The 288,358-nt window shown below is 37.2% G+C and overlaps 2 long non-coding RNA genes, 1 other non-coding gene and 2 pseudogenes across 3 annotated transcripts; 2 read left to right on the plus strand and 3 right to left on the minus strand.

Annotated features, from left to right (window-relative positions):
• Positions 1–84,790: 84,790 nt before the first annotated feature.
• On the plus strand, positions 84,791–84,892 carry LOC116477860 (small nucleolar RNA U13). Its single transcript, XR_004250674.1, has one exon. It is a non-coding gene; the product is annotated as a small nucleolar RNA U13 (small nucleolar RNA).
• A 13,148-nt stretch (positions 84,893–98,040) lies between these two features.
• On the minus strand, positions 98,041–149,773 carry LOC131381773 (uncharacterized). Its single transcript, XR_009210709.1, has 4 exons — positions 149,737–149,773; positions 127,137–127,349; positions 125,802–125,914; positions 98,041–98,201 (listed from the first exon to the last, which is right to left on the minus strand). It is a non-coding gene; the product is annotated as an uncharacterized LOC131381773 (long non-coding RNA).
• Positions 149,774–152,747: 2,974 nt separating this feature from the next.
• Positions 152,748–202,803, plus strand: LOC131381775 (uncharacterized). Its single transcript, XR_009210711.1, has 3 exons — positions 152,748–152,849; positions 186,073–186,237; positions 202,667–202,803. It is a non-coding gene; the product is annotated as an uncharacterized LOC131381775 (long non-coding RNA).
• On the minus strand, positions 183,941–185,126 carry LOC116475773 (proliferation-associated protein 2G4-like; annotated as a pseudogene).
• Positions 202,804–212,890: 10,087 nt separating the features above from the next.
• On the minus strand, positions 212,891–218,502 carry LOC116475779 (olfactory receptor 7E24-like; annotated as a pseudogene).
• Between the last annotated feature and the right edge of the window lie 69,856 nt (positions 218,503–288,358).

Genomic DNA, 288,358 nt, shown 5'->3' on the forward strand with positions numbered 1-288,358 from the left:
TAGACACACTATGAACATTTCAGAGCCTGAGTCTTTAACCAGCTGACAGCTGAGCGGCAGTAAAGTTGGAATTGAGGTGGGAAATCTCCAAAGGAAGTTTTTCCAACCCTGCAGAACCTAGGATGACCAAAACTGCTATGCATAATGGAGGAGAAAGAACAGGGGCTTTAATGCCAGGGATAGTGAATGAACTCTGCCCCTGGATTGACTCTGTGACTGTGGCCAAGCGCTTAATTCCTCCTGATGCTCAGTGTCTTTATTTGCAAACTTAGACAATGTTATTTATTTCATAGGGATATATGAGGAACAATGTAATACTATTTAGAGACTATAATTAGGTGACTATCATTTATTATCCAAACCAAGACAGTTTTGAAAATGAAAGGGGAGCTTTTAATTATGCCATGAAAAGAGACATACATTGGGACTTTCCAAGGCAAACGTGGATGTCCAGTTATGTTCACTATAATTTCCTGTGATATATTTAAGTGAATTCTGGGTTAGAGCAGGAACTAAATAAATGTTTTGCAGAATTAACAGGGCTTTTGCCCTGTTTCCTTTTATTTCATATTCTTCTCCTTTGGTGCATAGCATGACTCAGGGAAAGAAAGTGCATAACAAAAAAGGAGGCCAGAGGATTTTTGGGAAAGGGCCTCATTCTTTCTAAAATGTAAGCTTTGTCTGGGAGTGGTTGAGAACAGTGATACAGAAACTCCACATGGGTTTGGAGGATGCAAGAGCAGAGGCCAGCAGATCAGGTATTATCCAGGAAGGAACTAAGACTCCAGTGAAATCCTGATTCCAACACTGGGTGAAAACAGAAACAACATTTGCATGTTTTTTTAACCCAAAACTTAAGTGTGGGGTTTGGGTATTTGAAATGTGGCTAGTCCAAATTGTGCTGTCAAGTGTGAGAGATACCCAGGTTTTGAAGACTTAGTACAAAAAGAATGGAAACTATCTCATTAATAATTTTTTATATGATTACATGTTGAAATGATATCTGGATGTATCAGATTAAATAAAGCACATTATTAAAATTAATTTCAGCTGTTTCATTTTATGTTTTAAATGTGCATATTAGAAAATTTTAAATAATGTTTGTGGCTTGCACAGGTGGCTTGCCTTATATTTCTACTGGACGGTGCTGATGTAGACCAATGGGGTGAGACAGGCCCCTTGATCTCTGCACATACCTCCCTTGTGTAGGAGCAGCAGGATGCCTTCCATGTTTCCAAGAGCAGTTCAGGGAAGCCCCAGAGAGCCTGCATGCTAGCTGGGAATAAGAGAGGAGGCTTACGCCTATAATCCTGACACTTTGGAAGGCCGAGGAGGGTGGATCACGAGGTCAGGAGATGGAGACCATCCTGGCTAACACGGCAAAACCCCATCTCTACTAAAAATGCAAAAAATTAGCTGGGTGTGGTGGCAGGTGCCTGTAATCCCAGCTACTCAGGAGGCTGAGGCAGGAGAATCGCTTGAACCTGGGAGGCGGGGGGTTGCAGTGAGCCAAGATCACGCCACGGCACTCCAGCCTGGGTGACAGAGCGAGACTCCGTCTCAAAAGGAAAACAAAACCAAAAAAACCCAAAAAACAAAAAACAAGGGGAGGCAGTAGGGAAATTCCGAGATCAATAACCAGTAACCATTGACCCCAACAACTGTGAGGGTGTCTTGGTGGCTGCTATATAGACAGAAAACAATACTAAGGGCAAGATTCTGCCACACTCATCTTCAGATCCCCATATCCAGTGCTTTTGCCCTATTTAAGCTTTCTGGAACTTAGGTAAACCCCCCTGGGAAAGCAGATGGGGACCTTGGCATAACTGACATTGTTTCTGCCACTCAATGGAGTGGGAACTAAAAATTGAAATTAAAGTTAAATAAAGGCAAGGGTAATATTAAATATTTAGCAACTGTGTAACACTCCTACCAACGAATCAGATCAGAGGTTGGCTGAAAAATCCTGGCAGCTGCCTGCTGTGCCTGACATCATCTCTTAAATTTCTGGGACATTTGGAGGGCTGGGGCTTTGTGGAGTAGGGCTTAGGGTGGCAGTGATAGTGGAGAGGAATGCTCTTGACTGATAATGGAACATTTTAATATTTAACATCTGTTATGCTTGTGCTGGTGCACACCAGCTCACATCAGATCTGGTTAAAAAATAAATAAAGTTACATTTCTTGATCGTCTAAGTTTGTGAGTTGATTAATATATGTTGCATGTAAATTGAATGAAAGTTCCTTGCAAACAATTCTTTGCCCTCCAACTTTTTTTCTCTATTGCAAAGATTTGTTTTAATCCCCATGATTGTTGCCATTTATTTTATTCTTTAAGCCAACACACACACACACACACACACACACACAGAAACTACCTCATTGATTATAGTGAGCTCTTCAGATTTTTCTTTTCCATCTTGATCTGGTTAAATATCTAAGTCAATGAGGACATTATTTTCATTTTAAGGAAGCAAAATCACTTGTTAAAAGGAATAGTAATTGAAGTTTCACACCATACCTTATAAATGCACACAATTATTATGTGTCAATTAAAAACAAAATAAAACTTAAACATCTTTTAAAAAGAGTAATACTGAAAGACTTACTGTATCAGTTATTTGGCTGTTTTAAAGGAGGTATAACATAGTATAAAATGATCTTAATAAGAATGGGAAAACCCCTAAATTGGAATACAGATGTAAACAAACTTAACTAGACATTAAATAGATAACATGGCCACAGAGAATAAAATAAAAAGGAATTCAATTAATTTTTGAAAGGAATTCCTTGTACACCTTCAGTGGGAATGATGAACAAGAAGAAGAATCTTGTAGTATTGGATTGGAATTAGAAGTATCAGTGATTAAAAACAAACAAAAAACAAAACTAACAACAAAAAATACTCTATTAAAGGGATCTAAAAGCAAAAACAATCCTTGTTGGTAAGCTCATCAGATGGCCCGATTTTGGTTTCTAATACCATATCTCAGTGAAAAGAACATGGAGAAATGATCAGTTCTAGGGCAAAGAGGAAGAAAGTATAAGGTGAGTACAGAAAAAATAAATTGCTCAAAAAAGATAGGTCTTAGTCTACTGGTATAAAAAAAAATTATAGGGACACGTCGAAAGAACACAAGAATTAGCTTAACAGGTTCCCATTGGCCAAATTTTGGAAAATGTGAACATCAAAATAAATAATAACAGGAATAAATTTGATGAGTCTATGATGGAACTAAACCAAAGTAAAACAAATCTTAAAGCCCATCTATGCAGAAGAATACCAAATATAAATGTGGAAGAAATGAATAGTATAAATATAATAGAAAAATTACTATTTTGCAACTGCTGTACTAATAATTTGATTCAGGCAAGAATCATCCCATATGCTAAAATCATGAATGAAAGTATTTTCACATAGCCTCAAAATATTAACCCTCAGATTACTAATTACAAAAGGAAAAAGCTACTTTGATGGATATTGTAGACATCTGGCAGATATTGCCTTAGCCAAGTGATCAAAATATCATCAATTAGGGCACAAACATCTCTGATGTAATGTACTAAAAAGAATAGAGCTATTTTTCCCCAAAATATTTGATCTGTATCTAATTTGAAGACAAATGAGACAAATCTACATTGAGTGTAATTTAGCAAAACTACTGCCTAGACTCTTCAAAAATCTCAGTGCCATGAAAGGCAAAGAAGGTAGAGAAACTGCTCTCGATTAAAGAAGACTAAAGAGACAGGAAAACAAAATGCAGTCTGATCTTTGATGGCATCCTGGATCATTACTGGGACAATTGGGATAATCGAATACAGATCACATAATAGATATTATATTAATATTATATTTCCTGGTGATAACTGTATTTGGTTATGCAAGATAATGCCCTTGTTCTTAGCAGATACAATCTGAAGTATTTGGCATAATGGGTAATGTTGATTGTTTGCTAGTAACTTTTAGATGGTGTCAGATAAAATATGTGCACTCATGTAAAACAAACGTGTGTATGTTTATGTGTCTATGTATGTCTGTGTAAATTTATGTATAGGTATAAATATAAAGAGACAAAATCAGATGTGATAAAATACTAATAATTGATAAATCTGAGGGGAGGGTATAAAAATGTTTCCTTTTCCTTTTACAACTTTTCCATAGGTTTGAAAATGTTTAAAATAAGCCCGAGGAAAGGTTTGAAGCTTACCTTTTGGCATGAAGGTAATAGAAAAATATATTTTAGGGCCATGTGTGGTGTCTCAAGCCTGTAATCCCAGCACTTTGGGAGGCCGAGGTGGGTGGATCTCCTGAGGTCAGGAGTTCGAGACCAGCCTGGCCAACATGGTGAAATCCCATCTCTACTAAAAATACAAAAAACTAGCCAGGCATTGTGGCGGGTGCTTGTAATCCCAGCTACTTGGGAGGCTGAGGCAGGAGAATTGCTTGAACCTGGGAGGTGGAGGCTGTAGTGAGCCGAGATTACACCACTGCACTCCAGCCTAGGTGACAGAGCAAGATTTTGTCTCAAAAAAAAAAAAGGAAAAAAGAGAAAAATACATTTTAATAAACAAAATAAAAAGTCTAGGTTTTATAGACTGGTGGATTCTAGTATTAGTAGTACCACTTGCTCTACTTACTAGTGATACATCCAAAAGCAAATTTCTTAGATTTTTCGTCTATAAAATGGAGATAAACAATGGAACTGACCCTATGATAGAGGCAGCTGGCTGCCTAACCAATATCTATTTCTCCATTATTTCTTATTAAAAGAACCATAAATTTGATGACATTGGCAATGTGCCCAGCTATATAACTACATTTCCCAGAATCCTTTGCAGAATGGTCAAGACATGTGAGTGAAAGATGATGAATTAGAGCTTTGACAGCTTTGACACTTAGCCAGCTGGTGCCTTTTTGCCTTTACTTCTTTCCCTTCCTCTTGTTCCTGCCTAGAATATGAATGCAATGGTTGAAACTTCAAGCCATTTTTTAAATATGAGATTGTGGATCCCAACTGCATCTGGAAGGAGATGGAGTCACTGTGAACACAGCGGAACTTCTGCACCAGCCTGAGATCATGTTTTGGACCTCCTGTTATATGCAAAAACCACATCATTATTTAATTGCCAGTATTATTTATTTTATTTTATTTTTTTACTAAATGCAATCAAATGTAATTCCTCATTTACACCCTATCTTAGAGAGTTATGAAGATTGAATTTGGTAATACATGTAAAGTGTTTAGTATCATTCACAGTGCACAAAAAAGGCTTATGAATATTCAGCTATTATTATATCAATGTAGTACAAAGAAATGTACTTTCCCATTGACCTAGAAGTAGAATAGATATTTTCTTTTCTTTTGTAATTCTATTTTAAAATATTCTTTTTTCAGCTAAGGAAATACATAACAATTCAGAGTTCCTCAAATATCTTGTCTATTTAAACAATTTCTTACAGTGATTATCATAATCAGCCCATATTCAAAATGAAAATAGTAAATAGGTTTCTTGAACTAATGTAACCAAGTCATGTTTGGTGAATAATTGCTGTTCTATGAGTTGAATAATTTGTTAAAGTTATGAAAATGATTATCTACCAAATATGCTAGATGGATTCTAAACATATGAAAAGTATTTTGCAATATCTGGGCTCAATAAATAAAAAAGCATAAATGGGTAGCAGTGTTTACAAATCCCGGGAAAAATGTTTAAGCAAATTACATTCTATATTTAGGAGAAATTCTATGTTTATTTTGTTATAAAATAATAAATCAATATATTTAACATATTTTAAGTTGGTTTGAAATAAGATATGACTATGGTTGTTGGATTCAAAAGCCAGAATTTATCTTAACAAACTGGTATTTCTTGATGATAGGGAACAATGGAAATTTTTTTAACTTATGATCTGTAGTAACATGTAACCAATATCTGGATTCAATATATCTCATAGAATAATTTTCCTCTCTTTCATGTGGCTATTCATACTGCCTATGTGAATAAGAATCTCTCCTAGGTGGATGCCTGGAGGTGGCTAAGTCCAGAGAAGAGCTTCAATCATTCAAACAGAAACCTCCGACCCCTGACCTTGCTTTATGGTGAGCACATGACCAGTGACCATCCCCAGGGACCAGGGGTCTGTTTGGCCCCCAGCCTGGCTCAGAACTCAGGAGGTTCCAAGCCAACTGCCACTTAACGGCTGTGCCAGGAAAAATACTTTCCTTCAACTGACCAATCTTGCATGAGCAGTTAGTGGAAGTTAACTGAAAACGTGGCCATCGGGGCTGGTGCATCAGTGGTTTGATGAATTCAATCCATGACCCATCAATCTTGCTGACGGCTGACCTGAGCAGCTACCTGAGAGTGGGCAGTGCGTCCATGAATGCCGCCGAATGACCTGGAAGCCACTCTGATGGGCAGGGCCCTCGAGGTTAATGAGACACAGGTTTGGATGTCTCTATTCAGAAGACTTTGGCCTGTAATCCCCCTCTCATGGGCTGTCTCACACCGCACTTGGTATCAAGATTCTCCCCATCTGGTGAAAGCAGTGTTGCTCTGTTCCTTCTGGATCTATTCTGTGGAAAAGTGTGCATAAAATTGGCATGGGACATGGGACATTTTTCTAAATCGAGGAAAATATTTAAGGCAAAAATATTGATAGAAGAATCAAGAATACAAATTGAGAGCTTGGGAAATTCATCTCTCCACCATCTGCAATCTGAGGACAGGGGATGTTAAACTAACCTTCAGGTACAGCTGTGGTGAAGGATGAAGTGTTGACTGATGCGGGGATGGAATTTTGTTTCTAGAACATTGATCCTTGGGTCGTGCTTTGCACAGAGGAACATGCTTTCTAGAGAAATGCACACACTCCCAAAGGCATTCACCATCACTCCACACGGACTCTCTCCACCACACCTCCCCACCCTGATGCACCCCTATTACTATTTAAATGACATCACTGCTTCTGGGAACTGCAGTGGATGGCCACAGTTGTTGACTAAACTCTTCATTTTTTACACCAAACTGCCCAAACCTCATTTCCAGCAGGAAGCTCAAACCAGTGTGGTTCTCCAGCAAAAGTAGGGAGGAAAGTGTCACCTTTCTCAAAGCTAAGATTTTTCCTTACCAAATGGGAGATCCCAGAATACGCACTACGGTGTTGAAGCGTTGAGTGTGTCTGCAGAGAGAGGAAAACACTGTGAGCGTCAGACCATGCTGTGTCCTGTGTTCATGGGTCTTTTCTTCACTTGGTGACATTAGAAAACTGGTTGGGAGATAGTGCTCGAGGCAATGGCCCCCAAATAAAGCCCAGAAGACAGTTGTGGAAATGCACAAGATTGTTGTATGAGATTTTCAAAAATGATTTTTGGTTGCAAAGTCACTGCTGTTTTCAAGAATGCATTTCTCCTGAGGACAATGCTCTCTGCCATGCAGTTTGTCACTAACACTGTCATCTATGACTGCCATCTGGAACAAGTTCCAAGTTGGCAATGAATGGGCTCTCACATACCTCTGCCCACCAAGAAATTCTGTGGCTCATCTATAAAGTCCGTGGTAAGACTTACATATCTTAATTCAGAGAAAATAGAAAGAAATCAAAAGAAATAAAATTCCCATCTCAGACAAAGAAAGATTTTACCAAGTGTGCTGCCTGGATCAGGTCCCAAGAAGTCAGCGAGGGAAACTCCCACTCCTGGAGATAGAAGAAGCCTAGGAAACATAGAGTCACTGTCAGCCATGGGAGCTGCTGAAGGACCTCTGGCAGCCTTGGGTGCTGAGGACATAGGGCTGGCATGTGTGGAGGAGGTGGGTGAGAGCACGGGCTGAGCTGCTGCTGGGCCACCCTCCTTGGTGGTGAAGGCAGGCAAAAGACACCATCAGGAGAGCCCTGGGAGACACAGCCTCGGGTCCCTGGCTAAGCCACCCTCATCACTGCAAAGTAGGCAGTGTTCACACAGGCAGCGCACAAATGCACGACATCACTCCAGGACAGGGTCTGCTCACAGAAAGAGGCCTGGAAAATGTCCTGTATTTTAAAAAAAGTTACCATGTTTAACATTCCTGAATCTACATATGCTCCTTCTGCACTTATCATCTCTATTATTGGATTTTTTTTTTTTTTTTTTTGAGACAGAGTCTCACTCTGTTGCCCAGGCTGGAGTGCAGTGGCATGATCTAGGCTCACTGCAGCCTCTGCCTCCTGGGATCAAGCTATTCTCCTGCTTCAGTCACCTGATATTATTGGATTTTAAAGCATTATTGTGGTGAAAAATACACAATATGTATTATTTTAATTATTAAGTGCACACTTTGGAGCATTAGTTCTATTCACAATGCTGAATAGAAAACTAAAAACAGGCCGGGTGCAGTGGCTCGCACTGTAATCCCAGCACTTTGGGAGGCCAAGGTCAGTGGATCACCTGAGGTCAGGAGTTTGAGACAAGCCTGACCAACACTGTGAAACCCTGTCCCTACTAAAAATACAAAAATTAGGAGGGCGTGGTGGCGGGTGCCTGCAATGGCAGCTTCTAGGGAGGCTGAGATGGGAGAATCGCTTGAACCCGGGAGGTGGAGGTTGCTGTGAGTCAAGATCGTGCCATTGCACTCCAGCCTTGGTGACAGAGCAAGACTTTGTCTTAAACAAACAAACAAACAAACAAAACTAAAAACAATCTTAATTCAGTTTTCTTACCTTCCACCTTAGGAAGCTACAGAAAAAACTATAGTGTAATGTAAACCAGACATAAACATAGAACAAAAAATTATTTACAGAAATCATTATAATAGAAATGATAAAATAAAACGAAGGACTGCTTCATAGGAAAGATAAATAGAATTGATAAACCTCCAGCCACGCTAACCACCAAGAAAAACTAGGAGACACAATTTACAAATAATATAAATAAAAGGAAGAATCATTCCTGTTGATCCCATTAATATCAAGCAGATAATAAAAGAATACTTAGAATAAATCTATGCTCACAAATTTGACAGCTTAGATAAAAACAACAAACTCCTTCAAAGGCAGAAACTATATCATAAGTACCCAAAGGAGACTCAGATAATCTGAGTAGGCTTATATCTATTATAGAAATTGAATCAACAAGAACTTTTTTAAAAATGCATTTTTAAAAATGATTTTACTGAATTCTACCTAATTCTTACAAGGGAAAACATAGTCTTATTATATAAACAACTGATTAAAATTCTAAACATTTAACCCAGTTACATTTTAAAATTATGCCCATTGCAAAATCTGCACGAGAATGAGGGCAGCTATATTCATAATCGCCTGAACTGGAAGCAGCTGAGATGCTCTTCAGGAGGTTTCACATGATCTCCATTTGTTTGAAAATGCGGCAAGATTATCTCAGGAAGAGTTCCATTTTAGCCAATGTCTAACAATCAGCTAAATATCTAAACCTTGCATTGAGATGTTCTTTACTATTGAAAGTGAACCAAACTTGAAGTGGAAACACATCTGCATTTGTAGCACTAGTGATTGACTAGTGCTACACTAGTCAATTTGCACACATGAAATAAAGAAGATACAGTGTAGCAATGTCAGCATGGTCTGAAGTGTGGGACACTGAAGAATGTGGAATCCTTATGCCTGCAGGGGCGAGTAACTGAATTTCCACAGTACCTCTACGTCGCTGTCCTTCAGGAGGCAAACTAGGCTCAGAGCACATATCTGATCGGAATCTGTGCGTGAATTCCAGTTGATCCAAGTAATTCTCTGGGAAATATAAGAAAATAAAGACAGCTGTTGACATCTTGCTGCAGAAGACCATAGAGAAATGAGGAATCGTTTATTCACAGTTCAACCCATTTCCTGTGTTCCCCGAGAACGCTGTGCTGCCAGCGAGCTGCACTTCGAAGCGGTGGCCTGCCTCTTCACACCTGTGGGTATTTCTAGTTGGGTGGGACGAGAGACTGAGAAAAGAAATAAGACACAGAGACAAAGTATAGAGAAATAACAGTGGGCCTAGGGGACTGGCGCTTAGCATACTAAGGACTTGCACTGGCACTGGTCTCTGAGTTCTTTCAGTTTTTATTGATTATTATTTTTATTATTTCAGCAAAAAGGAATGTAGTAGGAGGGCAGGGTGATAATAAGGAGAAGGTCAGCAAAAAGCATGTGAGCGAAAGAATCTATGTCATAATTAAGTTTAAGGGAAGGTAATATGCCTGGATGTGCACGTAGGCCAGATTTATGTTTCTTTCTACTTACTTCTATATACAACAAGGTATTGTGTGACCAGAAAACAAAATGCCTGATTTCTGGTAAAGGAGGATTCCTCCTGAGTCTCCAACACTTGATTATTCAAGTCTTTGTAACACAGAGATATCACACTGATTTTTAAACCTAGGATTCTGACAATCCATCCTTTAGCATATCATAAATTCACTTTTGCATGTAAACAACATTTATAATCGAGCTAAAGAATTATAAGGACATGGCTGGGCGCGGTGGCTCACGCCTGTAATCCCAGCACTTTGGGAGGCCGAGGTGGGCGGATCAGGAGGTCAGGAGATCGAGACCATCCTCGCTAACACAGTAAAACCCTGTCTCTACTAAAAATACAAAAAATTAGCCGGGCGACGTGGCGGGTGCCTGTAGTCCCAGCTACTCGGGAGGCTGAGGCAGGAGAATGGCGTGAACCCCGGGGGGCGGAGCCTGCAGTGGGCCGAGATCGCGCCACTGCACTCCAGCCTGGGCGAGAGTGAGAATCTGTCTCAAAAAAAAAAAAAAAAAGAATTATAAGGACAACAAGCATAATAAAGGCAAAGGAAGTGCCCAGCCCTGCTCACATTTATCTTTTCCATCTTTACAATAACCCAGTGAGGTGGGTGAGCTTGTCCCCATTTGTACAGGCTAGGGAACTATACCGGTCAGGGTTTCAGCAGGAGACAGATGGCATTGCTGAATTAGACAAATGAAGGATGGCTAAAGAAAGGAATTCTTCAAAGATGTCCTCAAGGTGTAAACTCTGCAGGGGATAATGCAATCTCCCAGGGCGAGTCATAGCAGAGCTGTTACCACACCTTGTCTCAAAGGACAAGGGGAGAAAGTGGTAGTAGTCCCTGGACCCTAGAAAGAGAATGGTATCTTGAGAGAGGTTGTGACCTTTAATCAAGAGACAGAGCTGCCCAGAGATGACTTTGCCAGAAGGAAATAAATACCTAGCCTCACTTCTCTCCTTTCAATCTCCTGTCAGTCTTCTCATAGCTGAGTTTGAAGGGAAGCCATTGGGGCAAGGATGTCTGACAATATAGTCCCTGCTGGTCTTCTGTGAGAGCAGGGTGGAGATGAGGACAGTACATCTAGGAGGACACAAAGAAGGTATCCAGCATAGGAACTGAAGCTCAGAGAGGCTAGACACATTATTAGAAGTCACACAGATAGGAAGTTTCAAAGGCTAGACTGGAACTCAGATATGACTCTCAAACCATCTATTCTTTCCATGATATCAGGTGATGGCTCCTATGAGGAGTGAAATTACATTTGCAATGTCTTCTCTAATCTAGTCTATGTGAATTTATCCATTTGTTTAATAAAAGTATCAAAAGAAGAAAATAATGTAAAAGTTTATTGTTTTCATAGTGAAGATATACTTTATATAGACGAGGAGCAGATGAATTGTCTGCGGACACAGTTTGTTCAAACAATTTACAAAGAGAACAGTAGTTTCATTCTTTCAGTTTGATTCCCCTTTACTGCATACATCATCATCAAAACCCAAATTAGGGTTACAGACCAGTGTCTCCAGAAGAAGGTCATTAGTTTTTTAAGGTCCCCATCAATGACAGGATATCTATTTTTGCTTAAGTTTCAAATTGCCTAATGGAAAAAATCAGTTTTCTTGAAAAAGAATTAAATGGCAAGTCAGAGGATTTTCTTTCCCTTCTTATGAGCATCATCATTTTCACTAACAACCATACAGTAAAACTGAAAAGAAATGCTTGCTATTTGCAGGAATAACTGAAAATAATCTCATTTTTACAGACTTCCATCAGATGTAAAATAATTTTACTTAAACACCTCAAAAGCCATAGTCTGGAAATATGAGAGTACAGTAATGGTTCTGTTCTTCTAGGATATTTCTTATTTTAATTAATTGAGTGATTGAGAATGGTTTTGTTGAGTAATTTCCTAAATGAATCATTTAACTTCTCAATGGAACAACCTATTTTCTTAAAAAATTGGATAAATTCCAGAAGTTTATAATTCATAATTTATTCTTCTTAATGAGCTGGTTAATATGAAAAGCGATAGGATATAGAAATAATATGGTTACAAGTGTAAAAACCAATTATTTAGCTTATGACTAAAATTTCAATCAAGCTAACATTGAATTCTGCATGTTATTTAACAGAGTGACTTAGAATCATTTTGATAAAAGATAGAATAGTTTTCTAAAAGATTTTTGAAATGCTAACACCATGGAATGGCTGATGTCTCCATAATCTTTTGGATTTTATTCAAGGAATCCAGTTAAAATGTGTTTAAGAATTTTAGCTAAAGTTGACTTCAACTGTGGTTCAAGATCATAGTATTAGTTTAGGCCGGGCACAGGGCTGACACCTATAATTCCAGCACTTAGGGAGACCAAATCAGGGGGATTGCTTGAGGCTAGGAGTTTGAGACCAGACTGGGCAATGCAGCAAGAAAGACTCCAGTCTCTACAAAAAAAATTTTAAAACTTAGCTGGGTGTGGTGGTGTGTGCCTGGAATCCCAGCTATGTGGGAGGCTGAAGGAGGAAGATTGCTTGAACCCAGGAGTTTGAGGCTGCAGTGAGCTATGATCATGCCACTGCACTCCAGCCTGGGTGACACAGTGAGACTCTGTCTTTGAAAAAACAGTATTAGTTTATGTATTCATTTTACATGCTTCTGAGAGGTAAATTATAGGCAGGATTTTCATAAGTAGAGATTTAGGAAGAATCTCATACATTATATTTTATCATTTTATGTTAGTGTCCTCTTTTGGTCGGATGGAAAGTTAAGAAAATGTATTTGTTTCACTGCCCAAAGGATATTTTTGCCTATTTTAATTTACTAAATATTAACAACTTGTATAAAACAGGGCATTTAGTATACAAACTTGGGCATTGGCTTACTTGAATTCAAATTCCAGATCTGCTGCTTACTAGCAGTGTAATGTAAAATAGTAGTAATAATACTACCGACTTTACAGGATTGTGTGAAGAGTGTGTGAGCTCGTGTAAACCCTTAGAACAGTGCCTGTCACATAATAGGCTTTCAATAACTTTCACAACTATAAGATCTGGGTTTAAGGCACTCCATTGCCTTTCCCTTGGTGTGGGTCATATTTACCGCATGCCAATCTTTTATATAATGGTGCATAATATGCTATATATTGTAAGACCTGTTGACAAAAGCCTATACAAAAAATTATCGCAAAGAAATCAGGGTGATTTTAAATCTACAAGTTTCATATTTCTATTGTTTTCAGAATTGTAGAATAGAGAAATTGGAAGGTTTTTTAAAAGCAATGGATGGGGCAAGAAAATGAAATAATTATAGTCTTGCAGCTAGGAAACCTGTGTTTTATTCTGAATTTGGCCATGAATTAACTGTATTATCTTTTGGGACATCACTTAATCTCTTGGGTCTCAGTTCCCTCAGCTAAATACAATGGGCCTAATGATACCATTTGAGATAATGTGCATTCTCAGATTGTAAATTGCGTTCTTATTATTAAAGATCATTTAAATTTAAACTTTGTATTTCGAAAGTGCCTGAAAACATTTTATCCCTCTCTGAACTTTGGGATGTCTACAGAATAGTCAACTTCCTATTGCATTCCCATCTTTTAGGTCATGTGAATTGAGAACTAGGAAAGGGGCTGAGAGAAGGAGGCCTGGAGAATCACTTTCATAGGAACTAGAAAAGAGATTATTTAGATGTGCAACACACAGGGGCTCAGCAATTTTGGAGGCAGAAACCACTCATTTAACCTTTCTGGATGCAGTCGTTTCTCACTTCATTAGCCCAAAGTTCATTTTGATCTGGGAATCCCACGCTGGGAACACAGTTCATTCCACTTGTAATTCAAAACACCTGGACTCCTTTGGCTAGAGGCCACATCCTGGGGCTGGCTCATCTTTCCGTGGCTACCTGGGTCTTGCCTCAGCCTTCGCTACAACAGCAAACACATCATGAGGAAAGATTAATTTTAGTGTAAGAGGGCCAAGAAAAACAAACTGATAATTTAAAATATTAAAAACCTATTAGCTGAGACAATGAGAAGCCAACATTAGCCCTGAAGTAAGAAACATGCCTAATTAAGGAAGCAAGAGCTGTTATAATCAGCCTACCAATTACTGAGAATTAGAGCAAGATACCTTGGAAGGGTAAAGTGATTGTAATAAAAGTGTTGTCAGAGCTTAATTAGATAAAGAAAACACAGTTTGCACGCTGATAACTTTGATATTTACTCTGTCCCTGCAACCACAATGATGAAGGAAGCAACCCCATCCTGAGTCTCAGGGTCACCTGTAGACCTGTGGAATGTGTGCCTTGATCAACTTTTTGAAGACATAAACAATGAAAAATAGGAGGTGTGAATGCCAGCTTATTTGTACCAGCAGGTTTTTTTTTTTTTAATTGTACTTTAAGTTCTAGGGTACATGTGCACAATGTGCAGGTTCGTTACATATGTATAGATGCACCATGTTGGTGTGCTGTACCCATTAACTCGTCATTTACATTAGGTATATCTCCTAAAGCTATCCCTCCCCCCTCCCCCCACCCCATGACAGGCCCCAGTGTGTGATGTTCCCTACCCTGTGTCCAAGTGTTCTCATTGTTCAATTCCCACCTATGAGTGAGGACATGCGGTATTTGGTTTTCTGTCCTTGTGATAGTTTGCTCAGAATGATGGTTTCCAGCTTCATCCATGTCCCTACGAAGGACATGAACTCATCCTTTTTTGTGGCTGCATAATATTCCATGGTGTATATGTGCCACATTTTCTTAATCCAGTCTATCATTGATGGACATTTGGGTTGGTTCCAGGTACCAGTGGGTTTTAAACTGGATATCTACCTTCACCAGTTGTGATGTATATAGATAACACTTGTAGTGCAGGATGGCGACTTTCTAGTTTGTGTTTTGCAAGTTCATCCCTAAATTCCCAATCACTCCTCTTTTCTGCCTGCCTTTCTTTCCAGATTTTCTTGGCCCCTCAATACAACAGAGAGAAAAAGCAAGAATAGGAGGTGGCATTCCAGTCAGTCTCTTTGCTCTTCCAGGATTCAATCACAGGTTTGCTTCAGTTCAACAAGCCTTTTATTGACTGGCCCCTTTGCCAGGCACTGTGCTGGGAGCTGCAAAGATAATTGGGGCTTCATTTTAACAGATTCAAACCAAAGACCTTCTTCATACTTGGCACTGGCCACCCTGCTAGCCATTGTTCCTCACTCACACAATGTCAGTGTGCTTCTTTCTTAGCTGGAGGCTGAAAGTCTAAAACATTTGCACTATTATCTGCCCCCTCACCACTAGTCTTAGTATAAGGCCCTAAGGTAATTATTGGTTGTAGTACTGATGGTAGAAATAGAAGAAGAGAATGGGTCAAATATGATTTTTTAGTATGGACAACCGATTTGGTTTTCTATAAAAATTGACAATTGTCTCAGCTACTCAGGAGGCTGAGGCTGGAGGATGCTTGAGCCCAAGAGTTCAAAGCTGCAGTGAGCTATGATCATGCCACTGCATTCCAGCTTAGGTGACAAAACAAAACACAAAACAAGACAACTTGTAGTGATATTTCCATCAAAATATATTAAATTTCAAAATTTTTAAATCCATGAAGATTCTATTTTTTGTATGTTAAATGTATGACAAACCAAAATTTAAAAAAATTTTGTGGATACATACTAGGTGTATGTATTTATGGGGTATATGGGATATTGATACAGGCATACAATGTGTAGTAATCACATCAGGTTAAATGCAGTATCCATCACTTCAAGCATTTATCCTTTGTGTTAGAAACAATACATTTGTACTCTTTATTTTTAAATATACAATTACATTATTTAATCGCAGAAGCTTTTTAACTTGCTGTAATCCCTTTTGTCCATTTTTGATTTGGTTGCCTGTGCTTGTAGAGTATTACTCAAGACATCTTTGCCCTTTACAATGTCCTGTAGAATTTCCCCAATGTTTACTTTTAGTAGTTTCACAGTTTAAGTCTTTAATCCATTTCATCTTGATTTTTGTATATGGTGAGAGATAGAAATCTAGTTTCATTCTTCTGTCTACTGATATCCAGTTTACCCAGTACAATTTATTGAAGAGATTATTCTTTACCCAATGTATGTTTTTGGCACCTTTGTCAAAAGTGAGTTCACTGTAGATGTACAGATTTGTTTCTGTGTTCTCTATTGTGTCCCATTGGTTCATGTGTCTGTTTTTATGCTAGTGCCATGCTGTTTTTTTCACTATATCTCTTTAATATAATTTGAAGTCAGGTGATGGGATTCCTTCAGTTTTGTTCTTTTTGATCAGGAGAACTTCGGCTACTCTGGGTCTTTTTTGGTTCCATATAAATTTTAGAATTGTTTTTTCTATTTCTGTGAAGAAAGTCATCAGTATTTTGATAGGGATTGCATTGAATCTGTAGATAGCTTTGAATAATATGGGCCTTTAAAAAGTATTAGTTCTTCCAATCCATGAACATAAAATATTTTTTCATGTTTTTGTGTCCTCTTCAATTTCTTTCATCAATATTTTATAGTTTTCATTGTAGAGCTCTTTCACTTTTTGCCTAAGTATATTTTCAGGTATTTTATTTTATTTGTAGCTATTGTAAATGGAATTACTTTATTTCTTTTTCAGATTGTTTATTGTTGGCATATAGAAAAGCTATTGATTTTTGTATGTTAATTTTGTATTCTTCAGCCTTAATGAATTTGTTTGGCAGTTCTAATTGTTTTTTGGTGGAGTTTTTAGGTTTTGCCAAATATGAGATCATATTGTCTCCAAACAAGGATAATTTGACTTCTTCCTTTCCAATTTGGATGTCCTTTATTTATTTCTCTTGTCTGATTGTTCTACCTAGGATTTCTAGTACTGTGTTGAATAACAGTGATGAAAGTGGATATCCTTGTAGTGCTCCAGGTCTTAGAGAAAGGCTTTCAGTCTTTTCCCATTTAGTATAATACTAGCTGTGGGTCTGTCATATATGGCTTTTATTATGTTGAGGTACGTCCCTTCTAGACCCAGTTTTTTGAGTTTTTATTATGAATGAATGTTGAACTTTATCAAATGCTTTTTCAGCATCAATTGAAATGATCATATGTCTTTTGTCCTTCATTCTGTTGACATGATGTATCAGATTGATTGATATGCATATGTTGAACTATACTTTCATCCTTGGGAATAAATCCCACTTGGTCATAATGAATGATCTTTTTAATGTGTTGCTGAATTCAGTTTGCTAGTTTTTTTGTTGAGGATTTTTGCATCAATATTCATCAGAGATATTAGCCTGTAGTTTTCTTTCTTTATGTGTCTTTCTCTGGTTTTGGTATCAGGGTAATACTGACTTTGTAGAATGAGTTTGAAAGAACTCCCTCCATCTCTATTTTTGGAATAGTTTAAGTAGGATAATAATTACTTCTTCTTTAAGTATTTGGTAAAATTTGGCAGTGAAATTATTGGGTCATAGGCTTTTCTTTGCTAGAAAACTTTTTACTATGGCTTCCATCATATTACTTGTTATTGGTCTGTTCATGTTTTGGTTTTCTTCATGGTTCATTCTTGATAGATTGTATGTGTCTAGGAATTTATCCATTTCTTCTAGATCTTGGAATTTATTGGCATATAGTTGCTCATAGTAGATACTAATGATCCTTTAAATTTCTGTGGTATCAGTTGTCATGTCTCCCTTTTTATCTCTTATTTATTTGGGTCTTCTCTCTTTTTTCTTAGTCTGGATATAGGTTTGTCACTTTGTTTATTTTTTTCAAAATGCAACTGTTTGTTTTCTTGAATTTTTGTATTGCTTTCTTTATTTCAATTTTATTTATTTCTGCTCTGAACTTTATTATTTCTTTTCTTTGATTAACTTTGGGTTTAATTTGCTCTTTTTTAGTTCTTTGAGATGCATCATTAGGTTGTTTATTTGACATTTACTTTATTTGATGTAGGCACTTGTAGCTATAAAGTTCTCTCTTAGCACTGCTTTTGCTGTATCCCATAGGTTTTGGAATGTTGTGTTTCCATTATCATTTGTTTAAGAAATGTTTCAGTTTCCTTCTTAATCCCTTCAATGCCCCATTGGGCCTTCAGGAGCATACTGTTTAATTTCCACATGTTTGTACAGTGTCTAAAAGCTCTCTTTTTATTGATTTCTTGTTTTATTCCATTGTGGTCAGACAGAAGATGGTTTGTTGGCCATGTTGGTCTCAAACTCTTGGCCTCAAGTGATCCACCTGCCTCAGCCTTCCAAAGTACAGAGATTACAGGCACAAGCCTCTGCACCTGGCCTCAGGCCAATAACTCTTAATTTGTCCCTTTGAGGCTATTTTCTACATCTTGTTAGCGTTCTTCATTACTTTGAATTCTTTCTTCTTTTGTCTCCTCTGACAGGTATTTTCAAATAGCCTGTCTCCGAGCTCACTAATTCTTGCTTCTGCTTGATCAATTCTGCTATTAAGAGACTCTGGTTTTTTCTCGGGCAAGATGGTCTAATAGGAAACGCTCTGGTCTGCAGGTCCCAGTGAGACCAACACAGAAGGTGAGTGATTTCTGCATTTCCAACTGAGGTGCCTGGTTCATCTCATTGGGACTGGTTAGTCAGTGGGTGCAGCCCACAGAAGGCAAGCAGAAGCAGAGTGGGGTGTTGCCTCACCTGGGAAGTGCAAGGGGTCAGGGAACTCCCTCCCCTAGCCAAGGGAAGCCATGAGGGACCGTGCCGTGAGGGACGGTGCGTTCCGACCCAGACACTATGCTTTTCCCACGGTCTTCACAACCCACAGGCCAGGAGATTCCCTCAGGTGCCTATACCACAAAGGCCCTGGGTTACAAGCACAAAACTGGGTAGCTGTTTGGGCAGACACTGAGCTAGCTGCAGGAGTTTCTTTTCATACTCCAGTGGCACCTGGAATGCCAGTGAGACAGAACTGTTTACTCCCCTGGAAAGAGGGCTGAAGTAAGGGAGCCAAGTGGTTTTGCTCAGCAGATCCCACCCCAATGGAGCCCAGCAAGCTAAGAACCACTGGCTTGAAATTCTCGCTGCCAGCACAGCAGTCTTAAGTCGACCTGGGAGGCTCAAGCTTGGTGCAGGGAGGGGCATCCACCATTACTGAGTTTGAGTAGCTGATTTTCCCCTCACAGTGTAAACAAAGCCACCAGGAAGTTTGGACTGAGTGGAGCCCACCACAGCTTGGAGAAGCCACTGTGGCTAGACTGCCTCTCTAGATTTCCTCCTCTCTGGGCAGGACATTTCTGAAGGAAAGGCAGCAGCCCCAGTCAGGGGCTTATAAATAAAACTCCCGTCTCCCTGGGACAGAGCACCTGGGGGAAGGGGCAGCTGTGGACACAGCTTCAGCACACATAAACATTCCTGCCTGCCAGCTCCGAAGAGAGGAGCCATCTCCCAGCACAGCACTTGAGCTCTGCTAAGGGACAGACTGCCTCCTCAAGTGGGTCCCTGACCCCCTTGCCTCCTGACAGGGAGACACCTCCCAGCAGGGGTCAACAGACGCCTCATACAGGAGAGCTCTGGCTGCCCTCTGGTGGGTGCCCCTCTGGGATGAAGCTTACAGAGGAAGGAACAGGCAGTAATCTTTGCTGTTCTGCAGCCTCAACTGGTGATAACCAGACAAACAGGGTCTGGAGTGGATCTCCAGCAAACTCCAGCAGACCTGTAGAACAGGAACCTGACTGTTAGAAGGAAAACTAACAAACAGAAAGCAATAGCAAAAACATCAACAAAAAGGAAGACCACACAAAAACTCCATCTAAAGGTCACCAACAGCAAAGACCAAAGGTAGATAAACTAGCGAAGATGAGGAAAAACCAGCACAAAGAGTCTGAAAATTCGAAAAACCAGAACGCCTCTTCTCCTTCAAAGGATCACAACTCCTTGCCAGCAAGGGAACAAAACTGAATGGAGAATGAGTTTGATGAATTGACAGAAGTAGGCTTCAGAAGGTGGGTAATAACAAACTCCTCCAAGCTAAAGGAGCATGTTCTAACTCAATGCAAGGAAGCTAAGAACCTTGATAAAAGGTTAGAAGAATAGCAAACTAGAATGACAGTTTAGAGAAGAATATAAATGACATGATGGAGCCTGAAAAACACAGCATGAGAACTTCGTGAAGCATACACAAGTATCAGTAGTTGAATAGATCAAGCGGAAGAAATGATATTAGAGCTTGAAGATCAACTTAATGAAATAAAGTGTGAAGACAAGATTAGAGAAAAAAGAATGAAAAGTAACAAACAAAGCCTGCAAGAAATATAAGACTATGTGAAAATATCAAACCTATGTTAGATTGGTGTACCTGAAAGTGATGAGGAGAATGGAACCAAGTTGGAAAACACTCTTCAGGATATTATCCAGGAGAATTTCCCCAACCTAGCAAGGCAGGCCAACTTTCAAATTCAGGAAATACAGAGAACACCAAAAAGATGCTCCTGAAGAAGAGCAACCCCAAGACACATAATCTTCAGATTCATCAAGGTTGAAATGAAGGAAAAAATGTTAAGGGCAGCCAGAAAGAAAGGTCGGGTTACCCAGAAAGGGAAGCCCATCAGATTGACAGTGAATGTCTCTGCAGAAACCCTACAAGCCAGAAGAGAGTAGGGGCCAATATACAACATTCTTAAAGATAAGAATTTTCAATCCAGAATTTCGTATCCAGCCAAATTAAGCTTCATAAGTGAAGAAGAAATAAAATTCTTGACAGACAAGCAAATGCTGAGGGATTTTGTCACCACCAAGCCTGCCTTACAAGAGCTCCTGAAGAAAGCACTAAATATGGAAAGGAAAAACCAGTACCAGCCACTGCGAAAACAAATCAAAGTATAAAGACCATTGGCACAATGAAGAAACTGCATCAACTAATGGGCAAAATAACCGGCTAGCATCATAATGACAGGATCAAATTCACACATAAAAATAATAACCTTAAATGTAAATGGGCTAAATACTCCAATTAAAAGGCATAGACTGGCAAATTGGGTAAAGAGTCAAGACCTATCAGTGTGCTGTATTCAGGAGACCCATCTCACATGCAAAGCCACACATAGGTTCAAAATAAAGAGATTGAGGAAGATGTACCAAGCAAATGGAAAGAAAAAAAAAAGCAGGGGTTGCAATCCTGTTCTCTGATAAAACATACTTTAAACCAACAAAGTTCAAAAAAATCAAAGAAGGGCATTACATAATGGTACAGAAATCAATGCAACAAGAAGAGCTAATTATCCTAAATATATATTCACCCAATACAGGAGCACACAGATTGATAAACCAAGTTCTTAGAGACCTACAAAGAGATTTAGATTCCCACACGATAATAGTGGGAGACTTTAACATCCCACTGTCAATATTAGACAATATTAGACAGAAAATTAACAAGCATATTCAGGACTTGAACTCAGCTCTGAACCAAGTGGACCTAATAGACATCTACAGAACTCTCCACCCCAAATAAACAGAATATACATTCTTCTCAGCACCACATAGCACTTATTCTAAAATCAACCACATAATTGGAAGTAAAACACTCCTCAGCAAATGCAAAAGAACAGAAATCATAACAGTCTCTCAGAACAGAGTGCAATAAAATTAGAACTAAGATTAAGAAACTCACTCAAAACCACACAGCTACATGGAAACTGAATAATCTGCTTCTGAACAACTGCTGGGTAAATAATGAAATTAAGGCAGAAATAAATAAGTTTTTTGAAACCAATGAGAACAATGACACAATGTACCAGAATCTCTGGGAAACAGCTAAAGCAGTGTTTAAAGGGAAATTTATAGCACTAAATGCCCACAGGAGAAAGCGGGAAAGATCTAAAATTGACACCTTAACATCACAATTAAAAGAACTAGAGAAGCAAGAGCAAACAAATTCAAAAGCTAGCAGAAGACAAGAAATAACTGAGATCAGAGAAGAACTGAAGGAGATAGAGACATGAAAAACCCTTCCAAAAATCAATTAATCCAGGAGCTGGTTTTTTGAAAAGATTAACAAAATAGACTGCTAGCCAGACTAATCCAAGGACTTCATGTCTAAAACACCAAAAGCAATGGCAACAAAAGCCAAAATTGACAAATGGGATCTAATTAAACTAAAGAGCTTCTGCACAGCAAAAGAAACTACCATCAGAGTGAACAGGCAACCGACAAAAATGGAGAAAATTTTCACAACCTATTCATCTGACAAAGGGCTAATATCTAGAATCTACAATGAACTCAAACAAATTTACAGGAAAAAACAAACAACCCCATCAAAAAGTGGGCAAAGGACATGAGCAGACACTTCTCAAAAGAAGACATTTATGCAGCCAAAAAACACATAAAAAAATGCTCATCATCACTGGCCATCAGAGAAATGCAAATCAAAACCACAATGAGATACCATCTCACACCAGTTAGAATGGCCATCATTAAAAAGTCAGGAAACAACAGGTGCTGGAGAGGATGTGGAGAAATAGGAACACTTTTACACTGTTGGTGGGACTGTAAACTAGTTCAACCATTGTGGAAGTCAGTGTGGCGATTCCTCAGGGATCTAGAACTAGAAATACCATTTGACCTAGCCATCCCATTACTGGGTATATACCCAAAGGACTATAAATCATGCTGCTATAAAGATGCATGCACACGTATGTTTATTGTGGCACTATTCACAATAGCAAAGAGTTGGAACCAACCCAAATGTCCAACAATGATAGACTGGATTAAGAAAATGTGGCACATATACACCATGGAATACTATGCAGCCATAAAAATGATGAGTTCATGTCCTTTGTGGGGACATGGATGAACTGGAAACTATCATTTTCAGTAAACTATCGCAAGGACAAAAAACCAAACACCGCATGTTCTCACTCATAGGTGGGAATTGAACAATGAGAACACATGGACACAGGAAGGGGAACATCACACTCCGGGGACTGTTGTGGGGAGGGGGAAGGGGGGAAGGGGGAGGGACAGCATTAGGAGATATACCTAATGCCAAATGACAAGTTAATGGGTGCAGCACACCAACATGGCACATGGATACATATGTAACAAACCTGCACATTGTGCACATGTACCCTAAAACTTAAAGTATAATAATAAAAAAAAAAGAAGAAAAGAGAGAAGAATCAAATAGACACAATACAAAATGATAAAGGAGAAATCACCACTGATCCCAAAGAAATACAAACTTCCATCAGAGAATACTATAAACACCTCTAAACAAATAAACTAGAAAATCTAGAAGAAATGGATAAATTCCTGGACACATACACACGCCCAAGACTAAACCAGGAAGAAGTCAAGTCACTGAATAGACCAATAACAAGCCCTGAAATTGAGGTAGTAATTAATAGCCTAGCAATCAAAAAAAGCCCAGGACCAGATGAATTCACAGCTGAATTCTACCAGAGGTACAAAGAGGAACCGGTACCTTCCTTCTGAAACTATTCCAAACATTGGAAAAAGAGGGACTCCTCCCTAACTCATTTTATGAGGCCAGCATCATCCTGATACCAAAACCTGGCAGAGACACAGCAAAAAAAGAAAATTTCAGGCCAATATCCCTGATGAACATCAATGTGAAAATCCTCAATAAAATACTGGCAAACAGAATCCAGCAGCACATCAAAAAGCTTATCCACCATGATCAAGTAAGCTTCATCCCTGGGATGCAAGGCTGGTTCAACATACAGAAATCAATTAGCATAATCCATCACATAAAGAGAACCAATGACAAAAACCACATAATTATCTCAATAGATGCAGAAAAGGCCTTCAATAAAACTCAACACCCCTTCAGGCTAAAAACACTCAATAAACTGGGTGCTGATAGAACATATCTCAAAATAATAAGAGCTGTTTATAACATATCCACAGCCAATACCATACTGAATGGGCAAAAGCTTGAAGCATTCCCTTTGAAAACTGGCACAAGAGAAGGATGCTCTCTCTCACCATTCCTATCCAACATAGTATTGGAAATTCTGGCCAGGACAGTCAGGCAAGAGAAAGAAATAAAGCATATTCAAATAGGAAGAGAGGAAGCCAAATTACCTCTGCAGATGACGTGATTGTATATTTAGAAAACCCTATCGTCTCAGCCCCAAAACTCTTTAAGCTGATAAGCAACTTCAGCAAAGTCTCAGGATACAAAATCAATGTGCAAAAATCACAAGCATTGCTATACACCAATAAGAGACAACCAGGGAGCCAAATCATGAGCAAACTCCAATTCACAATTGCTACAAAGAGAATAAAGTACCTAGGAATACAACTTACAAGGGATGTGAAGAACCTTTTCAAGGAGAACAAACCACTGCTCAAGTAAATAAGAGAGGACACAAACAAATGGAAAAACATTCCATGCTCATGGATAGGAAGAATCAACATCATGAAAATGAGCATACTGCTCAAGGTAATTTATAGAGCCAATGCTATTCCCATAAAGCTACCATTGACTTTCTTCACAGAATTAGAAAAACTACTTTTAATTTCATATGGAACCAAAAAAGAGCTTGTATATCCAAGACAATCCTAAGCAAAGAGAACAAAGCTGAAGGCATCATGCTACCTGACTTCAACTATACTACAAGGCTACAGTAACCAAAACAGCATGGTATTGGTACCAAAACAGATATATAGACCAATGGAACAGAACAGAGGCCTCAGAAATAACACCACACAACTGCAACCATCTAATCTTTGACAAACCTGAGAAAAAAATAAATGGTCTTGGGAAAACTGGCTAGCCATATGCAGAAAACTGAAATTGGACCCATTCCTTACACCTTATACAAAAATTAACTCAAGATGGATTCAAGATTAAAATGTAAGTCCTAAAACCATAAAAACCCTAGAAGAAAATCTAGGTAATACCATTCAGGACATAGGCACGGGCAAAGACTTCATGATAAAACACCAAAAGCAATTGCAACAAAAGCCAAAATTGACAAATGGGATCTAATTAAACTAAAGCGCTTCTGCATAGCAAAAGAAACTATCATTAGAGTTGTAAAAAGTAAAGTAGAGGTTCCTCTTCAAAGACTTTCCTCCCCATCTAATTAGGAATAATAGTAACTTCTCTTAGAAGCAAAATTTATTCAAAGACCTGTGCTAACGTTCTTAAATATCTGCTAGCTGTAATAAAGAAATCAATGTACTTGTTTTTAGCTCCCACAATTTAACCTAAATATTTGCCCTAGCATGCTTATACTAGTCCAAACAAGCATTAGGTCACAGCCTGTTCCTCTTCCTTATTTGAAGATGTTTTTACGTTTCTCAGCATTCCACAAGTTACTTCCTCCTTCCTTTGTTCTCCTCTGCCTTTGCCTCTTTTAAAAAGTTCTAAGTTGCTAGCCAGTCAGGACAAACACAGAATATGAGGTCCCTTTCCAGCCAATGGAGAGAATGTGGAGAAATAGGAACGCTTTTACACTGTTGGTGGGAGTGTAAATTAGTTCAACCATTGTGGAAGACAGTGTGGCGATTCCTCAAGAATCTAGAACCAGAAATACCATTTGACCCAGTAATCCCATTACTGGGTATACATCCAAAGGAATATAAATCATTCTATTATAAAGACACATGCACACGTATGTTTATTGCAGCACTATTCACAATAGCAAAGACTTGGAGCCAACCCACATGCCCATCAATGTTAGACTGGATAAAGAAAATGTGGCACATATACACCATGGAATACTATGTAGCCATAAAAAAGAATGTGTTCGTGTTGTTTTCAGGGACATGGATGAAGCTGGAAACCATCATTCTCAGCAAACTAACACAAGAACAGAAAATCAACACTGCATCTTCTCACTCATAAATGGTAGTTGAACAATGAGAACATATGGGCACAGGGAGGGGAACACTACACATTGGGGCCTTTCAGGGGGTGGAAGACAAGGGGAGGGATAGCATTAGGAGAAATACCTAATGTAGATGATGGGTTGATGGATGCAGCAAACCACCATGGCATTTGTATACTCATGTAACAAAGCTGCACATTCTGCACATGTATCCCATAACTTAAAGTATAGAAAAAGATTTCAATTTTGATAAAATCCAATTTATCTAAAAAAATGCACCAGTTGATGTTTTGCTTAAATGGAGCACAATTATCACCAAGTTGCACAGCCTTTTTATCTGTACTTTCACTGCAGGAAATCTCACTGTCTATGTGACGTGAATGCATATTACCTAGTGGAAAATTCCACAAATGCAGAATAGCCTAGAGCACTCAACATCTGCCTTGTTTTTTTTTTTTTAAACCAAACACAAGGGATTGCCAGGGAATAGCTCCCAAAACCATGGAGCCTCTTTACAATTCTCTGTCATTTTTGTCTATCTATATTAATTCTTAAACTGCATCCATTCAAATTGCTATGCTTCAACCCTGAGGAATGTAAATACAGAGGCAATTATAAAGCTGTGTTTTCCAGTGGCACACATTTAAATGATTAGTTGAAAGTCAAATGTTAATATCACAAAATAGAGAAGTAAAATATAGTCAATGTATTTTCCCCATAGTTAATAGGCTAAACTAGAGCAAGCAATCTAACATTGCAAGGAAATTTGAATGTGGAGACTCAAAGTGTTTTTTATAATGATCTAAATGTACAACAGTAGATATATTTCATTCACTTTAGCCTCCAGGCAGAACTGGAGGGACTGGAGGGGCAAAGATGGAAGAAGAAAATGTATGGAGATGGATTGTAGGACAAAATGTGAGTGTACAATTAGGCAGTATTGTGAGATGAGAAGACAGCTCAGGGTACGGTCCTCAACCTAAAGCTGCCAAGAGCTCACAGACAGCAAGGACATTTTTTATTTTGTAGAAATTAGCTATGAGCTCTCTTGGCCCCCTTCCTTCTCTGGGTTCCATTTCTACAAGTTGCCCCTCCTCGTCCTCCTTTTTACACCCCCCCCTTCCTTTAAGTCAATTTGAACAAACATTAAGTTTGTAACGTCTCAAATTAAGCCCCAATTTTTATTTCTCATGCATTATGAAGCTATTCCTTGAGTAATTTCACAGAGTCCAATATGAGTTGAATTGTGTGTCCTCCCAAAAATATGTTGAAACTCTAACCCATAGTATCTCAGAATGTTACCTTATTTGGGAAGAAGTTCCTTGTATATGTAATAAATTTAGATGAGGTCATAGTGGAGTGGGATGGACCCCTATTTCCATATGATGATGTTTCTATGAGAAGACAGCCATGTGAAGACACAGAGATACACAAGCAGAAGCTGGAGGCAGAGACTGGAGTGATGCATCTGCAAGCCAAGGAACACCAATCATTGCCTATGCTCATGAGAAGCCAGGACATACACATGAAACAGATTCTCCCCCAGAGCCTCTGGAAGGCACCAGTCCTGCTGACATCTTCCTTTCACACTTCTAGCCTCCAAAACAGTGAGAGTAAATTTCTGTTGCTAAAAAAAAAGAGAGACTCTGAGGCATTCTTCAATATGTCAATTGCATTTTTCAACTCCAGAATTTCTCCTTGATACGCTTTAATTATTTCAATTTCTTTGTAAAATTTACATGATAGGATTCTGAATTCTTCTCTGTGTTATCTTGAATTTCTTTGAGTTTCCTCAAAATAGCTGTTTTGAATTATCTGTGTGAAAGGTCACATCTCTCTCTCTTAGATTGGTTCCTGGTGTCTTATTTACTTCATTTAGTGAGGTCATGTTTTCCTGGATGCTCTTGATACCTGTGAATGTTTGTTGGTGTTTAAGCATTGAAGAGTTGATATTTATTGTAGTCTTCGCAGTCTGGGCTTGTTTTTACTCATTCTTCTTAAGAAGGCTTTCCAGGTATTCCAAGGGACTTGAGTATTGTGATCCAAGTTTTCGGTCACCGCAACCGTATATGCTTTAGGGGGCACCCCAAGCTCAATAAGGCTGTATTTTTTGCAGACTCATACAAGTAATGCCTTGTTGGTCTTGGATAAGATCTGGAAGAATTCTCTGGATTACCAGGCAGAGACTCTTCTTCTCTTCCCTTCTGTCTCCCAAACAAATGGTCTCTCTCTCTCTCTCTCCCTCTGTGCTGAGCTTCCTGGAGCTGGGGGAAGGGTGACACAATCACTCCTGTGGCCATCACCACTGGGACTGTGCTGGGTCAAACCTGAAGCCAGCACAGCACTGAGTCTTGCCCAAGGCCCACTGTCACCACTACCTACATACCACCTATGTAATAAACCACAATTTTGTGTCTAGGATACAGAATAACTAATGAAACAAGCATAAAATAAATAGATTTTATTATATGTAGGGAGATAAGTAAATGCTTATTAAGCTTCTAAATCTCAGGTATAATCCTTTACACAGATATTCTTCTGCAGATGAATATGGACAGACTGGAGTGGCGATTGAAGTATTTGTCTGTACTAGTTGGCCCTGAGCCTTCTAAATATGTTTTCCCGTGCAGTCTCCTAAGAACTTGTTAGGTCTATCCCCCCAAACTTTCCCAAATCTGGCAACAGAAAGGAAAATTCCTGGCTCAGTGGGTATTTCCAATACTTGTCCCAGCACTAAGGGTAACATCTCCTGTGATTGTTCTGTACCTGAGGAAAAAAATGTATGTGTTTTATATGAGTATTCCCCCAATTACTCCATTTCGCAATGTGGAAGGCATAGTCAAGTAATTTGCTGGTAGGGATAAAGATAATTAGAGGTGGAGCTGGATTTTAAGTCAGGTATGACTCAAAGCCTATCCCACCAAGCCATACTGCCTCTCTAGGAAGTAGTGCCAGGGCTGTAAAAATTCAGGGGATGTTGGAGGTCACTCACTTCTCTTTGCCTGGCTGACTTTTCTTTTCATAAAAAGGCATGTTAGCTGTCAATTTAAGGATTTAAGTGGTATTTCTTTATGTGTGGGGAACATGCACAGAAGGAGAGACAGGAAAAGCACCAAAACCACATGTGCAGTGATTTCCTAATGGGGATTTACATGTATGTGAAAAGGCATGAACAAGATTTGTATAATAACAAAAATATGAAAACTTGTGAAATGCCCATTAATAGGGAGTGGTTACATTCATTAAAGGGCCTGTATAGAATAAAATATTATGCAGCTCTTGAAAAAGGTAAGGTTGATGTATATGTGCTGATATGGAAATGTGTTCAAGATAAAGAGCAGGACAATAAGTCCAGCATTTTCCCTTTGGGAGATAGAAAAAATGGTGGAGTAAGGGGAGTAGCAGCTGAGGCAGGGGTTAGCATAGTGTGAGAAGTGGGAAGTGAGAAGCTCGCAGGAGGGCTGGCAGCACAGGGACCAAGTCCCCTGAAGACACTAGGTATTTTCTGGAGCTACATTCATGTGCAAAGTCATTGTATGTCTGATCTTTCTCAACTCAATGATGACACAAATATAGGTGGTAGAGTATGATATTCACACTCTGCCATAATGAGACACTAGAACACACTTATTAGACTGGATACAATTAAATATATTGATCATACCAAGTGTTAGTGAGAATATGGAGCAACTTGAACTCTTATACACTACTGGTGGAAATATAAAATGGTACAATCACTTTGGTATACAGATTGGCAGTGTCTTAAAAAACTAATCATATGCTTATTATATGACTCAGCCATTTCACTTCCAGATATTTACCCAAAGAAATAAAAGTAAATGTTCATAAAAAGATTTGTACACAAATATTGACAGCAGTTTTATTTCAAATAGTCAAAAACTAGGAAGAACCCAGTTGTCTAGAAATTGATGAATGGACAAACATATTGTTGTGTATACATATAATAGAATACTACTCAGCAATAAAAAGAAATGAACCATTCAACATTAATGAATCTCAAAATAGTTATGCTGTGTGAAAGCCAGGCAAAAATATATATGATATGATTCCACTTCTATCAAATTCTACAAATTGCAAACTCATTTGTAGTGATAGAAAACAGATCCATTATTGCTTGGAGCTAGAGAAGGGTAGGGAAAGGAGGAAGGGAAACATTGAAAAGAAGTATGATGTGACTTATGGGGGGGTGATGAAAATTTTTATTATCTTGACTTTGGTGATGGTTTTAGTGAATACATATTTGAACACTTATCAAATAGTATTCTTTAGTGCAATTGATTATACATTAACTATATCTCAATAAAACTGTTTTAACAAGTAAAAAAAATAGGGAGAATTTAAGAGGACTTTTGATTCACCTTTGGCAGGTAAGTAGATAATTATACTTTTTTGTAAATTTATAAATATAAACTGGTTTATTACATAGGTGGTATGTAGGTAGTGGTGACAGTGGACCTTGGGCAAGATGGGGGAAAGGTGGGGTGGGAAGCTAGAGAATATTTACGGTCTTGTAGCAATCCAAGTCTATAAATGTCAATGAATCAAAGAAAGGCCTAAGTGGATGTTAAACATCTCGATTATTTGATTAAAATCATGACTTTGCTCCACAGTGATAAACCTTTGTGTAAACACTTGAGCATGTTCCGCTTGTGATTGGATAATGAAAAGCACACGTTGCGTTTGTGGTGGAGGAAGCGTGTGTTTGGTGGCTAGTGGTGAGGTTGGCAGCTGGGTCTCTGAGGAACTCTTTAAAGATTATTTATGATTTGTTTCCTTTGATTTTCATAAACAGAAAAAAGGAGCTTATAAGTTTTTAACAGCCCACTTTTCTCTCCATAGGATTGCATTTTATCACACACAGATTTTTGTAGGATTCTTTAACATCTTACCACCAGCTGAGCCAGATAGTGTCTTAATGCTTTGGTTGGATTAATAGGTTCATTTGTTTTTCTCAAACACAGTATTTGGAGATATTCCTCAAAGAAGAGCCCCTCAAAATATTAGCCTGCTTCAAAGCACCATGAGTAGAAAGCAGAGCTCTACTTTTAATTTTTTTCCAATGAATATTAGAAAGAAAAAGTTGTTTCATTTCTATGTTATTTATCTTATTTCTATGGATTATTTCTCAGAAATTTACAGTAGTGGTATCCATGAGACCTGAAATAGATCCTCATGACAAAGGTGGTGATTTCCTCCCACGTGGAATATAGCCTTGGAAAAGACCAAAAGCCAGTGGTGGCTTCAGTAGCCATGATTTTGTATCCTTCATTTCTTCATCTGAGAATTTTCCTGATGGGATTCAAAAAAAAATGCAGAATTCAGGGTCATGGTGTAAAACTGGGAGCAAGGTACATTATTTAGGCACATTGCAGGGTTGATAAATATGATAGTCAAGCATTGTTGGTTGCATTGCACATTTATCTCAGAAGATTTTACCACCTGCTAATCTTGTAAAACACAAATTAACTTTTGTCCAAGTAGGAAGTGAGAATGTAGTCATTGGCTATCAGTCTAAGTCAGTTCACAGATTTTAACCTGTGGCAGAGTGGCTTCTTAAAGCTCCTTATTAAACAGCTCAGCCCTCAACAGGAGGAAATTATTGCTCCTAGATCACACTTTGAAGCAAAGCCATACAGTTTCCTTTACAACCAGCACACTTAGAGAAATGCCTTCAGATGGAATTATTAAAGAAGAGGAAATTTTTGGAGGCATAAAATCAGCCTTACAAAGATTACTAATATTTCAAGAATTTCTTTGCCATTGTTCCACTTTCTCAAAAATAATTGTGCACTTGCTGCCCCGGAAGACTTATAAAACACATAATCCAGGCAAGTGGCTTAGCACTAGAGGCTTCTACAGATTCCAGCCCAGAGAGTTGTTACTGAGGTCATCTTCTGAGTCTCTATCAGGATGAAGGGGAAAGTAGGCATACAGGGGTGATGGGCCCTTAGGTACAATTTCAGGTCAGAGTCCTAATGAATAATGAGAGTACTTTGTGAAAGAAGAAAAGGGGAGAGGGAAGAAGCATGAGCAAGGGACCAAGGTCTTGCCTCTGGGGAAAACTATAACAAGGTAAGGCTTCCCCACTCTAAAAATTGGCATGGCACCTTGTCACTTTGCAGCGTGGTGCCACTGTCATGGTAAAATAAAGCATTTTCTTCCTAGAAAGTTTTCTCCCGTATGTCAGGTACTAGAAGATAACTTAGATTTGTGCTTTACAATTTACAGAGTACTGTTTTCCCTATGTACTTGCCTTACTCCCTCAAAACCAGGTTGAGGTTGGTGCCATTGTCATCCTTAGTTCGCATAAAAGGAATCAGATACAGTTTTAAACTGTTTGCTCACGAGCACATGGCTAGAGAGAGCATAAACTTGAGTCTGTGTTCTCTGATGCCAACCCCAGGTAATGTTTGGTTTAACATTTTATCACCCTAGAGAAATAGGTTTACTTTTAGAATTTATTACAGCAACCTGATACGAAGTAACAAGTGCTTATCCTAAGAAGTTTAGCATGATAGTAAAGTGAGTAGACTTTGGAGTCAAAATTGCTGGAGTTCAAATCCAAACTCTATCACTCACCACAATGTGACCTTGGGCAATATTTTTAACCTCTTTGTTAATAATATTATTTATTGCACAGAGTTGGTGTCTAAGAGTAAATGAGTTAACAAGCACAAAGCACTTAGAATGCTGCCCGGCACCTTTTACCGTCTGCCAATTAGTTCTAACCACAGCAGCAAACACCGTTGTTACCATAATTGATGCTTATTGTAATAATAATGAAAAGCATTTATTACATTTCTTCCAGCTCTGTGGGAATAAAATTTGGGTCTGAATGGCATGTTTTCAATGTTCATTTGAATCCTGCCAGGAATATATTAGGCACTGGAGAGCTGCAGTACTTTAGTAAATTCTTGTTTCTATTCCCAGCCGATATCTTAAAGAACAGGAAATGTATACTCATTTTCTAAGGTGTTTTATTTATACCTCCCAAGCCATATCTAGGGATTCCTGGATTTATTGAGTTCTGTCTACAATCTTGAGTTCTATACTATTTGAGAGGGCTTGGAGTAAGAGTGAATATTAATTCTAGAGATACATACATGTACCTTCCTCAATATGTCCCCCCCCTTATTTTATCTTCTGTGCTTCTCAGGGTTCAACCCTTGGATTTCTTCTCTTCTCTACCGGCATCTACTTCCTTAGATTTATAATCCAGTCATATGACTTTAAATGGCAACACTATGCTAATAACTCTCAAATTTATGTCCTGGCTGGATTTTTCTTCTGAACTCCAAACTTGTATCTCTAACTCTACCTCATCCCTTGAAAGTTTGATGTGTCTCAAATTCAGCATAAGAAAACAACCCCTCCTGACTGTCCCCTCCAAACATGCTGCACCTTTAGTTTCCCCCATTTCAGATGGTGCCGTCTCCATTCTTCCAACGGTTCAGGCCCCAAATCTGGGAGTCATCTGTGACTCTTCTCTTTCATACCTACATCCAATTTGTTAAAAAGTCCTGTTGACTCTATCTTCAAAAGCAGTCCAGATTCTGGCTACTTTTCACCATTTCCATTACCAACACACTGGTCTGAGCCACCATATAAATTAGGAGCCAGTGTCGTCCTAATAGGTCTCCATGATTCTACTCTTATTTTCCTGTAGTTCATTTTTAACACATCAGCTGGAATGATGCTTTTAGAAGATAAGTCAGATCAAGTTACTATGTTAATGAGAATCTAGTGGTCTAGAGATCTTTTTTGAGCACCTCCTCTTACTTCTCTGACCTACTTTCCTTCTCTTCTCCTTATTTATGTCTCTGCTGCTTCCAGCACCTTTGCCCTTTTGTTTTTGCTGCCTGGAACACTCTTGCCCTGGCTGTCTGCCTGGCTAACTCCCTAACATCTGGAAGTGAAGATGCTGAAATCCCACCTTCCCAGAGAGGCCTACGCTGATCACCCTATGTAATGCTGCACCCATGTCCCTGCTTGCTTTCCTGTCTTCCAGATTTCCCTGACCCTGATCCTCTTTCTTTTTTCCCTGGCACTGTTCCTAACAACACTTTGTGTCCACAATCCCCATCAAAACCCCCTGGGAGCAGATGTGCTTCAGAATTTAGTCTTTTTCATATTTTAGCAGAGAATGCAGTGCATATACCATGTATTATATCTTAGTGAGTTGTGTTTTCAAATACATTTGTATTTCTGAAGCAAAACACAGAAATATGTACATTAGCTACAATAAGGACTGTACATAACTGCTTGTCACTTCAGGTCAGGTCAGTTTCACTGACAATTTAAGAAAAACTACCAATTTTTAGATGTCTTTGGACTTTGATTTGGCAGATAAGGGATTGTGGGCCTGTATATAATTATTTGTTGTGTTTGTCCCTCCACTGGAGTGGTAAACTCGTTGAGGGTGGTGTTCATGTTCTTTAAACCACTGGCATACCGCAGATGCTGAGAACACCTTCTGGAACATAGTAAATGCCCCATGTATGTTGCTGGAATGAAAGAATTTGTCATACAGCTCTTCCTTTCTTTCTTCCAGGTTTAATGAGCTGGTAATTGTTTATTTAACATGTATTTATGCCTCACATATATGCTTTTCCATCTGGACTTTTCTTTCCTTTGATCCTTTAATTCTTCCCTTTGATCCTTTAATTCTTCCCTTTTTCTACTTTTATGAAAGCAGTTCAGTCTTTCACAGTTTAGGCCAATCTTATCCTCTAAGTGTTTCCTTGGAATGCAGTTTTTGATCTCCTTTTCCTATGAAATACTATGGTAATTGTTTTTCTATTAACACAGCATTTGTATTCTATACTCATATACTTTATTTCTTTTATTAATATCTTTGGGGGTAAATAATCTTCACTCGACCTAAATTGCAAGCATCTTGAAAATAAGGGCTATAATCACCACCACCACCAGCAGGGTGTTAAGTAAAGCTCTTATTTCACAGTTGTAGGCTCACCATTTAACAAGCTATTATGTTTTGTGGTTTTTGTACTAGATGCTGGGACTGTAGTGACCTATTTGATTCACTCCTTACCCTGACAAAATATACTTACTGACTAGTGAGGGGAAAAAAATAGGCTATTACAACAGAATTGCTAGGAGCTAGTAAGAGAAGTATCGGGGACTATGTGCAGTTAGCCCTGCCTTGGAGGAACAGGTATCCTCCTTAAAGTACTGGCAGCTAAGATGCAACATAAAAAATAGGAGTCACCCAAAGGAGGAGGAGAGGGAAGGGGAAAGAATGTTGCAAGCAGAGGGGACTCCATCTACAAAGACCTGGAAGTGAGAGAGTGAGGGTATGTCATTAGATAAGGCACTCAGTAGATGAACTAAAGGCATTTTGGGTAGTTGGTATACAAGTCACAAGGGAAGTGAGTGGTGGATTGAAAGATAAACCTGGTCTTGAGGGAGGCAGAGGCCAGATTGTAAAGGGTGTTGAACATCATCCTAAAGAATTAAGGCTTATTATAAGAAAAGTGGTGAATTATTCAAGGGCCTATGATGTGCTCAGACTTGCATTTTTGAAAGATGACTGTAGCTGCACTCTGAAGAATGAATTGGAGAGATGAAGGCTGGAAAGAGAGCAGTTTTTTATTTTTTTCTAGTATTTGTGGCAATGCCTTCTTGAATAAATATTCTTGATGTTCATCAAGCCCATGTAGGATGGAAAATAAATCTTAATGATTATGCTGAGGAGAGTACAGGAATATGGTTATGCATTTATTGATTAAAAGATATTGGCTTTTACTTTATGATCTTTGGAAAATAGATTTCACCAAACTAGAAGTAAAATGCGTCCATGAAACATCTGAGTGACAGGCATGTGTTCTACAAAACAGGTTGAGCCAACCCCCTGACAGCAGAGATAGAGACTCCAGAGGGTAGGGAAAGGACAGGTCAGAGATGCAACAGAAAGATTGACAGTGATAAATGGGGTGTGAACTCTAGGAGAATGAAAAGCCCAGTGCACCTCACACTCTATCCTGATGAAAGCAACCCTCAGAGACCCTTAAAGAAATGAATCTGTTAAACAGATGCCTTCAATGTGTCACTTGCAGACAAAGCTTCCTTTGCTAAAACCCCTCTTAGACGATGAATAAGTCTGGTGAGAGGAATAATTTGTCCAACTAATTTATTATAGTCCAAGGAGGTCTCTGAATAATAGGAGACACTAGGGAATAGAAGGTAGTCATCTAGTGGATTGTTAGTAACTTTCTTCCCTTGAGACTGAGGCCTCTGTTTATTTATTTGTTTTTGGTTTTGTTGCCTGCATGAGGCTAACATTGTTCTCAGCAATTTGGTTTTGTTAATAATAGTCCTTTGTTTGTTCATTTTGAAAATGAGAAAACGTGAACACTGTGTGGGAATGCTGGATTTCAAATAGGATTCACCAGGGAAAATTGGGTCTGCAACTTAAAGCTATGGAGAAAACAGGAAATGGTACAGCCTGCTGCTGCTTTGTTGCTTGGGTATGAATCTATAGGATTCTCAGGGAAAGGACAACTAAAATTGGGCTTGTAAGGCAGTATCTTCTGCTAGTGAGCTCCCTCAGAAGAGCTTGCAACCCAAACCCTAACCACTAAGCACTACAAAGGAACTTTTATTTTTTGCTTTTGTACATAAAAAAATAAATCACCCTGCCAAAACAAAACAAAACCAATTTATCAGTAACTAAATGGGAAAATTATCACCATTCTGACAGAAATAATCATGTTTCAAGAGAAATTGTTAACATATCTATTTCTGATATATATCTGGCTGCACATTTCTGAAGGAATTATTTTCCTTGGTCATGGTAACGACTATATTTGTCAAACTATTATAAAGAAAAAAGAGAAAGAAAATCAGAAAGAGAGAGAGAAAAAGAGAACATAAGTGAGCTTATTCTGGTGAGACTCTCCATGAGCATTATTTTCAGGTGTGAGGTTGTCCGTACTATATCCAACCAGTATTCAGCCCTAGTTTTTTTTAGCCTCAGTTTTCTAACATGTATATTTCATGATCTCCACAGCAGCATTTTAGGAGTTAAACAATGTCTCACAAAATAATTTAATGATTTCAGAAGTTAATAGAAAACCCAAAATAAAATTATTCCCTATCAGGGCAAGAAATACCAACACAAGGATTATAAAGAAATCTTCACAGCATGTTAGAAAGAGGTAAGAGCTCCGAATCTGTGAGTTGTGTAATTTTAGAAAAATATTCTACTTTCTATCACAGTTTTTTATTCTGCCTGAGGGGCGACAAGGCTAGTCAGAGATGACACCGGTGGCAGCCAAGAGATCTTTATTGGAGAGGTAGAGGTCAGGTCGCGCGGGGGAGAGAGAGAAGAGAAGAGAGAGAGCTGCTGTTGTGCTGGGTTTTATATCCCTTGGGCCTACGTGGGGCGGGCCCAAGGGAAGGCGGGAGATGCTTCTTTCTGATTGGCCCTCCTTTGGCGGGTTCAGACAGTGCCTGGTCAAGGAGGGGAGAAGAACCCGGAACCGGCGCCATTAAGGTACCCCTGTTGCCTAACACTGCCAAATGAGAAGTTTGGACTAGATGATCTCTCTGGCCCTTTTCAGATCTAAAAATCATTATATGAAGTGGACACATTTAAATCCAGACAGGATTGCCAGGTTTTGGAGGTTCTATAATGAACAGGATATGGGCCCTATATTTGCAGGTTCACATAACACATAATATGGCATGAAGGTCTCATTTTGTGCAGATGTGCAAATTGAGTAGTATTTTTGCTATTTGTTTCTGAAGCATATTAATGTGATTCATTCAAAGGCTTTCCAGTGAAACACAAGTAAATACTAATCTATACGGCCCATTGGTGGATTTTTCATGCTTTTGAATTTATAAGGGTCTCTTCAGCCTGTGTTGATGTACAACTGGGGGTAGATTTTTAGAGTAACCTCACAGATACTATAGTTCATGGAGGTTTGTATGTGTTTGCACAAACATGTACAAATTTACTCTTTAATCTGGTGCTAGGTCTCCCAATGCTGAATTATACTCACAACCACTGCTTCCACCCACACACATACTTTCAGCACAAAAATTCTTTGAACTCAACTCTAAATAGTCAAGGGCCTGACCAGATGATTCCATAAGAGAAATTTTATCTACTTTCCTCCTGGTCCTCAAGGGAAGCACTGACACAAGCAGGGAAGAGCATTCTAATCTGAATTCTGGGAGCTTTGCCTGTTTGTCTCCTGCCAGACACAAGTGTGAGTAGACAGTGCTGTCCAGCACATGCGTTGTCTAAGTCTGCCGGCCGTGGCTGTCAGTGGGTTCTATGGTTCTAAGGTGAGCCTCCTAGAATGTCATGTTTCAATGTTCACATGACAATAATTTGTAATACTAATCAAAGTCTTTCATTCTATCTTTTTATGTTTAGAATGTTCTGACTCTCATGAAAGAGTATTTCCTGTGAAAATGCATTTCTGGAAAAATGCATGTTACTTTTTTTTCCCCCATAAAAGTTCACTCAGATAATACACAAGACCTTTTTGGACTTTGAACATTCCTTAGCCAGATGTTCAACAGCAAATATTTTCTCAGCTGGAAAAAAAGAAAAAAACAGTGAAACTTGTCAGCAATGGTGAGAATTATCAATATCAGTGAAACTTATTTTTATTTTTTTTTTGCTTTTGCATGGGAGACTGGCAAAATATTTGAAATATGAATCTCAGTCCTATCCTTAATATACCTTAATAAATTCCAGCTCTGGAGTAGCAAAAGAAAACTGATACTGGAGACTGCAGAGCGTACAAAAATATGGAACATATTCAGAAGTTATTACTATTCATTCTACTTCCAATCATATGTTCTCTCAACCTCTATGTGATAAATGAACCTTCAGGGTATGTTTGCATTGACATTTATGAGTTTCAAGAATAAATGACCTGATTTTTTTGGAGAGGTGTTCCCTAGAGGACTTAAAGGTAACTGAAATATCTTTGGCCCAGAATGTTTCTTACATAGCTTTGATGCCAGAGAATTTAATTGAATATGAAAACCCACTTAGGAATAAAAATCTGAAGGCACTTTGGGCATTGCATTATGTGGCCAAGCAAATATTTCAAAAATACTGTACTTCAAATGAAATTTTCATAAATCTGGCTGGTTAACTAAATATGATTTAAAAATTTCCTGGAGAAGGAAAGGACTTTTTGAATCCATGATATTAAAAAGAATGCTAAATAACTTGGAACACAAGAAACCATTGGTTTGGGGCAACCTTGAAAAGTAACAGCTTTTTTATCAACAGAAGAAATATATTACTTCCCTTGGTCTGGTCCTTCCCTCCTTTGCCTTGAAGCTATTCGGGTCCACTTTATGGTCTCTCCCAGCCTATATGGTCACTCGTTCCCCAGCTAAAGTGATTTGGAAAAGAACTAGAATCCACTCTGCTGCTTTCTCCCATGATGCTCAGATTCTAAAGGGTTCTCAAATAAGAATAGGCAAAGCAGTGTCCTTTTAACTCAGAATACCTATGGATTCAGACTTGGGTTCTTTCAGTTATTGACTTGGGATCTTTCCAAATCTGAATCATCCTATAGATAAGGCTCCTTCATTGTGACATGGCAAATTATCTTATAATTAAAAACTAAGTCGTAGGCCAGGTGTGATGGCTTATGCCTCTAATCTCAACACTTTAGGACCCCAAGGTGGGAGGATGGCTTGAGCCCAGGAGTGCAATACCAGCCTGGGCAACACAGTGAGACACCATCTCTAAAAAAAAAAAAAAAAATTAAAAATTAATCAGGTGTAGTGGTGGGTTCCTGTGGTACTAGCTACTCTAGAGGGTGAAGTGGGAGGATCGCTTGAGCCCAGAAGTTCAAGGCTGCAGTGAGCTGTGATTGCACTACTGCACTCCAGCCTAGGCAAGAGAGCAAGATCCTGTTTCATAAGAAAAAAAAAAAACTAAGCTTTTATCTTAGAAACATTTTAAAGAAACTACTGTCAAAACTGGCATACAGTACACTATAAACCACCATTTAAAATTTTGGCATTTTAACTTTGAGAATGTGACATTGGAGTGTGCATTGAGAAGTTACTTGAAATTTGAATGTTAGAACATAAACTTGGAAATATTTGGGCTTAGTTAAAGAGCAATCTCAACTTATAAAATGATATCACCATGGGCTTTTTGGTAGATGTTAAAAATCCTTTAAGAAATCTCTTGAGTTTAATGAAGATACATTTTTTAATTGAAAATTTGAAAAAATGCCCCTCGCTTGAATGAGTAGAGTTGATGACGCTCAGGTCGCAAAGTTAGGGACATGCGGTCCAGGGAGTCACCTGCCTGCTCAAATCCTTCTTATGGTAAAAACTGAGTGTAGGGAATTACCATTATTTATTCTCACCCCATCTCTTTCCCTCAGTAGAAAGAAAAATTGTTGGTTAAATTTTATATTTATTACCCAAGCCATATTTAAATTATTATATTGTATTAAGTTACAAACACATAAGTGGAAATATCAGAAGGCTTATTTGTTTTGAAAGGGATTAGCAAAATAATTGGAAATTTCTACTGCATTATTCACTCTTTGAATAATGCTAGTATCTGTGATTTGATTGAAAGGAGTGTTTTCGATTATGATTGAAACATCTAAAGTCAGCAAAGCTGGATGAAATTGTACCTTTATTACACCTTGATGTCATAGTTCTACTGGAAGGGTGGACAAGCAATTGACATACAAATAATTGAATATTCATTTGCTGTTCACACCAACCTGAAGCCTGATTACTTGCTAGAGAGCCGCCTTTCACTTCCTCAAACCATTTTCCAGCACCTTTTGATTTCAGAATTGGCCCAAATGCAAGGAACCAGAAATACAGAATGTACTGCCAGAAAATCTCTTTGCGTTTCTGTTACTGGAAGCCAATAGGCTTAAAACAAATCTTCTAAAGGAAATTGTAAAGGACATACTACATATGTTTATACATGGTATAAAATAAAGCCACATACTATTATTAAATTGTAGAGTGACACTTTCTCCTAATATTACCTGGTTTCAAACTGGCCAATTAACAAGTAGCTGTTCACAAAACTGCCCAATTTCTAACATCACTTAGGTGGTATTAAAAAATAAACAGGTCAGGTCTTTGAGTAAGTCCTCCTTACTTCCTTCTTAAGAGTTTCTAATTCAGCAGCATTGGACAGTGTCCCAGGAAGTTTTTAAAAAGATCTCTGGGTGGTTCTGAAGATAGACCACATTTCAGATCTTCTCACTTTAACCACCTGTTAGCCAGGTACCTCAGCTCCTTTGGAGATGGAGTGAATAAAGTGAATCTTCCATTTGTATACCAAATACTAGAGTGCACTGATTTAAGACTAATCTCTGGTATTTGCAATTATATATGCAAATACCAACATAGTTGAAAAAAGAACCAAAACAATTACAGTAATGGGAAATCCACTCCTGAAGCTGTTGACTTCAATCTTAGAAATGGCTGGAAATTTCTTCCTAGAGGGATCAAATTTAGGTATAAAAATTGAAAGTTGTCCCTCAGCGGAATGAAAGTGTCCTGGGAGGCCAAATGCTAGAATTTTAACACAGTATATTTTATTTCCTTATGAAATTATATTTTCTTATTACAAAAGTAAAACTTAGACAATAGAAAAAATATTTTTAGAATTAGAAAATAAATGAAGGTACAGAGTTAGAGTGACTTTGCAACTACCACAAGGAAGCAGAATTCTAGCCCTGCTGCAAAGCTGTTGCTCTCAACAGTCATGGAGGGCCTATTGGGAGGATGAGTAGACAGGATGTGGATATGGACTTGCAATTTCCTAAACCTCACCTCTGCTCCTGCATTTCTGTTTTAACGTAAATATTTAGGTGGTAGAAAATTAATTGGGAAATCTTTAGGTTAGTTGGAGACATGCTGTGGTACCACAAAAATAGCTTAGGAACCATAGATCTCAATTTACCTATCAGACTGGATTTTTGCCTCAGTTTTTTATTCTTTAAACATTACCAAAGGGAAAAGAGAGAATTTTACAAATAACTAGAAACTTTTACCTGTGATGCATTTTATTTTCCTTTCCTTGGTAAAACAATTCTGATTTTTTTCTTTAGATCTGAAAACCCCCCTAAATGACCACTGTAAATTTCTGCAAATTTCTAGATATAAGCAAACATCCCAAGAAAATATCTTTTTTTTTTTCAGACTAATTAACAATTGGATACCGGTTTCTAATAAACAGTCACTTTTAACTCAGGCTGTGAATTCAGAAAAGAAAAATATGAGCCCTCTCAACAGGGTTTGCTATTTTAGGAGTCTTCTAAGCTTTTGTGCTCGGTCATGCTTAGCTAACACAAAGCTCTCTCTCTGGGAAATCAGCCATCTTAATTGCTCTAGCTTTCATTGAAGAATATTGAAAGTGACCAGAGCCCAGAGGGTCAGAGTCATAATGATGAATATTTATTACTATTCTTATGTCCTCATTGTTTAGTGACACACAGAAGCATCTCTACATTTTTAGTATCATGTAATCAGCATAGAATCACTTTCTCTGGAAACCTTGACCCCGTTTCTGTTAAATCACATGTACACTATTAAATGATTTACAAGCTGTCCAGTTTAGCTTCGTCTTTTACATCTCTCCAGTGATTGCATTTCTATTTTTTTAACAAACTTCTCATAGGTCAAAGAAAGCCTCACCTCAAAGAGGTGAAACTCCCTTTTCCTTCTCATTCAGTTTGATGAAACAGGATTGGAACTCACTGTTTCTGAAGTATCATTCTCAGTTCTAGGTAATATGGCAGCCCAGTGCTGCTGAGTGATGGAAACCTCCAGGCTGACATCTGGTGTTGGATCATTTCAGACACAAAGGAAATCCACTTATTCTGAGGCTGCTGTGGAGACGGCTGGCCAGCAGTTAAGCAACAGCATAAAGATCATGCTTGCCCAACTTTGAAATTCTAAAAAAAAAAAAAAAAAAAAAAAAAAGGAAAGGAAAGAAAAGCATCTGTCCAGCATCTGTTGTTAGAAACTTTCTCCCTGTTATGAACCAACCTTAGGATGTCTGTTTCTAGAAATGTCAGTTTACCAGGTGATATTGCTAAGACCAGTATAATGTAGGATACTGATAATGTGGGGAAATGAAGTAATAAAAATAGGAATCCTGTCTCTGTTAAGGTGAAATCCTATCTAAGATACAGAGATCCAGTTGTGTTTTAGGGTACATATCAAGACATCTAGACTAATATGCCCTCTGTTTAGTTTCAGATTTCTTCCAAATAGTCTTTTTATATCCTCAATAACTAGTTTTTTCCCTTTCCAGTACCCCTTGCATAGTTTTTCATATATAGGGGATATTCAGTCAATCACTTTTGAAAGACACTCAGTCTGTTAAAGTTTGTCAGATAATTTAAAAAAGCTTTAGGGTGGGTGCAGTGGCTCACTCCTGTAATCCCAGCATTTTAGGAGCCTGAGGTGGAAGGATTGCTTGAGCCCAGGAGTTTGAGAGCAACCTGGGATTGCCTTTATGAAAAAAAACATTAGCTGACCGTGGTGGCACATGCCTGTAGTCCCAGCTACTTAGGAGGCTGAGGTGGGAGGATCAGGGAGGTCGAGGTTGCAGTGAGCCATGATTACACCACTGGAATCCAGCCTGGGTGACAGAGTGAGAGTGAGACCCTATCCCCCCATTCCCCCAAAAAAGAGATTTGATCTGTTAGATTTCTTCTGTTTTATTCTTATGAAAAATTGCCAACAATCTGCAGTTTCTATTGCATTTGGAAAAAACTTTGGTTTGCTTTTATTTATTTATTTAGAGATAGAGTCTCTGTCTGTCACTCAGGCTGGAGTACAGTGGTGCAATCGGGGCTCACTACAACCTCTGCCTCCCGGGTTTAAGTGATTCTTCTGCCTCAGCTTCCCAAGTAGCTGGGACTACAGGCACATGCCACCACACCTAGCTAATTTGTGTATTTTGAGACGGGGTTTTAAACATATTGGCCAGGCTGGTCTCGAACTCCTGACTTCAAGTGATCCACCCACCTGGGCTTCCCAAAGTGCTGGGATTACAGGCATGAGCCACCATGCCTGGCCTGGTTTGCTTTCATGTATTTTATGATGAAATATTTCAAACATAAAAGAAGATAGACAATAATATAATAAACACCCACATACCCATGAACAATCATTAAAAAGAAATAAACTTTGTCCCGTGTTGTTTGTTTCACATATCTTTTTAAAAAGAAGCAGAACATCGCAGATATAATTGAAGCTCTTAACACTCCAGGAATCTGTTCTCTTTTCTTTCCTCCCTTTCTCAGAGGGTGCTGCTACTTAGGGTTTGATGCATGTCACGCTCGTGCATGGCTCATCAGTACATACTTATACATTTTACTGTATAAGTTGCATATATTTTATTATTTCATTTACTGTATAAGCAATACATATTTTACTATGTATATATTTACTTGCAAGATAGTTGGCAACACACTGTATTTACAATTTTCAAATTTTCTCTTTTTACATAATATTATATTTTTGAGATTCACTGTCTATTCATCTAGCTTCTCCAACTTTGGAAAAGAAAGTTTTTTTGTTTTTAATAATTTTCAATTTATTATGAACCAATGTCTTATTAAAATGTAATAAAATAAATTATCAGAAACGTAATAAAACACATCAAACTTTTTTATTATTTCATTTAACAGATAAAAATTATTCCAAGTTGCTGTAAAAGTTTCTAAATACTTCCTCTCAATTTTAGTTCTCATCTTGACATAGATTGCTAACAAATGATTTACCAACTGACACTAATCCATAGAACATGCTTTGAGTATAATAGGTCTATATCATCTACTTTCATCACTGTACATTAGTTTATAGTCTGTAATTGTACCATTTATTTATTAACTACTCTTTTAGTAAGTGTTTAGTTTTTTGCTATCCCAAACAGTGCTCCAATGAATATTGTGACTTAGTATATGGCTCCTTGTGCATAAGTCCCAGAATGCAATTGTTTAGTCAAAAGATATTATCGCCTTCTTCCTCAGTGGTCTTAATACATTTTGCTTGCATTGCCCTAAAATAATTTTGAAAACCTAAATAAACTCTCACACATCTAAATATATATATATATACACATATTAATGTTACATGATACCATTATATATAAATATATGTGTGTAATTTTAGAAATGTGGGTATTCACAGGCTAGTATACACACACGCATTTTCTAGCTGTGACCCCTGAGAGAGTCTAATAGCAGTGACATACCAGAAAAAACAAACGCACCAAGCATGTGGCTCTTGATTTCTATTACCATTCTCCGATAAAAGGAAGCAGGGCTTTTTTGAAAAATTGCTGATTTTAGAACTGAATCAGGGAAAATACAAGAATGGCCTAGAGAACTTGAAGGGTCAGAAAGAGAGTGCTTTGAAGACAAAATGATGAGGGTCAAAGTGACACAGGAGCCAACTTGAAAAGCTCGCAATGGGCAAAGCTGGGACAATTTGAGCAACAAAATAAATAATGTAGTATTGGATTATAACCCAGTATATAAAATAAATACCCATGAATTCATAGGAATAGAAATACATAAACAAATAAATAAATAAATGAGGAAGAAGAGACAAATGTCCCATATCGAAGAATTTCAAATATTTGTATATAAATATAACTCCTTCAGGGAGCGGAATGCAGCTCCTGGATGCCTTAAGTGAGGGCTGTGCATCGTGACTTCCTTCCAAAGAGTACAATACAGATTGGGGTGGGGAAGTCAGAAGAGCAACTTTACCCTAGAGAGATCTGACAAACACCACCGCAATTGGGCTATCAAGGTGAATATCCTCTGTGATGTCATGTTGATAGAATGTATCTTTGATATGATGTTATGATAAGGACAGTTTACCTTTGTGATCTTCCTTCACAAAATGTACGACCACAGTGTAACCATGAGAAAAACACGTAGAAAAACCCCATGTGAGGAACATTCTACAAAATATCTGACCCGTAAGCCTCAAAACTGTCAAGGTAAAAACAAACAACAATAACAACAACAACAACAACAACCAAAGAACAAGGAAAAATTGACAAACTGTCACAGTCTAGAGGAGCCTAAGAAGACATGTTGAATAAATGTAATGTGGTAACTTGGATGAGATCTGAGAATAGGAAAATATATGAGGTACAAACTGGGGAAATCCAAATAAAGTATGGAATTTAGTAATAATCATTTATTAATATTAGTTTATTCATTCTGACTATAGTAATGTAAGATGTTAACGACAGAAGAAACAAGGTACAGGGAATATGAAACTCTCCATGCTGTCTATAAATCTAAAATTATTCTGAAACAAAGTGTTTGTTTTTATAAAAAGGCAATTGAGAAAATGAAATAGAACAAGGAACATAAACATTTACATAAATACTTGTACCCCCAAAATAAAATAAGTGACCATACATGTAAAAGTTTTTTTTGGGATTTTCAATTCTGATCCGTGATTTAGATGTCTCCTTACACAATACCTCACTAACTTTCTGTAGTTTTGTAGTACATCTTGAAATCAGGTAGTGCAAATCCTTCAACTCTTATTTTTCAGAGCTTTTTTGGTATTCTGGGTCGTTTGCATTGTCATTTATTGTTGAAATATGTTGTTAGTTTCTTTTTTTTGTTATAATAGCTAGGGATTATTTTTTTTATTTATTTATTTATTTATTTATTTATTTATTTATTTATTTATTAATTATACTGTAAGTTCTAGGGTACATATGCACAACGTGCAGGTTTGTTACATAGGTATACATATGCCATGTTGGTTTGCTGCACCCATCAACTCGTCATTTACATTAGGTATTTCTCCTAATGCTATCCCACCCCCCGACAGACCCCAGTGTGTGATGTTCCCCGCCCTGTGTCCAAGAGCTCTCATTTTTCAGTTCCCACCTATGAGTGAGAACATGTGGTGTTTGGTTTTCTGTCCTTGTGATAGTTTCAATTCTGATCCATGATTTAGATGTCTCCTTACACAATACCACACTAACTTATTTCTGTAGTTTTGTAGTATATCTTGAAATCAGGTAGTGCAAATCCCTCGACTCTTATTTTTCAAAGCTTTTTTGGTATTCTGGGTCCTTTGCATTGTCATTTATTGTTGAAATACCTTGTCAATTTCTATTAAGAAAGACTGCAGAAATTTTAATAGACATTAGATTAAATAAATACATACATTAACCTAGGGAGAACTGACCTCTTAAGATATTGTCTTAGAGTCTATGAATAGATAATAGCTTTTCATTTTGTTAGAGGTATTTAATTTCTCTCAGCAATCCTTTGTAGGTTTTTGTGTACCAGTCTTTCATTTCTTTTGTTAAATTTTTTCCTAAGTATAGTATTTCTTTTCAATGTTATTTTGAATAAAATTGTTTTCTTAATTTCAAGTTTTGATTATTGCTAGTATTAAAAAATACCATTGATTTCTCAATTTGGTTTTGTATCCTGCAACCTTTCAAAGATGTTTACTAATTCTAGGTTGCTTTCCTTTTTATGTTTCCTTAAGATTTTCTACACACAAGATCATGTTGTCTGCAAATAAAGACAGTTTTATTTCTTTTTATTCAATCTATATCCCTTTAGTTTATGTTTATGGCCTGATAGCATTGTCTGAAACCTCTAGCACAGAATTGAATAGAAGCAATGAGCGCAAACATCTTGGGTTTGTTTCTGGTCTAAGTGTGAAAGCATTCAGTCTTTCACTGTTAAATAGGTTGTTAGTCTTAGGGTTTTTAAAGAGTTCCTTTATAAAGTTGAAGCTGTCTTCTATTCACTGTTTGTTTAATGTATTTTTTAAAATCATAAGTGGATGCTGGAATTTCCTCAAATGCTTTTCTGAGTCTATTGAGGTGGCCATGTGGTTTTTGCCTTTTATTCTATTGATATTGTGTATTATACTATTTGATTTTTGGATGTTAAACAAGCTTTGTATCTTCACATCCAAGTGGGTAAATCCTACTTGCCATGATGTATAATCCTTTTGACCTGTTAACAAGATTTGATATTGCTAATATTTTGTTAAGGATTTTTGTATTTGTATTCATTAATCCTAAATGAATTGGTCTACAGTTGTTTCTCATTTGATGTCTTTGTCTGGCTTTGGTATCAGAGTAATGCTAACTTCATAGAATAAATCAGAAAGTGTTTCTTCCTCCTTTACTTTCTGAGTTTGTGCAGGATTGGTATCCTTTCTTCTTTTTTCTTTAACTATTAGGTGGGGGAATGCACTAGTGAATTCAGGCTTTTCTTCATGGGAATGATTTTTATTACTAATTTAATTTCCTTCCCTCCCTCCCTCCCTCCGTCCCTTCCTCCCTCCCTCCCTCTATTCCTTCCTTCTTTCCTTCCTTCCTTCCTTCCTTCCTTCCTTCCTTCCTTCCTTCCTTCCTTCCTTCCTTCCTTCCTTCCTTCTTCTTTCTTTTCTTTCTTTTTTTTTTGGCAGAGTCTTGCTCTGTCACTCAGGCTGGAGTAAAACAGCACAATCGCAATCACTGCAACCACCACCTTCTGGGCTCAAGCAGTTATCCCACCTCAGCCTCCCAAGTAGCAGGGACTGTAGGTGTGTGCCTCTATGCTGGGCTAATTTTTGTGTTTTTTGTAGAGAGGGGGTTCGTCATGTCACCCAGGCTGGTCTCAAACTCTTGGAATCAAGTGATTTGTTTGCTTTGGCCTCCCAAAATGCTGGGATTACAGGTGTGAGCCACTGTGCCTGGCTTAACTTAATTTCTTTACTTGTTACAGTTCTCTATAAATTTTCTATTTTTTCTTGACTCTCTTTTGCTATTAATAGTAAGTATCTTTGTCTCAATTTTTCCATTTTATTCAAGTTGTTAATTCATTGGCATAAAGCGGATTGTAATATTTTCTCATAATCATTTAAATTTATGTGGAAGTTACTGATGCCCCCGTTTTCATTCCTGAATTAGTCTAATTCTTTATCAGTTTTGCTGACTTTTCAAAGAAGAAACTTTTTGTTCCGTTGATTTTCTCTGTTAGTTTTCTATTTTCTTACTCATTGATTACAGCACTGATCTTTATGATGTCCTTCTACTTAATTTGGGTCTGGTTTGCTTTTTTTCCCTTTAGGTGGAGAAAACTTAAAGTTTTTCTCATTTCTAATATGTGTTTAAAGCAATTAATTTTTCTCTAAGTATTACTTTAGCTGCATTTCCAAATTTTTATATATTATATGTTCCTCTTCATGCAGTTCAAGATATTTTCTTAGTTTCAAAGTAGCTTGTTAATTGACCCTTGGGTTATTTATAAATGTGCTGTTCAATTTCCAAATATTTGGGATCTCCCAAATTTCTTCATTAACAACAGAAAATTAACAATTTCTAATTTAACTAAAATTAAATTAGAGCTAACAATTATAATTAACAACTTCTAATTTAATTTTATTGGTCTCAGAAAACATATTTTAAGTGATTTCAATTCTTTTAAATTTATTGAGACTTATTTTATGGCCTAGAATATAGTCCATTCTGGGGAATATTCTTTTTGTCATTGAAGACTGTACTTTCTGCTGTTTAGTGGGGGAGTGTTCTGTAAATGTCAGGTAGGTCAAGTTAATTGGAAATGTTGTTTGTTTCAATTTTCAATATCTGTAATGATTTTCTTCCTAGTTGTTCTATCAGTGACTTAAAATGAGGTTTTAAAATCTGCACCTATAATTGTTGAACTGATTTATTCTTTCAATTCTGTTTGTGTTTGGTTCATGTACTTTGTGGCTCTGATGTTATGTGTGGTACATTTAAAACTTCTGTATATATTGACCCTTGTATCATAAAATGTCATTCCTTGTCACTAGTAATTTTTTTATATTTCTGTTTTTTGAATTTTATTTTTAATTGACATAATAATTGCACATAGGTAGGAGGTACAGAGTGATATTTTGATATCTGTATGCAATGTGTAATGATAAAATCAGGGTAATTTGCATATCTATCACCTCAAATATTTATCATTTCTTCATGTTGGGAGTATTCAAAATCCTCTCTTTCAGCTATTTGAAAATATACAATGAATTATTGTGAACTATAGTTATCCCACAGTGCTACAGAGCACTAGAACTTATTCCTGCTATCTAGCTATACTCTTGTATCTGGTAATCAACCTCTCTTTATCTTCCCCTCCCCACTCCTCTTCCCAGGTTCTAATAACCACAGTTCTACTCTCTACTTCAATGAGTTCAACATTAATAATATTTCTTAGTTTAGTCTCTATTTTGTCTCATATTAATAGCCACTCCAGCTCTTTTATGGCTACTATATGCAAGGTATATCTTTCCTCATCCTTTTACTTTCAGCCTAGTTGTCTCTTTAAATTCAAATAGTGTCTCTTGTAGACAACACACAGTTGGATCTTGCTTTTTTCTCAGTCTGAAAGTCTCTGTCCTCTCATTGGAGTGTTTATTTAGTTCATACACTTTAAAAGACACATTGATATAGTTGGATTTACATCTGTCATTTTGCTCTCTATTTCTGATGTATATCATATCTTTTTTGTTTCTCTATTCTTCCTTTATTACATTTTTATGTTGAGCAAATATTGTAACATGCCATTTTACTTTCTCTGTCTGTTAAAATAACAGCTTTATTCAGATAATTCATATACTATAAAATTCACATATTTAAAATGTGAAATTCAGTTTAGTATATTCACAGAGTTGAGTAGCCATCACCACAATCAATTTTAGAACATTTTCATCACCCCCAAAAGAATCCCTGTACTAATGGGACAGACTCCCCCATTCCTCCCTAAACCTCCCCCTGCCCAGACCTCAAAAATTATTATCTACTTTCTGTGTCTATAGATTTTCCTGTTCTGGTAAGAGCAAACATTCTTATATTGTTTCTAATCTTAGGAGGAAAGTACTCTTTCACTGTTAAATATGATGTTAGATGTGGATCTTCATAGGTGCCCTTAATTAGATTGAGGAGGTTCCCTTCTGTTCCTAATTTGTTGAATGTTGTTATCAGAAAATGTGTGAAGTTTTATCAAATGCCTGTTCTGTATCTATTGAGATGATAATGTAATTTTTGTTTTTAAGCCTATCACTGTGATGTGTTATACTAATTGATTTTGGGTCTAGGGCAGTGGGAGGTTTAGAGGGGAATGGGAGAGGCTGTCCATGAGTACAGGGATTTTTTGAGGGGTGATGAAAATATTCTAAAATTGATTGTGGTGACGGCTACTCAACTCTGTGAATATTTTCATAAACTTTATATTTCTGAAATAAATTCCACTTGTTAATGGTATATAGTCCTTTTACATATGTTGCCAGACTCTGTTTGGCAGAATTTTATTGAGGATTTTTACGTCTATATTCATAACAGATATTGGTGTGTAGTTTTCTTTCTTTGTGATATGCCTTTCTGATTTGAAGATTAGGATAATACTGGCCTCATAGAATGAGGTGAGAAATATTTCCTCTCTTTCTGATATTTGGATGTCTTTGTGAATAATTGGCATTAATTCTTTTAGTGTTTGGTAGAATTTACCAGATAAGCCAATTTGTCCTGTGCTTTTCTTTGGAGGTAGTTTTTAATTATCTATTCAGTTTCTTTACTGTTCTAGGCCTATTCAGATTTTCTATTTTCTTTTTGAATCAATTTTAATAGTTTGTGTTCTTCCTGGATTTTATTCTTTTGTCTAATTTATATAATTTGTTGGCATATAGTTGCTCATAGTATTCCTTTATAAACCTCTTTATTTCTTTAGGATTTGTAGTAATGTCTCCTCTTTCATTTTCATTTTTCGAAGTCTATATTTGAGTTATTTTCTTAGTGGTTATTGTAGACTATTTTAGAGATACACTATACATCTTAACTATCACAATCTGGGCCAGGTAATACTGATTTAATTCCAACAAAATATAACAACTTTGTTTATGTTATAAACACAATACAGTGCTACAGTTTTGCTTTTATAGTTTTATATTTCTCTAATTCTGGTGTTTTCCCTCAACTGGGATTGCAAGCTCAGGCTAGTTTAGCCTAATGCTTTCTCAATTTATTTCGATAATTTTACTAACAACACTGCCACCCACAATTGTTGCCCTCTGCTCCAAATCAAGTTCCCTCCTGCTAGCAGCAAAGCTGCTGGTTTTCCAGACCTGACCTATCCTTGTAAAATGACCATGCCAACTGACTAGGTATGTGTGTGTTTGTGTGCACGTGTGTGTGAGTGTGTGTATGGGAGAAAGCAAGCTAGGTAAAGAGGGCTGCAGATAGACTCCCACTGTTTTTACACAAAACATTGGTAATCTTTCGTGAGTAAACACTTCTTACTTTCTTGTTTACCACTGGCTAACTATAACTCTGAAATGTTTGTTTTTAACAATTTTTCCAGTTTTAGGCTTTTTTTTTGGGAGGGGGAGAAGATTCTCTAACGTCTTCATGCCACCACATTCATAAAGTCAAACTTTCTGTTTTACAAAGAGAACACTTCTTCTTGTAAAATAGTTAAACAATAGAGGCATAAAGAATAAAAATCAATTCCCCTGTATCTCAACATCCAGTTACAACCCCTGTTAACCTCAATGTGAATATCCTTTCAGACTTTCTCGATGTATTACCATAGAATTTTATATTAAGAGGATCACACATTACAGAATGTTTTACAACCTGCTTTTTCCATTCAATAATACAGTAAATAAACATTTCAATGTCAGCATTAATAGACTTACATCATTCATATTGATGCCTGCAGAGGATGTTATTTTATGACATAGTTATTCAAAAATTCATTACCCATTCCTTATTGAGGAGTTTTAAGATGTTTTTCTCTCTTTTACTTTTTCTCATTTCATAAACAACATGATAAAAGTACATCTGTACTTATGTGTGTAGGTATCTCTTTAGGAAAAATGTCTATAGAAAATATTACCTGTCTTCAGGATGTGATCATTTAAACTTTGGGTGCATTTTGTCAAATTGTCTATTGATTTATACCTCCTCCATCAGTTCATATATATTGCCATTGCCCATATTTTCATAAGTACTTGGCATCACTCATTACTTTCACATTTCCTAGACAAATAATTGAGAAAGATAATTCCTATTTTTGTTTTCATTTATTTGATTACTTGTACAATTGAACATGTTTTGGTATTTATTGAGTATTTCTATCTCTTTTTCTGTGTGAAATTGCCATTTCTATTCTTTGCCAATTTCTTTAATATTAGGATTTTTCATATTTGTTAAGATTCTTCCATTTGTCATGTTAATATTTTGCCTGCTATTTTCATTATAGATATCTTCCCCATTTTTTCATGTCTTCAACTTCATAATGTTTTTTTATTTTATTCAACTTAAAAAAAAAGCTCATTTTATTTTTATGGTAGAGCACAGGCTATGGAATCAGAATGTTGAGGTTCCAATTCTAGCCTGTCTATTTATAAGCTATGTGACTATAGATTATAAATTACTCTATGCCTCAGTTTCCTCCCATGTAAATTGTGAATAATGATAGCACCTACCTTATAGAAATCGTGTGTGTTAAATGTTACAATATATGTAAAACATTTAGAATATTGCCTATAAGTTCTTAATGCATCTTACCTATTATTGTTGTTATATAATAAAATTGTAATTACTTTCTGGCTTTCTGGTATTCACAGCCACCCTCAGTATAAGATTTTGTAATATTCTAAATGTGCTTGATTGGTTTAAGATTTTAAATATATTTATTCATACTTTATTCCCATACTTCTATAGTATTAATATTTATATACTTACATATTCAGCCTATTTGGATTTCATTTTGGTGAATGAGATGTATATCAAGTTTTTTGTTTATAATCCCTTTTATTGAATAATTGCCAGATAAGTTAATAATTTGTTGCATAGTACATTTTTGCTTTATATTAGATTGAATTACAATATACAATTAGAAGTAACTCTGGCCTCTCTATTTTGTCCTAATTAAGTCTGTCTATTTCTACATCAGGATTATACCACAACTATTTAATTATTGAAACTGTTTTAATACATTTATGTCTGTGTGATCCTGTTTTCTCATTTATAAAAGTATGAAAATAGTTGTACCTATCTCAGAGAGCTGTTTGAAAATTAATATATGTTAAGTATTTAGAACAGTTGCTTTGCTGCATGTAAATGTTTCAATACATATCAGCTATTGTAATTTTTTTTTCTGCAAGAATAGTTTTATTTCTAGAACGTTGGATTGTTATCCCAAGTCAAGGGGTAGAATCTATTTTCCTACCTCTTGGATCAAGTAGGTGTGTGCTGTGTCTTGATCAGTGGAATGGTAGAAGTGACCTTGTGTGATTTGTAAGCCTGGACCTCAACAGGCATTAAGGCATCTACTTTCACCCCATAGGAAAATTGGGCTCTCTTGCTGTATAGAATATAACTGAGGTGCCCTGGGTGGCTGTTCTGGAAAACCACCAGAAACCTGAACCATTTTGGGCCATTCATTCTTAGTAGAAATCTCAATGCCAGCAAGCTGTAAGAGAGGCCCCCGGGTGAGCTTAGCAGAAAGACTATCCAGCTGAGTGCAGCTAAAATTGCAGAACTGTGAAGAAATAAGTGTTTTAAGCTTCGGTTTTATAGCTTTCAATTGCCACAGTAGATAACTGATACATACACATTAGTTTTCCATTTTATTTTAAAATCAAATAATTACCTAAATATCTCAATAATTGAAGTTTTGCATTCTACAAGAGTGCTTGCTCTTCTGTAATTTGTCTTTGAATCCAAACTTTAATCATTATTCTAGCAACACAAATATCTATGAAGATATAAGAAAAGATGAAAACTCACAATAATACTTAAAATAAAAATTGATGAATTATTCTCATAGTCTGTGAACATTTTTTCCATTAAATACATACGGGACAGAGCTATAGTTTGAACAAATAATGGCTTATCTTTGCTTGAACCCAGAAGTCCTGGTCTTCTGAAATGGCAAGATGTTCAATCCTTCTCCCAGCCTACTGTCAGCCCGTAACCTCCCACCCCACTCTAGAAACCTGGGATCAGTACCAAGTAACTAACACTATTTTGCACAAAAGTTTGTAATTTTTTACTTGTAAAATATATTTATGTTGATTATGAAAAAAATTGTAACCTTCTGCTGCTTTAGAATACATACCAGAATAAAATATGATAATTAGTACTTCCAAATCAGTAGCTATTATTTTCCTGTGGCCAAATCTATTTAACTGTGTTTCTTTATTATGCATAAAAGATGTTTTTGAAGTCCAAGATCCTAAGTATATTCACACACAGTTTTTCCTCTGGTACTGTGCCAATTACTTGGTGTGTGACATATTTTATTTCAGTAATTAGGTAAAAGGATAAATAGCAGACTTAAGGAAGTCAGGAAGAAAATTAAGACCAACACATATAGAAATTTGTGGATTGCGATTTTTCTTTAATGTAGCTTCTGAAATAAAGGTAATCAGAATGGCTGATTTCCGGCATATGTAAAGAGAAGAAAACCTATTAAATGAGCAAAATTAGTAATGATAAAGTTGTTTGGTAACAGCTACTGAAAAGATGGTCCAATAATTCAACCATAAGGATATGACATTTTAAGCTTTTTTGTTTGTTAAAAAAAGAAGGTAAATTGGCTGACATTAAATCCCCTAAGTCAAAACTTTTACATTTCTCTAGTTTTCAGCAGTATAATTCTCTTGTATAGAGAAATATTTAAAATAATAGTAAATGCAGTTCTGCTCTTTATGCTAGTTTTTGACTTTTCTCATTTTTCTAAATGTAAATCACGGGAAAGTTATTTTTGTAATTTATCTGAGAAAGTATTAACCTAGATTCTTCTAAGTCAGGATGAGATGGTAGTGTTTTTTTTTCCCAATCTCACCAAGAAAAACTGTTACGGAAACAGTATAATTTGATGAAATAATTTTATTTTCTGCCACAAATGCCTTTTCTAGCAGTGCATGGCACAACGTTCTACCCTTTTTGTTCGATTTGTTCAACATATTAAGAGAGATTACTGGTAAGATACAGGCCAGGAAATTGCTGCAGTCTATCAGACCAATGGATCTTCCTTCCCCACCCCTCCTGTACCTCTGATGATCCACGCACATGCATAGTGTGCATCACATACATGGCATGGTTTCCAGGCCTCTGCGTGTGTGTGTGTGTGTGTGTTCGTGCACGCGTGCACGCACGCAGGCTTGTGTGTCTGAAAGCATTTACAGTATATGTGTGTATATATCTAGACCAGCATATAATGACTGAGAAGAATATTTATGGTAACTTAAATGTGTGTAGCACTTTATATTTTGCAAAGATTTTTAACAACCATGTCATTTACACTCACATGTATTTAAGGTCAGAAATGCAGGAAGTAAGTGCCTCACACTACAGAGAAACAACCATGAACAAAAGAGGCTAAGTAACATGTCAGAGCTTATGGAGGAAAGGAGAGGACAGACGGGAAGCCACAATCCCTGACTAGTGCCCTCTATCCAGCGTTGTGCTGGCCCCAGCTTGAAGAAAATACATTTTCTTCATGTCCAGTGAATGCAAGTGAAGAATGATACCCCAGTTTTTACTATTTTTTTAGGTACATTTCCTTGAGAAAAATGTCCAGTGTAATCTGGGTAGCATTATATAGGAAAACATAAGGATTAAGTTTAAGTATCTAGCACATATTTTGTTATTCTGCATACTGATGCCTGTTTTAAAAAAATAGGCTCTGGAATATCAGAGAGTTCTAGAATAGCCTGCTATATCCCTCCTCCTAAACATACACACATACCCCCCCACATTCTGTATAATGTATCAGATGCTAATCATTAATTAATTAAGCCCTTTAGGGTTAAATATTTAACCAAATACCTAATTTAGTCTAAAGTAAAAATAGCAGAATTCATGTTCCCCCCTCCGCCATCACATTAGAAATGTATAAATGGCTATCTTCTCAGCCATCTTATAGAAGAACAGAGAAATTACAGGTGATTAAAGAGATGATTAAAAATGCAAATATAGCTTTTAAAAAATCATCGATCATATAAGCAGAAATGACTTGACCTTCTGTGAGCGGATTGGATGTAAAACACCTATTTAATTTTAACCATCATTATTGTGAGCCAGCCTTGTGGAAATGGGAGAGAGCCATCTGCTACAAAAAGGTGACTATAAATAACACACAATGAAGTAGCATTCAGTCATTATTGATTGGGGTAGAATTGCATGGGGATCAATGACAGAGCTTGGAGATCAGAAATACGGGGTTTGAATGGCGACTCTCCCACTTACTGCCACTGTGACTTCACACAATTTAACCTCTTTTAGTCATTGTCCTTTTATCTGCAAAATGGAGATAATACTATTTACTTCATATAGTTCTTGTGAGGATTAAATTTAGAAACATCAATAGCACTGAGAATGGCACATTGTAAGTGTTCAATAATTGGTTTTTATTACAAGAAATTTGGCAACGATTTCATAAAATTTCCCACTGATCCAAGAACTCAGATATTTTAAAAATATTCCTGAGATTTTTGTTTTTTGCCATAAAACCTACCTTAAACACTAATAATGTGAATACTTCTGTCTGTTATTATGTTGCTGTTAGAAACACCACAGAACTTTCCAAGCTGACATGTCTTACCTCTTTCCTAGTCCAGGCTTCTGGATGTCCTGCCAAGTGCCTCAAATCATGACTCCCTCAATTTGAGAAAAGATTTATTTCCTATTCTTCTGCTTAGTGTCTTGGGGCACTGACATTTGCAAACTTGATTTTCTATCATCCCTCTACCAATTGCTTTCTGCTTAGATATGGATAATGGGAGGCAAAACTGGGAAGTTGGAGGACTAGAAGAGGAAGCCAGGTTATTTCTGTGCCTTCTCTCACATCTTTGGGCTGCATTTCTAACATAGGCTGATTCTCCTCCATAATTCCATCTCTCTCTGGCTGACCTTCTCTCTGTACTCACAACTTCTGTTGGGCAAATGCCTGCCATGATCCCAGTTCCCAGTTGGGATCCTCCCTCCGCATGTGGCTGCTCCTCTATGGTTCCACTACTGTCTGTGTCTGAGTGTTCTGGCTTCTGGACTCATCACTTCCTTTGTCTCTTCAGTTCTTGAGCAAATTTTGGCTGACACTGATCTCTGCGTGTTTATGCTTAACTCTGGGTGTCCTTACCATTCCCTAATTGTCTTTCAGCTCTTTCTGTTCCTTTGTGACTTGTTCCCTATGTTAATGTCCTCTATTAAACTTCTTGATTTAGCATCTCCTCCTGATTAGATCTTAACTTATGCAATCATGGTGATTCCATAGCTATTTTCCAAGCAGCTGACCCAGCATAGAGATTTGATTTTTAGTGAGTTCTGGATACCAGAGAACTTTATAAAGAAGCAATATTAAACTATGACTAATCTCCTTTTATTAATTTAAAAAACTTAAAAAAATACTTGCTCCAGACTTTGATAACTATTTTTATTAGTAAGTAGCTATATAGTAGAAATTCTGTGTCCAAAATCTGTAGGTGAAAAAAATACATGAAATCCAAGACATGATATTTTTCTTTGTTTCTATGTTAGTATTATGGTTCCTGACATTTAGGATTTTGAAGCAGGAATATTAAATTACTTTCAAGTTTATGCTAAATAAATGAGCTTGGAATTCCAAACAAAATCCCAAACTTGATGCATTAAGATAGTTTCCCTCTGTTTCTCGTTGATATAATTGCCAAAAATTAAATTGAAACAAAAGAAGCAATACCAATTGTTACGATCTGAATGCTTGTGTTCACCTAAAATTTATGTGTTGAAATCTAATCACCAACATGATGATATTGTCACCAATATAGGCCTTGGGAGGTGATTAGGCCATGACGTTTGAACCCTCATGGATGGTATTAATGATCTTATAAAACAGGCCCCAGAGAGCTGCCTTGTCCCTTCTACCATATGAGGACGCAGTGAGAAAGTGCTATGTACTATGAAACTGGCTCTCACCAGACACCAAATCTCCTGATGTCCTGATCTTGGACTTCTCAGCTTCCAAAACTATAAGAAATAAATTTATATTGTCTGTAAGCTACCTTTTTGTTATAGCGCCCTGAATAAACATAGACATCAACCAAATATTAAAAAAAAATAGCTAATGGTAACAAATGTATGTTCTACTTAATCACAGGGAATCTCATAAAATAAGTCAGATATTTTTAAGTTACTGCATAAGTCATGAAAATAATCAAACTTATGACTTCTTTCAGTGTTGTAGATCATCTTTAATTCAAGGGAGAAATAACTGACCAAAGAAAAAAGGTGAATTGAATTCTGAAGTTTAGGAAAATCTATTAACATTTCAAATAAAACATAACCAACTTCTCTTAGGCAATCAGATGGGTACATGTTACTGACCTTGACAATGCTGCAATTCACCAACAATAATGAATCTCTGATTTTAAAAAATGATTTTCAGGAAGGAAAACCTACATTAATGAAAGCATTTCTCAAAACTGCCTATCAAAGTAATATTAGCAATAAAAATAAGTCAATTAGGAAGAAAACTTGTTTTAATAACACGTACAGAAATTATAAAATAAGAAACTAGGTTCAGAACTTAGACAGTTTTGTATTCCATCATTATAAATATGTAATGTAGTAGTGGAAAAAGTGTTTAAAGGTAATTCAATAATAATAGAAACCAAAACCATCATATGAGAAGGGGTAAATTAACACAATGGATATTTATTTATTTATTTAACTTAATAGACTGTTTTTAGTGCAATTTTAGGTTAACAGAAAATTGAGTGAAAAGTACATGGAATTACCATATGCCCCCCTCTCCTCTGCAGATATTGAGTGAAAAGTACATGGAATTACCATATGCCCCCCTCTCCTCTGCAGATAGTTTCTTCTGTTATTAACATCTTGCATTAGTGTGGTACATTTGTTACAATTGATGAACTAATATTGATACATTATTGTTAACTAAAGTTTATAGTTTACATTATGGTTAACTCATTATGTTGCACATTCTATGGACTTTGAAAACTATAAGGTGACATGCATCTAACATTACAGTATCATACAGAGTAGTTTCACTGCCCTAAAAATGCCGTCCTCTATCCCTTTTCCAAAACACTTGAAATAGTTGACCTTTTTACTGTCTCCAGAGTTCACCTCTTTCAGAATGTCATATAGTTGGAGACATACAGCCTTTTCATTTCGGATTATTTCACTTAACAATCGGCATTTAAGTGTTCTTTGTCTTTTATTTAATATAATGGTTTCTATTTTATTATTCAAGTAACATCAGAGGTTGACATTTTATTTCTAAAATGTAAAAATAAAAATATGTGGGAAGAACAGGAAAAAAAATGGTAAATGGATGTTTTTGTGTAACATCAAGAATTGTTTTTCTAAGGAATAAAACATAAAATATGACTCACTTGGTTTAAAGACTTCCTTTACTTCTAAAAAAGTAGTAAACTTCAAGCCATTTCTTAAAGTGTAATGCTTTTTCTTTGTAAAGTATTGCATTTTGTATCAAAAATTTTTAAGTAATTATTTTTATATGTTCAGTTTAATAATGTAAAAGTTGCATACCTAAGAAATTGTGTTTTATCCAAACAATTGTTAATTGGGGAAAGGGAGGGTAAGGACTAGATAATTTTAATCTTGCAATATCAAATGAATTTTACCATAGAAAGTTCAACAGTAATAGTGTTTTAAGGGCTGTTATGGATTCAATGTGCCCACCGCATTCATATGTTAAAGCCCTAATCCTCAATGTGATTTTATTTGGAGATAGGGCCTGTGAAGAGTGATAAATGTTTAATAACCTTGGAAGGGCCTTAATCCAACAGGGCTGGTGTTTTTATAAGAAGAGGAAAAGACACAAGAGCTCTCTCATTCTACCACATTAAGACACAATGAGAAAGCAGCTCTCTGACCCCATTTGGTCATCCTCTTCATTTTGAGAAATAGAACAAAACTATAGATATTGATGTCACTCTATTATCATCATAAATGTGCTTATTTGGCTTCAAATTCCACTGGTAAACGGCAGAATAGTGGGTTTTATAAGGTAGGAACAAGAATTTCAGATTTTTTTTTTTGTGTGAGAGTTAGAGCAGACCTCCTTGTATTGGAATATACTGTTTATAGGAGAAATCCAGAACTTGGTCTATTTTAGTTTCTATTTCTGACCTATCTGTTTCCTTAAAGTTTTAGTTTGATTATGTTACATTTGGCGTGAGTGACTACATTTTGATTTCATCTGGTTTGGTCTGTTGGAGCCTAGTGTTTGACTTCCATCAGAAACAATAATCTTCCATAATTTTGTTTAAAAAATCCATTCCCCGGGGTGGAGCCAAGATGGCTGAATAGGAACAGCTCTGGTCTACAGCTCCCAGCATGAGCGACGCAGAAGATGGGTGATTTCTGCATTTCCATCTGAGATACTGGGTTCATCTCTAGGGAGTGCCAAACAGTGGGTGCAGGACAGTCAGTGCAGCGCACCGTGCATGAGCCGAAGCAGGGCGAGGCATTGCCTCACTCAGGAAGCGCAAGGGGTCAGGGAGTTCCCTTTCCTAGTCAAAGAAAGGGGTGACAGATGGCACCTGGAAAATCAGGTCACTCCCCCCCAATACTGCACTTTTCCAATGGGCTTGGAAAACGGCACACCAGGAGATTGTGTCCCGCACCTGGCTCGGAGGGTCCTATGCCCACGGAGTCTCGCTGATTGCTAGCACAGCAGTCTGAGATCAAATTGCAAGGTGGCAGCGAGGCTGGCGGAGGGGCGCCCGCCATTGCCCAGGCTTGCTTAGGTAAACAAAGCAGCCAGGAAGCTCGAACTGGGTGGAGCCCACCACAGTTCAAGGAGGCCTGCCTGCCTCTGTAGGCTCCACCTCTGGGGGCAGGGCACAGACAAACAAAAAGCAGGAACCTCTGCAGACTTAAATGTCCCTGTCTGACAGCTTTGAAGAGAGTAGTGGTTCTCCCAGCATGCAGCTGGAGATCTGAGAACGGGCAGACTGCCTCCTAAAGTGGGACCCTGACCCCTGAGCAGCCTAACTGGGAGGCAGGGACAGACTGACACCTCCCTTGGCCGGGTACTCTCTGAGACAAAACTTCCAGAGCAACAATCAGACAGCTGAATTTGCGGTTCATGAAAATCCGCTGTTCTGCAGCCACCGCTGCTGACACCCAGCCAAACAGGGTCTGGAGTGGACCTCTAGCAAATGCTAACAGACCTGCAGCTGAGGGTCCTGTCTGGTAGGAGGAAAACTAACAAACAAAAAGGACACCCACACCAAAAACCCATCTGTACATCACCATCATCAAAGACCAAAAGGAGAAAAAACTACAAAGATGGGGAGAAAACAGAGCAGAAAAACTGGAAACTCTAAAAAGCAGAGCGCCTCTCCTCCTCCAAAGGAACGCAGTTCCTCACCAGCAATGGAACAAAGCTGGACGGAGAATGACTTTGATGAATTGAGAGAAGAAGGCTTCAGACGATCAAACTACTCCGAGCTACAGGAGGAAATTCAAACCAATGGCAAAGAAGTTAAAAACTTTGAAAAAAAATTAGATGAATGTTTAACTAAAATAACCAATGCAGAGAAGTGCTTAAAGGAGCTGATGGAGCTGAAAGCCAAGTTTCAAGAACTACGTGAAGACTGCAGAAGCATCAGTGGCTGATGCAATCAACTGGAAGAAAGGGTATCAGTGATGGAAGATGAAATGAATGAAATGAAGCGAGAAGGGAAGTTTAGAGAAAAAAGAATAAAAAGAAATGAACAAAGCCTCCAAGAAATATGGGACTATGTGAAAAGACCAAACCTATGTCTGATTGGTGTACCTGAAAGTGACAGGGAGAATGGAACCAAGTTGGAAAACACTCTGCAAGATATTATCCAGGAGAACTTCCCCAATCTAGCAAGGCAGGCCAACATTCAGATTCAGGAAATACAGAGAATGCCACAAAGATACTCCTCGAGAAGGGCAACTCCAAGACACATAATTGTCAGATTCACCAAAGTTGAAATGAAGGAAAAAGTGTTAAGGGCAGCCAGAGAGAAAGGTCGGGTTACCCACAAAGGGAAGGCCATCAGACTAACAGCTGATCTCTCGGCAGAAACTCTACAAGCCAGAAGAGAGTGAGTGGGAGCCAATATTCAACATTCTTAAAGAAAAGAATTTTCAACCCAGAATTTCATATCTAGCCAAACTAAGCTTCATAAGTGAAGGAGAAATAAAATACTTTACAGACAAGCAAATGCTTAGTGATTTTATCACCACCCGGCCTGCCCTAAAAGAGCTCCTGAAGGAAGCACTAAACATGGAAAGGAACAACCAGTACCAGCCACTGCAAAAACATGCCAAATTGTAAAGACCTTCGAGGCTAGGAAGCAACTGGATCAACCAATGAGCAAAATAACCAGCTAACATCATTGTGACAGGATCAAATTCACACATAACAATATTAACTTTAAATGTAAACGGGCTAAATGCTCCAATTAAAAGACACAGACTGGCAAATTGGATAAAGAGTCAAGACCCATCAGTGTGCTGTATTCAGGAAACCCATCTCACGTGCAGAGACACACATAGACTCAAAATAAAGGGATGGAGGAAGATCTATCAAGCAAATGGAAAACAAAAAAAGGCAGGGGTTGCAATCCTAGTCTCTGATAAAATAGACTTTAAACCAACAAAGATCAAAAGAGACAAAGAAGGCCATTACATAATGGTAAAGGGATCAATTCAACAAGAAGAGCTAACTATCCTAAATATATATGCACCCAACACAGGAGCACCCAGATTCATAAAGCAAGTCCTCAGTGACCTACAAAGGGACTTAAACTCCCACACAATAATAATGGGAGATTTTAACACCCCACTGTCAACATTAGACAGATCAATGAGACAGAAAGTTAACAAGGATACCCAGGAATTGAACTCAGCTCTGCACCAAGCGGACCTAATAGACATCTACAGAACTCTCCACCCCAAATCAACAGAATATACATTTTTTTCAGCACCACACCACACCTATTCCAAAATTGACCACATAATTGGAAGTAAAGCTCTCCTCAGCAAATGTAAAAGAACAGAAATTATAACAAACTGTCTCTCAGACCACAGTGCAATCAAACTAGAACTCAGGATTAAGAAACTCACTCAAAACCGCTCAACTACATGGACACTGAACAACCTGATCCTGAATGACTACTGGGTACATAATGAAATGAAGGCAGAAATAAAGATGTTCTTTGAAACCAACGAGAACAAAGACACAACATACCAGAATCTCTGGGACACATTCAAAGCAGTGTGTAGAGGGAAATTTATAGCACTAAATGCCCACCAGAGAAAGCAGGAAAGATCCAAAATTGACACCCTAACATCACAATTAAAAGAACTAGAAAAGCAAGAGCAAACACATTCAAAAGCTAGCAGAAGGCAAGAAATAACTAAGATCAGAGCAGAACTGAAGGAAATAGAGACACAAAAAACCCTTCAAAAAATTAATGAATCCAGGAGCTGGTTTTTTGAAAGGATCAACAAAATTGATAGACTGCTAGCAAGACTAATAAAGAAGAAAAGAGAGAAGAATCAAATAGATGCAATAAAAAATGAAAAAGGGGATATCACCACCGATCCCACAGAAATACAATCTACCATCAGAGAATACTACAAACACCTCTACGCAAATAAACTAGAAAATCTAGAAGACAAATACACCCTCCCAAGACTAAACCAGGAAGAAGTTGAATCTCTGAACAGACCAATAACAAGCTCTGAAATTGTGGCAATAATCAATAGCTTACCAACCAAAAAGAGTCCAGGACCTGATGGATTCACAGCCGAATTCTACCAGAGGCACAAGGAGGAATTGGTACCATTCCTTCTGAAACTATTCCAATCCGTAGAAAAAGAAGGAATCCTCCCTAACACATTTTATGAGGCCAGCATCATCCTGATACTAAAGCCTGGCAGAGACAATATCAAAAAAGAGAATTTCAGACCAATATCCTTGATGAACATTGATGCAAAAATCCTCAATAAAATACTGGTAAACCGAATCCAGCAGTACATCAAAAAGCTTATCCACCATGATCAAGTGGGCTTCATCCCTGGGATGCAAGGCTGGTTCAACATACGCAAATCAATAAATGTAATCCAGCATATAAACAGAACCAAAGACAAAAACCACATGATTATCTCAATAGATGCAGAAAAGGCCTTTGACAAAATTCAACAACCTTCATGCCAAAAGCTCTCAATAAATTAGGTATTGATGGGACGTATCTCAAAATAATAAGAGCTATGTATGACAAACCCACAGCGAATATCATACTGAATGGACAAAAACTGGAAGCATTCCCTTTGAAAACTGGCACAAGACAGGGATGCCCTCTTTCACCACTCCTATTCAACATAGTGCTGGAAGTTCTGGCCAGGGCAATCAGGCAGGCGAAGGAAATAAAGGGTATTCAATTAGGAAAAGAGGAAGTCAAACTGTCCCTGTTTGCAGATGACATGATTGTATATCTAGAAAACCCCATTGTCTCAGCCCAAAATCTCCTCAAGCTGATAAGCCACTTCAGCAAAGTCTCAGGATACAAAATCAATGTACAAAAATCACAAGCATTCTTGTACACCAATAACAGACAAACAGAGAGCCAAATCATGAGTGAACTCCCATTCACAATTGCTTCAAAGAGAATAAAATACCTAGGAATTCAACTTACAAGGGATGTGAATGACCTTTTCAAGGAGAACTACAAACCACTGTTCAATGCAATAAAAGAGGATACAAACAAATGGAAGAACATTCCATGCTCATGGGTTGGAAGAATCAATATCGTGAAAATGGCCATACTGCCCAAGGTAATTTATAGATTCAATGCCATCCCCATCAAGCTACCAATGACTTTCTTCACAGAATTGGAAAAAACTACTTTAAAGTTCATATGGAACCAAAAAAGAGCCCGCATCGCCAAGTCAATCCTAAGCCAAAAGAACAAAGCTGGAGGCATCAAGCTACCTGACTTCAAACTATACTACAAGGCTACAGTAACCAAAACAGCATGGTACTGGTACCACAACAGAGACATAGATCAATGGAACAGAACAGAGCCCTCAGAAATAATGCCACATATCTACAACTATCTGATCTTTGACAAGCCTGACAAAAACAAGCAATGGGGAAAGGATTCCCTATTTAATAAATGGTGCTGGGAAAACTGGCTAGCCATATGTAGAAAGCTGAAACTGGATCCCTTCCTTACACCTTATACAAAAATTAATTCAAGATGGATTAAAGACTTAAATGTTAGACCTAAAACCATAAAAACCCTAGAAGAAAACCTAGGCAATACCATTCAGGACATAGGCATGGGCAAGGACTTCATGTCTAAAACATCAAAAGCAATGGCAACAAAAGCCAAAATTGACAAATGGGATCTAATTAAACTAAAGAGCTTCTGCACAGCAAAAGAAACTACCATCAGAGTGAACAGGCAACCTACAAAATGGGAGAAAGTTTTTGCAACCTACTCATCTGACAGAGGGCTAATATCCAGAATCTCCAATGAACTCAAATTTACAAGAAAAAAACAAACAACCCCATCAAAAAGTGGGCAGACACTTCTCAAAAGAAGACATTTATGCAGCCAAAAAACACATGAAAAAATGCTCATCATCACTGGCCATCAGAGAAATGCAAATCAAAACCACAATGAGATACCATCTCACACCAGTTAGAATGGCCATCATTAAAAAGTCGGGAAACAACAGGTGCTGGAGAGGATGTGGAGAGATAGGAACACTTTTACACTGTTGGTGGGACTGTAAACTAGTTCAACCATTGTGGAAGTCAGTGTGGCAATTCCTCAGGGATCTAGAACTAGAAATACCATTTGATCCAGCCATCCCATTACTGGGTATATACCCAAAGGACTATAAATCATGCTGCTATAAAGACACATGCACACGTATGTTTATTGCGGCACTATTCACAATAGCAAAGACTTGGAACCAACCCAAATGTCCAACAACAATAGACTGGATTAAGAAAATGTGGCACATATACACCATGGAATACTATGCAGCCATAAAAAATGATGAGTTCATGTCCTTTGTAGGGACATGGATGAAACTGGAAACCATCATTCTCAGTAAATTATCACAAGGGCAAAAAACCAAACACTGCATGTTCTCACTCATAGGTGGGAATTGAAGAATGAGAACACATGGACACAGGAAGGGGAACATCACATTCCGGGGACTGTTGTGGGGAGGGGGGAGGGGGGAGGGGGAGGGACAGCGTTAGGAGATATACCTAATGCTAAATGACGAGTTAATGGGTGCAGCACACCAACAAGGCACATGGATACATATGTAACAAACCTGCACATTGTGCACTTGTACCCTAAAACTTAACGTATAATAATAATAATAAAAAAAGAATATATTTCCACAGTAATCTGACTAAGAGGTAAAATGTAAGGGAAACATTACATATATATATGTGTATATGTATATAATGTATAAAATTGTACATATTGTCCACATTTTCTACAATTCTTATCAGTTGTATTTGAATTATAATGCATACAAAATAAAATGGAGACATTTTTAAGTACAGTATTTGATAGGTTTTGCTAATTGTATTATAAGACTATGTAACCACTACTCAAATCAAGATACCGACTTTTCCCATTATTTCCCAAATTTCCCATACAATCCTTTTCAATCATTGCCCCTTCTGCCCAAAAGCAACAACAGTCTAATTTCAATTACCAGAATAGTTTGCCTACTTTACAAATTCCCTATAAATCAGATCACATACATAGAGAATATACCATATATAGATATATATTTTTTATATCTGACTTTTTTAGCTCAATATAGATTTTTTTTAGATTCATTCACATTTTGCCTACATTCATTTTTGTTGCTTTTTCTTTCAGTGTAGTATTTCATTGTATGAATATAAGATAATTTATTTATCCATTCTATTTTGGGCCACTTGAGCTGTTGCAGGTATTGGCTAATATGAATTAAATGTGCTATATGAATAGTTTTGTGCAAGTATTTTGGAGACATATGATTTCATTTCTCTTGGGCAAATATCTGATAGTGGGGTTGCTTGATTTTAGGATTGACAGATATTAAATACACTTCTCTAAAACTGTTGTACTATTTTACATACTTTTTCCTACCATAAAATGTGGTGTATGGGAGCTATAGTTTACAATTGTTTCACATCCTTGCCAAATTTTGGTATTGTTAATGTGTGTGCATGTGTGCATGTGTGTGCGTCTAAAAGCCATTGTAGTTGTGCAAAACCTTATCTTGTGGTTTTAATTTGCATTTGTCTAATGATACTAGCATTGAGCATATTTTTCATACTCATATTAAGGTGACGACCCAAGTCTTTTGACCATTTTTTAATGTGTTGTTTTTTTCATATTTACTCATAAAAGTTGTTTAAATATTTTGGATAAAAATTCTTTGACAGTTATTAAATACTGATTACTTTTCCCTACTCTTTTTCTTATCTATTCATATTCTTAACTGCAATTTTATTGAGAAGAAATGTCATCAATTTTTTCATGCTTGATCCTTTTTATTTTTTGCCCATGAAATCATTGCCTACTTCCAAATTGAAAAGATTTACAGTTTCGGTTTTTAGGTTAGGTTGGTGATTTATCCCGAATTTAATTTTATGTATGAAATAAAATGAAAGCATATGGTTTACATATTTTATGCAAATATCTAGTAATTTGAGAATTTTATGTTAAAAAGACCTTCTTTTTTCCATTGAGTTGCTTGAGTGTTTTTGTCAAAAAACAATTGACTGCACGTGTGTGGATAAATATCTCTACTCATTATGTTTTGCTGAAATATTCTTATGGCAATAACACATGCTTTATTACTAGCAGCAGTAGCATTATAAAAATAATCAAATCATATTAAGTATTCAAACTTTGTTTTTTTATCAAGGTTATTTTGGTTACTCTAGATCTATTCTGAATGCTGTAGTGTAGTGTGTGTGTGTGTGTGTGTGTGTGTGTGTGTATCTTCTATCCTGTAGCCTTGGGTAGTTGTTTTGTAATTTCTTAGTGATTTTAAAAACACTTACATAATCTGCAAATGATTATCATTCTACTTCATGTATCCCAATATTTACGTATCATATTTATTTTTTTCTGCTAAATTGCACTACCATAAGAATTCTAATGCAATGTTGAGTACAGGAGTAGGAAGAGATCTTGCCTGTTCCCAACTGCTGGGAAAAAGTATTTAATGATTCATCTGTAACAATAAAATTAGCTAGCTATAAGGTTTTCATAAACACCCTTCAGAAAAGTGTGGAAGTTCTCTTGTAGCCTTACCTTTTTAAAACATAAATGAGTGTCATGTCAGACTTTTTTAATGTCTGTTGAGATAAGTTTTCTCTCCTTTATTCTATTAATATGGTGAATTAGTGAGTTGATTTTCAAATGTTAAACCAACTTTTCAATCCTATAGCAAACTCTGCTCCATTATGATTTGTTATTATTTTTATGTATTTCTGAATACAACTTTGGAATATTTTTAAGGATTTTTACTATGTTTTTTTTTTGTTTTTTGTTTTTTTTTTTTTTGAGACGGAGTCTCGCTCTGTTGCCCAGGCTGGAGTGCAGTGGCGCAATCTCGGCTCACTGCAAGCTCCGCCTCCCAGGTTCACGCCATTCTCCTGCCTCAGCCTCTCCGAGTAGCTGGGACTACAGGCGCCCGCCACCACGCCCGGCTAATTTTTTGTATTTTTAGTAGAGACGGGGTTTCACCGTGGTCTCGATCTCCTGACCTTGTGATCCGCCCGCCTCGGCCTCCCAAAGTGCTGGGATTACAAGCGTGAGCCACCGCGCCTGGCCTGGATTTTTACTATGTTTGTAGTGGTAAAAAACCTGCAATTTCTTCTTTGTTATGTTTTTATCAGGTTTATGTATCAGAGATATGCTGCCTCATGAAACACATTGGAAAGTGTTTCCTTCCTTAATTTCTGAGTGTGTAATGTTGCTTTTTTTTTCCCCAAGTGCTTGATAGAATTAACCTGCCAATCTTTCTGTGTCTGGAGTTTTCTTTGTGGAATGTTTTTGTTTAAATTTACATTCCTTAATAGAATATAGATATTCAATTATTTTATTTTTTCTTGTTAGTTTTGCTAAGTTAAATTTTATTTCAAATAAAAGTTAACAATTAAAAAAAAATCCATCCTCCCTACCACCCCCACTTTTTGGCAGATTATCACTTAGGTAAAGTTATGACCAAAATCTTAAGGCCTTAGTATGACTTTCAGTTACCATCATTTTGGGTTTCTGGTTTCAGTTTGTTATTTTTAATTTATAGTGTCCTTATGGTCACACATTTCTTTGAGTTTTTGTTGCTCCAGTTGAAGAGAGATCATTTGACATTCTAGAGATGGCTGTATGCAAACATTTAAAAATTTTGAGAGAAGATAATGCAAGAGGGAGACTACTATTATGTTTATCATTAGGATAATACCAAAAGTTTGGAGTATACTATTTAGTTAGGGTACCCATGAACCAAACCAACTATAATCAAATAGATCAAATGATGAGCCAGATAGAATTTACCCCTTTTAAACAAGCTGCCTGTTCATGAATTCCTAACAACTGAATCTCTGTAATACCCAATATATTTTTCCATATGCAAGTAGAAGTATCAGCAACTACACAGACACTTCTCTGTTCAGCCAGTAAGTCATCTAATGGGAAAGCTTTTATACTACCAGAAAACATGCATTAAAAATGACAATTGAATGAAATTCCTCTATAGATGTTTAAATGGCCCATCGGCCCATCTGGTAGCAGAAATGTAGCTGAAGTTTTTATTATTAATATTATTCCAGGACTGTGAGTTTGAGAAACCAAACGTTGGTCAGGAACTATTTTAGCAATTTTGAACAATCACCACACACAGACACATACATACAAGTGTGTGTTTGTGTACATATATATATGTATTTATTTAATTTGGATTATTTTATCTCTTTCGTGTTAAGTCATGGACTGCAGAGCTTTTAGTGATGAAAGCTTTAAGGACTCAGGAAGGATCAGGTGGCCGTTTGGGTTCTCCATGAGCCTGTACTTAATATTGGACTTATTTTCTCTTAAATACCAGGTTTGTTTCTGCAATTCATGTGTATAACATTGATAACTGATGGGTTATCATGGGTAATTTGACTTGGACCATGGAGTTCATTCAAACTGCATATGTTAACAGTTTCAGTACTGGCTGATTTAGCATGAAAATCTGGCAGAGTATTTCCTTGGTATTCAATTATTTTTTGTCCTGCCTGGGTTAACAGTTTTATAAACCATTCACTGTCTTCATTGGAATTCTGGGAATTTTTATGCAGTCCAGATGATATGATCCTAAAGTTATCGCATACATTTTTTAACAAACACACATTTGTATGCCTTTATAACTTTGCTCATCAAAAACGTATTTTCCTTTTGTTTATAACTCTGTATATAGAATTGTTTATTCATATTTAGTAGTTTTAATTATATATAAAAATAATAATTTTAACTCTTAGTAACCTTATAGTGAAAACACTAGAAAGAAATTTTGAACTGTTTTATATCAGTATTTGTAGATGAAAACTATTTTATAATTATTTAGAAAGATGTTTCCTTACATTATTATTTATTAACAGATCTAAATATATTTAGCTTTTCTATATCATATAAAAATAAGATGTCAAAATATATAAACATAAACTTATGTTTAATAATTAATGTTTCAGTATTTTAACTTACAAATGACTCTGAACTTTTATGATTATCTATTATTTAACATACTGTGACTTTAAGATTTTAAATTACTGAAAATAATTTTGAAATTATGACACAGTGATATGGTTTGACTGTGTCGCCACCCAAATCTCATCTTGAATTGTAGCTCCCATAATTCCCATGTGTCTGAGAGGGACTCAGTGGGAAGTAATTGAATCATGGGAGTGGGTTTTTCCAGTGCCATTATTATGATAGTGAATAAGTCTCATGAGATCTGATGGTTTTATAAAGGGAAGTTCCCCTGAACACACTCTCTTGCCTGTTGTCATGTAAAACATGACTTTGCACCTTGTTTGCCTTCAGCCATGATTGTGAGGCCTCCCCAACCATGTGGAACTGTGAGTCCATTAAACCTTCTTCCTTTATAAATTACCCAGTCTTGGGTATGTCTTTATCAGCAATGTGAGAACAATCTAATACACACAGGTACATTCCCTAATGTCTTTTCTGGTCATCTTGGGTCTCAGGTAGCCATGTGGTTCCCAAGATGGCTATGAAGGGCAGAGCCTGTCTGAGACCTGAGTTTACATACCAGGTATAGAGCTCAGGACAGAAGATAGATTTGGGAAGACTATGCCTCGAGGATCCAGTCCCTCCCAGAATAGTCAGGAGGCAAAGCTAGGGCAGGGAAGAATGGGCCACATTGGACTTGACTCTGACTTACAGCGGCTGGTCTAGGCACTGAGAAAATGTCTCCAGGCCACATGTCCACCTATCCAGAACCCCTAATCCAGGACCTCAAAACCAAAAACATAGGCTCACAGTCAATCCAATCAAGTGTCCAATATATTTAACCAATAATTTTGAAGCCACTCCTATTTTACCAACAATCCAAAAACTAGCTGTATTTACCAGATATTATCACCTATATATAACATATACATAGACATAACAGACACAAGACAGAAGCAGATCTTATAGATTTATAAGATTCTTCATTTGCCAGTTTTCAAAGTTTCCCTCTCCACCCCCATCAACCTCTTGATTACCTGTAAGCTTCCTGAGGCCTCCCCAGCCATGTTTCCTGTACAACCTGCAGAACTGTGAACCAATTAAACCTCTTTTCTTTATAAATTACCCAGTATCAGGTAGTTATTTATAGCAATGCAAGAATGCATTAATACACCTTGAATCTTGTCTTTGGCTCTTGGGTTCCCTTGAACAACTTAGCCAGTGATTCTTCTCTATCTAGGCAGGCAAGAAAAAAATAAACAAAGTGGGTAGAAAATAAAAATCTCTGTGAATTTCCGAAAACCAAAGTTTACATCCCCTTCAATATTGCTGTTTACTACCAGTTTCTATCTGGCCCAATGAGACATAAGATGCCTCTAACTGGATCCAAGCCAGTTAATTTTAAATCCATTCAGTCCTGAACCCAGTCCAGTTTCTGTTGCAACTTCCAAACCCAGTTTGGCTTGGAAATTTACTCAAACAAACTTGGAGAGCTCAAAATGCAAATCTGCGGAGCTTTGGAATCAGAGAGAACTTGTCACAATCCCCAGTTGCTTCAGAACAATAGACACAATGGGCTCAGTAAGTACCCCACTTAGTCACTTGATGCTTCTGGGGGTCACTAGAAGCTCTACATCAGATCCCACTTTTGACACCATTTATTAAAAGAAGAACCTTAGACAAATTAAGTTTAACAGATTTTAATTGAGCAAAGAACAATTCATGAATTGGGAAGCCTCCAAAGCCAGGATAGATTCAGAGAGACTCTAGTACAGTCACATGGCAGAAGAAGATTTATGGACAGGAAAAGGTATGTGAAGTCAGTCAGATTGATTACAGCTCAGGATTTGCCTTATTTGAACGTGCTTCAGATAAGGCAAATAAGCTGGCTGCCTATGATTGGGTAAAACTCAGTGATTGGCACAAGAGTAGGTTGCAGTATACAGTTAAGTTTCAGTTTACTATGTATGGAGAAACTCTTAGGCTGAACTCAAAATATGTAAGAGCCAGTTTTAGACTAAATTTAATGTAACAATTGTCAATTCAAATTTTTAAAGCCTTCCAGAAACAAAATCTTAGCTGCTAAAGGATGACAGTTCTTTCTCTTCTTTTGTGAATTGCCCTTATGCACACCTGAAATTCAGAGGCAATGAACTTTCTTTTCTTTTTTTTCTTTTCTTTTCTTTTCTGTTCTGTTCGCTCTTCTTTCTTTCTTTCTTTCTTTCTTTCTTTCTTTCTTTCTTTCTTTCTTTCTTTCTTTCCTCTCTCTCTTTCTTTCTTTCCTCTCTCTCTCTCTCCTTCCTTCCCTCCTTCCATCCATCTGTCCTTCCTTCCTTCCTTCTGGCTATACTACCATGTATTTTCTTGTTACAAGAAGAAATTTAATCTTAAATTAGCTGTCTTAGGCTGTTGAGAATTTTTAGAAACCTTTTATAATTAGCATAATTTTCAAAAAGCATATTTTGAGGCTGAAATAATGAAGCAATAAAATTTTTCCCCCAACCCCTAAAACAGTTTTAGTTCAGTAACTAGTATGTTCAGTCTCAAGCAGTAACAAAAGTCCAAACTTTTTTCTGGGTTAAATCTTCTCTCCTTGTATTAATCAGGTTAGACCAGGTTATGCTTTCGTATGCTTTTGTATGTTTACAAACCCCAAACAAGTTTGCTTTTTGTTTGTTCTTTTTGTTTATCCTAAGTCCTCTCAAGACCACAGGATGCTCTAAGGCAGTAACTCCTCCCAGTAGTAACTGAGCAATTAAAGTTACTTTGCTCTTGGGACATTACCTTCTTGACATGGGGGTTCCTTGTTGCTGTGAAAGAGTGAAGAATGAAGAGTTATCCAGGGACTTCTTATGGCTGTAGTCTGGAAGTGATGCATATAATTTCCATTCACAGTTCATTAGCTGTAAGTAGCCATATGCCCCAGATAGCTGAAAGGAGCTGGAGAGTGCGAATCTTTCATAATTCAAGAATGGAAAGACAGTGATTGGTGAGTATTAGTACCATGTACCACACCTCCCTCCCAGTTGTGCCTGCTAGGGCTAGGAGATGTGGTCAAGCTTTTATTTTATTGCCTCATGTTTCTGTCCCTGTCCTTTCCCCAGTGCCCCCCATAGTGGTCTTAAAACCAGGGCAAGCTGTCGTTGCTTCTCCCAGATAGAACGGGGACCAGAAAGGAAAAGTCAGGGATGACAAATTCTTACTTTACTAGGTTCTATGAGCTCACATAACACTTTCTGGTGTGGCTTGTTAAATTAAATTTAGCCCAAAGCTGCTTCCTTACATATTTTAAGCTTGACCCATAGGTTTCTTCATACACAGTGAACTATACCTAATGGGATATATAAATAGACTGTAACCTACTCTCGTACCAATCACTGAGTTTGGCCAATCAAAAGCAGTCAACTGTCAAACTCCATTCAAAATAATGCAAATGCTGAGCTGTAACCAGTACAGCTGTTTCTGTACCTCATTTCTATTTTCTATACATTACTTCCCTTTTTCTGTCCATAAATCTTCCACCAAATGGCTGTGCTGGAGCCTCTCTGAACCTATTCTGGTTTGGGGGCTGTCTGACTTGCAAATCATCACATCATTCTTTGCTCAGTTAACCTCTGTTAAATTTAATTTGTTTAAGGTTTTTCTGTTAACAGGGTAGTGTTTTTAAATGGATTTTTTCTCTTGTGATGTGCTCCATAGGTTCTTTGGATATTCTCCCACTACTGTAGATTGCTCATTGGCTATTCTTTGAAGTTCTCCCACCAACAATTTAAAACTCCTGGTGGTCCACTTATGCCTAGTTTTCTAAGAAACTTACTGGATGAAGAAATTTTAGACAACTGAAATCTGATGCAAGCTCACTTTCCCTCTAGTTCAGAGGAAACACCCACATTTGACTTGTTGGTTGAATACACCATAAATTGAAGCCATTTTCTCTGCTGCCATTATCCACTTTTCCTATCTTTACGTCTTCGAAGCATCAAGAAATGTAAATTGAGCTTTCTTATTGGTCCACTTAGAGCCCTCTTAATTGGATTGTATTCTTCCGTACTTATTCCTTTTGTGTCACAGAGTAGTCATATCTGTATTATGCAAAATAAATTGAGACATATTATTCCCTTCTTAAGATCTTTCAACGGATTTCCATTGTACTTACTTAGAAAAAATAAAAATATGTATTTATTTTGTCCTGAAAGGTTTATCTGTTATAGTTGTTGTCTCTCTCTCCAACCTTGTTTTCTATTGGAGGTTTTCAAACTTTTGCACATTAGAACCACATGATACTGTCACCCTAAAGGAAAAAACAGGCAAAATTAATATACATAGAGAGTTTATTTGGGCCAAGGGTGAGGACTGCAGCCCAGGATACATAGATTCAAGTTGCCCTGAATATGTGCTCCCATTAGAAATAGTTGCAAGTGGGTTTTTAAAGGAAAAAGGAAGGGAAAGTTCTTAAGTTTTTTACTAAGCGTTTACATTGGTTCATTAAAATAACGTAAGCTATTGATTTAATATATATTGTTCTTTATATCACAAATTCCAGAAACATGAAGATAATGAGTGAGGGTCACATTGTGCACTTTATGGTAACGTGTTAGGTCATTTATGAGTTAGTCTGAAAAAGGAAAGGAAAAAGAAAAAAACGTTTTAAAGCTATGCCTTTAAAAATTTCCCCTGGGCATGGCTGCAGGGGACGTGACTGAAGTCTCATGCTCCTGTCTCTTTGGGACTGGTAAATTTTGCATACCTTACATTCCTCAGACTTCTCTGAGCCACTTTTCCTCAGTGTGCTTTTAAAAATCCTTATGACCAGGTTGTACACTACGTCACTTACATCAGAATGTCTGAGGGTAGCAGTCAGGCATCATTATTTAAAAAAATATACGCTATGATTCAAATGTGCAGCAGAGTTTAGCAATCACTGTTTTACACCATTTTTCCTTTCAACAATTTCTCAGTGAAAATTTGGATCCTTCAAAATGCTAGATTAGGTATTACATTATCACAATGCCCTTTCTTCTCATAATATTCTTTTACTTCATAGATTTTTATTGTACCTTATAAGTATATGTGCATTTGTATATCAATCTCCTTCCCCAGGCTGTTGAGTTCTATGAGATTAGAAATCACATTTCTGTTTACTATTATATTTTCTGTTTACTATTATCCAGGAGTTGGCAAAGGGCCTGAGGTTTAGGCACTCAGGGTTTTTTGGTAGGCTTTTAAGCAAATCTTCAGTTGTTAAATGAATAAATCTTTCTTATTATTCAGAAACCACCTCTAGATTTAGAATTATGTACTGAAAATAGCATGGGTTTTGTTGCTGTACAAAGCTTGGTTCAAATTCTAGCTGTGTTCCTTCACTAGCCTGTGAAAACTTAGATAACTTTGGTCAACTTTTCTGAACCTAAATTTTCTCCTCTGTAAATTATAGGTAACAATTTTTATCTCATAGGATTATTAGGAGAACTGAGGGAAATAACTAGATAAAGCATCTCATAATGTACTTTCAAAAAATTTAGTTTTCATTTTCCTTTGTGACCTCCCAAGGATTAAAATTTCCACACTCTGTTCGTCCCTATTCTGCAGATACATATTTGTTTGATTTTCATTCCCTCAATTCCACACTTTTTCCCTCAAGGCTTTTTTTTTTTTTAATCTTCCAAAGAAGGCACAAGCTAATCAGACATCTGGATTCCTCACATAGTGGGGTGTCCCCTCAGAGGCCCATCTAATAACTCATGTCTACCTTCACAGTGTCTCCTAAGAAGATGACTCCACCTCAGTCATTTTACATTGCATTTCTTATTGAAGCAAAAATATTTTGTGACATAAAAAATTGCTTTTAGTCACTTTTATTGTTATGTAAAATGTACAAATAAGTATTAACTCTTTGTCATAGAATTCTTAAGTAATTACACAACTAAAATTATATGTTAAATAAAATTAAATCTATAAAACCAAATTCAAATTTACAACATGAATTTAATGTGAGGATAATGTGTGTTCTGAAACTGAACAGCCTCTATTGATTTTAAGGATAGACAATTGAACACTGAGGGTCTTCAAAACATTCATAGAAAATGCATATTATAAAAATTAAAAAAACTTCAAAGGGTACTTAGTTTTCTTCAGTTAATAATGTAAAAAAGATGACATTGATGTAGTCAAACTCTTAGGACCCTCAGTTCTTTCGAGATGGACTAAATGGCTGTTATAATCACCTACAAAAGTGTCTTGAACTTCATAGAACTTATGTTGAGAACAGAGGTTTATATTTGTATTTATATTTTTAATTCCATTTTCCACAAGCTTTTTGAAGTCCTTCGTATATCCTGTGTTTAACTTCATATTGACTTGAATCTTTTGGTTTTGCCCATGATAAATTATAGAGTCATTTTTTTCTAGTTTTTTTAATAGTAAACTTATTTTTAAACACCATTTAATTATTTTGTTGGGCAAATCAATATAAACATGTACTCTTCCATATAATGCTAAAAGAGAAAACAGAACAGTGGTAAACAAAAAAGTCCTCTTCATTGAATTTGTATACTTACTACTGACAATCTATTGCAAGTTGCCATACAGAGTGACAGTATCTCCACGAAGCAATATGAATGTGTTGCTGCCCTCCCAGTGTACAGAAACTTTCTGGTTTGGCGTGTGTACAAGGCCACGTTCCATATAATGAAATCCCTACCCCACCATCTTACTCTCCTCACACTACAGTAAGGTTTTACTCGCACACTGTGTCCTCATACTCTCTGGCCTTCTTTTGGCTCTATTCCTTTCCTAAACATACTTCAGATGTGACTGCTGAAGTCACTTGGCAGAATTCTCTTGTAAGGTGTTCATTTAGATGAGTGGTCATTGAACTACAGCCTGCAAACCCAATCTGATTCCCCACATATTTTTGTAAATAAAATTTTATTGTACCATACTCACACCTAATTGGTTTTGTTATCACCTGTGGCTTTTTCCTGCTACAATGGAAAAGCTAAGAAGTTATGATAGACATTGTGTAACCCACAAAGGTAAAAATATTTTCATCTAGCCCTTAACAAAAAATGTTTATGAGTCTTGGTTTACATAACCAAGATTAATTACTGAAATAAAAGCACACACACATATACAGATGCCAGAGAATATGTCTGTGGATTCAAGGTGTAGAAATATTCACCTATTTCCTTGAGAGAAGTGGGTTTGAAATGCTGAGAGGGGACCAAGTTATGAATCACTCATTAGAGGTTAGCTGCTTCAGGTATCTGTCTTCCTTGCTTCGCTGAGGCCTGCCCAGACTGTTGCAGAACACTTCACCACTCTTCTATTTATGGTCTATACATCAAACACAGTGCTAGGCAAATTGCAAGGACTTAGCAAACATTTGTTGAACAGATGGTATTGAGATAGTGACACTGAACTAGGAGTTACCAAGAAATATTGGAGTTCTTTAGGAGAACTACCAGGTAGATGCAGACCAGAGTCACCCTTCAGGGCAGTTGTGGGGACATCTGTGGAGCAAACAGTAGGAATTATGTAGATGGCCTTTGCAAAGAGTAGACCCTGCAAGAGCAATCACCCTGGAGCTGCTGCCAGCAGAGCCCAGAGCTGCCCTGATGGAAGATCTTGCTAGCAGAAATTGCCTTAACAAAGGCAGAAAAATATCTTTGAATGTCTCCAGTTCATGCTGTGTTGTGGAATACGTGCTGTCCTCCTCACTAGGAGAAAGAGTCACAATTTACTCCTTATAGCTACATACATGAGTTGCCCACACAATCTATTCTTTGTTACTAGATATAGTTACCTTGCAGCTAGGAGAAATGAAATAAAAACAGTAACAAGGAAAAGAAATTGTTAGAAAGGACTCTCGGGACAGTAGGGAGAAACTATCTGTGTGAAGACACTTGTGAAACTCAATAGTTTATTTTCTAACTTCTTTTGAAGGAGATTTTTACGGCAGATACTTGAGAGATGTTTACAGAAAAATCCTCAGCATTCCCCCTTTACATTTAGCTTAACACATATTTGTAAGGGAGTTTATGCTGAACTTATGGTAGTAATAGGATGAAAGTTTGGCCTTTATTTTCTAAAATTTTTCCTAAATGAAATATATATGAATTTCTGAGAAACTTGCTTTAAATCTGCATTTTTTTAAGATCAAAGGAATATTGGCATTATTTGTTGGCAAAAAGTGAAGTGACTTTCCAAGCATCAAAGCTGTTTAAAGTGTTTTGAAAATACAATTCCACTCTTCATCTGTTTCCCTTTAGAACCAGTGTGTAATGCATGCCAGTTATTGTACTGTGCCTTAGATGGGATGTTAAAATGTAATCTTAGTTGAAATAAATTGAAGTTCCTCATTAGATATTGAACAGCAACATGAGGGAAATTGGTTTCCTCTGATCTTCCACATAAGGAGGCAATCTCTTTATATGCAAGTAAAGGATTTTGCATATTGATTGCATCTTCTGATGATGAACTTACACATTTATAGGCTAAATGGCATTCTCTAAAGAGAAGATGCCGAGTAAATATCTATTTTCATAATTTCCTCTAACGAGTTACCACTCCAGCATGCCAAACACTGTAATAGCACGATTCATATCTCTCTTATCCTAATAGTATTATTCTCTTACATTGACTTTATGCTTCCATAAATGCATAAAAAGTTTACTATTCAAACAAAACAGCAAAAAAACCCCTGTCTTCAATGCCCAATATGAAATTTCACTCCGTACTTTAGGGATGAAGGGGGAGGCAGAGTGATCAACTTGCCCTGGTTTGTCTGGGACTTTTCTGGTAATAGTGATGACAGCTTTAGCCCAAGGAAGCCTAAATAGATGATTGGAGCCCCTTAGTCCTGAGCAAAATGGATGGTTGCTAATTTGAGATGACCAGATTAGTAATTGTTTAATTTTTTTCTCATTTGTTTAAATTTTCTCTCTTTATTTATGTATGCTTACTGAACCGTTGGAGAATAAGCTGGAGACATTTTGCCACTTTACCTCTAAAAACTCAGTGATTATTTCCTAAGTACAGTCTCTCTCATGACCACAATATATTCAGTATATTTATTAAAATCAGGGAATTTGGTGTTTATAAAATACTCTAGTCTACAATGCATATTCAAATTTCATTGAGTATCTCACGAATATCCTTGATAGCTTTTTTTTTTTCTCCTGGTCTAGAAGATCACATACGTCACATCATTGCTATGTCTTTTTGTCTTCTTTAATCTAGAAAAATTTCTATACTTTTTCTGTGTTTCTTGTCCATAATATTTTTGAAAAGTATAGGCCTGCTACTGTGTAGAATGTCCCTCAGTTTGGGTTTGTCTGGTTTCCTCATGATTATATTCGGTTTATACAGTATTTAGGCAGGATGATGATGATGTGTCTTTCTCAGAAGACACATGATATTGGTCTGACATAATATTGGTGATCTGGCAAAATACTTAGATTTTCACTCTTTAGTTTTAGTATCTATAGAAAATTTTCTAATGCCATCACTATTTTTATATTCATTGCCATTCTATTGTCATTTTTTAAATAAGAAAGAACTTGCCACACATTTTTTAATTTACAGGGAGACCCTCAATTCAGTGTAAAATTTATTGTTATACTTGTCCTATGACCTAGTTTTATTATTTCGCCCACCAGTAGTTCCACCAGGTAACATTCTCTGAGAAATTCAGTGATCTCTGGACCCTGAGTCTCCTGAAAACAGGCAAAATCCATCTACTTATTGCCCTTTTGTAAAAATAAGAGGAAGTTTTGTGCTATCAGAAAATATCTTTGAAGACTTTGCAGAATAGAGATTATGTATATTCCATAGGAGGACCCTTTCACAGCTTAATAGCCAACCACATTCATTGACCATCTTCTGCCTGCAGCATATTTTACCAAATGCTGCTTTATAGAGCATTATCTCTAATCTATACCAGCACAGACTATTGGATCTCTTTGGAGAATATAGCTTGCCCCATTATCTGTCTCTCAATGATTTTTATTAGTTTCCAAATGCTACTTGCATAGTTTCTAAGACTCAAAGAGCCAAACACATCTAGTAACACATACACATTATATATATGGGATTTTCTTTGTTGTGCCATAGATCATCAGAAGACGTGCTTACATAAGTCAGGTTGAAGGCAATCAATGCTCATTTTGTGAACAAAAGAGTTGCTTTTTGGACTTAGGAAATTTATATGCATTTATGTCTTGTTTTGCCTCCCAAAGCCTTTTTAGTTGATTGTTTTAACACCTATAGGCATACTTAATTCACGAAGCAGCATCAAAACTGTACTACTATTCACCAACTGACTTAGGTTGAAAAGCCCTTAACTCAATCTGTGTCATGGATTCCTCATCTCTAGGGTTACATTAAAGAGAACAAACTCTTTTGAGTCTTAGAACTCAGATCATTTCTTTGGGTATGAGCATTATAGATAGTTATGATATGAAAAGTAATAAATTTCAGTAATGGTACTGAGAACAGATACAGCTGTCCCTTGTTATCCATAGAAAATTGATTCCAGGACACCACATCCCTCCAGTAACAAAATTCATAGATGCTCAATTCCCCGATATAGAATGGCATAATATTTGCATATAACCTATGCACATCTTTCTGTGTACTTTAAATGATCTCTAGAGTACTTATCATAACCAAATACAATGTATATGCCATATAAACAGTTGTTTTATTTATTTGTATTTTTTTAGTGTTATCTTGTTTTTTTTTACTTATCTTTTTCTAAATATTTTTAATCCTTGGTTGGTTAAATCCAGGAATGTGGAACCCATGGATTCGGAGGGCTGACGGTAATTACTAATTACACGTAGCTATACTCTCTGGAAATTTCAACGCTTTTCTTGATTTACTTATGGCTTTGTTTCAGGGACTAATACCCATCCTGGTGCTGTAGGAGACTTACATAACAGGTATTAGAGTTTTATCATGAACACAGTAATAAGAAACCACTATATTCATAAATAGGCTGAAAAGAAACCCATGACTTGGTTTTTAAAGAAACTAGAGACATTTAAACAATCCCTCTAATCCATTTTCTATACTAAGATGGAAAATAGAATCCACTTCTTCATCAGTAAATAAAAACCAGTGAGTACATTATTGAATTAGATGAGCTCTTTGCTTTCAGTTAAAAAAATACTAGATCAATAATTGTCAAATAATTATATGTTTCTATACCTTGCACATTACAGTTAGACTAAATTAAAGATAACCCTTTGCTTTTGGCTGGAGGCTTATTTCATAATAGAGGTTCATAATAGAATAATCAATTTATACATTTAAAATCTACTTCTTAAGATTTAAAACTTAACTTTCTTTTCTAGTAGTTTATAGTCATATCTTCACTTTAAAGACAAATTGTTGGTCATGTCTATGATTCATTTGAGGCTGTCTTTGGTTAGGAATGAAAACCCCAAACTGCAAACATTTTCCCATGGGAAAATGCCATCTGGTTTAGAGTGATTTGCTTTATGATGTGGATTCCAAACTGCATTGTATTCATCTGCTTACATCTAAAAACACTGTAGCTCACCCACAAGCAGAATTCTCATGAAAGATTGTATGAGAAATAATAGAGAAAACAATTTAGCAGAAGTCTCCAATAGTGAGAGAAAAACAGAAGAAAAAAATAGTAGAGAAAGAAAAGAAGCATTTGAGAGCAAAGGAGAGTATAGTTAGAGAAAGAACTCAGGGGAAGACAGGCGAGGTAATGGGTAAAAGAAGGAAAATACTTTCAGGGAAACAACTTATCTTTCATCAGAAACTCAGTTTAGGCTACTTTTTGAAAACTACCTACCCAAGAACTTTTCCGCTTTTAAAATAATCTCTATTTATTCTTCATAATCATCTCTTCTTACTCACTCCACTTTGTTTTATGGCACCCTATACATATCAGTGTAGGCATATACCATAGACAAAAGGAAGAAATGAGGGAAAAGGAAAAGGAGCAAAAACTGTGTGTCGGACTCTGCAAAATGTCATAATAATAAGTGTATTAGCTGCGTGTTATTATATCACAGATGAGGAAAAAGAATTTAAACCAAAGATTGAAAAAATCCTAACTAGTTCGATTGATAAGGAATGAATTATAAAACTCATGAAGATTTATAGGGCATTAGTGATTTTGAAATTTTTGTGGTAACTGCAACATTTTACAGGTATTGGCATGTTTGACAATAATGCCATGTAGCTAGAACCAAGCTGATTCATATGTGGAGGGTTACTATTAATATGCACACATTTCCTGTTTAAACAGAAAGTCTGCCAAACGCAAAATACCCTATTAAATAGCTGTCTCAAATACGCCCAGATGGAATGAGCACCATACATTGTTCTTTATTCTGCTTAGTCTGTTTTATCTGCTTAACTAAGGACCATCGTATTTCCACCTTGTTTTTCTTTTTCCTGAGGATAATCCCCATCACCTCCCCCTTTGGTTTAATCACATTTCTTCTCTTTACACCATCACTGAAATACTATAGCATGAGACCGTCATGAAAAGATTAGCACATGAAATATGGTACACTGATGTATTGTATTCACAGAATGCCTATTTTGAGGTTTTGTACAGAAGGTTTGGTCAATGCCATATGCTCAGAATGTTCCTATTCTTGGACCATGAATGTTATCTCTTAGGGTGTAATCAGAGTCTAAACTGTGTGAGCAGGTTCCTCATTACCTCTTGATCACTGTCATTATGGTGCTGTGCTTTATTTCCAGATCTGGGCATCTTTCCTTAGGCTACCACAGAACACAGAAATTGTACATAATGTACACCCATCTCTTCCATTATGCCTAGCAAAGGGTTCTGACCTATCACGGAGATTTAAAATAACAGAAAACCTCACAGCTTTACAAAATGCAGTTGTTGATCCTTTTGCAACTTATGTGTGATGATTGGGTATTTACACTCATGTGCGAGGTATGCTGCCCTCCAACCTTGTTACCACATTTGCACATTACCCATCTGATGTAAAAAAACCAACCAACCAATAAAAAAAAAGAAAAACCTCAGTTGTTAAATCATCTTCTCTTCTTCCCTAAAGTTATTGTGCTGGAACCCTGTAGAGGAAACACAGATTGGCTTTAGTTTGGTGTTATTTTTTGAACATGGAGGTATTCTGTGGTTCACATTCTTCTGGGAAAAGTCCCAGTCACCAATGGGGAAGAACGTCACAAGTCTCTAAGGTCCACTACCTACTGTCCACTCAGGGAGGGGTAAATGGATGGGTTGGAGGTTGCTGAGGCCAAAGGAAGGGGATAACCACTGGCTAAGTTTTTTCCTTTCCCATCCCCAACCACAGGCCAACATTTTTTCATAGAGAAGTCACTTCATAGCATGATGTACCAACTTCAAAGATTTTGTGACGTATTTTTAAACTCCTGTGAGAATGATATGCAATATATTTCTGGTGCCTTAGAGTTTACTATATACACTTTCACATATATTGCCTTATTTGATCTTCACAAGAACCTTATGAGTGATCTCTTATTCCCCTTTGTGGGAGAGGAACAAGGGCTGAGAAACTGTGATGTTCTCAAGGCTATATGGTAAATCAACACATTTTCATTGGCACCCAGTACGTGTCAGGCATGATGCTAGTCCGTAAGGATCGAGCCAAGATGGGGACTAAGGTTTCAGAATTCTCAGTCTCCTGTCTGGCCTGTCCCATGGTGTCTTCCTTCCTGATGAGGACAGTTGTTAGAACCCAGCATTCACTACCAGCTGCATCTCTTTTCTCCCAGGTAAAATGTCCTCTTCTTCACCATTGAAACACATTCGTAGTCAAAGCTACTTTTATTTCTGTCTGTGTCATTTCACCTATTAGAATGTTAACTCTCTGAGGACAAGAATCATTTTTGCTCTTTGTAGTTGTTATGTTCTGTCATCTTATAGCCTACATGGCGCAGCTTTGTTCAGATAAATTGTGTAACATAAAATCCCTGTGATATATAAAGTTCTACAAATATAATTAGTCTGTGGGTGACTATAAAGTAAATAATGATATTTTTGAGGGGAGGTGATGAAAATTAGCTTGAACTTCTCCTTTTCCATGCACTTAGTTATTTTAAAGTGATTGACATTAAGTTGTGAAGTACAAACTAGGTAGAAGTAATAGATGTGTCACAATATGTAGGGGAAATAAAATCTTACTCATAAAATATAGCTAAATTATTTTGAATACTCAGGCTTGTAGTTTGACATTGTGTATGTGTGTGTGTGTGTGTGTGTGTGTGTGTGTGTGTGTGTGTGTGTAAAGCAAAAGAATATAAAACTAATTACATCCAGAAATGGAAGAAATGGGAACTAGAGACCGGGAGGCTGCAGCGTTTTTTCATCCAAAACAATCTCAATTCCAACAACAAACCTTTATGAAAGAGTTTAGTTTTCTGAGTGAACTGATGAGCTCACTTTTCCTTTTCATTTTTCTTTCCAAACTGCACAGCTGAAAAGCATTGTCAGTGGAAACACCCTGTTAAGTCAGTGATTTATACACCCTATCTGTTGGTTTTGTCTTAAGATTCTATTTTAACTATTAACTCTTTGAGAAGACAAACATGACATTCTAAATATAGTCCTCAAATTTGTATATATTCACACTCAGTGCAAAACATTTCTGAGTTATATGTAATTAATGTACCCAAAGAGAGATTGAAAAAAGTTCAGAGGTTTCTTGTCCACACTTATCCTAGCCTTTATATACCATAAGAGGGTTAGCTGGATCCCAGAACATCCACCAACAGGATTTGATGTTTAAGAGGTCTAAAATTAAAGCTGTGTGTGTGTGTGTGTGTGTGTGTGTGTGTGTGTGTGTGTGTGTGTTAAGATGAAAGTCTAGAAAGGGGTGGAGATGAGAAAGCAGAAAAAAAGTCATTATATAAAAGTTCATTTGTGATAATGACATTATTTAAGAAATACATTGAAAATAAAATTTGAATATTCCACTGTAATTAAAATGAATAAACAGTCTGTATACTAAGATGGAGAGATAAGGTAAAACATAACATTGAATAAAAAAAAATCAGTCTGGGCAACATAGCGAGACTTTATCTCCACAAAATAATAAAAAAACTTAGTCAGGTGCCTGGAGTCCCAGCTACTCAGGAAGCTGAGGCTTGAGCCTGGGAGGCTGAGGCTGCTGTCAGCCATGATTGCACCACTGTACTCCAGCCTGGGCAACAGAGTGAGACCATATTTCAAAAAAAATCTAAGTTGTACAAAAATATTTAACAATGACAACTTTTATGTAAAATAAAAAATAATACAAAATATAATACATGAATTCATATATGTATGGTATGATTATTTTTTAAAACACACATATATTGAATTTTTGTTAATAAATTTCTGTGGAGACGTAGGATAGAGAACGTAACTGGGGAAAGATGAATTTAGCTTTAATATTTTATTTCCTTTAATGAAGAAAATATAAGAACCAAATATGGCAGATTATTAATAGTTCAAAGGGTGGTGTTTGTTCTATTATTCCCTATTGCAGTACATACATAATTTTCAAATTAACAAGAACAAGTAAATTTTAGCCTTTAAAACCATTTGTATATTGAGAAAATCTAGAGTAATACAAATTTGGAGGTTTAAGATGTACATCATAAAAAAAAAAGTGAGCTCATTTTTAAGTGTTCTGATTACACGTGCATCATTTATGGAAGTACAATGTTTTCTTTAAAAATGTTCACCACATTACTATTTGAGGTCCACTAATATTTTAATATTGTGTTAGCAAAGATTTTTGGTATTCCCTTTAGTGCTCAACATTGGTGCATTAACTCAGAGGTGTTTTGAATTTTTCATTTTCAAAAAAATTGATAATGTGCTTTCATTTTCTTATTTCATTTCACTCACTGATATGGTTTGGCTCTGTGTTCCTACCCAAATCTCATCTTGAATTGTAATCCCCATAATCCCCATGTGTCGAGGAAGAGACCAAGTGGGAGGTGATTGAATCATGGGGCGGGTTTCCTGCATGCTGTCCTCATGAAAGTTAGTGAGTTCTCAGAAGATCTGATGGTTTATAAGGCAGTTTTTCCCGCTTTTGCTCTCTGTCTCTCGCCTACACCATGTAAGATGTGCCTGCTTCCCCTTCTGCCACAACTGTAAGCTTCCTGAGGCCTCCTAAGCCATGTGGAACTTTGAGTCAATTAAACCCCTTTCCTTATTACCCAGTCTTGGATATTCCTTTATGGCTGTGTGAAAACAGACTAATATACTCACTATCTGTGCAGTTGTGAAATTTGAAATAAATTTCCTTACTTCCTCCCTCTCTCCCTCCTTCCCTCCTTCCCTCCCTTTCTTCCTTTCCTCCTTCCTTCCTCCCTCCCTCCTTCCCTCCTTCCCTCCCTTTCTTCCTTTCCTCCTTCTTTCCTCCCTCCCCCCTCCCTCCCTCCAGCCGGCCTGCCTGCCTGCCTGCCTGCCTGCCTTCCTTCCTTCCTTCCTTCCTTCCTTCCTTCCTTCCTTCCTTCCTTCTTCCTTCCTTCCTTCCTTCCTTCCTTCCTTCCTTCCTTCCTTCCTTCTTTACTTCCTTGTTTCTCTACTTCCTTTTTAATTTTTTCTTTCATTAGGGAGATAGTTGTTTTACTTGTTTCTTGGCCATCTCTCAATTGAAATATTTAGCATACTGTGATGTACTTTTTTCCACAAACCTTTCCCATTTCTACGTTATTACATCCTTTGCATATTTGAAGCTAACTTTCCCATTAGTTTTTTTTAGTGACCTGATGTAATTGTACATATTTATGGGGTACCAGAGACTGGGGAAGGGAGGAAGGAGAAAAAGATGGGGAGATGTTGTCAGTGAGTACAATGTTTCCATTGTTTTCTTCTCCTGAAAATTACTCTGGAACTTGTGTAATAGTTATAATTGTAACTAACTGCACTGTGACTCACCTGACCATAGCAGCATGCATTTAAAAGGAGGAGAGGGTAATGTAAATGAATCTGGAGAGTGCTACAACTGTGTAGAAGACATTGCTAGTGGTCTATCCAATATCCATACCCCATTGTTAATGAACTAATAAAACATTGATTTCTTGAAGGTCAGCAGTGTGTCCAGTCAAAAAGCTTACTTCCTCAGCCTCTTTTGCAGCTATTGTTGAACATGTGACTTGGTTTGAGACAATAAAAATAACTAGGAGTCATTGAATAAGTATTCTAGAAAATGTTTTGAAAGGTACGACCTTAATGGGCAAAATTCCTTTGCTCTTCCCCCTTTCTCTTCTCTCTTCCTTTCTGAAATGCAAATCTTATGACCATAGGTATGGTAGCCATCTTGCAAACAGGAAGATAAAGACCACATGCGAAGGAGAGCAGAGCTGAAGAACAGCAGGACCCCAAGGCTCGGATGCCATAATCTAGAAGCTGGCTTAGATTGGGCTTGTCCACTAGTAGACTCATTGTTATACGCAAAATGCTCAACAATAGAAGATCCATGTGATTAAGCTACTGTTATTCAGGTGTATCTGAGCTAGCTGGAGAAGAGCCTAGGGATCCTTTATTTTAGAGATGATGAAACTCAGATACCAAACAGGTTAAGCAGTACACTTTATCTATTGTCTAACTGCACAGCATCTGCACAACATCTGCATTCTATAATAATTATTTTTTTGGAAAGACAATGTGTTGAAATGTTGTAATAGTTATGTAGCCATACCTTTGGCAATCAACAGTGGATTTGCATAGTTCTTTTTTTGCAGGATTCAAAGGATTTCCAACATGGTATTCTTAACCTTTCTTCTTTGTTGTAATTGAATGGCCTTTAGACCTCACTCTGAAACTTGAATGTGTTCTTCACAATCCCCATATTATGTATTTTGTTAATTGATCCTTACAGTATAAAGAAAGGATAAATTCACAATCATTTGAGGTATGAGATAAAATATTTTCTCTTTGATTTTATAGCATATCCCATCAAAATAATACCAGAGAAATAAAATTTTTCAGAACATTCTCTATTTCCTTCTAGATGTATTTAATCAATATACCAAAGATCTTTGTTTATAAAACTTAATTTTGGGTGGGGAAATCAAATTGCAGTAAAAGTAGATCTAATAGTCTCATGTTATTTAATAAGAACTTCCATTTTTAAAAAACAGACATTTATTGAGTATCACATGTGTTGTCAGGCACTGTTTTTTGCTTTCAACGAAAAAGTGAATGTGAACGTGTCTCTACATAGGGAAGGATCAAACATAATGAAACAGATAAATAAGTGAACCAATGATTACCGCTTAGTGAGAAGAAAGGATCTTCTTCAGGACCCAAAGGAATGATGCTATTTACAATAGCAAAGGGATAGACAATGGGGTCAAATTTAGTGTCACTCACTGGCATTGCTCAAAAATCACTCAGATCTCACCTTAAGTCTGGATAGAACGCTCTCCTTTTGGCCAAACCTATTTTTAAAGGTTTATCAAATCTAAGAAATTTAGAATATTTGTTGAAGCTGAGACCTCATCATAGAAGAAAAGGCATTTTACCTTGAAGTACTTGTGCTATTATTATAAAAGAAAGCATGCTAGTAGTGCTAGCATTTAAGAAATTAACAATCTAAAGAAAGTAGCAATCTTTAATAATTTGTTTCTTGACTTCTTTCATGTTCTGACCAGCAGATGAAGAGTTGTTCATGTTTTTAATTTTAAAAAAGTAGGCCACCATTTTTTTGCTTTGTGTTACAGATACTACTAAACACTATAACAATTCAAATACTTTTAATAGAAAGAAAAACATTTTCTATATTATGTATGTCAGTATTAGCATATAATAGTAAAATAGAAGGAGTTAAATTGTGTTTAAACAAAGGTCTCGATGATTTCATATATTTATACTGAAATAGACATCTAAAAACAGGAGAAAAATTAATAACATCAACTACCTTATATTGACGTTATATTGATAATAAATAGTGTGTGTGCCTTGTCACCCTACCTTCATCTCTCTCCAGCAACATCTCTTTCTGTGCTGTCTTCAGTGTCCTTCCAATTAGAATAAATCCTTATGCAATAATGATACCCCAAATATTTACTAGTAGACCTTTTACCATTAGAAACCATTGTAGTTTATAATTATAGTTTATGAAACATATTACTTGCCTCTGAATTTCCCAGTGTGTGTGTGGGAGGGTTTATTTATTTATTTATTTTCTGAGACAGAATCTCATTCTGTTGTCAAGGCTGGAGTGCAGTGGCACGTGATCCTGGCTCACTGCAACATCTGCCTTTTGGGTTCAAGCAATTCTCCTGCCTCAGCCTCCTGAGTAGCTGGGATTACAGGTGCGGGTCACCACCCCTGGCTAATTTTGGCTAATTTTTTTTGTATTTTTAGTAGAGACGGGCTTTCACCATGTTGGCCTGGCTGGTCTCGAACTCTTGACCTCAGGTGATCTGCCCACCTTGGCCTCCCAAAGTCCCAGTGTGTATTTTACAGAACATTAGAACTGAGAACAGTTCCATGAATATCAGGGTCCTAGAGCCAAAGGAATGTGGGAAATAGTTCCTATCATGTTTTTCTCATGAAAATTTATAATGATCTTTGGTATACATTAAGAATTGATATCTGGAGTATAGAAACTTGTTTCATTTGTTTAATTACTGCTTTCCCAAATAATAGACTCATTTGGGTTAATGTTTTGGGATCAGTGTTCCAAGAGCCATCATTCAGGAAGCAGTGGATTCACCAGACTTTCAAATATAAATGGTTTTAGAAGTCAATTTTTCAGGCTTGCTCTCTTAACTTGCACTCTTTTTTCTCTTGTTATATTTGCAAATTGTCTCCAATGTGGGGAAATTATTTTTAGCAAAATGTAATTGAAAGCAGATACTTCAATTTCAGTATTTACTAAGCTACCACTTGCAGCTTCATCTAAATTCATTCTTCATCTAAATGAAGAATCAATACCATCAAAAGCAAGCATTTCCATTTAAAAAAACTATTGCTATTAATGCATTTAAAAAGTTTAGGACAATAGCACTCAAATTTTAAAACTTTTATGTTGGCAAATATATGACACTTTAAAAATGCAAACAATAATGGAAATAAATGTATTACAAATTACGGCCCAGGGAAGGTTTTTAGGAAGAAGTAAATGCCTATTTCTTGAATTTTCAAACATAGTATGTTACTGTGATTCAAAGGAATACTGGCAAAGAAATGAAACTGAAAACATTAGCTTGGCCTTATTCAAAGTTAAAGATTTTTGTAATTCTGATTTGCCATGTGTTAAGTGATAAGGAATGTAAAATCACAGAGAATAATTTGAAGAGTAATAACAGTGTGATAAAGCACTCAGAGGGTTCCATGCTAGCATAAATGGAAAGAAAATAGGGCTTAATTTTAAAAATTGAAAGGAAATGTAAGAACAAATGGAGACCTACCAACATTTTAAATTCATGAAAGATGTGAACAGCATTCTCAGTCATCAAATACAGAACACGTGCAATAAAGGGGCTCTATCTGGATCTTGAAAGTTGAAATATGAGTACTACCAAAAGGGACACTTTACATAACACGTCCCAACAGGGAGAGAGTGTAAAATGGTTCAAGGAAGGTTTTAAGATATTCATAAATAAACTGTGATTTAAAAAAAATGTTGTTGCTACTTCAAATAGCTAAGGGAAATGGATTGCTTATAAACAAATACGAATCTTGACTTTCTAAGTCAATATAACAAAGTATTTAAGAGTGTGGTCTCTGGAATTTAACTGTCTCATTCGTCATCACAACTTCTCCATTTACGTGTGATGTTTTAAAGTTACTTAATGTATCTAAATCTCACTTCCATCCATAACATTTGGCAAATGACAGGACCTATTTCACTGGACTGTTGCAAAGTTTCAGCACAGCTCTAGGTACAGAGGAAGTAGATAAAAATTGGTAGCTATTGTAATACTCTGATAAAATGCATATTTGGTGACACGTCATTGAACTTTTGGGCACAGAGAAATCTCCAGACACATCTCAGAGCTATTTTAAAAGAACAGATATTAAGCTTGGAGGAAACTGGCAACATCTCCCATATTTTTAACCTCTTAGGCAATATTCCCTATGGTACAATTTTGAAATTATATAATGATTTTGAAGTTTATTTTATGTCTAAATCTGCCATCAAATGTGTTTGGTGATTTTCTGTGCCCATTGTTTTGTCAACTCAAATATTTATTATAAAAAGCATTCCTGAATATTTTATTTAACTTTTATGACTTATTTGCAAATATTTACTTATCTCGGAACTAGAAGAGAATCCTTCATCTTGCCCTAATGATCAAATTCTTGTATTTTCAATTTTGTCTGACGTGATGGTAAGAGAAGAAAGTTGTTTTTCCTTAGCTATTGAAGTTTTCTGAGTGTACTTACTGTAAGTAATGAACTTTAATTACTTTTGCAATTATAGCTTATTTGATTGAATTTTCCACTGACTGCACAAAACATCTGTCCTGCTGGGACCATATATAGTCTCTGGTCTGGGCATAACATGTTGTCAAAATATAGTAACATCTGCAGTCCATTAATTTCTGAAGCAATAGGGAAGTTAGGCTTCCAAAAGGGCCAAGTTTATACTTGGGAATTCTGTTCCTGTGCTTTCCATCTAAGTGGACTGAGACCACTCATGCTTTCTGATTTGTTTTAGTCTCTACTTAGTGTTTAATAAACAAATATAAACAATTAGCACAGTACTTGGCTTGATGATCTATTTTATTCTGACTATCCCAGCTGTCCTCAGATATTATAGAAATAACAATGGTGAGAAGGCACTTCATTATGATTTTGCTGACATTAGGATGCGGTTATTGGAATTAAGTGATAAGATATTTTTTGATAATAGCACTTTTATGTGAACTTCTTTGAAGACTAAGACTAAAGATACTTAAAAGGTGGAAAAGAAGCTCCTAGGAATACAAGAACTTTTGATTTTGCCTGAAAGTACAGTGAAAGACTGTTATTATCGTTACCATCATTTCTTTTTTTTTACAGAAATATATTTCAGAATATGTGCTCAGAATATTTCTCTAGTAAGGTCTAGAGATCATTTTCTTATGTTTCCGATAAAACAGGTAAGGCATAAAGAAATCACAGAGAAAGAATAATGCTGAATATGTATAAAGGCTTAGGGCAGTCACCAGTAAAGGTCATTAATTTCTATAAAGATTTTGGAGCTACCATATTAATTTACTCAAGTTTGGTTTGTGTTTCTCAATCAACAACAATTGTTACTCCAATTTTCAAAAAGAAAATATTGTCCATCCAAGTCGGAGTCAGAATTTTATGGTTGTAGAAACCATTCATGTTCACCCACATTTTCCATACTTCCTTGCAGTCTTTTGCCTTATGATTGGTTGCTGGTCAGAGAATGGGTCAGAAGTAAGGAACACCATTTCCAAGGCTGGCTCTTCACCCTTCTCTTTTTCTCTCCCAGGTCAACCTTAGAGGTCAAGTGTTTCAGATGGCGGAGCTACAAGATAATGGGGCTGTTTTGTCCAAATTAGGCAGAGCCACCAGTAAAAAATAAACATTTTTAATCTTAAATTTCTGAGATTTAGGCCTGTTGCAGCACCCAAATTAAATCATTGCTATACTATTACTAACTGACTTATGCAAACCACGTGTAATCCCAGTGAGGTAGTTGCCATTGTACCTATGAGAGTGAACATTACTTCAGGAGGGTTATCTATGACTCTTTGGCACTATCTAAACAATATATTATGTCCATTCCTTAGCTCAGCAAGATACAGCATTTGTAGTCATACATACTTATATTCATATGTATAGCTTATTCAACTACTAACTAAGCAGACCAATAACAAAAGTAGTACAATGTGATCTGTTTTTGTGAGGGAGGAGAGAGAGCCTAGGAGTAGGCTCAGCAAGCCTCACTGGAGGATGACCAGGTAAACAGTGAGGGCTAAGAACTAGGGAATCATCAAGGGTTGAGGAAGGAGTGAAACGACCTCTCAAAGAGCATCCCTGAGAAACAGGCTTTCAACATCCAGAGCAACCATGGGGCTGAGAGGAAAAATTGTGACCATGCCATCATCACAGTGGGACCTGCCGAGTACAAACTGCTAGCTCCATACTGAAGGCTCCTTCCTCCCTTTCCTATCACAGACATAGATGAAAACACGCGGGTGGGGAAGGGTTGAGCCCTGCGAGGTTATCTGATGCACCCTCTCTACCACTTTTGTGCATCTTAAATGGGGTTTAAACATCCTAAAATGTCTGCAATGTGTTCATTTCCTGTGGTAGATCTACAGTGTGTGACAGGAAATCTATTTCTTTTCCTGTAGATGCTAAATTCATTACCTTGACACAGAATTTAGACTCACTCTTTGCACTAGCTGCCATAGCAACCGGTATCAGGCATTTTTTTTCTCCTTTTTCTTTCGCTGGAAGCAGGGTAGTTAAATGTAGCGGCAAGAACAGCACTCAATTAAAAATTTTGTAAAAGGCACCTAATACTGCTGTACCAAGGGTCTCTTCATACTGTCACCTCTGTCATTACATACTTCATAAACCCATAATCACATTATAGACCGCAAGCAGAATTTAAGCTAGTAGAATATGGGATTCTTTAAGATCATTTTATGAAGGTGTTTCCTTTTCTCTTTTTCAAATTCACAGCATTGAGAGCTATTTGAGATAATGGATGTAACTGATTATTATTGAAGGCAAGTCTTGGACAGGTACTAGATGTAAGTGGCCCAAATGTTGTTATGGCTCTGAATAATGCTACATTAAAATTCCACATGGGTTGGAGTGGTATCTGTTTCTGTCTTCAGTAAAGAGAGGAACACCACAAATTCATCATGGCAACAAATTGTCCTGGTTTCCTAAAGAGCAAAGTGAATGCTTATAAATAACAAAACAGTGTTCATGTTTTTTCCTGCCTTAAATAATAGCAGGGTTGGTTTGAATTGATGGCTGAAGAGGAAGAGAAAAAACACCTGTTTTTAAGCATCCAACATTTATATGCTAACACATATCAAAAAAGTGAGGCTGTGGGCATTACAGACACTGATGCCCAGAGGAAATTCTTAAACCACTTGGACATTTTGAGGCTGTGTCAGTGCCAGGCTAGGTACTAAATAGCAACAATCATCTAGCATTGTACATGCTCAGGGCTGAAACCACTCAGCCCATCTGGTTTAGCTTACTTGGACAGTTTAACTTTTATTTTAAACATAGTGTTCAGAAACTACTTTGAGGTGGGAGAATGCTCTAAGGAAAAACCGTTATGTTTTACAGCTCCAAGCAAATACAACACAGTGACTGAAGAAGGGGTGATTGTTTATAATTTTTCTTATCTTTTTTTCTCTCTCTTCCTCATGTTCATTCTTATCTCCCTTCACCACAGAGATACTTTGCACTTAGTGATTATCTAATTTCTCTCCTTATTCTTAAGTCTGAAATAAATCCAGGTCTATACAGTAAGATTCTACCATCACGTTTTCCTTTTTCTTTCTTCTTCAAATTATTTCCCTTATTAAACATTATTTTGCTTACTTCGTAAATTAGGGTTGAAGTCTTAGTAATGTATTTTGGTAACACATAGCCAGATAATGCAAATCCTATGGAAAAGTAGAGCACTTTAAGCCCTGCATTAGAATTTTGTTCAGCCACCCAAATTATACTAAGGCATTGCATTGATTGGCGAATATTTCATTAAGTAGCATAATAGGACATTTGAACAATATAACTGACATAGACAGAAAATATAAGAAAAGTAGAATGAGAGTAAACTCAGAATCAACAAGTGCATGAGGAATGATAGACTAGGCAGACAGTTCAAGGGATACAGAAATGTATGAATGGTGGCACCTTTCCTCAGGCAACTGGTCTAATGCTCAATCATTACAATAACAAGATTTAGATAATGTGCCACCAATTATATGTGCCAGCAGGGGAGAGGTAAACTACTAGTAACTGACTAAATAGGAAATGCTTCACAGGTGAGTAGAACTTGGTAGACGTTAACTAAAGGAAGGGTTCAGGGCTTAACAGCAGTGGTATGTGAAGGAAAGGCATTCTAAGATAGACATGAGAAATGCAGGAATTTTTGCCCTGGGAAAGAAGTATTCATGGATCCTGGTTTGACTAGGGCAGGGTATAGTGAGAGTGACACTTTAGGAAGAGGAAGGAAGACAGTTTGATGTTTTGGCTCTCTCAGGGAGAGGAAATGGGTCAAATAACAAGGGATTGTATTAGGATAGTGGTCATAAAATGAGTTAAGAAAATACATTATTTTGGCCAGGCGCAGTGTCTCACACCTGTAATCCCAGCACTTTGGGAGGCCGAGGCGGGTGGATCATGAGGTCAGGAGTTCAAGACCAGCCTGACCAATATGGTGAAACCCCCCGTCTCTACTAAAAACACAAAAATTAGCCGGGCGCGGTGGCAGGTGCCTGTAATCTCAGCTACTCAGGAGGCTGAGGCAGGAGAATCACCTGAACCTGGGTGGCAGAGGCTGCAGTGAGCTGGGATCATGCCACTGCAACTCTAGCCTGGGCTACAGAATGAGACTGTGTCTCAAAAGAAAAAAAGAAAAAAGAAAGTACATTATTTTAATAAAAAAGGTTGAGGGAACTAAATGACTAATTAAATATGATGATTAATTTCCAAATCAGTATTTTATAATAGGAAAACTCATCTATGGTTGATATTTTTTATTTTATTTAGAAAGCACCAAATCTCCCATTTTTTTCTGGAAAAATGAGACCATTTCAAGGGTTCTGTGATTTTAAAACAATTTTTATAATAACACAAACGTTTTCTGAGTTTATTATTATTATTTTTAAGTGAACCGATAACAATTTTTAAATATTATCAGTCTTAATTTCAAATATGGCAAATAATGACAGATATCTATCTATCTACTATCTATCTATCTATCACTCCACTTAAAAGCTCTTTGGAGTTCTCAATAATTTTTAAGAGTATAAAGGGATACTGACACCATTAGTACAAGAACTTCTGATGTTTTACAAAGTATTAGTCTAGTCTTACTTATTAATATGGAAAAGTAGAGATAAGCACTTTGATCAATGCATATCTCTCATGATCAATCAAGTCCAAGAAAGGACAGTACAAACTGTGAGAGATCCTAGTGATAAAATGGAATCATTTTTTAATTGAACTGCATGAGGAAGCTCTCACACTCCAGCATCCACCAATTTTAAGCAGGCCTATTTTACATTGCATTAGTTACAAGCCATTTGGTAGAGGGTCTTCCTTTTCCCCTTCTCCATGTTGTTACATTCAGTTTTCAGGATGTCCACTGAAAAAAATTCAGTTTGATAATTATAGCTGACACCGGAATTAGTCCAGGCAACGTAACTTGCTATACATTTTGCCTTAATCCTCTGGTGAATAAAAGTAGTATGCATGCATCAAAATATCACATATATCTCATAAATATGTACAATTATTATATATCAATAAAACTAATAAACTGTAAAAAAATTTTTCACCTTCCACAAAGTAGGTAATAATATGATACTGACAAATAATATATTTAAATAGGAATTGTGTATAATACCCATATCAAAATAGAAATATGGCATTTAATATAAATATGTATGGCTGTGGTATTTAATTTATATGGTATTTAATATAATATATGGTATTTAATTTATATGGTATTTAATATAATATATGATATATAATTTATATGGCATTTAATTTAATTTATACAGTATTTAACATAATATGTATGGCTCTTATCCATGCAGGAAATTCATCTGCAGCCAGTTAGCTGGGAATATTCAGGAGGAACATGCATAGAAATGGAAACTAAATTTCTTCATCTGTCTTACAACATAGTTGTTTCAGGGCAGAATGCTTTAGAAATCAGATTCATATAGATTACCCAGCAGAATGAAATATTTCTCTAATTCATTGTAAACCAACAGTGCTCTGAAAAAGGAGTGCTGGTAGGGGTAGGGCAGGCGGTGGAGGAGGCAGTAACCAATATCAATCTGCACAAAGCTGCTAGGTTCTGGGATCCTCCCCGAGAAGCTAGGTTTTGCCTCCCATCAAATATAGGTTTAGTTGTACATCGTCCTGTGTCTCCACGTGATTTTGAATGGACTTCTCACTGATTATTGTCCAGCTTCCTCCGTCTTAAGATTATTTTGGGCACTCAAATGAACAGTCAACAAAGTAACAGGGTCAAGTGTCAAGGTCATGAAAGACAAAGGCTGAAGAATTCCAGATTAAGGGGACTGAAGAGACTGAGAAGTAAATGTTTGATCTGGGATTGAATACTGGATCAGAGGAAGGACATTAGCGTAATGCCAATTGGCAAAAGTGTAAATAAGGTCTGTAGATTTGGTGATTGTACAGTACCAATGTTAATTTTCTGATTTTGAATTTTATACTGTGGAGAATCTGGGAGAAGGGAATGTGAAAATTATTTGTAATATTTCATAACATTTTTTATGGTTGAAATCATTTAGAAATTAAAATTAATGATAAAAAATTATAGGTAAAAATGTTACAATTGTGAAGGTGCTTACTATTAAAACTATATTTCACTATGGGTAGTGATTGAGAATATAGGTTGGGGCATCAGAATTCAGGGGTTTGAATCCCAGCTCCATTACATAGTAGTAGTATAAATTTCAAATTAATTAATCTCTAGATACTTCAGTTTTCTCATCTGTAAAATGGAGAAAACAGTGCTTTCTACCTTTTAGTGTGATTGTGAATGTTGAATGAATGAATGTACATAAAGTGCTTGGAAAAGTGCCAGGTTCCATAAATGTTTGTGAGAATTATGACAATTATTTGTATGGTTACAGCTGTTATGTATAGCATATCAGAATGAAATACAATACTGTAAATTCTATCTCTAGGTGAGACACTAAATGTAAAGCCAACTATTTGTCAGCTATGCAGAAGCTTAGACAAATTATTGGTCAAGGAAGAAGCAAATAGATGCAATGATGAAATGTTTGACATTGCTCCAGGAGGGCACGTGAGTAGACACAGTTAGGAGGTCAGGGAAACCTGTTAATGAGACATTTTTAGGAGATGTGAACTTCTGGCAAGGTAACTCCCTATTAGCTTAAGATAGAGTGTATCTGAGAAATAATGTGATGTAGAAGAAATGACTTTCTATTCAGCATATAGGCCCAAGAAAATTTTAAATTTTATTTCTTGAAAATGTTAGTTTTCACATGTGAATCCATTATGAACCATTGCAGTGCAGCATGAAGAGGGGAGAATGTAGTTAAGATTAGCATTAGAAACCCAGTAATCCAACAGAGCAAGGCCTGCAGGAATGGGAGAAGAGTTTCAAACAATGTAAGTTATTACCTATAGGATGATATATTGTGGAAAAATTGGACTTTGTATCATAAAATCTAGTTGGTCCGATGCAGTGTAGCTCAATGTACACAACTTCTACCCTGTAAATTTGCTATTAAGCCTGGCTGTGGTATCTTGGACTCACCAAATTTTATATTTTCCAATTTTGTTCATTCTATGAACTCAGAACTTCTCTAAGAAACTCTGAAATGAAGCATTAGGCTATGAAATTAATATAATGAAGATTCGATTTTGACAAAGTATAAGATTATATCATTGCAACTGAATAGATTTCTGACTTTATTTCTTAATTTCAGACTATCATCCTCATCTATTTTTCAAAGATAGTTGAGACTAATCATGACTGTCTTCATCAGGGTCCAACCAGGAAACAGGAATTGCTAAATATTACAAACAGAGGAAAGAATCTCAAGACATCAGTCTACCTCTAGGGGCAGAGGGACACAGAGAGAAGGTGGTATTAGCAGAACCCAGGACTAAGATTTTCTCTTGTAATAAAGGACCCAGGATCATCAAGGTAGGTGGTATCTGGCAGGGAGCTAGAATCATGTAAAATGGTGCTTGATGAATAGAAAAAATATGGAGAAACACTCTATTTCTTTTCTCCTTCTACCCTTAGTCTTCCACCATTGTCTCTGGTGGCCAAACATGCCAGAAAGCCAGTTAGTGAGGGAACCTGGAGAACTTAGTTTGCAGGAAAAGGGCAGGAACAGATCTGTGTGCAAACAGGCAATGACCACCATAATGCCTCTGTCCATGTCTAAAACAGAGATGGAAACCGAGTCTCTGCTCTGGAACAGGCAGTGTTCAGGAGAAGCTTTTCCATCTAGATGCTGTTTCTTTAATTTTTCAGAGCAAGTCTGTGAAGTGGTTATTATTATCTCAATTTTGTAGGTGAGGAGACAGAATCTTGAAGAAGTTCTGGTCTCTGTTTAAAGTTTCAGAGCCAGAAAGGAACAGAGGCCACCTGGTTCTACACATACTCATTTTTCTTTTTTCTGTATCTGTTCAACACTTGAAAGCTTGCTTGATATTATGCTGAGACTGTAGAGTTTAAAACTCTGGAGCTAAAAGAGACAACAGAATTCATCCAATCTGACTTTAAAGATGCAGAAACTGAGGACTGTATGGCATCTGTCTTCTTGTTCTCTACTCAATCATTGAGGATCTCAGTGGGAAATGGGATGAAGAGCTCAGGTGGATGGGATTTGCCTTGAAGAGGAGGATGTCTGTTGTGCATATTCTACTCTATTTTTTTCTGGAGTAGGGATCTATGCTATCCACAGGGTTGAGAGGGAAGGAAGACATTAGGAGCATGCTGTAAGTTTGGACTGTCTGCTGAGAGAATGGAAAGTGAATGTGCCTAGGAATGAATACAATGAAGTGAATACATAATGGAGCATTGAAGACTCACCCAGGGGTGAATGGAAGCAACGTGAGATGGCACCAATCAGCAAGACTATTTTTTTTCAGTAGTGCTTATGGTTCTGGAGAAGAAATAGAAAAGTGAGTCCTTAAACTGATCCAACATTGTAGAAGGGTCTGGCAAGCGAGGCCGACTGGTTAGAGAGCAAGCAAACCGAGAGCTTTCATAACACAGGCAAGAGGGAATCGATGGATCCTGGGAAGGATAGTATCAAAGGATAAAGGAAGTTTAAATTTAGAGTTAATGAGAGAAAAATATGGAAGGAATGAATGGACAGAAAATTCTGATCAGAAAATGTGATTTCTAAGCTTGAGCTTTCAGGACCATGTGGTTCAATACAATAGCCACTAGTCACATATGGCTACTCCAAACTGGGATGAGCTGTAAGTGTAAAATATAGCCCAGATTTTGAAAACTTAGAATGAAAAAAAGAATGCAAAATGTGTTACTATTTTAAATATTTATTCCATATTGAAATGATAATATATGGGATATATTGGGCTAAATAAAATATGTTATTAAAATTAATTTCACCTGCTGCTTTTTAAAATGTGGCTACTGGAAAAGTTAAAATTATACATGCAGCTTGCATTAGATTTATATTGGATGGCACTGTTTTAGCAGTTGTATAGTTACAGATCAAAACAGAGCTTTTCAAAATGTGGTCTTCAATCATTTAATTGATATTTAGGGCATAAACGACTAATATTTTAAAATAGCTAGAAAAATTATCATGGTATAAAAATTAAAGAGTAAACAACATTTTAATATGTGTTAATGAAAGTGATCATGGCCTAATTTAAGAGGAAGAAATTTTCCTAGTTTTTCACTGAATTCGTGATACAAAACTCATTTGTAGATAGATTAATACATAGATTAGGAAACACATTCAATAGTTTTCTGTTCTTAGTCTTTATATATTTGTATTAAATTAGTCATGAGTTGGCAATATGGAAATAATTAGTTGGTGGCTGTCAAATAGTGCTGAATAATCAGCTTGTCCCGAAACTCAGGGAGATTTCTGTTTAAAACCACTTCCAGTGTTGTTGACAAACATTTCCCACTCAAAGTAGAAGTCAAAAGATAAATGCAAATGGCTTTCTAATCCGTTTTTTAGTTGCAATTATCTCTAGAAATTTTATTGCCATTTTTATAGAATTTGAATGCGGTTTTAAAATAAAACTCTCACATAGAGTGTCAAAAGATCTTTGGCAAGGGTGCCAATAGGGAGAGGTTAGTCTCTTCAATAAAAGTGCTGGAAAACCTGGATAATACCTGTGCAAAAGAATAAAGCTGAACCCTTATTTTATACCATATGCAACAATTAAAATGGATTAAAGATCTAAACACAAGACCTGAAACTATGCAACTCCTGGAAGAAAACATAGTGGGAAAATCTTCATGACATGAGATTTGACAATGATTTCTTGGACATGAAACCAAAAGCACAGACAACAAAAGCAAAAATAGAGAGATGGGACCACACGCAACTTAAAAAACTTCTGTAGATTAAAAGAAACAGTCAACAGAGTAAGATGGCAACCTACAGGATGGGAGAAAATATTTAGAAAACACATGTGATATGGGCTTGGGTTAGTATCTAGAATATATAAAGAACTACAACTCAACAACAAAAAAATCTAACATCCAGTTTAAAAAATGGGCAAAGGACTTGAATAGACATTTTATCCAATAAAATGTACAAACTGCTTACAAACATATGAAAAGATACTCAACATCAAAAAACACCAGGAAAATGCACATTGAGATGTCACTTCACACTCATCAGGATGGCTAATTAAAAAAAAAAACAAAACCAGAAAATAACAAGTATTGGCTAGGATGTGGAGAAATTGGAACTCGTACACTGTTGGTGGGAATGCAAAATTGTGCAGTCCCTATAAAAACAGCATAAAAGCTGCTCAAATAATTAAAAATCGAATTACCATATTTTCCGAAAGAAATGAAAACAGGTTTTCAAGGAAATATTTGCACACCCATTTTTATTGCAGATTAACAATAGCCAACAAGTGAAAGCAACACAAATGTTCATTGACAGGTGAACAGATAAAGAAAATGTGGTCTATACGTAAAATGGAATATTATTCTGCCTTAAAAAGGAGAAAATCCTGTTACATGCTACAACATAGATGAACCTTAAGGACATTCTGTAAGTAAAATAAGACAGTAAAAAAAGACAAGTATTGTATGATTTCACTTACATGACATTTGTAAAATATTAAAACTCACAGAAACAGAAAGTAGAATGGTCGTTGCCGAGGGCTGAAAGGAGGACAAACTAGGGAGGTGTTTCATGGGTATAGAGTTTCAATTTTGCAAAAGAAAACGTTCTGGTGATCTGTTTCACCATAATGTTAGTAAAGTTAACAATACTGCACTGTACACTTTAATCTGGGTAAGTTGGTAAATTTAATTTTTGTGAATGGTGAATTTTATGTTTCTTATCACAACTGAAAAAAAGAAACCTTGAAAATATGGTATCAGTTGCTTCAACGAGTGAAACAAATTGTGAAGGGTTGGAGAAGCATGAAACTTTCAGCAATTGACCTATTAATAAAACAATTCCATCTTTGCAAGAAATTCTCACAATTTTTTCAAAATATTCCCAAGATTAAAGCATGGAGTATTTTATATTCAAGTGATAAATGCAGGTTAGTCAAGATAAAGTATTTAAGAAAACTATTTGAGATAGCTATACACAGAATGAGGTCACTAAGAAGTGAAAAAAAAAAAGAAGTGTTTATATCTTTGTTGATATTTTTGAAATCAATACCCAGTGAACTTTCAATAGTTACTGCCCTTCGGCTATCTCCTTAAAGTATTGAAAAAGCATGTGCCCAGTGGTCCTATTAATTATGTTCATAGAGTTTTATGTTTCTTCCAATACTGAGTATACATCAGGCAGTATTTTGTTCATTATCAACAGTTCTCTGTGAATGAAGATGTGTATTGATTGATATGAAAGTGCAATTAGTTTTATTTGTGTAGTAACATATTCTGTTGCTCTATACATAGTTGAAAATTTGTCAGTATTGATCTAAATGAACTTTGCTAGTCAATACCTTGCTTACAAAGTAATCATTAGGTACCAAATCACAGCTCCCTTGGTGCAAATTTTCAGAGGTAAACAGAACAAATAATCACCTAGTACTCGTTCGTCATGCAAATCTCACAAATACTGGGACCTAATTCATGCTCTACATGTTAGACACTTGTAGAACTATAAAGCAAAATATCTGTTAGCACACAAATATTACAGCAGTTGCTCTTCTAAATTACACAACATTGATATTATGCAAAATACACTGGTGTATTTTGTGTGCAACTCATTTTGCTTTCTTTCCAACACATATACGTATTTTAAATTAACTTTGCTGGTTGCTATATAAACTTCTCAGCAATGGTACGCCTTATACCTTTTTGCGTATAACTGAATGCTGCCTCTTTTGTTTCAGTTTCTTCTCTGCTTTTGGCAAGCAAACTCATTAATTCTATACTGGAAAACATTATTTCATCTTCATTTTGGAAAAACTCAATTGGTTTACCAGAGAAGTCCCTGTGTTTTTTTGTAAATGATGTAAAAGGTTTTATGACTTGATACCAGTATTTGATATACTTTCAACAGAAACTGCAGAGATAAATCCATCACTAGTTCAATAAAATTCAATATTCTGATTCTCATTATTATGCAGCCTATTTTCATTTTATCCTCCTCTGTTTATGCAAGTGATTGCACTTGCAGAGTCACTTGTCCTGGAGTTTGGTTCACTATTTATGACTTTCCTGATTTTAGTAATTTATTGATTATTTTGCCACCTTTATGCTTCAATAAACAATACTGGAGCCATTGATCTATTTTTTCCTGAATTTGCAGTATGCTATAGAGTAATAACTGCAAATGAAAACAGATAAATGCTGAAACAATATATTGTTATGCTGAGATAATTCTAAACCTGAATGTTAGATAAAACGTATATTGACTGTTTAAGTTGTTGTTGTGTTATGGGTAACCTTCAAGCATGTGATTAAGAGCTTAATACAATTTCTGGCACTTCTCATTCTTCAGCTCTGAAGTTTCACATTTCTGAAGGGTTTTGCCCCTAGCACCATATTTACTCTCTTTTTCCCAGCCCTCAAACATTTACTTATAGACTTACTTATTCATTACTTGCTTACAGATGAGTTTCACCACAGGAAAAGATTATTGGGGCACAGGTTAGTATTATACAAATACGTCTGCGCGAGGTGGGGGCATTGACATGCCCCAAGATGTTGGCAATAGAGTCTTACAAGTCAAGGGCAAGAGTCTTCAGTGAATGTGGGGAGTTATATGGAGATTGGAAGATGGCAGAAATGAGGGTGGAAAGAGGTTAGTATAGCCAAATAGAACATGGTGCTATGAAGAGAATCTCATTTAGGGGTTCAAATTCCCACTCCACCTCAAAAACTAGTTTAGTTATTCAACCTGTTTGAAACTTGCTTGGGGTGTTGTATGTATAAAACCATTGCTTTTTGGAGTGGACTTAAGAATTATGGAAAATAAAACAATGTCTTGAGACAATGCCTGTCATGTTATTATCTGCGCATAATGAGTGAGCACATAAATAAAGATGAATCCTACCGTCTTAAACAAGAGTGAAAGAACAATTGTTGAAAATGTTGGTGGGAACTTGGGAGTATTATGACCCCTGAAATGCAAGGAGAAGGAAGACAAACAACCTCTATTTCAGAGGAAAAGGATCATTAGGATACAGTAGAGAGATTATTCTATGAAGACACTGTTTGTAGTAAAATCTACTGACAGTTGAATGAAGGTTCCTTTGGATCACTGGAACTAATTTTTTAAAGGAGGCAGGCAAAGGGAGGATGAGGAAGGGAAGGGGTTGAAATGGATTTGGGTAAGGCTTTGCTGGTCTGAAGGGGCTTAGTGTTGGCTGAAGTGGCTTGGCTTGATTATGAAGTGTGGGAAGAAGCATTTAGATAGTAGAAATGTGGGCTCCTTTAGGACTTCAGTAGAATTTGAGAACAATATATATATATGTATTACTTCTGCAGTGTTTTAATCCCAGTTATATACGAAGGGCTTAGAGTTACACTTGATTAATTCAACTTTGGATTTCAGTTTCTGGCCTCTAATGGCTTTTAAGGAGCAGTACTGATGGGACACTGAAAGGATGGCACTCTGGGCTTTTAGAGGGTTCCCAAGAAGAGTGATGAGTATGTCAAGTGAATCCTTTGCACTTCAGTTCTTCCTATTTGGACAAAGTGGGCGCTACTCAATGCTATCTGGTATAAAGTAGGCAGCAGAGGAAGTTGAAAGATCATGAACTGCATATTTAGATAGGACTAGGTTTGAATACAAGCTTTTTCAGTGGTGTGAATTTGAGGAAATTACCTAAATGTCCAGAGATTCTCTTTTCTCATTTGTAAAATGGGGGTAATAATAACAACATTTGTAGGTATTTGTGAGTGTTAAGTCAGATAATATGAGCATGCTGCTTATTATATCGGAGATGATGAATAAAGATTCATTTCTTTCCTGTGCATTTACAAATTGTCGCTCCCAATTTTGAAAATGGCTTATTTTATTCATTCAGTAGTCAACAAATATGTATTGAGCATCTGCTATATGTAGGTTTTGTGGTGGTTGCTGAGAAACTTCACACTATTATGTGGAAAAGGTAAACATAGCCACTACCCTCATAGAGTTTATAAAGTAGTATATATTATGATCCAGATTTTTAATTGTTAAAACCATCAGGCAATAGTGTAAGTTTAATTCCTGTGCAATCAAGCCCACATTTTATCAGGGCATTTCTACTCAACACTAATTTGCACTATAATCTGACCTCCAATGAAAGGTTTTTTCCTTAGTGGTAATATGTTGATTTCTAGAGCATTGAGGAGAGTTAGCCCTCCATCTATCACCGCTTCTTGGGGTCATTTTGTTTTAATCTTTACGTTGTCATTTATAATGGGATAAAATATTAATAATGATTTAATTTAAATGAGATAAGTAATGTTAGCTGTTAGCTTTTATACAGTCTTATTCCTTATGTATAATATACTGCCTTGTGACACATGAAACACTGTTGCCATGATTGTGAATAAAATTTCACATTCAACACTATAAGAAACCACATCTATCTGCCTTTTAAGCTAAGAGAAAGACATGAAAGGTTTTTTTTTCCCATATAAACTTGACTCTCAGGTATAAAGATATGGAAAATCCATGCAAAATTCTGTTTTAGTTACCTCATACTATTCTATTGTGAAGGCAGAAGACAATGTATGCAACAAGATGAATTCAATATATTTATATATCCAAAATGGATATTGTAAGATAAATATATATTCTGAAGCAAAATGATCTTTAATCATTGCTTCAGTACATCGCAAGAGGATCTCAGGTCTCTCAGAATATACACTCTGATATAGATCACGTCACAGTTTTACACAAAACACTTATTCAGCATAAACTGGCCTTGCAGAAGCTACACTGCCCTTCCCCCTCCATTTCCACTTTCCATGCTCCCTGCCTCCCTTGGGAAGATGCATGCTTGTTCCATTTGCACGCGGCACCAGCGTTGCCATGGAAACTCGCCTCCTTTTCTTCCCCCTCCCCAGTTACCAAGCTCAGCTTCTGGACTCAGTGCCAAGACCTCCTCTGTATAACCTCAATATTCTTTCAGTGTTTAGACAAATCTGTTGGAAAATGTTGTTTACATTTTTTTCACAGTGCTATAGCTGCATGTTTTGTGCAATCCATTTCCCATGGATCCACCTGTGTTCTAAGAGAGATTCCTTTTCCCCCTTCTTTTCAACAACTTTAAAAAATATTTTATTATTTGGTTTGATTTCTAATGGAACATAAAACGTAACTCAAGATCACAAAGATTCCATCCCGTGGTCAATTCCATCAAGTCCTGAATTTAATACTTTATGTATCTGAGTTTTGTACTTTTACAGAGGATTTCTGTTTTGCAAAAATTGTAGCATGATGCCTGTTTTTTTTTTAATCCTAAACACTTATTAAATTAGTTTTCATACCTTAGAAGTTCATTAAAGTGCATATGTGGACTTTATGTTATTCCAGCAGTTATTATTCTGATGTTCAAATAATATGTTGGCATCCTCCATTATTTGAAGTTACAGTGAGATGCCTTACATAGCAAATTTTATGCAGACTTGTAAAGTATTCTATGGAGTTTAATTAGTCATTCTAACGCTCATGTATGCTGGCACAAAAAGTTATGTTGGTGAAATGACTGTCCCTTCCCTCACCTTTAAAATGTCAAATTTTCTTATAAATTTCTTAAACATTATAAAGTAGGCTTAGCAAAGTATTTATTTATTTAACTTTTTTTATTATAAATAAATCATATAAGCCAGCCTGGCGTCTCACTATACTGATGCCATTTTTCTTCACTGTAAACATTTATATTTAAAAATGTAAAAAGATGTCTTCTATTTGGGAAAAAACTACCTGTGATAAACAGAAGAGGGAGCAATATTTCTTCCTTTTCTTGGACACAGAATGTGGTGGTGGTGTTTTTCTAATTACTATTTCATCTTTTTTTTCTAAATGGAAACCTCCTCTGTTATAATCTCTGCTGTTGATTTTCTTTTCCTTTCTTTCAGTTTTTTATGGGAGGAGGGGTGTTTAGTGAGGGTAGTAGTAGGACCACCCATTTCGATCAAAGAAACAAAGGTTAAATTCTTTCTGGCTTGCTACTTTCTCTTAGGATATAGTTAAATATTAGAAATCTTTGTCTCCTACTGTATATTTTTACTTCCAACAATACTTAAAAAAAAAAAATTTCTACCGCAACACTTTACAAAGAAGCTCTGGCATTGTGTAGTCAAATGGAGTGAATGAGTGCATTCTCCAGGGCCTGCCCTGTGAGAGACTCTATCTCCCTGTTGTTCTCACTTTGAGCTAAGTAGGAGCCGTGCACATCTGAATAACAGAGTCTTTTCTGCCTAGTGCAATCCTGGATTGTTACAGTCTAGAGGCCAGCCATGCTGTCACCGGCACAAATTGATTTAACCATCAATTGCTGTGGTCATTAAAGCTGTTAAAAGTCTCCGCCAAACTGATGAATTGCAACTGAATGTGAAATGAGTCTCTAAGTCTGTTTCCCACCATCTCATATCAAAGGCTATTGTATCCCTGCAAAGTAAAGGGTCGGGGGTTCAGGCTGGGGTTCAACAATGGACTCTGTCAAAGGATAGAGCTCCATTCACTCTGGCACTCCCAATTACAGTTTGCTTTCCATACCTTATTGTATAAAATTTGCATCCAACTAATACATTGAATTATTGACATACTTTGGGTGTCAAAGGAGTCGTTGAATGGTTTGTTTTTAAAATACATGGAATTCTAAGCATCTGGTGGCTACTGGGTTGTGACAATGAAATAATTCCCTGGTTTTCCATTGTTTGCAAAAGAACTAATTTTCTCTCAGCTCAGATTTAACATTTTTAAACACTATGCACAACTCCTTCCATATTCACAGCCATGAGCCCATTTCTGAATTTTTTTTAAGGGAAGGGATAGAGGAGTAATGGTACTATTCCTGCCTAACAAAAACATAATAAAAATGATTAATATATAATATAATTTAAATTATTCACTATCATCTCTTTGGGGCCAAAATAACTGGGTAAAACGGAAACTACAATTTGATTATTTTTTACCTGAAGAAAAATGAAAAGTAAAAAAATGTGATATGAAACTAAAATCACATTTAGGCATAGGATTTTAATGCCCAGAAGAACTTTCACTAGTTTTTTTAGAAAAAATAATAGACTAGATTTTATGTTTTCATGGTTAAGCCAGTGAAAGGGCTATGAACCAATTTGACAATGAATACATATATGTTGCTAATAATGATTATTTAGTTAACAAGTAAGTATGGGGAGATGAATGATCATCAAAATTCTTCGAGCTCTGACACTGCAGAATCAGCAGGGAACTTCAGAATATTTTGAGTTTTGTAACAACATTAATATCCTCCTGTTGGTGATAACATTTTTCTTTTTCCTATTAGACACTCATCTGAAGAGTACTTTAAGTCTCGAGTTAAATATATCAAACAATTCTATTTCTACGTGCACTTGCATATGCAATTTGCAGAGGTTCGCCTGAGGATTTTAAAAAATGTTTAGTTTAATATTTGAGGACTGCACAAGGAGCCTTCATTTCGAATTCCAGAGCTTTTAATTGCCTTTTCTTTCTCTTTTTCTCTTCTTAAACTTCACAGTGGTGTGACTTCAGCCCCTAATGCTTTCCATGATGCATAGAGGAAACTCTCTGTCAGAGAAACATGACTTTGGAGATCAAAGGAAAAGAGCTCCCTGTCTATTCCCAGCAACTCCACATGCCCTGCTTATTTTCTTTCCCTAGCTCATCTTACCATGAAGTGCTATCAACAGGGCTGAGAAGAACAGATGTGGAAAACAAAATAAATCTGAGTTAATACTGTAATGGAGGTTACATGAATACAAATTACAGAGGAAAGCAAAAGTAAGCACATCCAGCAACCACCAAAGTGTCATACCGAGGAGAGAGGAAGGAGGGAAGTTTTGCTTACAGATTCACTGTGTAGGTCAGGGGTCCAGGCCATTTACATGTATTAATAATGAGTTGGCAGGCAGATCCAGGTTTGTATTTCCCTAGACCCTATTTACCATAGACTTAACGTCTCTGGTAACTGTGTAGGTAAGTCTATCAGTAAGAACTGTTACATGTTACCCAAGGTTCCAAATGACTCTTGAAGAAGGTCAGTGGATTCTTGTCTTTAAAAGATCTATTGTTCAGAAAAAGGGGTGGAGGGAGCACAAGCTCTCTAGGTGGAGAAAAACCAAAAACCAAAAAAACTAACCCCAAACTGATATAAGCATTGCAAACCAGATGGAACATCTATGTTTCATGACCCAAGGAATTACAGTACATTTTAGGTGGAATTTAATATGAAAATCAATTCTTTTGCTAATCCTCACTCAGAGGACAGCATTGGAAATATTAGACTTGTTTGTGAGATGAAATGTAAAAGTGATACAATTTCCCAAATTCTTTAAAGATTATTTGCCGCAGCTATGCATTCTGGGTTAACAGAATTGTTTTTAACATTAGGTGATAGCAACATTTCTACATTTATTATTAGTAATTTATGTCCTTATTTATTTAAAAGTTCTTAAGCTGTTGATATGAGAAAGTCTTGCTTTAGTGTTATGTAATTAAATTTAGGTTATCTACTACCTATAAAAGTACACACTGAAATATGTGTTCTTACTGAAAATAAACTTACTGGATAGCATGGCACAAGAGATGTATGAAGCCATAATCAGGTTAAAATTTTTAATTTAATTTAATAGCATATTTTACTTGCATATATATGTGTATATATATATGTGTATATATATGTGTGTGTGTATATATATATGTGTATATATATATATATATATTTAAACCATTTAAGAGGTCTCTAACGGGTGTTTTATTATTATTTCCTTTCAGTAGACTCAGGAGACCAACCAGCCTGCCGGCTTTGTTTAAGAATACTCAAATGCAGCGCGTGTAATAGGTCCTTGATAAATCTGTGCAGGGTGAGTGAATACAGTCTCACAATACTGCTGTAAGATAGAACAGAGATTTATGCCCATTTTACAGCTGGGGAAATTGAGTCAGAATTTTGCTTAATTTTCTAACATCACATGATTGAGAAAACTTAGAACACTAGTCTATTGTGTGCAGAAGACTCATTGATTGTACTATAGCATTTCCATAATAACTTAAGGTTGAAGACATGACAAAGATAATCCTTTTGCAAAAAAAAAAAAAAAAAAAAACTTTTTTTAAAAAAAAAAAAAAAAAGAGCTATTTTCATAGCACGCATAGACTTTAATTCTCAAATTAGAGAGCATTGTGTCTTTCTTTCTGCATGGGCATGTTTTCTCCCAGACCAGAACTCATAATATTATATTGTATGCTACTTTATTTAAAATACCATATTGCATATTCCCTAATTTTAATGTGTTTTATTTAAATTCTATTTAAATATTATTTCTTTGTTTCTTCTAGCCTAAGAATTTCAATTTTAAAAGCTCATCAACTTGTTTCATTTTTATTTAATTCAATTTTTTTTCAATTTCTCTTGAGATTTCTTCTTTGACTTGAATGTAATTTAAAAGTGTGTTGTTTAATTTTCAAGTATTTTAGGATTTCCCAGCTAACTTTTTGTTATTGATTCCTATTTTAATTCCACTGTGGTCTGAGAGCAAACATTGTATGAATTATATTCTTCTAAATGTGTTAAGGTGTGTTTTATGGGCCAGAATGTGGTCTGTCTTGGTAAATGTTCCATGTGAGCTTGAGAAGAATGTTATTCTGCTGTCATTGGATAAAGTAGTCTACAGATAGCAATTATATCCAGTTGATTGATGGTGCTGTTTAGTTCAGCCATGTTCTTACTGATTTTCTGCCTTCTGGATCTGTTTATTTCCGACGGGGGGGTGCTAAGTAATTGTACTCATAGATTCATCTATTTCTACTTGCAGCTCTATCAGTTTTTGTCTCACGTGTTTTAACACTGTTGTTAGGTGCATACACGTTAAGGATAGTTATGTCTTCTTGGAGAATGGACCCTTTATCATTATGCAATGCCTCTGTTTATCCTTGATAACTTTCCTTGGTTGAAGTCTGCTCTGTCTGAAATGAATATAGCTACTTTTGCATTCTTTTGATTCATGTTAGCATGGAATATCTTTCTCCATCCATTTATTTATTTATTTATTTATTTATTTATTTAGAGACCAAGTCTCACTCTGTTGCCCAGGCTGGAGTGCAGTGGTGTGATCTCTACTCACTGCAACCTCTGGTTCCTGGGTTCCAGTGATTCTCATGCTTCAGCCTCCTGAGTAACTGGGATTACAGGTGCATGCCACCTCGCTTGGCTAATTTTTGTATTTTTAATAGAGATGGCATTTCACTATGTTGGCCAGATTGATCTTGAACCCCTGACCTCAAGTGATCTGCCCACCTTGGCCTCCCACAATTCTGGGATTACAGGTGTTAGCAAGTCCTTTATTTTTAAATTTTATATATCTTTATATTTAAAATGGGTTTCTGTAGCCAACATATAGTTAGGTCTTGTTTCTTGTTCTACTCTGATAATGTGTATTTTAATTGATGTACTTAAACATTGATGTTCAAAGTGATTATTAATATAGTTGGATTGATATCTACTGTATTTGCTCCTATTTTCTATTTCTTGCCCTTGTTCTTTGTTCCTCTTTCTGTTATGGTTTTAGTCAAATATTTTATATGACTCTGTTTCCTCTCCTCTCCTAGCATGTCAATTATACTTTTTAACTTTTTGTGTGTTTGCCCTAGAGTTTGCAATATACATTTGCAACTAATCCAAGTTGACTTTCATATAACACTATATACCACTTCATGCATAGTGTGAACCCCTTATGCAAATTCCTCCTTTCTGTTCCTTGCATCACTGCTGCCATTTATTTCATGTATACATAAGCATACACGCACATAAGCAGATATAATTGAATATATTGTTGCTATTACTATTTTGAACAAACTTTAGATCTATTAAGAATAAGAAAAATAGAAGTTTTTATTTTACCTTCATTTATTCCTTCTTCAATGCTTTTCTTTATTTAGATGCAAGTTTCTGAACTACATCATTTTTCTTCTCTCTAAAGAACTTCTTTTAACATATCATACAACCCAGATCTCCTGGCAACAAAGTCCCACAATTTTTGTTTGCCTAAGAAAGTTTTATTTCTTCTTCACTTGTGAAGAACATTTTTGCAGGGCACAAAATTTTGGCTGTTTTTTTTTTTTTCAACGTTAAATATTTCACTTCACTTTCTTCTTTTTTTGAGTGGTTTCTGGGGAGAAATTGGATGTAATTCAATTTCTATACCAGTTCATGCATAGTGTGAGTGCCTTGTAATAGTAGGGTAGTACTCTTCTATAGGTAAGGTTATTTTTCATCTGACTTTTTTCACTATCTTTGATTTTCTGTAGTTTGGATATGATATACCAAGTGTACTTTTTTTGGCATTTATTCTGTTTGGTATTCTCTGAGCTTTCTGGATTAGTGTCTGACATACATTTGTGGGAAATTTTTACTCATTATTGTTTCAAATATTTCTTCTGTTATTTTCTCCCTTTCTCTTCCTTCTGGTATTCCTATTATGTGTATGTTATACCTTTTGCAGTTTTCCTATAGTTCTTCGATATTGTTCTTTTTTTTTCTTTTTTTCAACTGTTTTGCGGTTTCGAAGGTTTCTATTTAAATATCCTCAAGCTTTGAGATTCTTTCCTTAGCTGCGTCCAGTCTGCTAATAAGCTCTAAAGGTAGACTTCATTTCTGTTTCAGTGGCTTTTTGTGTATGTGTGTCTCTAGCATTTTTCTTTGTTCTTTCTTAGAACTTCCCTCTCTGCTCACATTGCCCGTCTGCTTTTGCTTTCGATCTGCTTTATTCATTAGAGTCCTTAGCATCTTAATCATAGTTATTTTAAAATATCTTGTCTGATAATTCCAACATCCCTGCCATATCAAAGTTTGGTTCTGATGTTTGCTTTGTCTCTTCCAACTGTGTGTTTTTTGTTTGTTTGTTTTTGCCTTTTAGTATGCCTCATACTTTCTTCTTAATAGCTGGACATAAAGTAAAAGGAACTGCTGGATAAAAGGAACTGCTGCAAACAGGCCTTTAGGAATAGGCGAGTAGGTGTGAAAGGAGGGGATGTGTTCTATCGTTCTATAGTTAGGTCTCAATCTTTTGGTGAACCTGTGCCTCTGGACTTTGAACCTTACAAGTGATTCTCAGCTGTCTGCTTCTCCCTTAGCTGGGAAAGAATGCCTCCGGTGGACTAGAGTTTTTCCTTCCCCTGGGAAAGTTAGGCATCCATAAAACCCTGGCAGGTTAGCCTCTGGTTAAATAGTTTCCCCTGAGGGCATACCTTGTTAAGAACAGAATGAAGCATTTTAAATTAAGCTGACCAATTTTGTTCTTCATAGCACTATGTGCCTCGGAAACTTCCAGTTAACTTCAGTTTTTAGCCCCACTTCTTACTCCATCTTCTATGCTAGCTAATTCTGAGTTTGGAGACACCCTAGATTTTTGCTGGAAAGTCCTCCCTTCTCCACTGTGGGCACTGAGTATGTTTTAAAAGCTGTAGCTTTCTCTACCTTGTTTCATTTACGAATAACTCCATAATGTTTTTTCTCTGGAAATGGTTTTATTCATAATTTACTCGTCTTTAAAGGGTACGTCTTTAAACATATACTTTAAAAATTACTTTAGTTTTATTAAGATTTTCTCATTTGCCATCTTGAATCATGCTGTTTATTTTTTATTCTAAAACATTATTTATAGATTGATTTATTGGGATTGACTCAATTTTTATTTTATTTTGCACAGTCTTTTATTATTACAGAGGTACAAGTACAGTGCAGAAAATTAGAAAACACAGACAAAAGTTAAAAGAAATTAAGATAATTCCAGAAATCACCTCTGTGCATCCTTCCAGATCTAACTGTCTTTCTGGCCACATATCTACCTACTCCTACAACAAAATTTTTTTAATTAAAAAAGTCTATACAGTACATACCTTTTTTGTAACTTATTTTTTCAATAAACTCTACCCTTCTATTTTAGTAAAATTTCATTGCACCTCATACTGAGACCATATTCAAACTTTTCCAGCTGAGTCCCGAATATTCTTTATATTGCATCTGGTCTTTAAGTTGCTTTAAACTCTTTTGATCAAGCACAACTTCTCTTTCATAACACATATTTATTATAGAGACCTGGCCAATTTCCTTGAAGAATGTTAAAAACTCTGTGTTTATAAACTCTCTGGGTTTATCTGATGGTGTCTCCATTTTCCTCCTGATTCCTTTTTTCCTTTTTCCTTCACTTCCTTTAATTATTTTACTTCCTTTATTCCTCTTTACTTTTTCTTTCTTCTTCCTGTTCTTGTTCTCCTTTCCCTTCCTCCTCCTTCTGTAACTGAATTTCTCTATTCCCTCTGTATCCCAAAAACAGGAATCATCCTTGGAAAGCTTGACGAATTCAAGTTAAACATCTTTGTCTAGAATACAACATAGGTGATTTTGTGGGTTTCTTGCTGAATCATATCAGAGGACACATTCTATCTAGTTGACTCCCAGTAGTAATGCATAGGTGGGCCACTGGATCTGGATGATGACAGTCTAATCCTTTTATTGCACAGGAGTGTTTTGCCCTGAGACACTAGAAAGTAACTTGTGTCAAGTATGGTTCTCGCTTTCACCTAAATGATTTTAACATGACTTGGTAATACTTGCCTAGGTCAATAAGAGGGTTTGGAAAATTATGTTTTTAAAATCCTATAATTTCTTCTACATTTATTAGCTTAAGTGTTCTGTAAATTAGAGAAATCCGTCATCAGCTGTGATTATTTGTTACCTTGAAAGGCTGGATAAATGCTCAATTTCTTTCTTTTAATTACCAATCATCAAAGTAAAAGTAGTTTGAAGAGTTACTGCTGATAGCAATATGAAATTTTCCTGACTTTTTCCTTTTGGATTATTGCTATTAACTCATGAATTTTCATTGACTACTAGTATTTACATCGACTACAATCTTTACTTCTGGGTATTTTTCTGGTATGTTAACCACCTCATTATTCTAAAAGACTTTCCCAGAGCTCTTCTCTGTTCAAATCTCTAGTGCCTCCACCTTCGTGCTCATTCTCAGATGATGGCTGGCTTTGTTTCCTATTTCACTGAGGAAAAGGAGGTACCATGAAAGTAATAGGAGTCCCTTCATCCTGGTTCCTGCATCCTTTTGACATGACCCCATTATTTGTCCAATAGCTTCTTGATTTTTGACATAAGATGTTCTAGGCTTACCTTGAACCACTCATGCCTATTGAATCGAACAATTTTAAAGTGACCCCTGGATGTTTTCAGTGGGGAATGATGTTAGAGACCACAGTTTGTATGCTAGGTCTGAATATTAATATTAGTAAATATTAGTTTAAAATTAAATTATTTGAATTAAATATTAGTTGAAATACTAAACTTCCTCCTTTAAAAATACATTAAACTTAAAAGGAATGAAGTACTGATGCTTGCTATAACATGGGCGAACCCTGAAAACATTATGGTAAGTGAAAGAAACCAGTCACAAAAGGCTTCATAGGAAAGGGATAGAGACTTTCATGAGTATGAGATTGTTTTTTGTGGGTGATGGAAATGTTCTAAACTTAGTGGTTATGGTGGCATAACTCTGGAATATATTAAAACTCATTGAGCTGTATACTTTACATGGGTGAATTGTACACTATGTTAATTGTATCTCCATAAAGCAGTTATAGAAAAAGTAAAGATTCAAAGTTGGTCTTGAAAAAATAAAAAAAAAGAATACAAACTTAGTTTCAGCCTTTCTCAGTAATTCAGAAGTAAAGCTATAAACATCACTTATCTATGCTTTGTTTTAGTATTTTCAGATATCCTTTTGGGTTGTTTGTCCCTATGCTTAATTGATTTAAAAAGTTTTCCCATTTTTTCATTTACTAAGATTTTTGGACACATTTCCTCCTGCTGGTTTGCCTACTTCTATAGCCGCACTATTTTATTCTGTTAGGGGCTAAGTACAATTGTGGTACCACTGTAAGAATTGTATGTAAAATAAGAGTTCATTGGTTCCATGCTGGGTGTAATTAATAAAATATAAAAATATATAATAAATATATTGCTTTATTTTTTAAAAATATTAAAGGAAGTTGCCAAAACCTATTCTGTTTATGTTAGTCCTTAGTTGGGTTCAAGCAAAGGATGCTGTAGAGTGATCCTGAGATGAGATTTATGACTGAACACATTACATGAAGCCTCTTCAAACCTTCCCAGTGATGAATCCCTGTAGGCAGAAGGCAATGAATGTAAAACTATATACAGCCGTTCTGTACTCCCCAGGGGTAGGACATTTCTGTGAACCTCATGTTCATATTAAAAATTAATATGGCTATTGCATTTTAATCATTCAATCAATAAATATTTATTGCCAGGCACTATTCTAGGTACTGAGAAAAAAGATAGTACATAAAGCTGCCCAAGTATCACCCTTTGTCAAGCTTATATCCTAGCGGGGAAAGACATAATGAACAAATAAACAAGTAAAATACATTGTGGTATTGGATAGTGAAAAGGAGAATGGAAAATATGAAGGCATGGAAGGGAGACAGGCAGTTCAATGAGGAAGAGTGTTGCAATTTAAATAAGATGAACAAGGCAGACCTCATTGAGAAGACAGCATTTCAAGATCTGAAGGAGGTGAGGGACCAAGACACATCGATGTCTGGGGAATAGTGTTCCAGCCAATGGAAACTGTGCAAATACATGAGGCAGGAATGTGCTCAGGGAACAGCTATGAGGTGCTGTAGCTGGAGCAGCAAGCAAGAAGGAGAATAATAGTGGTAGAGCTGAGAGAGAGATTGAGGTCTGAATGGGGCAGCCCTTGTAGGAAACTTGTCTTTTTCCCTGAATAAACTCCTTGAGGGTTTTGATCAGAAGAGACTATTGTTTGGCAGGTTTTGAAAGCATCACTTTGGTGATTGTCAAGAAGAACCAGACAATACAGGGCAAGCAAGGAATCATGTAAAGCAGTTAGGTGGCTATTGCATTAATTTGAGATGGTGGTGGTTTGGATTAGAATGGGACCTTGGAGCTGATAAGAAGTGCTTGTTGTCTGAATACAGGCTGAAATTTGAATTGACAGTATCTGATGATGGAATGAGGTGTATGGTAAGGGACAAACAGAAATGAAGTATTATAGAAGTTTTCAAATTCGAGAAACTGCAAAAATGGGGTTGCTATTTCCAGCACTGAGGGATAACAGATTTGTTGAGGGGAGATGAGGGGTCTAGTTTGGATGGCTTGAGTTTATAATGCCTAGTAGATATCCAAGTGGAGATGTTGAGGAGCCATTTGCATTCATCTAGGAAGAGAGCCCAGATGTAGAGAAGAAATGATCCAAGGATTGCGCCCAGGGCAGCCAACTTCCTTTATAGCTGGAGGACAGCACAGAATTTAGGCATAGATGCAGATAATTGGGTAGATGTGGTGCTGGGAGCTTACGAAAGCTTCTCTCTGAGTGCTTCTGTTTTCCCATTGAAATAGAAAGTAGGACCATCATCTGAGAAAGAGGATGGGGGTACAAGTATAGGTTTCAAGGGAGATGAAAAAAGAGTCCTTTAGAAGATAGAAGAACGAGAAGGTGAAGGGATCTGAGTGACAGAGCCAGAAAGCTCTCTGGGTGTACCTGAATTCAAAGTTATGAATTCAACATGGGACCATTCAGTGTGATTGTATTGTTTACTCCAGCGATGTTCAGCTGTGGGAATGAAATCACAAAGTGGGTGCAAGAGTAGGATTTAATCAGGATTAGGCTTTTTACAAGGGAGAACATTGAGCGGGAGGGGGCAAAGGAAATGGGGGAATGCAAGGGAGTGATTATAATGAAGAACCAGGGAACTTAAGCTGAGTTAAGAAGAATTAGTTGACAAAGTACTAACATACGATTAAAAGAGAGCATATAAAGACAATTGCATGAGAATTTGCTGTATGAAAATGTGACTCTATGTCTTTGAGTGTCCCTGGGGTTATAAATACTCTTTCTTTAAAGAGTATGGCTTCATACTCCAATATGAATTAGAGTCACTTTATTGTGACAATTTTGTTTAATGGGTTCCAAAACACCATGGAGGCAGGAGCAAATATTTCAAGATCACAGTACTTTTCCTGCAATACTGAAATCCAAAAACCACTACAAACTGGAAGCTGATTTTCTAAGTCATTTGGTAGCAGAATATGACCTCACCTGAACTCAACTGGTGGCAAATTGTTGTTTATTTGATGTAATAATGTGAATAATCCTACATTCTCTGCTGAAATATTAGCATGTTTTATTAAAGGGAACTGCTGGAGACTCTGGCTGGGATGTCACATAATATACAGAATATGTCTCATTAACATTCTAAAATCTGAAAAAGCCTCAATTTCAGAACCCATTTCACCTTAAGGATTTTGGATAAGAGACTATAACCTATACTAACATTCTACTTGAAAGAAAACCGATGTTTGGATATTTAAGTAACTCATGTAAGGCCATGAGTTGTAAGCGGGATAGCCAGGTTTGAAGCTGATGCTATGTGAGTCCAGGGTACAACTATAGAATCCACTACAGCATCCCCCTCAGCAACTTGCTTTCAATGGTTGTAGAGCTGTTCATTCAGCCACTTAACACTCATTGTGCAACTGGAGACCACAATGTGGAGGAACGAGAAACTCTATGAGGATTCATATAATCTCCACTTGGCTATACTCAAAGAATCTAGATACATATTAATGGGAGAGGTATCTGTCTGCCTGTTTGTCTGTCTTAACCAGGAAGATGGGTCAGAGTTGGAATGGAAACACCTTTTTTAATGTGAGGCAAGAAACTTAGAAGCAGAATCTCTCCCGTTGAGTGAGCTGACATATTCAGCCAGTACCTGCCATCACTGAAATTACGCAGTTGAATGGCTGCGTGTTCAAAACATTTGAGTTCTCAATAAAAATAAACTCATTTTTGGAAATCCACTCTTTCCACACTACAACTCCTGCCAATAATAGCAAACATTGACTGCATGCTCACAATTTTTCAAACACTGTTGTGAACACTTCATATGCTTTATTTCATTTAATGTTTAAAACAACCTTGTGAAGTAGGTAATATTTATTATCCTTCTTTTACAGAGGAAGAAATCAAAGATTAGAGAGGTTTAGCAAATACTCAAGAATATGTAGCTAGTAAAGGGAAATAAAGACCTCTAATCTATGCTGCTAGGCTTGAAAACAGTGGTTTATAACCATTTGGCACCTTGCCTTTCAAAAGTAGCAATGATAGCAATAATAATAGCTACTACTTTTTGTAAGCCTACTATGGATCATATACTTTACATACATTATCTCATTTTGCTGCTACAGTAATCACAAAAGCTTATTAACTTGGAGAACTAAGATTCAGATAGTTGTACAATTTGACTATGTCTGTACAGCTGCTAATTGCTCCTTTCTGTTACCAAGCCAAGACATTCAATTCTGAGAAAGAAAGGGCTTCTTTATGTGGTTTATTATACTGCTGTATACAAGGAGGGCAATTTTAGTTACTGGGGTGTAGTTTTTATGAAAGTTCAGGGTCAGAAACAGTGAAAACTATGACTATTTAGCCTTTTAGCCTCTAGTTTTATAATTCTGTAAGGTTTTCTTACATGCTTTCTCCTTTCTTTCCTTTCTTCCTTCTCCTCTCCTTGGAGAATACTTTATCTTGAAAGAGGAAAACAGTGACTTTGTTGACCCAGTGACTTGTTATACTGTTGAAAGTCTTTTGGTAATGGCAAGAACAGGTATGTTTGTTTTGCAGGTATTTATCCCTGAAGATACTGAAGGACTTAAAGCCACCTCCAGTAGAGTGGAAGACTAACTGGATCTGCATTTTTTTCCCCTCCATGGAACTTGAAAGGGGGATAGAAATAGAATAATAATGAGAGGGAAAAAGAGTGGGTAGACTAGGGGAAGACAGTATTCCTGAATGCCCATCTGAAATGGGTCCTCTACAGGCTGAGAGCTGACTCAATAGGTGAAACAGGAAAATATTTGCCACAAACCTTGGGTCCCAAGGGTAGGAGAGAAAGTCTCATGGTAAGACTTCCTTTCTGACCATGGGATATTGTTACCTGTCTTTCCTGACATTATGGGCACAACAAAGGGGTTACACATTGGAGTGAAAATAAGGACAGTCAGTTGGTCTCTTTCTCTGTATTGATACCATGAGCAGGGGTTCATTAAGAACTCAGGTAAATACAGAGGGTAGCATTTTCTTTTGGAAATATTTGAACATAAATGGGGGAAGGGATGGATATAGATGAGTAGGATGCCCAAGACAAATTGTTAGCCTGCAAAGGGCCTTAGTCAATCACTTTAGAGGAGGGCCAAGGTAATTTGTGAATGCTTCAGTGACAGTTGGCATTGAGAAACCTGACTGACAAAAATAACATCAGATGATGTTTCAAGAATCAAGTTCCTTCAAAATTATTGCTTAGAGAAGTGTTTCAAAGCCATTCAGGAGCAATAGTAACTTTTTCAGTGCAGTGCAGTTCTGGCTGTACCTGGAGTTAGGTTCAATATCACAGGTTTAGGGCAAAATTCTTATGTTTGAAAAAGAAGAAAGGAAAGCTTCCGCTGAATTAAATTTAAAAGAGTTTACTTGAGTAAGAAATGGTTCATGAATGGAGCACTCTCTCAAGCCAGAGTAGGATCAGAGACTCCAGTGCAGCCACAGGGTGGAAGAAGATTTAGGGACAGCAAAAGGAAAATGACTTAGAGAAAATGGAAGTGAGGTACAGAAACGGCCAGATTGGTTACAGCTTGGTGTCTGCCTCATTTGAGCATGGTTTGAGAAGGTGGCCACCTTTGGCCAAAATTCAGTAATTGGCACTAGAATTGGCTGTAGTCTGCATACAACTCCATTTAGGTTATAGTTTACAATGTATAGAGAAACCTTTAGGCTGAACTTAGAATATGTAAGGAAGCAGCTTTAGGCTAAACTTGATTGAATAATTTCCCCATTTTGGTCATCCTCTCATCTTTTAACCACACAAGATTTCCATAAACCTTTCATTTTACATTTTTCCCAACTTGTAATATTCATCTTGTTTTATCTATTTTTCTTTTACCCTTCTAGTTTGAAGCCTTTATGTAACTTTAAACCAGACAACATTTTTAACAAGCATATTTATGTCTTTATAATTTTTCTCATAAATGCGTATCTTACTTTTGTTTATACACTTTGTATACAGAATTGCGTTTTTCATATCTAGTAGTTTTTAACTCTTAGTAACCCTAATTTCTAGTGCAAACCCTAGAAAGTAATTTTGAACTCTTTTATATCAGTATTTGTAGATAAAAATCATTTTACAATGTTTTAGAAAGACACTTCTTCAAATTATTGTTTATTAGCAGATGTGAATATATTTAGCTTTTCTATACCATATAAAAATAACATGTCAATACATATAGGCTTAAACTTATGATGAATAATTGATATTTCAGTATTTTCACCTACAGATGACTTAGACATTTTATGATGATCAATTACTTAATGTGACATAACATGACTCTAAGATTTTAAATTACTGAAAAGCATTTTGAAAGTATGACACAGCCTCCCCAATGTCTTCCCCCAGTCGTTCTAGGTCCCAAGTAGCCACATGGCACCAAGGAGGACTATGAAGTTCAGGGCCTGTCTGAGCCCATCAGGACAGAAGACAGGGCTATACCTGAAGGACTATACCTGGAGGATCCAACCCCTCCCTAAATAGCCAGGAGGCAAAACAGGGAAAGCAGAGGAAGAAAGGGCTGTAACTGGGCTCGATTCTGGCTTGTAGCTGCTGGTCTAGGCACTAAGAACATGTCACCAAGCCTCATGATGGCCACCTGAATCCAGACTCTAAACCAAAGGCATAAGCTCACAGTCAAATCAAGCAAGTATCTGATTATATTTAACTGATAATTTCAAAGCCATTTCTATTTTACTAACAATTTAAAAACTAACTTTACCAAATATTATCACAGACACATAATGCAGATAGACATACAAACACAAGGAAGCAGATGTTATAGCTTTCATAAAGGATATTCATTTGTCAGCTTTCAGTTTTTATTTTCCCCATTTGATCTATCTTCCAGTTACCTGTTTCATCGCCCTAAGCACTTGTTAACTAGGCAATAGATTTTCATTTCTAAAGGGACAAATCTTAGGTAGAACAAAAACAAATTTCTATTCCATTAGCATAGAGCTAAGATTTTACGCCTAAATATTGTATCATCATTTGCTCAAACCAGGGGGAAAAAACTGCTCAAATAAAAGTTTACTTAAGACAAGATGGCCAGACAAGTACCTTAAACAAAGGTATGACTTACTTTGTAAATCTAGGAGGATAGTGAGTATTTCTAATATACGTAGGCAGACATTCTTAAAAATGGATATTTCCTTTTTAGATTTAAATTTCTTTTACAAAAGAGTTTCGAGATAGCCAATTGAATTCCAGAAGGGTGTATTTTAGTCAATAGGGTGTTCTTTTCAACTTAACTACTGTTTCTTAGCTAAAATTATTGAGTTCAGGGTGAAGCCCCTAAGGAATAGGGCAAAGAAAGCATTCTCTATGCCTGGCTTCTGCATCAATAGACATAAAAAAGAAACAAGCCTGTTATACCTGAGTACCTACCTTTTACAAACACTTTGTCTAAGATAGCTTCCTTTCCACCTTTGGAATGGAATAGTATCTAAGCCGAAAGTTTAGCAGATTAAATTTTTCTTATCAATTAGTCACTGAAGCTTTTTATTTATCTTTTATAAAGTCTTTAAATAAAAAATACTGAAATCTTTTTAGAAGCTTCTGCATGTCAGTAGGCATCCCTAGATGAGACTAATTTGGGAGTCCTTATTTTCAAATGCACTTCTTCAGTGCGGTATTGTTAATTTGGAATGTTCCACTGTAACTTCTCTTTAGAAGATTTTGCCATTTCTGTAAGAATTTTCTGCTTCCAGGGCCTAATATGTATGCATGTGTAAGCTGGAAGTTATTCAGTTCTTCAGAAAAGAAGGATTTCATTTTTACCTCAAATATATTTGGCACTCAGGTCTCCTTGATCAATGTAGCCAATGATTTTTTTCCCTACCTAAGCATGTAAGAAAAATGAAACAAAGGAGGTAGAACACAAAAATCCCTATGAATTTCCAAAAGCCAAATTTTATACCTCCTGCAATACTGCCATTTCCTACCAGTTTCTTTCTGACCCAGTCAGACATAAGAGGCCTCTAACTGGATTCAAGTCAGTTAGTTATCAGATCCAATCTGATGCTGGACGCAGACCAGATTCTGTCGCAACTTCCTAACCCAGTTTGGATCACAAATTTGCTCAAAGAAACTTGGGGAGCTCAAAGTTTCTGTTGAGTGTTAGAATCCAAGAGAAAACTTACCATGACCCTCGGTTGCTCTGAGGGAGCAATGGACACAATGATACCTCACTTGGTCACTCAGCACTCCTGGGGGTTGTTAGAAGCTCTCCTTTGGATTCTACTTCTGACACCACCTGTTAAGACAAGAACTTTGGCCAAATTAAATTTAAAAGAGTTTAATTGATCAAAGAACAATTCATAAACTGGGTGGTCTCCCAAGCCAGAATAGGCTCAGAGACTCCAGTGCAGTCATAAGGTGGAAGATTTATGAACAGAAAAAGGAAAGTGAGGTACAGAAAATGGAGGTGAGGTACAAAAACAGCTGAATTGGTTACAGGGTGGCATCTGCCTTATTTGAACATTGTTTGAAGAGTTGGCCACTTTTGACAGTCCAAAACTCTGTGATTGGCACAAGAGAAGGCTACAGTCTGTTTACAACTCAATTTAGGATAGTTTACAATGTACAGAGAAACCTTTAGGCTGAGCTCAAAATATGTAAATCAGCAGCTTTAAGCTAAACTTGATTTAACACCTATACGACTACATTCCCTTCGGACACCAACTGTGAATTTCAGAGTTCTTAGGCCATCTGTACTTCTGTCAACTGGCTACTAATTTGGGGGCACCCACTACCCTGTCAGGTTTGATAATTTGCTAGAATGACTCCTAGAACTCAACAAAGTACTGTACATATAATCATAGTTTTATTATAAATAATACAAATCAGGACCAGTCAAAAGAAGAGATGGACAGTGTGAGGTCTGGGAAGGTCCTAGATGCCAAGTATCCTTGTCCTCAGGATATATCACCTTCTTGGCTCATCAATATATATTACTAACCCAGAAGCTCACTCAGTCTTCAGGTGTTCAGAGTTTTTGTTGGAGTGTTTCCACAGAAGCACTATTGACTGAATCATTGGCCATATGATTGAACTCAAATCTCCAGCCCCTTTCTCCTCCTTGGGATTGGGCTGGATCAAAGTTTCAACCCTGTAAACGGGTGATTGGTCTTTCCAGCAAGGCCAGCCCCATTCTTGAAACTATTCAAGGGCCCACTATGTGTCATTTCATTAGCACAAACTCAGACAAATTTCCAGGGGCCATGATTAATAACAAAGACATTCCCTATCACTTGGGAAATTCCAAGGGTTTAGAGCCTCCCTCCCAGGAACCAGAGACAAAGACCAGCAAAATTCTTTATTATACCTCACTCAGGTTACATTACAGAACAGAGTACCAATAAATACACTATTTTCTGGGGTTTCTCAGAAAAGTGCTCTCTCATTTCCTATCCCATCACCCCAGTCACTTCCCACTTAAGTTTTTGGTTAAAGAGGGATACTCCAGCAGCTCCTACCTTCCAGGCACACCTGTAGGGAGAGGCATGGGACTTCACCTTCCTTCCTGGTGCCGATGTGTGCCAATGCTGCCTCTTCCTCTAGGTCCACACAGTTGTCTGAATCAGGCAATCCTTACGCTGATGACAGGGTTGGAATTTGTAGAAGCTCATCTGCCTTCCATTCCACACAGGGTAGCTTTTCTCTCTCACTCCTCTTTCACTTCTTGAGTCCTTGGAGAAATAAATCCAATAAGCTCCTGTCATCTGCCTATTCGCTATCAGAAACTGATTTGTCTGCTTACTTTAAGAAAGTGCACTTTGAAAGTGACCAATGAGCTCCTTCACCCCATCTTGTGTTCCATTTAGGTCTCCTTTCACTTCTCAACCTTCTGTTTATTCTTATGGAAATGGTCAAGAGGAAGTTTTTTTTTTTTTTTTTTAATGGAGGTTTGAAGTTATTATATAGTTTGGTTGTGCTACAAGCCCTCTACTCTTCACTTACACTGAAACCACCTTTGCAAAGAATATGACACTAAGAGAAATATACCACATTGACTCTATCTTCCTTCTAGCCTCACAGGCTGGCTGTCTTCAGTCTTTCCTGGGCACAGGCTAAGCTAACCCTGGGAGGAATTTAGTTTATAGTTTTACTTGGAAGCAAGGATGATAATAGTCCCTCCCTAAAACTTATCCTCTCCTTGTTTGGGGGCTGAAACCACCTTTGTAAGATTAATATTATAAAAGGCCACAAGATTATGATTATGGGAGGGGTCTGAATTCTGCTAATATGTAGGCATAGTTTCTATAATCCCTTTCTGTTCAGGAGTCATGTGGTCAGAGGTGGCAAGATTTTTGACTTCCCCAATTGTTCCTGTAGATAACATCACCATGGTAGAAACTAAGATTAGTCTTTTTAGATATTTTTCAGACACATTCTGACTCATAACCAAGTGTGTTCTGTGATTCCCTACTCAGAGGTGGACTCATGAGGACAGTTTTCCATACCCCTATGAGTGCATCCCCGACCAATCAGCTGCATCAAACTATCTTTGAAAAACTCTAACCTCTGAGCCTTCAGGGATGCTGATTTAAGTAATAACTTTGTCTTCTAAGTGGTTAGCCGGGCGTTAATTAAACTCTTTTTTTACTGCAATACCATGGTCTCAGTGAATTGGTTTCATCTCTGCAGAAGGCAGGATGAACCTATCAGGGGATTACAATAATGAAATGGTAGATGTGGCTAGAAGATTTGAGACTCTGTCTCTTTAAAGAAGCTACTCATATTGAGTGTATTGTAACCACATCAGTTCTAAAGACAGTGAAGACAATCCTCACTTTATTGGTTTCACCTTGATTTTTATTGATAGGAAAAAAGAAGAATAACCATATGCATGGCTAATCCCTTGGAAATCTAAACCAGTAGAATGTTGACCATTAGTTAATACTTTTGTTTGTTTTTTCTAAAAGGCAGTTCATTATAAAGGGTATTTTAGTATCTTTCTTAAGCAAGTGGTAAATTCTTTCTTCAAAAATTATTGTGAAATGTTTCAGAACTCTTACTTTTCTTATCATTAAAACAGTGGAGGTGATTATATTCAGGGTTCCTATTGTGATATATTCTATTTCCTTCTCATTCCATATTATGGGTTGTCTAGTTGCCTATATTTTTCTATATAGAGGAAGATATGAAATCATAATTTCACTAGCTCTGCCAAGTTATAATGCAATCTAGATTTTTTAGCCTGAAGCCCTCCTGAATTTTCAGTAGCAGTGATTTGGGATCAGGTCATCAAGTTTCTTCATAGGACTGCCTTTAGGGTGCTGAGACAATCTCACTCCAGTGTGGGAGACCTATTTGGGTTGCCCTTGCTGAGCTAAGCTGCTCTGTCTCATCAGGTACATTAACAGGAGTGTTAATGCCAATGCTTTTTATCTAGTAATTAAAAAGAGTAAATAAAATAAAAGAAAAAAATTTAAAAAAGAAATACAATATCTAACTTAAAAAAGTAACAAAACATTCAGTTTTATTTTTGTTAGTATTAGCATTAGAAGTATGATTCACTATGAGTACTTTAAAACTTAGAAACAGCCACCAGATGCTAAAGGTTCACCCGTGACCACAAACCTAGAACTCTTAGCAAGAAAAAATGTATAGAAAGGATAGAATTGAAAGCTGAGAACCTCTGGAGAACACATGGTTGAAGGGTCACTGGTATTGAAAACTGAGGCTCTTTACTAATACTCTCTCCTATTAGGAAAGAGCCTCAATTAAGACAGGCATATTATATCTGAAAGAAAGAAACAAAGTGTATTTAGGAAAAAGAAGAGTTAGCTGATCCATCAGTCAAGCTAGCCTTCTGGAAAATAACAGTCCACACATTAGGTAAGGAGAAGGTTTTCTCATGTAAAAGGCAACTTGAGACTAACCAAGGCTGACTATAATGCAAATGCAAAAAAAGATTACAAACATATTGCTGGGTGATACAGGATTATGGCCTAGAAAAGTGACTACCCTTTGTTACTAGGCAAAAAGACAAAAATATCAGTTGTTAATCAAGAGGGTGGGAATTAGGTTAAGAGAGAGATAAACAGCATGTAATTAACTTTATAATTACTCAATTTGTTTAAACCATTTTATATCTACTTGTGTTTGACAGTTTTTAACTGTACTTAGAAACGAAAATAGAATTATAACTTTTTTAGAAGGTTAATGGAAATTAATATATAGTCTTTTAGAAAATTTGAAAAAATACAGAAAAGTATAAAAAACAAAAAATTCACCTTCAATTTACCTTTAAGGGTAAATGCTATTAACAAAATATTCAGAGATTCAACTTCTTCCTGGTTTAGTCTTGGGAGGGTGTATGTGTCGAGGAATTTATCCATTTCTTACAGATTTTCTAGTTTATTTGCGTAGGGGTGTTTGTAGTATTCTCTGATGGTAGTTTGTATTTCTGTGGGATCGGTGGTGATATCCCCTTTATCATTTTTTATTGCGTCTATTTGATTCTTCTCTGTTTTCTTCTTTATTAGTCTTGCTAGCGGTCTGTCAATTTTGTTGATCGTTTCAAAAAACCAGCTCCTGGATTCATTAATTTTTTGAAGGGTTTTTTGTGTCTCTATTTCCTTCAGTTCTGCTCTGATTTTAGTTATTTCTTGCCTTCTGCTAGCTTTTGAATGTGTTTGCTCTTGCTTTTCTAGTTCTTTTAATTGTGATGTTAGGGTGTCAATTTTGGATCTTTCCTGCTTTCTCTTGTGGGCATTTAGTGCTATAAATTTCCCTCTACACACTGCTTTGAATGTGTCCCAGAGATTCTGGTATGTTGTGTCTTTGTTCTTATGAAATTGTGGCAATAATCAATAGCTTACCAACCAAAAAGAGTCCAGGACCAGATGGATTCACAGCCGAATTCTACCAGAGGTACAAGGAGGAACTGGTACCATTCCTTCTGAAACTATTCCAATCAATAGAAAAAGAGGGAATCCTCCCTAACTCATTTTATGAGGCCAGCATCATCCTGATACCAAAGCCTGGCAGAGACACAACCAAAAAAGAGAATTTCAGACCAATATCCTTGATGAACATTGATGCAAAAATCCTCAATAAAATACTGGCAAACCGAATCCAGCAGCACATCAAAAAGCTTATCCACCATGATCAAGTGGGCTTCATCCCTGGGATGCAAGTCTGGTTCAACATACACAAATCAAGAAACGTAATCCATCACATAAACAGAACCAATGACAAAAACCACTTGATTATCTCAATAGATGCAGAAAAGGCCTTTGACAAAATTCAACAGCTCTTCATGCTAAAAACTCTCAAGAAACTAGGTATTGATGGAACCTATCTCAAATAATAAGAGCTATTTATGACAAACCCACAGCCAATATCATACTGAATGGGCAAAAACTGGAAGCATTCCCTTTGAAAACTGGCACAAGACAAGGATGCCCTCTCTCACCACTCCAATTTAACATAGTATTGGAAGTTCTGGCCAGGGCAATCAGGCAAGATAAAGAAATAAAGCATGTTCAAATAGGAAGAGAGGAAGTAAAATTGTCTCTGTTTGCAGATGACATGATTGTATATTTAGAAAACACCATCAGCTCAGCCCAAAATCTCCTTAAGCTGATAAGCTTCAGCAAAGTCTCAGGATAAGCTTCAGCAAAGTCTCAGGACACAAAATCAAGGTGCAAAAAATCACAAGCATTTCTATACACCAATAATAGAGAGAGAGCCAAATCATGAGTGAACTCCCATTCACAATTGCTATAAAGAGAATAAAATACCTAGGAATACAACTTACAAGGGATGCAAAGGACCTCTTCAAGGAGAAGTACAAACCACTGCTCGAGGAAATAAGAGAGAACACAAACAAATGGAAACACATTCCATGCTCATGGATAGGAAGAATCATTATCATGAAAATGGCCATACTGCCCAATGTAATTTATAGATTCAATGCTATCTCCATCAAGCTACCATTGACTTTCTTCATAGAATTAGAAAAAACTACTTTAAATTTAATATGGAACCAAAAAAGAGCCTGTATAGCCAAAACAATCCTAAGCAAAAAGCACAAGCTGGGCATGGGGGCTCACGTCTGTAATCCCAGCACTTTGGAAGTCTGAGGCGGGTGGATCATGAGGTCAAGGTATCAAGACCGTCCTGGCCGACATGGTGAAACCCTGTCTCTACTAAAAATACAAAAATTAACTGAGCCTGGTGGCGTGCACCTGTATTCCCAGCTACTCGATAGGCTGAGGCAGGAGAATAGCTTGAACCTGGGAGGCAGAGGTTGCAGTGAGCCGAGATCACGTCACTGCACTCCATCCTGGGTGACAGAGTGAGACTCTGTCTCAAACAACAACAACAACAACAACAACAAAAACAAAGCTAGAGGCATCACACTATCTGACTTCAAACTATACTACAAGGCTACAGTAACCAAAACAACATGGTACTTGTACCAAAATAGATATATTGACCAATGGAACAGAACAGAGGCCTCAGAAATAACACCACACATCTACAACCATCTGATCTTTGACAAAACTGGCAAAAACAAGTGATGAGGAAAGGATTCCCTATTTAATAAATGGTGCTGGGAAAACTGGCTAGCCGTATGTAGAAAGCTGAAACTGGATCCCTTCCTTACACCTTATACAAAAATTAAATGCAGATGGATTAAAGACTTAAATGTAAGACCTAAAAACATAAAAACTCTAGAAGAAAACCTAGGCAATACTATACAGGACACAGGCATGGGCAAAGGTTTCATGACTAAAACACCGAAAACAATGGCAACAAAAGCCAACATTGGCAAATGGGACCTAATTAAACCAAAGAGCCTCTGCACAGCAAAAGAAACTATCATCAGAGTAAACAGGCAACATACAGAATGGGAGAAAATTTTTGCAATCTATCCATCTGACAAAGGGCTAATATCTGGAATCTTCAAGGAACTTAAACAAGCTTACAAAAAAAAAAACATTAAAAAGTGGGCAAAGGATATGAATAGACACATCGCAAAAGAAGATATTTATGAGGCCAAGAAACATGAAAAAAAGCTCATCATCACTGGTCATTAGAGAAATGCAAATCAAAACCACAATGAGATACCATCTCATGCCATTTAGAATGGTGATCATTAAAAAGTCAAGAAACAGGCTGGGCGCAGTGGCTCATGCCTGTAATCCCAGCACATGGGAGTCCAAGGCGGGTGGATCATGAGGTCAAGAGATTGAGACCATCCTGTCCAACTTGATGAAACCTCGTCTCTACTAAATATACAAAAAATTAGCTGGGCGTGGTGGTGGGCACCTGTAGTCCCAACTACTCAGGAGGCTGAGGCAGGAGAATCACTTGAACCTGGGAGGCAGAGGTTGCAGTGAGCTGAGATTGTGCCACTGCACTCCAGCCTGGTGACAGAGCGTGACTCCATCTCAAAAAAAAAAAAGTTACATTTTATAAACCTTGAACCTGTGAAATTGGCTGAATTGGTGGTTACATTATTCTTTTCATTCCTTAGGTGAAATTTTAATAATCCTAAATATTATTGAAATTTTTTTCTTCATAACATGGGCCTGATATTATTGATAATAGTACCAGGCCAGGTTAGATATTTAATTCATTCGTTATTAATTTGTGCTGAAATCTTGGATATCAGGTGTGTATAACTCTGGTCTTGTATTGAAGCTGCTTATGATATGTGTGGTGAGGCATCTAATTAGACCAATGACCACAGGAGATGCCATCCATAATGGACAGCCTCTGCTCTGCTCTGTCTGTATCTGGACACCAAACTGGCTGTCTGTCCTGGCATCTGTGAAGCATCAGGGCTGATTGCCAGATCCTCTTATGATCCGCCCTCCCTCACTAGAAGCAAAATATGGGGCATCTTCCACCTCAGGACATCCTTATTCCACCCCTTGGGGCCTCGCTTGTTAGAAATACTGTCTTGATTACTGTAGCTTTATTATAAGTCTTGCAGTCAGGTAGTGTTAGTCCTCTAACTTTGTTCTTCTTCAATATTGTGTTGACTATTCTGGGTCTTTTGCCTCTTCATATAAACTTTAGTATCAGCTTGTTCATATCCTCAAAATAATTTGCTGGTATTTTGATTGTAATTTCATTGAATCTATAGATCAAGTTGGGAAAAATTAACGTCTTGACAATATTGAGTCTTCATATCCATGAACATGGAATATATCTCCATTTGTTTAGTTCTTTGATTTCTTTCATCAGAGTTTTGTAGTTTCCTTCAAATAGTTCTTACACATATTTTGTTAAATTTATATCAAAGTATTTCATTGTTCTTGGTGCTAATGCAAATGGTATTTTGTTTTTAATTTTAAATTTCACGTGTTCATTGCTAGTATATAGAAAAACACTTGACTTTTGGCCGGGCGCGGTGGCTCACGCTTGTAATACCAGCACTTTGGGAGGCCGAGGCGGGCGGATCACAAGGTCAGGAGATCGAGACCATGGTGAAACTCCGTCTCTACTAAAAATACAAAAAAAAAAATTAGCCGGGCGAGGTGGCGGGCGCCTGTAGTCCCAGCTACTCAGAGAGGCTGAGGCAGGAGAATGGCATGAACCCGGGAGGCGGAGCTTGCAGTGAGCCAAGATCGTGCCACTGCACTCCACCTAGGCGACAGAGCGAGACTCCGTCTCAAAAAAAAAAAGAAAGAAAAGAAAAACCCTTGACTTTTGTATAATCACCTTGTACCCTGCACCCTTGCTATAACCACTTATTCATTTCAGATTTTTTTCTTTTTCTTTTTTTTTTGTGCTTATTTTGGGATTTTCTGTGACAGTAATGCCACCTGTGAATAAAGGCAGCTTTACTTCTTCCAAATTTGTTTACCTTTTAGTTCCTTTTCTAGTGTGATTACATTAAGCAGAACACAAACATTTATTTTTTGCTCATATTACATGTTAGCAATTATCATCTGTTGCCATGGATCTGGTCTATGTCTTTGCTTCATTCTGGGACCTAGATGGAAAGAACCAACCCTGTCTGGAGTAAAAAATGACCAAGAGCTCTAGTGGAATCACAGTTTCCCTCACAGATTCTCCTCAGAACAAGCACATCACCACTTCTGCTCACATGCTATTGGCCTAAGCAACTATCACATGTCCTAAGGTGGCATTATGAATCACAGATCAATGAAACTCTTACATAGGAGGGGGCAAATGTTTGGAGATAAGATTAAGGAATTAATATACCTATAGTGTCTAATATCTGTCATATGGTAAATGCTAAGTATTATTATTATTTTTTATTTTATTTTATTTCATTTTATTTTATTTTTGAGACAGAGTCTGGCTCTGTTGCCCAGGCTGGAGTGCAGTGGCATTATCTTGGCTCACTGCAAGCTCCTCCTCCTGGGTTCACGCCATTCTCCTATCTCAGCCTCCCAAGTAGCTGGGACTAGAGGCACCCACTAACATGCCTGGCTAATTTTTTGTATTTTTTTTTTTTTAGTAGAGACAGGGTTTCACCATGTTAGCCAGGATGGTCTCAATCTCCTGACCTCGTGATCCACCTGCCTTGGCCTCCCAAAGTGCTGGGATTACAGGTGTGAGCCACTGCGCCCAGCCTACTATTATTATTATTATTAATTTCTCTTTCTCGGTACCTGCCGGAAAAATTCCCAACCCTGGATTAGTGGTACTGTTCGCTTTTCTTTACTTTAGCCAATCAGTGAAAATGACTGAAAAAGCTACATCAGCCTAGAATGATGCCCCTATAAAATCATGACCTCAACATCAGTTGGGTCTCTGGAGCTGGAGATGCTTACCAACATTTTCACTTTTCCTGCTTCAATATCCCATTCTATTCCCCTCAATGTCTACTTTAAACTTTCACTGTTCTCCTCCAAGTTAACGAAAAGATCCTCTTCCACTTGCTTGTCTACAGATGACTTGCCCACTTGACAACCATAATTGGGAAAATTGAGCTCATTTGATGGAATCTCATTTCCATTTCCTAGCTTGGCAAACCAAACTACAAATTTAGCAAACCCCATTATCAGCCTTAATTCTCTTTGTCTAGGCTCTAATGATTAAATGTCTATTCTGCTGAAGTCCAACTTCATCTATGTTCTTCATGCTATATATAGATTTCTGCCTTCTCTTTTTTTTTTTTTTTTGAGACGGAGTCTCCCTCTGTCGCCCAGGCTGGAGTGCAGTGGCGTAATCTCGGCTCACTGCAAGCTCCGCCTCCCGGGTTCACGCCATTCTCCCGCCTCAGCCTCTCCGAGCAGCTGGGACTACAGGCGCCCGCCACCACGCCTGGCTAATTTTTTTGTATTTTTAGTAGAGACGGGGTTTCATTTATCCCCCATTTTCTACTGTTTTCAACTTTTTTCTTATTCTTTTCCTTCCCATTAATTCGTTAAACTTGTTCTTGACCTATTATTGTACATCTATTATAATATGTATTCTGATTTAGACACGGTACTTGTACATAACTTTTATACTTCTATTTATTGTATGGTCTAAAGGATGTTTGAACCATGTGTTATCCATCTGCATATCCCCTGTACTGCTTAACATAGTATTGTAGATATGCTATGTGTTTCAAACATATTTGTTGAGTGAATACATAGTGACCCCTAGAAGCCTCCAGTAGTCAGCAATGCCTTCTCAAGGTCAGGCTACTTACTGCCAGCCCTCCTGCTAACTTTATATTCTATACTTTAGGTTGACATTGTAAATGGCCATAGTCTGATTTGATAAAACAGTTAATACTTATTATAGCAGTTACTATGTCACAGATTCCATTCTAAAAGCTACATCTATTAACTAATTTAAATCTTTACAGTAACCGTAAGAAGTGGGTGTTACTATCTTTATATCTGAGGAAATGCTGATTCAGAGGGGTTGTTGTGTCTTTTTTAATATGAAGGTGGAAAGAGATTTAAAAATATAGATAGGTGATAGATTAAAAGTAGATATAGGTGTATATTTAATCTTATTCTAGCTAGTAAACAATACGACTTTGTATCCTGCCTCAGGTTTATTTTTATAGTAATTGATGAAGTCCACATATAGTTATCCTTAAGGAACCTGAACGTTAGCAGAAATACCACTTAACTGTGTGTGTATCAGAATATAAATGAAATGCTCTTCTCCCTCCACTCTTGTGAAATGCCTGATGAAGCTTAAGCATTTAACTTTCCTGTTGCTCTACTCATTCTCCTGTTGCCACAGCAACTAAAAATGTTCATTCCACTGCTCTTGCAGGTACCTTACAAATACAGTTCTTTTTTCTTTTTTTTAATAAAAGAAAATCATATTTAAAAAAAATGTGGTCAACATGGAGAGCTACCATTCATGTGTTTCTTCAGCCCCAATGAACAAGTCTTAATTTTTCCTAGTAAAATTCTGTCATTTTAAGCATCATGTCCTGCATAATATTGGAACTGGAAAAATCAGGCTTTTATTATTCTAGAATTAAGACCTGTATAGAGACTCACGAAGTACAAAAGCGTATTTAGTCAGGATTTTCCAGAGAGATTATCCAATTAGATAGATAGATAGATAGATAGATAGATAGATAGATAGATGATAGATAGATGAAAGATAGATATGAGTAGGGATTTATGAGAGGAATTGGCTCACATGATGATGGAGGCTGAGAATTCTCATGATAGGCTGTCTGCAAGCTGGAAAAGCAGGAATGCTGGTAGCATGGCTGAGTCTAAGTTCAAAGGCCTCAGAACCAAGGAAGATGGTGATGTAACTCTCAGTTTTGAGAACCCTGAGGCTGCTGGTACAAATCTAAGAGTCCAAAGGCTAGCAGAACCTGAAGTTCTGCTATCCAAGGGCAAGAGAAGGGCTCTCCAGCTCTGGGAAAGAGAGTGAATCTACCTTTCCTTTGCCTTTTTCTTTGAGCCCCCTCCAGATTGGATGGTGCTCACTCACACTGAGGGCGGATCTTCACCCACTCAACTTGCCAACTCACCTGCCAATCTCCTACAGGAATATTGTCATAGAAACACTCAGAAATATTTTATCAGCTGTGTAGATATCCTCTAATCCAGTCAAGTTGACACCTAATATTAATTATCATATTACCTGTAACTTACCTGTAATGTTTCTATCATCTCGAAAGGGACAGTAACCCTCTGAAAGTTTGCCTTTACAATCTTATGTTCCACGATTTAGGAAAAAGACATATATAGTTCCTTTGCCATTTTCAAGCTTTTTATTTTCTTCACTTAGCTTTTTAAAAAAGATTTTTAAAAAAGATTTTCTAGTATATTAGTAAATTGTAAAATTGAAATAAGTTATAGCTGAAATACTGTGGCTTTAATTATGGCTATTTTGGTTGCAAATGGCACAAATATAACCCATGCTTGATTAAGAAAAGGGAAATGTATTATAAGCCAGCTTGAGCATCCCTGGGACCCAAAGGTTAAAACATAGAAAAGTGAAAAAAGAAAATTGAATGATATTCCCAAACAATGCCTGGATGCTCTCTATCACTTATCTCCATTTTCTTTGCTCTTTGGCTCTGTGCTTCTCTCTCACTGCACAGCAGCTTTAGTCAAGTGTTGGAAACATGGGCAATGACAGCATTGGAATTTTACCTCTTATGGCCTAAGTCAGTAGAGAGATAATGTGCTCTTTTTCCTCCAGGCTAAACGAAAAAAAACCCAACAAAATTAAAAAGAGGGGAAAAATGTCTCATTGGTCCAATTTGGGTGAGATGCCACCAAAAGAACAATCAGCACCGTCCAGGAGGCAGAGTCACATAACTTACATGATAGCTGACTTGATTTATCACAGCAGGATTGATATTTCCACCTCTTCAAAACTCATCTTTCACTTGGCTTCCTAAACACCATTCACTCTCTGTTGTCTCTTTATCCTTCTGTATGTGTGTGCTTAGTCTCCACTGTTTGTTTCTCCATATCTTCCTGACTGATTCACACTGCAGTGCAGTGCCCAGGGCTCAGTGCTCTTCGTGGTTCTACTTACATTCACTTCCATGGTGGTCCTAAACAGGGCCCTCTTATTATTAGTATGTCATCTACATGCTGCATTTTCTATTTTTATTTCTACCTCAGATCTCTTCCTTTCTTATATTTCTTTAAGTTTGCTGTCTTCAGTTGATATTTCCAACTCAATATATCTAAAACAGGATTCTTTAATCACCCCGACCTCTCCTTTGTAACTTTTGAGCTTCTTGTTATTCCCATAGTCTTAGTTAAACTTAGGCCACCCATCCTTCCATTTCTTCAGGCCAAAAATATTGGAGTCATCCTTGGTTTTTCATTGCCTTTGTGTTCTATTGTCTTCTGATATAAATAAAATTCTTAGGCCAATCTGATTGTCATTTCTTCATAACTTAACTGGGTTTTCCTCACTAAAATGTCTAAGATATTTTATCTTTCTCCTTGGTGTTCTACAACGTCACACTAATGTGTCCAGGTGTGTGTCTTTTTCTTTTTATCATGGTCAGTAGTACATAGGTCATTTCAACCTTTAGAACATGCTTCTTTTCACTCTGAGCAACTTCTTTGCATTATTTTATAATTTCTTCTCTCAGTTCTCTTCATTCTCCTTTCCTTTACTCCTACTATTCAGGTACTAGATCCATAATTAAGTGTTTATGTCTTTATATATTTTTAAAATTTTTGTACTATATTCTGGTTGACTTTTCAAATCTTACCTTTTAATGCCTACAGTGACTGAAGAAAAAGTGTTTCTGCTTTAGAATCCTAAACATAGCCAGAATACCATTCAAGCATAATGAGAGAATATAGCTATAACCAAACTTAGAAAATTAATATGGCAATTATCCTTTCTTTGGAAATCTCCTGAGGATTCTCTTCAAGAAAATAATGGTGACAACTAAAAACAAAAATAAAAACAATTTGGGCAACAATTTCTATATCAAAGAGTAATAAAGGGAAATAATTAACAGCACAACTGGTGTGTGGCAGCCTAGAGAGCTGGCACTCAAGCTTGGAGAAGGATGGAAGCTATGGGAGGGAGGTCCCTGAGAGGGGGAAAAAAGGACACCACAGAATTAACAGTAGGTAGAGAGCTTAGAAAAAAAGTGAGGATATAATACAAGTACACAATTTTAGAATTAACACCCTCACCCTCCTCACCACCGTAATAAAGTTGGAGTATGCAATAATTAGGCACAGAGACTAAGCAATTAAAATAAATGATCTCAAAGGGCTAAAAATTAGGCTTTGAGTGCTAACTTACTTACATGGTTAAACTCAACCAGTAAAAAACTAGCATAATATTCAACCAATCAATAGAATACAGCTATCAATTTCATGCCAAGGTTGGTTCCAGCAGCACATTTATAGTTCCTTTTTCTGAGTAAACTACAATCTGGTAGAGAATCAAGACGTGAATGAGATGATACTATTTGCCACAAGAATTTAGAGAAGGGAGACCCCATGTGGCACAGGGCTTGTGCATGTACAAGTGAACCTTTCAGAGCTGGGCAGACTTTCTAGTGCAGGCCAATGTCTGTGAAATAAGCATCTTTCTCATTGGCCACTCCATCCTTAATTCACAGCAACACGGACACTAAATAAAGGTTTGATGCCATATTGTCTTGTTCTTGGAAGTAACAGCTTTCCTATTATAAGTATCAATTTTCTTTAAACTTACAAAGTTCTTCTGCCTGGGTCTTCATCAGTAGTTTCTGGAGAAAAGCAATATTTTAGGATCGGAATACTCCACTATGTCTTGTGGAATTCCAATTTGGGTCCTATCAGGAGTTCTTAAAAGTCTGACATTTTGGACTCTGCCTTGCCCTAACCCAGTGCTTTCTATTTCTAGGCTTTCAAAAGATCTTTCTACCTCCACTGTCCCTGTTCTTTTTGTTTGTGATATAGATTGATTTTCTTTAATATCGTGTTTCTACTGTCTGTCTTTTCTTGCCCCAGCCTGGTTCTCCTGAGGTTACAAACCTCTAACAATCTTTAGTATCTAATAGCTTTTAGTCTAATATTCAGCCTGTGTCATTTGTTTTTCTTTCTCCTTTTGTCCAGTCTTTTTAGCTTTATTTGCCTTGCTCTTGTTTGTCCTGCCTTGTTTTTCATTCATTCATTTATTCATTCATAAATATTAAACAGTATACTAGGAGTGGGAATAAAAAATGAATAAGAAATAGTCATTCTAAAACATTTCACAATCCAATAGATCTTTAAGTGGAAGTTAGGGTAAATGTAAGACCTTCAATTGAGCTAAGAAAAATGGTCTGGCAATGCCTAAGACTTAACACGAAAATGGGAGAAAAAAGTCTTGCCTAGGATGCCTGAGTAAAGCGTTATAGAGCTGGTACAAAGTGAACTGAATTTTGAGGGATGAGTAAGAGTTTAAGGAAAAAAGAAAAACAGGGACTAGAGTAAGAAGGGAAAGGTATTCTAGGTGAAGGGAAGAGAATCTACAGTTATAGAATGAGTTAGATGTTTGTGAATATCTTACTACCAGTAGTTACTCTAGCTATATTTGATTCTTTTCTTCCTGGGAAAGCAAAGTGAATCCCATCAACATCTCTAATGTTGCTGGTGGAGTGGTCAAAGACATTTTTTTTTAATAGCTCTCATTTGGATAGTTTATATCCACTCCGATTGAAACTCCTCATTCTTCATCCTCTTCTCCCAGGATTTCTCAGGGGTACTATATTATTACCAAATATTGGATGTAGTGAAATTTGTTAACAAACTCATCCTTTGGAAATATTAAACAGGTTAGTTGTAATGACAGTTATTAACGGGGATTTTCTCAGCCTGTATTTTGAGATGCTCAAACAATAGTCTTTGAGGGCAACTTACCAAATGCATTAAAGGAAGTCATTTGGAAACTTCTTTACTGCTTTCAGAAATAAGAGAATTGAATTTCTCTTTTGCAGCCAATTCTCTTCAGCCACACACACACACAAATGAAGGTTTACTAACACTCTTTCTCTTGAGAACACTATCTACTGTGAGTGGTGCCAACAGCTGAAAGCATCGAGCCTGCCCTCGCGCTGTGAGAACACAGCTCTCTCCCAGGGTCTGCCCAGATGCTCATTAAAATCCAATGAGTACCCAACAAGGATGTGTTGTTTAGTCCAACATCATAGTTTTTACAAATAAAAGAATTTCAACTCGGTGTGGGAAGATGGACAAAGTCGAGCACCATGGTAACTGGGTCAAATGAACTCTTTAAACAGACTATCCACAAATGAATGGATGTTGACCGTGCATGCCATTTAAGGCATCACAGCTTAACATGCTCCTGCCCTGTGTAACTTCTGCTGGTCCCCAACCTTGAAAGCTTTCATGTTTCCTTCTGTACTCACTCCATCTTTGTGCCTCTCATAATTGACTATTTCACTCCTCCCTTCTTTTTCTATTTCTGTAAATTACGATGTTTTTCTCCTATCAGTTTGGCCTCTTTAAAATATCTCATATAACTAACTATTCAACAGGTTTACTTCCTTCACAACTTCTGCATCCATAAGCTGTAACTATCTTTTCCTGTGTTTATTCCACACATGAGAAAAAGCCACTTGACTAATGTCCTTGTCAAACAACACATATAACCACCACAATACTCTCTTCTTAAGCACAGTAGAAATCAGGGGGAGATTAGTATACAGGAGGGGACTAAAAATAGTCCCTACTTTTAAGGAGCTTAAAATCCATTGGGCTGTCACAAATAATACTTTTATTAAGCCTCACTGTGTGAGGAAAACGTTTATTTCTCCCAAAGAATGGTTGTGTTTTCTTTTGGCAGATATTGGAAATTATAGTATTTAGAATCGTTCTCTTGTTTGCTCTTGCTGCCAGAATGCTGAGCACCAAATGTAACGTTTTCAGACTATAATTACCTAAGCTTCAATTGCTTCCTTTTTTTTGTATGGCTTTGACTTTATACAGTTATTATAAATGGATACATATTATTGTAGGGTTAAACTTTTCTTACACTTTTTAGGAGTGACATTGGATTTAAATAACTAGACAAACCCTTAGCTTTGACTTGGATAAAAATATAAGACATGCTCATCAAATTTGCACATGAGAAGAGGCTAGGAAAGAGCATTGCAGTATTTGGTATAATGCTGGGTCGATAGGGGCTTCATTCTTCAGGATTCCAGAGAAGTGACATCATGAGAAAAGCAGTTAGAGTGGGATGAAGCCAAGGTTACACAGTAGGTGATGGGCGGTGAAGGAATGTCAGTGGATAAATAACCTTGCAGAGAGGGGTAGGGATTTGCATCAAGTAAATTATAGTTGTATGGGCCAGGAGTGAATTCTTAAGGCATAGAAAGTGAGATTTTAAGTACTTTCCAGGTGTGTATCATTTGGGGGAAGGAAGATGCTTTTAGTAATGATTTTAAGAAAGTTTTCCTTTCAGATACTTTTTCTACACGGCTCTTGTGGTCAATCTGATGTTTGTTTGAATTTGGGGATATATTCAGATGGAAAGAAAGCTGCTTGGCTTTGGGACGGTAACAGTACAGAGACTCAGAATGTAGAGAGGTCTCAGGGGCTAGAAGAACAGTTTAGAACTGATGCAGGGAATACTAAAAGGAAAAACAACACATTGGTTGGAGTTCATGTTGAAAATCTAAATAAAAAATTATGGATTGGGGTAGACATAGAAAAGAATGGGAGGTTTTCATTAATGCATGAGTTAAAAGTATGATGTGCATTTCAAAGAGTGGATGCCTTCAGGCAGTTTGCTGAGAAGGCAGCAAGTAAAACAAACAGGTGTTGGTCTGGGTGTACTGCATTCAGTTCTGAACATACAAAAAATAAGAGAAATTTTTTTTTGTAAATGAGCACAATACAGCACATAGTGGCCAAATGGAAAAGCAATTATAAATAATGTTATGGTAAATAAGGAATGGTTAAGCCACTATATACTTTTAACTCAAAGAAGAAAAAAATGGAATGAGAGGTAAGATCATTATTTTTAAGTATTTGAAGAGAAATAGTCTGGCTTCAGGGAGGGAGCATACGATTTGAAGGCAGAGAAAACTGTAACCAGATCTGTGATCCGTCACCTACCTACCACCTACCCAGTATTGCCTCAACAACACCCCTAGGCTCTGTGATAAGTGGAGAGAGAGCATCTTGTTCAGCACATGGCAATTAGCAGGCCCTCCACAAATGTGATTTTATTCCTGTAATTAAGAAAATATGAGAAATCAATATGCATATTTTCTACAGTCCCAAAGGGTTAGGTCTAAAACCAATGTATAGTACCTACAAGGAGAAAAGTTTTGCTGAATTAAAAATATAAAATATACACTTTTGAAAATAAAGTGGGCTTTCTCAGCAGATGATTTTGTTTTCCAGCCCAGACAGTGTTCAAATCCAAACTTTCTTATCCCAAGGTAACCTAAGAAATCTGTGATCTAAGTGACAGCTCCTATTTTGAGACTTCTATTAGGATTTAGGTAAAGGGACTTTTTTTGGTCTTCTCTTAGAAATTAGAGATGAAGGAGATGGAGAAGGGATGGAACTGCACAGGTAGAAACAGAAATTGGGTAAAATCAGAAAAAAAGAATATGTTGCTCTATGAATATGGTACCAATAAAGAAACAAAGGCCCACTTGAAATACAGTAGTTTGAGGGAAAAGTTTATAAAGTTTTCATTTACAAAGTTGAGTTGTTAGTGGCAGAATGTATCAGAGTCATGAATGTACCATAGTATGTGAGCAGTGGAATGTATCCAAGACACGGCACCAAAGTAAGTTACCAGCAGCTAATCTACACAGGTTTGTAGCAACCTCAATTCTTGCCCCCTCAGAAGAAAGAATTCAACTGAGGGGCATAGGATAGCGGGAGAAACTGAGGCAGGTTTTAGAGCAAGAGTGAAAGTTTATTAGAAAGCTTTAGAGCAGGAATGAAAGGAAGTAAAGTACACTTGGAAGAGGACCATGTGGGTGACTGCAGAGATCAAGTTTGCAGTTTGACATTTTGACTTGGGATTTTATATGTTGGCATATTTCCTTGGTCTTGTGTCCCTTCTCTCCGGATTCTTCCTGTGGGCTGGGCTGTTAACATGTGTAATGGCCTGCCAGCACTTGGGAGGTGTGCATGCACAGTGTGTTTACTGAAGTTGTACCCATGCTTACCTGAGGTGTTCTTCCCTTACCAGTCAAGTGTCCCTAGGAGGTCATACCAGTTAAACTCCACCATTTTGCCTCTTAATGTGCATGCTTGAGCCCACTCACCCAAGTCCTGAGATCTTATCAGGAAGCTGCTGATTAATAGTTTCAGGTGTTTTTGTTTATTGGGAGACTGTCTTTGCCTGATGTTGGGAAATTATTATTTTAGAGAGACAGTTCACAACCACCTGACCATCACGTGTTGGTCACTTAACATTCCTGGTGTGTGTGTGTGTGTGTGTGTATGTGGGTGCACCTGTGTGTCAGGGGGAGTTGTCTCCTGTTCTGCTCGTGTCTGACTAGCTACCCACTGTAACAGAGTGAGAAAGAATCACAGTCCAACATTAGGGACAGAAAAGAACAACCTTCATCTGGAAAGGGAGCATCATGTGGAGAAGATCACCTTGAAAAGAAGAGGGACCATTGGTCGAGAGGCTACAGCTCTAGGAGACCTCACAGGGATGGCATCAAGGAAAGTATACCTTGATCTCACTCTCCTCCCTCCTTGGGGTCCCCGTTAGCCAAGACAAGTGAAAGCTGGTGGGTAAGGAAGCATGTTGATGTTTTCCAAATGGGTCATCTTTCCAGGGCAGAGAGAAAGGTAGATCTTCTTAGTGAAAAATGTTTAAATAGAGTTATACAATCTTTTTTTGATGCTTTTCAAAATCACTTTCTAAAGGCATTCAAACTAGAAACAAGTAGTGAAATCTCTCTTGACAAAAGAAAAATATATTCTTATGTTTAACTCCCTTTTCTCTTTCCAAATTACTTTCTCCTCTTGAGTCAGCCACTACTATCAGTTCCACCACTGTCCTCAGAGCTCTGTGACTGGATCTACAGATGGGACTCCATAGCTGATTCAGGTCTGTAGCTGTTCCTGAGAAATTTCTGAGGAGCCAAGTTGGGTTTCTGTGAGTTCTTTCCCACTGCTCAGGTCCCCTTTTCAGTTGGCTAGTCACGGGGTACCATTTTTTCCTTCTGATACATTAAAACTGCATCCCTGCATCCTGCTTGTGATTCTAGGCAGCCATGCAGTTCCTGAGCCTTGTTACTCTCTCTCTCTTTCTTCTTCTTGTCACGCCATTCATTTATTTATTCATTGATTTGTTCTTTTAAAATAGATTGAGAACCTACAATATGTACACATTGGGGATACAGTGGTAGATATACCAGGCATGTTCTTCAACTTCATGCAACTTATTTTATCTTATTCATTTTATAATATTTAAATATCCTAGAAATTTTCAAAACGTAACCATGTTCAAGACTTCCTTTATAAACTTAAGATATACAAATATTCATTTCAGATCAGGTATTCTAATTTTCGACATGGAAAATATGCCCCCATTGCAATTTGAAGGGCAAATATGTCTGCATTAGTGGTCAAACAATAGTTTGAAATGCCTGCTCCCTAATTAATTGTCACTGTTAGCTTACAGTTTTATTTAGTTTGATGACAATAAGGATAGAACGTAAATTTAATTGAAGTACCATAAAATTGAGATATTAGAACATTTTATGAATGAGAGCCAGTTCTTAGAGTTTGCCTGTAAAATATACTCAGAGTTATGTGTAAGCTCTAGAGAATTAGGATGTGTATTAAAAATTTATCTGGTCCAACCACCTTTCGCAGGTCAAGAAATTTAATTTCCATGGATATAAAAAGAGAAAACAAGATATTCAATAGAAGCCCCCTACATTTACTCTCTATATCTAAAAATCTTCCTTTAGGATTTGGATTTTCAGCAGCAGGTATATAAGGCTGAGTTGACCTTGACTTTTTTATGCCATTATGAACTTGGGTTGTCACTATCGTTCCTTGTCTTTATCTAAGTCGTACATCCATGATTTCTGGGATTAATTGAACCCCAGGAGCCCTATCCATAGACCCCATGAAACTGCTTCTGAGCAGAATCTATAGATTTCCTGAATGAAACAAAGAGGATGTTTTTAAAACAAAGACCAAATAACATTATGCATAGATACTGTATACCAGTATCTCCTAAATGGGCTAACTGACCTCCAGGAAATTCTTAAATATACTAGCTTTGGGGATTTAATTCAATTTAATTTTTTTCTGGCTTTAACTTTAATGCTCATCTAAAAATTAATATAAGCTAATTCATAGTCATTTAAATAATCACCATACAATGGAGCACTGCTATGCAATATTAGATTCCCTATTTGTCTTTGGTCTAAGATTGAACTTGCCAAGTGACATTTGCTATAGGCACTGAGATTGTAGGTACTATAGCTATATTTTGAAAAAATGCATTAGATAGACCTTATTTGTATACATACCACTTACATGTTGCATTATTTCTAAGTGTGCCAGTAAATAAGCAATGAAGTTGCTTCTGTACCTGATTTGAGCCAGGATTAAATTGTGCATTAATTCATTCAAGTATTCACTTGGCTAGGAACGGGGCTAGGTGAGGGGATATAGAAATAATGATGAAGTTTACATTCCATTGTGGGAGTGAGTGAAAGGATCAGAAAATATACAACTAAGTAAATAAGAAAATAAAGGCACATAACCAAGAAAACATAAGTTAGTAATACTTGCTGCAGATTTCAGTGGAGCCACATGACAACCCCATCTTAACACGAGAGATTTAAAAAGTTATTAAGTGACACTACAATAAAACTTCTCTTGTGGATAGCTTACTGGCAGAATTTTAGTTAAATGTGGAGTCTGATTATCATGAACCCAGAAATAAAACTTTGAAATTATGTATACCATTCTGTAAAGCATGCTAACATAAACAGGCATTCTTTACATTAGTATTACTGAAATGAAAACAAGGAAACTGATTAAATGTAGAAATAGACCTGTCTACATTTCTCTAATATTAAGTCTGACTTCTGCTATTTGTTTTAGCACATCAATATCATCTGTCACATTGAATTAATGTTTTAATTATATTGGATTTTTTCAAATTTATATCTAATTTGTAATTTTGATGTCTATGTGATAATTGTATAAAAGCTCTAGGTATGAGATGATTATACCTTGTCCTATAGATATTTATTAATTAACATAATTTATGTCAAAACTAGAGGTTCCTAATTTTATTTTCTTTAATGTGAGTTATTAACAAAAATACTTATAACATTTGTTGTTGTTAAGAATGTGGTAAAATACTTTTAGAGACTAAGGAAAGAATGAATTACTACAACCTTTTGAGATAATAATCTGGCAGAATCTACTGAAATTCAAAAGGCTCATACCATTCAACTCACTTTTGGGAAACTATCAGAAATAAAAGCATCTTTATATGTAGTTTTATAAAGATTATCACTGCAGCATTTCAGGTAATGCCAAAAACCAAAAAGCAAAATTTTAGCAAATCAAACTTAACAATCTATAAAAAGAAAAATACGTCAATTACCAACCAAACTTTATCCTAGGATTTTAACGTTCATTTTGTCTTTTTTCATTTTTATTCTTTTGTGAGGTACAATGGAATTTTCTTGAGGCTTTGTCATGTGTGATAACAACAGTTCTGATGGCTAGTGGAATTTGTAATTGTGTGCTCTTGTGTTTTAAAACTTTCTCAGTTTTAATTTATACTAAGGCAAAAGTACTGGTAGATATAACTCAAATAAAAAAAGCACTTTGGAGCCCACAATATTTTTTATTATAAAATGTTTTTTATTTTAGAAGTTTCTAATATTATTGCTAGTGTTTGTGAATCTAAGAGTTGTAATTTCTTTCAATCAACTGACTTTTAATACACTAGCTTCCTTTGGGTACTTTCTGATAAAGATTATTCTTTAAAAATATATTTATTGTGACATATTTCAAACACATTTATAAATATGGGAACTGTATAACAAAGAGGCTTGTACCAACAACTCAGCTCTAGAAATAATCTTCCATAATTGCTTCTGATCTTTTTAAAATCAACCTCATCCTTTAGAACACTATTTGATTTACAGAAACATCGAGAAGATAGTAAAGAGAATTTTCATATATCCAAATTTAGTTTCCCCTGTTACTAACATATTTGTCAATTAATAAACCAGTGTTGATATATTATCATTAACTAAAATCCATCTTTTGCTTCAAATTTGAAATTATGTGATAAAAATGGAACTTTATATCTGTTGTCTTCATCCCAAAATTATGTAACCCCAGTCTAATCATGAGAAAAACATGAGAAAAATTCCAGTTGATAGGATCCTACAAAATACATCACTAGTATTCCTCATAATAGTCATAGTCATAAAAAAACAGAAATGTCTAAGAAAATGTCAAAATTCATTAGTTTTTTAAAATCTTTTTTTCTATTCCAGGATTCCATTCACAATGCCATATTACGTAGAGTACCATGTCTCCTTAGGCTTCTCTTGGTTGTGACATTTTCTTAGACTTTTCTGTTTTTTATGACCATGACTATTTTGAGGAATACTTAGTGATGTATTTTGTAGGATCCTACTATCAATATGATTAATATGATTTATCACCTTTGATGTTGACTTTCATCACGTGGCTATGGTGGTATTTGCCAGATTTCTATAATGTAAGTTTACTTTCCCCACACCCTTTTTTTTTTATGGTACTGTATGGAAAAAACTCATTATAAGAGTTCTCCCTCCTTGAAGGTGAAGTGTCCACATAAATTATTAAGAATTTTTCTTTATGCATAGCAGATTTGTCCTTTAGCCTCTATGTATTGATTTAGTCAATTATTTATTCATATGACTCATTGCTGTGATTTGGACGTGTCCCCAAAATTTCATTGTTGGAAACTCAAGACCTAAATTTATATGTTGTTTGAGGATGGGGGCTTTGGGAGGTAGTTAGCATTCAATAAAGTTTTCAGAGTGGGACACCCCACCCCCTGTAATGGCACTGGTAGCTTTACAAGAAGGGGGAAAAGAGACATGACATGCACGTTCTTGCTTTCTGGCCATTTGATGCCCTCCGTCATGTGATGATGCTGCAAGTAGGGTCTTACCAGAGGCTGTCACCTTGATATTAAACTTCCCAGACTCCAGTACTGTAAGAAATAAAGATATGTTTATTATAAATTACCCAGTCTCAGGGATTCTGTTTTAGTAACAGAAAATGGACTAAGACTTATGGATATTTATTTTATATGTTGTGTTATAAATTTTTACTACTTTGCTTATCTTGTTGCTCTAATTGTTCCAAAACTTGGCCATTGTCTGTTATTTATTTGGTTTCTATGTGCCTTTAACATGCTTCTATCAATGTGTAGTGGGGTGTTTTATTGGTGTGAGGGTGGAGAAGTACTTTCTCACTTTCTGGCACTTATGTGAGATGCTACATCATCTCATTTTGCCCCAGTCCTAGAATTGGCCATTTATTCAAGGAGCTTCCTTTTACTGGAAATAGTATTAGAAACCCAGACCTGGGTTGTTGAGTCCCAATAATTTTTAAGGGTTTGTATTAACTGGTGCAAAATTCATTTAAATATTGTGTATAATTATCCCTACAGATGTTTGGAAGAAAGCAGTGTATTGAAAAGAGCACAGGCGGACTTTGTTTTGAGTCAAAGCTCTTTATTTTAGGGGCAGTGTGACCTTGAGATACTTAGCTACTCTTCTGATTACTTCTTCCAGCTTACTCAAGCCAGACAAACAAAACTTGTGTTTCTTTGTAACTTTCCCAAAGCAAAGGAAAATCTTGTGACAAATATCATGCAGAAAAAAATATATACATATATATATATATGTGTGTTTAAAATAAAATACTATACCTTAATGGTATCTCATAATCTACTGTAATTATTTACTCAGACACTGTAATATTACATACATTTTATCCTTTAATTCTTACAACAACACTATTTGTATTATCTGTATTATTCTTTCCTCCATTTCAGACATAAGGAAACTGAAACCCAGGTTAATTTAACAAGTGTAAAGTTTCTAACATCATGGCAGTTACGTATTCAGTTCTAATTAATGTTATTCCTCTTGTCCTTTACTAATGTGAACAAACAATGATTAAAGAGTAAACTTTTGGCCTGTCTCATGGGCCAGGGAGTTGCTTGCTAGATCTAACTTGTTTGCCAGAGTGTCTCACAGAGTCAAGCATGCTGTGGGGGTTAGTGAGTCCACTGGCTAGAAGCCATCCCCTTCTTGCCCAAGTTAAAGTGGCCTATATAAACTTTTTTCTGGAGCTGGTACACCAAAGGCATAAGTAACAACAAAATCATCAAAGTAACAGTAATATTTGACAGTACTTGAGATTTGACTTTATACCAAGCACTATGTTAAATTAATATTAATATTCATCATCTTATTTCATTGTCACAACAAATTTGCAAGGTCTAACTAGCCCATTTTTTCTTTTAGGTGAGAAAACTGAAGCTTGGAGTGATTAATTTTATTTCCGTAAGTAATGCAAATTGTAAGTTGCAGAGTCAGTGTTTGCAGCCAAGAATGTGTGATTTCAAACCCGTTTTCTTAGCTATTATACATGGGAGAACAGCACTTGTTGGCAAGCGAAGGATGCTATGGGCATTTTTTAGAACTTAGTAACAGCAACAAGCTTCCCTTAAGTTCTAGGGTGGCAAATATTTGTACAATGCAAATGAAGAGCAGGGCTTGTGAGGATTGTAGAAAGGTAATTGATGAAGGCTTTAGGCTTAAAGTCTGAACACTGAAAAACTAGAAATACCTGATAAGAATTTTCAGCAGTAAGCACAGAAGTTCTGATATACGGAAGCAGAGATCACCTGGCGTAAGAAAGGAAACCAATGTACAACCCAGAATTAGAGTAAACTATGGGAATTTAGGTAGGACTAGAACAAAGATGTATCCCTCAACAATTCCCAGCAAAGTGCATCATCATTTTTATTCTGAAAACAGTAGATATTAACATTTGACCGATTTGTAGTCTTTTATTTGTAGTTTTGGTATATGCCTTGTAGTGGATTATATGTTTTAAAAAGACTTTGTGATGGTTAATTTCATGTGCTAACTTGACTGGGCCATGGGATGCCCAGACATTTGGTCAAATATCTTTCTGAGTACATCTGTGAGGGTGTCTCTGGATTTGAATTGGTAGGCTGAGTAAAGCAGATTGCCCTCCCTAATGTGAGTGGGCCCCATCCTGGTACCCACCCAATCAATTCAAGATATGAATAAAATAAAATAGGCTGAGCAAGATGCAGCTCCTGTGACCTGACTGCTTTGAGCCAGGACGTCAGTCTTTTCCTGCCTTTGCAATCAAACTGAAATGTTGGCTCTTCTTGAGTCTTGAGATTGCTAGCATTCAGATGGGATCAACACCATCAGCTTTTCTGGTTCTCTGGCTTTCAAACTCAGACTGGAACTTATACCATCAGCTCTCTTGCATCTCCAGTGTGGGACTCGTCAGCTTCCATTATAGTAAATCTTTATAATTTTTATATGGATTAAAGATGGTCATATTAAGGATTATTATTATTTAAGGATTGAATACTACTAACAATTAATAATATATATTGTATTATTAATTAATATGTTATACAATTAATGTTATAGTATTAATTATGTTATTATTAATAATAATTATATAATATATTATTATATAAGGATTATTAAGCCAATTACTTATAATAAGTCTCTCTTGATATATGATATATAATATATAGTATATATTAACTGTATATTTGATACATAAAATATGTAAAATATATATTATATATTTGATATATATTTTTACATATATATATACACACACATGCGCATCATACACATATATTCTATTGTGTTTTTCTGGAGAACCCTGACTAATGCAGACTCCAACAATATTTCTATTTTCATACGCTCTTACAGAACCTTACCATTCCTCTATTAAGAGTGTGTTCCCTCCTCTTGAACCTCTCTGGGTTTAGGACTAATAGAATACAGCAGAAATGACCTGTGTGAGTTCTGAGGCGAGGTCATAAAAGGTGACACAAATTCCAACTGTGACTCTCCCTTGAGACATATGCCTTAGGAGTGTTGAGCTTCCATGGAAGAAGTGCTTGACCAGATATGTGAGTCAGGAAGACTTCCAATGATTTCAGCTCCAGCCACTGCACAAAACAGCCTGAGAAAAAATTGCCCACCTGAGGTCAGTCAACACCCAGTACTTTGTGAGAAAGATAATAATAATAATAATTTATTATTGTTTTATGAGACTAGCATGCAGTTTGTTATACAGCAAGAGATAATCAAAATATGTGCACAGAAATAAAAATACATAGAAAGCTATAAACCTAAGTATATGAGTGCATAAGGATGTAAATTGGAAGTTATAATTGCATGATTAAGATATAATATCAGATACAAAAATGTGTTGTGAGATAGGCCTTTTTATAAACATTTTAGAAACATATAACCAAAAACTGGGCTACACAGCTTATAGGTTCCTCTCTCATATCAAAAGTTTAAAGAAATTTAATTGCTGACATTTTTAGGTAGAAGTGTGAAGAGAATTTCTTTGGACAAAGCTGCCCAGTGATGGCAACCCTCCTTGTCCTCCCATCAACAAGCAGGAGGGAAAAGGTGCTTCCACAATCTTAAGTCAGTTAGAGAACCCCCAACGGAGACACTCAGATGACTTGGTATCTTACTGCAGCCTGGGAAAGCTAGAGGATGAGAGATGGGCTGGTTAGCTGCTTTAGTGGTTGAGTGAGAAAAGCCTGATGCTAGAATAAGATCAGATAACACTCCTACCCTTTGTTAGGGCAAATAATGCTTATTTCCAGTGGCCTAGAAGTAGGCTAAGTGGGGACAGACAGAGCTATCCTGTAGATATTTTTAATTCTTTCTAAGAGAATTGCCTGAAAGAATGATGGAGAGTCTGTTCAGAATAAGCCTTCAATGCAAAAAGTGATGAGGGATGAACACGTACCCAGAGGAAAATGCATTGCCTATAACATAGGAAATACATTAAAAGCTCCTGGGAGTTTCTAAAGAATCCACAAAACATACACAGAGTCAGCTTCACACATCTTTTTGGCTCAGGGTGCTTGAAGCCATTTTAATATAAGAATAGTCAACTAAGCGACGGCCTGCTCCTCCCTCCACACAGGCCCAGACTCTTTTCTAAACTTTGCTCCAACCCAAAAGGGGTGAGGAAACTTGGTGAGCTAAATGCGGTAGAAGTGAGAAGATAGGGGAAGAGAGAAGGACTCCCTCACTCCCTGATCTTCTATCTACAGAAGACACTAGCTAAGGGAGAGAAAACAATTTAAATAATTTTAAATTCTGATTATTAAATGAGATTAGACATTTTATAATTTCTGAATTGAAATTGTATTTCAGTAGATAGTTAACCAATAATTATAAAGCAACTATTATGTGGCAGTCACTCTGGGAGGTTTTGAGGATGAAGCTGTGAATAGAACAAAGAAAATCCCCTGCCCTCATGGAACTTGCATTCTAATGGGGAGACGCAGACAATAAATAAATGAATAGGTTCCATTTATGGTATATCAGATGGTGATATATGCTGTGGAGAAAATATAACCAGGAAGGGTGGAGGGAGTGCCAGGTGTTGGGTGAGTAGATGATCACAGAAGGCATCCCTGAGGAGATAACACTTTCCATTAATGCTTTCTGTTGAAACTATTTTAAAAAATTGAAAGCGCTTTTTCTGTTATTTTAAAAAATTGTATTAGTTAGGGAAAATAATGCTAGCAGTTATTCAGGCAAATCGTGCAACCTCATTCTCTTGACACAATACAGATTTATTTTTGGCTCATGTTATAGGCCGATATGGCTCATAGACTTTCAGGTACACAGGCTGTTTACCTTGAGTGGCCGCTACAGCCCCAACCCCCCAGCGCTTAGAGCCCTGCACTGAATTCACCTCAGTGGGCCCACAGGTGAGGTGAAAGAGTGCATTTGGAGAAAGCACAGCTGTGTTTTATTCCTTTAGCCCAGAGGAGACACACATCACTCTCACCCACATCCACTGTCAAGGAGGCACTTGGCCATGCCTAGATGCAAGAGAGTCTAGTAATGAGTCCACAAAGGAGTAGTAAAAATGGATTTTGGTGAATACTATGAATCTTGGGCCCATATAGCTTCTTGGATTGAGTGGAAGCAAATGGACAATGAGAAATATTGGGACGCTGGTTGGGCTGGCTAGGCAGGGAAATTGCGCTAACCAATAGTGCCTAATAGAACAGTTTCTGATTATGTTTAATAAATGCTATATGTAATATATAGCATATAATGTTCAGTACTATAATGGATTTGTTAGGGTAAAATAATTATGAATGACTTTTATCTTGTATTTAATTTTAAATTAATTCGATTTACTTAATAAAAAGGGGGAAACGCAGTTCAAAACAAAGTACAAGATTTGCTTGAGTAAATGTTTGCTATGGTTTTATGGAATGTCATCAAAGTGGCAGAAATATTTCATTTTAAACCAAAAATATAATTTTTATCTAAGAATGTGCCCTAGGGATTCTTACTCATTGGATGATTTATCAAGAAGTAAAAGGGTATATTTGCAATATGAAGTGTGCTTAAGGCATTAACTAGAGAATTATTAACATACCCAACATGTCTTGTTCTGTTTTAATATCAGATTATTTGTAGACATCATTTATTTAAAAAATAACAAATGTGTTAGGAATTGAAATAAAGACTGAATCTACATAGATGAGATATAAAGGAATGTATCATATGGTAGTTCTATTTTTAGTTTCCTGAGGACCCTCCAAACTGTTCTCCATAGTGGCTGTACTAATTTATATTCCCACCAACAGTGTATGAGGGCTCCTCTTCTCCACATCCTCCCTAGCATTCATTATTGCCTGTATTTTGGATAAAAGCCATTTTAACTGGGGTGAGATGTTATCTCATTGGGGTTTTCATTTGCATTTCCCTGATGACTAGTGATACAGAACATTTTTATATAGCTGTTTCCATTTGTATGACTTCTTTTGAGAAATGTCTATTCAGACCTCTTGTCTGTTTTTAAACTGAATTATTATTTTTTCCCTATTGAGTTGTTTGAGCTCCTTACATATGAATTCCTTATCACATGGATGGTTTGCAATTTTTTTTTTCCTATTTGGTGGATTGTCTTTGCATTTTGTTGATTGTTTTTTCATTTTGTTGATTGTTTTTTCATTTTGTTTTGTTTTGGTTTGGTTTTTGCCAAACCAGGACAAAAACTCTGGTTTGGCAAAGCCCAGGGTTGGGGCTGGAGCAGCCACTCAAAGCAAAGAGCCTGTGTATCTGAAAGTCTATGAGCCATATTGGCCTATAACATGAGCCAAAAATAAACCTGTATTGTGTCAAGAGAGTAAGATTGCACAATTTGCCTGAATAACTGCTAGCATTATTTGCCCTAATACAATTTTTTAAAATAACAGAAGAAGAGCTTTCATTTTTTTCTTTTTTTTTGGTTTTTGCTGTGCAGAAGCTTTTTAGCTTCGTGTGATCCATTATCCATTTTTCTGTCTGTGCTTTTCAGGTCTTACTCAATAAATCTTTGCCCAGACCAAGGTCCCAGAGTATTTCCCAAGTGTTTTCTCCCAGTAGTTTCATAGTTTCAGATCTTGAATTTCAGTTTTTCTTCTGCATATGGTTATCCAGTTTTCCCAGCACCAAATTTTGAAGAGACTGTCCTTTCCCCATTGTATGTTCTTGGTACCTCTGTGAAAAATGAGTTGACTGTAAATGCATGGATTTGCTTGATATATATTCAACAGAAAAGAAATCAGTGTATCAAAGAAATATGTGCACTCTCATGTTTATCGCAGCACTATTCACAATAGCCAAGATAGAGAATCAACCTAAGTATCCATAATAGATGAATGGATAAAGAAAATGTGGTACATATATGCAATACGGTATTATTCAGGTGTGAAAAAGGAAGAAATACTGTCATTTTCAGCAACACGGATGGAAATGGAGGACATTATAATAAATGAAATAACCTAGGCCTAGAAAGACAAGACAAATATTGCATGTTTTCACTCATATGGGAAAGCTAAACAAAATTAATTCATGGATATAGAGAGTAGATTGATGGTTACCAGAGGCTAGGAAGGATAGTGGGGACAGGGGAGAGAGAGGGGATGGTTAATTGGAGCAAAAATACAGTTAAGCAGAAGGAATAAGATCTAATGTTTTGTAGTAAAATAGGGTGAATACAGTTAACATTAATCCATTGTATATTTTACAATAACTAAAAGAGTAGAATTGGAATGTTTCCAACACAATATGTACCCACTGTAAAATATAATTGTTGTATTCCATGTAAATCAACTGTCCCAGCACTAGTACTGAAAAGGTTATTTCTCCATTGATTTGCAGGGAGAGCCCCCTCATTCATCCTTTATCAGGATTTTTTATGTGTGTAGATTGCTTCTGGCTCTTGGAGAAAAAGTTTTGGAGGTCCAGATGCAGCGCTGAGATGTTTGATATGCAGGGTATTTATTAGGGATCAGCACTTGTGGAAGGGAGGAAAAGGAAGCAGGATTGGGCAGATAAGTCAACCTGTGGTACAGGGCTAAAAAGAAGACTCAGCCAATCTTGCAGAGAACGTGGAATAGGAATATAACAAGCCTTGAGAATTGTCCCATGGGTAGCTGAAAATCCCTGGCCTTTTTACTTCCTCATTCAGTCCTGGGATGTCGACCGCTCTGGGAGGGACGTGCTGTGGAAAGGCAGGCCTCTGCCTGAGGCAAACCCTGAGGAAACCGAGCTGAAGCTATAAGCACACAGTATCAGCAAGTCCTTTCTTGAAGATGGAGGGCCTCTTTGGCCCGTCTCCCAGTCCACTACATTATTCTCTTCCATTTGTATACTATCGTATCCTTAAATCAATAATTAATATCCGGGCGCGGTGGCTCACGTCTGTAATCCCAGCACTTTGGGAGGCCGAGGCAGGCGGATAACCTGAGGTATGGAGTTCAAGACCAGCCTGGCCAACATAGTGAAACCCCGTCTCTACTAAAAATACAAAAATTAGCTGGGGGCAGTGGCGCGCGCCCGTCATCCCAGCTACTTGGGAGGCTGAGGCAGGAGAATCGCTTGAACTGGGAGGTGGAGGTTGCGGTGATCTGAGATCGCGCCACTGCACTCCAGTCTGGGTGACAGAGCAAGACTCTGTTTCAAGCAAACAAACAAACAAAAAGAATTAATATCTGGGAGGGCGAATCTACCTACCTGACAATTATTCCTCAAAATGGAATGATCTATTATCAGCCTTTTTGTTTCTATTTTAATTTTAGGGTTTTTATACCCAATTTGAAGAAAATTGCATGAACTTATAATTCAGGAAGAACTAGTATCTCTGCAATTTCACCTTACTGTAAAAATATATAATATGCATCTATTAATTTACAGTTTATTTTATGACCTTTATAAGGCTTTACAATTTTCTCCACAGAGATTTATCATCTTTTCTTAAGTCAATTTCTACTTAAAGTTTCTGTAGATATTTTAAATGGATTTTTTTTCCTTTGGCAATTTCCATAGCTTTGTTTCTAATATATAGGAATACTTGATTTTGTATATTCATTTTACATCTGGAAATTATTTTGAACTGTTAGCTGTATTCATTTGTCTATGGATTTTTTTCATAATTTCTTTGTAAACAATCATATCATCTTCAAAATACTCTGTTTTGGCCTAATTTTATATTTTAATCTTGATGCTTTTAATATGTTTTATTAAAAGAAATTATTATGTAAAAATTATTTTATTTCAAGACCTAAAATTTTCAGTACAATGTTGAATAGAAGCATTGTTTGGTATCTCATTTTAAAAGATATGTATCTAAAATTTTACCGTTAACTTTTACTTCAGATTTAGGTTATTCATAGGTGATTTTTATCTGCTCAAAACAGTCAATAATTCCAGTTTGCTTAGGTTTTTTCTTTTTTTCATAAAAGTGTTGAACAGCATTCAATGCTTATCAACATCTAAGATGAACCTTTGGAGTTTTTCTTTTACCATCCTAATGCTGTATTTTATACTAGATTTTCTGGTGTTGTACTCTCCTTGCATTTCTGGCTTAAAACCAAGTTGCTTATGACTCATCTTTCTTTTTATACATTTTATGTTAGAGTTTTATATAGAATATTTGCATCTGTTCAAAAGTGAGACTGATCTATAAATTTCTTATCTTGTACTATATCTGGCTGATTTTGGTTTGAAGTTATTCTAGCCTTATAAAATGAGGCACTTCAACTGTTTTTGTTTTCTAAATTGTTTGACATAATTTTTTAGAATAGAAATTTTTAAAAATTTGTTCTCTTGGCAAAATAAATCCCATATAGAAATAATAAAAGCCTGGAGATTTTAGGGGAAAGGGAGGGGATTGGGGGTACAATTTTTTATTATCAATTCAATGTATTCACTAGCCTTCAGTTTATTCAAGTTTCTAATTTTTGAACAGATTTTATAATTTGTACTTTTTCCAGATAATTATCTTTTTTGTTTTTATTTTTGAATTTATACACAAAATTATTTCTTTAAAGCTTTTCAAATTAAAAAATATCTTTGCTGTAGCTGTCTTTTTATTCATAATGGTTTGTCATTTTTAGATATTCATAAATATTTATATTAGTTTAATTTTTTGATGTAATATCCACTTTAGTTTATTAAATCAATTGTTATTTTCTGAAATTTTTTTTTTTTTGTATTTTTAGTAGAGATGGGTTTTCACCATGTTGGCCAGGCTGGTCTTGAACTCTTGACCTCAGGTGATCCACCTGTCTCAGCCTCCCAAAGTGCTGGGATTACAGTGGTGAGCCACCGCTCCCTGACAATTCGTTTTTACGCTTAATTATCTCCTTTGTTTTGGTCTTTCTATTATCTCCATAATTTTTTTGCTAGCTGCTTGACTTAACTGCTGAAACCATTTTTTAAATCTTTCTTAATTTTTTTCATAGCCTTTACTTTAAGCTATATTTGTTCCATTAAGACAGCTTTAATTAACAGAAATTTATAGGTTCTTTACTATAATTAACAGAAATTTATAGGCCCTTTACTTTCAATTTTAAATGCTTTTTCACGACTGCTATGATTTGACATTTATCACATGAGCTATTTAGAACTGGATATGTAAGTTTCCAATTGTGTGTGCTTTAAAAAAATTATCATAAATTACTGCTATTGTATGCTGAGATGCAATGATTTTTTAGAGGAAATAAATGTCAGAGGAACTATGTGCTTAATGACATGGAATTGTGAATTAGGTAAATGCTACTGTGTTAATCAAAATTATTCTCTTTATTATTTGATGATATGACAGCTGATCATAAACAACTATTAATGCTTGCTGATAATGACAGTTTTCCAGGGTAAATGTTCTGGTAGAAGTGTTAGAACCATAGCAGGATCTCCTAGTGTTCCTGAAAGATTAGAAACCTATTGAGTCTCAATTTTTTAAATACGCGAACTGACAATTTTGTCCTACCTAACTGTCTAAGTCAGTATTTTAATGATGTCAATACTCACATGTCAAGGAGGGAACACAACATATTTTTCAACTGAAGATAAGATTAAAGGCAAAAACAAGTTTCTATTGCTTATTATGGCAAATTTCATAATTTAATATTATTTGTCAATGAAACAAGTTATTGTCTTGCTATTGCACATCTGCAAAAATGTATCACCAAACGTCATTGGATTTAACATACATGTTTTAGCTTAAATTCCAGGCTTCATTTGGATTTTGCTGTTTTTTTGCCAATGTCCTTTTTCAGTTCCAGGATTCAACCCAGGATACCATGTTGTATTTACTTGTCACATATCCTTAGTCTCTTCCAGTTGGGACAGTTTCTCAGTCTTGCCTTTTCCTTTTCTTTTTAAATGTCTTTGATTACTTTGAAGAGTTTTGATTAGAGCAGGTATTTTGTGGCATGTCCTTAAATTTGAGGCCATCTAACATTTACTCATGATTAGATTGAAGTAATGTGATAGAATGTTTTCATTTTTTTTGTTTTGTTTTGTTTTGTTTTTTGAGACGGAGTTTCGCTCTTGTTGCCCAGGCTGGAGTGCAATGGTGTGGTCTCGGCTCACTGCAACCTCCGCCTCCGGGGTTCAAGCGATTCTCTTGTCTCAGCCTCCCGAGTAGTTGGGATTACAGGTGCCTGCCACTACTCTGGCTAATTTTTGTATTTTTAGTGGAAAAGGGGTTTTGCCAGCCACTGAGTCTGGCCGGTTTTCTTTGTTTAGTAAAGAGATATGCATGGTTAGAAAAAAATTCATAGATCTAGAGTCTATTTCTTTCATCGGAAGGTAATTTAAAGTTAATTATTATAATTTTGCCTTATAAATTGTTGTATCTGGATACTAATGAAAAATTGATGATGATGTTTGACAATAGCGTCATTTGTTTCATTTTGGATGAAAGCTAAAAATGAGTGTCATGAGATCTCTTGTGAATGTGGTTCCTCTATTATAAGTGATATTAAAACAAAACATAGAAACATTTTAAATGCACAGTATGCCCTGTGAGGAGCATTTTTGCTAATATGTTCCTAAGTAATTCATAAGCAAGGAGCAAGCACACTTGTTATATAAAAAACTTCAAATGTTTATTGATATATATTGATGTCATTCAAAGTGTTTAAGAAAAAGCAGCACTATTTTACTAATAACTAAGGAATGGTTGTAAATTGCTAGTGCAATAATGACTCCATATATTAATTGCTTTCAAAGCAGGTGTATAATATTCAAAATTATTTTCTTTTTTCTGTTCTTATTTTATTTATTAAAATGTATTTTATGTCTATTGAATATAAAGATTGTGCTTGCACTTTGCACATTGTGGTAGTTTTTGTAATTTAATAATTTTATTTTATAAAAATATCAAATTGGAAAAGAATGATTTTTTACCACAAATAGTTTAAAATGCACTCATCTAGACTTTATCTTATCTATTCCTTTTGTGATTTTTCACGTTTTCTTGTTCTTGTTTCATTTCCACTTTAAAAAATATTCAACACAACTTTAAAGGAAGATGTGTTTTCATTTTTCTCTTTAAACATAGAATACATATTAATTTTAACTCATCTTTAAAGACTGTTTCATAAAAGTAATTTCTTCTGAACTGCTTGGTGATTTAAAAAGATACTAGCATTAGACATTTTGAAATATTAGTTTCCAGAGTTATTTAAAGTGGGCAGTGTTTTCAAGTGTTTGCTTTTTTTTTCCTTCTATTTTTATTTCTCTTGTTCAATCTTACTCTCTGCAGACACTTCTCTGGCTGTGAGTTTTCTGTTGCATGCCTAGAGCTTGCCAGACCTCTTGTCCAGAATTAGGTTCTATAAGAGCATCTGAGATCCTGCACCATTATAATGGGATCATAACAATAGTATTTTCAAACAAATGAGCAACTTGCCTCAGTTCTTGAATCTATGCTTTCTTATTTCTTTGGGACTGCATCCTTCTACAAACCACAGAAAATTCTTTCCAGTGACACTCTAGGTCTCGGGTTTAAAGAGCAAGACTTTGACTCTGGTTTTCTAGTTCCCCAATCTCCCACCCACTCAATCACTTTTGCTCTTTTGTATCTCACAGGAGCCAACATCTAGGCCCAACTCGCTACTCTTGGATGAGGGGCCTAACTGGATTCTGCCTTCTCTTCTGCTTATCATTTTAGGCTTTTGTTCTTTTATGGACATTGAAGATATTTTGAGCCTAGTTTTACTATTTTGTATCTATAATTACCATGAGAACAACAACAACAAAATATTAAACCAAGTGTGAATGTATAGATCTATTTTGATAAGAAGCCTTCCATTTTTCCATCTCAAATGTTTTATTAGGAAAGCAAAACTGCAACTTTGTCAGACTAACATTTTGTATATATTAATTACAATAGTTTTGAGGGTCCAGGGGATTTTTAATATAAACAACACATAATTATTTTTGGTTACATGTATAAGTTCTTTAGTGGTGATTTCTGAGATTTTGGTGCAGCAGTATACACTATACCCAATATGTAGTCTTTTATCCCTCACCCACCTCCCAATTTTTTCCCTGGGAGAAATCCATTATATTATTCTCCAACCTTTGCATCCTCATAACTTAGCTCCCAATTGTAAGTGGAACCACACGACATTTGTTTTCCCATTCCTGAGTTACTTCACTTAGAATAATGGCCTCCAGCTCCATTCAAGTTGGTGCAATGGCCATTATTTCATTCCTTTTTATGACTGAGTAGTATTCCACGGCATATATATATACCACATTTTCTTTATCCACTCATTGGCTGATGGGTATTTAGGATGGTTCCATATTTTTGCAATTGCGAATTTTGCTGCCATAAACATCCAAGTGCATGTGTCTTTTTCATATAATGACTTCTTTTCCTTTGGGTAGATAACCAGTCGTGGGAATGCTGAATTGAATGGTAGTTCTACTTTTAGTTCTTTAAGACATCTCCATACTGTTTTCCATAGTGGTTGTACAGTTTACATCCCAGAGAGCATTGTAAAAGTGTTCTCTTTTACCACATTCATGCCAACCTCTATTGTTTTATTTTTTAATCATGGCCATTTTTGCAGGAGTAAGGTGATATCTCATTGTGGTTTTAATTTGCATCACCCTAATAATTAGTGATGCTGAGCATTTTTTCATATGTTTGTTGGCTGTTTGTATATCTTCTTTGGAGAATTATTTATTTATGTCCTTTGCCCACTTTTTGATGGGATTATTTGTTTTTTTCTTGCTAATTAGATTGAGTTCCTTGTAGATTTTGGATATTAGTCCTTTGTTGGATGTATACTTTGTAAATATTTTACCCCACTCTGTGGCTTGTCTGTTTATTCTGCTGATTATTTCTTTTGCTGTGCAGAAGCTTTTTAGTTTAAGCAGGTCCCATTTATTTACTTTTGTTTTTGTTACGTTTGCTTTTGGGGTCTTAGTCATGAATTCCTTGCCTAAGCCAATGTCTAGAAGAGTTTTTCTAATGTTATCTTCTAGAATTTTTATGGTTTCAGGTCTTAGATTTAAGTCTTTGATCCATATTGGGTCGATTTTTGTATAAGGTGAGAGATGAGGATCCAGTTTCACTCTTCTACAAGTGGCTTGCCAGTTTTCCCAGAACCGTTTATTGAATAGGGTGTCCTTTCCCCGCTTTATTTGGCTGTATTTCAGAGTTCTCTTCTCTGTTCCTTTGGTCTGCATGCCTATTTTTATACCAGAATCATGCTGTTTTGGTAACTATAGCCTTGTTCTATAATTTGAAGTTGGATAATGTGATGCCTCCAGCAATACTTTTTGCTAGTATTGCTTTTGCTATGCAGGCTCTTTTTTGGTTCCATATATATTTTAGGGTTGTTTTTTTCTAGTTCCGTGAAGAATGATGATGGTATTTTGATGGGAATTGCGTTGGACAGTATAGCCATTTTTACAATATTGATTCTACCCATCCATGAGCATAGGACATGTTTCCATTTGTTTATGTCATCTATGACTTCTTTCAGCAGTGTTTTGTAGTTTTCCTTGTAGAAACCTCTCTCCTTGGTTAAATGTGTTTCTAAATATTTTATTTTTTTTTGCAGATGTTATAAAAAGAGTTGAGTTCTTGATTTGATTCTCAACTTGGTCATTGTTGGTATATAGCAGTGCTATTGATTTGTGTACATTGATTTTGTATCCTAAGAACTTACTGAATTTATTTCTTAGATCTAGGAGATTTTGGATGAGCTTTAGGTTTTCTAGGTATATAATCATATCATCAGTGAACAGTGACAGTTTGACTTCCTTTATTTCTTTCTCTTGTCTGATTGCTCTGGCTAGGGCTCACAGTGCTATGTTGAATTGAAATGGTGAAAGTGGGCATCCTTGTCTTGTTCCAGTTCTCAGGGGGAATGCTTTCAGCTTTCTCATTCAGTCTGATGTTGGCTGTGGGTTTGTCAGAGATGGCTTTTATTACTTTGAGGTATGCCCTTTCTATGCCAATTTTGTTGAGGGTTTTTATCATGAAGGCATGTTGAATTTTATCAAATGCTTTTTCTGCCTCTATTGAGATGATCATATGATTTTTGTTTTAAATTCGTTTATATGATGAGTCACATTTATTGACTTGTGTGTGTTAAACCATCCCTGCATCACTGGTATGAAACCCACTTGATCATGATGTATTATCTTTTTTATATGCTATTAGATTCAGTTAGCTAGCATTTTGTTAAGGATTTTTGCGTCTATATTCATCAGGGTTACTGGTCTGTAGTTTTCTCTCTTTTTTTTTTTGTTATGTCTTTTCCTGGTTTTGATATTAGAGTGGTAATATTGGCCTCATAGAGTGGTTTAGGGAGCATTCCCTCTTTCTCTATCTTTTGAAATAGTTTCAGTAGGATTGGTACCAATTCCTCTTTGAATGAGCGTCTGATAAAATTGAGCTGTGAATCCATCTGGTCCTGGACTTCTTTTGGTTGGCAATTTTTTTTTTCTTACTGTTTCAGTCACACTACTTGTTATTGATGTGTTCAGAGTTTCTATTTCTTCCTGATTTAATCTAGGATAATTGTACATTTCCAGAAATGTATCCATCTCCTCTAGATTTTCTAGTTTGTGTGCATAAAGGTGTTCATTGTAGTCTTGAATGATCTTTTGTATTTCTGTGGTATTGATTATAATATCACCCGTTTCATTTCTAATTGAGCTTATTTGGATCTTCTCTCTTCTTTTCTTGGTTAATCTTGCTAATGGTATCTCAATTTTGTTTATCTTGTCAAAGAAGCTTTTTGTTTTATTTATCTTTTTGTATTTTTTGTTTGTTTCAATGCATTTAGTTCTGTTCTGAGCTTATTTCTTTTCTTCTGCTCGGTTTGGGTTTTATTCTTGTTTCTCTAGTTTCTTGAGGTGTGATATTACGTTGTCTATTTGTGCTCTTTCAGGCTTTTTTTATGTAGGGATTTAATGTTGTGAACTTTTCTCTTAGCACCACTTTTGCTTTATCCCAGAGGTTTTGATAAGTTGTGTGTCACCATTATTGTCCATTTCAAAGAATTTTTAAATGTCCATATTGACTTCATTGTTAACTCAAAGATAATTTAAGAGCAGATTATTTATTTCATTTCCATGTATTTGTAAAGTTTTGGGGGCTCATTTTGGTGTTGAATTTTAGTTTTATTCCTCTGTGGTCTGTGAAGATACTTGATACGATGTCAATTTTCATAAATATGCTAAGACTTGTTTGGTTGCCTATCATATGGTCTATCTTGGAGAATGTTCCATGTGCTGATGAGAAGAATGTATATTCTGCATTCATTGGGAAGAATGTTCTATAAATATCTGTTAAGTCTGTTTGTTCTAAGGTATAGTTTAAGTCCATCATTTCTCTGTTGACTTTCTGTCCTGATGATCTGTCTAGCACTGTCAGTGGAGTATTTAAATCCCCCACTGTTATTATGTGACTATCTCATTACTTAGGTCTAGTAGTAATTATTTTATAAATTTGGGAGCTTCAGTGTTAGGTTCATATATATTTAGAAGTGTAATATATTTTTGTAAGGCTAATCTTTTTATCATTATATAATGTCCTTCATTGTCTATTTTTACTGTTGTGGCTTTTTAAAATATTATTATTATTATACTATAATAATCCCCCACTGTTATTATGTGACTGTCTCATTACTTAGGTCTAGTAGTAATTGTTTTATAAATTTGGGAGCTTCAGTGTTAGTTTCAGTGTTAGGTTCATATATATTTAGAACAAAACATATATTATACGTTTTATATTATATGTTTTATATGTTTAGAACAAAATATACATGTTTTAGGGTACATGTGCACAATGTGCAGGTTTGTTACATGTGTATACACATCTGTTTTGTCTGATATAAGAATAGCTATTCCTGCTTACTTTTGGTTTCCATTTGCATGTAATATCTTTTTCCACCCCTTTACCTTAAGTTTATGTGAGTCCTTATGTGTTAGGTGAGTCTCTAAAGGACAGCAGATACTTGGTTGGTGGTTTTGTTTTTTAATCTATTCTGCCATTCTGTATCTTTTAAGTGGAGCATTTAGGCCATTTACATTCAACACTAGTATTGAGATATGAGATACTATTCTATTCATCACGTTAGTTGTTGCTTAAATATCTTTTTTTCTTTGTGTTATTGTTAATTAGGCCCTGTGAGATTTATGCTTCAAGAAAGTTGTATTTTGGTGTATATTGAGGTTTTGTTTCAAGATTTAGGACTTCTTTTAGCATTTGTTGTAGTGCTGGTTTGGTAGTGGCCATTCTCTCAGCATGTGTTTGTGTGTAAAAGACTTTATCTCTCCTTCACTTATGAAGCTTCATTTTGCTGGACATGAAATTCTTGACCAACAATTATTTTATTTAAGGACCCCAGTACCTTCTGATCTAATATGTTTTTAGTGTTTCTTTACTGAATGTCACTAAACGAATACGGACATTATCACTAGTAGTACCTAATTCAGAATTGCTATTTTTTGGTCTGTGAGGATACACTTAAATATAAAAAAAATTCCTCCAGACACTGAAATTTAGGTGAAATACAGCTTGGCTTCAAATTCTGTTTTATTGGTCCTTCTGCACTTTCAGTAACTAAGATAATACAACATAAAAAGACATGGCATTATAGAAATTCAGTAAGTGAAATTCTTCTTAGTCATATCAGAAAAGAAGCAAAATGCCCCTTTTTACGGTGAAGTTTGCTTTCGATTATTGGTAATTTTTCATTGCTACTCTAGATTATCATTACTTTTTCTACATTTTTCTGCCTGTTTTCATACCAACTATATAAAATTTGTGGTGCCTATAAAAACTTAAAGATATTTCAAGTCAGGCTTGACAGCTAGATTTATTTTTGAGACTGAGTAATATTACTACTAAAATAGTATTTTTCATTTTAAATATTAATAGAACAAAAGGATGATATGTTCACCATGTTTTATGAATGAATATAGGTTCTCTTGTTCTATACTGAGGCAATTAATTTGGGTTGAGCATACTCTGAATAGTGACTAAATACTTAGACAACTGATTTTGGAAATACATTAACATGTTTAGACTGTAAAAGTATATTTAATATTTTCAAATAAACTTATTTATTTGGAAAAAATTCTCAAATTTATTGGGAAGAAATAATGCATTTAAAAAGATAATTTTCTACCTATTTGCTTTTAAGATAAAATCCAGAGTGAAAACCTGAAATAGCAAACATATGAGAATGGATGGAGTCTAATAAGAAGACGTGTTTGTCTTTATGGCAGATATCAATGATTGCTCACCCAATGGCCATTTTCGCCTGCTTTTTCCATTCTGACAGAATTTTCCACCCGCCATAGAGGCAGAAAAAGTTCAGATGTCCATTTTCTGGTATCCCTGATAGCTAAGTCCAATGGGATGGAAGAAGTGCCGCATGTTTCTGGAATGGTTTCCCTATTTTAAAATAAGACAGACCAGTGAAAAGAAATACCTTCTTCCTTGCTGCTTCTGGACATTGTCCTGGGAGGATGAAATGATGAAAATTACGACAGCCATTCTGTAATCATAGCAAGTAAGCCAAAGGCTCTGACAATTCTGGGCTGTGGAAAAAATAAACTTCGTAACTGCTTTCATCTGGACTTTCTGTTACGTCATGTAATAAACCTCTACTTTTAGTTAGGTACAATCTTGACTGAGATAGTCTCTACTTAAGAGCCAGATTAATTCTACTCTATGAAGATATTAAGAAGTAGCTAAAATGTTGGTGGTCAGTGCCCAATGTAGGGAGATGAGTGGATGGGTGAAGGGTTAAGAATATTTGTCTGTAAAGTTGAAATTATAATTTTATGTTTATTGGAACTAATATTTAGTAAAATTAAGTTTATTTTTTAATAGACTAAAGGAAACCTAATGCTGGTATTATGAATATATGTGAGATTAAACATCAGCTTTTGGCATGGGCAATTACAGTTTTTAGAAAAGTAAGATGGCGGGGGAAAGAACTTAGGTAAAGCAGGAATGTTGAGAGTGAGTTTTGCCTAGTTTTGCCTCTGTAAGCACCAGAAGCTTCTCTTTAATAATTGTTTAAATGTCAACCAATTCATGATGTTTTTAATAACATTTAATTGTTTTTAAAATTTAGGAATTTGTGAAGCCAAGTTTATTTGAGAGTAAGAAACCACACTTCAGAGGGTTTTTTGTTGTTGTTGTTAATGAAGTCTTGCTCTTGTTGCCCAGGCTGGAGTGCAGTGGCACGATCTCGGTTCACTGCAACCTCTGCCTCCCAGTTTCAAGCAATTCTCGTGCCTCAGCCTCCCTAGTAGCTGGGATTACAGGCACTCGCTACCACACCCAGCTAATTTTTGTATTTTTCATAGAGATGGGGTTTCGCCATATTGGCCAGGCTGTTCTTGAACTCCTGATCTCGTGATCTCTCCACTTTGGCCTTCCAAAGTGCTGGGATTACTGGCATGAGCCACCGCACCTGGCCTAGAGGTTTTTACTTGTGCACAATTATAGAAAATGTATTATAGATCAATATAACATGAGATTCGAATATTAACATTTAAATCTATCCTCAGCATGGTCTCAGGAGGGAAGAATCTTAGCTTGATGAGAAATAGAATTCTCTAATCGTTTAGCCTCCAAAGTTTTGTTGATCTTCTTATGTATTCCTTCATTCTGCCACAGAAGGATTCATTGGGCAGGACTAACTGCTGCCAGAGAACAAAAACATATAAACTTTTACTTAGGGATACAGATGCTTTTCAGTTGCTTGGCCCTCAGACATTCTTTCTATAAGGACAATACTCTTTATTGTTTGGAAAATTTTCTCTGATATTTATTATGCACTGGGGATGAGGTTTTCTGGAAGGGAAATAACATACAGTGAAGCTCCCATGCATCTGGCACCAGATTTTTCAATGGAAATCTGGAGAGTGACATGAAATATTTAAAATGCTGAAGGGAGGGGGGGGAAGCTTTTACCATAGAATAATATACCTGGCAAAAATATCCTTTGAACATGAAGGAGAAATATAGACTTTCCCAGACAAACAAAAGCTGAGGGATTTCAACACCAGATTGATCCTACAAGAAATGCTAAAGTAAAAATTTACTGAAACAAATGATAATGGAAAGATAACATACTATAACCTGTGGGTTATAGTGAAAGCAGTACTAAGAGGCAAGTTTATAGCTATAAGTGCCTGCATCAAAAAAGAAGATAAGGTCAGGCATGGTGGCTCACGCCTGTAATCCCAGCTCTTTGGGAGGCTGAGGCGGGTGGATCACCTGAGGTCAGGAGTTCAAGACCAGCCTGGCGAACATGGTGAACCTCTGTCTCTACTAAAAATACAAAAATTAGCAGGGCTTGGTGGCAGGCACCTGTAATCCCAGCTACTCGAAAGGCTGAAGCAGGAGAATCACTTGAATCTGGAGGGAGAAATTTGCAGTGAGGCAAGATCACGCCATTGCACTCCAGCCTGGGCAACAAGAGCAAGAGTTCGTCTAAAAAAAAAAAAAAAAAAAAAAGATAAGCTTCAAATAAATAACCTAATGATGCATCTTAAAAAAAATCTAGAAAAGGAAGAAAAAAACAAACCCAAAGTTAGTAGAAGAAATAATAATGATCAGAGCAGAAATAAATAAATTTGAAATGAAGAATATAAGACAAAGTATCAGCAAAACAAAAAGTTGGCTTTTGGAAAAGATAAATAAAATTGACCAACCCTTATCCAGGCTAATTAAGAAAAAAATAACAAAGACCCAAATAAATAAAAATCACAATGAAAAAAGAGACACCACAACTGATAACTGCAGAAATTCAAAGAATCATTAGTACCTCCTATGAGCAACTATATGCCAATAAATTGGAAAATATTTAAGTGGATAAATTCCTAGATGCATGCAACCTACCAATATTGAAACATAAAGAAATCCAAAACCTGAACAGACCAATAACAAGTAGTGAGATCAAAGACAAAATAAAATGTATTGCAGTAAAGAAAATCCCAGGACCTGATGACTTCATTGCTGAATTCTACCAAACATTTCAAGAGGATCTAATACCAATCTTACTCAAGTTATTCTGAAAAATAGAGGAGGAGAGAATACTTTTAAACTCATTCTACAAGACCGGTATTACCCTGATATCAAAACCAGAAAAAGACACATTAAAAAAAAAGGAAAACTATAGGCCAATATCTCTGATGAATATTGATGCAAACATTCTCAACAAAATATTAGCAAACTGAATTCAACAACACATTAAAAAATCATTCATAATTGCCAAGTCGGATTTATCCCAGGTATGCAAGGGTGGTTCAGCACATGCAAATCAATCAATGTGTTAGATCATCTAAACACAATGAAGAACAAAAAAGTATAATCACTTTTATTGATGCTGAAAAGTATTTGATAAAATTTAACATCCTTCATGATGAAAATCCTCAAAAAATTGAGGCATAATAAAAGCCATATGCAACAGACCCACAGCTAGTATCATAATGAATGGGGAAAACGGAAAGCCTTTCCTCTAACATCTGGGATATGACAAGAACGCCCACATTCACTACTGTTACTCAACATAGTACTAAAAGTCATATTAGGGCAATCAGATGAGAGGAATAAATAAAGGGCACTCACACTGGAAAGGAAGAAGTCAAATTATCCTGGTTTACAGATGATATCATCTTATATTTGGAAAAAACTAAAGACTCCACCAAAAAAGTGTTGGAACTGATAAATTCAGTAAAGTTGCCGGATAAAAACCAACATACAATAATCAGTAGCATTTCTATATCCCAACAGCAAACAATCTGAAAAAGAAATCAAGAAAATAATATATTTATAATAGTTGCAAATAAAATAAAATACCTAGGAACAAACTTAAAAAATGGAAAAAATCTTTACAATGAAAACTATGAAACTCTGATGTAAAAAATTGAAGAAGACACACAAAAATGGAAAGATATTCCATGTTCATGGATTGAAAGAATCAATATTGTTATAATGTCCATGCTATCCAAAGCAATCTACAGACAATGCAATCCCTATCAAAATACCAATGAAATTCTTCATAGAATTAGAAAAAACAATTCTAAAATTTATATGAAAGCACAAAAGACCCAGAATAGCCAAAGCTATCCTAAGCAAAAAGAACAAAACTGGAGGATCATATTACCTAACTTCAAATTACACTACAGGGCTATAGTAACCAAAATGTCATGGTACATAGATCAGTGAAACAGAATAGAGAATCCAGAGATAAATCCATACATTTAAAGTGAAATCGTTCTTGACAAAGGCACCAAGAATCTATATTGAAGGAAGAACATTCTATTCAATAAACAGTGCTGGGAAAACTGGATTTCCATATGCAAAAGAATAAAAGTAGACCCCTGTCTCTCACTATATACAAAAATCAAACCAAAATGCACTAAAGACTTAAATCTAAGACCTCAAACTATGAAACTACTAAAAGAAAACATTGGGGAACTCTCCAGAACACTGGGCTGAGCAGATTTCCTGAATAATGTCACACAAGCACAGGCAATCAAAGCCAAAATGGACAAATGAGATCATATCAACTTAAAAAGCTTCTACACAGCAGAGGAAACAATCAACAAAATGAAGAGGTAACCCACAGAAATGGGAGAAAATATTTACTATCCGTTTGACAAGCGATTAATAAACAGAATATATAAGGAGCTCAAACAACTCTATAGGAAAAACAAATCTAATGATTTGATTAAAAAATGTGCAAAATACCTGAATAGACATTTCTCAAAAGAGGATATACAAATTGCAAACAGTATATGTAAAGGTACTCAACATCATTGATTATCAGAGAAATGCAAAACAAAACTACAATAAGATATCATCTCACTTCAGATAAAATGACCTTTATCCAAAAGTCAGGCAATAACTAATGTTAGCAAGGATGTGTATAGATTTATCTCTAGACAAAAGAGAACTTTTTGTACACTTTTGCTGGGAATGTAAATTAGTACCATCACTATGAAGAAAAGTTTGGAGATTTTTCAAAAAACTAAAAATAGAGCTGCCATACAATCCAGCATTCCTACTCCTAGAAATATACCCAAAAGAAAGGAAATCACGTATGGAAGAGATCTCTGCACTCCCCTGTTTACTGTAGCACTATTCACAATGGCCAAGATTTGGAAGCAATCTAAGTGTCTATCAACAGATGAATGGATAAAGACAATGTACATACGCGCGATGGAGTACAATTCAGACATATAAAAGAATGAGCTCCTGTCATTTGCAACAACATGGATGGAACTGGAAGTCATTATGTTAAGTAAAATAAGCCAGCTACAGAAAGACAAACATTGCGTATTTCATTTATTTGTGGGAACTAAAAATTAAAACAATTCAACTCATGGAGATAGAAGGATGGTTACCAGAGGCTGTGAAGGGTAGTGTTGGGGGAAGTGGGGATAGTTAATGGGTACAAAAAGTAGTGAGAAAGAATGAATAAGATGTCGTATTTGTTAGCACAACAGGGTGACTATAGTCAGAGATCATTTAATTGTACATTTAAAAATACCTAAAAGAGTATAACTGGATTTTTTATAACACAAAGGGTAAATGCTTGAGGTGATGGATACCCCATTTGCCCTGATGTGATTATTATGCTTTGCATGTCTGTATCAAAATATCTCATGTAACTAATAAATATATACACTTACTGTGTACTCATAAAAATTAAAAAGAAAGAGAAAAAAAAAGAAAAGAAAAAGAAAAACATCCAGATGACTTGAAAGGCAGAATAATTGGTTTTTATATTTCAGGTAAATAATATTTCCAGAAATACGTAAAGAAGTAATTTTCATGAGGTGTGAAAATACAGGTTTTAGCTTATGCAGTTTGTAAATCAAATCAAATGGGATCACAAAATAAATATTAGAATTTTCATTCTTTATTGTCTTTTTCTGTTAATTTTGAAGATTTTATGGGCATATGTATTTTTAAAATTCTGTTAAAGTAATGAGGCTTGGCAATTAATTTCACAAAGGATTAACTCTAGTACATATATATTAGTGTTAATCCTTTTTGGAATAATTATTTATAAAATATAAATTTTTACATTTATATAAAATTTATATATAATATAATATACAATTTATAAATTTATAAATATATAAATTTCTATATTTATATGCATACACACAGTTTAGTAGTTTAGTAGTTCCTGTGTAATTAAGTAGGTTATGTAGGCAATATGAGGACTTTTGAATAAGTCTTCAGTTGCTACCATGGAAACAATTTTTAGAGTTGTTCTGCAGAGTGATGTGACGCTGATTAAAGAGTTCAAGCACTTCATTTTAAAACTAATCCAGAGTCAGCCAGGAAGAAGCTGCACATTGCAGAGCTGGTCCACCTCTTGCTGCTGAGCTGGGCTGTGCTGGGCTGCTCCTGCCAGGTTGCCATGGCCAGCAGCACTTCTTTACAACCTTCTTGATCTAAGGAGACCAGGAGGTAATTTACAGCATGGCAGCTCTGGTGAGCCTTGTCAAAAGGTTAATAGTTATGAACTTTCCAGTTAAGAAATGTATTATGTACTGCTCTGTAATCTGTGAGTGCTTAGCCTTAAAGGGCTTGAAGAAGATAATATTCTGGCATCTTACATTCTGACACGAACTTCATAACCATTAAAAACAAATGCTTGGCAAATTAATGGCTGTTGGATCTTTATTAACTTGCATTGAAATATAATATCACTTTCATTAAAATATATTGCTGAAAAATGATGGTGAGAAAAATGTATTCTGAATGACAGTGAAGCTGTGAGATCCTACGGCTGTTTATTTTATTACTATGGCAACTGTGATAAAAACATATACATCACCAATGTTGTTTCCTTTAGTGAAAATTCTAAATTATAAATAGACTTGCTAACTAATTTTAAATTCTTACTTTTCAAAACAAGGTGTTATTTTAGGGGTAAATTTCTAAAACTGAAGTTTAGTCTCTTATTAGAAATACAGATGCAAAATGACTGCAGGACAATTGAAATTTAAAATAGTCTAAAACATTGAAAAAACTTTTCTATAGCTGAATTTTCCCCAGACCACTTACCCTTTATCCCTTTGCTCTTTTTAACTTAAGAATACAGTGCTGTGTAATTATGAAAATCTCAGTATTTGTTGCTATGAATCAGTGTAATGATACTTATCAAATCATTTAAAGAGAAGTTAAATTTTTGCCATTTTAATGGGCATTAAAACTGGGTTTCACAAAGCCATTAAGGTAAAAAAGCATCATGCCCATTTTATAGAACATGTTCTATCTGTTGTGCCACACTTAAACCAAGCTCTCTGTCAAAAAACAAACTGGCACATGTGAGTATTCACAAATAGACATAGACAAAGAATATTTTCATGTGTAGACACTTGTCACCAGTAAAATAAAGTAGTTTGAATTGCATTCAGTGGAAAACATACTGAAATCTAGGTTCATTTCATTCATTGATTCATAAACTATTTACACCCTACTACTTCTGTGTAGTGTGGCAGGGATGTAAAGTTGAAACATACACATCTAGGTACCTTTATACTCAATCATACTCTTTTTCTTCTGTCTTAATCTGTTTTTGTGCTCTTGTAGCAGAATACTACTGGCTGAATAATGTATAAAAAACACAACATACCACATTACAGTTCTGGAGGTTGAAAAGTGACATGGTTTATCTGTGTCCCCACCCAAATCTGATCTTGAGATCCCACATGTGGGAGGTACCTGGTAGGAGGTCACTGAATCATGGGGCAGGTCTTTCTCGTGCTGTTCTCACAATAGTGAATAAGTCTCACGAGATCTGATGGCTTTATAATGCAGAGTTTCCCCGAAAAAGCTCTCTCTCTCTTTGCCTGCTGCCAACCATGTAAGACATGACTTGTTCCTCCTTGCCTCCCATCATGATTGTTAGGCTTCCCCAGCTATGTGGAACTATAAGTCCATTTAATCCCTTTCTTTTGTAAATTGCCCAGTCTTGGGTATGTCTTTATCAGCAGTGTATAAACTGACTAATACAGTATATTGGAACTAGCAATGGGGTGCTGCTGAAAAGATACCCAAAAATGTGGAAGCAACTTTGGAAATGGGTAACAGGCAGAGGTTGGAACAGTTTGGAGATCTCAGAAGAAGAGGAAAATGTGGGAAAGTTTGGACCTTCCTAAAGATAGGTTGAGTGGCTTTGCCCAAAATGCTGATAGCAATAAGGACAATAAAGTGCAGGCTGAGGTGGCCTTAGATGGAAATGAAGAACTTGTTGGGAACTGGAGCAAAGGTGACCCTTGTTGTATTTTAGCAAAGAGACTGGCAGCATTTTGCCCCTGCCCTAGAGATTTGTGGAATTTTGAACATGAGAGAGATGATTTAGGGTATCTGGCAGAAGAAATTTTTAAGCAGCAAAGCATTCAAGATGTGACTTGGGTGCTGTTAAAGGCATTCAGTTTTAAAAGGGAAACAGAGCATAAAAGTTTGGAAAATTTGCAGGCTGACAATGCGATAGAAAAGAAAATCCCATTTTCTGAGGAGAAATTCAAGCTGGCTGCAGAAATTTGCAAGTAACAAGGAGCTGAATGTTAATCACCATGACAAGGTGGACAATGTCTCCAGGGTATGTCAGAGACCTTTGTGGCAGCCCCTCCTATCACAGGCCTGGAGGCCTTTGGGCCCAGGGTCCCTCTGCTGTGTGCAGCCTAGGGACTTGGTGCCCTACACCCCAGCTGCTCCAGCTGTGACAGAAAAGGGTTTAAAATACAGCTTGGGCTGTTGCTTCAGAGGGTGGAAGCCCCAAGCCTTCACAGCTTCCATGTGGTGTTGAGCCTGCTCGTGCGCAGAAATCAAGAATTGAGGTTTGGGTACCTCTGCCTAGATTTCAGAAGATGCATGGAAATGCCTGGATGCCCAGGCAGAAATTTGCTGCAGGGGCAAGGCCCTCATGGAGAAGCTTTGCTAGGGCAGTGCAGAAAGAAAATGTGGGGTTGGAGCCCCTACACAGAGTCTCTACTGACGCACCACCTAGTGAAGCTATGAGAAGAGGGCCACCATCCTCCAGACCCTAGAATGGTAGATCCATGGACAGCTTGCATCGTGCACCTGGAAAAGCCACAGGCACTCAATGCCAGCCTGTGAGAGCAGCCAGGATGGGGGCTGTACACTGCAAAGCCACAGGGGCGGAGCTGCCCAAGGCTGTGGGAGCCCACCTCTTGCATTGGTGTGACCTGGACGTGAGACTTGGAGTCAAAGAATATCATTTTGGAACTTTAAGATTTGACTGCCACACTGAATTCCAGACTTGCATGGGGCCTTTAGCCCCTTTGTTTTGGCCAATTTCTCCCATTTGAAATGCCTGTATTTACCCAATGCCTGTATCCTCATTGTATCAGGAAGTAACCAACTTGCTTTTGATTTAACAGGCTCATAGCTGGAAGGGACTTGTCTTGTCTCAGATGAGACTTTGGACTGCGGAATTTTGAGTTAATACTGAAATGAGTTGAGACTTTGGGGGACTGTTGGGAAGGTATGATTGGTTTTGAGATGGGCGGACATGAGACTTGGGAGGGGCCAGGGGTGAAATGATATGGTTTGGCTATGTCCCCACCCAAATCTCATCTTGAATTCTCACGTGCTGTGGGAGGGACTTGGTGAGAGGTAATTGAATCTTGGGGATTGGGCTTTCTCATGCTATTCTCGAAACAGTGAACAAGTCTTTATCAGGGGTTTCCACTTTTGCTTCTCTCTCATTTTCTCTTGCCACCACCATGTAAGAAGTGCCTTTTGGAGAGGCACGGTGCCTCATGCCTGTATTCCCAGCACTTTGGGAGGCCAAGGTGGGCCAATCACCTGAGGTCAGGAGTTTGAGACCAGCCTGGCCAACAGGGTAAAACCCTGTCTTTACTAAAAATACAAAAATTAGCTGGGTGTGGTGGTGCATGGCTGTAATCCCAGCTACTCAGGAGGCTGAGGCAGGAAAATTGCTTGAACCTGGGAGGAGGAGGTTGCAGTGAGACGAGATTGCACCACTGCACTCCAGCCTGAGCAACAGAGTGAGACTCTGTCTCAAATAAAATAAAATAAAATTAAAATAAAATAAAAATAAAATAAAATAAAAGAAGTGCCTTTCACCTCCTGCCATGATTCTGAGGCCTCCCAATCCACATGAAATTGTAAGTCCAATTAAACTGCTTTTTCTTCCCAGTCTCAGGTATGTCTTTATCAGCGGCATGAAAACGGACTAATATAGAAAGTCTAAAGTCAAGGCAGCAGCGGTTCAGTCTCTGGCTCCATTGCTGTGTCCTTCAGACAAGTGGAAAGCTAATCCTCACATGGCAGAAGGTGGAAGAGCTAAGGGGCAAAAGGGGGCCAAACTTGACCTTTTATAATGACATTAATCCCATCCATGAGGCAGAGCCCTCAAGGCCCAATCAGCTCCCAAAAGTCCCACCTCCCAGCACCAGTATGATGACAACCATATTTCAGCATGAGTTTTGGAGGGGATGAACATTCAAACCATAGCACCTTCTTTACTCCATTAAAGATGAAAACTTTGTGATTTCTGTGTTGAAACTGAAACTTTTTAGGTTCTAAGGTTTTGTAATTACATGCACTCTTTGATTGATCAATTTTACTGATGAGGAAAATGAAAGAACCTGTGGTTTCTTTTTAATTTTTCTTTTTTTAAATTTTTCCCTCTGTTCCAGAGCATGGTGTTTTCCAATTAGAGGTCAATGAAAACAGTGATTTAGATATTTTTGAATAAATAAAAAGTAGCAGTTCCTTATTTTTGTCCTGCCTTTAGTCTACAGTCTACATTTTTAGCAAAAAGTTTCATTTTGCAAATCTTTTTCCAGTATGCAGTGCCTGTGAGTTTCAAGTGCATTTGTTAATTTGTTGCATTTTCTTCTTTTGTCCTTTCTCCCCTCACCCCCATTTCATCAAAAAGAACAACATGTCATTTCAAATATCAAGGTATAATCATTCTCCTGCGTGGCAAGTGTATTTGGCCATACTTTGGGAAGTATTTATCTTTTCTCTGAGAGAAGAGTCCCATTATCTTCATGGCAAGTTCACATTTATGACTATAGACTTCATGCCTATCAAGCAGCCCTGAGAGCCAAAAGACGGAATCAAACTGGATTCCCAACTTATTGTGTATAGCTTTTACCAAAAAGGTTGTTGAGAAGATTGGAAAAGACAATATATATGCCTGGCTAAACAACTAATTGTTTTCATCTTTATTTTTCCCTGCTTTCATTTCTATTTTTTTTAAATGAAGCATTATAGTCATAATTTTCACGCTAGTGAAGAACTCATAAAGGTATGAAGGATAGGCTTGGCATGGCAGCTAGAATCCGATAGCACCTGTATTTTTATGCACCACTATGCTTGGTGGATTGATATCTTGTATCAATTCATGAGACAATTGCTCCAATTCTAGGCATGCCTCTCCTTTGAAGGGAGAAAAATAGGGCAGTGAAAAACAGTAGTATCTAGTTGCACCTGTCCCCTTTTATTTGCTCAATTTTTATTTTGAAAGAATCTCAAGCCCATATAATACTCACAGACAGTACAAATAGTAATCATTGTCCCCTGAACTGTTTGAAAGTTGCTAATATGGTATATAATCCCCTCTGACTATTTTAGTATGTATTTCCTACAAATGAAGACATGGTTCTACATAAACACTAACATTCATCATGAAATTGACACTGATACTGAGACATTACTGCCTTCTAATCGTCAGACTCTATTTAAGTTTTACCAAGTGTTCCAGTCATATCCTTTATTACCAGATGATCTGGCCCAGTATCACATGCTCATCTAGCTGTCATGTTTCCTTAGTCTCTCTCACTGGGGAGCAGGTTGGCATTGGTCTGTCCTCGGCTTTTATGACCTTGGTGCTTTTGAAGATTGCAGGTCAGTTATCTTTTAGAACATCTCTCAATGTGTTTTTATCTGAGGTTGCTTCATGATTAGATTTGGGTTATGAATTTTTGGCAGAAATACCACAGAAGTGTTTTTATTGCATCTTATTTTTATTTGTACTATGTTATAGTGACTCTAGGGACATTAAGTTTGATAAACCTGATCAGGTGGCTTTTCCACACACAATTACATCTTTATTTATACATTTACCCATATATATTGAAAATCATATGTTCACACCAATGCCTCTAATTTCCAAACCAAAGCCACAAGATTTCTTCTAGGTTTTTCCTTTTCCATAATTGCAGCTTCTAACTGCAACAGCAAAAATCTTGGCTTTCGTAGTCCTTAAAATATTTACTTATTTCATCAATCTCCCCAAATGTAACTAATCTTAGGCCATATCCACCTCACCTCACACAAATGCCATGCTTCCTCTGCTCGGGCCCTACTACCCGCTGTTGAACCACTCTCCTACTCTAATATTCTCCTCACACCCTTGGGCTGTCACATTCGGAGCTAGGCTGCCCCTCTGTGTGAGCCTCCATACCTCCTCAAGCTCTAACACTGATCTGGGTCCCTCCTCCCCTGCTTACCAATGTCTACCTTGCTTTACCTCCCCTAATAGCTTTTGGATTAAGTTATTTAGGATGGAAGAAAAGGAAAGGGAAGACAAGGAAAGAAGAGGGAGTGAAGCAAAGAGAAGGGAAAAGAGAGCAAGACGGGAAGAGGAAGAAGAGAAGGAAGTTGACTTTTGTATTCCCCTGCTTTCACTCCCGAGTTCTTTCTGCTTTTGAATTCATTGCCTCCTTTACACCCATTTTCATCTTCAATTAATATTATGTTTTTACAAATTGGAGGCCTTTACCTTTCTGCCTCTGTTTTTTAAAATTTTCCAAATTTATTAAGGCATAATTGATAGAAATGAATGTATGTATTGTATTAAATATGATATTTTGATATACACATACACTGTAAAGTGATTATGACAATCAAGCTAATTAATGTATTCATCATTTCACATAGTTACCACTTTTTTTGTTGTTGTGAGAACACAAGATCTACTCTCTCAGCAAATCTCAAGTAAATAAAATACAGTATTATTAACTATAGTTACCATGCTGTATGTCAGATCTCCTGAACTTACTTATTCTGCATAACTGACACTTTTTACACTTTGACCAACGTCTCCCCATTTCTCCCAATCCCTAGCCTCTAGCAATCACCATTCTACTCCGTTTTGATGAGTTTGACGTTTTAAAATTCCACATACAAATGAGATCATGCAAGATTTGCCTTTCTGGGCCTGGCTTATTTCATTCAGCGTAATGTCCTCCAGTTTCATCAATGTTGCTGAAAATGGCAGGATTTCCTCCTTTTATCCATTCATCTGTCTGTGGACACTCAGGTTGATTCCATATCTTGGCCTTTATGAAAATTGCTGCAATGAACATGGAAATGCATATATTTCTTTGAGATACTGATTTAATTTCCTTTGGATATATACCCAGTAGTGAGATTGCTGGATCTTATGGTTATTCTATTGTAAGATTTTTGAGGAACCCCAATATTGTTTTCCATAATGGCTGTACTAATTTACGTTACCACCAACAGTGCACCAGGGTTCCCTTTTCTCCACACCCTCGCCAACACTTATCTTTCATATTTTAGATAATAGATGTGAGGTGATATTGTGGTTTTAATTTTAATTTCCCCAATAATTGGTGATGTTGAGCATTGTTTCATATACTTCTTGGCTATTCCCATTTCTTCTTTTGATAAATATCTATACAGGCACTTTGTCCATTTTTTAATCATATTATTTGCCACTGTTTTCTTTGTTCCTGTTTGCTCAGCTCGAATTCTATGCAAATTTCAATTAGTTTGGGAAAATTATCCCTAGTGAAGGTAATGATTTTGAATATCCTTTTGGAAATACAGCTCATCCTCACCCTATATTCCTTTTTATCACTTTGGACAAATTATTTAATAGGCCAAAGCTTTACAAATAAATTAATTGGCTAAAAGATGAACTCATATGCATTTTGATAACTTGAATGTGTTTGGCTACTTAGACTCCATCAGCAGAGAAAGCTGAGAAAGTAACTGTTTTATAATAAGCTTTTGAGTGGGGAAGGTCACATCCAATGGCCATGATAGAGTGGGTGGAACCAAGTTACTGTGTCATTTAGCACAGTCCTGCCCATTAGTTCTGAATCAAGTCTGTCTCTTAAATTACATTAATGTTGCTGGTAATTTCAAATCAAGGAAACGTGGGTACTTTTTGAAGGAAGAATGTTTTGAATTTGTTGGTGACAAGGCAAGAGATAGCTTTAGCTCAGATTTGGAACAAAGAAGAAAACAATCTGGACCAAGGCAGCCTGTTTCAGAGGCCAGCCTGGTGTCTAGTGGCAATACCAACCTTCTGGGAGCACATCTAGTTATGCTGGCCTATCTCAACGATACAAAAGGAAAGCACACAAAGGAATTTTGCCTAAATTTGGACTGGAGTTTTAAAGGTGATCAGCAAACCCTTGGGTGCTGTCTGTGTCGTAGCAGTGGGGCTTTAATTATAAAATCCCCAAGTTCAATACATAATCTATAGTTGAGTTCCAGTGTTCCATAGCCCAGGAGGAAACTACTATTACAATAACTTATTGTACATTTCAAAATAGCTGAAAGAAAGATTTGGAATTTTCCCAACACAAAGCAATGGTAAACATTTGAGGCATTGGATATCCCAATTACCCTGATTTGATCACTACACATTGTATGCATGTGTTAAAATATTGCATGTACCTCAGGAATGTATACGATCATTATGTATCAGTAAAAAAAGGTTTGAGGCCACTTGTCTAATTCCTCAGCCTTTGTGACGATTTCTCCTCAGAAACTCATTTTTGTGTATGTGTGGGTTTTTTTTGTAGTTGTTTTTTTTGAGATGGAGTCTCACTCTGTCGCCAGGCTGGAGTGCAGTGGCGCGATCTCGGCTCACTGCAAACTCCGACTCCCTGTTTCAAGGATTCTCCTGTCTCAACCTCCCAAGTAGCTGGGATTACAGGCACGAGCCACCACGCCCAGCTAATTTTTGTATTTTTAGCAGAGATGGGGTTTCACCACATGAGTCAGGCTGTTCTCGATCTCCTGACCTCGTGATCTGCTTGCCTTGGCCTCGCAAAGTGCTGGGATTACAGGTGTGAGGCACTGCGCCCGGTCAGAAACTTTTTTTTTTAATTAAATAAAAGCATGTAAAATTTCATTTTATAAAAAAGGCCATTTCTATTTTATTTCTATTATTATCCACAGACATTTGCTTATTTTTTATTTTTATTTTTATGAGCAAATTCAAATTTATTTTAATGTCATGTCATTTTCAATGTGTTTAAAAACCTCATAAGTTAGTAGGAGCCATAGTTTGCTGGGACAGCCTGCCAGAGGTACTGAAATTTGTTACCTTTCCCTACAAACCCCCAGAAATTTAATCCAAGTCCATAGCTTCAGAAAGCCAGGAGTTGTATCTTCAGTCAGTCTTCTCCTCTGGTTCTTGGTTTTTCTTACAAGGGAAGGAGATCACAATATTTCAAACAGTGAACAAAACCAGTTGAGGTTCCAGCTCAGTTTTCTGTAAAATGGAGTGAGGGAAGACCCCACTGACTCCAGAGAAAAGGGTAAGGTTTAGATGGATTATTTCTTTACAGCTTTGTGAAAATGGGAGAAAAAAGATTGACAAATGAAGATCTATTTCATAGATAAGAATCGCTTCATAAATGAAGGCTCCAGCTCCTAAAATGGGAGGGGCCTGACTGTACAGCCTGAATCAGATGAGTAATCGGCCACACTGAATAAAAACAATCTGAAAAATAATCCTCCTAATTTTGAAGCCAGATAAAATACTTGGGGAGAACGGAAAAAAGAGGAAAAAGCCCCAAACAGATGAAAAAATGCTAACATCGGAATGGTATAAAAAAATTCGACTGAGTTTTCAGTGGTGGTGGCTCATTTAGCCTCGTTCTGTAGTAGGGTCACAAACCTTGACCAAGCAGAGAGTAGAAGAAAAGGCTAGAAAGAGGGGCTTGAAGACGATGAATTTTGACTCCTGATTTTATTATTCAATTTCTTTTTTTCATTTAAAGTAGTCTTCCGTGGCTGGGAAGCCTCGCCTCCCAAGACCAGAGTCAGTTGGAGCCGGTGTGGAGGCAGGGAGACCTCCACTCTGCTGGATGTCCTAGGTGGAGAAGAAGAACTGCACTTCACAGAGTCTGGGGTGTGGTGGGAAGGGGATGAGGCAGGAGGAGCAAGCTGGGGAGATGGGACCCACCTCAGTTCCCAGCTTAATTTTCCTCTAATATTTCCCCAGTGGTGGCATTTTCTGCAGTGTTGGAGGCCGCCTTCTTTTTTTTTTTTTTTCTGGGTTTTTCGACTTGCAGAACTCGAGGAGGGCCTTTAGCTCTGCATCCTGGACCTCCATCTCAGACTTGTAGAGGTCAGGCTCGAGGGGACTACTGTTTATCTGCATGGGGCCACTGGTCATGAGCAGAACTGTAAACTTAAACTGGGCAACAAATTCACCCTCCTTCTCATAGAGAACATTAAATGGTTGCAGCAGTTTATGTTTGGCGCACTCCACCACACCTACCCGAGCCTTCTTCTCATCTTCAAATGCTCTTAAAGTAAACAGCATGGCATCGAAACGCCTTTCCATCCACTGAAGAAGGCACGTGAAGTTTTCATTTTCAGTCCATACTCTTTAGGGGAGTCTCATTTGTAAATAGTGGTTCTCTGTCCTACATCCTTGGCCTTGCCCTCTCCTGAGCTGACGAGAACATCCACAGCATCTACCTCATATACCTCAAATTCAGCTTTTTCATGGTCCTTCTTCTGCTGGTCTGTGGGATTCTGGATAATGGTTTTTTCTCCATTGATGACATGCTGCTTCAATTGGTGTGACAGCATACCTTCTACTGGCCTGTAGTTAAATTACTGAGCAACTTTGTTTCAGGCTTCTGCCACTTGTGTGTTCTGATTTCCTGGTTTGACCAGGCGTAGGGCAGCTTCAGCACAAAGGTGAGCTGCCTTAATAACATCTGCTTTCCTCCCTGTTACTTGGGTCCCCTGAGCTACCTCAACCACGAAAGTATGAGCTACATTAGCGATGAAGCCATCCACGTGGACCCCAAGGTCAATTTTTACCAAGTCACCTCCCTTGAGAATATAATCCTGGCCACTCTTCAAAGGGGAGAAGTGACATACACAGTTATTTACTGAAATACTGGTGGGAAAAGCAATGCCTTTCTTCATTTCCTTTTCTTTCTTGAAGATTTTCCCTGTTTCTTCCATAATCATGGCATCACCTTTCTCACACAGGCTCAGTACCAATACACCTGAGCTAGATGCTTCCACCAAGGACGGAAGTACCCAGTTGGCAATGTCGCTCCCCATCTTATACTTGGTCACGACCAGGTCTTCGGCGATAGTTTGCTTCTGCTGCTGGTCCTCACCCTACATCTTCCTACCACCACCACTGCAGCCTCGTTTCCCCTGAGCCGCCGCCTCTGTCTCGCTTCCTTGCTGCACGCTGTGGTCAGAGCCCCCTGGATCCTCGAGGAGAGGGCGAGCGAAAGCGCGAGCTAGCAAGGGAGCGGGCGGGCAGGCAAGCGTCATCCACAGATATTTATATGAAAGAGACAAGCATACCACATCTTAAAATTTTGAGAATTGAGGGAAGAAAGACAGTCTTTTTCTATGAACATGCCAAGCAGAGTCCTAACTTAGGGTGTTTGCATTAGTTATTTCCTCAGCTAGAAAGCTGTTTCCCTAGAGCTTCCTTCTCATTCTTGACTCCTTCTTGCCATTCAGGTCTCAACTCAAACTTCGGTGAAAACTTTTTGATTAACTAAACTGAAGTCCTTTGGTGTTTCAGTAACATAGCACCTTAATATATTTTCACCTTGGCACTTTCATATTCTTATTGTATTCTTGATATATTGGCTATTTGCTTACTGTCTACCTTCATCAACATGAATGTAACTACCAAGAAAGCAAAGACTTTGTCTTGGAGTTGAGTGTTGTATTACTAGTACTTTGAGTATCTGGTGGCACATAATATCTAATCAATAAATAAATGTTTAAAGAATGAATGACATGAAAGCAATAGTGACTGAGTAGAATGAAGCCTCTTCAGATGAATTATATCGGACACAAGAAAAAATAGCTGGGATGTAAAATGAGCCAAAATAGCAGTTAAATAGGTAGTAACAAACTGGTTCAAGAATGTAATTCACTTCATATTGACCAGCCAGAGGTAATAGCAGGCAGCTTTCTAATTGAACAGGGCTCAATGAATATGGTTACTTATGACTAATTAAATTAATCATCTTCAACTTTGTTAAGTGCCTTATAGATGTTTAAAATATCTAAGAAGTATTTACTATATCTATACGATTCATTATAGGTCATTTTCAATATTCATGGAACACTAAGGAGCTGCCAAGCTTCATTGGAAATGCTGGGGATACAATGGTGAATTAGAAAGCATTCACTGCCTTCAAAGAACATACTCTACTGTCTAGAGTCTGGAGGAGGATACAGGACAGGAGACTGGTGGGGCCACCATGTGGTGAGTGTTAAGATACTACCAAATAGAGAGTGTTACAGGAGCACAATGGAAGGGCATAAAAGGTCACAAAAACTTCCTTCAGAATGCAAAATCCAAGATAAATAAACTTGTAGGAAAGCTACAAATTAGCTAATCAAATGTGAAGGTTGGTAAAAGGGCAAATGACCCAAGGAGGTGAAAGATTCCAAGGTCACATAGAGAAGCTTAGGAATATACGTATATTTGTGCAATAGAGCATGAGGGAATGCAGTGAGCGCACCCCACCAAATGATCATGCTGGTGCTTTGTTAAAAATGATTTAGTGCATCACTGCATTTACCCAGGGTTAGTGAACTATGGTCTTTCTTACTCTAATGGAAAATAAATTCCCAGTGTGTCACATAACTTATGGAGAAGGACAAAATAACTTCATTTAAGAATTTTGGTGATTTAGAAAAAGATCTAATTTTGAAAATCGGTTTTATTCATTGCGTATTGAATGTCTGCTCTCTGTCAAGCGTTGTGGTCAATGCTGAATGCAGGGTGGAGAACAAAACAGATAGAAGGCACACTGCTGTGGATCTTGAAGACTGTGCCATTGGAAGCATCTTTGGAAAGGGCTCTGCATTGTTCTGAGGGCCACAGTCAGTAGCAGCAATGGTGAATTTTTCCCCATGGTTTTATAGGCAGCAGATATCAATGAGAAAGCAAAGCAGACATTGTAGATGCCATGTGGTGGCTACGGAGCAAAGTCTAACTTTAAGGAAGCACATCAGAATCTTCCTTAGTGTTTCCTGGAAATACTTGATGAATTGGGGTAACTTTGTAGGGGAGATAGCTGAGATTCTTTGTAGGCAGAAACAAGAACAGGTCCTTTACTGAATACTGACTATTAATGTTAAGGTGACTTAATTCGTATCCACAGATAGGTAAGGCCTGATGATCTGTAGATTATTCTCATGATCAAGTTATGACAGATTCTTATACTTTCATATACCATGACACCATGGGTAAAAATAGTATTAATGCCATGCTTTCAGGCACAGACACATTTGCTGGACCCTAGGGCACAATATTGGCATAATAATTTTATCTGCTGGAGTTGAGTGCTCCTTCTATGGGTTGCAGTAGGCAGACAGATCTCCTTTAGGGTAGCAATAAAAGTAAAATAGTGATTTTTCCAGCCCATTCAGGTGTGGGTTATTCATGTGATAGTAAAAGTTCATATGCACAATTTTAAAACACTAAAATGAGGCAAGACTGAACAAGAGATTTTGTAAAACATACATGTGTTGATGATGGTATCTCTTTCTCTTGAAAGCCAGGGTGGAAAGAGTATTTTTAATCAAGAATCTGGACAGCTTATTGGGGAGTGCTGGAGCAGCCTCAGAGAGCAACTTTTAAATTTTACTTTATAATATTTTACAAAAATTAGATGGCAGAATAGAAAACTTCTAAAGAGGTACTGGAAGGCACCTATTCTCTTTACTTTATTTGATTGTTTTAAATCAAAACGATAAACTTAGAGCTCTATTCCATTTATATTTTAAGCCTGTCACTTAGAGCTAACTTGTCATTTATCTATCTTTTTATGGTGTAAAGTTCATTGGAAATAAGTTAATTCATTTTAATAAATGCTTTGTGCTTTTAGGAGTGAAAAAATCCCACTTGCATTAAATAAAAATACTATTATGATTGCATCTATAATCATTTCTGTCATGGGAAAACGGTGTTTCTCTAAACCTCTAATGAGATCTGTGCAGGTGTTTGTATATTTGCCATAAATCTGTACCCACACAAAGTTCATTCTGTAGCGTAAAAATAAATCATCTTATTCAGGTGGAATTGAGCTTTGACTCAAGAATACTCCTTCTCACTTCTCTTTCCAAAATCAAAGCAACACTTACATTTCCACTGCCATATGCTATCTTTCTCAGCTCTCAAACTACTTATATATACTGGGTTCTTTTCCTTCTGTTATTTCAAAGACATGAGAGAAACTGGAGCATGAAAATGGATTTCAGCTTATGTAAAACCATGGAGCAGGTTTCCTTAGAGAGTTAGGGAGGGGGTTTGTTCTGAAGTTATGATTAGTCATCACATACAGGCCTCTGGCCGAACTTGCTATCATACAGTATTTGCATATGAGTAAACAGAGTTGTTCCTTTTATAAGATTGATAAGCACTTCAAGCTTTTAAATTGGGGCCTTCCCCAGTTAAAAAAATATATTTGTATACCATATATAGTATACATATAGTACATACATATGTAATTTTTTTCCTCAAAAGTTGAGTATTGTAAGGATAGGAATACTTGCTTTCCCAAGATGGTGGATAAAGGGGTGCTATGTGGTTGTTATAATTATTTGCTCTAAATATGTAAATTCTGGTTTCTGCTTGGGCTGTGCCTTACTGGGTAAGCTTGGGGAAGTCCCGGATGCCTCCAGAATCTCAAGTTTCCATTTATAAAGTGATGGACTTAGAATTATTGTAAATGATAGTCAAATCACCTATTGAGTTATTTTCATATATCTGAAAACTTAGAACCACAAAGACTGAGAATCCAGATAACAGGGAGGATCATTTGCTTTACGACCTGGAGGTTCAAGACTACAAAGACACAAAGCAAAACCCTAACAGAGCACTAACACCCATTTTCAGTCTCCCCATGGGCAGCCCCCTGTAGGGGTGGTTTGTCCGTGCCCTCTGTCTACTCTCAAAGCAGCATACGCTTCTATAACCAGGAAGTTCAGGAAGAGCTTCATGTGCCTGGATTGATGGCAACATGGTGAAGGAAAACTATTGACAGATATGTGAACATGTTAATTCTTAATTTTATTATGAAATGACCAGCCAATGTTTATATTGAAAGCTAAACATATCTAATATCTGAGCACAGTTTGAACATTAATATAATGTGGAGAAAATATGGAGGCCAGCTTCTCTGGCAGAGTGGCCATTATTTTATCCATCACAGGATAAAGTTTCTGAAATTGTTAATATTTATTAAAATAGCTTTCTTCTGGCCCTAAATATATAAATACATTTCATCCACCAAATTTAAGACATATAATGTATCTAGAAAGTTACTAAAATGTTCTTATATCCTGCAAAGCAACTACACGAAAACATGCATCTAGCTAATGAATTCAATAAGTATGTGTAATTGTAGAGTTCCTTTTCTTAGTTTTCTGTCCTTCATTCACATTCCATTGGAGTAACTCAAAGTGAGGCTGAATAGCATTTCATGCCTTCACAGGTATTAAGCAATTTCCATGAGAAAAAGCAGCTAGTTCAGCTCTCAATTCCAAAGATCACACAAATGCTTTTCCTCTAAACAGCTCTATGATTTGATTGTGGCAGGAGTGCTTTATGTGTTCTTCATACTTTCCATTGCCTCACACAGAATATTAAAAAGACCATGCCCAGAAGTCTACATGTAATAAAATTAACAATCATTATTGCTTCATCAAGGGCATTCTGAATCAAAACTGGCTTATTTTTAAACACCAGTGTACAGCAATGGAGAGTACAGTCAGCTGTCTCTGCCTTGATTCAAGCTAAGGTGCTGTGCTGTTACTGCTATTACTTTTGAACCAGCAGTGCAAATGTTAACGCAGTCAAAAGGGCAAATAATTTCATTATGTTATTATGAGTAATTTGCCCATACAGACTCCCTGAACGTGTCAGAGGGAGACCAAGAGGTTTGCAGACTACATTTAAGAACTGCTAGTTTTCATTTGTGATGTCCCTTTGATGAGTTTTACAATCAATAGTATACTAGTTTAATAAAAGAATTCAAAAATGTTTCTTTATTTCCCATGTTCTTGGACCACTTTCAGTAACAATGAAATTATCTTAACTTAAAAGTTTAGGGACACAACCCTATTCTAGTGTCTTTTGGGGAAGTGTCGCTTATGATAACCATGTGTATTCCTTCCAAATTAATTATTATATTTATATTTCCTAACTCTTAGGAGGTTATTTCAAGTAATTTATATTTGCTAGAAGACATTTCATCAGATGTTCATCTTTTTTTTACATAGAATTAATCAAAGTGGACCCTTATGATTTGATTAATTCCTTCATTGTGGATATTTCTTTTTTTAAATTACTTTTATGCAATAAATTGGGTATTTTTCCCTTTTATCTTCATTTGGTTAAATCTCCTTTATAGTTTTGTTATACTTTAAATCAACATTATTTGCTTTTTACAATTAATTCTACATTTTAATGTTTCAAATTAATTACTTTCTGCTTTAAAAATGTCTTCTTTTGGCCAGGCACAGTGGCTCACGCCTGTAATTCCAGAACTTTGGGAGGCTGAGGCGGGTGGATCACCTGAGGTCAGGAGTTCAAGACAAGCCTGACCAACATGGTGAAACCCCATCTCTACCAAAAAAACAAAATAGAAAAAAAAAAAAAAAATTAGCCAGGCGTGGTGGTGGGTGCTTGTAATCCCAGCTACTCCGGAGGCTGAGGCAGGAGAATTGCTTAAACCCCAGAGGCAGAGGTTGCAGTGAACCGAGATCATGCCATTGCGCTCCAGCCTGGGCAACAAGAGCGAAACTCCATCTCAAAAACAAACTTTTAAAAAAAAGTCTTCTTTTTTAAGTTTGTCTGATTGTTTATGTTCTAACCACCTTATATAGATGTTTCTTTAACTTTAAAAATTTTTATTAATATAAAGAGTTAAGGCTATGGATTTTCTTTGGACTTTGTTTTAACTGTAAAATATATTCTGATATTTTGGTTTCCATTTCTCTTGGACAGCAGAATTGTTTTAAGAGAAGACTTCTGGGTGGATAGGAGGGTGATAGTAAAGTTTTGCAATAGTAGTTTTTTTGCTGTTTTTAAACATTTTTTTAAAGTTCTAGTTTTATTGCATTGTGATTAGGAAAGCTAATACACACAACACACACACAGTAAATTTATTGCCTTTTTAAACCTAATATAAATATTGTTTGTGAATATTCCATGTGTTCTTAGAAAAAAATTGTTAACTTTGTTTTCATTCTACTGACTTTGATGTATATCAAGTAGACCTACCTTAAAAATCATCACTCTATTTGTGTATTCTATTTTCTAATTTTGTGTTCACTTGAACTATCATTGACTAAGAGAAGTGAATTAAAGTTTCCTGCTCTTAACAGGTTTCTATTTTTCTCCTTGTGCTGTCCCCCTGCGATACACTTTTTTGCTTCATGTGTGCTAATGTAGTGCAGTCCTACCTGATATAGATATATTCATATTGTTAGATATTCATTTGGTTTGAAACCGGAGTTGTATCTTCTCCATCTCATTTAATACCTTTCACTCTGAATCCAATCTCATCTAATATTAAAATTGCAATCTCTGATTTCTATTTGTGTTTGTCTAGTATGTCTTTTCAATTTTTTAATTTTCAATCTTTTCAAATAATTTAATTCTTCTGCTCCATACTGACATATCATCTTTCCAAGTAACATGGCTCTGACCACTTCCTTGTGTAAAACATATAGTTAAGTATTTTTTTTTCTTTTGACATCTGTGTTTAGTCTATTTAAATTTTTATATAAAAAAGAGGCTTGGTTTTATGTAGTTCTGTTATCATAGTCTGTGTCATACTTTGTTTTCCTAGCATGTATGTAGGGGTTTTAAAAAGTAATTTTGAAATTTGTCTTTGTCTAGTATTTATTTATTTATTTATTTATTTATTTATTTATTTATTTAGTGAGACAGAGTCTCGCTCTATCGCCCAGGCTGGAGTGCAGTGGCATGATCTCAGCTCACTGTAATCTCTGCCTCCCGTGTTCAAGCAATTCTCCTGTCTCAGCCTCCTGAATACCTGGGACTACAGGCATGCGCCATCACGCCCGACTAATTTTTGTATTTTCACTAGAGACAGAGTTTCACCATGTTGGCCAGGCTGTTCTCAAAGTGCTGCCCTCAAGTGATCCACTCACCTTGGCCTCCCAAAGTGCTGGGATTACATGTGCCAGCCACCACACCCGGCTAAGGATTATTGTCTTAATTTTTACTTTTTATTCATAAATTTATTGGTTTCCTATTGTTAACTGTCAAAGAATGATGAAGTTGATAGATTTTTACTTCCTTCCTCTTTCCCTCCTTTCCCTTTGACAGTGAATTTTTATTAATTTGTATATTTAATATTTATCTTTTCTATTATAAATATACTTCTATTGTTTCTTGGTCATTTAAAATAATCTCGATTGATCCTCATCTTGATCTAAAAAATTACTTATTACCTCCTATCTTTCTGTCCTTCCCCTTCCTGACTTTCTTCAGCTGTCTCATTTCTACCCTGTCAGGATTTCTCCTATTTACATTCTCTTCTAGTGTCGTAATCAACATATTTGTTTTGTCTTAGTCACAGAATTAGCTTCAGTATTTGATATCACTCCTTTTACGATTGTTTATCATACATTTTTTGGTTGATTGAAGTGTTTTCTAGTACTTTCTTCAAGAAGGCTCATGGGATCCATAGCCTATGAATTCTTGCTTTTTAAAATGTGTTTTCTTTTCTTTTATTCTTAAACAACAATTACAGCATAAAATTCTTGGGTTTTATTTTCTTTTGATGGCTTTGTAAAAAATTGCTCCACTTTTATCAAAGTTGACTGTTTTATTGGGAAATCAGATACTAGCTAGGCATTTTTTTTACAACTGCATATATAACATAATCTTTTGGTTTTTTGGCAGATTCTTTCATTATTCATGACATTCAGTAACTAGTAACTAAACTAAGATATGCCTCAGTAGTGATCATTCTACATCATTTTCCTATGGATAAAGTACATTCTTTCAATATTTAGATTCAACTTTTTTTTTTTTTTTACTTCTGGAACACTTTCTTTAATTATATACTTACATGATTTTTTTTCTGTTCCATTATTTTTCTTCCCTTATTCTAGGACTCCAGTTATAAATGTTTTGCATTTCTTTGACCTAAACTCCATATTTAACATTTTCACTATAATCCATTTGAAAATTGGCATCATTTTCTTTTTTCCTACTTTACTCAAATCCTGGACTTTATGTCTGTTCCTGTGCTGTTAGCCACATCTTTCTTCATTCTTTATCAATATTAGAACCTTTTAAAAAGTTAATATTTGTGATCTGCTGTTTGGAATTTTTTTCTATTCCTTTTTTTAGAAAAAGAAAATGTATTATTTTCGTTCTTTTTGATTAACCATCTTAAAAAAAAATGAATCCTTTCTGAACTAGTAAGAAGGACTAGGGCCAAATTATGAGCAAACAGGAATTTTATTTACAATAGTTTTTAGCGTTGAGTATTATGTTTCAGTTTTTTCCTCACAAGTCAGCTGAGATTAGCACCTCTAGGGCACTCACATTGTTGTATTTTCCTTCTCCACCTTTCTGGAATATAGGTTGTCTGTGATTTTCTGTTCAACTCCAACTTGGCTTTTCTTTGTAACCAAACTAGATGTGAGGAAGCTCTTCACAGCACCCTACTCACATGTTTCCGTGTGGCCAATACAGTTTTATTGGTCTTGCACGGTGGTAATTTTAAAACATGGACATGCACATTCTTTGACACTCTTCTCATTCAGACTTTGAAGTTTGAAGTTTCCCTTAAATCTGAGCGGGCTTGTGACTGCTTTGACTAATAGAGTACAGTGAACGTGATGCAATGGGACTCCCCAGAGGATGCCATAACAGGCCATGTGGCTTCTGCCCTATTTTATGGGACACTTGCTCGTAGAATCTGAACTAAGATGTCGGAAGCCCAAGTACCCAGATACTACTGTAGTGGAGAGGCCACATGAGGCACAAGCTTAAACAGTCCCAGCTGAGCTCGGCACTTTGGTCATCCCCTCCGGGGCACCAGATATGTGAGTGAAGCTGTTTTGGGTGATCCAGACCAGCTCAGTCACCAGTTGGTTACAACAGAATGATTTCCGTCAAGGCCAAATGGAACAGAGGAATGACTCAGCTGAACACTGCTGAAATTGTTGACCAAATTCGTGAGTTATAATAAAATGGTTGCCGTTTAAACTTTTAAGTTTAGCTGAAACAAACATCTTTGTGCTGCTTACTTAGAGAAGTGCACCTGGACTGATTTTGTGAGATTTGTAGTTACAGGGTCTCTTGAGCTATGTTTTCTTTTACTCTAGATTTTTAATGCTTCTGAAGCCATTTTCCTATTACTTATGTTGAAATTTTAGCTATCTCACAGTTTCAAGGAAAGTGGAGTTCCCATTCTTTTCTTTTCTCTTCTCTTCTCTTTTCTCTTCTCTTCTTTTTTCTTTTCTTTTTTGAGAGGGAGTCTTGCTCTGTCGCCCAGGCTGGAGTGCAGTGGCGCGATCTCCGTTCACTGCAACCTCCGCTTCCTGGGTTCACGCCATTCTCCTGCCTCAGCCTCCTGAGTAGCTGGGACTACAGGTGCCCGCCACCACGCCCGGCTAATTTTTTTGTATTTTTAGTAGAGACGGGGTTTCACCGTGTTAGCCAGGATGGTCTCGATCTCCTGACCTCGTGATCCTCTTGCCTCGGCTTCCCAAAGTGCTGGGATTACCGGCGTGAGCCACTGCTCCCGGCCTCCCATTCTTTATTCTTAGTTTTGCTTTTGGGTGTTATTGAAAAAGGGGAAAAGACAGGACTGTGACTAACAGTTAAAAGTCAAAGGGCTTCTAAGCAGAATATTTCCATACCAGAGCTATTAATGAAGATGTTCAAGTCTAGAATGTAAAATGACTTTTCTAAGGACATAAAATTATTTAGTGTTAGGTAAAATTCCCAATTTCCTAACTTCCCATTCTTCATTTTTTTCATTATGCTGTTAATATTATAAAAAGTCAATAATGACAAGAATTCCAGATTCAGTGTACGGGATTTATAAAAATACTTTGTTTTCTCAAGTAACAAAAGAAAATTGGAATTTAAAAGATAAAGGACAGTATAATAATTTACTGAATAATAATCTGTAAAAAAACTTTTGTCTAGAATAATTAAAGAAAATATCTGTTTTACAATTCCTGAATGGCTTAGCAGAATGCCATATTAATTAATAAAGTTGGATATATGAATAACCAGGGGCTTTTCCAAACATTCTGGTAGTATACAATGAACAAATAACTCACTTTCGTTAATATAGTAATGTGATTTGTTTTAATTTACTTTAAATTTCAATTTTACCCAATGTCTTCATTTTATATAGAGAACTTAATTTATACTCCATGAAGAAAAATTAAAAACAGATATTTTAATTTTGGAAGAGTCCATATTTCATTAAAATATGCACATTTAATATTTTAATTTGCATTTCTCATAAAAATAAACATGAAACTAAGTATTGATTTTAACCCAAAATTGTTGTAGTATCTAATAGTACTAGAAATCCCAAGAGTATGTTAAATATTTTGTTTACTAATGAGATCTGCATCAGATTTGATTGGTAGAGTCATTTATTTATTATGTTGTGGGTATCGTCATAGTGGCTGAGATTACAAAACTGAGTAAAGCAAAATTCCTGCCTTAGACGAAGTTTTAAGTTACTAGAATATATTAAATTTACCAACAGTTTACACTTTTAAAAAAATTGACTTTATAACTACATGGTTTCAAATAATAAGTGCAGGAAGGAAGTAATAAGTAGGAAAACTGACAGCGAATCTAAGATTTCCTGCCTGGGAGTGTTGGCTTGGGACAACATTAAGCAGATATTTAAAGAATTCAGAATTAGGTTTTATGGGGATGTCCCTTTGGATAGTTTCGAATTAGCGTTTGACACTGAGTAGTCAATTTGCAGTAAGAATTTCAGAGATGGATATATAGTTTTTGAGATGGATATACAGTTACTGAAACTATTAGAGCTAAAGAGATGTCTCAGATCCTCTAAATAGAATTATAAGAAGACAACAAATAGAACCTAGAGGAAACACAAATTCTGAGGAAGAGACAAATGAAAGTGTTAGAGAGATCTTGTGATTTAAGTATTTGATAACCTTGGACCAATTTCTGTTGAGTGGTGAAGTCAGAAGTCAAAGTGTATTTCATTAAACTAAGGAATGAGTAGGAGTTGAAGAATTACAAATTATGACAATGGTTATTTTTTAAGAATTTTGGCAATGAAGACGCAGGGGCTTGGCCATACAAATCTTTATGAATCTATTTTCCTGGTCTGCTTGCCACTTAAAAGGCTGGAAAGACAGTAACATGTTTTCTACCATGCTTTGCAGAGGATGCTATTGAATGGTATGTATCGTTTCTGTTTTGAAGGTCAGGAAATTGAATCAGAGGAAGCTAAGTGACAAAGTGGTAAATGGTAGTATTTGATGGTAACAAAAAATCCGACATCTCTTAGTCTGCTTCCAAAACATTTTAATTTCCCCCTGTGCCACAAAGTCTCAGGAATATGACATGGTGACAAGGAGATGAGGAAGGTAGGAGATACTGTCAAGTAAAGTTTTTGTTTGTTTGTTTTTTAACAGGCTGAGGGCAAGGAATTGGGAGTTTGTGGAATACTAAGAGGAGAGAAAATGGGGATAATAAATGAAGTACAGTCAATCTAGAATGTAGTAGGAGATGAAATCCATAACTCCTGGGAAAGATGAACTTTGCACAACCTAGATATTTCCCCATTCGAGACTGAAAATAAGAAGTAAAAATACTTGTTACAGTGTGCAAATCTAAAAGTGATACAGAGAGAAGCAAAGACAAAGCAGCCTTGAGACCAGGACTCTCCTTTGAGAGTGGGAGTTAGGATTGAGACAAGAAACAGGAGCATGAGGAAAGAAGTCAATGTGTGGCAGAGCAGCAATCCTGGGGTGTGGGAGGACGGTCTGGCCAGTGGTCTGTGAGGGACCACAGAACACAGCACGAGTTCTGCTGCACCTGGAGGTGGTTAGCTACAGTCCATGTAAATTTTGATATGGCCGGAAATCCTGACCCTGCCTTTGAATCATGAATTCGACTTGGATATAATCAATTCATTATCAAGCCTTACCAATTATCCAAATTATTTCTCAGATGCTCCTTTGTCATATTTCCTCAAAATAGGAAATCATATTTATTAGAATTATTACCAATGACTCTAATACATTTATTGCAAAATACTTGAATATATTCTCAGATATATACACTATTCAATCTAGAATTTATATATAAGAGAACAGAAAGGCACTCAAATACATAAAAGGCTAAAAATATATATCCAATTTTAGCTTAGTATTTAAAATTTATAATTAGAAATTGAGCATATCTGTTTGAAGCTCTGTTCCTTTTTCAATACTACTAGCTCAATAGGCTGTAGTTTAGGGTAAGTTACTTAACCTCTATAGTTAAGTATTTCCTTAATCTGTAAAATTAACACACTCGTGTCTTTATTGTGAAGATGAAATGAGAAAATGAACATAAAGTGTTTAACAAAGTGGCTGGAATGAATGTGGTAAGTTCTCTCTCTCTCTCCTCTCTCTCTCTGTATATGTATACATTCATATATATGCATACAGAGAAAGAGCACTTACACATATGTACGTGTGTGTATATACACATATACATACATATATACATATACAAACCTATATAGAGAGTTCTATCAGTCAAGCAAGAGATTAAACAAAATTTCTGACTCAAAAAAGGAAAGTCATGGTATGAAATAATTTGCAGTGAGTATTGAAACCTTATAAACATAGAACACAAGGTAAATAAAGTTAAATGTAATTATAAGATCGAGAGCAAATCTTTCTCTGAAATCACTGATACGGACATTCTAGTCCTCCAATATACTCTCATCCTCTTAGATAAAATGCTTACTTATTCACACTATAACTGGCAACTTTTGTTTCACTGAGACATCAATTTCAATTTCTCCCTATGCATTATCCATTAGCTACCCCCTACTATCTCTTCTATTTGTTATGGCTTCCGTGATCCATCTTTTTTTTTTTTTTTTTTTGAGACGGAGTCTTGCTCTGTCGCCCAGGCTGGAGTGCAGTGGCGCGATCTCGGCTCACTGCAACCTCCGCCTCCCGGGTTCACGCCATTCTCCTGCCTCAGCCTCTCCGAGTAGCTGGGACTACAGGCGCCCGCCACCACGCCCGGCTAATTTTTTGTATTTTTGGTAGAGACGGGGTTTCACCGTGGTCTCGATCTCCTGACCTCGTGATCCGCCCGCCTCGGCCTCCCAAAGTGCTGGGATTACAAGCGTGAGCCACCGCGCCCGGCCCGTGATCCATCTTTTAAACCACTTTCTTGTGAATACATAAAACTCGTTTACTCCTTTCCAACTCCTTGGCAAAAAATATCAATTTTTAATGAATACAATTATTTTTAGTTTGTATACATAACTCTAGGAATAGTAGCTGTGTGCTACTAGAGAAAATGTAGAAACAAATCAACTGATTCCTCTGTTAATCTGTCCTTTTTTGGGGTTTAAAGCCTAGCAAGTAATCTTGTGACATTTTTCTAGTTAAGATTCCTTTCCCATTAACCACAAAGACAAATGTAAACTTTCTCTTCCTTAAACCTTCGGTTCAGTCCTGTCTCATTCAATCTCAAAAACTTATCTTCCTTCTTATTTTACTTAGACAATGGATGGGAATATAAACTTTCTTCTTTCACACCCATCCTTTCCTCCCTTGGCCAGGTTGTAATGATAGAGGTGCTTCTAGAAAATCAATACCTCACCTGGATTCCCATCATTTACCTTTTTTGTTTCAATTTGTTATCAATAAGTTGATAACAAATGTAACATTCTCCTTCTCCACTCTCCTCCTTTCTCCTGAATTCTTTTCATTTATGCTTACATATGCTCAATTTCTCACATCCTAAAAGAAATAAACAAAATACTGACTTATGTACCTTTTCTGGAGAGCAAAATCACTTCAATTATTGTCTAAAACTCATTGATTTCATGTCCTGACTCTTACTCTTCAAACAACGCTAGTCTGGCTTCTGTACCCACCATTTTACTGAAACTGCTTTGTCCATGGTAATCACTAACTCTGAGTCACTAAATCCTCAGTGGTATATTTAAGTCTTTTTCCTAATAGATTCCTCAGCAAGATTTAACACAGAAAAAAAAAATCCTACTTCCTTAAGCGTTCTGTCTTTCCTTGGAACTTCTGTCAGCAGATTCTTTTCTCGTTGGTCACTAATTTTCCATTTTTACTCATTCCTTCAATATTGCAGTTTATCAGGGCTTAGACCTTTTTAGCTCTCCATAGGTGATATAACCCACTCTCCTAGGTTCAACTATTAACTACATGCCAACTATTCTCATTTCTCTTCCTCTGGACTAGACCTTTCTTCTGAACCCCAGGGTCACCTCCCCAGCAGCACACTTTTATCTCCACTTGAATATTCACGGATTTCTCAACTCATCCTATCTAAGCCCAAACTCATCTTCTCCTCTCTACCCTCTTCCTCCTCCACTGCTCTCCATCTCATTTGTGTCACCTCCTGTTGTAAGCAGAATTCCAAGATGGCCACAACCTCTGGTGTACATGCCCTCTGTAACCCCTGGGACTGTGAACAACACCGATTTCACTTGTGTTATTGAGTTGTCATATGGTACAGTTGTCTCTAAGTAATCACCTGAGCCCTATAAAAGTGGAGAAGGGAGTCAAAATTTCAAAGAATGGGAGAGACTCAACATAGCATTGCTGCCTGCAAGATAGAGAAGGCCACATGATAAGGAAATGCAGGTGGCTTCTTAGAGAGAGAGCAGCCGTCTGGTTGACAACTAGGAAGGAAAACAGGGCCCTAGTCCTTCAATCTCAAAGATCTAACATTCATCAAAAAGAATGAGCTTGAAAGACAAGTTTTCTTGAGAGTCTTCAGACAAGAATACAGCCCAGTCAACATCTTGATTACAGCCTTGTGACACCCTGAGATGAGGCTGCAGCCATGCCATGCCTGACTTGTAAGCTACAGAACTGTAAACAAATAAGTGGGTGCTGTTTCAAGCCAAAATTTTGTGGTAATTTGTTATGCAGCAAGAGAAAAATAATAGAGTATCTGTCAACTGAGTTTTTGAGAGTGAAACAATCCTGGAAACTATCATTACTTTCTTTCTGTTAAGTTTTTCCAAAACTCAGTGAATGAGTCTTACAGACTCTCTGTCATGTCTTTGAATCTACCCAGCTCTGATCCCCTTGATACTATCCTAGACTAATTTGTTACTGTCTCTTGAATAGAACTCTGAACTACATTCCTAATTTGTTGCTCCCAGTTCATGCCTGCCTCAATCTAATCCACGCTTTACAATGTAGCCAGGTGTATTTTAAATCAACCACGGATCATATTACTCTCTCTTCAATGTCGTCATCTCGCTGATAGTGACAACACTGTTAGTTCCATTCCAAGTATCTCTCTGACTCGAGAGGCACTGCATGGGATGTTCCCCTTTTACCAACGCCTTCTTCCATTCCCTACATGAATGTCACCCATTCCCTACGCAACAGTCTCAAATGCTTTCTTTCAACTTCTATCATGTGCTGTGCTCCTCTCACTGCAAAGCTCAATATATTCTTCTCTGTCTCCTACATATGCTTTTGATCTTCTTCCATCTTTTCTTGTCTAGTTAATTCATGAGCATCCTCAGGTCTTAGGTTACATGATACTTTATCAAGACAAATTTCCTAATATCCCCAAATCAATGAAATCTCCAGAATTTAATGTCCACTGTTCATGTTGGTCTCCACTGAGAACACTAACTTCCCCTGTCTCCCCAGCACTTGACACAGACACTGAGTAAACCTTTTTAAATTGCTTACTTACTTGGTTATCAAGCCACATTTTCAAAAAGAAAGAAAAGTTAAATAAAGCCGTAACCAGCCAAATCAACCAAATAATTGTCTAGTCTACAGTCTCAGTCATTATATGACAAAAATGGGAGCGAGTTGAGAAAGAAGGAAAGACTTGTTAATTTCTCATGTATAAGGATGTATTTAACAACTAGTTACATATTTAATTCTCATGTAAAAATACTCAAATAAGTTGATAACAAATATAACCCATTTTTCAAGTAACCATATGCTTCCTCTAGTACTTGCTATTTTAGGATGAAAATTGTATGCGTATTGGTAGAACCATGTTTTTCTTATCACAGCCTCTAGAATCCTATGGATGTACTCCAACTATGTTATAGCTCATCTACATATTTCATATCAAATTAATATTGTTAAAATTGTGATATATTCATTACTTTTTTGAGGTAAAAATATTGTTTCAGAGCCGATGCATTGTATTTATCTGCTTCATGGACTCTACAATATTACAGAAATCTGCTGGAGGTTTTCTTTAGTTCCAATTGTGTACTTCATAATCCACATGGAAAAACATTCAAAATGTGAATTCAATTGTTCACCAAAAACAATAGTAAGTGGTGCCAAATTGAAACAGAAACAAGCAATACATCTTATATCAGTAACACATGTGGAAAGAGCAAAGTGAAATTATATACTTATCAAAGTTAATAACAAACTCTATATTTTGGGAAGTAACAAGACCACTAATAATCATACCATTGCACACAGAGTGCAACTGAGAAACAGATGTTTTAAGTGAAAATGTCTTAAAGCTGAATCCACTAATAATACATATATTAAAACACATCATTGCTCCGCAACTGTTTATTGGTTTTCCAGATTTTGCAAAGACCCTGTTTTTATAACTGTCTTTATGACTCCGAGCATAAATATGCAAATACCCTAATGCTTATTTTGATACTTTGATGCTGACTCTTTGAGTTACTTCAGTGCATCTTGGTATGCAACTTATACAATAGGCATAAAGATAAATTGGTCACCAACTATAGCAAGTTTTATGTTATTTTAATGCATCCTGAACTATGTTTTAATATTATCTATATCTTATATTTTTGGAAAAAGTTGGGACTATAAATTTTCCATTTTCTTGCATTTATGTTTTTTTTTAAACACCACAGTTCTCACAGATATTTGAGGGTTCTTTGGGTCTGTGTACTATATTAAAATTTTAGCATGTTTATGGGAAACTCTCAATTAAATTAAGATATTATTATAATTCAATTTAGGAAACAAAAAGAACTTTCCAATGTATTTTTCGGTCATCATTCTATGGTTGTGCCAGAGAAAATATTTAAAGATTGGTATGAATTAGGAAGTAGTAAAATTAACCAGTCCTAGAAACATCTGCTCCACTTGTTCCACTGAGTTAAGGACTCCATATTTGTATTTGTTAAAACATTTGCGTTGTGACAGGATTTCTAAGGAGTAAGATTTACCAGACTTATCATTGAACATTTTACTAAAAAGCGTTGCTTTTGTTTGCAATCTTCCTAATCATAAAGTGATTTTATTTTAAGATGTTAAAGTTGGTTAAATGGAGGAGACATTGCTATTGAAAGAAATAAATTAAATGTAGTCTTTGTTAAATTTTCTTAGTAAGATTACATATTTTAACACAGATAAGTATGACAGTAAAAATATTTGCTTTTACATAGGCAGATAGAAATACTCTCCACATTTCTTGAGAGAAATTCTGAAGGTGAAGGGACAGATTGTTAGATCTAACCAAAAGATTATGAGGAGATTAATCATCTACCAAGGACTGTGAGTTTCATGGAGTATGTCTCACGGGATAACTGGAACGTAAGTATGCATTTACAGATGGTCTTGCGGTTACATGAATCCCATTTGGGCAGCTATGTCTGGAAGGCAGTGGTAAATCAGATTCAAAATCTGCAAATATGATTGTCCTGGTTCTGCATGGATTATCGAAGCCTAAAAAGAGCAGAACAAGCCTTTTTTGTTATCAACTTGTGCAGTTTTGCTGTGCAGATAAGTCATGCTGACTTATTCTATTACTTACTGATTTTTGCCATCTTACAACCAATTTGAGCAGGCTGACAAAGTGTTGAGAAAATCCTATGATCTATTACTGTCCTGTATTTTGCTGGCAAAAAAAATTCTGTTCTCTATATTTACCTGCATTCAAAAATGTGGAAACTTGTACTTCAACTCAAATATTATTTTTCACAATTAAAATTAGGAATATTTCCTGCAATAGTGTATTATTTTTATCTATTATATTTAAGTTTCTTTTTCAAAATATGTAATAGTTTAAAGCACTTTGCTGCCAATATTTCAAGCCGGGTTCTTATAGGTGATGTTTCTTATAATTTCATAGTTTTATTTTTTAAGTTTTATGTACTTGATTCTCACTGTATATTACAAAACTAAGAAATACAAAGAATGAAATGTGTAAATATCTTTAGCAATTAATGTAAGGCCAGCATCAACCATGAGTATTTCTAATTGGATGTACTGACAGATCTCACATCCTTAAGAATGAAGTGGAAAAATGACTCAACATTCCTCTAATTAGCATGCATAACAGCTTTGATACTGTCTATTAATTCCTTCTTTAATTGATTTTGAGGTTAAATGGGTATTAACTAAACAGCATTTTATTGTTTACTGGTCAGTTTAGTGCACTTTATTACAAACTAGATTAACTCTATGGCTTTTACTTCTATTGTATATCCATGAAAAAAGGGGCTGCAGGATTCATTTAGTCAATGAAGAGAAAAAATTAATTTACATGTTGATGAATTATAAGGAAAAAAAGCAGCTTTACCTTTAATTGCTTTAGGGAAATAATAGATAGCATTCTCCCTTTGAAGATTTTAAAATCAGTCAAATTGAAATAAATAGTTGCAATATATCTTGACATATACCATTTGGGTTACAGGAAAATATTGGCACAGTAACAGCATTTCTCCATGAATGATATAAGCAGTTTCATAATGCAATATACCTTTTTTGGAAATTGGGTTTGTGGAGGTATAATTTATATACAACAAAATATACCCTATTTGTAGTTACAATTCTATTCATTTAGACAAATGCAGAGTCATGTACCTGTCACCACAATCAAGATATAGACCGTCTTCATAACTCCAAAGAATTCCCGCACACCCCAGTGGGCATGTGGGAAGCCAGTGGTCTTCCCACATGTCCACTGAAAACACCAGTCTGTGTGTTCTCTTCCTGTAGTTTTGCCTTTTTGAGAAGGTCACATAAAATAGAACCATTTAGTATGTAGCATTTTGAGTCTGGTTGTTTTCACTTAATATATTAAAGATTCACACATGTTGTTGCATGGCTCATTCCCTTTTCTTACTAAATAGTATTACTTTGTAAGGATGTATACAAATTGTTTATCCATTTACTTTGTTGATGAACATACGGATTAGTTTCAATTTTTGACAATTCCAAATAAAGTCATTTTAAAAATATTCATACACAAGATTTTATGTGAACATGTTTTCATTTCCCTTGGGTAGGAGTGAGATTGTTGGGTTGTATGATAAGTGAATGTTTAACTTTATGAAAATCTTTCAAACTGTCTTAAAAAGTCATTGCACCATTTTGCATTTTCACCAGCAATGTAAGAGAAATTTAGTTCCTCTCCTTCTTCACCAGTATTTAATATTGTGATTTTAAAAATATAGCCATTCTAGTAGGTATGTAGTAGTATCTAGTTGTGATACTCATCTTTACTCATCTTATGACTAGTGATATCAAGCATCTTTTTGTGTGTTTAATAATAATAATAATCTGTGTATCTTTTTGGTGATTTGTTTCATCAAATATTTGGCTAAGCATTTTGAGGGGGATTTCTTGTCTTACTATTATTGAGCTGTAAGAGATTTTTAAAATTTATTCTGCATTCCAGTTCTCTTTCAGATAGGTTTCTTGCAAATATTTTCCCTTAACCTGATTTCAAGATTTACTATAAAGCAACAGTATTCAAGAGAGCATGATATTGGTTAAATGATAGACACATACATCAATTAAAGAGCACAGAGAGTTCAGAAATAGACCTACATAGGCAGGGTGCAGTGGCTCACACCTGTAATCCCAGCACTTTGGGAGGCCAAGGTGGGCAGATCACTTGAGGTCAGGAGTTTGGGTCAAAGGCTTGTCTTTTTGTTTTCCAAACAAAATTTTTGAATGAACAAAAGTTTAAAATTTTGATTAAAAACATTTTTTTGAAATCATGCTTAGATTTTTCTATATAAGAAGGCTTTATATTAAATAAAGCCACAAATACTTTCTCCTATAATTGTCTCTAAAAATGTTTAAATTTTAGGCTCTATATTTAGGGATATAGTCCATTTAGAGATTTTTTTTATGTGACTTAAAGTATATGTCAAAATCATTTTTTAAAATATATGAAGATTATATTTTTCCAGCACCATTTTTACGTCCTTCTTCACTGTATAACCTTGACAGCTTTGTCAAAAATCAGTTGTGTATCCATGTAGATCTATTTCTTCACTTTTTTTTTTTTTTGAAATGAAGCCTTGCTCTGTCGTCCAGTGGCATGATCTTGGCTCACTGAAACCTCTGCTTCCCAGGTTGAATGATTCTCCTGCCTCAGTCTCCTGAGTAGCTGGGATTACAGGTGCCTGCCACCATGCCCAGCTAATTTTTGTATTTTTAGTAGAGATAGGATTTCACCAAGTTGGCCAGGCTGGTCCCAAACTCCTGACCTCAAGTGATCCACCCACCTTGGCCTCCCAAAATGCTGGGATTACAGGTGTGAGCCACTGCACCCTGCCTATGTAGGTCTATTTCTGAACTCTCTGTGCTCTTTAATTGATGTATGTGTCTATCATTTAACCAATATCATGCTCTCTTGAATACTGTTGCTTTATAGTAAATCTTGAAATCAGGTGCAGTGAACCCTCTAGATTTTTTCTTTATTGTCTTCAAAAATTGTTTGAGCTATTCAAATTCTTTATTTTTCTTTTTAATGCAAGTATCGAAGTTAGGTTGTCATTGTAATTTGTAAAAATTGACATTTCAACAACATTGAGTCTTCTACTCCATGGGCATGGTACATCTCCCTGTTTATATAGTTGTGTTTGTTTGTCATAAAGGTGTAGTATATGTTTTTTAGAATTATATTTTTAAAGTAATTCATGTTTTGGTGCTATCATAATTATTGCTTTTAAGTTTAAATTTAAAAAGTTTTTTGCTAGTTAAAATTCGGTCGATTTCCTATAATAGCATGAAAACTGGCATTCTGACTCAGCTCACTTTTTATTTCTAATACCTTTTTGAGTATTTAATATTTTCTTTGTAGACAGTATGTCATCTGCCAATAGAGACACTTTTATTCCTCCTTTTCCTATCTATATGCATTTCATTTCTTTTTATTGTCTGCTTGCACAGGCTAGAGCCTTTAGTATAATGTTCAATAGAAGAGGTAAAATAAAACATCCTGGCCTTATCATTCTTTCACCTTTAAATATAAGGTTAGCTGTAGCTGTTGCAATTTAATTAGGTTGAGGAAGTACCATCTAATTTCTAATTTGCTTTTTATACTAAATGGATATTACATTTTATCAAAAGGGTTCCTTCATCTTTTGCAATGATTACATGATCTTCTTTTTAAGTCTATTAAAAAGTCTATATGATGAAACACATTGGTTGATTTTTAAATTTTGAACCAATCTTGCATTTCAGGAAAAATCTCACTTAATCATGAGATATTATACTCTTTATATATCTCTGGGTTTAATTTGATAAGATTTTATTGAAGATTTTGCATCTATGAAGACTTTCTGATATTGACCATTTGTTCTTCTCTTTTTCCCAATGAGTCTGGCTAGAGGCTTATAACATTAATATTTTCAATTAACTCACTTTTGTTTACATTTATTATCTGTAATTTCATTATTCTCATTTTATTGTCTTCTTCTATTTACTTTGTATTTAATTTGCTCTTGTCTTTGTAGTTTCTTAAGGTAGGAGATTAGAACATTGATTAGATCTTTCTTCTTTGCTAGTATAAATATTAAATGCAATAAAATTTCCCCTAAGTATTGCTTTAGCCGAATTTAACAAGTTTTGATATGTTGTGTTTTCATTTTTCTTAAACTCAATAGATATTTCGATTTCCCTTATGACTTCATATTGATCTGTGGAGTTTTTCAAATTATGTTATTTAGTTTCCAAATATTTGGGGATTTTCCACATATCTTTATTCGTTTCTAGTTTAACTCCAATAGGTCGAAGAATATACTTTGTACTATGTTAATACTTTTAAATTTGATGAGGCAAAAATATTACAGCATGAGCACTTCTTTGTTAACATTATGGCAAAACATCTTACAAATGTTTGTAAACTACAGTAGATACTTTATATTGATGACCACAATTCTTTACCCAGCTCATTATGGGTGGGGTATTCTGCCACACCTCTTGACTCTAGACTCAACTGTGTGACTTGCTTTGACTAATGAGATGTTAGAAAATGTGATGCAAGCAAAGGCTGGAAAAAGGTCCTTACACGTTTTTACCTTTGTTTTTTCCTCTATGACCACAACAAAATCATGCCTGGGTCACCTTTCCCAAAGATGAATCACATGGAACACAGCTCGGGTCTTTCACCTAAAGCCATACTACCCATTCTATAGCTGACTAAACACTCAAGAACAAGCACAGCAAAGATTGGCATAACTACCCAGCAGTCTTATAAACTCATAAAAAATAATGTATAGCTGTTATTTTACACCACTGAATTTTTAGGAGGTGTGCACTTTCTTGCCTACTTTAGCTTTTCTCTTTCTTCCATTTCTGAAATTGCCATGAGAACATATATAGAGTTCTACATGGAGAATATCCTCAGGCTAACCTGCTGGAAAAGAAGATGTGCAGAGTACAGTCACATAGAGAACAGAATTCAGTTGTCACAGTCGAGGTCACTCTATCCCAGCTCTAAGCCATAGTTGACCTAAGCTGCAGGGGCAAGCCCAGGCCAGACTAGAAGCAGCTCCCAGCTGACCACAGCCTCAATTGCTGACCTGAGACCGATGAGTAAAATAAATTGCTGTTGTTTAAAGGCCATGAAATTTGGAGTGTTTTGTTACATAGCATTACTGTGGCAATAGATAACTGATACAAAAACCAATAATCATTTGTACTTTATTTTGAGAATGAGAAGAGCTATAGAAAAGAAAATAGTAGGGTGTTTGTATGATGTTTTTCAAGACTTTAGTGGAGCAGTGAAGAGAACATGAAAAAGCAGGGATAATTTACTTGATCTACTCATATTATTCTCCACTTTGTTCCTCCAAAAATGACAGAACCTACTTTGCATGTTTTAGTGACACAAAGGGTTAGAAAATGAAGGGTTCACATTTTATGAAATCTTGTAACATCTCTAATTCATCATTTCTGGTATTGGTAACTTCAGTGTTTTCAGTATTTTAATAATGATAACTAATTTCTTTTTAGATATGATTTTTATTCTCCTAGAGAAGCACATAATTTCTATGGAAATACATCTGCAGTTTGATAATGAGAACCATTGGAAAACAGGCCAGGCTTGCAGTAATTTACCTGTAGGCAATTATTCTGGGACATAGTTTAAAGAATTTGAGAAATTCTTACAATGCAAAATGAGTTCCATCTCCCTAAGTTTTCATAGGAAACTTAAGGTTGAGCTTTTTCTCTGATTAGCACAAAAGCTCTTTCTTCAGAAAATCTTAGGAACTGTCACAATACAAAAAGATGGTTAGAATAGAGGTGTTCAGTTGCAGAATGTAACTATTGCACTTCATTTTTACATAATGATACTATTAAAAATTGTAAGAACTTTAAATGTATTTGCATAAAAGAAAAACATTTGAAAAAATGTAGGTCTACTCTAAAGATGGTATAAATGAAAAGCTCAAATTGCATATTTGTGGTCTTATTCTATTTATTTATTTCTATTTATTTATTAACCCTTCTTTTTTCCAAAAAAAGGTTAGAAAAAAGGTCAGTTTCTTGAAAGGTTGGAGTAATGGGCATTTAATGGCAGCCATGTTTTGACATATCCAATTAATTCTATAAATTTGTATTAAGTTGGTCAAAGACCTGCCTTTCTAAAGTTTGGCCCTTATAAAAAATCATTTCTATTTTAAATAGGCAAATTCTTGTAAAATCCTACTTTCTTTTTCCTTTGAATAGCAACACTGTTTAACGTGGATCACTGTACTCAGAAAAAAATATTTGCAGGCTTATGTGACCAGTGCAGCAGTAAGCATTAAGGTAGTGTATTCAGTACTGGTGATACTTAAGGAACAGGATAATATAGTCAAAAAGATTCACTTAAAAGGAAAGTGTAATTAAGTTGCAAGACCATATTTCAATCACAGCTCAGATACTTATAAGCTGTGTGACCTTGGGAGATTGGTTTAACTTCTCTAATACCACTTGGTTTAACTTTTCTAAGGAGAATATGGATGTAGTGGTGATACCCACTTCATAGGATTAATCAAGGTTCAATGAGGAGATTTTCAATCTCCTCTCCCAGACTGAGGGTAGATGGCTGGGGTATTGGCAGGAGGCTAGCACTGTATGATCCTGGGTGGACAAGACAGCTGTATTGATTGTGGGGCATGAGATAAGCAGGGGAATCAAAGTAGCAGCCATTACTGAGGATAGGAGACAGAAAAACTGAAATATTCAATAATGATAATATTAATATTAATAGCAATATTAAATATCCAGAGTTGCTGTTGTGCCAACCTTAAGTGAGTTAAATATATTTTCTCATTTAATTCTCAGAAAAATCTCCTGAGATGGATATAACTGTTAGAAAACTGAGCAAGAAAGATAAAGTTACATCACAGCTACCAACTGATTGATGTGAAATTTAACCCAAGTATGCCAACCCCAGAGTGAATGCTATAAACCACTGTGCTATGCTGCCTTTATACAAATCCAAAAAATTCAGACAGAGAAAAAATATTTATCCTTAAGCAATGTATGCAATTGCAATGATCAAAAGTGAACAAATAGGTTCTGGATTTTGAGTAGGTGGAAGGCAGAACCTATCCATTCATTCATTCATTCAAGTATTGATTCAACACATATTTATTGCTTTTTATATGCTAAGAATAACGCTGGCAGGGGAAAAACAAAACAGAAAAAGGTCTCATGGAACTACATTCTAGTGGAGGAGACAGACACTAAAAATTAAATAGGTAGTATTATTTCAGAGAGTAATATTAAAAATAAAATAAAGCCAAGTAAGGGGACAGAGAGGGGCTACTTCAAAAAGAGTGATTAAGGAAGGCTTCTCTAAGGAGACTGACATTTGATTGAAACCATTAATAATAAGAGGGATCATCTCTTTAAAAAGCTGTAAAGTAGTCCTTTAGCAGAGGGAACAATCAGCGCTAAAAGCTCTGAGGTAAGAACAAAGCAATGTGAGCGAAGTTTAGGGCTAGAGGAGGAGATCAGACAGATCACTGAGAGCATGAAAGTCCAGGTAATACAGTGCCTGTGGGGGCCCTAGAGAGATTTCTGGAGGTGCCATTTGACAGATAGCACGCAGAGCAAGGCCATTTTCTATAATTACTCCTAGTGGAAGTTCCTACCATGAGTGGAAGAGAGATGTTAAAGCTACTGAGATATGTGGAAGATTGTCAGAATCATACTTCTTGTATGTGCTTAGCTCAAAGTATGCCATCGAGAATTACCTGTTACTGGGTGTGATGGTGCATGGTTGTGGTCTCAGTGACTTGGGAGGCCTAGGTGAGAGGATGGCTCTTAGAACCCTCATCGCAGGGGGGCGAGGCGGGGCGTAAGAGCCAGCCCCTCGGCCCCTCTGGCTCTTAGGACCCGCGGTGGACTCACAATCTGTTTACCATATTGTCAATAATATCATCTCTCCCTCTGGAAATTATGAACTATTGCACAGACGGGTATACACCCGCGGTGTACAGAGGATGTACACCCGTCTGTATTGGGAGTAATATGATGCTCTTCCTCCCTGAATATTAAGAACAGTATCACAGGGGTTTTTCTACTCCCTGCGATATTGGGTGTGATGTCGTCCTCTCCCACGTTGCAGTTAGAAACAATATCAGTGGGGGCGTGTCCACCGTCTGTGATATTTAAAGTAATATCAGCCCCTTCCGTCCAGGATCATGGGAACCATATCCCTGGCGGGTGTACACTTTCTGCTATATATGTAGTCATATCACCCCCTCCGCCTTGGAATATTATTAAGGACCATCACACATGGGGTTGTACACTTCTTGCGATATTGGGAGTAATATCAATCTCTTGGCCTCTGAATATTAGGAGGAATATCACAGGGTGGGTGTACACCTCCTGCTCGATTATGGGGAGTAATATCTATCTATTATGGGGAGTAACATCATCGTCTCCCTTTCAGGATATTAATAACAATATCACAGGGTGGGTGAACACAGCCTGCGATGCTGGAATTATTATCATCCTCTCCCCCTCGGGATACTAGGAACAATATCACAGAAGGGGTGTACACTCCCTGCGATATTGGGAGTAACATCATACGCTTCTTCCGTGAATGTTTGGAGCAATATCACCGGGTGGCTGTACATTCATTGCTATGTTGGCAGTCATGTGGTACTCTACCCGCTGGATATTAGGATTCAGTGTCACAAGGTGAGTGTACACCTATTGCGATATTAAAACTAATATCATGCTCTCCATCCCTGGATATTAGGAACAATATCACAGGTAGGTGTACACCCCCTGCAGTATTAGGAGTAATAATATTATGAATTATTAAACATCAGTCTCATTAATAATTATCAATGGTAATATTAATTAATGCTGTAACCTTATTAATCATTAATGATTATTTTAAAGAGAGGATTATGCATGATTAAAATTAATTATTACTATTAATGTCATTTTAAATAATATTAGTTATTAATCTTAATATTAATCATTGTTTTATTACCAACATCACTTATGATTGATTTCAGTAACATTAATTACTGATATCATTATTTTATTATTAATAGCGATATTGCTATTAATTATTAAGAGTAATCATTAATATTTTTAATCCACATTAAGTTTTACTGTCTCTACTGTAATTATTAATAATTATTATTAATTATTAATATCGATGATTACTATTAATTGTTGTTATATTTATTAATATTAATAATTAATAAAACTGTTCCCGTTATCCGTGGAGGAGAGGATATGACTCCCAATATCGCAGAAAGTGTACACCCCTCTATGTTGTTACTCCTAATAGCCAGGGGGTAGAGGATGACATTATTGAAAATATCGCAGTGGGTGTCCATCCCTACGGTCATCTTGTTCCTAATATCCTGGTTGGGAGCAGATGATAGGACTCCCAATATCGCAGGGGGCGGAGACCTCCCCCGTGATACTGTCCCTAACATCCAAAGGTGGAGAGGACGATATTTCATCCAGTTGCGCCGGGGGTGCACACCACCCCTGTGATATTGATCCTAATATCCGGGGGCGAGAGGATGATATTAGTCTGAATATTGCAGGAGGTGTACACTCCCTAGGGATATTGTTCCTGATATCCAGGGACGGAGAGGATGCTATCACTCCCAATATAGCAGGGGGTGTTCACCCCTTCTGTGACATTGTTCCTATTAGGCAGCGGGGGAGAGGAAGATAATACCCCGAATATCGCAGGGGGTGTACACCCCCCTTGTGACATTGTTCCTTCTATCCTGGGAGGGAGAGGAAGATAGTGGCGGCAATGTCGCAGGGGCTGTACACACCCACTCTGATATTGTTCCGAATATCCCTAGGGGGAGAAAATGATGTTACTTCCAATATCGCAGGGGGTGTTCATCCTCCTGTGATATTGTTTCTTCTATTCAGGGGAGAGGATGATATTACTCCCAAGATCGCAGGGGCTGTAGACACCTCCTGCGATACGCGGAGTAAGAGCCAGCCCCTCTCCCCCGCTGGCTGTTGGGACCCCCATCGTAGGAGGGCGAGGCGCCCCCCGCGATACGGGGAGTAAGAGCCAGCCCCTCTCCCCTGCTGGCTCTTAGTACCGGGGGACGCCCTCGCCCCTCTGCGATGTTGCTCGTAATATCCAGGGGGGGAGAGGGGGGTGATATTACTCCCCCATCGAGGGTGGCGCCCTGTTAATCCTTTACTCCTAGGATGTTTTCTCTACTGCCACACTTGGTTGACACCCTGGGACATTATTTTCCGTATTCTGGGAAGATGCCACTACTAAAGTCACAGGGGGTACACACCCTGCTATATCCGCAATGTAGGGGAATGTTCATCCTCATGTCACAGGACTCTGCACACTGTGATATTATTCACAATATCCTAGCGGGACAATAATAAGAATATCATAATGTGTGTACACCGTGGGGTGTTATTCTCAGTCTCCTAAGGGGAAGTTACTTTGATTGCCACACGGGCTATGTTCCCTTTAATATTATTCATCATATGCTAGGGGGATGTCACCCCTTATGTCACAGGGTTTCTACACCTTGTGAAATCCCTCGTATTATCCTTAGAAGATGCCACTCCTCATATCACAGAGGGTGTACACTCTGTGATATTATCGTCACATTCTGCGGAAATATTACTTTTAATGTCACAGAGGGTGTACACCTTGTGAAATATTTCATTATAGTTTTGTGGGAAGTTACTCCTAATGTCACACGGGGTGTACACACAGTGATATTACATGTAATATTCTCTGGAAATGTTAGTCGTAAGTCGCAGTTCCTGTACACCCTTTAATATTCTTCGTAATATTCTGGGAAAACGTCACTACTAATGTCACAGGGCGTGCAGACCCTGTCATAAGGTTCGTAATATCCTTGCGGGAGTTCACTACTAATTTCACAATGTGTGTACACCGCCTGTGTCATTCTTCGTAATATCCTAGGGGGATGTTTCTTTCAATGTCACAAAGGGTGTACAAAATGTCACAGAAGGTGTTCACCTTGTGACGTTATCTGTAATACCCTAGAAGGGTGTTACTCCTAATATGTCACAGGGGTGTGCACCCTCTGATATTATTTATAATGTCATAGAGAGATATGACTTCAAATATCACAGTGGATGTACACACAGAGTGTCTACCCTGTGATATGATTCGTGATATCCTAGGGAGATATAACTTCTGATATCACAGTGCGCATACCCCGTGTGTGTACACCCTTGACGTTAGTCGTAATATCCATGGTAAAGATTACTCCTAAGATCACATGGTGTGCACACCTTGTGATCTTTTTCTTCATATTATAGGGAGATATTGCTTCTAATATCACAGTGGGTGTACCCCTTGTGTGTATAATCTGTGACAGTATTTTTTATATCCTAGGGAGGTATTACTCCTAATGTCACAGTGGGTGTTCACCCTGTGTTATCATTCTTTTTTGACCTTACTGCCTTTTTTAACCCACACTACAAAAGGAATGGAACAGATAAAAAGATATTGAGATCAGACCGTGCTGCCGTGTGGCCGCCGCAGGACACCTTTAATATCCCTGTTTCTCAGGCTGTCGACGAAGGGGTTCAGCACGGGGGTGACCACCGTGTACATCACTGAGGCCACTGCACCCTTTCTGGGGGAAGATGACACATCTGAACTGGGGTACCCTCCAACGCCTCTTCCATAAACTCAGCAAACAACTGACAGGTGAGACCCACAGGTGGAGAAGGCTTTCTACTTCCCACCTGACGAAGAAACCCTCAGAACGGAGGAAACAATTTTATAGTAAGAGAAAAGGGTCCCCGAGATGGGAAGGAACCCAAATACGGCAGCAGGGAAATACATGATTATGTTATTGGTGAAGGTGTCACAACATGCAAGATGGGGGAGTTTAGAAGGGTCACAGAAGAAATTAGGAATTTCCGCATCCTTGAAGCAGGTCATTAGCAAGGCAATCAAGTTGTGCAGCTGGGAGTCTAGAAGACTGAAAAGAAAAAAAAAAAAAAGACAACAAAACCAGGAAGCCACAGAAACACGGGTTCATGATGGCTGAATGATATAGAGGGTGAGAGATGGCTACAAACCAGTCATAGGCCATCACACTCAGGAGCGTGTCTCTCTTCCATGCCTCCAAAAATGGCAAAGAGAGACATCTGAGTCAGGCAGCCTGCCTAGGAGATGACTCTGCTGTGAGATTGGATGTCCACAATCATCTTGGGGACCGTGGTGGATGTCAGGCAAGGACAGGTTGGAGAGGAAGAAGTACATGGGGGTGTGGAGGTGGGAGTCAGGGCTGATGGCCAGGATGATGAGCAGGTTCCCCAGGACCGTGACCAGGCACATGGACAGGAAGAGCCCGGTGAGGATCGGCTGCACTTCTGGATCCCCTGAGAGTTCTAGGAAGAGGCATCTAGAGACATCTGTTAGATTCTGTGGGTCTGCATGGTTTCGACACCTTTTGCCTAGAAAAGGGGGTTGAAAAATGGGAAACAAGTAAACCAACACCGGCATTGTGTCTGCATTTTGGATAGAAGCAATTCACAAGTATTGTTTTCAGATTTCAGAGCAATCCACACTCAGCAATATTTTGCAGTTCTGACAAACTCAATTGTCTTCTAATGCTTTCATCATTGATTTCTGTGTTATTCACTTCTTGCTGTACACACCTGCCTTAGAGACACTAGATTAAAGAATGTTCCAAGAACCAGATCATCGTATACAACAAATGCGTAACTGCTAGAAAATACAGCCTATCTTGTCCGAAGAGAAATACGTCATGAAACCATTCTCTTCACTTGAAGAAAAAGGTTATGCTAATTAAAGGAAGTTAAGAACTCAAATAGTTTATTTTATTCTACTAGATTGATACAAATTCCCTTGATTTAGAACATTTATAAACACTGTATAACAGCTGAGACCGGGCCGGGCACAGTGGCTCACGTCTATAATCCCAGCACTTTGGGAGGCTGAGGCGGGCGGATCACCTGAGGTCAGGAGTTCGAGACCAGCCTCAACATGGGGAAACCCCGTCTCTACTAAAAATACAAAATTAGCTGGGCGTAGTGGTGCATGCCTGTAATCTCAGCTACTCGGGAGGCTGTGGCAGGAGAATTGCTTGAACGTGGGAGGCGGAGGTTGCGGTGAGCCGAGATTGAGCCATTGCACTCCAGCCTGGGCAACAGGAGCTGAGACCATGTCATGTGGAAATGAAATGAAAGTTGATAGTTAATAAGCAGAAAATAGTTCCACATGCCGGTTAGGTCCTAGTGATTTCATCATTCCGTTTTCTGACTTTTCTTCTTCAAGAGAGTAATTGCTTCCTCAAATCGGTGGGTCTTCTTTGAAAATTCACGTAAGCTATAACTCCTGTCCTTAGCTTAGGTGGACTTAGAGTTTTCATCAGAAAGTTCGGCCGGACGCGGTGGCTCATGCCTGTAATCCCAGCACTTTGGGAGGCCGAGGAGGGCAGATCACGGGGTCAGGAGATCAAGACCATCCTGGCCAACATGGTGAACCCGGCCTCTACTAAAAATACAAAAACTTCTCCCGGTATGGCGGCGCGTGCCTGTAGCCCCAGCTACTAGGGAGGCTGAGGCAGGAGAATGGCTTGAACCTGGGAGGGAGAGGCTACGGTGAGCCGAGATCACATCACTGCATTCCAGCCTGGGCAACACGAGCAAAACTCCGTCTCAAAAAACAAAATCAAAAAGAATCAAGTAAGTTGAAGTCACACCGATGACAGCCAATTTTTGTGAACCAAGGAAGTGTCAATTCAAGAATTAACATAGATTTTGACTTTTGCTGTCTCTTCTGTGCCAAGCAAGATATAGGCTCTGGGGAATCAGAAACAAAAGAGACTCACTTGCTCCTCTCACAATACTCAGTACTTACTGAGATAAGGACAAAAGAAAATGTCCTGTCTGGAATGCAGGGAAAGCAGAACTTCAGGTCAGGGGATATTTCCGTTGAATTGTATGGAGTTGAAGCTTAAAATATTAACGAATGTATCGAAGATTCACTTTGACTTGACTTTATGCATCCGTCACAGAGAGATCACGCAGCGGGCATCCACCATCGGTTTCATCATTGCTCGCTTCCATTGGATCAACTAGAAATCAGCTCAGATGAGAGTGCTGAGTCTCAGAGGATGGACATCTCACCCCTTGCCATACAGAGAAGTCGAAAGGGTGGTATTCCAAATTCATGGCCAGACTCGTAAGTCCCGGGTACTCTACTTCATGGTCTTCCAACTCTCAAAAAGTTGTGGTTTTGGTTTTGTTTTTGTTTTTGCTTTTTTGAGACGGAGTCTCATTCTGTTGCCCAGGCTGGAGTGCAGTGGAGTGATCTCGGCTCACTGCAACCTCCGCATCCCAGGTTCAAGCTATTCTCCTGCCTCAGCCTGCCGAGTAGCTGAGATGACAGGTGCCCGCCACTATGCCCGGCTCATTTTTTTCTATTTTTAGTAGAGACGGGGTTTCCCCATGTTGTCCAGGCTGGTCTCGAACACCTGACCTTGTGATTCGCCTGCCTCAGCCTCCCAAAGTGCTGGGATTACAGGCGTGAGCCACCGCGCCCAGCTTCCAAAACTTGTAAGCAGAGCTCAGAGGTCTTAACCACAGGCACATCTGAGGAGCATTTCTTGAAATGGTTTCCAGCTTCCTCAATAGGAATGGAAGCCAAACTCCGAATTGATGACTCCTTTGAGGAAGTCGAGAGCTATAAGGAAAGCCAGGAACGGGGCAAGGGAGAGATGTGTCCCGAATGATCCTGTGCCCATTCTTTCTGGAACCTTTGATGTGATCTCAGCTGCCCTTTCTCTACTTGACACAGTGATTGTGGCACCCACTGGTCTAGCTGTGGTCTACAAGGAACCCCCAAAAGGAAGGGCACAGTGAGCAGGGGCATCGGCCTGAGTGACAAGGATTTGAGAGGGCAGGTTGGATGCAGGGAGAGGACTGGCCAAATGCCATGTGTCCGCACTTAGACTGCCTGGTCCAAATTGGACTTCACCCCTTTTGACTTCGTGACCTGGTACAAGTCCTATGAAAATGCGTTGCTCCTTCTCTAGTCTGTAAAATCATCATGAAATGTGCACTCATAACTGGGAGACTACGCAGATGAAATGAAACAAGCTGCATAGAGCACAGAGCTCAGAGCCTGGCCTTTGGGAAGCCCTCAGTGAGGGTTCATGATGCCCTGGTGTCTGTCTTCATCCTCTTTATCCTCACCATCACCTTCATCATCTTTGTTGTTCTTAGGGAATAGTTTAGAGGGACTCATTCCCTGCTATCATGGGTGAGGTGTCTATGAAAAGGCCAACCAGTGGGGGAGGAAGGCAACATTTTGAATAAGATTTCTGAGACCCCCCCACCACAAGCAAGAACAGAAACTCCACAGTCTGCTGAGCTGACAGGTTGCACCTTGGTCTCCTCCCATCTGCCCACCGCACTGTCCTGTTTGTCCCGAGGATGAGGAAACAAAGCAAGGCTCCCGACCGTCCCTCAGCACTCACTGAACTGCCCTTCCCCTCTGCCGGGCCATGACCGCGGAGAACAGGTCCACGGTCCTCCCTGCGTGGTGCACGATGGAGGCTCAGACTCTGTCCTCAAGGCTGGCAAGAAGACAGGGTGAGACATGAGCCTCCTGATACAGGTGATGGGTGTGGAGCCCACAGGACTGGAACCTCACACTGCAGGGCTGGAGGCACAGACTGAGTATTGACTATTCTATGGCCTGGGGGGCTCAAGGCACAGAGCTCCTCATTAGCCAAAGTCGCCCAAGCTCCCCAATCTCTAAAGATTTCCTCATAAGAATGCAGGAAGAAGAGAAAAGGGAGTGTCCATAGAAGCTTTGGGGCTCTTCCTGTAATCAGAAGGAAGCTTGTGTGTATCCTTCACTTCTTCCTTTTCTTTTTAAAGATCCAACTGCTTTCATTTTCATCTTTTATTATGGGAAAATATACCACGTATCAACACTAAAAATTGTAAATATATATGATTTCATCTAGAATGGCCAGTATAAACATTGACAATTTCCACTATTTTTCAGTTGACAGTTGAATGACATTAAGTACATTCACATTGTTTAGCAACCATCACCGCCGTCATCTCCAGAACAGTTTTATCTTTGAAAATGGAAATGGCACCCATTCACCAAACTTTCCATTCCTCTCTCTCGCCCACCCCGGGGGCCACCATTCTAATTTGCAACTCTGTGAGTTTAACTACTCTAGACACTTGATAGAAGTGGAATCATACCGTGTTGAATTTTTTTTTTTTTTTTTGGAGACAGAGTCTTTCTCTGTTGCCCAGGCTGGAGTGCAGTGGCGTGATCTCGGCTCACTGCAACCTCCGCATCGTGGGTTCGAGCGATTTCTTGTGTCTCAGTCTCCCGAGTAGCTGGGATTACAAGCGTGCGCACCCACGCCCAGCTAGTTTTTGTATTTTTATTTTATTTTTATTTTTTTTGAGACGGAGTCTCGCTCTGTCGCCCACGCTGGAGTGCAGTGGCGCAATCTCGGCTCACTGCAAGCTCCGCCTCCCGGGTTCACGCCATTCTCCTGCCTCAGCCTCTCGGAGTAGCTGGGACTAGAGGCGCCTGCCACCACGCCCGGCTTTTTTTTTTTGTATTTTTAGTAGAGACGGGGTTTCACCGTGGTCTCAATCTCTTGACCTCGTGATCCACCCACCTCAGCCTCCCAAAGTGCTGGGATTACAAGCGTGAGCCACCGTGCCCGGCCATTTTTGTGTTTTTAATAGAGACGAGCTTTCAGCATATTGGCCAGGCTGCGCTCGAACTCCTGACCTTAAGGGATCCGCCTGCCTTAGCCTCCCAAAGTGCTGGGGTTACAGGTGTGAGCCACTGAGCCTGGTCGTGTTTATCCTTTGGGGATTTCTTTATTTCACTGACGATAATGTCTTCAAGGTTCATCCATGTTGCAGCCTGTATCAGAAGTGCCTGTCTGGTTTTGTTATTGTTTTTTGGTTTTGTTTCATTTTGTTTTGTTTTGTGTTTACATGGAGTCTCACTGTCGCACAGGCTGGAGTACAGTGGCACAATCTGGGCTCACTGCAACCTCCGCTTCCCGGGTTCAAGCGATTCTTGTGCCTCAGCCTCCCGAGTAGCTGGGACTATAGGCACACGCCACCATGCTCGGCTAATTTTTTGCATTGTCTTTTTTTTTTGAGACGGAGTCTTGCTCTGTGGCCCAGGCTGGAGTGCAGATCTTGGCTCACTGCAAGCTCCGCCTCCCGGGTTCACGCCAATCTCCTGCCTCAGCCTCCCAAGTAGCTGGGACTACAGGCGCCTGCCACCGTGCCCGGCTAATTTTTTGTATTTTTAGTAGAGACGGGGTTTCACCGTGTTAGCCAGGATGGTCTCGATCTCCTGACCTCGTGATCCGCCCGTCTCAGCCTCCCAAAGTGCTGGGATTACAGGCGTGAGCCACCGCGCCCAGCCATTGAAACAAATTTCTAAAAAGCAAATATTTTTAAAATGTCTCAGAATGTGAAACTTTAGGGATACTGTGCCCATTTTATTCTTTTCTATTTCCCATATTATGTATATGTAAGTGTATAATAAAGCAGCAGTCAATGCGTGTAGAAATCTATAACTTCAACAAATGTAAAATGAAAATGCTAAGTGGTGGCTGGGCACCGTCGCTCACGCCTGTAACCCCAGCACTTTAGGAGGCCGAAGCGGGCGGATCACCTGAGGTCAGGAGTTCCAGACCAGCCTGACCAGTATGCAGAAACAATGTCTCTACTAAAAATACAAAAAGAAAAAACCAAAAAAATGAACGGGGCATGGTAGCGCATGCCTGTAATCCCAGCTACTCCGAAGGCTGAGACAGGAGAATCGCTTGAATATGGGAGGCAGAGGTTGCAGTGAGCCGAGATCGTGCCATCGCACTCCAGCCTGGGCAACAAGAGTGAAACTGTGTCTCAAAAAAAAAAAAAAGAAAGAAAGAAAGAAAGAAAAAGAAAATATTACTCCCATTATCGCAGGGGGTGTTCAGCCCTGATGATATTGTTTTCTAATATCCAGGGAAGGAGAGTATGATATTACTCCCAATATCGCAGGGGGTGTACACCTTTTTGTGATATTGTGTCTAATATCCAAGGAAACAGAGGATGACATTGCTCCCAATATCACAGAGGGTGGACACCCCCCTGGGATATGGTTCCAAATATCCCAACAGGGAGAGGATGATATTACTCCCCATATCAACCCTGGAGGGTTGTCTTCCGCCCCTACTCTTGGCCACCGCTTAGCTGGAGCTGGTCTTCTCTCTTGGCCCGGCTCAGTGAAGAAAAGTCTCCATTCCTCCTCTCGGGGGACCGTAAGGGTCATAATGACTCCCGTTCCGGGTAACTTTAGCAGCAAAGAGCCATGCTCTGTCAAAGAGACAGTGGCTCTCAGCTTGTTAAGCAAGTCCCTCCCCAACAAGGGCAAGGGACAGTCAGGCATGGACAAAAACTGATGAATCACTGTATGTCCTCCTACAGTGCAAGTCCCAGGCAAACAGAAAGCTTGCTTTGCTGAAACCCCCGTGGCTCTGATGATGTCAATAGTCTTTTTGGAGAAGGGGGCGACCGGGGCGCTTACTAGCGACTGTTCAGCACCGGTATCTACAAGAAAATCAACGTCTGTACCCCCGACTGGCATTCTGACCATAGGCTCTTTGGGGACACTTGAGCCCGCTCTCCCTCAGTCCAAGAACCCTTCTGCCAGGTTGAGCAGGGCCCCTTCCTCCTTGTCCGGGGCCTCCTGCTCTGAGTCGCCTTGTTTTCTTTTAAGCTGAGGGCATTTGTTCTTCCAATGTCCTATTTCTTTACAATAAGCACACTGGTTATGCTGCCAACTCTGACAGCCAAGCTGAGTTTCTTTCCCAGGGCCCCCCTTCCCTTGCCTCTTTGGGGGGACCCCTCTGATTGCTGCAGCTAACACGCAGGTCGGCGTTTCGCAGGGCCTGGCGTTCATTCTCTTTGCGGTGTTCCTTACGGCTTACTGCATCCCTGTTTACAAACACCTGGTTAGCTCTTTCTAATAATTCTGATGTATTCATCCCTGCAAGCCCAGCCTGTTTCTGCTGTTTTCTTCTCATGTCTTCTGCACTTTGACGGACTCAGGCCATGCGAAGCACGTGCTGATTTTCAGGGCTATCGGGATCAAAGAGAGTATACATACAATAGGCCTCACACGATCTCTCACAGAATTGTGCTGGACTTTCTTCTTTTCCCCGAATGACCTCAGAGACCTTGTTAACGTTTGTGGCCTTCTGAGCTCCCCTCTTGAATGCTTCCAAGAGAGCTTCCCTGTCTCGGTTTAGCCTTTGCATATCCTCTCTTTCATTTGGGTCCCACTGGGGGACGGTTCCTGGTAACTGGGTCCTTCCATACTCTTGGGGGTTTTGCTAATCAGCTGGTGCATGTTCCTCTAGCCACTTAGTTGCTGCTTGGAGCACTCTCCGCCTTTCATCTCTGTGAAAGAGGACCATGAGCAACTGGTGGCAATCAGCCCAGGTGGGGTTGCGGGTCTGGATAATAGTTTGGAGCAAATCAATTCGAGCTTGTGGCTTTTCGGTATAGGACGGGCTATTGTTTTTCCAGTTGAGAAGGTCGGCACAGGTGAAGGGCTGGTACAGAAAAGCACGCCTCTCCACCACGTGACCATCCTCATCTACCCCAGTATACCGCTGCTCTGTCGGGGGCATTTGTATCCCCATTTTGGGTCGTCAACGAGCTGCCAAGGGAGGGGTTTCTCCCGAGGCTTCACCTCCTCTCTTGTCTACTCTGGGTGGCCTAGGGATACGCTTGTCTTGCAGAGGCGCAAGCACTGTGGGCTCAAGGGTGGGGAGCCTCTTTCCCTGGTAAGGGGAGGGCACCACTGGGATCACTGGTGCCATCTCCTGCAATGGATCTTCTGATGTTGGGTCGAACAGAACTTGAGGAGTTGATTTCCCTGGGTGGGTGGAGTGGGATCCTTCCTTAGCTATCTGTCCCTTTGCTACTAGTATTGCTGCTGCCTGCCCTCTTAGCCACTGTGGGGGGTCTAGCACCAGCTGTCACCAAGTGTCTATGCACGGGAAGCGGTCTAGGTATCTTTTCCCAGTTACCTTGTGCCACACTTGAGAAACAAGGGACCTGTCCAGGCTTCCTTCTGACGGCCAACCCACTTCTAACATTGGGCAATCTATTCCCCACAAAGTTCTAAGTTCCCCAGTGGTCTGGTGGTTAGGAGTTGGCGCTCTCACCGCCGCGGCCCAGGTTCAAGTCCCGGACATGTGAACCAAGAAGTGGAGTAGGACAAGCTGGGGACAAAATCCCTCAGATGCCGGATTCAAGAAGGAAGAGCTTCCTTTTAATCGGCCGGGGGCGTTGGCAGACTCGGGTCTTAAGAGCAGAGCGCCCCCGAAAGGAAGACAGAGTTCCTGGGCCTTTTCTCAGGGCTTACAACTCTAAGAGGTTCCACGTGAAAGGGTCGTGATGGATTCAGAGCACATGTGCTTACAGTGGGGGGAGGGTTCATCTTTTCACCTCAAGCCGGCTCATCAGTGGCACCGGCTGGTCTTGCCACTGGCTTCAGTCCTCTTGGTTTTCAACTTTTACTTCCTCCTCCTCTTCAGAGACAGGAGACAGAAAGAGAAATGCCTTCTCTCCTCAGGGCCACAGGATGACATGACTCCCAATATCGCAGGGGGTGTACACACCCCTGTGAAACTCTCCCTACTATCCAGAGGGAGAGAGGATGATAATATGACTCCCAATACTGCAGGGGGTGTACACAACTGCGTGATATTGTTCCTCATATCCACAGCGAAAGAGGATGATATGACGCTCAATATCGCAGAGGGTGCACACCCCTCCTGTCATATTGTGAGGAATGTCACAATATTACTTATCACAATTAATAATATCAATTATTAATTGATATTAATAATTATCAATATTAATAACTGATCATATAATTTTTAAAATCAGTACCGATAGTAATAATATTCAAGCGTTATACTGATGATAACAATCAATTATTAAAATTAACTATTAATAACACCTGATATTAATAAGTGGGACTGATCTTATTTATTAGAACACAGTAACAGTAGCTCCTCATAATTAAAATTAATATTAATAATCTGAAAACTTTTTATTAGCAATTATTTCTTAATATTAATATTGGTAATTCATATTAATGTGAATCATAAATGAGTGACAAGTAATACTAATATGACTCCTAATACCGCAGTGGGTGTACCCCCACCTGTGATATTGTTCCTAATCTCCAGGGAGGGAGAGAGCATGGTATTACTTTCAATATCGCAGTGGGTGTACACCCAGCCGCCGATATTGATCCGAATATAATATCCAGGGGGTGGAGTATGACGTCACTCCCAATAGAGCAGTGGGTGTACATCCACCCGGTGATATTGCTCCTAATATTCACGGAAGAAGAGAATGCTATTACTCCCAGTATCTCAGGAAGTGTACACCCCTTCGGTGATATTGTTCCTAATATCGGGGGGGAGAGGGTGGTATCACTCCCAATATCGCAGGCCGTGTACACCCACCCTGTGATATTGTTCGTAATAGCCAGTAAGGGAGAGGACGCTATGACTCCCCATGCAGCAGGAGGTATACACCCACCCTGGGATATGATTCCCAATATCCACGGAGAGGAGAGGCTGGTATTACTCCCAATATCGCAGGGGGTGTACATCCATTCTGTGATATTGTTCTTAATATTCCAAGGTAGAGAGGTTGATATTACTCCCAATATCACAGGAAGTGTACAAACCCGTGTGATATTATTGTTCCTACTATCCAGAAGAAGACAAGATGACATTACCCCCCATATCGCAGGAGGTGTATACCCACTCTGTGATATTTTTCCTAATATGCAGGGTGGGAGAGGGGGCATAAGAGCCAGCCCCTCGGCCCCCCTGGCTCTTAGGACCCCCATCGCAGGGGGGCGAGGCGCCCCCCGCGAGGTGGGGTGCAAGAGCCAGCCCCTCTGCCCCCCTGGCTCTCTAGGAGGCCAAAGCTGCAGTGAGCTGTGACTGCCCCCACTATACTCCGGCCTGGGCAACATAGCAAGACCCTGTCTCTAAAAATAAATAAATAATCATCTGTTCATTTTTTTCTCATGCCTTATTTCTTATTTATTTATTTATTTTTAATAAGCCTTAGCTGAAAAACCTCCCTGAAACCTTTATAATGCAAAGTGAAATGAAACCATCATTAAATTTAGGTTTTGCTGCTGATTAGGGACATGATGCTGGGCAAGTAATTTAACTTCTTTCAGTCTTAAGTTTCCTCATCTGGAAAATAAAGAAGGCAGGGTTTGGATTACTGATATATAAAGTTCCTTCTCTACCAAACATCCATTTTTCCATGTTTCTATGATCTAGATAGACAACAGAATTTATCTCCTAGTGATTCATTTCTTTTTTCTTCACACATACAGAAGAAAAAAAAAAACTAAGAAAATCCAATGCCTGCAGTGCTCAAGACAGTATGGAGTGGATATTGCCACCAAGTACAAATGGATACACAAATAGTATACATATCCTATTAATTGTGATCTTCTCCTTACATATGCCATGTTTTGACTTACCAAATATTCTCTTTAAGAGGCATTTTTATTACAGAAGACAAGACGCATGTAAGTTTATCTCAGAGCCTGTGATACATCAACCACTTTTGCTTCTTCCTTGATGTGACACAAGTTTTCTGGTCATTTCCACATGCGTTGATTTACTCACCTGCTACTCAGTTGTCAGGCTGATGGTCACAGGCCTTCCATGACAAGGAGTTCCACTGTCATACAGAGACATTAAATTGAACACCTTCTATCACAAGGAGTTAAACTTCTGAAACCTGCCACCTACTAAACAGAGGATTAAACAGAGGTTTCAAGTGAGTTCCCGTTGATTAGTTAGATTTATTTTGGGCTTACTTAAAACTCACCTTTGACAGAAGTGTCAGCATATTCTGTTGAGAAGAGCAGATACACCCATCAGATACTAAGCTAAAGTCTAGCTTTTTAAAGAGGAGAGCTTTGATTTGTTAGGAACTGAAGAAAAACACATTTCTGGTCTGCAAAGTCACATCCTGTCGCTGGAAGGGTGTCCTTTGGAGGGAAATATATTTCTGAAGAGCTAACAGTTGTTTGAATTGAATTAGCTCAATAGAAAAAGAAAACGGTTCGTATTCTGTGCTGTTGCTTAGTATAACTATGGTGTTTTGTGAGGCTTTGTCTTTCAGCAAATTTTTGGTAAAAGTGGATTCTGGATTTTATATAGCTGGAGTGAACCATTTACTTTCAATGTGAACATTATTCATTTGAAGACAACAATGTTCATGCATTTTTTTGTTACATTATCTGTATGTATCACAAGCAACCATATTTCCTCAACAGGCAAATCAGGTTGGCAGTTTCTTGGTGAATTAAAGCTAATTTGGAATTTGAATAGATCTTACTTTGAACAAGCCTTTTCCCCCTGTTTCTGCTCTCAAATTGGCCACATTGGCTTCGAGCATACCCATCTAACCTGCACTTTGTTTTGGACAGACAGAATTTGGAGACTTGAATTAAAAAATAAGGAAGCTCCATGTTCACCTCACCCCACCCCAACCAAATCAGTACCACTCTTATCTGAATTTCTGATCAAGTGCTGCTAAATAATTTTAAAACCACTGTACTACAAATAACTTAGAAGCAGTCAGTAGTACATGCTCCTAGATTTAGGAATTGCACAAACCCAGCCTTTCTTGTACGTTGCCGACTTTTCTACATAATTCTTCTCTTGGAGTAGTCTAGATGATTCCACATACTGCTTGCTTTTGTGTCCTCTTTGAATTTTTGGAGGGATTAAAATATTGGGAGGGTTTGGTTTCTGGACAACTTTATTTCACTATGAAGTATTCCTTAATGGAAACCCTTAGACAAGTGGACTTTCTTCCTAACGTTTGAAAACATTCAGTACTTCTGTTACCTGAATTTCATAAATAAGCAAACACTTAGTTTCTGTGATATATGATAGATACTAGCACTATTGGTGCATTTGTTTCTGGTTTTGGGCCCAACCTACTTCTCCCAAATAAAGTCTGTTTATTTCTAAAATATTATTTGAGCTTGAAGACACTAATATATTATAACCCCAATTTTATTCTTCATCATTTTACTTTCTAATGCATCCTTTGTTGTCTCTTCCTCCCCTGTTCAGATCCTCTTTTTTTCATATTAAGCTATTTTGCCAGGAAGTTCTTTACTTTTCATCAATTCACTGAACTTTCCTTAGCAGACCTAGTTTTTACCACCCCAGAACAGCTTGTGCCATACTTGGATTTCTGTAACTAGGTCACTGCTGCTGCAATTGTAAAGACTGAGCAGCCCTGCACAGAATGCCAACTGGCAAAGGCGTATCTCCAGATCTCCAGGCCTGCTCGTTGGTTGGACGGAACCACAGGGACTTGGGCTTCTACCATCTTTCTTGAGAAAACAGATGTTATGACCAGAAGTGCAGAGGAGTAATACCTTGTCTTGATAAGATAAACTTAGCCAACGGAAGCCAGGGGACAGAGAGAACCAGCAGATAAAATGTCCCTGATTGGTCCTTGCTGAGGGCAACAGTTCATATGGCCTCTCTGGAGACAACTGCAAGTCGTCAATTGCCCAGCTTGGTAGGGGTTCCCTAACATGTACACTTTTTCCTTCCCTGTTCCACTTGCCTTTCCCCTTTACCCCTGTTTCTATGGGATTTTATTTCCCAGTAAAGTGTAAGAACATGCTTTTGCTTCAGGCTTATTTTCTAGAGAAGCTAGCCTAAGATATTCCCTAATTTGCATCTCTCTTTTACTCCTCTCTTCTGAGTTCCAAAGTCATATATCCCAAATATCCACCTACCTACTTGGCTTCTCTATTTGAACCTCCCGTTGTGACTCAGATCAGCAGATCCAAAATATTCCCATCCCCAGAGATCCATAACATTCTTTTTTCACTATTCCCGTCTTAATAAATTACATCTTTAAACACCAAATTGTTTAAGCTTAGAGGCTGGGAGTCATTATTGTTTTGTCCTTTTCTTAACTCCCACATATACTTACTTCTTAATTATTATTAATTATATTTCTTAAACATCTCTCTAATCTCTCCCTGTATTTTTATCTCTACTACTGTCGTAGTAGTTCAAGGACCAGTAACCTTTACTTAGACTCTTGTAATTGTTTCTGAATTAGTCTCTTTGGATCCATGCTTGTCCCCTTCAATTTATTCTCTAAATAAGGCCTGAATGTTTTTACAAATGCAAATCTCATCAGGTTATCTCCTACTTACAAGCCTTCATTAGCTTCCCATTACCTTCGAATAAAATGTTCCATTATTGTTATGGTGAACAGGGCTCTACATACATCCTCAGTCTCATGTCATATTGAGAGGTGACAGCATGCTGGCAGTCCTCACAGCCCTCTCTCGCTGTCGGCACCTCCTCTGCCTGGGCTCCCACCTTGGTGGCACTTCAGGAGCCCTTCAGCCCACCGCTGCACTGTGGGAGCCCATTTCTGGGCTGGCCAAGGCCAGAGCCGGCTCCCTCAGCTTGCCAGGAGGTGTGGAGGGAGAGGCGCGGGTGGGAACCGGGGCTGCGCGCAGTGCTTGCGGGCCAGCGCGAGTTCCGGGTGGGCGTGGGCTCGGCAGCCCCGCACTCGGAGCGGAGGGCCGGCCCCGCCAGCCCCGGGCAGTGAGGGACTCAGCACCTGGGCCAGTAGCTGCTGTGCTCAATTTCTCGCCAGGCCTTAGCTGCCTTCCTGTGGGGCAGCGCTCAGGAGCTGCAGACCGCCATGCCTGAGCCTCCCTCCCCTCTGTGGGCTCCTGTGCCGCCGGAGCCTCCCCGATGAGCGCCGCCCCCTGCTCCAAGGCGCCCAGTCCCATCGACCACCCAAGGGCTGAGGAGTGCAGGCGCATGGCGTGGGACTGGCAGGCAGCTCCACCTGCAGCCCGGGTGAGGGACCCACTGGGTGAAGCCAGCTAGGCTCCTCAGTCTGGTGGGGATGTGGAGAACATTTATGTCTAGCTCAGGGATTGTAAATACACCAATCGGCACTCTGTATCTAGCTCAAGGTTTGTAAACACACCAATCAGCACCCTGGGTCTAGCTCAGGGTTTGTGAATGCACCAATTGACACTCTGTATCTAGCTACTCTGGTGGGGACTTGGAGAACCTTTGTGTCTAGCTCAGGGATTGTAAATGCACCAATCAGCACCCTGCCAAAACAGACCACTCGGCTCCACCAATCAGCAGGATGTGGGTGGGGCCAGATAAGAGAATAAAAGCAGGCTGCCCGAGCCAGCAGTGGCAACCCGCTCGGGCCCCTTCCACACTGTGGAAGCTTTGTTCTTTCGATCTTTGCAATAAATCCTGCTGCTGCTCACTCTTTGGGTCCACATTGCCTTTGTGAGCTGGAACACCGCGAAGGTCTGCAGCTTCACTCCTGAAGCTAGCGAGACCACAAACCCACCGGGAGGAATGAACAACTCCAGACTCGCTGCCTTAAGAGCTGTAACACTCACCGCGAAGGTCTGCGGCTTCATTCTTGAAGTCAGTGAGACCAAGAACCCACCAATTCCGGACACAATACTCCTCTCATTTTTGTTCTCTGTGCTCTGGTCACACTAAACATCTTTCAGTTTTTCAATCAGATATGTTATTTTCCACCTCAGTAACTTCACAAATGCTCATCCTTCATCATGGAGTAGTTTGCCCATTATAGTTACCTGGATAATTCTCAAAGTTCTTTTAGGTTTCCGATTTTAGCATTAAAATTAAATTAAAATTAATGCTAATTTTGTTGTGAAGATTTTGATGAACTTCCAATTTATATCAATGATTGCTAACTCCCATATCAACCCAAATTTGTCTTTTGTAGCACCCATCATACTTTCGAAGATTTGCTAAGTTTCTATATCCCAGCTAGACTGTAAACTCCATGTGATCAGAGCGACCTTGTGCTAGTCACTGTTCTATTCCAGCTGCCTAAATACTTTGCCCCAGCCTGTTACTCCACTGGGTCATGTAGCCACTCTGGTGAGAGCAAGCAACGTGGAGAGATTGCAGTGTCAGGTCCAGACAGCTAACATTTCAGAAATTTAAGCCTACTGAGAAAAGTTAACAAAAGAATAAGATCTGATATTATCTAGGTAATTTTTTTTTAGTTTGCTTTACTTAATTTTGTTTCTTTTCCTTAACAGGCAAAAGAAACAAGTTAGAGGGGTGTGTTCATTCGAAGGTCATTGCATTGAAGCATAATATCTAGAGATGGAATCAAGATAATCTCCAGCTTGCAAGCTCAGTGCAATTCCCTCCCTCCCTCCCTCCCTTCTTCCCTTCTTCCCTTCCCTTCCCTTCCCTTTTCCTTCCTTCCTTCCTTCCTTCCTTCCTTCCTTCCTTCCTTCCTTCTTCCTTCCTTCCTTCCTTCCTTCCTTCCTTCCTTCCTTCCTTCCTTCCTTCTTTCCTTCCTTCTCTTTTGTGCATAACGAATTCTAGGACTTTAATAGTATTATACAACAATAACTTTGTGAACAAATTTTAATGTGAAGAATACTATCTTGCACTGTTCTCATTTCTTGGTTGTCTGTACAAATTCAATGTACTCATTTTTTATTCTAACTCAAAACATTCCTCTATATGATTTTAGCATCCTAGTCATCGTCCTTCTTACAAATTCTTTCTTACTTCCACTCAAGTTCCTTCCTCTTTCTTGAGGTTTCATGAATGCTAAGGCTCCACATTATTTCTTTATTATTCTTACATCTCAATGTTTTTTGCTTAGTGAAATAAATTCTTCTGATTTTATTATTTCAATAATTCTATCTTCAACCATAAAAAGGAGAAAGAGATATTAATAAAAATGACTCTAAACAGTATCACTTAAATGATGCATTTCCCATTTATTTTACTTAAAAGAAAAATTTCTTTCAATTTCTGTATGATCACTGCTAATTACCATTTAACATACCGCCTTGTAGTAAATATATATTTGTGAATGACGGCATGTATATAATATTATTCAGTGAATGAAGCAACAGAATTCCAAATATCAAAATGAAGTAGTCTCCCAGGTCCCGCAATTCAGTCTTCTGTTGGTAAACTGAAAAATTTCCTGGATTTATGAAATTAAATCCAGTTAAAAAATTAAGAATGACTAATTTCACTACTAAAATGAGTATGTACATGAATATATATATATGTGTACGTGACTATAATGTATGTATTTGTGTGTGTGTATTTGACTATTTTGTGACACAGAAGACAATTCTTCCTTGGACCTATGTTTCCCATTGATGACTGGTTTGATGAAGCAAATTCGATTAGCTTAATAATCTCTTCTTCTTGCTTTATAGTTTCACATGTGCTCTTCTTAAAGCAGTTTATTCGGTCAAAAGAAGAGGACCTTCAAGGATATAACAGAAGCATTCTTTAGTCACCCTAATGATAGACAGTGAAGCAATCTGGTGAATGGTTAGGATGTTAGTGGGATGGGAGGATTTGAAAAGGAGCAGATATAGTTGAGTATTGGAAAGCAAGAATTCCGTTTGGTACACTTTAAGTTGAGAAGTCAATTTTATGGACGTCTGAGGAGAGATGTTGCTTAGGTAGTTAAATGATTGAGTCAAACATTCATGGGAAAGGTGAGAGCTAAAAGTATAAACTAGGGAGTTATTAGCTTATAAAGTACCTTTAAAGCCATGGGATTGGACGTTTCCACCTAGAACATACGTGTTGTTAGAGAAAAGTGTGAGGCTTGAGCCCTAGAGCATGACAATACTTAGACATCAGGAAGAAGAGAAGGATCCAGGAAAGGATGTAGGAAGGAGTAGCCAGTGAAATAGAAGGTAAGCAAATGAACAAAAATGTCCTGGAAGAAAAGTGAAAAAAAGTTTCAAGGAGGAGAAAGTGATCTACTGTGTCCAGTGAAGTTGATGAATTAAGTGAGGCAAGAAATGAGAATTGATCATTGGATTGTCAAACAGAGGTCACTGGTGACTGAGAAATTTCAGTGATCAAGGTGAAAGCAAGATTGGATAGTGTTCACAAGATAATGAGACAGGAAGAACTGGAGACAGAAATAACTCTTTTGAAGAGTTTTCATCTAAAGGGCTTTAGGGAAATAGCTGGTAGCTGGAAGGAAACATGAGATTAAGAGAGGGTTTATTTCATTGTTTCAAAAGTTGAGATTTAATGTACGTATTATGAAATGCACAGATCTTAAATGTACTTAGTTCTGATAAATGCACATACTCATGTGGCATGAACACTCTTATGAAGATATAGAACATTTTTCTCAGTCCAGAACATCCCCTTTTAGCCATTCTAGTCAAGTACATATATCATCCTGCTTTCCCTTACCCACTCCATATGAAGCAACTATTGTTCTGCTTTCTCTCACCACAGGACATTCTTGCCTACTCCAATAGTTCATATCAATGGAATCACAGGGTGTGTCTTATTTTGTGTTGCCTATTTCACTCAGCATAATGTTTTTGAGATTCATAATGTTTCTGTATGTCTGAACAGTTTATTTATTTACAATTATTGAGTAGTATTCCATTTCATAAATAAATTACACACTGTTTATTCATTCTCCCATTTCTATTTCTAATACTTTCATTTAAGTGGGATTTTCTATGATCATAGAAAGCTATTCTATTACTCTAATAGTTCTGACCAGTAGATAGTTTAGTCTTGGGTGGAAACAAAATCCATCTCCCTATAACTTCTAACCACTCATCTAGTTGTATGTCCTGGACCCAAATGCAAAAAAAAAAAAAAAAAGTATTTTCTTTACATTTTCTCATCTAGTATAAGCCTTCCTGGTTCTTTCAAATGTTTCTGATATGGCATATTCTTTTACTCCTTAAATTGCTCTCGTCTTGCTCCTGAGACTGTGAAGATTTATGACTCTTGAAATAATAGTGCTAAGGCAAATAAATAAATTAATATGGGAATACATAAAGAATCCAGATGTAGTTTGATCAATACAATAAGGAGCTGTCACCAGTTGTTCTATCTACTATATTTTATTAGGGCAACCTACAATCCCATCAGATTTTTCTTAGTCACATATTTCCTTTACAAATTTTGAGCTTATTTTCAATCATTATATTTGAATTCAGTTTTTTTGAGTCATGGTTTCCAAGTTATAATTTTTAAGTTAGTTTCTTGGAGCAACTAGCAGGGCTTTCCATTTATCTCTGTCAAGCTTTATTTAATTAGATATGTCACACTGTTCCAATGTGTTGAGTTTCTTTTTGCAATATTAGTTATTTCATACAATGTATTTTCCGTATCACTCAGTGTCATATCATCTTATATGTGAGACCACCATGAATATCATTATCAAAATCATTGATTAAAGTATTGCATAGGCTGAGTGCTACTAAAGCCCTTCGATACACTTAAATATTTCTCTCAATATTTGCTTTTGTCCCTATGAAAAACACTTTGCTGTTTCCAAACAATTTTAAATGTACATATTTGTGCTATAACCCAGCTTATATACATTTTTTACCACAATAATGTAAAGAAAGATGATGCCTTTTTGATACTCAGATTTCTAGAGGATTCCCCTGCTCAACCTTTCCAGCATCCTTGAAAAACAAGCAAGTAAAAATTGTTTTGAATTACTTTTCCTTGGAGACAACAAACTGACTTTTAATGATCAAGTTCCTTATTCTAAATGCCAATAAATGTTTTTAAAACATAATTCATTTAAGAATCTTCCCAGGTAGTGGCATATAAATGACATCATGTCATAGTGAAAAGAAAATGCATAGGCTTTCGATAAAGGAAAACCTGATTTTAAATTTCAGCTATATGATCTTGAGCAAATTATTCAGGCTTCTTCAACTTTAGAATTAGGAAAATCATTTCTATCTCATAATGTTTCTCTCAGGATTAAGTAAAATAGTGTAATGCAGAGCAAGTGTTTGATACATTCATTCCCCTTCTGCTGTGCACATGCGTCAGAGACTACCAAGAGAAAATATAATCTGTGAGTCTTGAATATGCAGTTGGGAACAAGATCTAAACCTTTTAAAAGCCATTTCCAACACTCAGCACTGTACCACTTTGAATTATTTTAAACTTGTTTTCTCATACCAATACTTGATCTATGTTTTCCAAATTTATTTGTTTTTAATGAAGCCATCTATTTTCTAGTGATTATATTTTCCTCTCTGTGTGTCATGAATCAAATTTTAATAATTCATATTTAAGGCCTATTTCAGGCAGCATAAAATATGCCTAATTGTTTTGGTTTTATGGCTGTTATGAACTGAATATTTGTGTTTTCCCCAAATTCATATGTTGAAACCCTAATCCCATTGTGATGGTATTTAGAAGTGGGGCCTTTAGGAGGTCATGTGAATGGAGCCCTCATAAATAGGATTAGTGTCCTTTCAAGAAGAGTCCAGAAGATTAGCTAGCCCTCTTTCAGCCATGTGAGGATACCACAAGAAGTCAGTGATCTGCAACCTGAGGGTTCTTACCTGAACCCAATCATGATGACACCCTGATATGGGACTTCCAACCTCTTGAACTGTGAGAAATGCATTTCTGTTGTTTATAAATCATCCCGTCTATGGTTCTTTGTTATAGCAGCCTGAATTGACTAATATAATGGTAGAAAGAAAAAGGCAGAGTTCCTGCCACCTTAACAAATCAATAATTATTTAGTATAATTATTTTTTAAAGCATCGGGCTCATGGGAAATAACGTCTTTCAATAGAATTTCACATGATGATTATCTAGAATTATATGCCTTTTTCCCTTATAGACTCTACTTAATTGCTTCTAAATCTTTACAGTATTGGTCAGATTTGAAAACCTATTTAAATAATAATAATCATATTAATAATGGCTATTGATCATTATGAGACAAATCCTAAGGAATTCTCATAATTTACCAATTTAATTCTCATGAGCAAACCTATGAAGTAAATGCTCTTCCATTCTTTTTTTACAAAATAGAAAATTGAAGTATAATCGAGTAAAGCAGCTTACCCATGATAGCTTACCTACCCATAGCCCAGCTCCACCACTTACAAGCCATAAGTGGGATATGAGCCTAGATATCTGATTTGTTATTGTAAAAATAGTGAAAGAAAAAGGTTTTAGGAAGAAGTATACTTAAGAAGAATAATTGGGGGGCAAAAATAGATAAAATGGCTATGGGATCAATTTGTGTGGAAGTCTGTTTTCATGTCTTCCTTAGCTGGGCTCCCAAAGTTGATTTACAATGTTAGGAATTTTAGGAAGCATGCAGTAATACACCATGGTTTATTCACTGGGCTGTGGTTGTATGCTGGCAAAAGAAGAGCACTCCATGTCTTCCGATTACATCCTATGGGTGGATCCAATGTCCTTATGCACTAATTGCAGAACAGGGAACTGTCTACCAACTTGCCTCCAGTGACAGGCAGGGTGCAGGATGAAGACGACATTATCACACACCTATTCAGGGCACCCTTATAAAACATAAAAGGCATGTGCAGTTTTATTTCATAAGGTTACCCAGGAATTCTGTGTTAACCCAAACTAGCTCAAGAGCATGTTGCTTGTGTGTTTGTGACAATGGCCGAGGCTCTTGCAAGCAGGGGGCCAGGACTGCAACTTTACCTATCAGTCTATGGGTGGAATGGACACATGCCTTTCCCATAATTTACCTTCAATAGGTAGACCTTTCTGTGAACTTGACGTGTGACCTTATGAACATGGATAGCGTCCTGCCAGAATAAGTGGTCCTCATATGGACAGACTCATTATGGCAATTAATTTTCATGTTTTATTTTGTATTTCACAACTGATTGTGTGGTGTTGCTGTTGTTGCCTCCCTCCCCAGCCTCACAAACACACATGTTGGAGTGATAGTTAGTGTAGTTACATAAACTATAAGTCGAAGCCGTAACATATATGATAGAGCCAATTTGCTTGTGGAGTATAGGTTCCTAATAAAGGCAATCAATAAAGCAAGTGGTGTCTTGGCTTTTATTCAGTGACGCAAGCTTTCGAGGGATTTTAAAGGATCATTATCTTGCTAAGCCTTCCTTTGTGATATGTTCCATAGCAAACTAAATTACATAAAGTGAAGCATCTTTTTGTCATGTAGATCACTGATTAGGTGATGATATGTTCATTGCAGTTCTGCTGCACTTATTTGCACAAGGTTAAGTATTTACAGAGATCTTGGTATGAAATTCAAGATGAATTTTTCTACTTTAGCAGAAATGTTGTATACTTACATCCTTTAACTTAATAATTTGTTAAGATAGAGGAAAAAGAGATTGAGTGTTTTGAGGAGAAAACAGAGGCATTAGAATTCAAGGTAATATAGATTCCTTCTTAGTGAAAATGGTGTCATGACTCTCTTAAATATATTAATGGCTTATTCTATACTGTACTATTATGAATGAACGAAATCACCAAATATTAAATGTCATGACACATTATAGAAAGAAAATATGTTTTATTTTATTTGATATTCAAAATAAAGCATTAAGGTGAATGACCAACATTTAAATAAGTTTATTAAGTGAAAAATTGTGGGAACTTACAAAAATTGTATGAATTTGCTGTTGGATGATACAAAATAATAGTTTTTTAGAAATTATCTATTCCCTATATAGTGATAGTCTTTTTTTTTTTTTTTTTTAAGATTTTTTTGAGACATGGTTTCACTCTGTCATCCAGGCTGGAGTTCAGTGGCGCCATCTCGGCTCACTGCAAGCTCTCCCTCCTGGGTTCAAGCAATTCTCCTGCCTCAGCCTCCCGAGTAGCTGGGATTACAGGTGCCCGCCACTATGCCCAGCTGATTTGTGTACTTTTGGTAGATACAGGGTTTCACCATGTTGGCCAGGCTGGTCTTAAACCTCAAGTGATCAGCCCACATTGGCCTCCCAAAGTGCTGGGATTACAGGCATAAGCCACCACGCCCAGCCTGTTCCCTATATAGTGATATTCTATTGTATGCTTTGAATGCAGTTGGCTAAACACATTTGCAATAGAATAGCTTTTAAGTGCAAAAATATCCCAGAAATAGAGAAATATTAAATTTGTTGAGGGAGTATTTGGAGATACAGTCTAAATTTTCAGTCATAAAAATTAAGGCCATGAAAATAGATTCACTAATTAAAAATTAGCTAAAAAGAAAAAAATAAAGAAAATACTACAATTTACTACACTTAGGTAAATCAGGTGTTCTTTGCACTTAGCCGATAGTAAGATAGTCAATTTAATAAATGACCTCAATATAAGAAGAGAAATCTCTCTTGCAATGGATGATGCAAGGACTCTGTTCTTTTTTTTTTTCTTTCTCTGTTACTCTCAGTACACCACCCTGAAGCCTCTATGAAACTTATCTCTGATTTTTGCAGACAGGGTACAGAATGATTTAGTTCCTTTAAATGGGTCTTCTCTGTGAGGCCCTCTTACAGCATTTTAGACAGAAGCCATCTAAGTGAGTAAATGGTAACAAGATTGAAGGGATTGGATGAAAGGAGACCCTGGGTACCATTTAGATTCTTTTATTTTAGCAGGTAGTCACCTTGTTTAGGCTTTCCATGCAGGGCTTGACTTACTGTTGTGGGCTGTGGGTCAACATTTTTCTTTTCAGAGCCTTTATGTTATTATTTTGGTCTGCTTGGTTTACCTGGTGCCACTGCGGATACCACTGGTCCCTGTCGTGTTTCCTGAGTGGGTGGAAGGAGTGCTCCAGGCCAGGTTGCCTGTTGCCTCTAGCTAGGGGAAGGAGGTCTCCTGCACATAGTGACAAAAAGTGTTTTCTAGGTTGGGTCACTTGTGGAAACATGATTCTCTTTGCCGGTGCCACCAGCCACCTGGTATCTCTACACGGGAGAAAATATTTTCTGGACAGTGAGGACCATGAAGCTCCCTGAGACAGGCTGGTTATTGGGACAAGTTTCGTCTTGCCATTGCATCCTGGCTGTCCAGCATCTCTGGGTTGGGATGAGGAGGGTCTCAGGCTCATGGGGGAAAGATAGCATTGCCTCTGGCAACTTCCTGTGGGCAGAGCCCCTGAAGAATTTCTGTTGCTACATCCGCCAAGCTTGCTGGGTATTTTCAGCAGCCTCTCCATCCAGGAAAGGAACGAGTCTACCTGGGCTGCCTTCTGTTGCTAGATTGGGAGTTAGGAAACATCAAGCCTGGATAGCATTCTTTGAGGGTGAGGGGGGCATAAAATGACCTGTTGCTATGTTCCTCCTCTAGTTCTGCTGCCCCTAACCAGTTCTCTCTACTTTCCAGATTTCTCCTTTGATTGTTTCTTGCATTATTGTCGATATTTATAGTTGTACTTAACAGGGCAGAACAGGGAGAAATGATACTATGCCCTGTTGTATGGGTGAAATTTCACTATAATTACTTTTTAAATGAGATAATTTTATGTCAACACAAAATTGCATAAATTTTAGTATAAGTAAATTTTTACATTAAAAATCTTACTATAGAGAAGAAAGAATTTTAATCTAGAAAAATGAAAAAATTTAATTTCTTATTTTTGTGTGTCTTGTTAGGTTCTTGACACTTTAAGAGTACTCTATGATTGAATCAATTAAAATTGATGAAGACTGCCAATATTTACAATATAGTGACATCTGTCAATAGTGCATGAAAATTATCCTTTTGTGATACCAGATTAAATGAACAAAATGAGTTGAAGTACTACAGATTAATCATCTAGACCTTGTTTACATTTTTCATACATCTATTTCTAACTCAAGTCTCTTCATTCAATCTCTACCTTAGCCCAAAATGCATCCATATTTTATGTAGAATTCATATCAATGGAAAAAATCAGCTGAGAAGACTGAAAAGGAAGAGATGCGATTATTTTTGCTTTTAAGCAGGTAAAGAATACTATTTTTAGTCTCTTTCATTAAATATTTAATCTTGTTACTTTTTCCTTGGATCACAGGAATATGGTAGGTATTATAGAAGCTTGTATTAATCAGTTGAATCCAAAAGCAGATGTAATACTTTGTGTCAAGAAAAGGTGAAAATACCAGCATGTTTTCTTTGAGCTATTTTCTCCCATGCTTTCACCCTTTCACTATTTGAGATTTTCCTAAAATCACTGTTTCTGTTCTCTACCTGCCATTATTTTCAAGGTGTCGCTGCATTTATATAATAGGAGTGTGGGTGTGGTGGCGGGGAAGCCTCTGTATCTCAAAATCTCTGGCTAGTAGCAAGGCAGTTCACCAGGACCTACTGGATAGAAATTTTCCAATACTATAAAGTTTCTTCCTTATAAAAATTAAATTAAGTCTGGGCGCAGTTGTTCACGCTTGTAATCCCAACACTTTGGGAGACCTAGGTAGGAGGATCACTTGAGGTTTGGGGTTTGAGGCCAACATGGCCAAACTCTATCTCTACTAAAACTACAAAAACTAGCCAGGCGTGGTGGCACACACCTGTAATCCCAGCTACTCGGGAGGCTCAGGCAGGAGAATCGCTTGAATCCAAGAGGCAGAGGTTGCAGTGTGCCAAGATGGTGCCACTGCACTCCAGCCTGGGAGACAGAGTGAGACTCTATCTCAAAAAAAAAATTAAATTAAAAAATTATATGTAATACTTAAGGTGTCTATAACAATTTCGTGACAAATAATTATAACATGAAGTTCTGTGGTCAGAATTTGTGTGAATAATGTGCCAACTTTAAGTGTGACTACACATAAAGTTCAGTGAGTGCATCCAACTCTAAGTGACTTTTTCATAGGAAAAGGTTGATACCTTTTTCCTGAGGGTTAAAAATTTAGGAATAATAACAATAATGTCTATAGTCTGTGATAGACCTGTAAAAAATTGTATTATGCAGAGGTTTCACACATGCACATGTAATTCTTTAAATATATATTTGAACATATTTTAGAAAATATCTGGGATTATTATAATTGAAGAATGACAATTGAAATGAAATGAAATAACTGTGCATATTAAATGTATATTATTTATTGTTCTGTGAAAAATAATTGAATTGCTTGCATGTTAGTTTGGCAAGAATAAACTAGCCTATTTAGGCCTTTTTAATGATGAAATGGAGTACTTATCATTCATATTTTCACAAGTACTTTGATTTTCTTCATTGTCATGCTTCTACAAGAATGTAAACAGACTTTATTTTAAAAACGTATAATTGTAAATTAGTAGAAGAAATGACAGTGACCTCATTGGCCTTAGAACATCAGTGTATCCTGGAGGCTGTCTCAGCTAACCAAGAAGATAGAGCTTGGGAAATGTATGGAGAAATTGTCATGGGAATATTTATTACTATTTTAGGGGAGCTTATAAGCCTTATTGCTAGTCTAAGAGCCCATTAGCCTGTCTCCCAGAGACATCTGACCCTGCTTCTCATTCTGAAACTCTATGTTCAGGAAAGTGCCAGGACCAGGATGTATTATCCTGGGGAACGTGAGTATGATAAATGAGGACTGGTGCATGCTGAACCATGGCACTGCATCCAGGTATGTTGTGTAACATCAAGATTGATAGGACACAGTTGGCTGAAATGAAGCAGTCCCTGGTATATATTCAGTCTGGCTTACATGCAGATTGGTAGAGACTTCAAAATATAAGACTTAGCTTGAATGGGGAAATAGAACTTTGGTGCTTGTTCAGATGCTATAATCTATAAACATGTACCTCCTAGTGAGGATTAGGATGCTAAACTGTAAACCTTCATTGTCTACTTTAACTTCTTTTAGATAAGTGCACCTTATTTGATTTTACAAAGTGAGGTCTCTATTGGCTGTATCTGACAATCAGCGCTTCCTACTGATATATGACAATATAGTGGTGCTGCTTTGTGCTGCTATAACAACGTACTGGAGACTGGGTATTTATAAAAACAGAAATTTATTTCTCACAGCTCTGGAGGCTGGGAAGCCCAAAATCAAGATGCTGGCAGGTTTGTTGTCTAATGCTGACTGCTCTCTGCTGCCAAGATGGCAACTTGATGCTGCATCTTCCTGAGGTGAATAAACACTATGTCCTCACATGGCAGAAGGGCCAGAGGGTGAAAAGGAGCAAAATTCCTCCACAAGCTGTTTTATAAATGCACCAAATCCCGTTTACGAAGGTGGAGCCCTTATGACTCAGTCACCTCCCAAAAGCCACACCTCCCGATACTGTTGCACTGGGAATTAGGTTTCGGCATTCAACTCATAGCACTCCATGTTTTAAATGGAACAGCAAACACCTCACTCTTTTATACTTATTTTAAGTTACTTGATAATGGATCCAATTCTGCTTGGTGTTGGGTCATTATGAGATTGAGACTAAGTGACTGACAACCTTTAAAGCTAGCAATTAGCAGGCTATTACTCAAAAGACTAGAAAAGCAAAGTGAGACCATACATTAATTAAAAATGATTAAAATTATACACTCCTGAGATATTAGTATGAAAGTTCTTTTGTAATATATTTAAATGAATAAGATTATTAAAATAAGTCATTAAATATACCTAAATACTTTCTAGTTTTCAAATACTCCTTTATTTTAACTTAGTTATTGAATAAAACTTAAATTGTACTACATAAGTACACAAGCTTTAAAGTAATTGGAGGAAATAATTGAGGTGATTTAAAATGTAGTTTCTTTAATTTTTATTGGCAAAACTGCATGAAAACAACTCCTTTAAGATCTAAAAGGATGTATAGTCATGCTCTACATAATGACATTTCCATCAGTGATGGACCAAATATATGATGTGGTCTCCTAAGATTATAATAACATATTTTTAGTGTACCTTTTCTGTATGTACATAGATTTAGATACACTAATACTTACCATTGTGTTACAATCGCCTTTAATACTCAGTATAGTAAAATCCTGTACAATTTTATTGCCTTAGGAACATGTAGCCTAGGTATGTAGCTGGCTGTACCATCTAGGTTTGTGTGGGTACACTCTATGATGTGTGCACAGTGATGAAACTGCCTAATGATGCATTCGTCAGAACATATCCTTGTAGTTAAGTGATGCATGATCATATTTACTTAATCAATCACCTCTTGAAATTTTTAAGTGAATTACAACTTTTTATCTTAAATTTTAGCTTTCAAATTGGTGAAACTATGACCCATCCCTAATTTCAGTTGACTAAACCTCTGCTGCATGTCAAAATTCTTGGCAGGGAGTAATACTCAAAGACAGTGATTTCAAATGCTCTGATTGAACTTACATTTAATTTAATAATATTAAAATGTTATATGCAGTGATCTATAACTTGGGGTGACAACAGGTATTCTCCATAATCTCAAGAAGAAATAGTGAGTCTCAGACTTTGAGAGTTATAACATGTATCTCAGAATATACATCAGATTTTTAAGTCCTCATTTAATTATTCATTAGTGATATTTAACGTCACCACTTGCCAAATACTTTCTAAATTCATCAGAACTGGAAAAAATCCCAAGGATACACTAATAACAGCTGATATTTATTGTCCACTTACTTTGCTTCACATGAATCATCTCTTGGTTGCTGCTCTTTCTCTGGATACCACTGCATTGCTGTCAGCACCCTAGGATCTCTGGGAACAGACACTCAAATGCTGAGTCTCCCATGGAACACGTGAGAGAGTTCTTTAGGGGGCATTCATTACTGTGGAGATAGTGGTTGAGGAAATGTGGTGTTTCTTCCATTTTTGTCTCAACAATCTTCCATCTTCCCATCCAGCCTCTTGCTGCTGGAGCTCCTTGCCCATTGGCTCTTGGACCAGGTACCACCAGGTTGGCTCAAATCCAGATACTAGTATTGTATTCTATTAAAGTAGCAGAACTGCTTGTCTGGCAAATTGTTTGGGTTAGTAGAATTCCCACACAGGAATGAGGTGACATTGCCACCTTCTTGAGGGAGTTCTCAATCTCTGTGACTGATTCTCTTTGATTCAATATTGGCTTGAGGATTGAAAGGAAAATCCACTGTATATACTGCTATATTTGGGACTTACCACTGACAATTCCCTCTTCTCCTTTCCTAATCTCTGGCTTAAATGGATTTGGAAGTTTGTGTGTGTGTGTGTGTGTGTGTGTTTGTGTTTGAGAAAGAAATTGTGTGTGTGTCTGTGTTGGGGATAAGCTATCCAGATTATGGCAGAACAGTTCATGTCTGAGCTTCTCTTTAAAAGGTGTGAAGGTCTGTGACTCTTTTTCCTTTGCTGTGAGCCCTAGTCATCAATTCCATAGCAATAGGAAATATCATGTTCACTGTGCACTGGTATATGGATGAATCAGTAAGCTCCTGAAGGGGAATAGAAGAGAGAGATGTCAAGTTAGGTTCAGTTAGATCACAATCAAATTTTGAAACTAGTCCAGGAGTTTCTTACATACCAAAAGTGAATGGAAGAATACTATAATCTCTTTACATTAATTTGGATGACTTCAGTGCTAAACTCTGAAATACAGGTATTTTGCTATTTTTGCGATGGTTATATCAAAAGAAAGTTATTTCTGTCTTGTTCTGAAGCAGAAGTGGCTTTCCAATAAAGTGAGTTCTGAAAAGATCACGTGTCCTTCCACAAAGGTGCCAGATATCTTTACATGTTGTTGTAGGAGTTCAGATACACAAATAGCTTGTTGAAGGACTATTACTGACCTTAGAAACTGCCCCTTCCAAAGTTATTTAGTACAAGTAATTAGAAGATGTGGTGTATTAGTCCATTTTCATACTGCCATAAAGAAATACTAGAGCCTGGGTAATTTATAAAGAAAAAGAGCTTCGGCTGGGCACAGTGGCTCATGCCTGTAATCCCAGCACTTTGGGAGGCCAAGGCAGGCAGATTACGAGGTCAGGAAATCGAGACAATCCTGGCCAACATGGTGAAACCCCGTCTCTAGTAAAAATACAAAAACTAGCTGGGCATGGTGGCACACACCTGTAGTCCCAGCTACTCGGGAGGCTGAGGCACGGGAATTGCTTGAACCCGGGAGGCGGAGGTTGCAGTGAGCCGAGATTGTGCCGCTGCACTCCAGCCTGGCATTAGAGACTCTGTTTCCGAAAAAGAAAAAGAGGTTTAATGGACTCACAGTTACATATGGCTGAGGAGGTCTCATAATGATGGTGGAAGGTGAAGGAGGAGGAAAAGCATGTCTTACATAGAGGCAGGCAAGAGAGCATGTGAAGCAGAACTCCCCTTTATAAAACCATCAGATCTCATGAGACTTTTTCACTGTCACAAGAACAGCTTGGGAAAACCCACTTCCACTGATAGCAGTAGCTGCTCCAGATGCCCTGCTACTGCCATCGTGCCAGCTGCAGCAAGGAGGCATCACTGGAGCTGCATGATCAGTGGGGCCAGCAGGAGCTGGTGACAAGGAGGGTCCCCACCCCTTCTGAGTTGGGGTAAGGGCTCCCTGGGTGCCCTTGCAGCTGCTCAAACTGTGGCTGCAGACCCAGGTCTCCTGCTCCACAGAGCAAGCAGAAGCCCCACCCTCGTGGGTGGGGCTGCAGCCTCCCATGTTGTGGCTGCAGATCCAAGCCTCCCTGTGCTCTTGGGGGGCCAGAAGCAGGCAGAATCCCTGCCCTTCTGGGTGCCACTGCATCCACCCAAACCATGGCTGCAGACTCCGGCCTCCCACTCCATGGAACAGGCAGGATCCCTGTCCTACTTGGTGTGGCTGCAGCCACCTAAACTGTGGCTGCAGATCCAAGCCTCCCTGTGCTCTTGAGAGGCCTGGAGCAGGCAGGAGCCCTGCCATCTCTGGCGCAGCTGCAGCCACCCAAACCATGGCCACAGATCTGGGCCTCCCAGTCCATGGAGCAGGCAGAAGCCTCACCCACTCTGGGCACAGCTATAGCCACCCAAACAGCGGCTGCAGACTCAAGCAACCCTGTACACTTGGGAGCCCAGGAAGGCTCCCCTGCCCTTGCAGGCTTAAAAGTGCCTGCTCCCACTGCCTGGCTTCTCCCTGCTGTCAGTGCTTGCTCTGGTCTCAGAGCAAAACTGGGAGAGCCAGTTGCCATGAATGGCAGCAGGAGACAGGTTCCTGGGCAGAAAAGTGTGGGTCCCTGGTGAGACCCCATATTTTGGCCAGGGAGGGCCTAATGGCTGGGATCCTGGCTGCCAGTCTCATGGACAGGAGTAGGAACTTGTAGTGCCTTTTCTGGGCCTACCCATGGCCATCCATGGACCAATTGGTGTGCACTTCCTCACCTTTGAGGCCACTAAAAGCCCGTGGATCAGCCAGTGCTGAGCAGACCACAGGATGACCAGCTGCAGAGAGAAATGGCTGCACAGAGGAACTACCCTCTCTGCTGAGAGTTTCAGAGACGTGCAGAGACATCAGTACTACCAGTTGCAGAGAGGAACAACCCACTCCAGGGTCTCTTCTCTGCCAGGAGCTGGGCAGATGTTAGGATGACCAGTTGCAGATAGGAGCCAACCTCTCCAAGGCCTCCTCTTGCCAGACAGCTGAACACTCCTTGGGATGACCTGCCAGCAGAGAGGAACAACCCACCCCAGGGCCTCTTCTCTGCCAGGAGCTGGGCAGATGTTGAGATGACCAGATACAGAGAGGACCCACCCTCTCCAGGGCCTCCTCTCTGCCAAATGCTGAACACTCCTTGGGATGACGTGCTGGCAGACAGGAGCCACCCACTTCAGGCTTCTTCTCTGCTGAGAGCTGCAGACAGGATGAGACCACCTACCTGCAGAGGGGAACCACCCACTCCAGGGCGTCCTCTTCAACAGGACGACCTGCCTACAGAGAGGAGCTACCCACTGTGGGCCTCCTCTGAGCTGTTCTAACACTCAGTGAAACTCCTCTTTCTCTTGCTCACCCTTCACTTGTCTGCATAACTCATTCTTCCTGGATGTCAGAGAAGAGCTCAGGCAAGGGCACCACTGGCTACAGCGGTTTCCAGCCAGAAAAGCAACACCCCAAAGATTCTGTAACACCGTGATTGAATTACCTCCCACTGGGTCCCTCCCACAACATGTGAGGATTATGGGAACTACAATTCAAGATGCAATTTGGGTGGCGGCACAGCCAAACCATACTGTGTAGTATTTAGGAGAACATCAAATTGGTGCCAAACATGACAAATCACTGTGTATTCTTACGGGTACAATACACATTGAGATAAATTAGTTTGATCTCACCAGAAGGCAGAATCAAGTTTGAGGACCTCATGATTGTTTGTTTGTTTTTAATTATATCGTCCATGTAGTTTAAAAAGGTGATTTGTTTTTAATGTTAGCTAAAATTAGAATAGTTGGTCTGAACTTACTTGTTTCTAGGTAATATTTTCCAGGTAGTTGGAAGAAAGGATCAGAGTCCTTATGCATGAGGGAATTTAGATTTCATATATAAAGAGCCTTCTCCTTTATAGCAGATAATGTCTTTAAGGGTAGTTACACAATCTGGCTCTTTGCATTTGCTGCCTAGCCTGGCAGAATCTCATTTATAGTATGAGAAAACCTTGCTTTGTCTATTGAACTCATGTCATTCTGAAATCATTTCTTAGTAACTCTGCCAGATATATATTTTAGCTCTTGGCCTGTCTGTAATTCTTGAGTAGGGGACTATAAAATTCAATTCTTTTTAAATTTCTAATATAATAAATAATATGTAAAAGAACATGGAATATTAAAGTAATATGAAAGTGCCAATCTAATCATAATTTAATATGTTCCTTGTAGCCAAGACAGAACATACACTTATGCTTAGAACAAGAGTATGCTAAACATATAAATCATTAATAGTCAATTCAATCTTATTCCTTTATTATGAAAATACAAACATTAAAAGTGATATCCAGCTGGAAGCTCTCCAGTCTTTTCCTCCAATTCTTCTTCAGTCTTCCCCAAAGAGAAAGGAATGATAATCTGATTGCTGAATGTCAATTTGGGCAGCCTTAGTCTTTGTATGGAAAAGAAGAGACCTCTCTAGCTTGTGCTCCAGCTCATGCTCTCTTCCCTGCTCTCTTGCCACATGAGAGAAACGGCAGGTCCTACATGTGGAATTTCCTACTTATGAGTAGAGCTATTCTATTTCTCCTTTGTGTTTTCTAGGATAATTTTCTCCATTTTTTTTTATCATTGGTTCTAAATCCTGTATAATCTTGATTGCCTTATCTGTACATGTTTATAGGTACAAATGTTTCTTTTAGAAACAATTGATGAAAAACACAATACTTTATATTTGGTCTTAGCCACCAAAGAGAATCAAGAAACTCTTAGTTTTCAATATAGAGTTATACAAACTCTAACTAATACAGACTAAGATTATATAAACTTTGTACCTGCTAGAAAATATTGATGATTTACAATAAATGTGTCAATTGAAAACCGTATGTCTGATCTCTTAGTCTGCTCACTGCTGTAAGAAGGTATCTCAGACTGGGTAATTTATAAACAGTAGAAATTTATTACATTTATGAAGACTAGAAAGTTCAAGATCAAGGCACAGGCACATTAGCTGATGAGGCTTTCTCTCTGCTTCAAAGATGGCACCTTCTAGCTGTGTCCTCACATGGTGAAAGGGGCAAGGCAGCACCCTTCAGCCTCTTTTATATAGGCACTAATGCCATTCATGATCATGGAGCCTTCATAACTTAATCACTTAGCAAAAGACCCCACCTCTTAATACTATCACATTGGGTATTAGGTTGCAACATATGTATTTTGGGAGAGCATCAACATTCAGACCATGGCGTCTGTTAACCAATGTTCCTTCATTCTCTTTGTCTATAATTGTGTATTAGTATCAGAATTACTTCTGTGTATTTTCTGTGATTCTTCTGCTTTTCCATTACTTGACAATGTGTGCTCCTTTTTAGTTTTCTGGAAACTTTCTTCTCCTTTATTATTTTTCAATATTAGTGACAATTCCTTTGAGACAAAACCTGTAAATTACTGCTGAAATCTTAGATAGTTTCCCTGGACATGCAAACTTGAACTTATTTAACACAGTCATGTATTCACTGACATTCTTCTTATCTGCTTGGGTTTCAGTTCTCTCTTCATATTTTGTCCTACCCCTCAGCTTCAAAATTATTCTTTCTGGAGAAGATATAGGCAAACTCTTTGTTGAGTGGGTCTGATTTTTCCAAATTACTTTACATTGTTCCTTTTTTTGTTTGTTTTATTATTTCAAGCATAACTAAAATATCTTTCTATGACCTCTAGAATTTCTGAATTTCTTGAGAATTTTTTCTTTATGACTCTCTTTTCATGCACTTGTGATAGTTTATTCGTTTTGAACCTCCATCAGTGTTTCTGTTTTAAATATACAAGTAATTTAGATTTACTCTGATGAAGAAGAGGGCACTGTTGAATATTTTCATTATAGGGATGGATGTGATCGAAGTGGTACTCTAGAGAGATGAGTCTTACATTCATAGGCTGAGGAATTGATACATCTTGCTAGGAGATTAACTCATGGGGACAACTATGGTCTCTCAGATGTTCATTTTAACCACACTTTCAGTCTCTACAGAATGTTGAGAGGGAGTAGATCAGTGTTTGTAATGCAGCTTTTTTTTTTTTTTTTTTTGACGGAGTTTCTCTCTTGTTGCCCAGGCTGGAATGCAATGGCGCAATCTCAGCTCACCACAACCTCTGCCTCTCAGGTTCAAGCAATTCTCCTGCCTCAGCCTCCGGAGTAGCTGAGATTACAGGCATGCATCACCACGCACGGCTAATTTTGTATTTTTAGTAGAGACAGGGTTTCTCCATGTTGGTCAGGCTGGTCTCGAACTCCCGACCTCAGGTGATCCACCTGCTTTGGTCTCCCAAAGTGCTGGGATTACAGGTGTGAGCCACAGTGCTCGGCTGTCATGTTGCTTCTAACTGGACAGAGTGGCCAGTAAAGAACAGATTTGGATTTAATAAGCACTTAACTCTACTAAAAAAAAAAAAGTATGAGAAAGCCTAATTAATCAAATGTCCATGGAAATGGAGACCAAGGGTCTGTAAAGGAGCCCATCTTCATTCTTTTATTCTAAAATAGACTAGACTCTAAATCTAGGAAAAATTTCTTCGGAAAAGTTGACAGATGCCTATACATATATATTGTCACCATTTCTCTACATCTCTAGATTTGGATATGAAAATAAAGTTGTTGAATGCTGTTCTAGACTGTACGTTTCTTTTCTTTCTCCAAGGATACACACACACACACACACACACACACACAGACATATCTATCTATCTATCATCTATCTATCTATCTATCTATCTATCTATCTATCTATCATCTATCTATCTCAGGTTGATTATATAATTAGAGATGATTAATACCAAACACTGACCATTCTACTAAATCAGTACAGTCTTGTTGACTGATACATAAATGATTAGTCACTTTTTAATTTAATATGTAGAAACATCATATTACTAAGGAGGCTCAATGCAAATAAAGATATTTTTCTTCAGCTTAATGTTAGTTTTCCTTGAGTACATGCCGTCCAATTTCAGTATATATTAAATGACAAAAGAAACACTGAAAAATGTATTTATTTATTCACTTATCAAATATTTGTTGAATACTGACTGTATATACTAGATTTTTACTACCAGAAGTAAAATAGTTAACAAAATTTTTTAAATGCCCTATTATTTTGCAGTTTATAGTATACTGGGGAAAAAGTAAGCAAACAATTATAATAAAGTATGATAAGTTATCTAGTAGATCAGCAAATTAGAAAAGCACCTAGCCTATGCTTAGGCTGCTAGAAAAAGATTTCCTGAATAAGTGATACCAAGCTGATTCCTTAAGGAGGGATAGAAGATAAAAAGGTAAAGAGGAGATTTAATGGCATATGCCAGGCATTCATCGTTGCAGGATTTGAAATAGACATGATCAGATTTTCATTTTATGATTCTCATCTTGGCTGAAGAGTAGGGAATAGGTTGGGTGATGCTAGTGGAAATAAGAAAAGAGACCTTGGGGCTAGTCATGAGGTTCTTGCAGTATACCCATGAAAGACGATAGTGACTGGAATTAGGGCGGCGCCACGAATAGCGATGTAGTTCAAGTTACAGCTATAGGCCTTGGTGCTTGATTAAGCGAGGGCAACAAGGAGATGAAGGAGGATCCCAAAATAGTGCCTTCTTTTGTTTCTGTAGAAATAAATTGGGATTGTGACCTTTGTTGAGATAAGAAATACCAGAGAAAGAACAGAATACAATCATTATTTAAGACCTCTCCTCTTCTCCCCCTCTCCCCATGCCCTCCCTCCTGTCCCTTTCTTCCCTTCCCCTCCCCTTCCCTCCTTTCCCCTCTTCCCTCACTTCCTCTGTCCATCTTGAAAGCATAAATCTTTAGTCTAAAATTTTCAGTCCCTTCAAGTCATTGTCTTCCATGAAGCCCAAAATTATTTTGACAAGGAAACGTCACTTTAGCTTCTGTATTTAGGGCGAATCAGTGGGTAAAAATAAAAACAGCCTATCACCTTGCCAAGTTATTTCAAATATTTCTAAGTGCTTAATCAAAGGAGACAGAATATTGATGTATTTAAGGACATTTGCCGAGAGTATTTCTTGACCTTATTTAAAGACTGAAGATAAAGCTAGGTAAATTATTCCATGCAAAATAAAATAACAGTAACTGAGAAAAAAATATATCCAAGAGAAATTATATGCTGCTATGTGAATATAATTTCTATAGATTTTACCTTGAGTACTCACAATTCAGAAAGAAATTTTTATTTTATTTTATTATTTTACCACAGGGCTCTTCAAATGGAGGAAATCTAATTTAAAATAAAGTCAACAATGAAAATAATGGAATTATTGTCTTTCTTACTGGAGAAGTGTTGGCAAGGATATGGAGAAATTGGAACCCTTGTACACAGTTGGTGGGAAGGTAAAATGCTTTGGCTGCTGTGAAAAACAATATGGAGGTTCTTCAAAAAAATTAAAAATGGAAATACTTTCATGCTGCTGATAAAGACATACCAGAGACTGGGCAATTTACAAAAGAAGGAGGTTTAATTGACTCACAGTTCCACATGGCTGGGGAGGTCTCACAATCATGGTGGAAGGCAAGGAGGAGCAAGTCACATCTTACTTGGATGACAACAGGCAAAGAGAGGGCTTGCACAGAGAAACTCCTGTTTTTAAAACCATCAGATCTCATGAGACCCATTTACTATCATGAGTACAGCATGGGAAAGACCTGCCCCCATGATTCAATCATCTTCCACTGGGTCCTTCCCACAACATGTGGAAATTATGGAAGCTACAAGATGAGATTTGGGTGGGGACATAGAGCCAAACCATATCAAATACCATCTGATCTAGCGATTCTGAATATTTATCGAAAAGAATTGAAATCAGGATCTTGAAGAAATATTTGGATTCCCACATTAACTGCAACATTATTCACAATAGCAAACATGTGAAAATAACCTAAATGTCTATTGACTGATGAGTAGATAAAGAAGATGTGGTATATACATACAATGAAATATTATTGAGACTTAAAAGAGAAGAAAATCCTGCCATATGTGATTATATGGAGGAACTTTGAGGACATTATGCTACATGACATAAGCCAGTCAAAGATGATAAATACTGCATGATTCAACCTATATGTGGTATCTAATATAGTAATGCAGAAAGAAAGAGTAGAAGGGTGTTTGTCAGGGGCTGTGAGGATACTGAAATGGGAAGTTGCTATTCAGTAGATACAAAGTTTCACTTCCGTAGATATCAAGTTTCACTTCTAGAGGATGGTTACCTTCTAGAGATCTGTTGTACAAAGCTATGCCTATGGTTAACAACACTGTATTGTACACTTCAAAACTGGGCAAAAGGGTAGATTTCATCCTAGGTATTCTTACCACAATAATAATAATAAAAAGGCAAACTTAAATCTAGTCTGAAGTGAGACTCCATTCAGGGACTCAAATAGTGTTACTGACTCTCCTACTCTCCCTATCTCTCTCACATCTTGGCTCTGTTTCTTAGGAATTATAGGCTAATTCTCTCCTAATACAGATGGCTACCTCCAGGAGGGCAGAAGAAGGTGATGGTGGGGGCTAACATTACCTTAGCTAGAGCCCAGAGAGGCATGAGAGAGCTCTTTGCTCCCACTGACCATATATAAAACTCCAGAAGATTCTCATTGCTTAGGCGTGGGTCATGGGTCCAACAGTTGTTGGAGAATGGTGGTCAGGTGTGCAGGGAATTGTGACAGCTCATCAGAATCATATAGTCTGAAAAAATGTGAACAAAGTGCCTGCTGTTATCCAGTGAAGGGGATGCAGAATACAGGGCAGATGGAAACACACATGTCCATTATATTACTATTGGACACATTTGAAAATTTGCCTGAATATTAACTGTAAACTACAAGACTGATAAATCATATCAATGCCAAACCACTGACATGAATAAATAACTAAAGAAAATTGCCCACAACAAAAACCACATGATTATCTCAATAGATGCAGAAAAGGCCTTTGACAAAATTCAGCAGCTTTTCATGTTAAAAACTCTCAATAAACTAAGTATTGATGGAACGTATCTCAAAATAATAAGAGCTATTTATGACAAACCTACAGCCAATATCATACTGAATGGGCAAAAGCTGGAAGCATTCCCTTTGAAAACTGACACAAGAAAAGGATGCCCTCTCTCACCACTCCTATTCAACATAGTATTGGAAGTTCTGGCCAGGGCAATCAGGCAAGAGAAAGAAATAAAGGGTATTCAATTAGGAAAAGAGGAAGTCTAATTGTCTGTGTTTGCAGATGACATTATTGTATATTTAGAAAACCCCATCATCTCAGTCCAAAATCTCCTTAAGCTGATAAGCAACTTCAGCAAAGTCTCAGGATACAAAATCAATGTCCAAAAATCACAAGCATTCCTATACACCAAGAACAGACAAACAGCCAAATCATGAGTGAACTCCCATTCACAATTACTACAAGGAGAATAAAATACCTACAAATCCAACTTATGAGGGATGTGAAGGACCTCTTCAAGGAGAACTACAAACCACTGCTCAACGAAATAAAAGAGGACACCAACAAATGGACAAAAATTCCATGCTCATGGATAGAAAGAATCAATATCATGAAAAGGCCATGCTGCCCAAGGTAATTTATAAATTCAATGCTATCTCCATTAGACTACCACTAACTTTCTTCACAGAATTGGAAAAAAACTACTTTAAATTTTATATGGAACCAAAAAAGAGCCCACATAGCCAAGACAATCCTAAGCAAAAAGAACAAAGCTGGAAGCATCATGCTACCTGACTTCAAACTGTACTAGAAGGCTACAGTAACCAAAACAGCATGGTACTGGTCCCAAAATCGACACACAGACCAATGGAACAGAACAAAAGCCTCAGAAATAACACCACATACCTACAACCATCTGATCTTTGACAAACCTGACAAAAACAAGCAATGGGAAAAGGATTCCCTATTTAATAAATGGGTGCTGGGAAAACTGGCTAGCCATACGTAGAAAGCTGAAACTGGATTCCTTCCTTACACCTTGTACAAAAATTAACTCAAGTTGGATTAGAGGCTTAAATGTAAGACCTAAAACCATAAAAGCCCTAGAAGAAAACCTAGGCAATACCATTCAAACCTGGGCAAAGGCTTCATGACTAAAACACCAAAAGCAGTGGCAACAAAAGCCAAAATTGACAAATGGGATCTAATAAAACTAAAGAGCTTATGCACAGCAAAAGAAACTACCATCAGAGTGAACAGGCAACCTACAGAATGGGAGAAAATTTTTGCAATCTATCCATCTGACAAAGGGCTAATTCCAGAATCTACAAGGAACTTAAACAAATTTACAAGAAAAAAAAAACAATCCCATCAAAAAGTGGGCAAAGGATGTGAACAGACACTTCTCAAAAGAAGACATTTATGCAGCCAACAGACATATGGAAAAATGCCCATCATCACTGGTCATCAGAGAAATGCAAATCAAAACCACAATGAGATACCATCTCATGACAATTAGAATGGAGATCATTAAAAAGTCAGGAAACAACAGATGCTGGAGAGGATGTGGAGAAATAGGAATGCTTTTACACTGTTGGTGGGAGTGTAAATTAGTTCAACCATTGTGGCAATTCCTCAAGGATCTAGAACTAGAAATACCATTTGACCCAGCAATTCCATTACTGGGTATATAACCAAAGGATTATAAATCATGCTCCTATAAAGACATATGCACACGTATGTTTACTGTGGCACTATTCACAATAGCAAAGACTTGGAAGGAACCCAAATGTCCATCAATAATAGACTGGATAAGGAAAATGTGGCACATATACACCATGTAATGCTATGTAGTCATGAAAAAGGATGAGTTCATGTCCTTTGCAGGGACGTGGATGAAGTTGGAAACCATGATTCTCAGCAAACTAACACAGGAACAGAAAACCAAACACCACATGTTCTCACTCATAAGTGGGAGTTGAACAATGAGAACACATGGACTTAGGGAGGGGAACATCACACACCAGGGCCTTTTTGGGGCTGGGGGCGTGGGGGAGGGATAGCGTTGGGAGAAATACCTAATGTAAATGATGAGTTGATGGGTGCAGTACACCAACATGGCACATGTATATCTATGTAACAAATCTCCACGTTGTGCATATGTACCCTAGAACTTAAAATATAATAGTAAAAAAAGAAAAAAATTGGCCAGTAAAAAAGTATTATCAAAGAAAAAGTTTCAGAAAAGTCTTCATGCTGTAAGGCTTTGCTCCTATTATAGGCTGAAGAAGAGTTCTGTGTTATTGTAGTTGTTTAAGGTGTTGTTACTGAGGTTTTTTTTTTTCTTGAGATTTTGTTAGAAAGTGACTTAAAGCTTTGGCTTTAGCTAGAAAGTCCTTTGCTGCCTATTTTATAGCTTGTATTTGAGTAACCTCCTTACTCTGCTATTTCTTTGGTCATGAACTGCAAACATCTTCTCAGAGCACTTGCTTAAGGATATGACTCTCATATATTCTTCTCTTGTATTCAGCCAGAATTAAGTTGCTATAAAAATTGTTTCTGGAAAATAAAAAAGATAATCTTGTGTTTTCTCATCTGACGGTTTCAACCTGCTTATTAATGTCAAAATGAAGATGCTGGAAGAACTCAAGGAAGGAGATAAATATGTGTGTCTGTGTGTGTGTGTGTGTGTGTGCACGCACGTGTGTTTTGGTTTTGTTTTCTGGCAGATTTCAACTACCCTAGCAGTTATAACAGGCATCATGTATCAAGATATTTAAAAATGAATTGGGCCGGGCACGGTGGCTCACGCCTGTAATCCCAGCACTTTGGGAGGGTAAGGTGGGCGGATCACGAGGTCAGGAGATCGAGACAATCTTGGCTAACAGGGTGAAACCCCATCTCTACTAAAAATACAAAACATTAGCTGGGGGCAGTGGCACAGGCCTGTAGTCCCAGCTACTTGGGAAGCTGTGGCAGGAGAATCACTTGAATCCAGGAGGCGGAGGTGGCAGTGAGCCGAGATAGCGCCACTGAACTCCAGCTTGAGTGACAGAGCAAGGCTCTGTCTCAAAAAAAAAAAAAAAAAAAAAAAAAAAAAAAAAAAGAATTGTAGAATTGTGCATTATTCATTTTTAATTCTTTCAAGAAAGAGAATGCATTTTGTTCTGTTTTTTCGACATTTTTCGTGCCATTACCAAAAAATTATTTTTTCTTATTTTCTTTTCTTTTTTTTTTTGAGACAGAGTCTTGCTCTGTCGCCCAGGCTGGAGTGCAGTGGCGCAATCTCGGCTCACTGCAAGCTCCGCCTCCCGGGTTCACGCCATTCTCCCGCCTCAGCCTCTCCGAGCAGCTGGGACTACAGGCGCCCGCCACCACGCCCAGCTAATTTTTTTGTATTTTTAGTAGAAACGGGGTTTCACCGTGGTCTCGATCTCCTGACCTCGTGATCCGCCCGCCTCGGCCTCCCAAAGTGCTGGGATTACAAGCGTGAGCCACCGCGCCTGGCCTTCTTATTTTCATAATTGAGGATTTGTGTTGATTTCAAGGCCAATACCTTTAAACAAATATAATATTTGTTGGTAAACCATTCACCCATCCCAACTAAGCCTCAGAGGTGGGAAAAGTTTGACTTCTCTTCTATAATAAAGGATTATACTCTAGAAAAAAATCATTTATATAAGCATGACTTGGCTAACTGGATGTGCATATTGTCTTATGCTTTCTTAATACAGTTTCACATTTATTTCACAAAGAGAAAAATGTTAGCAGGTCATTAAAACCAAAATATTCACATTCTGAGATTCTTGGTTCTATTTTTATCTAGATCATTTCTTATTGGATTATCCTGGCTTCTCTTTAACCTATTACTTTACAAATAGCACCCATGCTTGTCCAATTTGCTAGGCTACTGCACATTGCCTTGACAACTCAAGGGAAGACTTTTATCACTATGGAAACAAGTCAATATAAGCATCTTCACGTTTTATTTATAGACTAGGCAATGTAAGAGGCATGATGAACACTTGATATGATCTGAAATATGGGAGATGCTTTCTTGTTTTTAATTAATAGAATTAATGGTTGAAACATAGGCATCTTTTCATAGCATCTTTTCACAGAGGAGACAAAACTGCAATTGTCACTTTATTTCATGTGTTACTTTAATTTACAGGTTTTTTTTTCATAGTTCAAGGTTAACAACTAGACCTGCGACAGGAAACCCAATAGATGACACTAACATGAAAAGGGAGCTTATGGATGTGTCAACCAGAGAGGTGTCAGATCCCCAAAATATCAGTAAACTGCCATAATAATCTTACACTTAACATTTTCTAAGTTGGAATAGGAAATTAATAATTCACCCCTTTATAGGTTTCATTGTATAATAGAAAGAAGGAATAATTTGAGTCAAACACTAACTAAAAGATTTGGGGAAACTACTTTATTTCATTTTAGCTGTCTCATTTATAAAATTGATATAATAATATTTATCTGTTGGATTATAGCAAAGATTGCAAATGATCAGAAAAAAATATCTAGTGCAGTGCCTCCATACAACAGGTGATCAAAAAACAAGAGCTATTACCATCATGATGTGTAACTTTTAAAATACTGAAATGATTAAGTGGCTTAATGATGATCAGATTCTCCCTAATTATGCAGCTCTCATATGCCATATTAGTAGATTTATAGGCATCTCAATAAGCTTACTGATTTGGTAGCGACAGAAGGTAAATGTGTCTATATCCTACTTCTTATTTAAACATGTTCTAATGTGGTCAAATGGGCGTCTGTAAATAAAGGGACAAATATCAGTTTTTGAATAATTATTAGTCACTTATTTGTGTGCTTATTAGCTACAGATTCTAGAAAATAATTTTCTCATTCCAAATGAGGAGAGCTTACCTTCACTTATTTCTAGAAAACAATATTTTATCATAATTATTATCATTTAAGAAATTTATTTCCTGCAAGTTTGGCAAAATTTAGAGGACTTAGATAGCTTTCCAATGTGTGTTTGTGTGTGTGTGTATTCTATTTTTTTTTTTTTTTTTGAGACGGAGTCTCGCTCTGTTGCCCAGGCTGGAGTGCAGTGGCGCAATCTCGGCTCACTGCAAGCTCCGCCTCCCGGGTTCACGCCATTCTCCTGCCTCAGCCTCTTCTACTAGTTGGGACTGTAGGTGCCCGCCACTATGCCCGGCTAATTTTTTTGTATTTTTAGCAGAGACGTGGTTTCACCGTGGTCTCGATTTCCTGACCTCGTGATCCACCCGCCTCAGCCTCCCAAAGTGCTGGGATTACAAGCGTGAGCCACCGTGCCCGGCCAGTATTCTTAAATATGGCATCAATATTTTCTGCAACTGAATTAATTTTGAATAAAAGATATCTTTTGTTCTTCAACATGTAAAAATCAGTTCTTGACTATCACAAGAAACTTATACTAAGTTACACCATTCAGTGTAGGAGATTTGATGGTAACCATTTCACAAAGCCAATTTCTGGTTTAATTTTCACTGTGTATAAAAAGTTTTTCTTGGTTTTAAGTCAGTTTCAAAGGATTTAGGGTTTATTCTGAGAGTCTAAGTTTATGTGTCATTGGATAAATAAGTGCATTTTCCTCATTCTTCAAATGTTTTTCTGGAATAACTATTTCTAGCTAAAGTACTCTGATGGTAAATTAAAAATTACAAATGTGCTTAAGACTATCATATAGTTTTAAAACATGTACTTGTCCATTAGCCAGGACACACAGGAAAACAAGAAAGCTTGCCAGCCATGGAGACATTTTCTTTCTTTCTTTTTTTTTTTTTAATAAGCATTTCTTTTTATGCTCCTCTATTTTATTTAATCAGATAAGAATTAAATATTGGCAGGTTGGAGAATGTCACCACAAACAAAAGAAGGATGTGCGTTTTATTTCAGGTAAAAAGAGACAATACTATTTAGTTGTGGGGAGGGAAACATGATATCAAGCTGGCGAGCTCTTAAGGTTCATTTGGGTTTTACGTCTATGAATTTGTTTGAACTTGTTCATTAAACAACAAACTTCCCCTTACTTCTCCTAGCACACAAAAATAAAAATTAATCTAAAAAATGCAGAGATTATTTCTTTGTGCTTCCTCTTGGTGCAAAAGTCATAGGTTGATTTCCTACAATTAAACTTGGTTTTTACCAAAGAAAACAAATGATTGAGAGAAAAAGTATCATGTTATTCATGAAAAATAATATAGTAAAATGTCCCAGAAATAGAAATAGGCACCTTTTCACATTCTACTGTTTTCTACTGAATAAATGAATATCAAACTGAGAAACGTTAATGCATGTGGTTGAACAGCAGGTAACACACGTAATAGCAACACTAAACAAATAAAAAGTAAAAAATAATCAGTTGCATTTCTGTCTCATTAGTACTACCTATGATTTCAGACCTGATTTCATATTCAACATATCTCTGTGGAAAGATACAAGACCTAAAATGGAGTAATATGTTTTCCAAGTAAGCTTATTTGGAAAATATTGAAAGAGCAGATTATTTGATCATGTGCAAAGCAAACATTAACCATCTCAACTTCTTCTAATGTTACATCAACAAACCATCCTCCTCCTTTACATAACTCAGTAGCTTATATATATTGTGTTAGATTGTCCACAATGCTCCTTCCTTCTCTGCCCTTGTTAGGACTCCCCATGGACATGGTAAAGTTTCTCATCCCACTGGGTTTTGGCTTGGTCACATGACTTGCTTTGACAAATGGAAGGTGCAGAATTGAGATCATGCTTTGTAAGCATGGTATTAAAAGGCATTATGTGCTTCTCATCTTTCTTCCACTCTGCCATGACATTATCACCTCACGGATGGAAGCTTCTATTTTCACCTAGATCCTAGAATAAGGAAACACAAGGAGTAAACCTGTACCCAACCCACAGCCTGGAGCAGACCCACTGCAGCCAATCCCCAGACCCACGAATGAGAAGTCAGTGTTTGCCTCAACAATGTAAGCCTGAAAGTTTGGGCTTGTTGATTATGCATAATTATAACTGGAAAAGCTGACTAATACAAGTGTCCATGAAAAAATTCAAAAGAAAAGTTCAATAGAGATGGCATTATAAAATATGCTTGCAGTTTATCCAGGAGTAGGGGATAAGACCTTAGCACCAAGGCCTTGTGCTAAGAAGGTGATGATGTAAAGGAGCTTACTTAGTACATGGTGGTGGAAACCTCACCACTGGGTGCAGGAATCAGAATAAATATGGGAGTTTGGGGACCTACTTTTAAAAGAATGAAGACCTTGGACAGTTTAGCATAATCAGAAGTTATATCAAAGCAAAGAAGACAAGGAAGCAGTGACTACAAATGGGGTAAAAAAAAAATAGAGGAAAATCAGCAGCAAGACTGATGGTTTATGGAGCCCTGGAGTAGTTGAGCTGTTTCTTCTTTAAATTTTTCTTATTGTGATGCTAGCTTGTAGTAATGTCAAGTGGCTTCAGATAAGATGGGTCAAGGGAACAAGGCAGGGCCTGGCACTAGAGGCCCGGGTCACTTCTGTGTGAATTATCCTCATAATAAACTGACAGCATCTGAAAAGATCTTTTCAGGATGGGGCTCCAGAGCGTGATGAGCATACCCGTAAGAACTGAAGACCTATAAGAACAAACCAAACCGCAAAATTAACATGAGATGAATACACTGCCAGCTTGCCAAGACAGATCGTAATGTAGTGGGTGGTTTCTTTGTCATCTTAAGTAATCACTGTATTGGCATAAGCTTACAAATAGAAATATATTTTTAAAGAATTACAGAGAAAAGTCATTTTACTTTTACAAAGGCCATCGCTACATTTGGATTTAAAGGCTTTCAAAGACAGGACTGTGTTCCCTTTGATACAGGTTTGTTTCTCTATCTCCCCATACAGATGTTTCACTGTCTTGCTTTAAGATTGTCAGTAGTTTCCCCATTCCTGTAGTGTAAACACTATACACGCAAATTCCTCCATACTCTGACTGAGATCTTCTTACATTTCCAAACCCATTTCATATTACTCGTCTCTTTGAAACCTCTTCAACAAAACTGGACTTATTTAAATATGATAGCATCTGGTAGTCAGAATGCTGATTTTAAATAATCCTTAACTTATGAGCTGTGTGGCCCTGGACTGGTCTTTATTCTATCTGAACATTAGTTTCTCAGATGATATATGTATTGCTTAAAATTTTAAATAAGCTTTTTTTTTTTTTTTTTTTTTTTTTTGGTGAGATGGAGTCTCACTCTGTTGCCCAAGCTGGAGTGTAGTGGTGCGATCTCGGCTCACTGCAACCTCCGCCTCCTGGGTTTAAGTGATTCTCCTGCCTCAGACTCCCCAGCAGCTGGGACTACAGGCATGCATCACCATGCCCGGCCAATTTTTTTATTTTTAGGAGAGACAGGGTTTCACCATGTTGGCCAGGCTGGTCTCGAACTCCTGACCTCAGGTGATCCGCTGGCCTCAGCCTCTGAAAGTGCTGGGATTACAGGCCTGAGCCACCGTGCCCGGCCAAATGAGCTATTTTTTAAAAAGGAAAACTGAAGCAAGACCAATGTTTCATTTTGCTTATTCTTGAGGAATGTGTTTATTTTTGATACTATACTATTCTCTCTTATTTAAATCTTTTGTTTTCTTTATGTAAGTCTTAAGGTGAGTCATAACTCATGTTAAGCACTGTCTCTGGTGAGCATCTCTTCCACAGTGTCCTACCTGGTGGTGACTGATTTCTCTTGTTGCAACATGCATGTCATTTAGCATGGCTATCCTGTATTGTTGCTTATTTTTTAAATGTATATTTTGTGTTTCAACTCAAGGTTTTGCAGGGCATAGACACTCAATTTCAAATTTGTGTATACTAACTACCCTGTGCAAAACCTTGTTTATTTAAGACAATCAATAAATAGAATTCTAGAGGGTTACAAGTTACTTTAAAGGTCATAAGATTCCACTTCATGTGTAATGACACGTTTATTATAATTATGATAATAATTATGCAGAAAAGGCCAAATATATTTATATATTTTATATAAGTATATATTATGTAAATATACTTAAATATGCTAATTAACCCATCTTAAGGTGGTCCTTTTTAAATCTTTTACATTTTTCTATAAGTGTAGAATAGGAAAATGCATAATATAAAAGATTATATTCATGTAAAGATTAATAGATAAATATTTTAAAATTTATATTCCTTTTATTTTGTATTTTTAATTCTATTTTTATAAGTATTATGAGAAGTAAATTGTTTTATGCTATGTAATAAGAGAGTTATCTAGAGCTTTATCAATATATAGCATTCAAATGCATAAAACAGCAGAACTTAATAACTGAATCTAGACCAGGATCAGGAATTATTTTCTGTGAGGGGCTGAGTAATAAATATCTTAGGCTTTTTGAGCTGTTGCAACTACTCAGTCCTGCATTGTTGTGTAAAACTAACCATAATACGTTAATGAATAAGCATGGACATGTTCCAGGAAAACTGAATTCAAAAACAGGCATGATATGTGATCCAGTTTGCTAAGTCTTGAGAGACAATTATATCATCTAAACCAGCATGTGAGTTTTCTAGTTGTAATGAGTAATGACTTTCCACTTTTTCAGTGGATGAATTTCATTTTATAAACCAACTATCAAAATGAAATCCCTGGTGTTTATTTGAGAGATTTTTCCTAAATCCTTAATAAGAGTTTTGGTCCATTTCTTTCCAAGATTGAAGTATTTTACAAAGAGAATCCTGAGATACACTGCCAGATTTTTATATGTGTTTTGCTTAAGCTTAATTAGTATTTTTTCCTTTAATTTGTTGACTTTATACATTTATTTTATGTCTATAAAATAGTGAATTTTCAGTTCAATTTACAAGCATCTGTTTGAAACTCTGTATGACTAATTCTGTGTCAATGCCTCAATAAAGTATTTATCTATATCTTTCCTATTTCTTCATACTAGATTTCTTTAGAAATATTGACATAATATAGTCAAATAGTGGGGTTCAAATTGTCTGTTTGGTTATATAATGTCACTTGTGGTAGTTTCCTAGGAGAGTGGAATCGGAATCTTTTCAAAAGTTATCTTTATTCTAGTGCTTTCACCACATTGTATTTCATCTCTGAAATAGGGATGTATCTTATCATCAATGTGATAAAAATATCCACTGTCATATTTACATATATAACTTAATATTTTAATAATACATAAAGTAATGAAATGACTTACCAAAAAAATAGTGGTGTTTAACTTGATCACAGAATCCTGGAGTGGAGAACACACATTCAAATGAGTCAGTGGGAGCAACGTGTTGATTGATTTTAGGTTTTTAATTGTCCTTTAAACAATGTTTGGGAGCCAATTCTTGGGAGTAATGTCTAATCTTTCTGGTAGGATCTGCAGCTGGGGTTTATTGTCTAATTAGGATTATCTTCCAAGGCAAGACTTTAAGCCCCACAGAAGAAGCAGGAAAAAATATGCATAAATATATTTATCATCTTATTTTATATTACATACCTAAAACTAGATACTAAATATTCTATACATGTCTGCTATTCCATAGTATATATCTATACTATAACAGATGTATAGTTATAAAAAATTGTCTGGCTAAGGGTACAGGCTAGTGTATGATACGTGTAGACACATGGATTGGACATAGACTGAGTGGATACTGAAGTTTGGGAGAGCAATACATTTCAGAACCTTCCCACTGATCAAAATTGGGCTCCTGATATACTCCTAGGCACTGCTAGGAATTTGTATCATCCCATTGGAATGGAATGAGCCTGAAGTTTGAAAAAGTTTTTTTTTTTTTTTTTTTTTTTTTTGAGACGGAGTCTCGCTCTGTGGCCCAGGCTGGAGTGCAGTGGCGCAATCTCAGCTCGCTGTAAGCTCTGCCTCCCGGGTTCAAGCAATTCTCCTGCCTCAGCCTCTCCGAGTAGCTGGGACTACAGGCGCCCGCCACCACGCCCGGCTAATTTTTTTGTATTTTTAGTAGAGACGGGGTTTCACCGTGGTCTGGGTCTCCTGACCTCGTGGTCTGCCCACCGTTGGCCTCCCAAAGTGCTGGGATTACAAGTGTGAGCCACCGCGCCCGGCCTGAAAAAGTTTAAAATTACAGGTGGATGGATTTGGCAGAAGGCAACAAATAATGTGTCCCATAAAAATTAGTTGATGTGTTTGTATTAAAGTGATTACCAGAATGAGCAAATGTAATCCTTATTTCCACATCCATTTAAGTCACAGAATCTTTTTTTTTTTAGACGGAGTTTCACTCTTGTTGCCCAGGCTGGAGTGGTGCAATGGCACGATCTTGGCTCACCGCAACCTCTGCCTCCCAGGTTCAAGCGATTCTCCTGCCTCAGCCTCCCTAGTAGCTGGGATTACAGGCATGTGCCACCATGCCCAGCTAGTTTTGTAGTTTTAGTAGAGACGAGCTTTCTCCGTGTTTGTCAGGCTGGTCTTGAACGCCTGACCTCAGGTGATCTGCCTGCCTCGGCCTCCCAAAGTGCTGGGATTATAAGCGTGAGCCACCGTGTCTGGTCTAAGTCACAGAATCTTAAAAATCACTTAACAAGTATGTTTCATTGCTCACATTTATTTTTATTATTTTTGAATAGCTTATCCATAAAGATGACTCACAATTTTAAACGTACCAGGAGACAATCTAATGAGAAATAAATGCCACTCTCACTTCAATCTCATTCTTTTTTTTTTTTAAATGGAAATTGCTGTTTTTATGTATCATCCCAGAAATATTCTACCAATATATAAGCATACACTTATAGCATTTATGTATTGTTAAGCGTCTACACCCCAATGGTGTGATGCATGCTATTCACATTGTGCTTTTTAAACTTACTATCAAACTCAGGGATGAATCTATGTCAATGAACATTTTAAAAATGGTTACAAATGTATGAATTTACTATAATTTATTTAATCAGTCTCCTTTTGATGCACAATGCAATAGTTTTTAATCTTTTTGCCAGTATAAGGAATGCTGAAATAAATATTATTCCACACACTTTAATACACATGCAGCTCTGTCTGCAAGCTACATTTTCTTAGAAGTGAGTGGCATTTTACATTTTGATAGATATTGTCAAACATTTCTACTACGTGATCTGGCTAGTTTATATTCATATCATTAGTGTATGAGGGTGCCTGTTCTCTACTTTCTCCCTGACATAGCATTTTATTAAACTTCTGGATTTTTTCTAATCTCGTAGGTGAAAACAGCACCTTGTTTTAATTTCTATTTCTCTTATTAGGAATAATATTTTACATTTGTTTAAATTCTGCTTTTTATTTCCTTTCCTGGAACAATCTCTTCAAACCCTTTCATCATTAGGTTGTTTTTTTGTGTGTGGGACATGGTGTTGCTGATTTTTAAGAACTCTTTGTATATTTAAGAAATTTTATCCTTTTATGTAATGTAAGTATTCTCATCTGTTTGTAGTTCATCCTTTACCTCTGTTTATATTTTTTAAGAAAATGTCTTTAGTTTTGTATATTTAAATTTGTTGATCTTATCTTGTATGGTTTCTTTGAATATATGCCATATATACAGACTCTTCCCATATTCATGCTATGAAATGATCTTTCGCTTTTTATTAAAGTAATTTGATATTTTCATTTTTACTTTATATATTTAATCCATCTGGAATTTATTTTAATATAAAGACAGAACTAGATATTCAACTTAGCTATTTTCCAGGAAAAATCAGTTCATCTCAAATATTTTATTGACCAATCTATTTTTCCCTCAGTAACATATTGTATTACTTGCTAAATTTCTGATACATTTAAATTTGTTCTGAACTATTTTTATCACAGGTTTTTTGCTTATTTTTATACTATTATAAATTTACTTTTGGTAACTTTATACTATATGTAATACTTGGCATGGCTACTTCTTCATTATCCTTCTCAAAATTTTTCTAAATATTCCTGTGTGTTTATTTTAACATATACATTTTGTTTTTATATTTCCCATTGTTATTATTATGGGTTTGATTAGGTGTCTATTTTGTGCTAGAAACTGAAAGAATACCCTGACATAAATTTTAAAAATAGTTGTATTAATTCTAAAAACGTATTTTATTGTATAATAATTGTAAACATATTTCATTAAAATATATTGAGGAATATACAAATACAAAGATAGGTTATGTTCATGGATTGAAACATTTAATATTTTTAAAATGTCCATACAACCTGAAGCAATCTATAGATTCAATGCAATTCTTATCAAAATTCCAATGTTATTTTTTACAGGGATAGAAAACAAATTATTAAATTTATATGGAGCCATAAAAGACCCCAAATAACTAAAACGATCTTGAGCAAAAAGAACAAAGCCAGAGGCATCACACTTACTGATTTCAAAATATATTAAAAAGCTCTTGTAATAAAAAATCATGGTCCTGGCATAAAAACAAACACGTTGACCAAGGGAATAGCATTAAAAATCCAGAAATAAACCCACACATTTATATTATAGTCAAATAATATTTGATAAAGGTGCCAAGAACACACAATGGGGAAAGGACAGCTTCTTCAATAAGCAGTGTTGAGAAAAGGATATCTATGTGTAGTAGAATGAAATTGGATCCTTTCTCATACCATACATAAAAATCAATTCAAGATGCATTAAAGGTTTAAATATAAGACCTGAAACTGCAAAACTACTAGCAAAAAACATAGGAGAAAAGCTATACAATATTGGTATAGGTAATGATTTTTTGGCTATGACTCCAAAAGTACAGGCAACAAAAGCAAAAACAAATGGGATTGCATCAAATTAAAACATTTCCGCACAGCAAATAAAACAGTTAACAAAGTGGAGACACAACCCACAGAAAGAAAAAAAAATAAACTTTTGCAAATCATACGTCTGAATTTGCCTTCTTCTATGTGGCCAGGAATACACTTAAGCTCTCTGAATTGTTTCTTTATCTGTAAAATCAGTGAACTTGGTTACTGGAGTTCTAATGCTCTGTCAAATAGTAACTTGTTATAATCTATGAAAGTTAAATTGGTCAAAAATCAAATAAATTTTGTTAGGTAAAATAATAACTTTCTGACATTAAGGATTAAAGGCTAGAATAGGTTACTTGAGGAGGCTAACATGACCCATATTCAAAGTCCACGAAAAGCCTATCATTTCATGTACTAGTATTGTGTCTGGAATTGGTGGGTTCTTGGTCTCACTGACTTCAAGAAGGAAGCCGCGGACCCTCTCGCGGTGAGTGTTACAGTTCTTAAAGACGTCGTGTCTGGAGTTTGTTCCTTCTGATGTTCAGAGGTGTTCGGAGTTTTTTCCTTCTAGTGGGTTCGTGGTCTCACTGGCTCAGGAGTGAAGCTGCAGACGTTCGCGGTGAGTGTTACAGCTCATAAAGACAGTGTGGACCCAAAGAGTGAGCAGTAGCAAGATTTATTGCAAAGAGCGAAAGAACAAAGCTTCCACAGTGTGGAAGGGGACCCGAGCGGCTTGCCACTGCTGACTCGGGCAGCCTGCTTTTATTCTCTTATCTGACCCCATCCACATCCTGCTGATTGGTGGAGGCGAGTGGTCTGTTTTGACAGGGCGCTGATTGGTGCGTTTACAATCCCTGAGCTAGACACAAAGGTTCTCCATGTCCTCACCAGATAGCTAGATAGAGTGTGGACACAAAGGTTCTCCAAGTCCCCACTAGAGTAGCTAGATACAGAGTGTCGACTGGTGCATTCACAAACCCTGAGCTAGACACATGGTGCTGATTGGTGTGTTTACAAACCTTGAGCTAGATACAGAGTGCAGATTGGCGTATTTACAATCCCTGAGCTAGACATAAAGGTTCTCCACGTCCCCACCAGACTGAGAAGCCCAGCTGGCTTCACCCAGTGGATCCGGCACCGGGGCCGCAGGTAGAGCTGCCTGCCAGTCCCGCGCCGTGCGCCCGCACTCCTCGGCCCTTGGGTGGTCGATGGGATTGGGCGCCGTGGAGCAGGGGGCGTGGAGCAGGGGGCGGCGCTAGTCGGGAAGGCTCGGGCCGCACAGGAGCCCACGGAGGTGGGGGAGGCTCAGGCATGGCGGGCTGCAGGTCCCGAGCCCTGCCCCGCGGGAAGGCAGCTAAGGCCGGAGGAGAAATTGAGCACAGCAGCTGCCGGCCCAGGTGCTAAGCCCCTCACCGGCCGGCGGGTGGGGCCTGCCGGCCGCTCCGAGTGCCGGGTCTGCCGAGCCCACGCTCACCCGGAACTCGCGCTGGCCCGCAAGCACCGCGCGCAGACCTGGTTCCCGCCCGCGCCTCTCCCTCCACACCTCCTGGCAAGCTGAGGGAGCCGGCTCTGGCCTTGGCCAGCCCGGAAAGGGGCTCCCACGGTGCAGCGGCGGGCTGAAGGGCTCCTCAAGTGCCGCCAGAGTGGGAGCCCAGGCAGAGGAGCCGCGGAGAGCGAGCGAAGGCTATTTGAGGACTGTCAGCATGCTGTCACCTCTCAGTATAATTTAAGGTAAACCCTAATTGAAAATACTATATTTTGAAGGTAAAATCTCAGGTTTTTTTTTTTTTTTTTTTTTTTTTTTTTTTTTTACTATTTTCCTCATTGTTTTAACTTCATGTCTATTTTGAATGTAATTATAGGTGGTGGAATCTATACAAATATATTATTATTATTATTAATAGAATGACAAAACTTTTTAATTACAAAAAAGCATCCGCATTTGTTATTGACCTGTTCCAAACTAGTAAGAAAATACCTCTTTCAATAACTTCAAAGATTTCATTTAAACACGAGTCAATTAATTTCTTAAGAAGCAAATATAGCAGAATGCCAGTGCTCTTGAGATTAATGGGCTTGCTCGAAGGAAAATACTATCAGAAGTATGATTATTTGAAATCAAAAGACAATAGTTTCTTTCCCCCTTGTTCCCACTTGTATTCTGTTCTATGACAACTGACTTCACTCACTTGTAAGCACAGCAGTTCTCATAAAAATATAAATCTTTAATTTCTCCCAGTTTTCTTGTTATTCTCGAGGTAAAACCAAACAAATTTCAATAAGCTAAAAAAAAAAAAAGAAAGTGAACTTGCCAAATTAAGAGCTGCTTCATGAGACTGGGTTTGCTATGTGTTTAAACAAAGTCATGATTCATTAACTATGCCTGTAACGATCAAATAAACAAAACCATGCTCTACAAGGCATCCATTAGCACGTTTAAGTGCATAAATCACTAACCATGTGACTTACGGCTTAACCATTTGCCGAAAACAGCTGTTTTCTCAGTTCAAATAATGAAGAGAAAAAACAGCTGAAGCCAATTAGTGGATAAGCGTTCATTCCGAAATATCTGAGACAGTTGAGTGATTTGTTTTGCAGGCCAGATATGTTGTTATCCAGATCCAAGTAAGAAAGCTCCTTTTACAATAAATTGAAGCTTTTGCATTAACCCTTGTTTGTATTGGGCTCTCCTCCAAACAGCAAGCAGAGCAACAAACAAACAAACAGCTGATTAAAATCCAGTGTCCTTGAAAGCATTGCAGTGCATTATTTATTTAGGATTGTTTGTTTTGTTGCTCATGGAATATTTTAAGCATTCATGAAGACTAGGGCAAAGCAAAATATCTAATTTCAAGCGGAAATTATGTTTACCAAAGAGAAGTTATCTATCAAACAGAAATAGACTCTAGAGAAGACTGAGTATATTTTATATACTCACATGCTGAAAGGAGATCTATTTTCAACAATGGAAAAACTTTAAATATTGCATTTTAGGTTGGAATCAACACCATTGTCAGCAAAATTATTTATTGAGTTTTAAGTTGGAATCCTCCAGTGAAAGATTTTATGCAGCTTCTCGTGCTACAGTAAGGGTATAATCTGGAACCTCCCTTGCTTTGACAGTCCTGATAATTGAATTAATATCATTCACTAATAAAAATTCCAGAAACATGACAGATTTCCCTCGAAGGAGTCATCACCAGGCAAGGTACCAAGACACAATCCTTCTTGTAAAGACTGCCTTGTCACAGACAGGAAGGAGAGCTGGCTTTGCAATCAGATGAGCTGAATTCTGACTGGGCCACTTACTAGTTGGGCAATGTTTGTTAACTTTTGGAATCCTTCTGAACCTCAGTTTCTTCATCTATATAACACAGATAATTACATCTCTCAAAGCCTTACAAGTTTGTATTGTGAAATTTAAATGAGTCATTTACTTTTTGATGAAGTTGACATAGTATGAGTTTAATCCAAAGGTCAATTCTCCTAGTGAAATGTGAAAATATATTTTAAAAATGGCTAACATTCTGCCTGTTATAAAATGAGCATTCAAAATAAGTGGAAGTTATTTTCATTATTTCTCATGGAAGTCAAATGTCATGGGTTGTCTGAGAGAGACTGAACTTTTATAATTGGAAAGAATGGAGTGATCATTAAAAGTTAGCAGTTTGGTTTTCTAGAATAAAGATATGATTTTGCCTTTTGGAAGGAAACTGTCTCACTGGAAGGATCTCATTAGTTATACTGATAAAGACAGTACCTACCTACTATCTTTGGGAGGACTTGAGAATGGTGAATTAACCAAAGTGCCATTGCTTCAAAGAAAATGTTAGGTATTGTATTAGGGTAGCTCGTCCTGGTGGAAGCTTAGGAAAAGTCCACCTTCAGAATATAGGGATGTGGGGCTTCCATGAAGAGAATGGATGGTCTCACTGCCAGTGATTCGAAGAGGGCAGAAAAATAAGGAAAGGACTTAGGGGTGAAACAGGAGCGTTCACTCTTTTGGGGGCTGAAGGGGTTAAGGACTGAACTGCTGATAGGGGAGAGATGCTCACGGGCAATACTACTGGGGGAAGATGAGTTGGCTATTGTGAGAAGGTGGCAAACTTGAAATAGGAAGTGTTTTCGTAAGGAAGTCGAGGCCAAGGAACCCATTAGAGAACCTGGGGTACCTGTAGCATTGTGGTGACCATGTTTCACTCTCCAGCAGTGTATGGGAGTTCCCATTTCATTATGCCTTGACTGTAGTGATTATGCAAAATAAAAAATAAAATCTTTGCAAACCTTATGTATATATTGACTGTAACCTGACAGTGCCACATAGATATGAGTGCTATGACCCTGCTTTATGCTTGTAACTGCTTGGCTTTTTGACAAGAAAAAAAAAGTTTTTTTTTTCTGAGACCTAGGAAAACTACACTTAATCTGGAGACTCAAAACAGTTAAGCTGTTCTTGATCTAGTTCAGTCACAAAACTTGCTCTCTATCCAATACAGACTATCCATCTTGGAGCTCCCCTATTTTTCTGCCATATTTTTGTTTCCTCTTCCCCCGATTGCTGTTTGCATATCACAAGGTGTTATGTATGTTGGGGTTTTCACATGTCAGGAGTGGAGAGGCTACATATCTAGTCTGTTTGTCCTGCCTTCTGGTTCTGGCCACTGGTGTCCTCTGGTCTCTGGCACAGTGAGGCCGAAGGCAAGGGGAGGAGAGAAGAGAAATGGAAAAAGGGAGGACTTACAACTATGTCACATCCAAGTTGTGGTTAGGCAACCGATGATATCTACCTGCCTAAAATTTGCATTTTGATTATTGATACAAATGAAGATAATTCCACTTTTAGTTTGAATTTATTTATCTTTTGAAGATTATTTTCCTTTGTTCTGCTATCTACTGTGGTTTTAAGGTTTTCAGTTTCAATTTGTGCCAGAATTTGATATAGAAAGGATATTAATGCTTTATCAAGGAATTTCATGTGAATATTCTACTTTTTTATTTGCCTTTCAATTTTATGTTTTGCAATGCAGAAGAATACAATCTTTTCTTTGTTATTACTTATAAATTTAAAGGCATTCTTTATATTAGCAGATTAGAATACATAAATTTAAAATTTTCCAAATAAAGACAAGTAACAATTCTTTTTCTAAATTTGCAATGCAATGAAACCTTTCCTAAAGATAAAGAAAAAAATTCTCATTTAATATTACAGATGGTAGATAAACACCACAATATGATTAATTCAGATTAGAAGTAAAATCCAATATAATTGTACAAATGAACTGAGAATATGAACAATTTACAACAAAAATACATGGTTCTATGTATACAATAATCATAACTTCAATAATTATTTTATTTACTGTTTATTTGTATAATTTCTAAAAATATTTGAAAAAATTTAGTCTTTCTAGAAAATTAAAAACAAACTCAATCTAAGTTAAAGAAAATGATATAGTTTGTATATAAGAAAGTAGTCAAATTTAGGGTGAGTATAATCTTTGTTGAAAAGATTCTTGCAGGACTCTGCCCTTATTTTCAGTTGAAGCATAATTACTAAACATTTTTAGAAAAGCAGTATGGACATTTGTAACAAGAATCATAAATCCCTTGGTGCAAAAATTCAAGATTGAGACATTCATAGTAGGAAAATAATTCTGAAAAAGCAAAAAAGCTATAAGCTATAAATATGATTGTATTATTGATGGCATTAGCTATAATGGAAAGCAAATAGTACTCTTATAGGAAATTATTTAGCACATCATTTTTTAACAACAAAATGGAATATTATATACCTATTAAAATAGCAATTGTAAGAATTGACAGAAGTGGAAAATATACTGGCAACGTCAAGTTAAAATATCAAATACAATATAGCACGTACAGTCTGTGTCAAGCTATGTATCATATTTGCAATGTTGTGTCGTTGGATAGTTGAAAATTCACTTTATTACATTTACTTTAATTTTTATTTAGTTTCTTTTATTTTATTAATTTAATTTAATTTATATTTTCCAAGTAATTAGCAAAAGATATAGTCATACTAATGAGATAAGTAATAATTGTAACATGTGTATGTTTTTTTTTATGACCATGGTATTCCCTGACACTTGCCCTGGTCTTTCCTTCAGTAATTAACTTCTCTCACCAACTTCCTTGTCTTCAGCAGAAAGTCCTCATAACCAAAATGCTAGGATTTAGAATTCACCAGGCCATTTAGCTTACTTTTGTAAGAATTTTTCATTAGGGTAGACCCATTATGTGCATTTAAATTTGCGTTTCAACAATAGGGGAGTGTCGTCTGGGATTCTTGTTTTGGTTTTTGCATTAGAGACTAAAACCTTGAAAACAAGATTCTTTGTTTGAAAATCTTCTTTTGGATTCTACTTAAAAGGCGGAGAAATGATCAAAATAGCATCCCACAAGCATTCTTGGCAGGGCTGTGATACGTGTTGAAGTTTTCTTTATTCTCAGGATTGGCATTTGTTGAAGAGCTTTTCAAAGACTGTAGATACATTAAAGAAGAAAGCGCTTTCAGCTTCATCTAGTATATGGTTAAATTAATGAGTGATTTTCTGACCTCTGGATTTGTGTTAGAGTAACATTAATTATCTATAAGACCTTTGCACATCCTCTACCGCTGACCTCAGCCAAGGAAAAGACTTCCTTCTAATACAGCACCAGTGAATTTTTTGTGGCTCTTTGCAGATTTATATCTGTAGCAAGGATAAAATTTCATAAGATACTTTAAATTAAAATAAAATTACTGTTATTTTAAACAAAATTATATTAGTCATTATTTTTTCTTGGAAGGATGAAAAATATACAAGAGCCTTTTGGGTAGATCTGTTATTGGCTTTCCTCACTGGCTTTACTTTAAAGTCATTTCTCCGGTCGGAGCTGCTTTGATTTATGGTCACTTGAAGTGATCCCTAATGCCCCTCCTTTGTTCCTATTTCCTATTTAGTTGCCAACCCTCCCAACAGAGTCTATTATTCTGGAATTGGTTTAGTTCTGCTTGAAAGGAAGTTTGGTTTATTTGGTTTGAGAGCTTCTCAGATCTGCTTTTTTGTGTGTAACACACATAGGAAGAGTTGGAGTTTGCCATTGCAATGTAGTATTTTTTACAATCCTCCAGACCCCATACTTTCCAAGCAATATTATTTCTTTTTGTTTAACATACCAAAATAGCTGCACCCTTAATGGAAACTTTATAAGCCCTAATAAATATATTTAAATTTTTGAACTAATAATTTTTAACTAAGTTTCAGAGCATTGAAATAGTTTCTGTCATGCAGGAAAAAAAAGTTTTGTAGGAAATTAGTTCAAATTTAATTATTTTTCCACCAAAACCTATAGGTCCAGCTGCTTTATTTCTTTATATATCTTTTAATAGGTTGCAGTCTAAAAATGTTCCTAGAGAGGTAGTAGTTTCATAGAAGTTAAGTGGAAAAATGTCTCTTCCATTTCTTGTTAGAGGCACATGAGACAATCAATTGCAGACTAAGCTTCAGGCTTTTGTTCTTCAACTTCTAGAATACACAGGAGAAATCATTCACTAGGACTGTATTCTACTTTGGGAGCATGCTGACCTATGTATTTTCAAAAAAATATTTTTAAGAAGTGTAAATATTTACACAATAAATTTAGAAATCAAAGTCCTACCATGTATTTTCATTGTTTGGGGAAGATTCACCAATCACTCCTCAACACTACCTTTCCTCGTGGAGAGCTTGTATTGGACAGAGTTGCTCCTTTAATGTCACTGCTCTGCTGATTTAGTCTTGAGTTGGGGATCTTTTCATGGGTGAATATTTTATCTCTCCCTTCTGACTCCATGTCTGTTCCCATCCAGTCTGGTCTCTCAATCAGTGCTTTTCAAACCTCATTGTACATACAAATCACTTGTTAAAATACAAATCTTGTTAAAACACAGATTGTGTTAAAATGCAGATTCTGGTTCAGGAGTTCTTGGTGAGTCCTGGGATTCTACATTTCTATTACCTTCCAGGTGATGACAATGCTCCTGCTCCATATTTTGAATTAATAACAAATATCTGGATTATCAGAGACTGTTGACCACTCCTGCTAGATACTACACATTACTACAAGAGAATTTGAGAGCTATGAGACCATGAGAGCTTCCTGATGCAGTCTTCCATTCTTTCAGTCCAATTCTGTAGAGCTGAGAGCTATGAGACCATGAGAGCTTCCTGATGTGGTCTTCCATTCTTTCAGTCCAATTCTGTAGAGCATCTGCTCTGATATTCAGATTTCACAACTCCTCTAGCTGGCTAAAGCTTAACTATCTCTAAATGTGTTACATTTCCAAAGTGTAATTGGGAAAGCATCTTTTGATGAGGAAGGTAGCTGGGTAGCAAAATCAATCAGGAAGCAAAATTTAAAGCTACTTTGAGGTTACAGGCGTAGAGCTAAGGTAACAGGCAGGGGAGTGACAAGTGAGAATGTAGGCTAAAGAAGATACCATTTAAGGCTAGAAACTGCTAAACAAGAATAAAACAAGTCACAGATCACATATGCTTGGCCAAGGAACAGGAAAAAAATACTCTAGGTCAAGCCCAGCTAGGTATTCCCAAGAGACAAATTAGGGTAGACTACAGGGTTGCTGTTGAAGTTGTCATTTAAAATGCCCAACAGAGCTGGGCCTCTGTATGGATCCATACAGATAGCACAGTCAACAACTCCAAGGGACGTCATTTACCTAGACTATGATGTGAGTGGTGCTTCCTGGAATTGTACAATGTCATCTTTGGTCTTAGTCTTCTGACTCTCAAAGCAAAAGCTTGAGTATACAATTGGGTTATTATAGCTGCTAACATACTTTCTAAAATAAATCCTCTTATATTCTATTCCTTTGGCCTTGAGATAGTTGTTCCTAACCAAAGAGAAATAACCAATGTAATTTCTTGACCTGCATGAGTTAGGTTAAAGCTAGACTGCCTAATAAAGATGCCCAACCAGCATTGACACCTAATGTATTAGTCAGGGTTGTCTAGAGGGACAGAACTATTTGGATAGATGTATATCTAAAGGGGAGTTTATTAAGGAGTATTAATTCACATGATCACAAGGTCACACAATAGGCCATCTGCAATCTAAGGAGCAAGGAAGTCAGTCTGAGTCCCCAAACTGAAGAACTTAAGAGTCTGATGTTTGAGGGTAGAAGCCTCCAGTATGGAAGAAAGATGTAGGCTAGGAGGCTAGGCCAGTCTAATCTTTCCTTGTTCTTCCACCTGCCTTTATTCTGGTTGCCCTGGCAGCTAATTAGATTGCACCCACCCAGATTGAGGGTGGGTCTGCCTCCCCGAGAACACTGACTCAAATGTTAATCTCCTTTGGCAACACCCTCACAGACACACCCAACAACAATACTCTGCATCCTTCAATGCAATCAAGTTGACACTCAGTATTAACCATCACATCTAAGAATGCTGAAGTTTCCTTCTGCCTCATATAACAGTTCTGAAGTGTACTTTTCAGATGCATGAGTACCATGCCCCATATAGTAATTTAGAGATCCAATCTGGTGGTGGATCTGCTACCTTCAACAGAAGGCTTTCAAGACTGTTCCAGTCATTGCTTTTTCCATCCACAGAAAAGTAAGCTTGGGATCAAGCCAATCAGAAATTGCACACTTAAATCTGCTCACATTTTGTTTGTCAGAAATAGTCATGTGGCCATAGTCAGCTGCAGATAAGCTGGAGATTACTGCTCTAAATGGGGGCTGTGGATGGGCCACTTCTCAAGTACAACTACTATTATCGAATAAAGAAAGAATGCACTTTTCTCGACAGCTAGCAATATCTATATGCTCTATAAACCCACCTTAGTGTCCTACAATGAGTTTATTATTATTATTATTATTTATTTATTTATTTTTGAGACAGAGTTTCACTCTTATTGCCCAGGCTGGAGTGCAATGGTGCGATCTTGGCTCTTTACAACCTCTGCCTTCTGGGTTCAAGCAATTCTCATGCCTCAGCCTCCCAAGTAGCTGGGATTACAGGCGTGTGCCACCACACCCAGCTAATTTCTTTGTTTTGCATTTTCATTGGACAGGGTTTCACCATGTTGGCCAGGCTGGTCTTGGACTCCTGACCTCAGGTGATCGGCCTGCCTCGGCCTCCCAAAGTGCTGGGATTACAGGTGTGAGCCACCACACCCTGCCCATACAATTCTTATCCTTTGCATTCTGTACTTTGATGACTTATTTATTTCTGTAAAAATGTATGGGCAAGACCACCTTTTTAACTTTAAAAAATGTTTGGTATATGTTAATTTTACATGTTTATTGTTCCATGAATGCCTTTTTATGAAAAGTGCTAAAATACTGGCTGGGCATGGTGGCTCACACCTGTAGTCCCAGCACTTTGGGAGGCCAAAGTGGGCTGATCATGAGGTCAAGAGATTGAGACCATCCTGGCCAACATGGTGAAATCCCATCTCTACTAAAAATACAAAAATTAGCTGGGCATGGTGGCGAGCGCCTGTAGTCCCAGCTACTTGGGAGGCAGAGGCAGGAGAATTGCTTGAATCCAAGAGGTGGAGGTTGCAATGAGCCGAGATGGTGCCGCTGCACTCCAGCCTGGCAACAGAGCAAGGCTTTGTCTCAAAAATAATAATAATAAAAATAAAATATTGGTTGATGGACCGATGGCCATTTAGTACAAAGAAAAGAACTACATTTTTTCTAAGTATATAATAAAAATATTTATTTGACAATTCCAAGCTAAAGTATGATTTAATAGAAAAAAATCTCTTGCTAGTAATTGTCTTTAAAAATCTGAATTTGAATTAAAATCTATGGTATTTTTATATAATAGGATCTCTATAGGACAGAGTACTTTCCTTGTTTGAACTCCAGCAAGAAAAAAAAAAAAAGTACCCTGTCATTGTTAGAAAAATTAACAAGGAAGAGTTGGAATAAAGCCAAAGTTGAATTATGTGTGCCTCTATGAATAAAACTAGATCCCTACCAAAAGCGTTAGTATTTTCATTAGTGTTAGTGTGTATTGTACATTCACACTTCAGAAATATGTGTCTAGAGAGTTTATTTTCTATCAAAGGGTGCCTTCTTTTCAAGAAGATGTTTCTGTTGCAAAGTAAATTAGTTATCTTGAAGGTTGCTGGTATATTGAGGTTGGGATGATTTATTCGGCCTTTTGCAATTCAAACTTGGAGTAACATAAGTAAAACATACATCACTAATCTGTATGGGTCTTGGACTGATGGTACAGAATTGCTTTGAATATTATTTGTGGTTTCTTGCCAGAGCCAGGTGTTGGTAGGCACAAAAATGGAGCACGAGATTAAAGAACATGTGGATGCAAATGAGTCTCAGGAACTTCAAAGTATATTTGGGTATTAGGTTCCTGATAGCAAGATACAGCTGTAGTCCTCTAAAATGTAGCTACTCACTATTTGGTCCAGGTCCCAGGAAATTTCTAAGATGCACATTTTGTAGAATTTATGGGCAGGCTTTACCTTTCATTTTAAATCTGTCTCTGAGTGATTGATCTGATGCATCAAAAGAATAATTTGCATAAGTGAATTCATATGTGAATGTCTCATCCTTACCCATCTTATCCTGTAGCATGCTTCCATGTCCTCTGTCTTATCAGGGTTATCACATGCTCTCTTGGTCAGAGGTCAAGCTTGTCTGTCACTTTCTTGCATAATCCCTTCACCTGAGAGAAGAAGTGGGTGGGGACACCTGGTTTCTACTTATTGAAGGATATCCATCTTCCATAGTAGTAGAAACAGCAGAAATAATGCCCTAATACTATGTGGGTTTTAAAATGATTGTAAAGCCTTTGAAAAAGTTCAGTAACTCCAAATGAATGGTAAATACATGTGTAAAGTTTGGTAGGTCAAATTCAAATTTTCACCACTTAAAATACTATCACAATTTGAAGGAAACTTGTATGCTAATGTTCAAATTGTGTGTGTATGTGCATGTGTGTGTGTGTGTGTGGTGTGTTGTCACCGACTCTGCTATTATATGACTTACAAAACTTAAGTTGAAAAAAATAAAAGTCCTTTTAAGACATCATTGGCTGGGCCAGTGGCTCACACCTGTAATCCTAGCACTTTGGGAGGCCGAGGTGAGTGGATTACTTGAAGTCAGGAGTTCGAGACCAGCCTGGCCAACATGGCAAAACCCCATCTCTACTAAAAATACAAAAATTACCCGAGTGTAGTGGCACACACCTGTAATCCCAGCTACTCAGGAAGCTGAGGCACGAGAATCGCTTGAACCTGGGAGGTGAAGGTTGCAGTGACCCAAGAGTGACACTGGCCTCCAGCTTCCAGCCTGGGTGACACAGTAAGACACTGTCTAAAAAAAAAAAAAAAAAGATTTTGTGCATCACTGCATTTACCCAGGATTAGTGAACTATGCTTTCTTTAAAAAAAAAAAAAAAAAAGAAGTAAAATTTATTCCTGAGGTATTAATCAGTATTTCATTCATTGAGTAGATAATTCTCAATCACTTATTAGGTGATAAGTACTCTTCCCGCCCGGCACTAAAAATACAAAGTTGAACCAAACAGATGTGGTCCTTGGCTTTCTGGAGCTTCTGTTCAAGTAGAAGGAGACAGACAGTCAAGATCATTTCAGTGTTAAATGCAATAAAGGAAAAAAGAAATGGTGTCTGGGGGAGAATTTTCTGGGGATTACTGGAGTTAAGGTGGTCTGAGAAGGACCTTGAAGAGCTAATTCCTAAAGAATGGGAAACATTCAGATAATAAAGAGCCAGGAGAGGGCTTTAGCAGAGGGAAATGAAAATGCACAGGTCTTTAAAGGGGATTGTATAATAGTTAAAGAACCAAAAGACAGCATTGTGTGTAGTATTGAGCGAGGAGAGAATGAATGAGGTAAATTGGAAAGATATGCAGAGCTCAGATTATGTAACTCCATGTAGGCCATGGTCACAGTTCCAGGTTGAATTCTCAGAAAGCTGTTTCTCTGAGACAGATTAGCATGTGAGGCAAATTAGGGAGTGCTCTTGGATCTACTTTGGAAGGTGGTGATGATGCAGGGTGGGGCAAAAGGAGAGGAGGAGCTGCACTGTAGTCCAACCAAGTGTCAGCAACTCCTTGGGAGCTCTGGATCTGGTATGGCTCTTTTGAGTTGTCCCAAGTCATATTGCAATGGTGCTTGGTTACTGGATATGGGCCGCTCCTGAGAGGAAGTGTGATTTTGGGGGAAGCAGTTTTCCTCAGCCAAGACAATCCATCAGGAAGGCTGATACCTGAGAGCTGACTTGGCAGCATTCCCAGCAGTGAGTGAAGTAAGTCCTTCATTCCTGGAGGGAGATGGGGGCACGTGGATATTATTTCAAGCACAATGGGGAGCCACTGCAGAGTTCTGGAAATGAAGCCTTGTAGTCTGATTTACATTTTCGTATGGTTACTCTGCCTGTTTTTGAAGAATAAACGATATAGAATACAGGGTTAGAAGGGAAATGAACTATAATATTGGTGTAAAAGCAATAGATTCAGTCAAATTTGGCCCATGTTATTTTTCTCTTCTTGACCAAAAGTTATATAAATTTGGAAAAATCAAAGGAAACAGTTATTATTGAGACTTAGTGATATCGGGACTAATAAGAGGACTAGTATAATTGAATTGAATGTTTCTTTGCTCATTCTTTCCTGAGAATTGTTGAAATGAGTAATTATAACTGTGGTTTTAGTGAATGCACGAATGTGTGTGTGTGTTGTGTGTGTGTTCATAAGAGAAAGAGAGTTTTAGTTCTTTTTCTCTTCTTTATAATGTTAACCTGAATTTTTGTCTTTAAAGTTTTTTCCCTTCAAATGTCTACGTTTTGGCATCTAACTTCAGAGACCCAGGATGAGTCAAATATGATATGAACCATTAGTCTCACTTCTTGGAAAGAATATCAGAGTTTGTGCTAGGCTCACCATGAGAGGTAAATGCTTACTGACTGATTAACCTATTGATAAAAGTGGTGGTAGATGTGGCTACATGGCTATTGCACAGAAGCACAAGGGAAATCTTCATGGTAATGGGATAGAGCTACATCTTGATTGCGATGCTGTCTGCACAAATCTATATGTGTCATAAATTAGTATAGAGCTATCCATATAAATTGTACATGTATCAATGGCCTGATTTTGATATTGTACTGTAGTTATGCAAATATAACCATTGGGAGAAACTTGTTGATGAGTACATAAGACCTCTTTGTAACTATCTTTCAAAGTTTTTGAGAATCTATAATTATTTTAAAATAAAATGTTAAAAAACTTTCTTTTCTGCATGACAAATATGCTAGTCATGCCACTGTACATTCTCCTTGGATCATTGTACCCACTTTGATGACTTAAACTACTGCAGGCACATTGAAGACCTAAGAATCTTTATTTTATTCAGACATCCCCCCTGAGTTCCAGACTACATAACTCTCAGGCTGCCCCATGGGTACCTCAAATTCAAGATGTCCAATGTGCATCCCCCCAAACCACAAAATAAATTTCATCTTAAAAATAATATTGGTTATATATATCTTATTTTCTCAAAATACTTTTAAAAGTCTTATTTAATTCTCACAACATCCTTCCTAATTGGTTAACAGAAATACTATTATCCTAATCTAAGAGTTAAATCAAAGAGAGTTGTTAAATGACTTGTCTGAGGACTCTGGTTAATACAGTAGAAGAGTAAATATTAAACCCACATATCTTGATTTATATTTCAGTACTTTTTTCAAAATACTATTATTGCCATCTGAAGTAAAATGCTAGTGCATCTTTAATATATTATAACACATGCAAGTAACTTAAAAGTAGTGTGTTTATACTTTCTTTTCTAAAGTACCTGATTAAATAGTTCTCTAGAGAAACCCACATGAAGTAGGTCTATATTTTTGGGCATTTTAAATGGGGCACTGAATGCAGTATTTCTCGTCAGCCATTCAGCATATATTACTCTCATTTTTAACTCTGTTTCTTTGTGTTTTAATTCTGGATGATAGGGGCACTTAATATGACAGGACATGGCATGAAGCTTTTTGCTTTCTTAGGGCTTTAAGACCAATAGAAAAAATTAACATTCTTATAGAGGAAAAAATTCTGGAATACAAAGTCTCTGACATCTGTTTCCCTCGTTTATTTAGATCTTTTAAGATTAGCTTATCTCTTCTTGGCTCTTGGAGTCTTAAATTGAAAACACTACTTTGATTTATGTGTGTCGCTATGATTTGCACACTGTTAAAATGAATATCAGATGGTTTTATATTTTTGCAAAGGCAATAGCTCAAGCAGGTAAACTTTATCTTATGATCTGAAAACCAAGATGCTGAGACATGGATATCAAAGAATATTGCTTAATTACTTTAAATATCTTTATGTTTTAAAGACTTGACCTTAACAAAAATTAATTTAAATTATGTTGTACATTATAAGATGTATATCCGGCACACACTTAATAAGTATCTGGACACAGACAGGAAAGTAAGAAAGGCCTTTCACCAAGGAAGTTAAGCAAAGCTACAGATACATTCCATTTTAAAGAGAAGCAGATGACTGGTGGAAGAGGCACCACCAAAGAGAAAGATATACTTGGATTGTATGAACTATGAAATGGACTTTGAGACAGCAAGAACCCCTCAAGAGAGAAACAATAATCAAGTAAACACTAAACATTAAGTGAAATGCCTAGAAAAACTCTTGTAAGATATTTTCACAGGAAATTCAAACATGATAAAGCATAAGGAAATCCACAGAGGTTGCTGATAAGTCTTGATTTGCAAACTTATTCATGTTTCTTTCAGATAAATGACATGATGACAAAGTCAGAAGACACAAGACAGTAAATTGTCCCTCAGTCCACTGTTCCAATAGCTTATGTGCTCCTGCCTCATTTGACTAGTGAATAGTAGATGAAATCAATTCAGCCAACGATTAATTTTACTTAATGAATGTCACATCTGAGGTCAGAGTGTCATATGTGTGTGTATTGGAGGGGGTAGCTGTAAAATGACATTGATGTAAGTTTTGTTGTTGCACCCCAAGGTGGTAAATACCCAAAGTATCATTGAATCCTAAGGTTTTATATTTGCTTGTTTTATGCTACACGTAAACCTAAAGTAGTGAACATGAAACATTGCAGGAGGGTCCTTCTAAACAACATAGTGAAACTTGTGGCTCCACTAACTCTTCAACTCAACAATTTGCAGCTCTTTGAACTAAACCTTATAATTTGTGTTACTGCTCACTAGAGATATGAGGCTTGTTGATGTGAAATATATACTTTCCACTCAGATTGTAAGGCCTTGAGACTGTGTCATAGCATAACTCGATTTAGTCATTGAGAGGCCTTAATGACCACCCTTTCCCCTCCTTCAAAGCTAGTCCAATTGAATTTTTGTATAATGGTGGTGGTGAGAGTAGAACAAAGCAAAACGGGAAAGGTACAGGAGGGAGGAAGAAGTAGCCACATTCTTAGCCTTTCATTTTTACTCAAAAGTTTCTAGAAATGGAAGAAGGTTTGGGCATATGACTCTGTAAAGGGGATGGAATGAAAAGGAAGAGGCCACGTGGCTCTAATAAAGTCACCTGGTGAGATACCTGCTCCTCACACCTTTCCTCTATTCCTGTGCCTACCACATACCTGTCTGTGTGTGACTGGGTAGTGACGCAGTTCTAAAGGGCACAGAGCTAAGAGGAATCTAGGATATGAACATCTCTCACTTTCAGATAATTTTAGTCTTGAAAAACAGGCTACAGACTTGATTCTGGTACTTTAAATTTTCTGACTTAAGGCAAACATATTTTTTTCTTATGATGTAGAAAATAAGAGAACAGAAAGATAAATCGAGGCCAAAAAAGCAAACAAAAAAATCTCAAAACAGCAAAGCCACTAACATTTGTAAGTGTCTTCATAATTATGTAGGGAAGCATCACTTGAAAATCTATATGGATTTTTTAATAAAAACGAGCAGGCTGGGCACGGTGGCTCACGCCTGTAATCCCAGCACTTTGGGAGGCTGAGGCAGGCAGATCACCTGAAGTCAGGAGCTGGAGACCAGCCTGACCAACATGTAGAAACCCCATCTCCTTAGCCAGGCGTGGTGACGCATGCCTGTAATCCCAGCTACTCGGGAAGCTGAGGCAGGAGAATAGCTTGGACCTGGGAGGCGGAGGTTGCAGTGAGCAGAGATCGCGTCATTGCATTCCAGCTTGGGCAACAAGAGCAAAACTCCGTCTCAAAACAAAACAAAACAAAACAAAACAAAACAAAACAAAACAAAATGAGAGCAAAACAATTATGCTTATAGTTGAAGCTGGTTAATATGCACATATGGGTTAGCCTAACAAAAAATTAATTTGAACATTACAGACTACAGGAAGATAACTTTTTGTTACATCATCTGGATTTTATTTTTCAGGATGGGTGAATAATAATAAACCTAAAAAGAAAGCTTGCAGTAACTTTACATTGTTTTTAGCTTATTTTTGGTGATGATGTATTGATTAATGCATGTACACAAGAGAAAAATGATAAAAGCTTATTGGAAATTTGTCTGTAGCAGCATTAATTCAGCGTTATGACTATGTGATACTAGTAGCCAGATGAAAATAAAATTTTTTAAAAATCAAATTTGAATAAAACAAATAAAGACATTTTGACATTTTTTGTTCCAATTTTGTCACATTTAGTATTATCACTTATAACCTGAAAGCAAAATTCAGTAGTATTCCTTTTTTTCTGCTTCCAAAATGGACTATTATTTTGAGTTCTATAATTTCAAAATTAATTTGATTTTAAAATTGAGCTAGTATTTTGTCCTAAATGTTTTAAACATTGTGGCATCAAATACCTAAGAATAAGCTGCAAAATCTATTAATTTAACATGGTTAATCTAAATCACACCAAATATTGTTGTTAAAATGAAAAGACTACACTGTGGGCATTTTTGATACCCAGATCTTTGCTTCGTATGTTTGTTTTGTAGATTTTCAATTATCTCATAATTCACTTGCATGGTCTATACTTATTTGCATTTTATTTAGATCTCTTGGCACAGTGTTCATTTTGATTTTGTAAGTGAGTTTTTCTGGCATCATTGTAATAAACTATTTTAAAATTAGATATTACAATAATTTCTTTCATACTATCAGTGCTGCATATTTTATTCTTCACCATCAATATCAGAAGTTACTAACAGAGAGGGTTGAAAATGAGTTGTCTGAATATTATTGAAAGTTACCTGGAATATACCTTACTCTCATTTTTGTCATATAATGGTACAACTAAAATGTTACAATGTTTGACTTTTTATACTGTTGCACAAAACACTGAAATGCAGTAGGCAGTGGCACAATCTTCATTTTAAGGAAATAATAGACTACCTTCTGACAATCTATTTGGATTTAAGCAATGTAGAGTGAGAAGGCAATCAATCTTTGTTTATATTTAAAGTGTTGCAATGATTAAAAAAGTATGGGGAAGGGCATAGATTTGAAGCAAATACGTTATCTGACGATATCTATTTTAATGTAACCTACTTTCCACGGTATTAGGAAAAGTATAATAAAAAGAAAGAGTGATTGAAAGGCCTCTGATCAAATCCTCTCTGAATTATTCCTTAAAACACTTGAAAAACACAATTATTGTTTAGATTTTAAGGCAGGCCTGAATTGAATTACTGCTTTAGTACTCAATCTCTTTGAATATCATTATTTTCCAAAATACGTGAAAGTAGGGATAGATGGAAATTAATTTACTCTGAACATTTAATCATCTACACTGCGTGGAGACAGATAACGTTCTTGAGGTTTGGGAGAGTAAAGAAATTGTTCAACTTCCTTTTTCACCCGTGATGATTTAGAACAAGTAATGGGAAGAGATATTTTACATAAGAATCTCTGATTCTGGGGGGATTAGTTTCCAAGCTACAATTCAATAAATATTTCTGAGACAAATGTTAATCTTGAGTATTCAAACCAGCTCAAGAGAATTAATATCAATTCGGCCTCTGTTCATACCTTGAACTATGACCCAGATTGATGAATTTGAATCTCATTTCTCACAGAAAAGCCACCTTTTGAAAAATGTAATGCCCATGGAAGAAAATGGATTAAAAGAGACCCTATTGCTATTCCCATTCCTGCACCAGACTACGTCTTTTATTACAAATATCTCAGAAATAACATTGTGATAAAATTCACACACACACACACACACACACACACACACACACACACACATATATTATATATATATATGTCTACAGCCTGAAAATACTTTCATTTTTCTTTTTAAAAGGTAATAAAATGTAATTACATGAATATAACAAGATTAACAGCATTAGTACAATACAGTAGCTCCTCTTTTATCCTTGAGTTTGCTTTCTGCAGTTTCAGTTACCTGTAGTCAACCAATGTCCAAAAATATATAATGAGAAATACCAGAACTAAACAAGGCATATAAGATGTAAATTTAGTGCCATTCTGAGTAGTGCGATGAAATCTCAAACTGTCCTGCACCTTTCTGCCTGCAATTTGAATCATCCCTTTGTGCAGTGTATGCACAATGTATTCACTTTCTGCTCATTGGTCATCAACACTGTCTGCTCCTGACATCCAGTGACATCCTCATGGCTTAGTGAAGCAGGATCACATGAAGCAGACAATCCTTCTTCTGATATAGCATCAGAAGCTCAGTAGTAGCCTAATGTTATGTCACAATGCCTCCCTTTATCTCATCACATAGGCATTTTATTGTTTCACATCATCAAAAGAAGAAGAGTGAGTGCAGTAAAATGAGATGTTTTGAGAGAGAAAGAGGTCACGTTCACATAACTTTTAGTGTAGTATAATTATTCTTTTTATTATTAGTTATCGTTAATCTCTTAATGTGCCTAACTTATAAGTTAAACCTTATCACAGGTATATATGTATAAGGAAAACCATATTATATGTAGGGTTTGGTACTTTTCGTTGTTTCAGGATAGTAATTTTGTGTAGATGGAGGGGGTACACTGACGGGAAATCTTAGAACATATCCCCCACAGATAAAGGGAAACGACTATCGACAGTAGTTTCCTAATCATTACTGTTTATTTCGTTTTATTCTTACAATTGAATTTCATGCATGCTTTATTTTCCATCACTAATATCAAGGGCTATTGATAAAATTAGTTCTCTTAATAGCAGCCATAAATGCTAAAATATAAAGTTAATGTGATACCTGATTATTTCAATTCATAGATTTGGGAACTGGGACTATGAAATATAAGGCAACTTTCCAAGGCCATTTTTGCATCAAGTGCTATAGTGACATTAGGCTGGGCCTTCTTAAGTCACAGTTGTTTTCTTGCCTCCTGTCATATAGTGTGGAGTTCTCCATACTATAGCATGACAGGAAGCAAGAGAGCTATATTTATGGAGATCTCCAAATGTCAGTAGATAACACATGTTTTGCTTATACTGACATCCAAAACCCTGTCTCCAAAACAATCTCAAATGAGATTCTCATGAGAACACAATTTGTTTGGAGAAATTAGCATGGGAATATAAGTTAAAATGAATATTTAAAAACTGTATGTTTATTTTTAAATAAAAAAATTCACTGTTAGATCTATTTTCAACATTAGAAGTATACACAAATTTATAGAAGAATTCTAGTAACATAAATTTTGTTTACCAATAATGAAGACCTTTGTCTTTATGAAGATTACAAGTATCCTGTGATTTATTTAACCAGTAACTCTGTATTTAAGTAAAAACTTGTTTATTTTCAAATAAAGAGGTTAATATCACCTTTAGTTTTTTAGTCACATTTTTATGTATATTGCCCATAAGGTAAAATTACATCTACACAGAAAGTAAGATTTGATGACTAATCCATATAAACAGTTAAATACTTTTGCATCAGGAGCTAAATCATTAATTTTAAACAACTGTTCAAGAATCATAAAGCCATTGAGATCAAAGCCAGAATGGTTTGTATGATCATTCCTGTTTTTGTCATGTTACTCAATAGTAAATGCCAAGAGTTCCTGGAATGTTTATTAGCCAAATAACTAGTGAAATAATATCATTTTAAAACCCGATGTCAATTATTATTTAAAAAAATTTTATCCAGTACCCAATTATATTCTGATTCATTTGCCAAAATCCTTAAGGGTCAAGTAGTCATTCTAGAAAGAAGACTGAAATCATAGTAGAGCATTTAGCAAGGCTTTGTTGATACATGACTGGATGAATGAAATGAAAGAATGAATGAATGAAAGGACTCCTGGTAAGTTTCATAACACTTTTTAGTTCCATCCTACATAAAGAGACAGAGATAAACATATATTGAATGAAGCATCTAGTATGAAATCAACACAACTTTCCTTTCACCAGAAAGAGTAGGGCAGACTGGAAAATAGCATAATTTTTGAAAAATGGATAACTGTAACTAAAACTCATTTGTATTTTACTTCTTCCAAGTGTTCCTGGGAATCTAATGAGCATACCTTGGTCTCTTGTGGGATTCTGCCAATAGTTTAACCTCTCCTACCCCTCACAAGACAACACCTGCATGCTGCCCAGTTACAGAGTCAGTTAATCAGAGCATTTCACATTGTGATGCAGAGAAATATGGCAGGTCCTATATGGAAAGTATCAGTGTGTATATATCATTTTAAAGCTATATGTTTTGCTTCACTCTAAATTCCTTCCTGGTAACTTCAGTTAGGCTCTTTTTTGAGCTTGTCCCTTCCATTATACAGCTATATAAGTTCTTGCAGCAGCCAGTGCCCCATAACTTGGAGTCATAGTCATTCACGATAGTTCAGGACTAGCTATATAATTTGTCGGTCCAAGATTGCATGCCACCTGGAGAGAGGAAACGGAAGTGTTTACATAGGAACTCCAGTTCGTGACAGAATGAGGGCTTCTCCCAGAATGAGGGCTGCTCCCAGGAATGTTAATTTCTTGACTTTTCTGATCTGCCACATTTCTGGAGGCGAGAGAACATCCTGAGGCTGAGAAGTGCAGTATCTGGCAGTTAAAGGTTGGTCTGTGTGCACTCCCATGTTAAGGGGGAGGGACCATAGGTGGGGCACGGATGTATCGCCTACTGAGCCCACTG

The sequence above is a fragment of the Hylobates moloch genome, unplaced genomic scaffold (genome assembly GCF_009828535.3).
Source record: "Hylobates moloch isolate HMO894 unplaced genomic scaffold, HMol_V3 SCAFFOLD_2, whole genome shotgun sequence".
Classification (NCBI taxonomy): Eukaryota; Metazoa; Chordata; class Mammalia; order Primates; family Hylobatidae; genus Hylobates; species Hylobates moloch.